Source organism: Cebidichthys violaceus, unplaced genomic scaffold (genome assembly GCF_023349555.1).
Source record: "Cebidichthys violaceus isolate CVI_PGR_0920_01 unplaced genomic scaffold, fCebVio1.0.p SCAF_83, whole genome shotgun sequence".
Taxonomy (NCBI): Eukaryota; Metazoa; Chordata; class Actinopteri; order Perciformes; family Stichaeidae; genus Cebidichthys; species Cebidichthys violaceus.
Window position 1 is genome coordinate 521,843 of NW_027176968.1, and position 288,358 is coordinate 810,200.

At 41.4% G+C, this 288,358-nt stretch overlaps 9 protein-coding genes across 36 annotated transcripts in view; 6 read left to right on the forward strand and 3 right to left on the reverse strand.

Annotated features, from left to right (window-relative positions):
• Nucleotides 1-9,830, forward strand: part of ppp2r3a (protein phosphatase 2, regulatory subunit B'', alpha) — a 56,719-nt gene extending 46,889 nt beyond the window's left edge. For both annotated transcript variants that reach the window (XM_068702357.1, XM_068702358.1), the window contains 11 exons: nt 303-593; nt 1,777-1,880; nt 1,973-2,075; nt 2,211-2,285; nt 4,205-4,448; nt 5,028-5,076; nt 5,169-5,258; nt 5,432-5,607; nt 5,753-5,871; nt 6,357-6,463; nt 6,673-9,830. In XM_068702357.1, the coding sequence (XP_068558458.1) occupies nt 303-593; nt 1,777-1,880; nt 1,973-2,075; nt 2,211-2,285; nt 4,205-4,448; nt 5,028-5,076; nt 5,169-5,258; nt 5,432-5,607; nt 5,753-5,871; nt 6,357-6,463; nt 6,673-6,769 (1,455 nt within the window). In that variant the 3' untranslated portion in view covers nt 6,770-9,830. The remainder of the gene's footprint in view (nt 1-302; nt 594-1,776; nt 1,881-1,972; nt 2,076-2,210; nt 2,286-4,204; nt 4,449-5,027; nt 5,077-5,168; nt 5,259-5,431; nt 5,608-5,752; nt 5,872-6,356; nt 6,464-6,672) is intronic.
• A 6,141-nt stretch (nt 9,831-15,971) lies between these two features.
• fndc3ba (fibronectin type III domain containing 3Ba) lies at nt 15,972-104,164 on the forward strand. Of its 3 annotated transcripts, none has more exons than XM_068702331.1 (27): nt 15,972-16,145; nt 37,031-37,176; nt 40,148-40,223; nt 55,469-55,545; nt 58,801-59,032; nt 59,182-59,353; nt 59,537-59,667; nt 72,464-72,522; nt 74,672-74,823; nt 74,920-74,979; nt 75,134-75,272; nt 75,842-75,895; nt 76,186-76,310; nt 77,319-77,493; nt 78,010-78,096; nt 79,620-79,755; nt 81,454-81,525; nt 82,707-82,825; nt 83,091-83,196; nt 83,906-84,078; nt 84,543-84,656; nt 85,097-85,246; nt 87,652-87,932; nt 91,130-91,354; nt 98,974-99,140; nt 100,689-100,816; nt 103,142-104,164. In XM_068702331.1, the coding sequence occupies exons 2-27, from the start codon at nt 37,060-37,062 to the stop codon at nt 103,451-103,453; spliced, it is 3,639 nt and encodes a 1,212-aa protein (XP_068558432.1). In that variant the 5' UTR covers nt 15,972-16,145; nt 37,031-37,059; the 3' UTR covers nt 103,454-104,164. The 3 variants fall into 3 exon arrangements, with proteins under 3 accessions (XP_068558432.1, XP_068558434.1, XP_068558433.1); XM_068702333.1 differs by lacking the exons at nt 15,972-16,145; nt 37,031-37,176 and adding exons at nt 39,287-39,501; nt 39,618-39,660; XM_068702332.1 differs by lacking the exons at nt 15,972-16,145; nt 37,031-37,176 and adding an exon at nt 39,287-39,660.
• Nucleotides 104,165-113,764: 9,600 nt separating this feature from the next.
• On the reverse strand, nt 113,765-115,214 carry ghsra (growth hormone secretagogue receptor a). The gene is made up of 2 exons (XM_068702364.1): nt 114,312-115,214; nt 113,765-114,130 (listed from the first exon to the last, which is right to left on the reverse strand). Exons 1-2 carry the CDS (start codon nt 115,141-115,143, stop codon nt 113,817-113,819), a joined length of 1,146 nt encoding a protein of 381 aa, XP_068558465.1. The 5' UTR covers nt 115,144-115,214; the 3' UTR covers nt 113,765-113,816.
• A 2,541-nt stretch (nt 115,215-117,755) lies between these two features.
• Nucleotides 117,756-150,620, forward strand: pld1a (phospholipase D1a). Of its 2 annotated transcripts, none has more exons than XM_068702330.1 (26): nt 117,756-117,828; nt 129,786-130,001; nt 130,587-130,756; nt 131,029-131,171; nt 132,635-132,746; nt 133,025-133,090; nt 133,998-134,056; nt 134,323-134,415; nt 135,349-135,501; nt 136,248-136,397; nt 137,757-137,840; nt 139,757-139,838; nt 140,021-140,131; nt 140,250-140,435; nt 141,348-141,561; nt 141,791-141,919; nt 142,336-142,454; nt 142,905-143,018; nt 143,918-144,028; nt 144,296-144,384; nt 144,587-144,700; nt 144,880-144,929; nt 145,092-145,226; nt 147,197-147,350; nt 147,460-147,577; nt 148,142-150,620. In XM_068702330.1, the coding sequence occupies exons 2-26, from the start codon at nt 129,818-129,820 to the stop codon at nt 148,364-148,366; spliced, it is 3,165 nt and encodes a 1,054-aa protein (XP_068558431.1). In that variant the 5' UTR covers nt 117,756-117,828; nt 129,786-129,817; the 3' UTR covers nt 148,367-150,620. The 2 variants fall into 2 exon arrangements, with proteins under 2 accessions (XP_068558431.1, XP_068558429.1); XM_068702328.1 differs by lacking the exon at nt 117,756-117,828 and adding an exon at nt 119,305-119,466.
• Nucleotides 150,621-152,085: 1,465 nt separating this feature from the next.
• On the forward strand, nt 152,086-211,793 carry LOC137866407 (TRAF2 and NCK-interacting protein kinase-like). 20 transcript variants are annotated; one of them, XM_068702295.1, is made up of 36 exons: nt 152,086-152,475; nt 164,308-164,373; nt 181,104-181,160; nt 182,207-182,332; nt 184,287-184,397; nt 185,884-185,974; nt 186,591-186,721; nt 186,817-186,871; nt 187,726-187,804; nt 187,938-188,113; nt 189,377-189,443; nt 189,549-189,756; nt 190,513-190,629; nt 192,203-192,289; nt 193,496-193,684; nt 194,025-194,609; nt 197,921-198,085; nt 198,361-198,621; nt 199,181-199,287; nt 199,921-200,036; nt 200,769-200,866; nt 201,019-201,042; nt 201,940-202,008; nt 202,402-202,508; nt 202,716-202,818; nt 202,999-203,148; nt 203,409-203,508; nt 203,608-203,778; nt 203,880-204,023; nt 204,214-204,348; nt 204,930-205,030; nt 205,159-205,308; nt 206,202-206,219; nt 207,161-207,320; nt 208,046-208,185; nt 209,188-211,793. In XM_068702295.1, exons 1-36 carry the CDS (start codon nt 152,419-152,421, stop codon nt 209,269-209,271), a joined length of 4,605 nt encoding a protein of 1,534 aa, XP_068558396.1. In that variant the 5' UTR covers nt 152,086-152,418; the 3' UTR covers nt 209,272-211,793. The 20 variants fall into 20 exon arrangements, with proteins under 20 accessions (XP_068558396.1, XP_068558397.1, XP_068558398.1 ...); XM_068702296.1 differs by having other exon boundaries at nt 190,516-190,629; XM_068702297.1 differs by lacking the exon at nt 206,202-206,219.
• Nucleotides 211,794-212,394: 601 nt separating this feature from the next.
• On the forward strand, nt 212,395-223,457 carry slc2a2 (solute carrier family 2 member 2). Of its 2 annotated transcripts, XM_068702318.1 has the most exons (13): nt 212,395-212,568; nt 213,068-213,163; nt 215,189-215,397; nt 215,651-215,775; nt 216,023-216,138; nt 217,862-218,024; nt 218,694-218,800; nt 219,649-219,729; nt 220,025-220,129; nt 220,262-220,363; nt 221,327-221,530; nt 221,618-221,864; nt 222,136-223,457. In XM_068702318.1, the coding sequence occupies exons 1-12, from the start codon at nt 212,554-212,556 to the stop codon at nt 221,819-221,821; spliced, it is 1,527 nt and encodes a 508-aa protein (XP_068558419.1). In that variant the 5' UTR covers nt 212,395-212,553; the 3' UTR covers nt 221,822-221,864; nt 222,136-223,457. The 2 variants fall into 2 exon arrangements, with proteins under 2 accessions (XP_068558419.1, XP_068558418.1); XM_068702317.1 differs by having other exon boundaries at nt 221,618-223,457.
• A 2,221-nt stretch (nt 223,458-225,678) lies between these two features.
• eif5a2 (eukaryotic translation initiation factor 5A2) lies at nt 225,679-230,371 on the reverse strand. Of its 2 annotated transcripts, none has more exons than XM_068702361.1 (5): nt 230,282-230,371; nt 229,106-229,288; nt 228,901-229,005; nt 227,507-227,638; nt 225,679-227,021 (listed from the first exon to the last, which is right to left on the reverse strand). In XM_068702361.1, exons 2-5 carry the CDS (start codon nt 229,265-229,267, stop codon nt 226,962-226,964), a joined length of 459 nt encoding a protein of 152 aa, XP_068558462.1. In that variant the 5' UTR covers nt 229,268-229,288; nt 230,282-230,371; the 3' UTR covers nt 225,679-226,961. The 2 variants fall into 2 exon arrangements, with proteins under 2 accessions (XP_068558462.1, XP_068558461.1); XM_068702360.1 differs by lacking the exon at nt 230,282-230,371 and adding an exon at nt 229,388-229,536.
• A 27,776-nt stretch (nt 230,372-258,147) lies between these two features.
• On the forward strand, nt 258,148-280,908 carry slc7a14a (solute carrier family 7 member 14a). Of its 3 annotated transcripts, XM_068702343.1 has the most exons (11): nt 258,202-258,230; nt 258,366-258,432; nt 271,028-271,623; nt 271,985-272,221; nt 274,514-274,731; nt 274,840-274,986; nt 277,215-277,423; nt 277,544-277,691; nt 278,187-278,682; nt 278,770-279,006; nt 279,592-280,908. In XM_068702343.1, exons 3-11 carry the CDS (start codon nt 271,317-271,319, stop codon nt 279,888-279,890), a joined length of 2,298 nt encoding a protein of 765 aa, XP_068558444.1. In that variant the 5' UTR covers nt 258,202-258,230; nt 258,366-258,432; nt 271,028-271,316; the 3' UTR covers nt 279,891-280,908. The 3 variants fall into 3 exon arrangements, with proteins under 3 accessions (XP_068558442.1, XP_068558444.1, XP_068558443.1); XM_068702341.1 differs by lacking the exon at nt 258,366-258,432 and having other exon boundaries at nt 258,148-258,230; XM_068702342.1 differs by lacking the exons at nt 258,202-258,230; nt 258,366-258,432 and adding an exon at nt 258,611-258,672.
• A 6,728-nt stretch (nt 280,909-287,636) lies between these two features.
• cldn11a (claudin 11a) overlaps nt 287,637-288,358 on the reverse strand; it is a 3,557-nt gene continuing 2,835 nt past the window's right edge. Inside the window, exon 3 of the mRNA XM_068702384.1 lies at nt 287,637-288,358. This exon is cut by the window's right edge and continues 691 nt beyond it. The gene's annotated coding sequence lies outside the window, so the exon portion shown is untranslated.

Here is a 288,358-nt window from a genome sequence, read left to right on the forward strand (position 1 = left end):
AAAGCGAAGTTGTGTCTTGTCTTCAGTTCTGGAAACAGTACTTAATATCTTTACTTAGTTCTCATAAAAAATGTATGTGGATTTGGGAATTTCATGTTGTCTATACATTTTGATCAGGTCAAAATCATGCAACAATATGGCTGTAAGAGTGCTGTCAATTGGTATTTATAATGCAATGGAAGAATGGGGCTCTGGTTAGGAACAACAAGCCACATCAAGCATACCTATACTGGTGTTGTAGTCAATAGCATGCTGTCTATGTGGTTTGTTTTTATACCTTTCTTAACCTTCTCTCTTTTCAGGTCCAGTCGAAACCGGAGAAGAAACCAGGCACACCTCCACCGGCCCCTGCCCTGTCCACACCCACACCCACCCCCACCCCGACACCACGCTCACCCAGCCCTCCTCCGGCTCCGGTGATAGTCACCCCTCCTCCCCCTGCCATCAACATTCCCAGGTTCTACTACCCCCATGGGCTCCCCGCCATGGGCCCGGCCACCAACCACGACGCAGCCATTGCTGCCATTGAGACGGCCTTCACTGAGTTTGAGGAGGAGAAGGCTGACATATATGAAATGGGCAAGATCGCAAAGGTCAGTAGTTTAACAACAGACATTACAATGTTTATAATTGTAGAAACACCCTTTACTTCTATTTCTAATTTGATAATTCCTAAAAGCAATAACGATGAACAGATCAGCATCACCAAAGGGCTGGGCAATATGAATTATAAATAATATCTCAATGTGTTTAGGCTAGGCAGCGATATACTAAATTTGTCTCAATATTTTTGTGTTTTCTCTAAAATAACATAACTGTTTGATTTAACCCTTTGATGCGTATGATCATAAGTGTGATCATTCTAGCAAACTAATCTGAACACTGACGTGGTGTATTACCATTTTGAAGTCAGATTGGTCTTTGAAAATGTATTCTTACCAAGTTTTTATTCACACAATTGAAATTCAATTTTTCTCTGAAATACAGTTTGCAGGAGGCTGTTTTTTAAAATTATCATTCATTTTGTTTATAATCGAATACTAATTTAGTTTTATTTATTATTATTTGTTTATTTATCATTGACAGACCGACTGTGAAATTGCTTATCACATTCACAGAAGGATCACTTTTAATTTGAAGTCAGTTCTTGGCGCTTTTATTTTGAAGACAACTCTAAGACACTCTTACCTCAACTTGTAACAAAAAACCACAAGGGGGCTAGTTTGAGGCTATCTTCCATTACCGTTTCCAAGAGAGAGAACTCTCCAGGCTCTGCTTCCCTTCAGGTACAAAAACACCTGCCCATCACGCACATCCATGCTCATAGGCTACGCCACACACACTCACCCCTTTTAAAGTTTGTCTGAGAGAGGAAGAGAGCTGCAGGAGAAGCGAAACGCCAAGCAAAAATGACCTGACAATTAATATTTGTACACTCGATACTCACGATATAGTCATTTACTACATCCAACACAGAACAAGCAATACATTGAGTATACTCTATATACTGCACACCCCTACATCAATGCTTACTGGCAGTATTATGTGAGATTAACATAAATGGTTGCATCTTTCATCTTGAAGCTAATTTGTTTTCCTTGGATTTTTTCTTTTTCTTACACACGTTGCCTCATTGATGCAATGCTGTTTTTATGTTGCCACTCCTTTCTAAGCAGTGTGATCACCGATTCTAGGAAACAAACGCTGTGGTGAAGTACTGTACACAATTGATTTTCAGGGTAAGATAATGGTGTTGTTACTTGTCTTTCTTTGCAGGCTTGCGGGTGTCCACTTTACTGGAAGGCTCCCATGTTTTACTCAGCAGGTGGTGAGAGAACGGGCTTTGTTTCTGTTCACTCCTTCATTGCAACCTGGAGGAAGTAAGACAGGCCTCATGTTCATCTAAGAAAGTCTTAAGAAATGTGACGTTGTAACTCTCATCAGCTTATATTAAGCGCCTCCTCTCCTGCAGGTTGTTGCACAGTTGCCACGATGATTCGTCAAGGTTTATCTCCCTGCTAGCCAAACCCAACTGTAACTACCTGGAGCAGGAGGACTTCATCCCTCTAATGCAGGTAAATGTCATATCAACGTCCATCAATCAAAAGCCCATCAAAAGACGAGCAATGCAAACATTACACAAGCTCTGTACTATTCTCTGTGTTTACCACAAACCTTTCTTTTTTTTGTTTGTTTGTTTGACTGATTAGGACATAGTGGATACGCATCCTGGGCTCACATTTCTCAAGGATGCACCTGAATTCCATTCCCGCTACATAACAACGGTAAATGGCATGAAAAATGATATCCACTGTCCTTTTAATGGGATATTATGATTACAGTGTAATGATAGGACTACTGCCATTTTAGTAGTTTGCTGAGTTGGCTATATTGAAGCCACAGCTTGTTATCTGTTATCCAAGTATAACTAAAAAAATTGACAGTATTATATGAGAGTAAATCCACAAACTAAGCTAAACATTAGACAGTGTTACATATTAATGTTGTCCTAGTACTCACATTTGATGTATTGAAGATCAGAAGTACACTCACTGAAGAGAAGTACTAAATAAACCATTATTTTATAACAAAATTATTAAACTGAATTGAAAACGTACATAAAAATATATATATCACTATTATTAATTCCATTGCAAAATCAGGTAGGAGTTAGGATTACATTAGCAACGAATGATAGCGTGTCTTAAAAATGTGACACTGGCAGTGGTGGAGCGTAACTTCATGCATTCACTCAAGTATTATACTCAAGTACAGTACTTACTTTACTTACTTTACATTTCATTTTCGTAATTATTTATATTTTATGCCTCTATATACTTCCATCTTTTAAACTTTGTATTGTACTTCTTAATCCTCTTCACATATTTGACAGATATAGTATTTAGTAGCTTTACAAATATCAGATATTACAGAATTTGTATACAAAACATTTGATTAGGTTATAAAATATGATGTATTATCATAGATTAAACTGTCCAACTGTCCAAAAAATGTGAATATGAAACATTTTGAATGGATTTTTATTTTTTTCATATTGGGGTATTGTTACTTAAATCTGTATACTTCTTCCACTACTGCACTGTGCAAAGCATTAAACAGTCAAAAGCATCGGTATGAAATATCAATGATGTCTCAGAATTTACTCCTACATTGTCAGCAAAGCTGCTTCAGTGCACGTCTAGTAACTTCAGCAGCAGACTGTGTGTGTGTGTGTGTGTGTGTGTGTGTGTGTGTGTGTGTGTGTGTGTGTGTGTGTGTGTGTGTGTGTGTGTATCTGAACAGCTGCAACACGTGCTTTAGAAGTTGGGAGTTTGCTGCATAGAAGTGCAGAGAAGTCCGTGCTCTGATGCATCAGGGGACATCACGGAAACACTGATGCCCCCCCTCAGACCGCTACAGCGGAGGCCCTGACCCTCCACATGCCCTTATTAAGACACTTCCTTCAGTTAAGGTCAGATGACCCGCTACTGTATGAGGCATTTGTAGCCCTGGGAGGTCCATGTACCAGGAAATGTGTGCTAATCCGCTCTTTGCTAAGCCTTAGTGTTGTGTTTCAGTGACAGGCAGCCCAGACCCACTTGTTTCCATTGTATGATAAAGATCCTACCCTTAGTTTGAATGTGGATGAAAATATCAGTTGTAGTTGAATCGGTGGTTGGTCTCCCTCATGGAAAGATGAGGAATATGTTTAATAAGTCTGGATGACAGGGCTTGGAAAGATCCCATGTGAGTTTCATGCTATTTCTATGGACTGAAAGCAGAGCCCAACCAGCCTGGCGGCTCCAACCAGCCTGTCAGACCTTTCGTCCTGCATCCCTTTTTAGACTCCCATTAGCCAGAACTAACAGACATAAAACATTTCATAGTCTCTGTCACCTCTCAACTTTTCAAATTATCTTCAGATTATTTTAAAATTTGTACCCATAATTTAACTTATTTTTAAATTGTTTTGACTTGTGTGCTTTTGTTTTTAATTTCTATTTTGTATTGAAATGATGTATTCATGTGCTTTTTTCTTTTATCTTGTGTTTTGTGTTTCACTGTTACTCAACCAATTGCCTTTTTAGGACAAATACAGTGAACAATTGAGGCAAAAAAATCATAGAAAAAATTATTTCATTCTGCTGAATTTCATATGATTCACTCTGTTAATCAGTTCCATTCGGATACTTTGTCATCCCAGGTGATCCAACGGATATTCTACGTGGTTAACCGTTCGTGGACGGGGCGCATGACCATGATGGAGCTGCGCAGGAGCAACTTCTTACAGACCTTGGCCCTGCTGGAGGAGGAGGACGACATCAACCAGATCACTGACTACTTCTCTTACGAACACTTCTACGTCATCTACTGCAAGTTCTGGGAGCTTGACACTGACCATGACCTCTACATTAACCCCAAAGACCTGGCAAGATACAATGATCATGGTAAGAACAACTTAAAGAGCGGCGGGTTTACTGTCCCCAACTGAAATACATCCATACCTGACACATGGGGGTTTATTCTACAAAAAATGAAGTTCATCAAGAAAGAATCTAGGCCTTAAAGCAAAACAAATATTTCAAAATCAGAAACAGCTACATCGATCCTGAGATAGTTGTATTATGTACAGATTGTAAAACCCCTTGAGGCATATTTTTTGATTTATGATATTTGGCTATATGGATAAATAAAGAAATGTGTTGGTCCCATTGTATTTAATATGGATGGTATGCCAGTAAATAATCATAAACAGATGTCTTTGGATTTGGCACATTCATTTGCTTATTTTCCATTTGTTAGACCCCCATTAGCTAGTGCAGAAAAGAACAGCTGTTTGTCCGAGGCTCAACACTTCCATGCTGTCTGATGTGAAATGCATTACACTGTTAACATAATTATATGACCACCTCACCAAATTTTAATTCAATTACTCTGTGCTTGCGCAAGTGAACTGCATGCACAATAGTTTACAACAGTACCCATTTGTCTTTTTTGCTTATTTTTCTCATTCTCTCCTCTGACAGCCTCCTCAAACAGGATCATTGAAAGATTGTTTTCAGGGGCTGTTACTCGGTAAGTGGAAACACACAGATAAACAAAGGAGGTGATTACTTCACCATAATGGCGGTATTGAATGTGAATGTCTCTTTCTCTCTTGTTTCCAGGGGTAACGCTGTGCAGAGGGAAGGCAGGATGAGCTACGCTGAATTCGTCTGGTTCCTCATGTCTGAAGAGGACAAGAAAAATCCCACCAGGTGATGTACAATGTGACTGAGCAGCTGTTTGAGCTTTTTTTCTCTCTCTGCTTGTGTCTAATACATATGCTGCATCCCAGGCAGATGTCATTTTATTGGCAAATGCAAACCATTTATGGGTGTTTGTGGGTGTATGTGGTGTGTAACTCTGTACGTGTCATATCCCTCTCCAGTATAGAGTACTGGTTCCGCTGCATGGACGTGGATGGCGATGGTGTCCTGTCCATGTTTGAGTTGGAGTATTTCTATGAAGAACAGTGTGAGAGGATGGAAAGGATGGGCATCGAACCTCTGCCCTTCCAGGATTTGCTCTGCCAGATGCTCGACCTGGTCAAACCTGAGAGTTCAGGTTAGTGCCAGCACAAGCACATCCATGGTGTTTTTCCAGAGTTATCTCTAATTTCTTGTTATCGGAAAGCCACACACAGCCACCGTACTTTTTACCTTGCAATCTAAACACATGCATGTGTTTGTGTACATGTTGATTTGTCCAGGTAAGATAACCCTTGGTGATTTGAAGCACTGCCGGATGGCCCACATATTCTTTGACACCTTCTTCAACCTGGAGAAATACCTGGACCACGAACAGAGAGACCCATTTGCTGTGCAAAAGGTGTGAATTTACATCTCTTAAATATAATATTCAGCCATATTGCAGGAGCTGTCAATTATCAAAATCATTGTGTGAGTGTGAAGCAGCCCATAGTTATAAAAAAAACTTGTGAAATGTGTCTCACAATTGAGGAAACATATCTTTCTGGTGACTTTTGAGATGTTGGAGAAGATGATTGTAATATAATAACATTCAGTGCCCTCCAACTTAACAAAATACTACTGTGTCTGGGCTTCAAATATTATTTTTTAATTAATAAGATATTACTTGGAAATTAATAACAATTCACTCACAAAATTCCACCATTATCACTAAAATAATTGCCTTCTGGGTTTTGATACATACCCCAAACATCCAGGTGCCATGTTTTTGTTTGGTTTTAAAGCTACTTCTCTTTTTGTTTCTTAATTTATTTTGTAAAAATTTATGAAATTCTCTCTATTTCCTCTAAAACATGGATATTTGCTGTGTATGTGTTGTTCCAGGACATTGATAGTGAAGGTCCAGAGCCGTCTGATTGGGATAAATATGCTTCAGAGGAGTATGAGATTCTGGTTGCGGAGGAGACTGCAAATGAACAGCTACATGAGGGGTACGATACACACACTTATACTTCCATACATGCTGAGGTCCATTTAAAAAATAAAATACTATCAATCTTTTTAATAGGCTGAGTTCTCTCCAGTTTTTTTCATTTAAAGAAGACACCCCATTTTTAGTATTTGAAGATTAGCTTGACTGTCAAGGCAATACAAATATAACAACAATTAACCAGTTCTACTATGCGTGTCGTGTTCCCAGGTCCTTTGATGACGACTATGAATCCGAGGAGCTTCAAGTTTCAGGAGAGATTGGGAATAAAATGGAAAAACTGGTCATATCAGACCTGTCAGCATAGAACTCCTTCTTTGGAATTCCTGGGCTTTTCTTTCTGGAAAACAAACAAGGAATGGAGTGATAGAAGGTCCCTGTGGACGGATGCATCACAAAATACATGGACTTTTTAAAACGGTTTTGCCATCTGTTCTCGATGACTTTGGAGTCTCCTCTTAACGGACTCATCGTTTTTCTGTGTGTGTGTGAGACCGTAAACCAGTACTGTTCTGTGTCTGGTGCAATAACGCTTCTGTACTCATACAGAGAACAATTTCACTGCCTCCAGCTCTTTGCTCCGTCCGACAGAACAAAGCCGACGATGGGGTGGAGAAGTGTATGATAAGCTCTTAAAGGAATTAAGACTAAACATTTCACTGTAAAATAATGTAATTGTGAATTTTCTACAGACAATCCTGCCAGCAGACAATCATCTGAAGGTAGACAGACAGGTCAGACTGTCAGTTACACAAACAGACTCCTAGTTGGGGAAACTAGGGAGACAGAAGATATAGTGATAGGCACTGAAAACCCACAGTCATCTGCTCAATAAGGATACATACAGACAGACACTGCCACCAGAAACCTGCTGCCTGTGCAGCTTTGTCACTGTGTTCCTTGTAGAGTAAGTCGTTAAACCTCCAGTCCCTTCAGGGGAGGAATCATGTAACAGTTTGGGTGATTGTAACAGCACCTCTCTGTGGCCAGTCAGTGCTACTGCAGGCCATCACTGTCGGCACGATGCATAATGGCTGGCCAACTTTTCCAAGAGGGAGTTCAGTTCACTGCACAGCCTGAGCTGCTCTATTATTAGTGCAGCATTATCATTGCTCCACCTCTGCACTCCCTTTGAAATCATTTTTTTAAACCCTGTAAAAAAGTCTCTGATGTCATTTCTCAGTCAGGGCCCAGTGAGACATATGCACATATAATGATGCATGTTGACAAACATATCAAACTCTCTGGTAGAGTTGCCCACACATTTCCGCCCATAACATTTGACATGCAATAGATGCGCATAACAACTGTGAGTTGTTCCTGTCAGTCTCATGCAATTATCCAGCACAACATGTACAGCACCTGGTAATTACTTCGATCTGTTTTAGAAATTTATGCCAAAAAATGTAATTTTCCTGCTTCTACATCTCATTGCTGTACACCGTTTGTTTATGGAACATCTGTTCTCCCTGTGACACACACACACACACACACACACACACACACACACACACACACACACACACAGTACCAGACACACCACTAAAGATGCCGCTTAAGGACTCAGTTCATACAAATTATGAAAACATATACTCTCACACCTCTACTGGTATCTAGTCTGCAGATAGTTTTTTTGCAGAAGTTTTATGAAATCCGTCTCTGAGATTTTTGCCTCAACCACATCATGAATGGAATTTTATTTGTGGCTCTTAAAACATTGGCTACTTACATTAACAGGGAGTTGTGTTACTGTAATTTGTCTTTGCTTTAAGCACCAACTTACTTCCTTTCACCTATATTGTATTGAAATGTAGGCAGAAATCTCAGTGACGGATATATTAGAACCTAGGCAAATAAAATCCAAACTATTTGCATAGACAGATACACTAAGTAAGATTTTGCCTTTTTAATTTGAATAAACTGACCCTTTCACTCCATTATTTACTGTGCTGCACTCACAGGGACAGGTGCATGTGTGCACACTGCCCTTACTGTATTAGCTAGGAGCGTGTGTTTGCTTAGAAATTACTGATAGAGGGGTATGTTTTAGGAGAGTGTGATGTGTAGCTCTCAGTTTCGGGCTGTTTATACGTCATAGTTGTTGCCATGGGGATGATGTTCCCGGGGTCTGTGTGTGTGTGTGTGTGTGTGTGTGTGTGTGTGTGTGTGTGTCTGTGTGTGTGTGTGTGTGTGTGTGTGTGTGTGTGTGTGTGTGTGTGTGTCTGTGTGTGCGCTTGTATAACTCTTTAATTAGGAATGGGACAGCTTTTGTCCTCATTGGCTTAAAATTCACTGACATATACCTCCTTTCCTGGCTCTTACTGTACAAACACATACATACACACTCGCACACACATTACATTACATTACAGTCATTTAGCAGACGCTTTTATCCAAAGCGACTTACAATAAGTACATTCAACATTGGTAATCAAAAGAACTACTAGTCACCAGAAGTCATAAGTAAATTTCCTTTTCCAAACAAGCATCTAAGAGCATGAAGCAGAGCATAACTCACACCACAGTTGCTATTGAAAGGGAGAAAGAGCTAGTGGATGCTGTAGGTTTCCCCCTTCTGCTTTATAGCCATTGTAAATGTGCTCCACTGTGTATTAAACTATATTATAATAGTAATAACTAATGATAGCCATTATAAATATAACGGCGCCAATTTTGTATGTATTTTGATGGTTTGTATTGCTGTGCCACTGTGTGGCTTGGGATAGGGGGGTAAGTTATGTTAGATGTGTGTATGTTTGTGTGTTCAATGCACGGTGGATTGCATCCGCAGAAGAGGGGGAATCCTCTGGAGGACTGCTCTGACAATCACAAAAATATGAGAAACGGCTCATATGGAGACCCTCTGAGACTGATGTTTCACCGCTGTGGTTCCACACACACACACACACACACACACACACACACACACACACACACACACACACTCCCAAGGAGACCCACTCATCTAAACAGTATTTACGAAGAACTGTTGAAGGCAATGGGGTGTCTGTCCTTGTACTCACACATGCAGCATCAGGCAAGGAGAAACCCATGCAGGACTTATACTTTGAAATTGCATCCCTGCTTTGAGAGGTAGACAGAAGACTTTTATTTGTATGTACTTCCTCAGCAGTGGAGACTTGAGTAGGCTGAGATGTGTTAAGATCCTGACGGTTATTGTGTTGGCATGGTTTTCTTTCTGTCAATCACTTTACTTTCTTTTTTTTGTTTCAATTTCTTTCTTTTTCTTTCTCTTATTTTCTCTTATTTTCTTTTTCTCCATCTACTTCTCTCTTTTCTTTTCTTGGCCCTGCCCCCTGTTATTTGTTGCTTTTGTCTGAAGTTTAAATAAAGATGTTTCAAGAACATTATTTCTCCTTGAAGATTCTTTACGGTTGCACACACACACACACACACACACACACACGTTCGTCATCATTCCCTCCTTGTGTACACACACTGTGTACAGTAAGTGTGTTTGTCTGCACTAGTGCGCATTAGAGTGTACTTTTCAGCCTTTTGAACTGCTGAGTGTGCTAACTGGGCTTCTGACCCCTTTTACCTGAAGGCAGATTATTATTTTTTTTTACTGTTTCTGTACATGTGTTGGAAATATGTGTAATCATATTTTTTTATCGGCATTAAGCAAAACATCAATCTGTTCTTTAAAAAAACATTGAAATTGACACTCATGTTAACTTAGGTTTTTTGAGTTTGTTTTCTCCAAGTGCAGGAGATGATTTGATGCCGGTTCAGATCATTGAGGGTTCTCAGACCCACATGGCTTGGACTGTGACTGGCATAGTGAAGTCAGCAGCTCTGTAATGGATCGCTGTGGCTTCCGTCACTGTTGTCATGACAAACATGGACCAAAACAGAAAGTGTCTGGTGAGGGTGGCACATTGTTGATTGTACTTTTGGCAGAAAACAGTCTGGAGATCCCCAGGCTGACTGCAGCCAATGATCCTAAGTTGACTAAGAATCACTCAGTCATTGCATTTTACCCACAATTGTTTCATTGACATCATAGTGACATCAAGTGAAACAATTAAATTGTGTAGCTTTCCAAGCGGAAACCATTTTGGGTTCACTCAAGTGGGATGCGTACTGATACTGTTTACAACATGAGTCAGCTTGAGTTACTCTCGGCATTAGTACCTTTCTTCCCCCTCTCCATCCAGCTTGCACTGTCATCTTTGCTTGTGGTTGCCCTTGCCATGACAGCAGTGTTGTCTGGGTCTCTTTGCTATTACTCCTACCTTGGAGCAGTTGCTATAGGATACCTCTCTCATGCTACTTGCTACCAGTGACCATACTGGGCAGTGGTGTGTGTCCACACCCGGCAGGAGCCAAGTGGTACCATCTGGCACCACTGACCTCTTCACTATTATCACCATCCTCATCCTTTCCCTCTTTGTCATCTTTGTCCATCCAATAGCTGTTAAGGTAGATGCTGCCATAGAGCCAGAGAGAGCCATTAAAAGCAGCCATTTACATCTAGAAAAGTTTTAGTGGTTGAGTTATGCTCATCTATGTTTTTATTTGGACTGAATTTGAATTTATGGTAGCATAGTTTACCTCATCAACTGCATTTTGGTTGGTGCCATCACACGTGGTTCCCACACTTCAATCTGCAAGAGTATATTCACTCATCTTCCGACTCATAATTAATTAGCATAAGTGGGACTTAAAATAACTACGTGTTTTCTTAGAGATGTAATTCATGGCAAACCTGTTTCTGCCAAGGGATTATTGTTCTGAATACAAGAATTGTCCTGGGAATGGTGCAATAGTTGGCATGCCAACATGTTGTGATTTAAGCAATTTGCCTCCCATCGAAGGTCAGAGTTGACTGGTCATTGTTTGAAATGGCTTGTTTTTTTTCCCCACAAATGTCAGGGACAAAGCAATTAGTCAACCAGATCGCAGTCCCAGCTCCTTGAGTCACAGGCATTCCACTGCCGTGATTGCCAACACCCACCACCCTCTTTGGTGGTGTGGCGCGGCCTGTGTGACGTCACCCCCTGTGTTGTCATGACTGGAAGGTGTTCTGTAAGTAGGAACACATGACACGATTGGCAGAGCTTGAACAAACACAGATCTCCCCTGAACACGGAGCTTTAGATAAAAGCTGACTGGAAACATCCCCCAAAAGAGCAAGGAAGCAACTCGAACCAATGCATCTTATTAAAGAGAGAAAAACGGCAACAGAGAGATGTCTGGGCACCGGACGGCCTTGAATCGGGCGGAAAGTTGTGCTAGTTCCAGAATCCAGACATACCAGTGATACCAGAAACATGAGTTTTGGATAAAGCTGTTTGGAAAAGTCCTGAAAAGACACCATGTGTAGATGTTTTAGCCATACTAGCAGCTCAGCTAAGATGTTGAGCATGGTAATCAATAAACTTTAGCATGTTAACTTTGTCATTGTGGGCCTGTTAGCATTATGACTTTAGCATACAGCTACAGCATCACTGTTCAGCCTCGTAGAGCTGCTATAGCATGGCTGTAGATGATGATTATAGCCACTTTCAAAAGTATTATGATGGTATAAGTTTGAAATGAAACAGGGTGATATCTCTTGCATTCTCTGTGTTGACCATTCATCTCAGTATTCGTGGGTCTTCTATGTCGTCAGCCACAGTGTCTTTTTTTGATGCTACCACCAGATGGCAAAATTTCATATACGTGGCTTTAATAAGAATAACATTACACAACTAAGATAATTATGTGCCCATTTTTCTTGTATAATTCATATGTATAGTATCTACATGTGACCTTTTCATTTATATGAAGGTGTTACTCTACATAATGTTTAATTATGTGTATTCCCATCTGTTCCATAATGTTCAACTAATGTGTCATTTAAAGAGGAAATTGGTGTGATGCAATGTGATGTAACATAATGTAAAGCAGAGACTAATGGATAGGAGGTGAGAGAGAGAGAGAGAGAGAGAGAGAGAGAGAGAGAGAGAGAGAGAGGCATGTCTGCTCATGTTGGTGTTCAGAGAGCTTTGGGTTGACTCCTTTGAACTCATGATGAGCCAAATTCCATCCTCACATCTATGAGAGTAAGTACCTCACACACACACACACACACACACACACACACACACACACACACACACACACACAAGCGCACACACACAAGCGCAACCATCATGTTCCATTCGAGTCGTTTTTGCTGCCAGATGCCCATTATCATCTGTCACCTGGTGTCTCCGACTAGCGTTTCATCGAACATACGCACACACGCTCACGTAGACACAACATACACACAAGTACCGGCTGCAGTCCAACAATCTCTTTCCCTGCTTTCTCTGCTTTGCTTTCTCTGTGCCATAATATATGCAATATACAATATGTATGTGCACATCATATGCCTGAGCACATTCCACTTACTTCAAAGACCTCTGGTGAACTGAGTGTGCATGATTACAGGGAGGGCTTGCTTTAAAGAGCCTCGGAGAGAAAAAATCTGAGAGGGAGAAAGAAGGGGAGAGAGAGAAAGCAGCTGGGTTCGTGGTAAACATCTGGTGGTTGTGGAGGCCTGGCCCTGACATACAGGGGAAATAGCTGGGTTGCTGTTCCAAGATCTGCTCTCTCCAGTCTTTCCTCATCCACTCCCCTACACAGATCTAATCTAATGTGACTGGCTGTCTGTAAAGGTCCAATACGTCACTCAAGGTTGCCCCACTTTGGCTTTGTTGACAGATTTATTTGAATCAATTGGTTTTGTTTTTTATGTTCGCACAGTTCACTGTACAAAATCGTGGGAACATCTCCCAGATATTATGTTACAGCGGCTGTTGCACAACAATTCACTTCTCACATGTTTAAAAGTTTCTAAGCCCTTCCCTAAATCATCTGCTTCTCTTTATCTACATTGTCCCCTTTGTGATTAATACAGATTTAATAGAGGAGCTCAATAAGGGATAACATAGATTTACCTCATTAGTGTATTGCATAAAATAGCATAAATGTTATTGTTAATTCAACTTTTGAACTAACAGGGACAAGAAGGCCTGAAAAAAAAGTTTCAATATCCCTATTACCATGATAACTGGGCAAAATGTATCTGTTGATGAAGATCATGTGATATGACTGAAAGCTCCAGGACAGCTGTTGAATACATAGATCATGAGGTAAGATTGTTTCATCAACTATAAATACCGCTAAGTACTTCGATTTGGAGTATTTATTCATTGGATAATTTTTTAAGATTACACATTGAATATTTTTTGTTAAGTAACGCCATTCTTATCAGATACAGCTACTGAGTGGATGAACTGAATGACACTCTATGATGATGACGGGTTAAAAAAACAAAATTCTGAAGCTGAATGCAATAATACACTGCAGACAGTAAAGCAGAAACTTCCTTGCATTTTAGTCCATTGTCCTGAAGGTAAATAAGGAATGAATTACAAGAGCATTTGTACTGCTCAAATGAATTTCCAGAAATTGTAATAACATCATGTATCCAAACAAATGGAATTTGAAAATTACCCAGTTTGGTTAAGTGGTATCATACACTATTTCTGCAGTTAGGGGGCTCCACAGGCTGTCTGTACCCACTGTATACAACCTGCAATGTACTTTTGGTGTGTGAGAAGGATTTTTCTGCCTGCCACATCAATTGCCCCTTGAGGATGATTTGTGTTTATTGAATAGAACTTAATTTGATTTAATTCCTCACAGACTGATCTAGTGCCGTTTTTTCTTCTTCTACTGGCTTAGAATTACACCAGTGGCTGTTTTCTTAGTGCAGTTGCTGGAATGTGTGTGTGTGTGTGTGTGTGTTTGCCAACAGAGAGAAATCTAGAACTCAGGGGCAATGGGTGTATTTGGCTGAGTCTGCTTGCTCGAAAATACGGAAAGAAAGAGGCTGATTACTGTTGGAGACAAACACGTACATAACAGACGTAAATCCCGTTGTTAATTTTAACAGCTTGTTTTTTCTGTTGTTTGCACTTTTTCTTTATATAGCTTGCAGTCATGTTAATAAAACATTGTCTCCTCTACCGATGATTTCCTCACATTTTCCAGTCTGGGATCCAGATTTTAATCTGTCAGTGAGTCTAATGTGAATGTTATTGTGCAGTGAATTAGCTTTTATGCACTTTTCACTCTCAATAGTCATCAGTCAAAATCCTGCAGGCATTCAACCTCTTATTTAAGGAAAAATATACTTGATGTTGAATATTTCTAAATTACACAACATCTGTTCTGTAGTTTAATCCCATTTAAACTACAGAACACATTTTGAAATGTTCGAGAAAATCACTTTGTAAAAGTAGTTGGTACTTCCATCAATGTGGGTTTGTAATGAAACTATGCAACAGGTTTAATGCTCTGATCCGGACATGTGCCTGTTGATGTTAATGTCTTAATTTCAGGCACCAACACGCCCAGATAACCTCCTACACAGATAATAACACTGTGCGTGCATGTAACTGTGCTGTAATGTGTTCAGTTAAAAGAAGCCGAATACTGTACAGTTACATGTCTACATATAATCTCTTCATGGTACAATCCATGGATTTAGCGTATTGATCCCAGAAACTGTTCATAGAGATTATTCATAGAATAGTTTACCCTGCACAGTACACATGAGGCCTTGTGGTCATTTTCAACATATCTATGCACAAAATTCAGCACATATTTCACAGATTTTTAACCCAATTCCAGACCTGTAACCCTTGGGCCTGTCAGCTGAGGGACGTGGGGGTTCAGTGCAGCCACCAGAGGGACTTTGGTTTAGAGGCACTGGGACAGAAATCTGACCCACTTGAAAAAATGTGCTATAAGCAGACAATTTTTTTCATATGTTATGTCCAAAGGCAACAATTATTGTTGTAATAAAGCTATTTTTTGACAATTATTGATAATTTAGTTTGTCTTGTCGTGATACAATGTCGGCTAAATGACCAATGTGTGCAAAGTAACACGGGTCAAGCAGGTCATTTGCTGTTGTAGGTTCTGGTATGAAGAGCTTCTGTGTCATGATGACGGATAAACATAAACCAGCTTGAACCGGATTCAACACCCACCTTTTTTGCCCGGCATAACAGAAATGCTCTGGATACAACATCTTACCTACAGTTTTTTTTACACCTGAAAAATAAAGTAAAGAAAAATGGTGGTGGTGTCAGAATGGATGTTTTCTGCCTCTACTTGATCAGAAGCCACCAAAAAAATAGTAACACAAATTTTCTTGTATTAGAATTGTTTGTTAAAACAGATTAAACAGATTGTTCTGATGGCTAAGACATCTGAATACATATATACAGTGAACACCAGTTAATACTAATATAAATACATAGTTGGATACAAAACAAATACTGTATCATAACTAGTTCAGATATGGTCGAAAATCACCTTGTTTTTATTGCCTTCGAAATACCCACTCTGCTTGAAAAGACGAGCCTGCAGATTGCCTCTGTCACACAGGTGAAGGAGCAGCTCTGCCCTCTGTTTAGGCTTTTTTTTTTTTTTTAAATGCGCAGTGTATTACGGTAAAAAAGGAGGCGGGCTCTGACCTACATGTGCGTCGCGTTTTGATTGACATGGCGGAGTCTCCCAGTACGCGTTGCGCCGCGCCAGCAGACAGGCAAGACCCGACCCTGGGAATAAAAAAACACGCAGCCCCGTCTGTTTGAAGACTTTTTTATTGCAGCGAGGTGAGTTCTCTTTACACTTCTCTTACGGGGCGAAGCCACCCCGCAAAAAAAAAACGACAATGGCGACCGATAGAGTCGATGGAGAAAAAGTTTTAGAAGTGCGTGTCTGTGAGTGAGTGTGTGTGTGAGTTTGGAGAGCTGAGCGCTGACGCCGGCAGTCTGGGCCACTTGGCCAGCGCAAAGGAAAAAGGAAAACTGCTCCGCTCCTGCTGAGGGGGGGTGAATCGAAACTTTTTGGGCAAAATGTCCCCGTTTATTTTAAAACAAAGTTAAACGCTAAACTTTAGGGGGAATCATCGTGTTAGTTGTTTCCACACAAGTCGAAATGGGACGTTTGGAGTCTGCTCTTTGTGGTCCCGATTTCTCAGTTTTCACGAAAGAATGTGTTTTTGTCTCCGAGGACTTCAGATGGAGTGAGTGCGCAACAGGAGAAAGCCCCTATTCCCTCTTTTCCCTGTTTATGCAACATATTGCAATTGTTGACTTGCTTTTTCTGGAAATTGGTCGTTCGTGTTGGAGCTGCTCAAAATCAGGAAATGTACACTTTTATAGCTGGAAATTAACTCGTTATTGGAAGATGCTGAGGCAGTCAGATTTGACAGAGGGGGGGTTGCGAAATCCTATAATTGGCGCTGTAGGGGGTTATAATGCATTAGTGTAACTGTTGAACAATGGTGATAGGGGTGGTGTTATAAAGACTTTCAATAGAGTTTGTGTGCGATTGGAGAATGCAGGAAAAAGGGTAAAAAAATCCCAACTCCAGCATATCCTAGCATTCCTTCCAGCCAGTCAGTCTCTCTCTCTCTCTCTCTCTCTCTCTCTCTCTCTCTCTCTCTCTCTCTCTCTCTCTCTCTCTCTCTCTCTCTCAGAAATGACTACGTGTCTGTCTGTTTGTGCAGGGAAGACAAATCTCCCTCTCAGCCTCTTTGATGCAGACGTGGAAATCAAACATTGGTCTCCTGCTTGGAGCGATCGATATTTGCCTTCCACGTATGCTCGCAGGAAAGGACAGCGCCGTAGCAGAAGTCCTTTAGTCCACCAGCGAAGAGGAGACAAGAGATGTGGCAGCTGTAGGTCGGGAATTTTAGGATGCGAAAGATGACTTGAAGACAGATTTTGGTGGTTGTGCGTCAGTTTTTTTTAATTGTAATAACGGGACTGAGTGGTTAATTGGCATGATTAGCGGTGGAGGGGGGTATAATTGTGGCTATGCTTTTTAGAATCGCATATCCCCCTGCTGTGGACTCTGGATCCAGTGGGCACATTGGAGAATATAGGCTAGGGGAAAAAATAACCTAACACACACACACACACACACACACACACACACACACACACACACAAGCGCGCCCGCAAGCGTGCGCTTACTTTTTTTCAGGGGAGAGAGAAAGAAGAGAGGGAGAAATCCGATCCCAAATACATGACGTCAGATGACATTCCTCTGGTGAAAGGCTGATGTGGCCATGTAATTTTTTATTTTTTTTTCAGTGAAAAACTGATATCGGACTTTTTTTTTTTTGGGTGGTCAGGGGACGACGACGAAATGATTGGCTACCCGCTGAAAAGGTGCGTTTAGGTTTAGGTGAGAGCAAAGGAATTCTTCCTGTGGTGCATGAATGGCCAATTTATTTTGCTTCCACAAGTATGAGGCATCAAAAGTTTAGGCTATGGACAATAAGTTGAGGTATGAACAGTAGATTTTTTTCTTTTTGAAATCTCTTTAGTTGAAAGTAGCATACGTTTCTTTCCTTAAAGTCCTTCAAAATGTCTCATTTCTAAATCAGGCCCTAAGTCGGACGTCAACAGTTACCTAACAGGAAAAATCGGATTTCAGATTGGGACGGCTCTGGTTTGGAGCCCCAGGAAGTTTAGTCTCTGCAGCTCGAGTGTGTGAAGCAAATGCTAAAGGCACTGTTGGCTTTTGCAATTGATCCACCAAGTGAACAAGCTGTTGGTTGGTGCATTGCAGATCACAAAGGATAAATGCAATCCATATTATCGAAGCTGTGTTTTTTTTTTGTTTTTTTTACAGGTTAAGAACGACACCCATATCCCTCTTAACACAAGCTGAAAGAGGTTTATATCACTGTACACTGAAAGTTAAGCCTCTTTGGTTTCAACATTTAGACACAATGAGAATGTAAACAAAGCTCCCAGGCCGATTTCTGAAAAAGTGCTGAACCTTGTATTCATAGCAAATTCAATAAAAAGTTTGGATGAAAACTCTTATTCCAGCGTTTGTAATGACAGGCCTTGTGAGTTTTTATATGTTTCTGTACTGTATGTTTGAGTGGAGTTGGCAGTGTGGAGAGCCAGGAATGCGGTGCGAGAGGATGTAAAACAGCATAATGTAAGCAGGGATTTGCACCCAAACTGATGCAATTGCAAGCAAGTGAATTTCCTCTCCCAGTTTTAGTTTGCCTTTTGTAAAATCCCCTTCTTCTGTGTTTAAAAAAAACAAAAAATACACTGCAATTATATAACGGAACAGAAAGAACGGCGTTCAGACTGGAGTCAGGTTGAAGGAGGGAGTCATTGTTGCTTTGGCCTTTCTCTGTCTTTCACATGAATAGGCAAAGGGTAGAATGATGCCTTATGTAAGTTAACGACCTGTGTTCTGCAACCATTACGGCTTTGTCACTCAGGTACAACTCACTCAGCTGTGTCCGTCTGTGTGACGGTGCGTCACTACCTACACATGGAACAAATGGAACTTTGCAGCTGCTTTTGTTTGGTCCCACGTAATCAGTTTGTCAGTTTGTTTTAGTCCACTAAAGTGCCTGAACCAGGATTGGTTAATGGGTCTCAAGGATTCCGAGTATATCATTAGAAAGTGAATTTATTGTGCTTCCTCTGACAAACACTTTACTGAATGTAATCAAAAATTTCACACCTTACCGTTTTTTTCCTCCAGCAGGTGGAAATAAACACACAGATTGACACATAGGGACCCAGGTCTGATGGCCTGGCTGTGTTTTGCCTCTAATATTCGGAGACAGGTTATTCTAAGTGCGATGAGGAAGTTGTTCCCATGTTTCATGAGGACTCGTGATGCCAAGAGCATCTGTCTCCGTCTGACCTCATGCATAATCTGGGTTCTCCGCTTCCTACCCGCAGCGGCTTGTGGTTCTCTGTCGGCGCTGTAAAACCTTCAGGTACGCCTGGTCCAAATGGGGTCAGGGAAGGGACAGGGTGATGCTGGTGTGTGTGTGTGTGTGTGTGTGTGTGTGTGTGTGTGTGTGTGTGTGTGGTGACCTCGGACATATTATCCGAGGGGTAGTGTTACTGAGCAGTGCTGCTGTACTCTTCCGATGTCTTAGTGCCAAACATTTTTGAAGGCATTGATGGTTATTCCTGAGAGACACAAAGCAATATGCTATTAATTGGTCATTTTCACAATAATCATCAGATTAACCTATAATAAAAATATTTGTTGGTTGCAGTGTAGGACAGGGACGATACAGATAATGAAACAGGTGCATACGCCCTGGAAGCTTTAGAAAATAAGGTAATGCACTATGCCCTACTTATATCTGTCTGTCTAGATATAAGTTTATCCATCACTCACTCTGCAAATAACCATCCACAATGGCCCACTGATGACTGTTTATAATGGTCCATTTGGCCCCAACAAGCTGCCCCGTGCTCCCATTAATTGGTGTGTCTTTTCTACGTGCAGAACTAAACTATGTCTGCGGTTTGCATGAAGTCTGCTATCAGTCGTACCATCTGTTTCTCCACATGCATCAGGTGTGTTTCCCAGAAAGTTTGCTGCCTTCCCTGTTACTGTAGCAGAGGTGTGGTTTGGTCCAGTGAATGAGCGGCTTCCTGCTCGTTAGGAGGTTTTACTTATTGGTGGGTTGGATGTTTGGAGGCGTTCCTGTTCAGTGAGGTCAAGGGGTTGACGCCTGCAGTGCAGGAGGAGAATTTCTACAGTTGTTTTTTTTCTTCCTCTCGACCCAGAAACCCTTCTGCCGTGATGATGCACAGTAAAGCACGTGGCTTCAACCTGTGGTTTTACCATGTAAACACATTTCAAGTAAGAGCTGCATGTAGGTGTGAAGTCCCAAACAGGAAAAAAAACAACCTTTGTTGTATCTCATGACAGCTGCTTCTTGTCTTCTGCTTGATGCTTTCGCTTTCCATTTCCCAGGTTTTTGTTAGTGTGCCGGTCGCCTAGCTGTCTCTCTCCTGCATGCTCTCTCCCTCCTTTGCTTCTTGGTGTCTCTTTCTCTCCCATATGAACGGTGGCTTTTTGTTGAAGTATCCCAGCATCTCATGTTTGCTTGGCACAGAGCTGTAATGTTTACCCTCCTCCTCTTTCTTTCTTCCTCCCTTCCTCCCTCCTTCCCTTCCTCTTTCTCTCGTTCTCCAGTGCCCGTCTCCACTTTTTTTTTTAGTCTCCCTTGATAATTTCTTGCATTGTTGATGGTTGATTTAGAAGAAGATAAAAGAACCCTTTCAACTTCTCTACTCCCTGTCTCCTTCCTCCTCTCTCCTTTCTCATTGCCCTCTCCTCTCTGCTCTAATGTTTAATGTCAAACAATCTCAGTCACTTCTGTTCCTAGTTTTACAAGTTCCAGGTCAAAATAAAACATCTGACATTTGGAGAAATGTCATGCCTACTCTGACAGACTATCATTGCTGACATTAACAATAAAACTCCCCAGACTTTCATTTAATGTCATAGAACTTCTCAGCTATCCTAAACTTTTTGTGAACAAAATAGTAACACTCTTTAGGGCACAATTCACTTTCAAGTGAACAGTGTCATCATAACAAGAGACTCGGCATGAAATCCACTTATTTGATAGCTTCAAATGTCTTGTTCTATCCAAGTAACAGTCCAAAACCCAACGATTTGCGCACTGATTTTGATGTTGTTGTGATACCTGTTTTGAAATCTTGATCAACATAATGTGTTGTTGCATTTGCATAGAATTTTGGAATGAAAGCATGAAATGTAGTGGCAACAATTTTCAAAATGTCAGGATTGTCATCATTGACATTATGGAGATCTATCATTGAAAAATGACACATTTCTATAGATAAAAAAGAGGTGGGACTTAGGCTATAGGCAATACTTCAGTAATAGTACAGTTATAGTATAGTACAATCAGCAATATTTTGAATACACAACACAGCTTGCACATGATGCAACGCCTGACTTCACCAAATACTTTCACTTCTCTCGTTGCTGATTTGATTCATTGCTCATCACTTGGTGTGATTTGAAAGGTCTTGACAGCGCTGTATGTCACAGGGAAAGGCAGAGTGACATTTGCGGATTAGAGCAGCAGATGATGAAATAAAAATGATAATGTAAAATAGATAACGTGTTTGGAATCCAATAATTGGGCTGTCAAGTTCTTGTCAGTCGGTAAACTTTTGTGGATACATGCATGTTTGCAGAAAAGCTGCCTTGTCCTGCCCGTGCCCTTGCACAGTTCCTCGGGGGAATCATCCATAGAAATAGCTTGTTGAAGAGCTGCCCACTGGTGTGTGTGTGTGTGTGTGTGTGTGTGTGTGTGTGTGTCTCATGCATGTGTGTCAAGTTGGTGCTCTCTGTGTGTACAGGTGCACGCTTGATCCCTTCAGCCAGCTGACCACACACACACACACACACACACACACACACACACACACACACACACACACACACGCACGCAGTTAACTTTACGTGCCTGCATTAGCATGCCAGGCGTGTTGATGTTGCTAGTTGGCAGGCCCATGGAAAGTTCCGCTAGTCGTTAATGGCTGTTTTTATGCCTGTCTGTGAGTGTCTCGAGTGTGTATCTCAAGTGTCTCGAGTCTGCTGTGGGCTTGGGTTCATGTGTGTGGAACTGAATCTACAACTGGTTATATTTGTGATCGTTAAATGGCTGGATTTGGAACTGGCACACACACACATTTTCAAGTATCCTTCTTTCTGTGTGTGTGTGTGTGTGTGTGTGTGTGTGTGTGTGTGTGTGTGTGTGTGTGTTGTACACAAGTGCAGGACCAGAGTTGAGGGTTCTGCTCAAGGAGGAAGTAGGTGTTCTTTAATGCAAAGCCACATGTTTTATTGCTTTGCCTTGTAACCCCCCCCCCCACAGGCATGCGGACACACTTCAACCCCTCCCTCCCCTCCTCTCACCCTGTCTTCCCCCACCCGTCCCAGCTCCACATACCTATCATTTCTCCTTCTTGTTCATTTGCCACTCACAGCCTATTTCCAAAAGTATAATAAATCATTGAAAAAAAACAACAACACTCAAGCACTTCATCCACGCTGGCAATTTTAGGTTTTCAAAACCATGCAGATTGAAATTCAAAACTAGGAGGAAAATAGCTAAAGCTTTATTCAATAAGGGCAGGTTCCACTGTCATATAACTGTGTATAAAATAATGTTGAATAGTGAATTGATCACAGCTCATAAATACCTGTTTACCAAATCCAACTGTAATTCTTGTGCTGCTTGATGGAGACGTCCATCAAATCATGACTTAAATACACCTGTATTGAGTTATTGGCTGTACCAATGTAATGAGTGACCACAGGAGAACTGGAGGCGGTAGAAAGTTGGCCACTTAACCTTTCTGATACAAGTGCAGCTGATGAGTCTGTGCACGCGTCATTGTTACGGAAAAACCTAATTAACTTTGAAGAGAGTTTTTAAAAAGAAAATGCCTTTCGGATTTATCCAGCTTGGTGTGGACATGGTCTCCCCTATTTTCCCTCACTTCTCCCCTCCTTGCACTCAAGCCTGGACCCCCCACAAATCACTGAAACATCCCAAACACACATCCACCCACACACGCAGGCAGGCAGAAACACACACTCACTCACCCACGTCCCTGAACTAGTGTGTGAAATCCTGAGGCTGATTGAGGAGGAGGAATGTGACCCTATGACCCCAGGCTGTGGGGAGGGGTGTTATATATATATATATATATGTGTGTGTGTGTGTGTGTGTGTGTGTGTGTGTGTGTGTGTGTGTGTGTGTGTGTGTGTGTGTGTTGATGTTAGGGAGCAAGTGATTGTATGTACAATTTCCATTGGTTTGCTATTCCCAGAAGTGTCCTCTCTCATTTTTCCGCCCCATTCAGTTTTCTTTTAATGGATTAAACATTATTGTCTGCTCTCTCCCCACACACACACACACACACACACACACACACACACACACACACACACACACACACACACACACACACACACACACACACACACACATTCATAAACACGACTCTGAGATAGTCATGGAATTAGGCACGTAAAGTACCCTTCATTCATGATTTGCTTGCTCTGTTGTGCATTTAAAAGCTGTGTGTGTGTGTGTGTGTGTGTGTGTGTGTTTGTGTGTGTGCATGAACATCTCTGAGGCTCAGTTGTTGCCTTGTCTGTGAGAGAGGAGACAGGTTTCTCATGTAGGTGTGACTAAATAGTCTTTCTCTCTCAGCACCCACACACACTCACAACACTTCACCCACTGAGCAAAGCTTTTCCATGGCCCATAAAACTGATATACTGATTGTCTCTTGGTGGTTTGTCTCCTTCTACATCCTCGTCCATCCAAGAGTGTGTGTGTGTGTGTGTGTGTGTGTGTGTGTGTGTGTGAGAGAGAGAGAGAGAGAGAGAGAGAGAGAGAGAGAGAGAGAGAGAGAGAGAGAGAAAGGGGGAGTAGAATTCACTTCTTGACTTGGCATAGCTGTCTTAATTACGACTCATGGCATGCAGCCCTGATGGAGCTCGGCATTAGTGGCAGAGACATGCTGTGTGTGCAGGCCTGGACCGTAGCAGGTCCACTGGCAGGGAATGTGGGCCTATTGTCTGGACTCGGTGGTAGTCCACCTTCACTCCTCCTTCACTAGCTGCTTGTAACACAGAGCTGATTTTGATGATTGTAGGTCATAGCATTGAAATACATGGTGACACAGAGGAAGGTGGCGCTTTACAACAAACTTTACCATAACATTTTAAAACAGTCACATTAGACAGATCTATATTTACACCTCTCTTTCTGGACACACATACATAATTGTGTGTGTGTGTGTGTGTGTGTGTGTGTGTGTGTGTGCGCGCGCACACACACGCACGCTTTTGACACACGCTCAAACAAACACAGGCTAAATATTGTGTCCGGTGTCTGATCCCTGAGTGTCATTCTGTGGCATGAGTTTGGGTTTTGGGGTTTGACTTCAGGGACCCAATAGCTGAGATGTTTATTGTGCATTCTACAGAAAAATCTGTGCTACCAGAAGCCAAACCATACACTAAACATGCTGAATATGCATGTGACTGTCCTTCATGAGGAACTGTAAGTGATCTTCAGTGCTGTGGTATCTAAGTGTGGAGTCTGGGCCGAGCTGAAAGTTTACTAGCTGGAGTGCATTGCTGAAAGTATTGTCCACTGCCCACCAACTGATATACAACCTATTGTGTGTACGTATGTTTATATATGTGTGCACATGCGTGTTTCTGTGTAATGGAGTTCAAGCATGCCTGTGCACCCAATTGGTGTGTGTTTATGGGTGTGTGTGTGTGTGTGTGTGTCTGTGTGTCGATGTGCGCAGTGAGGAGGAAGTGGCTGTGTTTGTTTAAACTAAGCACGCTCAGCCATGTGGGACAATTTAGCGGGAATGAGAACCCTGCACTCCAACCCCCCCCCCCCCCCCCAACCTTCTGAATGGGCGGCTGTCTTTTGAAGGCCGAGGGGTTGTTTGGGAAGTAGGGCCGGCAGTGTGGGGGTGAGGATAGGGGGGGAGCGAGTGAGGAAGAAGGAGGGCTCAGACAGGTTAAAGCTAGATGTGGGATGGATAGAAGAGGAGGAGATGAAGGAGTAGAGGAAGAAGCCGAGTGCTGGTGCGTGAAAACCAAAGTGTAACTAATGTTCATTGGTCACTGGTTCTTTCTTGTGAAAACTATGCAACCACGAAAGTCATGCACAACACAGTCGCTGCCTTATCTGAGAAACTGACTTGAAAAGGATCCAGCTCCACGGGCAAAAAACGTCATATTTTTGCTAAAGGGCTGCACGACGTGGAACCAACTACATTACACAGCAATAAAGGAAAGACTTAGGTGGTGGGCGAGGACACATGGAAGAGGCATGAATGAGAATGTGCAACTAATGCAGCGCTGGTGCCGTATAATGTCATGCTAGCATAATATTGTCATTTCTGGCATATAAATGGATGTCTGACGCATGTCCAAGGCCTCCTAAGAGAGCCCACAGCGTGCATCATTTTGGAATTACGATTGTGTGCATTTGAGAAAGAGAAAAGGACAGACAAAGAGAGAATGTACGAACCAGAGTTGAGTTCGCCTTGCTTTATATCTCCATGGTTACAAGAGGAGAAATTACCTTGAAGGAACAAGTAGTTCTGAAACTGACACATGAAGAATAAATGACTCCACAACTGTTTAGTTTTCTCCCTGTCTATATACAGTAGATAGAACGACCTTATTTAACATTATTAGCAAGCTAGCCATGCCAAGACAGAACCCAGATGGCTTGTGTGTGCATCTCCCCATCCCATCATACTACACATCAGTCGGCCCAACTCAGCCTTTAGTCTCCTGGCTTGTCGAACTAGCCTCCATGTGTGTGGCCAGACTGAGCCTTGGAGATCCAGGGCGTTAGGGAGGGGTTTGCTGTGAGCTCTTCTCAGGCTCAGTGCTCCTCTTTGGACTGCAGAGTGCTCAGCCCTCAGCCTCTCTGGATCGGATGGAGAGAAGTTTGAGCTGTGGTAAAGAGGGAGGGAGGAAGGGAGAAAGAGAGAGACAGAGACAGGGAGGAGGGGGAGAAAAGGACAAAAGGAGAAGAAAAATCTGGAAGCGCTGCCATGATGAAGAGTGAGTCATGTTCATGTGCTTATGGGAGAATAGCCACTTCCTCTGTATTAAACGCACACAAACACCAACAAAACAGCAGTTATTTCTCTTAAGGCAGTCTGGCGTATTGACTGGAATCATGAAGGTCTTGGCAGTACCAGCCATGAAGATGCCAGAGATGTTACAGACATTGATGAGGCTGATAGAAGTAATGAAGACAATGACATCAGTTTTAATGATGATGAGCAGGACAGGATGTGCTTATGTTTATGCCGGTCGGTAAACTGTGTGTGTGTGTGTGTGTGTGTGTGTGTGTGTGTGTGTGTGTGTGTGTGTGTGTGTGTGTGTGTGTGTGTGTGTGTGTGTGTGTGTGTGTGTGTGTGGTCACCAGTTTGTGGAAACAGGCCTTGAACATCTGTAAGTCAAAAGAGTTCTCAGTTGGAGGAAAAGAGCGCGAGTCTGGCTGTCTAGGCTGATGTAATTGGTGGAAATGTCTGTGACTGGGATGAACGGTATCACTAAGTCACTTTGTCGCTGTCTGTTTGAGCGCTCGCGTTGCCTCAGTTTAGCCTCCCACACAATGACTATTGTGAGATTTTCTCCCTACTGTTTGCATCCTTTTTTTTTCTCACACGAAGAAGATGTATAGATCTCCTCTTTTGCTGCTCTCTTGTCCTCTGGAGTTACATCGCTGCTACGTGGCAAGCATTGGACTTTCAGGGCCTCTACTGTGGGTTTACTGCCTGCTGGCCCCCGGCCCAACCACACACACACACACACACACACACACACACACACACACACACACACACACACACACACACGACCAGCCCACAGCCGTACAGCTGCAGGAGGGAGGGCTTGCTGGCAGATGCACACATCTGCTGGAGCTAGCTGCGCCGTCCTAATGTGAAGCTAACGGCTAACGCAGAACTCCCAGTGCAACACAGAGCTGATTGTGAATGCTCTGCCTTTATGAATAGCCAGGGAAAAAGTGAAGAGCATGTTTTAAAGTCTCTTAATTTGCAGGACTCATTCAATTTACACACACACACACACACACACACACACACACACACACACACACACACACACACACACACACACACACACATACACACATTCTTGCTCACTGCCTGCTGTCTGTGGTATGACAGGCAGGACTAATGTTTGTTCTGGAGCAATAACACAATTAAGATTCCACACATTTCTTTCTCCACACACACTCAACGTGCGGCCCCCTCGTACCCCCCTTCCCCCTCCCCATTTTCTCTCTTCTCTTTCCTCTCCCCCTTTCCTCCTGTCTTCTGTCCTTCCCCTCCTCAGTTAACAGATTGCTGTCAATTCTGCCTTGCGCAGACAGGCAACAGATGATATTGATTTAATAACACCAAATTGCTTTGTTTTTGACAAAACTGCAGAGCTCTTCCAGTCGTGTGTGTGTGTGTGTGTGTGTGTGTGTGTGTGTGTGTGTGTGTGTGTGTGTGTGTGTGTACTTTATTCTTGGCACAGTTCTCTTTTTCGGTCCACTGCTCTTCCGCTTAGGGTTCGATGCAGGTGATCTTCCACCATACACCAATTAACCTTTCTCGCTCAGACGCTGAAGCTACTCTCCCTCAGCTCCTGACCTGGGTGTAAAATAGCCATTTCCTCCTCCTTCATTTTGTTCTCAAGGAAAACTGATGCCTCACCTCCCCTGTCCCTCCCCCCTTCTCAATTTCTCTCCTCTGTCTCCTTTTCTTTCTCTGCTGTCTCTTCACCTTTCTTTCTCTCTTACCCTGTTTTGTATTCCGCTGTGGGTTGAGGGTGTTGTCTTGATCCTGTGTGTGTGTGTGTGTGTGTGTGTGTGTGTGTGTGTGTGTGTGTGTGTGTGTGTGCAAAATTATGTAACTGTAGTATCTCCCTGGGAATGGGCCACCACTTCTTTGAGCTCGGCTTTTACTTCCTCCCGCCCACAGCCTCAGCAACAGCCTATAAAGGGAGCCGATGGCTTTCCGTCAGCCAGTGGGAGAGGGCAGCTGTGTTTTGACAGGGTAGTGGAATGTGAGGAAGGCGGGGTCTTTCCAGGAAGTGGATGGCAATAGAGTCAGATCCTGGAGACTTTGGCTGAGCTACTTATTTGGCACACTGGAAAAGATTGAATGCCACTTTTTTTGTTATGTTGAAACAAGTTGATCAAAGCTGTAAGAGTTTTTGTTTTTGCATGTGTACAAGAAAGTTCTGTGTTTTCACTGAATAAAAGAATTATTCCCGTCTAAACTCTTCTATCTTTTGATTCCTTTAAAGTTATCTGATGTTGGACATTGTGTATGTTGACGAAGAGAAAGATGGACATGCATCATAGGCGTCACTTAAATCTTAAAAAAGCTCAGTAGGAGAGCGGGGGAAAGGGAGAGGCTGACTTGAAGTCACTGGGTCATCTGTTTCTGGCCTGTGTTCCTGGAAACCAAGGCCTGATGAGAGGATTGGATGGGTGGGTAGATGGATAGATGGGAGGATGACAGGGGAGAAAGGCTTTGCCCAAGGTGCTTATTTTGTGTGTGTGTGTGTGTGTGTGTGTGTGTGTGTGTGTGTGTGTGGGGAGGGTGAGGGATGGACGGGGGAGAGAAGTGCTGAGCCTGTCGTTTAGCAGGCTGAGTCCTGACTTGTCGACGCTCCGGCTGCACACAATGATCTGCAGAATGCCTGGCATTTAGAGGAAACAGGAAGAAAAGGAGACAAGAGGAAAGAGAAAATAAAAGAGAAAAGACTGGTTCTATGAAAGGAGTAATCCAGGAAAAGAATGAGTGATCTTTTTATGCCACTTTATCTGGGATTAATTAAATGCAGCATGACAGTTCAAGATTTCATCAGACACTAATATCAATGTTCGGGGAGTTCCTGCATTTTTCTGGCACTAACTGCATATTGTTAAATGGCTCCTCATCTGCCTTGAGTTATGTGCAAGATGCAGGCAACCAACTGCAGTTTAACCTTGGAGACTCATTTGCATTCTGGAAAAGTGGAGAAATCTCGTTCATGCAGGGAACGTGGGACGTGGCAATGACAAAACTTCCAAAACTGCAACCTTGTTGTGATAAGGATAACAGTAGCCCAGAGTTTGGAGAAAAAGAACTGTGGGCGAGTAAGTGCTGCTTGTTTGGAATCCCAGACTGTTGGGGGGGGGGGGGATTCCCCGATCGGTATTGTGTTTGCATTGACGTGTTCATCCTTTGCAAATATTCCCAGTTTGGCAGGTCCACGATAGTGATGCAACAGATTTGTTCTGCGCCCAGACGATCACGAGTTCACCTTGTTTTTTTAGAAGTGTCCTTGAGAGAGACAATGGACATATAATTGCTCGTTCATTGTAGGTTTGTGAGAGTGCCAGCTCAATGCGCTCAGAAAAGCAATGTTACCTTCAAGAGAATACATTTCTTTTACCCTACCTTGAGGGATTGAGTTGTTTCGGTGACCGGTGTTTATATCCAGAGATGATGACATGATTGATTGAAGCCGCATTCAAAAGACAACATGGTTTAGTAGCCTCTATGAATGCTGTGTCATTAAGGTGAAATGGCTTGATTCAAAGTGTTAAAAGAGATTAGAACGCAATAAGCATCAGCTGGTTACCGAGGCTTTTTATTCACCTTCAGATGTGGTTTCTTGAGGTGCTGGACCTCATCTGTTTGGAGGGAGGGGGGGGATTGCTCTCAAGGGTTTGGAGAGGAGCTTGTTCGTACAAGGTTTGCAGGAGGAACGTGTGTGTGCGCTCATATGTGTCCGCTCATATGTGTCCGTTGCATTCCACTCCACCCGTTCCGAGTTCTTCTTCGTGGATGACATATCATTACGGCAATTACAGGGCAAGAGAACTGCACACACACACACACACACACACACACACACACACACACACACACACACACACACACAGGCGTGCACACATAAACGCTCTGCACAAATGTCTGCACACACATATGCAAGCCAAATGCATGAAGTCAAATTGAAGAACAAGCTGAAGCTCTGAATTTTGCTTCAGACACTTTGCCTCTGTCCCTCTCTTTCAGCCTCTCAATGCACACCCTTTCTCTCGCTCTCTCACTCACACTCACACACACACACAGACTGCATATGTGCAGAAAGCTGCCAGCCGACGTGGGAACCCAAAGAGGTTCCATTTTTTATAAATCCCCTCTCTGTCTTTCCCAAATGTGTGTGTGTGTGTGTGTGTGTGTTCACGCTCCCCTCAGAATAAGCACAAGCACAGCATTCCTCTTTGCCTTCCTCTCCACCCTTCTTTTCCTCTTCCCCCCCTCCCTCCTTCTCTGCATCTCCCCCTTCTCCACCCCACCTCTCCCTCTCTCTCTCTCTCTCTTTCTCGCTCTCTCTCTCTCTCTCTCTCTCTCTCTCTCTCTCTCTCTCTCTCTCCCCTGGTAAAAAGGTACTCACTCCATCTGTCTGTCTCTGTGTGTGTGTGTGTGTGTGTGTGTGTGTGTGTGTGTGTGTGTGTGTTAGAAAGAGGGTGAGTGAGAAAGAGAGTGCAGGTCTCTCCTAGAATGAATACCTTTTGTAAAAGGAGCTGGGGTTGAATGGGAGTGGTGTTGGTGGCAGTTTCCCACCATATTTAGAAGCTACCCCCATCTCTCTTGCTCCAAACACGCGCGCACACTCACACACACATACACATTGACACTTGTGTGCGTATTAAATGCCAGCACAGATTAAAGTTGTCAGTTGATTAAATGGATTTAAAAGGACTTGGATCAATCCCGGTAATGTTTGGCACAAACTGTGTTTGTGTGCACGTGTGTGTGTGTGTGTGCGTCTGTGTGCGTGTGCGTGTATGCGTATGCACTGCAGTGAATAGATACCCATTCAGTTCTAGGCACTGACACCTGAGAGCATTCCTTGCTGCTTAACGCATCCAGAATGAAGAGGATACCTACTCTGTCTCTGTTATCTCTCTCCTTCTGTGTCGCTACATTTACAAGCACATTACAAATCAGGTACATCAATGTCATTTTTAGGCTTACGCCAATGTCTAATATTCTCTGTCAATACAGGTAGCGCATGTATAATGAAACTATAATGCATGTCCACTGAGCGTGCTTTCATGTGTGTGACATTCATATAAGGCAACTGTCCCGGGGTTCATTTGTCATGCTCATGACGGTTAAACAGAATTACAGAGTAACAAATAAAGTTCAGTTTCAGTTTCAATTCTCTCTCCTGTTTCTCTTTTTTCTTAGTGTGAATATGTTTCTCTTCTGTCTTTTAATCACATGGTTGCTGGTATTTAAAAATGTCCGTCGTGTCAGATTCTTGCAAAGCTTGCGTATGAGCAGCAGTAGGCGAAGTTCAGCAGTCCAAACTCCGCCCCAGTACTTTGCAGCCCAATGAAAACTACTACCTTGGTTGCAGGGCAGTTTTTTTGTGGTAGGAATCAAAAAACCAAAATCAGAACCAGCTTTGCGTTCCTGAAAGAGTTCCCAAGTTCCTGGAAAGGTGTGGTGTGCTGAATAAAGTGGTTTAGAATCTGTCTTTCTCTCTGCGCTACAGACATCTTTGTTATTTTACTGAATTGTATTGACTCCTTCAAACGCGGCCTCAGCTGTGTCCGGTGTGCACATTCCTTTTCTGTCTCCATCACCGGCAGCCGTGACTGTTTCTCTCTTGTTTGAGTGGCCGACACGAGGTAGCCCGAGGAGCACCAAGTTCCACTGCTGCATCTCGTTGGCTTTTTTTTTTGGCAGTCTGTCTTAAGCTTCGAGTAGACTATGTTTTTCGTTGAAATATATCTACTTTCTTCTTCCCGTCATGGTTTCAGTGTGCACGCAGCACCAGCCTCAGCTAGCCAGTAAAGAAAATCGTGATCACTACGAACGGTTTCCACTATGTAGAGATGACAAAGCCTCTTACTGCTGTCGTTAGCAGCACAGGAAAAATACAAACTAAGAGAGTCAGACATGCCGATGCACTGATTCAGCATTGCTCTGAATGACGAACACCAGGGCACAACTGACTTTGATCTCCCCTGTTGCAAGACTTAAAAAGCAGCAGTTGGACTTGAAGAAATGCATGTACGGCCAACTTGCTAATGTTAGCCTTATATAACCTGTGGCTTCTTTCATTGTGCTGGTAGAAACCACATGCAGTCACAGGGTTTTAATTTCCTTATGTCATCACTGAACTCTCTGTGGTTGGAAGAAGAAGCAGACTTGTGATCAGTTTCACACTTCTTGGCAGGAGTTTTTGTTTTTGTGATTAATTCATTCATGTGCAGAAAAACTGAAGTTCAAGTTGTTGAAAGAGCACATGAGATCATTGATTTTTGTAAATTGTATTGTTTTATTTATTTTTGCCAAATGTTGAAAAAAAAATCAAGACTAGTTTCCAAGGCCAATTTTAATCAGAGCAAGAATTACCATTTTCTTTTTTAAATTTTCATCTTCTTTTGCCTTTTACATGAATGTGTGTGTGTTTCAATGCCTGTGTGAATGCTGGTAGGCAGAGAGAGAGAGAGGGGTGTGAAGCAGTCAACTGGAAGTAAGTCAGACAGTCTGTTAGGTGGTTGTGAATATCCATTATGCCTCATCAGGATGGACAAACTGGAGTCATTGGGCGTGTTTGTGTGTGTGTGTGTGTGTGTGTGTGTGTGTGTGTGTGTGAATGATGAATGGCTGCATGAGTAATGACTGTTGTGTTATGAGGTTAGAGCTGCCCCTGAACATCGAGGGCTTCTGTGTGTGTGTGTGTGTGTGTGTGTGTGTGTGTGTGTGTGTGTGTGTGTGTGTGTGTGTGTGTGTGTGTGTGTGTGTGTGTGTGTGTGTGTGTGTGTGTGTGTGTGTGTGTGTTACATCTCGGTGTGTGTTTTACTCTATGCATCTTTTATGTTAGAGAGGCATTTTCCATGCTTACACAGGGCTTTCTGTCTAATGACACAGACACGTGTACATGTGCACACACACACGCAGACTCATGCTCTTTTACACACACACACACACACACACACACACACACACACACACACACACACACACACACACACACACACACACACACACACACACACACCTAAACATTCATGCACCCAGACAAGTGGGTGATTGTTTTCTGTATTCAACATGGAATTTTTCAATTTAACATTTTATCCCTGCTGGGAATCGACACCTTATTCCTCCCACATTCCACATGGGAAGGGAAACCTGTGTGTGTGTGTGTGTGTGTGTGTGTGTGTGTGTGTGTGTGTGTGTGCATGGTGATTTCTGAAACTATCAACAGCAGCATCCATCTGGTAATGATTCCACTGGAAAACAAAGGCTATTATTCATTCATTGATACATTAACTTGGATATGATATGTGCATTAGATGCCGTAGGAAACAGCAGCTGCAAAAAAGCATTTCAATTTCCCCTTCATTTAACTTGCATCATGACTCAGCATTACAAGTCAAACAATCACAAAAACAGTCAAATCTGACATCAGTAGACAAATGGATATTGAGTTTTTTTTATTCAAACCTGCTTCTGCACTGTGCAATTTCACACATCAGTTGCTCCAAATTGCAGTGAAAGGTTAAGCATTTAAATTTAGAGGATGCCAATACCAAGAAATTATAAACAAGATCTACTAGACTGCTCTAGAAATAGTTTGACGCATTGCGAGAGATCTGCCTAATTCTGAGTGAGAAGATCACCACTCATGTCTGTGTGGTGAAGCTACAGCAAGGCAGAGGGTTAGCTTAGCATTTAGACTGAAACAAGAAGGCCTGTGGCTCAGGTAACTTTTGGAGTCTTGAAGTCTGAATGTCACTCAATCCCACTGACTGCTGCAATGCAATTTGACATTTACGGCGCTGTCCGTAGCAGGCTACTGAAACGTAGCAGTGGAGATCAATAAACAGACAGACAGACAGAACATGTCACTTTCTTAACCTGCTTCCTGTGGAGAGTAGGAGGGATGCATGTGTGTAGATAGATGTATTTATCTACACACATGGAGATTAAATTATTTTCTTTTAATTTCCGTCCTGTTTTTCCCTGTTAACTTGTTGATTTCTTTAATGCACTAAAGATCTAAAAAAAAAAGCGAAGAATGAATGACTTTTCTGACAAGGCGACAGTTTTGCTTACAGGTACAGTAACACAAAAATAGCTTTTATTACATTGCTTTCATATTATTTGGTGGCTTACAGGATGTGGATTTTCCTGTATGCAGGACTTCCTGTCGGTAACTTCAACCTACATCAGAATTCCTCTTACATCATACAAATAGTGTTCATTGTTGGAATCTCATTTCTACTTCAGGCTGAAGTGTATTCATGAGTAAAAAGATTGTAAGAATATAATTAATTTCTTCAGGAAATTGGGGGTTATTTTCAGAACGAAGGGTTATTGGAAGAGATGTCTTGGACCGTCCTCTTCATTTGCTTTCCATTTATCATATAAATCCCTGCTCTCTTCTCTGTCTCGGTCCTCTCTTTTTCCTGGCAAGGTTGAGAGTGGTGTTACCATCTGTCTGTGATGTGTCCTGGATGCAACTGTGTATCTGTGCGTGTGTGTGTGTGTGTGTGTGTGTGTGTGTGTGTGTGTGTGTGTGTGTCTGTGTTCGAGGCAGGATGGCCAGGCTGAACTGGGAATGGGGCTCAGATGGAGAGAGAAGAGTTTAAGACAGACAGAAGAAGAAAAATAAGAGATAAGAGAGATGGTAGAAAGACTGAGTGATGTGTGAGTGTCTTTATGTTGCAACAGTATGAACCACAGCTGTGTGAACCCTTTCAAAGACCTTGTCAGTGCTAGAAGACGACCAGCTGAAAGAAAGAACACACAGTGACACACAGCTGTTTTCAGAGGAATGCTGTGTGTGTGTGCACATTATCTGTGTATGTATGTCAGAAATGGATATCAGAGAAATGTCTTTACTAAAATGAAAAGCATATCCCGAATGCATACTGTATGTGTGTGTTTGTGTGAGTGCTAATAGCAGCTTTAGCCATTCGTCAGTAGCTCTTTAGGGCTGTTTTCACTCACCAGAGTTTAATTGAGACACGTACGTCATTCAGTAATCTGACTCCGGCAATGAATCTGTGAGTGTCTTTGTGTATGTGCGCATATAGGTGTTAGGTTAGCTTTTGCGGAACATTTTGGCTGGAGCTCTTTGTGTATCTGTATTTGTGTATTTCCCCGGGAGACAGCATATATATCACCGCTGACGTAAGTGTATGGGAGCTTCAGTGTTTTTTGCTGTGTGCATGTGTGAGCCCATACATTATGGCTGATGAAGTTCGGGGTTAGCAGCTTGGTTAAAAACCTTAGTGAGGCTTGGTTCTTGAACTATAGGCAATTAGGTGAAGCCATGTTATTTTCCACTTAAGATGAATGGCTTTGGTTGTTTTTTGTTTTTTTTCATAATCGTGCTTTTTTGGTTTTGCTGCTATTATTATGCAAGCAAAGAAACAATATCTAGATTTAGCCCTCTGGGTTACTCGCTAAAGAGCGGCATCACAATTGACCCCAGAGGGCCTTGGTCGACATTCTATAAGGAATACTGATCTGCTTTGTGCTGTATTTACAATGCTAAGAGCAGGTGCAGTAATCCCTATTCACCTATCAAACTAAGACCTTATTCATCCAATGTTTCTCTTTTTATCAATCCTCCAAGCAGGATATCCAGTGCAATCCTCCTGTATTTTATGAGACTATAGTTTGAGGAAGTGCTCTGAATTAGTCTCTCACTCTGATCTGTTTTTCTCTGCCTTTTTCATCTTTTTTTCTTTTATGTTGGCATGATGTGACTTGTTGTATTTTACCAAAGCCGATACGTCTGTGCAAAGCTAGTATAAGAGGAAAAGACAACATATTAGGAAAATATTAATGTTAGTCTGTTACAACCACGTTATGTCATGTCCTTTGTCTCTTTCTATGCGTCTATTTTTTCCCTCTTGTACACAAGGTTATTTTTCTTATCTTTGTTGAGTGAACCAATTATAAATCTTTCCATCTCTCTCTCTCATTGTTCTGCTTCTTAGAATAAACCTCACTCTCTCTCCTCACGCTCATTCTAGTATGCATTTTTCCAGTGTTTGTATGGCTATCTTTCATGTTTCAGGTACACCTCAACTGGGACTTTTGATCCCAGTTCTTATATAAATGGGTATTGAAACCGCAATATCTACAGTAAACCCAATGGAAACAGACAAATTGAATAAAATCCCCTCAGCAATGCAAAGAGGTTTTTACGTTCACAGGAAGTGGAAAATGTTTTGTTGTTGAGGAAATTCAACAATAAACACAAATGAAAAAAACCACACTGGTTGGCTGGCCTAATACACGTTTGGCATTACCTGGCTTCACATTTCATTGTAAACGGGAGTAGTTTGATATTTTGGGGAATACACTTATTTACTTCCTTGTTTGAGAGAATTGATACTACTCTCACATCTGTTTTGTTATATGAAGCTCCTGCCGGTTAGCTCAGCCTAGCATAAAAAACGGAATTAGTAGGAAACATCTCCTCTTTTTACATTTCAGTTTTTGAACAGGTTAAACAAACAAGATACAATGTGTTATAAAAAGGGCTTCGTAAGTGTTGATAGGTGGATTTTGTTTCTTGTAGAAGAAGCTATGCTAAGCTAACTGGCTGCTGACTCCAGCTTCATATTTATTTGACATGAGAATACTAACAATCTTATTGTCAGACTTTTGGCAAGAAACCAAATAAACATTTTTTTTTTTTTAAATGTCCAACGATCTCTCTAAATGTAGGACTGGACTTTCTGAAAACTGTCTCAGATTAGCAAATGTTCTGCTCTTTGTTGCTTACGCTTATAAAGCCATATTTTATTGTACCTTCACTTTTGGATTGAAGTTTGAAGTATAGCAGACAGCTAAGATCATTCATCATGTTTTTCTCATCGTTGCGTTTTTGACGTCCTGGAATCATGTTTGATTGCTTTTAAAAAAGCACCGGGAAATCCCTAATCCTTATCTGGTTTTTATTTTCATGTAAAAAACAAACAAACTAATAACTTAACAATACTGACGTGCATTGTTCCTCATTCTCCCTATTTCTCTCTGTACTTTCCCAGGTAGGGCAGTTCAGTGAATTTCTCCATGAATGTACGTCACAATGATGATGACAGACCAGATTCCGCTGGACTTGGCTCCGCCCCCCCTCCTGAACGGGGAGGTCCCTCTCATGCCTCACATGGTTAACGGTGACGCAGCACAGCAGGTAAACACACACACACACACACACACACGCGTCTGTCGTTTGCATCCAGTCACCCTTGCAGAATGACCATACAAATGCAGCCACCACCTCTCAACGTTTCTGTGTTGCAACGCACACACACCGACCAGATGCATGCAAAAATACAGCTCAAACAGTCATGCAGGCACTTCTCTTTGTTGTTGTTTCGTCACATGGCTCATGGGTTGTTGCCACAGGCAATGAATAGCTGCCAAGCTGTTACAGTAAAGCATTACCAACACAAATAAATACAGACGCATGCACGCATGTACACTTGCATCATTCAATCTCAAAGACGTATAACTGGCTCCACTGATGGATCCCAGGCCTCAGCTTAGATTACTTAAGAAAAGGATTCGACTGCTTCTCTGACGCTGACTGATCTTATCAGAATCCGCAGAGCCAACTGGATCGCCCTCATAGTACAAGACCCCACCCGAGCTCGGTACAGGCGAATAGGAAGGGAATGACGTGATTAAAAGCATCACAGTTAATTGACCTGGGTTAAATCCTGTTGTCACAGATATATTTTTACACCGTGTGCTTTTGGTAGATGAGAGATGATGATGATGATCGTCCCCGGCCTGTTCCCCACAGCCCAGAGGAAGCACGGTGGGGGTGTTTTGGCTGTGACACATAACAGTTAGGGAGGGCTTTGGCTGTAACACACAGTAGTTAGGGAGCTCTTTTTATTGTAACACCCTACAGTTTAAACTTGGTTCCCAGTGTGGAATCAGGATTCTAGACAGATGATTATATAGATTTCAACCTGCATCCGTGTGTGTCCATATTTGTGTATATTTTTTTTGTTCCTTAGTCTGTCTTACGCTGTGTGTGTGGGTTTCTTTGACCCGTTTAGCGTCTGTGTAGGCACACAAGTGTCTGTGTTGAGTCTGAGTACATATTCTGTGTTTGTGTTTGTCTGCTTGCTTGTCAATCAGCTTTCCGATCTGTCTATCTGTGTCTACCTGCCTACACCTGCATGTGTGTTTATCTGCGTCTGTGTGTTTTTTCAGTGCATGCAAGCAAAGACATCAGAAACATTGTAAGGGTGCAACAGTATAATATTCTACAATTTTGAATGTTTAAAGATGTTTTAAGAGCCAAAGGTCCACCATCAAATATCTAATCTGTAACTGCAACTCAATGGAATTTCTCATCAACAGTTTCCTTTCTGCAAAACTGAAACGTTTTCCTGTGTTAACTATCTGTATACTAAGATAAGTTAGTATTTACCTCTAGCCCTTGCTATTAGAATTTAAACCGTTCCTGATTTAAAAAAGAGAAAAAAGTTATTTGTTATTATTAAAACAGTTCCGTTTTACATAATAAAGTGCAACAATGTAGATTCCATTCGTCCCCTTTGTCGCTACTCGATTGGCTTCGTTCTGGCATTTTGGTGACGTTCAGACTTTTTTGAAATATATTGCATTAAAGGCCAATCAAATATAATGATATTGCAATCTTTTCTAATAATGTCTGATTCCTTTGCGGACAAAGGGAATGAACTGCAGTCCTGTTTTTTATTTGATGAGTATGATGATATGATTTTGATAATTTGCATTATTTTAGATTTTGAATTCAGAGTTCTTACTTCTGGAATATAATTTTTATTTTCAGTGTGGCTCTTTATATATTGTAACTCCAAAAACTCAATTGCTGCCTGAAAATGTTTACAAAAAAAAACGTTTCTCAGAAGATGCTTAAATAAATGTTTGTACCCTTTCGAAGAAGATGTTTGGAGAATGTTGGTTCAGCCAAAATCTTATTTTGTCAGTATGCTGAAAGTGCATATTACACTAAAATCTAGAAGAAGTAAAAAACCGCTTTAACCTTTGAAGAAAAGTTTTGCAGATTTTATGTATAAGAAACATTCTTTGGTCACAGTTTGTTTCCAACTTAATATAGAACATTCTGTGAGTGTATTAAACCATTAGCTGACTGGATCATTACAGCATCAGAGACCAATCATTCTATCAAAACAGAACAAATACGCCACATGAACTATAATCTTGGCTCGTGCAGGTTTATACATAACGCACATATACAAACTCAGGCCGCACACAACCACCCACATGGTCTGATACAGGGGTTTTCTCAGTCTTTGGGAAACATGGGTCGCCCTGTACTATGCTGGGGTTCCCATAGCAACAACAGCCGCTGCAGCAGACAGAGCAGGAAGTGTGTGTGTGTGTGTGTGTGTGTGTGTGTGTGTGTGTGTGTGTGTGTGTGTGTGTGTGTCTGAGGGAGAGGAGCAGGTTAGCACTGAGATGGGAGAGCATGCAGACACTACAGGAGGAGCGCAGGGTATGAGGATTTTACGACAGCACACCTGTAGAGCATAGACGGGGCTGTAGATGCATGTGTGTGTGAATACGTGTGCGCGCGTGTGTAATGGAGGGTCACCTGTTTCATGTCTACAGCCATGTGTGCACTCTCAACAATCTGTATGCGGAGAATATGACGGTAAGGTGCATGCACACTCCGTTCCTGCATATTCAGCAGAAACACTGGGAAATCAAAACAGTGTCGCATATTTTGGCATTCATTTGTGTGTGCCACCTGTCTGCATGTTTAACTGGGATGTACACATCACTCTGTGTTTGTACTGGTTTCAAGGGTTTCCTGCCAGTGAGTGTGGTTAAAGGAGAAAGGTTTTTCTCAAATCTGGGTGTGTGAGACGGCAGCATTGTCTCACCATTAGCTTACCTAAAACCTCATTCATATGTGTGTGAACTCTGTGTCCGCCCTACTCAGGGATCCAATGCCTATTGTGTGTTATGTCACTTCTGCAAGCCTATTGGCTGCCCAGCAGAGAGTCTGTCATTCTTCTTGTGATTGCTGAAGATCTATGTATGCATGTATTATACCAATATGCACGACAGAAAGCACAGATCAGATACATAGGAAATGAATGTAACTGTGGGGTTTTGTGTACGTGTTGTTGGTACAGGTGATCCTGGTGCAGGTGAACCCGGGGGAGACGTTCACCATCCGGGCAGAGGACGGCTCACTGCAATGCATCCAGGGTCAGTCTCTTGATATACTCTATTATTATATTATCATATTAACATGTTCTGATGTGTGTCACTTTCAGTATTTCCCATCACTTTAATCATATGCTGGCTGCACATGCTTACATGATGTTTGTGGGTTGAAACTTCACTCACTATTTATTTGGACAACAAAAAAATAACAACTTGACCATAGGGGAAATGTATTTCCAAAGCATATTATGTATTAATGTATTTTTAAAAGATGTTCTGTTAACTCCTAGCTAGCCATTGGGTGTTTATTACAGTTTATCATAAAAATCTAATTATGGAGACTTGAAACTGACTTGAGACAGGGAACCCACACTGGGGATAACACGCTAGTATTTCCTTTATTGTATGCTGATACACAATATGGATGTTGTCATTTTCCATCAGCACATGAACGCATCATATTGCTCCATTCTTTCAACTGCTTTATAGCAGTATTGTGACAAATTGTAAAGTTATTTACTATATACAGTGTGTGTGTGTGTGTGTGTGTGTGTGTGTGTGTGTGTGTGTGTGTGTGTGTGTGTGTGTGTGTATATATATATTTTTTTTAAATATATTTTTTTTGCACATGGGTGTACACAATGGTCCTTGATTGTAGTCTGTAAAGCTTGCGTCTGCGCATGTTGTCTTCTAATTGAATAAGACTACAGTAGTTGAAAGCAGAGTCAATGACAGATTGGGACAGAGTGGACCGCCATTGTCTCACTCTCTGGCTGCATCTATACATTTATTTCATATCAGTACATGAAATAAGTGGACATGCTTAGAGGCTCTCTTAGGCGGAAAGAGGTGGCAGTAACACGGGAGTTCCCCCAACTCTTGTGGAAAAGCGTCTCACTTTGATGATGTCAGCAGAGTAAGCTGTTACTCAGAAACCTTGAAAGGGCGCCTTTGTTTTCTTCTGAATCTCCCTCCTTCTGTCTGTCTCTCGCTTCTTCTCTCTCTCTCTTTCTTTGCCCTCTGTGAAGGTTTTCTTTGAGTGAGAACACTTTTGGCTCAGACCCTGACTCCCTCCTGCAAGAAACTCCTGCCCCCCGTCCACCACCCCATACTCTATGTTGTAACTAATTACAGCCCTTCTTTTCTCCGCCCGCCGTGTAATTCAATTTTTCCCTGAAATCAGAGGAATCGCTCTAGGCAGACCTTAGAGGCTCAGATAATGCCAGATAGAAACAGTACATGATGGGATGGGTGGATGCAAAGATATGCTGATACATAGAAATTCATAGATTTGGATCAATGAGTTGCAGAAAGATGGAAAGAAAAGAGAGATGAAAGAAGGGTTTACGGTGAATAGATTAATGGGATCCAGACACTGATTTGCAAAAAACACGCAGCACTGACATATCTGGGGTCATGACGGTTGCCTGTTTATTTGTGGGAATGCATGTGTGCACTTGCATGCAAAATTTTGCATCGCAGGCACGGTGAGCTTTTTTCGGTGCCTTTTACTGCAGTCAACAACAGTTAATTGGGCGGGTGGCTCGGGGTCATGTTTGAATGCACATATTAGTAATGTGGAGGGCCACACACACACAAACTCTTGCTCTCTCTTTCTCTCTGTGTCCATCTGGAGGAGGTCACTGGGTTTAATGAGAGCTGGAGTGTGGCGGTGTGTTTTGAAGGCGAACCGAGTTGCTCTTTAGACAGAGACTCTGGTGTGATTACTGAGACCTCAGAGCTCCGGGTTTGCACATGCTTGTGTGTGTGTGTGTGTGTGTGTGTGTGTGTGTGTGTGTGTGTGTGTGTGTGTGTGTGTGTGTGTGTGTGTGTGTGTGTGTGTGTGTGTGTGTGTGTGTGTGAGAGACAGAGAGCAAGATTACAGAGACCTCAGGGCACAACCAGGGACCGGCTTTTATATAAAGTAACCTCTGTTTAGCTGCTGCACTGTGGTGCACGCATACAAATATGCATACACGTACGCACACACAGGCTCTGCCAAGGCAGAACCAGCACCCGACAGAGATTCTTTCATATGAGCGCTCAGCCTTCCTTCTCCTCGGCTCACTCCTTTCTCCCCCTCTTTTACTCCTCTCGACTTCTTTTCCTCCTGTCTCTCTGCTTCTTTTCTGCCTCTATACTTAAACCAAACCTGGAACAGCTAAGAGATTATTGTATATGTTGGATGGATGTTAAGTACTGCTCATTAGCCACACCACCACTAAATGCTAGTGGCTGAATTATGCACTTTTATTTGGACTGAAAGTTTAAAAAGTTAAAATCTATTCAGAATTGCACCGTGCACAGTCAAAATTTCAGGTCCAAGGTTTTCAGTCCTTTTCAGTAGTTCTGTCAGTTGTGTTGCTGGTGTCCTTTCTCTGCTTTCCCTTATTTGCCGATTTCTTCAAGAGTCTGTCGCTGTGTTATTTTGCCTCCATGACTTAATGGGTGTTTCTTTGTGGCACTTTTGTGTATCCCCATCTGGAATCATTCTCTGTATCAGTCAGTTAATTAGCGGGCAGTGTGTGTGTGTGTGTGTGTGTGTGTGTGTGTGTGTGTGTGTGTGTGTGTGTGTGTGTGTGTGTGTGTGTGTGTGTGTGTGTCTCTGTCCCCTGTTTAATCAGACTGACCTCTCAGTGCTCCGGGGGTCAGCTTCAACTTCAGCTCCCCCCCCCCATATCTCTCACCGTCTCATCGAGTTGCGCTCATGTATACACTCTTTTCCATCCTCTCCCCTCCCCCTCTCAACCCCCACCTCTCCCATTCTCTCTCCCTCCCCCACTAAGACCATTCCCCTGAGCTTTCCCACACTCACATCAAAGGACAAGACTCTAGAGGGTGTGTTAGAGCACCCTGCTATGGAATGTGAGTGTGTTAATGTGTGTGTGTGTGTGTGTGTGTGTGTGTGTGTGTGTGTGTGTGTGTGTGTGTGTGTGTGTGTGTGTGTGTCTGTGTGTTTTACAAGGCTGTGTTGGTTTACTGTGTTGTTTGGTCTTTGTTGGACTTTTATGAGGGATGATGAGGCCAGGGGGTGAAGAACAGGAAGCTGTGCCCTGCCAGGGAGGATGTGACATCATGAGGCATGGGTGGCAGCAGAGTACTTGTACTTTGTGGGCTTGGTTGAGATTACAGTCAGCAGTTGATTGGCTTCATTTTTACAACATAATGGCGGCTTTACTGGATGTCCTAAATGCACAACGTCTCAGTAGAGGTGAGTAGAGATGGTTAATCTGTGCCGCATTATGCATGTAGATTGTGTCGGCAGGTGACCCAATGACTTCATGATAAAAACCCAACTTGTTTGCACAAAAAACACTTGAATCTACCAGAGTGGAGTGTTTCCAGTGTCTTTTAAGAGGCTTATGAAGCATCATGGACAAGTGGAAAAGCATCCACTTTTCTTTAACATTACTCTTTGTAATGTTCAAATTCTTTCTATGTAGAGTTAGCAATGCTGCGTCTGAAATCACATACTATGCACAACATGCTCAGTATATGTACTGTGGTTCGAAAAAGACTTTTGTTTGACTAAAAAGTAGCATGTATTCCTCCGGACGCACTGAACTGTAATTGCCATTTCACTTCCTGCGAGCTGGACCATGTGACCAAACAATGATTTCAATCATAAAGTCTGAACTAAGATAAAAAATATATTGTGCCTACCAAAGTGGAATCTTAGACTTACATTTACATTGGGTACATTGGGTTTACAGTGGTCGTTGTCGTTGTAACGTCTAGTGTTTGCATACTGTAATATTTCACCGGGAATAGTATGCAGTTTGTGTACAATCGATTTTTAAGGTTTGGGACTTACTAAAAAATACTGACATAAAAACATACTGTTTAAAATGACTAAATAGCATGTTAGTATAGAAGTTCTCTCTTTGTTAACCTAAGTTTCTAGAACAATGTGTTCTGGAAAAGTAAAACGGATAAAATAGTTCCTACAGGCTTTTTCTTATGGATAATAAAACTTATTAAAACATTAAAAGAAATGTCAGTATTAAACTGAATTGATTATAATAACAGCCGTTGAACTTGAACCTCTGTCTGTAAATGCAGAATGCATGCATGATAAAGTCCATTCCCACTGCTGCATTACTGCATTACTGCTCTGCTGCAGTCTGGTTAGCCCAGGCCATTTTTTTCCGACAAACAGTGGTTATGGTAGACGTTGCCAGTGGGACCTCAGTGATGTGGTCTCTGCACCAGCTGTGTGCACATGTTTCTTTGCATGCGTGTCATCTAGACAGAGCGTGAAGCAACACACTCATGGTCTGTTTTGTGTTTTACCCGCAGATGTGTGTTGTTTGTTTGCGCTCCCTCTCCTTGTTACTCACTCTCCCTCTGTGGGTGTATCCTAATTCTGTTATTCCAAACCTCTGCACTGCTGGAGCCGGTCAGTCATTAAAGACGTTTCCCTCACCTTAATCCTGCTCAGAGTTGCTTAGTTGGAGGATTCACAAGTCTTTTGTCAGACAAATACGCCCCATTGAAAAATGTCTAAGTAATTGGATGCTGCATTGAAATCCCATCACCACAACGCTGCAGTTTTATCAAATTACTGATATGGATGGACACAAATGCAGATATTGTCAATAACTCAGGCTGAATATTATTCCTTTTTTCAAAATTGTATTGTTTTCTTCATTAAGTAGTAAAAATTATCTATTGGCATCATTTCCATACTGTGATAGTGCAGCGATCGACCAGCGGTGTAATGTGAGCTTTTTTTCCTTTTGTACAAAATGACTTGGACACTAAATTGTTATTACACATGAGGCTTCATCACAATCTAGGATTATTAACTAATGCATTTATAAGTGAAAACAAATTGATAAATGCAGATGCAAGTCATGCACCTCCATGCATCTCTTCCTTGTGCCTTAAGTGGGAGGAACTATGCGAGTAAGGGCAATGAGGAGATGATGAAGGGAATCGGGATGTACCCTGTGTTTTTCCTGCCCTTTCATCATTCAGCCTCTTTGTCCCTTTTCCCTCATTTTTGTCTCACATTGTCTCAGTTCCTGTCTACTTTGGTGCTGATGCTGATATTCCTCTTGCTGGTTTCACCGCATCACTACGCAAGCATGCTGAGCCTCTTTCGCCAGTCTCCTCCCGAAGTGTGTACTTCTACACCATGAACCCTTTGATGTAAATAGAAAAGGGCTGGTTGAAAGAAATATAATGGAAAGTCTCGCGGCTTGTGTTTACACCGAGGCCAGATGGCTCTAAACAAGACACAAATACACTTTTCTCAGAAGGGCTTCATTTAGAGTTCTCTTTCGGCTGGTCCCGTTGCTGCTTGGAACCAGAGGTGGTTGTTTTGGGAACTTTTCGAACACGCTGTGAAATCCACCCGTATGGGACAGATTGAGAATGAATGTGCAGGTGGAAGACAGCTGACTGATGTCTGTATTCCCGTCGGCTAAAAAGGATTTATGTGTATTGAAATGAACATACTGTGTACTTGCGTGTGGATGTGTGTCTTTCTGTTTGTGTGACAAGACAAATGAAGGAGCATGTTGTTGTTATTGTTATGCCACTTGCCTTTAGCTCCAGCTATAATGAATCCCATATGTTAAAGTTCCCCTTTACTTTGCTCATGGCATGTTCTCACTGGTTTATCGTAACGCCGTCTTGTGAAAACAATGTATGTCCAAAATCACAATTTTTCATGAGCTTAATGAGAACATCATTTCTCACCCATCTGTTTTAAAATTGGTTCAAGTTGGTAACTGCTGAGTCTGTATTTATGGAATATGCTTTGCTGGAAAAACACACACATGTTGGGGGGGGGTAATAATGGAAAAATTCTCTGTTAGGGAGCATGCATCTATCTGTATTTAGTTTTTGCTTCAAGTTTTTATGCCCTCGTGGCCGACCGTAAAACCAATCCTGGAGGTGTGTTTAGTGGGAGTGTGTGTGTTTTTAATTTTATGTTACGTCCCTTTGGATTTGGGAAAGTGGTCACCATGGGAACAGACTCTCACTCCAGGTGGCGTGTAGTGGAATGCGGTCCCTCTGGGCACAGTTTGTGTGTGCGTGTGGCATACCTGTGTCTTTCTTTTTCCAGTATTTTCCACTCAGATGTACTTTGAAAGAAACAAAAGGACAGAGAGGATTGTATTGGTTCATTTGGCACTGGGTACTTGACTGTGTGTGTGTGTGTGTGTGTGTGTGTGTGTGTGTGCGTGTGTGCGTGTGTGTGTGTGCGTGCGTGTGCGTGCGTGTGCGTGTGCGAGAGAGAGAGAGAGAGAAAATGCCCAGCACTCACTTATGAACTCAATGCCCTCACACAGTAGGGCACACGGAGGGAGGGAGAGATGGAGTGGAAATGAAAAGATAGAATGAAGGAAAGGTAAATAAAGGGAGAGAGAGACAGAAAAAAGAGGAGAGTGAGATCAGATGCTGCGTGTCTGGTCGTGTCTGCTGCCATGCATTCCGGGCGAGGCCACTTCCTCTATGCAATGACCCTAGCCACCCCTGCGCAGCTGACTTGGTCTGGTCTGCCAGCTCCTGAGACGGCTTTATTTGCTGTTGGGACCGGCCCACTTAGGGCGATGCAGGGTTTGGAGGGTGGTAGAGAAGAGTAGGAGAAAACACAGATGAAAACTGTGTCTGTCTTTGTATGTAAGACTGTGTGAATGTGGATGTGTGTGTGTGAGAACAGCAGCTGTGCAGAGTAGGGAGCTTTCAGAATTTTCCAGAGAAAGAAAGAAAGAAAGAAAGAAAGAAAGAAAGAAAGAGAGCTTTTCCAGGGGATGAAATTCTTGGCTCCCTTGAAGCTCAGGGTACAGCTGGAGCACTTCTCCCTCCCTCCGCCCTCATTCCCTCCTCCTTTCTCCCTCTTTCCGACCTCCTTCACTTCCTCCCTTGTTTCCCTGTCTCTCCTTCTCTGTGTGTTTCTGTATTATAGTATAATTTTTTTCTTTCAGTCTTGCCTTCATAACTCCAACTTTTTAGTGATTTGCATGCTGTTCTTTCTTTTTTTTAACACTCGAGGGCCCTTTAAAAATGTTGAGTCTTCTCCACATGTTGCTCATGCTGCTTTTCGGATTAGATTCAATTATATTAGTTAAATCTTTATTGATCACATGGGGCTCTTGTGGCTGCAAGTGATGATGGGAATAAATGTGCCTTCCCAAGGCCTCCTGCACAGCTGCATAGAAGACACATGTGATTGTTTACATCATGTGTGTTTAGATTTCACAGGGAAGCCCCTCTCTTTTTTTTGTTTTTTGCTCTGACCTATTTGTTTTGGGGAGGGGATGTATGTGTCAGTCAATGGAAGGGCCCAAACACGGAGGTCAAGGAATAGTTTGAGGGATTGTTAGAGAAACACGTTTGATATAAAGAGGACTTGGCTTGACTTAACTACTTATCCGTGTTTTGCCCCCTCTGGCATAGACACACTTGCCTTGCTTTTCTGATCACTCAGCAGCCGTGAGACGCGTACTTCAACACATACACACAAAACAGGAATGGGGGGGAAAGTCCCTGCTAATCTAGGACTTCCAGTCTTCCCTTCTTTCTTTCTACTGACATTCACATGACTTCTCCTCTCCTCTCCTCTCCCTGCAGACACTTTCTCTTGCTCTTTGAGGTGGACACAAACTCAGTGCTGTTCAGGTTGTGACTCATCCACCAGAAATGCCCCATATTAACATGTGGAGAGATGGAAGTAGGAGAGTGAGGGGACGGCGGGTGGGGGTGTGGGGCTAGAAGAGAGGGAGAGGAATACAGCTGGCTACAGACCTAGCAGGTTGCGCACAGAGGGGAAAGAATTAGTAAAAAATGACTGAATTCATTTCTGTTCCTTTAGTGGGTCATTTAAAAAAAATATTGTACGTTGAGGATTCAATGGAGTGAGAGAAGGGAGGGAAAGAAGGAAATGACTGTGAGACTCTAGGTCTGTTTACACACCAACAGCTGTTGCACTTCTTTTCTCTCTCTCTCCCTCTCACTCACTCTCTCCTTCTAGACATGTAGGGCTGATTAGGGAATGGATACAATGAGTCATCCGTGTCTGGATTTTGTATGTGTGCGTGTGCATGTGCATGCTTGCACATGTATGACAGGAATCTGCGCGTGTCCACATGCATGAGCGGCAAGAGTGACATGTGGAGTATGTCGCTCCACACGGTGGGTGTGTGTGTGTGTGTGTGTGTGTGTGTGTGTGTGTGTGTGTTGCGTGGTTACCAATCCCAAAACAATTATATCTGCAAGCCCAAGAATAGCCTCATGTGATAATGCTGAATAAGATCTAGCTAGGGTGTGTGTGTTCAGTTATTGTGTCTGGATTTGCAAATGTATTATAGCCTGCGTGTGTCTCATTTGGTTGTATGTTGTTTGTGCCACTGTGACCGGGATTCCTGTCAGTGTAAACTATTCAAATGTCAGTGCGTTCCAAAGTCAAGTGTGTATGAACAACTATGTGTGTGTGCGTCAGCATGACATTTTAAACGTTTATGCACAAATGCCGAGGTGTTAATCTGGCATGTCATGTTTGTCTTGTGTATTTTGGCCAGGTACATCTCTGTGTGTGTGTGTGTGTGTGTGTGTGTGTGTGTGTGTGTGTGTGTGTGTGTGTGTGTGTGTGTGTGTGTGTGTGTGTGTGTTGAGATCTTGAGGACAAAGCATGGCTGGGCTCAATGTCTCTTCAGACGTTACGTTGCTCTCCTCTGGAGCAGACCCAGCAGCAGAAGTAGGTCGGCCGACAGCACCCCTCCTTTGAGTGTGGGAGAACCGGAGAGAGATCTGGGCCGGGTGGAGGTATGAGCTGGCACCCGGGCTACAAGCTGAACACTAAACAGATCTAGGCTTGTATGCTTAAGGACTGTTTACAAATCAATCAGAACAGGATAAAATGAAGATCAACATCATATTTTTAGAAATGTAATCATTAGAAATAAAAAAACTTAAGGACCGTGGTCATTTATAGGAAGAAAAATTACAAAACAAAGATCCAAAAGAAAAACCTCTTTAGAACATAGTCAGTCACTTCAAGTCTTCAATACTTGTACAACCCATATGTTGTGTGTATTACTAACTTTTTTTCCCATAAAATGGGTGTATTGAGTTCGGGGGAAACTCTCCATTTGGAATTAAATCATTCTCAAAGAATCCAAAAAGAAAGAGGAGTGTTAGATTTATAATAACACATGTTTTGCAATGCTCTGGGGCTATTGAGTGTAAAACACTGAAAGGGCTGCTGCTGTCCTGGCCTGTTCTCCCTTGCAAAATAACAAAAAACTAAAACCAAACAATAATCGAGCTAATTGGGACAAACCTGGATTAGGGTGTGTTACATAAAGAACCTAAAAGTAATAAATAACGTTTAAAAGATGACAACGTTTCTCTAAGTCTCTAGGAACACCTGGAGACTGGCGCAGACCTAGAGAGACTGGCAGCTTCACATTAGATGAAACATTTGTGACTTGGAATATAAACTCTACACAAGTACTTCAAATACTTGAAAACCTATTTTGATTTATGAAGTGTTTATCCCAAAATGATGTGCCCAACATTAAAGCGTCACCTGAAGTTTTGAAGTGAATGCTAGCACATAAAATAAATGAAAACAGCAATGGCAAACGACCAGAGATGGAACCGAAGACCTTCATGCACAAGTCTGGCAGTTCTGTTCGGCAGCAAACTGCTCTGCCATCAGACCCCATGCTGCATTTGGCTTGGAAGGCGGGTTTTGCACAAGCAGGGGTGGAAAGTTTTCTCCACTGTTGTTGTAAAAAGCTTAATACTTTTTACATAGTGCTTGATCTAAAATATGAGGCCGAGCCAGTGGGCTAGTAAAATACAGGCCTTGTTTAAGTAGACTCATAGCTTTTAATATGCTGATGTCGGATGATAATGAGGTTGTCATGGCATTGATAGTTTCATCAGCTGGCAAAACTCAGAATGCTTTCTACTTGTTCTCTTATGACACTTATGTAACTTTGAGCTTGGAGGCCATAAGTTGAGGCACTCATTCATCCTGAGGAATGTGCTTACACACACACACACACACACACACACACACACACACACACACACACACACACACACACACACACATGTACATACAGTAAGACCCAGGTTTCAAATGTAGCAACTTTCCAACTTATGATTTACATTCCACTGCAAATCAGTGGCCCTCTCAAATATCTGAATGTCACACAAAACAACAGTCAGGATCAGAAGTGTTGGTGTGTGTTTCTTTGTGCAGATGTGCATTGATGTTAGTTGCATGCAGCACATCAGGTGTGTGTGTGTGTGTGTGTGTGTGTGTGTGTGTGTGTGTGTGTGTGTGTGTGTGTGTGTGTGTGTGTGTGTGTGTGTGTGTGTGTGTGCGTGCGTGCGTGCGTGCGTTGGTGTCGCTACTGAGGGCGGGGCAGAGCAGGAAGTCCTGACTTCCTCCTCCATCACTGAGCCCCGCCATGCCCCCGGCAAAGATCTCCGCCGGACTTGACTCACCGGAGATGGACCAAACGGGCTCTCGTGTGTGTGTGTGTGTGTGTGTGTGTGTGTGAGTGTATGTAGCACCAATCCGGGATGTGTATATACAGTACACTGTGCTATTTTAAAGTTGTCTCCCACATTTCCTGCAACAGCAAGTTCACTCTTCCCCCTTTCTATCTCTCTTTCTCCCCCTTCCACTCATTATTTTTCATTACACTTCCCATCATGCTCCACATATCTCTCCAAGAGCTTCTAAGAGCTGTATCAGTTAACTAAAAATACCGAAGGGGATTTATATAATTTTTTATATCTCAAATATGACAATAGGCCGTGTTTGCAGTGTGTGTGTGTGTGTGTGTGTGTGTGTGTGTGTGTGTATCGGTATCGGCCAGGCAGTAGAGGAAGCTGTCGTGGGAGTGTCTTGCTCTTGGAGCTCCGAGGACAGATAACATTACACTGCTGATGCTTACATAACTTCCAGGCAACGCCACGTCACAACTGACCCAGACGCACACACACACACACACACACACACACACACACACACACACACACACACACACACACACACACACACACACACACACACACACACACACACACACACACCTACCTACCTACCTACCTACACACACACACACACAGGAATACAAATACCCATCTAGATTGGACAGCTGCCTTCATGGGGCGCTGATAGGGTATACAAAGATTTTGTGTGTGTCTCTCTCTCTCTCTCTGTGCTTGTGTGTGTGTGTGTGTGTGTGTGTGTGTGTTGTGCTTAAAATATATTTTTTCTGAGTCTGTCTATTTAGTAACCCCATGTTTTTGTTTTCTGTCTGCGCTTTTTTAGTCCAGTTGTTTTGTATGTAGGTCAGCTCACAAACGGGCTCCTTTGGTCTGATACCAACACCACACACACATGTCTTCCCAAGAGGGTCTGCGTTTCCTTTCAATGTGGTGGCCACATGTGCAGCGCTGAAATGAAGGGAAAGAGAGAAAGTGTTTTACCTCCTTCTAAGCTCATTGCTGCTTCAGTTTGATGGAAAGATTGCAAATTCATACAGGTAGTTGGTCGTCAGTATTCACACTCAGTGTCCGCATCGTTGATCGATAGATGAATGTGTGTTTATGCAGTGTGCGTCAGTTAGTGCATTATTGCGGACGTAAGTAATTGTGTGTGACACCAGGACACTTTCTGTGTTTGGCCTATGTGTTTGGTGTTTGTGTGTTGTGCTTTGGGGGTCCAGTCGCAGCTGTCTTTGACAGCTGGATTATGGGAAACATCCGATGAAATGTTCCATCATCTCCTCTGTCTGTGTATCTATGTGAATGTATGTACGGGCAGCTGTACAAAATCACAAGTTCTTTTTTTTTAATGTGTCAGTAGAGAAGAGTTGAGCATATGAGAATGTCAGCTTTTCTGAGATTTTGTGTGTGTGTGTGGTAAGGTATAACACAGGATGTTTACCATGAACGTGTTTGTATATTTCTTATGTAAATCTTTGGCAACAAACTTTGTGAGCTGAGACTTTTATGCCTCCACGCCAGTGCCAGCTGTTTTCGGGTTGTCCGTACGTAGGTACATCCCACTCTGGTGAACGCGAAATCTCGGGAATACCAAGAAAGAATTCTTCACATTTGTCACAAACATCCACGTTGAACTGATTAGATTTTGGTGGTCAAAGGAAGGGCTGCCCTTCTTAATCGATCGGTCGACTAATCGATTGTTTTGGTCTTAGTCGACTAAGATTTCTTTTGTCGATTTAGTAATTTAGTAATGCTCCTTTCATGCTGAATGACTTATTTCCAAGAAACTTATGAACACATCTCTGCTAAACACAAGATGTAAAGTGGTGCTGGTGTGGGAATCTTAGTGGAGAGTCAGTTTTTAGGATCTGTTGATTAATACAACTCCTCTATTAGTCGACACAATCGTATGAGTGTTATTTGACTGAGAATTTCTTAGGTCGAGGACAGCCTCAGTCAAAGGTGACTGTGAAACCAGAAACACTTTTTTTTTTTTTTTTTTGGCTATGACTCAAGAATTCATATGCCCATAATGTGTGACAATTTCACCCAAATGTCCAATAGAAAAGTTGATAACGTTCTTGACAGACATGGATGTAAACTGCAACTTCACTGGTTGGCGGAGGCATTCAGCCGTGAGGCGGTAATTCTAGTTTACCACGCGTCATTGGAATTTGTTCTGTAACTTGTTGCTCTCCTCACGACAACAGTGTTTTCCCTTTCAACACCTGTCCGTATTCCTCTCTCTGCTCTTCCCCCGGTGTGTCAATGTTGTTGTTGTTTTGTCTCTCTTTGTTGCAGTAATTCGTCATCATTCCTGTGGTCTTCTTGGTTGCTTTAGACAGCGGCTCTCAAACAAATATGCTGACGAGTGTAGGCATTGTGTGAGAGTGGATGAGCTCCAGGTGACATCCAGTCTGTGTCAGGAAACATCAGGGTTCATGGGATACGTGGTCCTAACAGTAATTATGAGAAACACTGAAAATGAGTGACTCCTCATTGAGCCGGATACCCCCTCAATGCCTCTCAAAGGGACCAAATTACACATGCTTATGCCCTTCAGTTGCTCAGTTAATACTGCAATGTCATCCCACATGCATGATATGACCTCATAACTGGTCCCTGACCTGACCTCCCCGGTAGTCGGAAGCGGAAGAAGCGACAGATGGAAGATGAGAGGGGGAGTAGAGTTTGTTAGCTCCGTTGTCTGGCGTTCCAGCAGGATTAGGCAGAGGAAGTCGTGACTCTGTTTGTGGTGCTTAAAGGGCAAAGCTGGAGCCTAGACCAGAGAGTGACGTTACCACAGTGTGGATCACGGGCCACATTCACTTTCATGTGCACACACGGGCACAAAAACAACCACTTGAGTGCACACGTTCATCTCCTTGATTATCCTGAGCTTTTCTAAATGGCAAACAGTCCAATACTATATGGTGTGTGTGTGTGTGTGTGTGTGTGTGTGTGTGTGTGTGTGTGTGTGTGTGTGTGTGTGTGTGTGTGTGAGAGAGAGAGAGAGAGAGAAGGATAGCAGGACAAAGAGTGTCTTGTATTTTGGGGAGGGGTTGGGGGGGTAGTTGGGCCTGTTGGGTCCAGTCCTGGGGGCCAGGGATGGGAATGTGTGTGTGTGTGTGTGTGTGTGTGTGTGTGTGTGTGTGTGTGTGTGTGTGTGTGTGTGTGTGTGTGTGTGTGTGTGTGTGTGTGTGAGGAATGCTGCTGTTTGCTGAGTGAAGAGCATAGAGGCAGCAGAGACTGTCCAAACACACGTCTGTTTGTCAAGTGTGTGTGTGTGTGTCTGAGTGAAGGCGACTGAGACTCACCGAGAGAGTGTGTATTTGGGACGGTGTGTGAGCAGTGATGGAAAGCGGTTTAGAGGGGCTCCGTGTTTGTGTGTGGTATGTGTGTGTGTGTGTGTGTTCTCCCCATGCTATGACCTTCTACTCAATGAAGACTTTCATAGTCTCCATGGTAGGGGAGCAGACGGGACTGAAAGAGGTCTGTCTCTTCATACCTGTGACCTACTCACTACACACACACGCAAACCCGTCCACACTGCAGACTTTGCTCAGGTTGTGTGTGTGTGTTTACCGTTTGTTTGACTGGTGAGAGGTCAGGTAGGTGGGTGAGAGATGGAGGGATGGAACGAAAGAGGGCATGATTTAAGGTGGGTGATGAAAAAGAGGGGAGAAAAAAAGGGGGAGAGAGTGACTTAGCAAAATAAGTGAGGGTGAAGTAGGAAAGGATGAAGTGAGTAATATTTGTATTAAAAGGAGGGATGTGAGTAATAGGTGAAGGGAGGGAAAGAGGGAAGATCATGCTGGAGGAATTCCTTAGTGAGTAAGAGCAGTAGAGTGAAGATGTAGAGAAGGACAGAGTAGCTGAATAAGTGAGACACAAGAAGGGGCAAGGTGTTAAAGGAAGGAATTTATGGAAGGAGACAGGTGAGAAGGTGAAAGGGAGAGAGAAAATTTGAAAAAAGCAAGGGAGGGATGAAAAAAGAGGTTAAAGAGTCAGTTTGCCTAATTTTCTCATTTACACAGTGAGTTATTTATAGTAATTTTGGTCAAATGACCCTTTAAAGAAAATCAGTTTTAGAATATTCATCTGACATTTGACAGAAACTATTAGTATCATACTTTGTATGGTATTAATGGGCCTCTCTGTGTTTGTGTGTGTGTGTGTGTGTGTGTGTGTGTGTGTGTGTGTGTGTGTGTGTGTGTGTGTGTGTGTGTGTGTGTGTGCTTGTGCACAGCGTGATTTTATTCTGAGGCCAGTTCTGCCTCCAGCTGTCCCAACGGGGTCCCAATGACTTTACCAGCCACAGACCTCCTTCATAGAGCAGGAGGAAGTGAGCAGTGGGGAGAGGTTTTTTTTTTTTTTGGGGGGGGGGGGGGTATGGATTGTGGAAAAGTAAAGTCAACATCATTTCCAATCTGTTAATTCTATTAGATTTCCTTGCTTTTGCTTCAGAGCTGAGTTTTTTTTTTTGAGAGCATGCCCTCATGTGTTGTTCACCAATCCATCATACATGTTGCTACAGACATCGTCATTTTCCAAGAGCTTTAAGTCTGTTTGCCTCAAATAAGAGGAAGAATCGGGCTTACGTTTACCTTCGGTACAGGTTTATTCACGAATTCACGAATAAAGGCCATGTGACACATCTGTGTCACATTTTACACCGGCCTGCTCCTCAGTGTGTGGCTGTGTTTGTGTCCCTGCATGTGTACTGTTGAGTGACAATTGACAAATGTAAATGAGGATTTCCTTTAGCTGCTTGGTTAAATAAGTATTCTCCTCCCTTGCAGGTCCTGCTGAAGTTCCCATGATGTCCCCAAATGGGTCAATCCCCCCCATCCACGTACCCCCAGGATACATCTCACAGGTTAGTTTGTGTTTGTTTGTGTTTTTTCTCAGTCTGAACCTCCATCTAGACATGATTTCTATTATATCCATCCTGTGTTTGTGCTTTGTTAGAGAGTTTCAGTCAGACACAGAGGGAGACCAACACAAACTTTGTGACTGCAATTCTTTTTCCAGTGGTTTCTTTTCTGAGAAAAAAACATTGTATTCCATCTAATATTGTTGTCTTTTAGTGACTCTTAAACTCCTATTTTAATTAGTAACATATAAGTAGTAACTATAAAAACCTTAATATCAGTTCACTGATGCCAGTTGAGCAGCCTTCTGGTGTGTTTCAACATACTGATGCCTGTTTCTGGAAGATTCCTGAAATGTAGTAAGGAATTTGTAATCAAAATTCTGTATTTACAGCAAAACTAGAGAAGTGTACTCAGTAGAGAGCAGATCTCCACCTGTTGTTTATGCAACGACTACTGTTGTAATGTTTGATTGAATGAATACAAACCACAATAGTTCGACATACATGCGTACATACATTTGTCAATTTGGCGTGCAAATCAAGAGAGGGACAATTTGTTACACGTAGCAGAAACAAGAGTTTGAACTGAAGCCGCTGTTGATCACTTGCAGCCCCTAACCTGGCCGGTTAAGAGCAGTGAGAAGTCAGCAGCCAATGACGGTATTATACAGCCAGTAATATCCGTCAAAATATGTTACTAAAACCACAGGAGTTCCTGGAAAATACAGTCATAAATAAGCACAAAAAATGTTAGTCAGATGGTCCCAGCAAGTATGCAAGTTTAGCCATGGACAGACAGACAGATGCACGCACACACAAACACACACAAACTCACACACTGCCGTATACATAATCATTTTGCGGAGATAGAAATGGTTGCATAAAAATATGGTTGAGCAACACGAGCGATTTGAAGCAAATACAGAGTACAGCAGGACAGGTTTTGTTTTATTTTTATAAATAATCAACAACTATCAGAAGTGGATGAAGTGGTCATCATTGATATGGTGGAAGCCATTCAAGCTTTTCGACACAGAAAGCATGCACCAGGCATTACTCCTATCATGGCTGTTGAAGTCTAGAAAGAGTAGTAACCAAGGCAGCCTCCTCTAGAGTACTGAGCAGGAATGTGCTGAATTTTGGGTGTCAGGGGGCACTTGTTTTTCTGACTCTCTCTTCCAAAAAATATCTCCCAAAGAGTGGTTTCTTTCTCTGGTCTTTTCACATTCTAGTTTGACATTATGAATAGGGCAAAAGTTGGGTTTTCCTTATTAGTTGTTTGGAGGGGTTGACGGTCATTCTATCAACACAAATCAATAGTCTGCCCTCACAAGTACAGTGTTACAAATACATCTTTGGCCTGCATGTGGTGGGATTCTATGCCAATGGAAGTCAGGTCATTGGCTCACCGTGGGCGTGTGTCCATGTTTGCATGTGTGTGGGTGTGTGTGTTAGTAGGGACTGGGCCAAGTGTGAGCGGGAAACACTGTCACTCTTACATAAACAAGACAGATAGGGGAGACAGGCACTGGGGTGGGTAGGTTTCTTTGTGGAGTGAGGGCTGGACGAAGGAATGGATGGGGAAAGAGCACTGCGTGGTGGAAAGTCGTGCATTGACAGATAGATTTTGCATGCGTGTGTGTGTGTGTGTGTGTGTGTGTGTGTGTGTGTGTGTGTGTGTGTGTGTGTGTGTGTGTGTGTGTGTGTGTGTGTGTGTGTGTGTGTGTGTGTGTGTCCTTAGTGATTTGTGCTAATGGATGCATTGTGATGTGTGTGCACATGTGGGTCCATATTTGTTTGTCTCCCCCCAGTTAGTATTATTTGGAATATGTGAGTGTGTGTGTCTCCTTGCCAGTAAATGTTGCGTAGGTTTGTAGGTCGGATCCACATGTACTAATGCAGGGACTTTGCCCTTGTTTTTCCTGTAAACACTGTTTTTCTCCTCTGCACCAGAGGAGGCGACGAGGGGCAGATGAGGGGCCTCCTTTTCTTCCTCCTTCTCCTCCTCCTCTCCCCCTCTCTGTTTTTCTCACTCGGATTAGTTCTGTAACCCTCTTCCTCCCCTCCTGACCCCCTTTAATATTCTCTCTTCTTTCTTTCTGTCTGTTGTATTCTGGCACTGAGTCTGTTGCCTCTTAGTGTGTGTGTGTGTGTGTGTGTGTGTGTGTGTGTGTGTGTTTGTGTTTTTGGGGTAGTGTAATTTGGTGTATGTTGTTGTTGTTGTTGTTAGGGACCAGTGGATGACTTCCCCTCTCTGCAGGGAGTGTGTGTTTGCTCACTGCTTGGAATGCAGGCCTGTGAAAGTGTCTGAATAGTTGGAATGTGTGTGTGTGTGTGTGTGTGTGTGTGTGTGTGTGTGTGTGTGTGTGTGTGTGTGTGTGTGTGTGTGTGTGTGTGTCCATGAATGGGAAAGTGAAGACATGTATGGAATCTATGTTAATTTGAGTTAGGTCTTTGAAACATGTTGTCATTGAAATCTGCAGACCATCTGATCACAACATTGCGGTACTTGTTTTACCACTTAAAGGGACAAAGCATCCTTTCAGCACAATCGTTCACTTGTTAACTAAATTATGCGATTCATTCCTTTTATTAGATACCAACCATTCCACAGACAGAGCAGCTGCTCTTACACAAGTGATTGACGGGATCATTTTGTAAGAGCAGGTGCTTTAGGGCCTTAGGAATCTTTAATATAGCTTTAAAAATAGATATAAAGAATATTAGAATGTTGAAGGTCTATTTCGACATTTTGGGAAATCTGCTTATTCGGTTTCTCGCCAATAGTTAGACAAGAGGATTAATACCTGCAGGCTGTAGCTTCATATAAACAGAATGGTGTCAATCTTCTCATCTGAGTCAAAGCGTATTTCCCAAAATGTTGAACTATTCCTCTATGTACATAAAAAAACCTGTAAAATCGGCATAAATCATATGTAGAAACTAGAGAAGGAGTCTACCCCCTCTAATTGATAATATGTTGTCCTCCTGACTGACATGCTATGTTGATGTCATGTACCAAATGCAAAATTTTAACTTGATAATCAAACACAAATTGATTCCTGAACCACTCTGAGCGAGCTCCACTCAACATCAACATATAAAGCAATCGCAGACTGTGTGCAGTTTACTACTGATCTCATATGACGTGTGGGTAAAAAAGCCCAAAGTGTACTGTGAACTGTGACTTATTGAAACATATTTTTTGTTATCCCGCTTACACTCGCCTCCCGTTTTCTTTGTCTGTGTCTCACGCAGGTGCTAGAGGATAATACGGGGGTCCGCCGGGTGGTGGTGACACCCCAGTCTCCAGAGTGCTACCCTCCCTCCTACTCTCCGGCCCTCTCCCCCACACACCACCTGCCCCCTTACCTGACTCACCCTCACTTCATCCCCAACTCTCACTCTTTCTACCCCCCTGTCAGCCCCGGGGAGCTGCCCCCCCACCAGTACTACCAGCACCACCTTCCCCCCATGTACGGCGATCCAGGTACTGACATGCTGGCTGGACTTCATGCTACGGCCCCAAAAAAAATCAGGGCATATATGTGGAATCAAAAATGCAATTAATAATCCAATTTCAAAATATGCTTTGTACAGATTTATATTCTCTTCTTTAATCTCCTCTACTTTTTTCAGAAATCATCCCAGTTTATGGGATGTCTAACTACATAGGCAGAGAGGAGACGTACAGTAAGCCACAGCCCAAAAAGATAAAGGAACAGAGGCAACTAGAGCGACAGAACCGACTTAACTCCCCCCCCTCCACTCTCTATAAGGGCAGCCTGGGACCAGCACACAACGGATACAGGTGACCATACTGCTTCTGTGGCCCTCTGAGATCCTCTTTGACTACACTGTCTTTTTTTACACGATAATTGATGAACTGTTGTTCAATTGGCTCTGATCAGACCATTAAGAGTTGAGAATTTAGTCCAATGTCAAAACAGTTACTGGTTAATGAAATTATGTTGTAACTTTATTTGTGATGCAGCAACAAATCACACGCCCCATCGCTTGGGTCAGTGGGGTCGGGGGGCGGACTCTGCAGTCCGGGAGGGAAGAAGCCAGAGAGACGACTCCGCAGCAGTCCCCGAAACGGTGAACCTGAGACACACACACAAGGTAGGACACACACAAAGCATTCAGAGAGAGACTGGCACACATTGTTTATGAACAGCAGCAACGGCTCGCAGTAGATTTGAATGTTTTCCGGAAAGCACACACGGACAGATGCTGAATGTAAAAGAGCGAAATTGTCATAGTGCAATGTGTTTTTCTTTTTTTTTAAATTGTACCCCAAAACCAACAGCAAGGAGACAAACTCGAATCTCTGGTCGTTTCTTTAGTTTTTTTCTTCAGAATAAGAATAACTTCCTCACTGACCCCTCTTTCTTTGTCTTCTTCAACCTCGGTTTTCCTCTGCATTCAAGATGAAACAGATAAAACACACCTTTCGTTCCTCTCTTTCTCTCACTCCTTTTTTTTTTTCTCACAGAAAGTCAAAAAATTAATTGGCGGGGGGGGGGGGGGGGGGGGGGGGGTGTAGTGGTGGAGGGAATTGAGGTGGGAATGTGGGGAAGGGGGTATGAGAGGTTGTCTGGGTAACCACATAGCTGAACCCGTCCCTGAGCGCTATCGTTTTACCCTCGCTACAATACCGGCCTTGTTGGTGAGGGCTCAGCCACAGGGGAGAGAGAGAGAGAGAGAGAGAGAGAGAGAGAGAGAGAGAGAGAGAGAGAGAGAGAGAGAGAGAGAGAGAGAGAGAGAGAGAGAGAGAGAGAGAGAGAGAGAGAGAGAGAGAGAGAGAGAGAGAGAGAGAGAGACCTGTAGAGTCCTGCTTGAGATGAAGGAAACCTTTGAGCTCACCACCACAGCTCAGCCTTCTCACACACACACTTATCGTGGTACTGTTCCTCTTTAATGCCATGTCTTTTGACACATCAGATGAATGTCTGAGTTATTGAAAAGTATCTCATTTATGCACATACACACACACACACACACAGGATTGTCCGCAGAGGGGACGACAGAGAAGCGTAATGAGAGACATAACTTCATCTACTCCCTCATTGTATCTGTCAAACTCTTCTTTAGATTTACCCTCCCCATAAAAGTTAGCTTTAGTCTCTCACGGCATGGTGTCAGATCAGAGGGATATAACATCTGGGTCAGGTGTGGGAATGTATGCGTTTCCCAAAATCCATGAGAATGGTGTAAAATTTGAGCCTCACTAAAATTATCCTCTGTTCTACATATAAAGAAAGGCTGAACATTTGGGAACCATGTTGTAGTGTAATTCTTGGGGTGACAGAATTGCCGTGTATATAGAATATTGTTTGGACTTTGGAGATTACAAAAAGTCTATAGATTTAACTGAGGTCGTTAAATTGAGGTGGATAAAAAACATTATGGAAATGTGTTGGATAATTCAACTAAATTACTAACAAAACAAACTTTCTTACTTTTAGTGGTATCTTGCCATGCAGATAGTTTTATTTGGTAGTGTTTTGAAATAAAGAGTTCTGCCTCCATCTCAGTACAAGAGAAGTGACTGGAAATTGTTTTGTCCTGCTCACAGCATTGAAAATCTACATTTGAAAAATTCTGCAGCAACGACTCTTTTCAGAAAAATGCCCTTGTTCCTCTGGATAATCCACTGAACATTATGTCAGTTGTCATAGGGATTTTTTTGTTTTGTTTCCTTTTCAATCTATTCACTGACACTGAGACCATAAGTTGATTTAATTAAGTAATTATCAAATTTGTTGTCAGTTGTATCAACTAATTAATTGTAAGCAAACATTCTCTGTATTTATTTGTACTTAATACTTTTCCGTTCCATTTTCCGTCATGGTAAATTGAGTATCTTTGGATTTTGGACTTAACAAAACAAGCAAAAACATAATTGACAAATGAATTGATAATGCAAATAATTATTGGTTGCAGCCCCACTATCTGTAAGATATCAAGGGTAATGACGATGCAAAATCATTCTAGAATTCTTTGCATTGAGGTGGAGGCAGAATAATTTGCAAAGAAAGCAAAAAGTATTATATATGACTCTGTGCCAATAGATGTAAGTGAGAAAATGTTTTTTTTTTTTTTTTTTTTTTTAAACACACACACACACACACACACACACACACACACACACACACACACAAGGCTGGCATAGAGCACATATAAGCTGAGCTGTTGACCTCGCTTTCCTTTTCCTGCTTTGGCATTCATCTTCTGAGTATCATAGTATCATGTAGCACATACTATAGTACTCAAACAACCACCACACACATGACATAAAGGAGCATGTCATCGGTTGTCTGTTCTGGTCTGCCAGGGTCTCACTACTGGGCTGGAGATCGGGCTGAGTCAGCTAGATGTACCACACACCAACCCACAGACATGCACATGCACAAACACCCCGTGACTGGGCTTCCTGTAAAACAATCAAGAGAACGAGGGTCCAGAGGATTGGCGGGAGGTAGGGGCGCAAACTGAGAGAGGAGAGGAATGTCGGATTTGAAGGACAGATGAGAGAGGAGGGAGGTGGATGGAAGGTTTGCATAGAGAAAAAAATATTTAACGGAATTCCTACATCACAGGAAACGGAGAGGTGGAAAGAAGGAGAGACAGAGAGTTAAAGAGCAAACATTCCGACAAAGTTGCTGCTTGGCCCGACTCATCCAAGTATGGTCCAACCCGGAATACCACACACACATACACAGCCGCCTACGCTTTGCCCTTGATGCTCTCTCTCTCTCTCTCTCTCTCTCTGTCTGTCTGTCTGTCTGTCTGTCTGTCTGTCTCTCTCTCTCTCTCTCTGTCTGTCTGTCTGTCTCTCTCTCTCTGTCTGTCTCTCTCTCTCTGTCTCTCTCTCTCTCTGTCTGTCTCTCTCTCTCTGTGTGTGTGTGTGTGTGTGTGTGTGTGTGTGTGTGTGTGTGTGTGTGTGTGTGTGTGTGTGTGTGTGTGTGTGTGTGCGTGCGTGCGTGCGTGCGTGCGTGCGTGCGTGTGTGTATGTGTGTGTGTGTGTGTGTGCGTGCGTGCGTGCGTGCGTGTGGGGCTATTGCCCCTGTGCCAGTAAGACAGCAGGCTGACTTGGCGAGCAGAGTGTACATTCCCCAGTAAAGCCAGCTCTACAGGCCCTTTTCCTCAGAACTGTGCTGCTTGCTGAGCAGAAACAGATGTGGGCCCCGTCCCCTCTGTTCCTCCATCTTGGCTCTGCATCATCACCACCGCAGATCCTGTCTCTCACTAGGAGAAACTGGGATTTCATCAGTGAAAGATGGGCCAGCACCCTCAGCTCCTCCATCTTTGGTTCTACATCATTGCCAAGTGCTGTTAATTCAGGGGAAACCAGATGTGCGCAGTGAAGGCTGTGTCCACTGTGTTGACTTTGTTCGAATGGGATTTGAGTAAAATGAGAGGAAGGGTCACAGATATTACAGTGGTTGGGGTATGAGAACTGTGGAAGCAAATGTGTCTTTTATGTAGAGGGAAATTTTTAAATTAAGTTTAAAATCTTTCCTTTCTTTTTCCTGAAATGCACTTTGAGTCTCTTAGGAATTCCTTAAAAATCTTTTTCAGTTGCACAATCGTCTTAGCAACAAAAATAAGGGAAAACATTTCATGAATCCAAACCAAAGAAATTTCTAAAGATGTTTGTTCATTGCCAAACATAATGAAAATGTGCCAAGAAGGATGTTTTGAAAGGAAACCCTTGCTGGAATTTAATATTCTGTCAATTCTTTGCACATTCTTTGCGTTAGAGTCAGAGACACTCCTATACAATTTCCTTGTAATATTTGTTCTTTTTCTCTTCCCAAATGCAGTTTGGGAAGAGAAACCATGTTATAAAAGTACCAACTACAATACCAACAAGGTTTAACCTAAACAAGAACAGATTCATCAGGGAAACCTTGCTCAGACTGTTATTGTTACTGAATAGAGAGGAGCAATGAGGTAAGTGTACTGACTCAGTAACATTAGTCACACAGCAATATCCATCTGTTGATCGTTTTGATCTGAGCAAGGCTGTATTTATTTGTTTATGAACTGAACATTCAATTTGTAATTGAATAATGTGCTATTTCTAATTTTGTAGTGGAATAATGTGTTAAACATATTCCATTGAAGTTAGAATTAATAAAACATAAGGTGAACATTAGCAAGAAATTGTAAGAGTGCAAATCCATAGCTGTATTATGCAGACAACACCAGTGCACCTCTTGTATCAGTTTAGTGGGTTTTGCTCTAGTAATGTGCTTTAATTTAATTGTCTTTTTTTGCTAGTTCCAATGATCTGACCATTTTAGGACAATACTGGTGGTGGGAAAAAAATGCTTATAAAAGCACAATGTGCCGTAATGTTTTAGTGACGTCATCCTCTTTAGCTCGAGTGGTCTTTGTCTGAGTCGTGACTCAGCCCTTATATTAACGTCAAGCGCCTCCTGCCGTTACTGTAGTAACATGACTGGAACTGTGTGAAATGAGTGTGTCACACTCCCACCCTTCGCTTACTGGACTGTTTTGATGTGGATCGCCATGGTGATAATCTCAACCCCCCCCTACAAACTACAACCCCTTCCCACAAACCCAAATACGGCCATGTTTGTAGGGCAGTGGGGTGGAAGACTAGAAGAGGGAATGAAGAAATGAGACAAGGAAATGGGAAAGAAGAGAAACGATGGACAGAAATTGGGGAATGAAAGCGTCAAAAGAGGCGAGGGGGGGGGGGATGTACAGAAAACGGAGCGAGAACAAGGGATGGCTTTAACAGCAGAGGAATGTCTTTCCCGCTGATATCATGTAACAGGACTAGTGGGATTAGAAGGGGAGGTTGTTCTCGCCAATCAAAATGAGTACACCAGACGTTACCCCATCCAGCTGAATGGACCTTGTGATATAAGTGGTAAACTCGCCATCTAACTACTGCACCTGACTGTTCTGTATTAACCAGAACTAGGTTACACAATATTTTAAGACCTTTCAACTGCTTCAGCAGGGTCAAAGTTTGATTTAAAGGGATTGTTCGGATTACTTGAAGTGGGGTTGTATGGGGTACTTAACCATAGTCTGTGTGTTACCTACAGCAGCCTACACCTGACCTGTTACCTGGCTGGGCTTTGTATGGTGTTAGGAGCTGCACAACGTTACACAGCTAAAGGTCTTGGAGTTTAAGGCAGGTGCCCGAAGCTACAATAGATTTGTTCACTTTCTGCATGTTCATCAAAGCCAGACTGAAAAACTGCAGTTTTAAAAAAAATCTCTGTTCGCCTCCATTTCTCTGCCCCTGTCACTCTCTCTTTGCTGTCTATCTGACTGTGTATTTGTCTTCCACTCTGTCTGCCAGTCTGCAGTCGCTCTCTCAAGAGTTTTTGGGCAGAGCAGGGTCGAATGGGGTCAGGGTTCTGAGAAAACTCATCCCCCATAATCCCTCGCTGCCTGGCCAGGTCGCTACGCTGTACGCAGCACGTACACACTTACATAAACACGTGTGCATACAGGCGCACAAATTCATGGTCTTTCTTAGAAAAGCGGGGAGAGTTTTTGTGTCGCCTGGCAGTTGAGACACTCATCTCTCCTCGGTGAGAGCGCTGCAGTGGACAAGGTCTCTCTGTCTCTCTGTCTATGTTTACATGTACACACAAAACCCAGTTATTGAGAGAAATGAGGTTATGGCAGAGAAATCGGAGGATGCAATTTCATGTGTTTATATTGAGACTTATTTATTTTAGTTTCAGTTTGACTTTGGATTTCATTATTTTTCGACACAAGAGTGCACGAATAGTGATGTTTCTTATGCATTGCTGCCATAGAAATGCTCTCTACAGTCCTTCTCATGCACGTGCACACTTATAGAAACCTTCTACTGCAGAAATCAAGCTGTGTATACCAGATTCTTAAAATCCTTGGTCTGGAAAACTTAAGTCCAATAAATCAGTTAACCCTTCTGTTATGTTCGATTTTTAGGTACAGCCATAATGTTCGCGGGTCAATTTGACCCGGTGCATGTTTAATCATCCAAAAGTGGTCAGAAACCAAAAAATCCTAATAAATATAGTTTGTACCTCATCACCAACTCCATTACTAACAATTCAATCAGTATTTAGTGGAATGGAGTTATTCACCCCTCCATAGATCATAGTTCAATTAGGATAACCCACTCGTTTTCATGAAAAATACATGTTCAAACATTTTTTTGGGTACTTTGGAAAAACCTAGATATAAATTGCATTAGTCTACCATAACATGTATTTATTTCTAAATGTTTTGTATATTTTGAAACTTTCTTTTTTTCATGGGGTGATGTAGATAAATAGAGATGAGACACCTCTGCTGTTCAGGGTCATATTGACCCGCTCACTCAAAATCAAGCCAAATGAATACAAAAGGATTTGTATTGAAAGTAAACTTAATTTATGTTCATTTATAGTGTTGAGAAACAGAAATTTACAAAAATGAACAAGAGATGAGCACAATGAACGAGGTGTGTGTGTGATTGTGTTTCCTCATTTCCTCGTTTCCTCATCTGATGGTTCATAATCAGTACCATTAAAATCTGAATTGACCTCAAGATGGTCTTCATCTTCAGACACATTCTCCTCTATTTCACTGTCGTGATCAAGGATGTGCTCCAGAGCCTCATCCTTTGTTTCTGTTGCTCATGTTGTCCTACAGTATTTTGCTGTGTTGTATGCATCTGCAGAGTGTAATGTTGGTAGGACTCTCAAGCAACCCTCCCCTGTGTGGGTGGAGTTTATAAAAGGTTCCCGTCAAAATAGTATCTGTATTTCTCGCACAGGTGGTGTAGTGAGAAAGTGTGTGTGTGTGTGTGTGTGTGTGTGTGTGTGTGTGTGTGTGTGTGTGTGTGTGAGAAATGGGGTGAAACATGATGGGAGGGAGTAAGAAATACTTTGTCTCACATTTTCAAAGAAATAAATGGTCTAAACTTGACACTTCTGACCCCTTATAGTCTCCATTTTCACTGCCGGGTCAAATTGACCCGAACATCATCTCTGTTATAGAAACCTGCAGGGGGTGGTTGCAAATGCATGATATTTTTTTTATTTTATTTTTTTTAAACGTTGAATACACTAATTAAGGCAAGCAGAAGAAGTTTCATACAGAAAAAGTACTTTAAAATATTTTTTCTAGATTTTCAAACTTTGAAACTGGTCAATTTGACCCGGAACATAACAGGAGGGTTAACTGCAGGAAGACAATAATAATCACGGTTCTTATTTGCATCTCTTCCTTTCTGTTATGGAGTTTGATTTTTGAATATGGATTTAGATATACTTCCTCTGACTTTATGTGCTCTCTTTCACATTCTTAAGCTACTTCTCAGTTTTTCCGTGCCAGTCTGTCGTCCGTCCCTCTCTAATCCCCTTTATAAACGATCAGTGCTCTGGCCATGAGAACCCAACCTTCACCATGACAACCACAATCTCAGGCATGTCCCAACGACTTCTCTGCCGTGTGTGTGTGTGTGTGTGTGTGTGTGTGTGTGTGTGTGTGTGTGTGGCCCAGCTGTTGAACAGATGGAATGCTCACTATGCAGCAGCAGATGATAATAATGTGGAATCCAAGGTCTGTGCCCCCCTCTGCCTCAATTTTCCTCTTCTCCCTCCTTCTCAACTCCGCCCCCACTCCTTCCTCTCCGTCCTCTGCTGTCTGTCCTTCCTCTCATCTCTACAGCTCTCTTTCTGCCTTCCCTTCCAGCTGAGTGTCCATTGCTTTGCTTTGTTCTCTCTGATTAGAGGCTTCTAAAGATGGGTATCATATCTCACTTTGTTCCTTTACAGTGATGGACACACACACACACACACACACACACACACACACACACACACACACACACACCCCGTGGCTCAGTATGTGTGTTGAATGGGGGCTGAATGAGTGCCACATTTTTCACATTTTTGTCTCCGGGCCTTAAAGGTCTTTTTCTGTCTCAGTGCAGCCAGACTGCATCTAAGAACCGCAGGTCATCATGCAGCAGGAATGCAACCTCCTCACTGTCAGAGTGGCTCAGTTTTACTCCAGCTCTATTTTCAAGTGATGCCACTAATTAAGTGTGTAGGTTTATCACATTAAAACGATTGTTGTAAACATGTCCATGTATTTGTGGAGGACTGAGGCAACAAGGTCCTCTAATAGGAATTAGAGAGCGTAGGAAGGAATGAGACTGATAGAGACAGAATTGTGACATTTTGGGAAATACACATTTATTTTACTGAGAGTTAGTTAGTTTAGATTAGCGTAAACAAAGGGACACAGCTAGTCTTGTTGTATTTTTTTTAACCTTTGGACAGAAAGCTGTCCAAAGGTTAAGCTGTGCTTATGTCCCAACAGGAAGACAGACAGATAAGAAGTGTTCTTTATTTGCTATAGCTTTGATATGTGCTTCAGACCATTTCTTTTCATTAGCATCATCATATTTATCTTATATGATTTAAACGGATGGCCATTAGTATGAGTAAATAAGTAGTAATTAGTAGTAAATTCTCTATGTCAAATGGAAACAGTGGTTCCCACTTCACAGCTCTATTACATTGACAAGACCTCCAGTGTATTCTGGTGTGTTTTAGTAAATCCAGCCTATATTTGAATGGCAGTACTGTGACTACTATACGTACATTGAGATCAGTGGTGCGCAACTGCTCTGCGCCTACTGATGATGTCACAAAAGTTTGTGTAGTCCGTGCCTCCCATCCTCCTAAACCCTTTCCGCCCTCTCTCCTTTCATCCCTCCCTTTCTCCTCCTCTCTGTTGATCCCTGGCTCGCTCTTTGTCCCTCAATTTCCTTGCGTTTTTGCACCTAATCTCTTAGCCAGACTCCTCTTGCCTGTCTTCACTCTCTCTCTCTCTCTCTGTGCAGTCTGTCCTTCAGTGTCTCTCTTTCTTCCTCTAAATCCCTCACCCGTCTGTTTTTGGCTCAGCCTGCTGCGCCCCCTCCTCAATTCCTCTTCTTTCCTGCTGTCCGTTGCGCTCCCTCGCTCCGTCTGGCTGTCCTCAGTAATCAAACACAGGCGGTCAGATGCAGACAGGATGTGAGGTCAGATGAGGAGAGGAAGTGAGGGTGCGTGGGCAGCACATAAACAGAAGAAAAGAGGAGGTGAGGGACAGTGAGGACAGAGGAGTGTGTGTGGAGTTACAGTGGGAGGAGATTCAGTTTCTGTTTGAGCCGTCAGCATCAGCTCTTTGTGGTTGTTCTCTATATTAAACACTTAAGCAGCTGGACTCAGCAACCACAGCAAGTCATAACACTCAGCGGTGAGGTAAAGCAGTAGTGTTTTTCAAACTTTATTACTGGTCTCCTGAAATATTACATAAATCACTTACTTCTGTCACAAAGTTTGTGTGTTCGCCAACTTTTTTTTCATAGTGCTAAAGTATTAGTCCGTCTCATTCAGTGCAGAATTGTTTGTGATGTAAGAAGCTACGTAATGCAGCCATTGAATCTAGGATTATTAAAGTTAATACTTTAACTTGGACGTGGTCCTACCTTTGCTCCTGATTTAGCCCTCGAGATACAGCTAGCTACAAAATTACAGAAAAGCAAAAATGCTAATAAAAACTCTGATTTTAAAGGGACGTTTGACATTTGCTTGATCTCATAGTCTTCATCAATGAATGGAGTTCTTTTGGGATGGAGGATAAACCAAATTTCTTGAATTAATGACGTTGAGAATCTCTCATTGGCCTAAATTTACTCTCATCACAGTTTCCAATAAACAAATAAATGAAAAAAGTTACAAAAGACGATGACATCTTCACAGACGTTTACCTAACCAGTCACCAAAGACCAGTACGGAATTTCAAACTGGTTATACTGTAAATAATCCAGATAATAATATATATAGAAAAACACTTATACCTAAGGGATTGACTTTTTTTATAAGATACATGTATATACATTTAACATTTTTAGGTGAAGACATCCTCAACAGCCCCAGCCTCTGTCTCTAACAAAACAAGGAAATGGCAGAATGTGATTTTTACTGTAAATGCTAAATTAATGTCTCCGGTTCCTGATAAAGCCTTGAACTCCCAGAGGAGCTGTTCGTCAGCCATGCATATTGTTTGATCATTAACATCTGTTGTTTGCTGGACGTGGTAGCTGAAATGATGCTGTAATAGAATTCCACCTCTTGCCTTAACATTGGTACCTGCACCAGACAAGTAGCTACAGGACTGCGGCATTAAACAGCCAGTACTCTCCCAGCTGTGATGAATGGGTGGAATAAGCCGGGTCAGAGCTTTTCATGCCTGGAGCTGCCTGTCTGATTGTGTCATTATTCCACAAAAGAGAAAAGTTGTGTTTTGTCCAGATGGATGAAAGGGGGTAAGTGTGCGTCTATATGAAAACAAAAAGGTGTGCTAATAAGCCAAAGTGTCTAGCAGTGATGCCGAGTGTGTACTTCACCTGTTGAACTCTATTCACGCTGCCAGGCCCAACACACTCACACACTCACACACACACACACACACACACACACACACACACACACACACACACACACACACACACACACACACGTACACACACAGTAGCTTAACCCCCCTTCTGCTATCACTCATTACCAATCTCCTGTAACCTGATACTGGGACACACACACACACACACACACACACACACACTCGCTGTCTCTCTTGCTTGCTTTTTTATTCTGGCTAACTCACACACACACACACACACACACACACACACACACACACACACACACACACACACATACACACACACACACACACACACAAGGAGGTCAAGTTAAGGTTGTGCTTCCATGACATCACTGTTGCCATGACTCATAAGTGTACCCCCAGGCACAGTGAGGCCCTCTCCCCCACAGAACCTGTCAGAGAGACTTAGACACTCTCTCACACACGCACACACACACACACACACACACTTGGACACGCACAATCTCTCATTCACACTTACTCCCAGTATACAGTGATCTATGAAGCACAAGCTGTTGTATACAAGTATACTGTGTGTGTGTGTGTGTGTGTGTGTGTGTGTGTGTGTGTGTGTGTGTCTGTCTCTCTCTCTGTCTGCAGTTGTGTGTTAATGCCTATATGATGCAGTCATGTACCAGTAACACACTCGTCAATCAGACTTGGTTTCATACAGGTCTTGTATTGCTGACCCTCAAACGCACACAAACACACACACACACACACACACACACACACACACACACACACACACATCCTGTGTGATTTACAGTGGTCAGACTCAGATGGAGAAAGCAGGCCTCTTCTGGACGGAAAAACATCAACTGCGGGGATCACACAGGAGGGAAAGACTTCCATTACACACACACACACACACGTGTACACACACAGACTCACTCGCCCTTCTAACTACCCCGAGTGTCCAATAAATCACCTTTAGACACATCGTATCACTGGACCAGACCTGTACTTGAGTGTGTGTGTGCGTGTGTGTTTGCCATTACGGTGGAATAGTCCACCCAAAATCATGCTTTGAGAAGCAAAATGACAAAACTTTGAGAATTTGAGAAACAGGAAGAGTGAATGTGATATTTTTGCTTGATAAATCACTTAAATAAATTGATTAAATCCATTTTCTAATTGTCAAATTATCTATTGTTTTAGCACAACCTCATTAACATTTGAATCTAAAATATATTGCATAGTAATAAGCCTGGACATTTGCATAGAAAAACATACTTTTTCTACTCTATTGCTAAGTATGTATAGTTATTATGCTTGTTCTTAGCATGTATACACAAGTTAACATTTACTCCTCTAAAACAATATCATTGTTTTTCCGTTGCACAGGAAGAAATATGAAACCAATTATTTGGAACCACATATGTGACTTAGCGGCTGTATCTGGTCCAGTCTATTGTATTGCATCTGTATCAAATAATCAAATAAAATACAATTAAATAAAAGTGGGAAAAAAATATTAAGGGCTCTAAGAGAAATATCTTAATCCTGTTTTCTTTGTAGACTAGTGGAGTCATAAGATAAAGCAGCAGCATTTTATAGCAACACAGTCATATTATATACATATGGCCCTGTATTCAGCATATTGTTATGCAACAAGCTGTACTGCAGGGCTGCAACAACACTGCTGACGTCAGGTGATTATGTGGTTGATTGAAAATTATCCATAATAATGATTTCTTGGAACTAAAGATAATAAAGAGTCTCCGTGTACTGAACAGAATAGTCACTGTGACATATGAGTCGTATTTTTGGTGATCCCCGTTTTTATTTGCTCTAGGTCAGGAATTTTGTGACTAATGCTTTTCTGTGGAACAATGGATAATTTATAGTTTTTTTCCAAAGGGCTGTGTTCATGATGACTTGATGGGATGAAACATCCGGTTGCCGAAGAAAACAAGTGTTGCGTCACACATCATTAGGCAACACACTTATTTAGAATTTAGTTCTGTTTTCACTTGATTTTGGACTATTTCTGTTCTTTTCCACAGATGACTAACATTTTCACAGACAGTATCAGGGATGATTAGGTATCTTAGCTGAATTTTTGACCCCACAATTTTACCAACTAGATGCAAACCTTGGCTGACTTTGGACAATAATGAGCCATAATTTTCAATATATCACAATGACATGGCTTGTGGGAGTTGAAAACTGTCTCTGTGTCAATCAACAGCCCCGTTTTCAGCAGCACTGCCAAAATTGCTAATGTGCATCTGTTTTGAAATTTGGACTGTGGAATGTTTCTTATTGGTTTTATAGAAATAACGTCAGAATCAAATTGAGAAATGCTTGAATTATGCACACGGACTGCGATTATGACCCACAATGTTCCCATGATCAGTGCCAGTCACTCTTTTCTCTTGAATATCACGTTAAAAGCCTTTTGCTGTTGATTTTTTGATAATTACTCTTTTTGTCTATGTCTTCTCAGATCATGATTCAGATGGGAAGCGTGTTCAAGACATGCTGTGTACAATTGACAAACCACAGGTTGGTATTCACACACACACACACACACACACACACACACACACACACACACACACACACACACACACACACACACACACACACACGACACACGTACAATCACTTTCATCAATCACCTCTTGTCTATGCAGTTATAGCTGGCATGAGGGTTGATGAATTTTCCATATTTTCATCCTGTCTCTGTGATTAACATAAATGTTTACACTGAAAATAATCACTGTGATGACGTATGTATGAAGCGTGTCTCTCGTTTTAAAGTAATTCGTGGCTCTAACAACAGTGACAGGGAGGGTAACCTGTCATTGAAGCTCTGCTCAGCCTGGCCACATGAGGGCAGCATCTGCTCATCCATGCCACACACTTTCCACTCATCCTTTATCAGCTGAAAAACACTTTAACAGCTTTTTTGTTTTTTTTGTCTTTCCCCAAGGGGAATGTGAATAAATGAGCTGGAGCCCTGCAGACATAGTTTGGTTTAGAGGAATTGCTTGCTCTGGGTTAAAGGAGTTTGGTCAGCAGGCTGTTCAATTGGACCATTTGATATCTGCAAGTTTATAACAGGGGTTGAAACAGACAGTAAGAATGGAGTGATGAGAGAGAGAGAGAGAGAGGTTAGTTTTGAGTTTTAAGCCCTTTGGGAGATTAGAAGTGTGCAATCGCGATTCATTCGCTCTCATAACCTCAAATCACCTCTTTACTTGTACAGCTAGTTTATTATAGTCGATACTAAGAAGAAAAAGAAAAGGGAGGGGAAGGAAAGAGGGCAATTTTGAGATCTTCTTGTGTCATCGATTGCTATTTTGTGTCATAAACTGCGGATGTGGTGTTCAGTCACTTTTGACACCCCATTACCGTAGTGCATTTATAAAGGACACAATAGTTTGGTATGGATTTATTCTGTATAGGGACAGATAGTAACTTTTGCAGTTCTCCCTGCAACAGCTAAAGTGCCTCGTGATGGATTCAGCTGTGTTTCATCCAGACACGGGATCAGGTGTCACAGAGGCTTATGAGAAAGTTCTTCATTTATAAATGTTCCTCTGGTTGTGTTGTTTGCTTTCATAGCAGGTAGGTGCGTCTACTTGAGCCATATTGAAATATGATAGGCTAAAAGGGAAGTAAGCAGGGAAAAGGAGTGATCACTAAGATTAATCTGCAGATGCTCTGGTTCAAAATGAGACCAAACTTTTACATGAATGTGAGTTTTTGAGCCACGACAATGGCCAAAATGTGGCCTGCACTACCTAAGGTAGTAGTCACTACCAGACTACCTAAGGCTTGTTTTTGGCCTGGCCAATTGCCGGAAATGCCTTTTGCTACTTAAGCAGTTTGCGGTCACTTGCAGCCCCTATCGGCCAGTTAAGAGGAGTGAGGAGTCAGCAGTCAATGACGGTATAAAACAGCCAATAATATAGCTTTCTCAAGCATTGTGAATCATCGCAACTGCAATCATCATCATGTCCGAAATCCTATTTATGTATCCGCAGTGTTCATAGTTGTGAAAAAATGTCCATCAAAGACAAAGGTGCTCTCAGGCATGTGGACACAGTGATTTGACCTCATAAAACCTAATCATTATGATCAAAACTCTCAGCAAAATGACTTGTCTGTCTCTGCGTCTCTTCCTGTCTGTCTTCCTCATAGACGGTCTAGGCAGGGTTGTGGTTTGCAGTGCCCTCAAGGCACATTCATTCAGTGGATGTGTTGTCTGGAATAGCATGCCGACTGTGCTAAATCACACTAAATTGGCTCACCCACCGTGTGCCGCAACTAAAATTCCCATAAACATGTAGACACTTGCAGGCACACAGTTGAACACACAAACACGCAGGCCTCTTTTTCGTGTTTGTGTGGCACAATGGATGTGCATGTGCAGGAAAGAGAAGTAGAGTCCGGGGTAATGTTTTCAATGACACATTACTTTTTACATATACACATACAGAGACATACCTTCATGCATATGTGGGTATTACTGCTGCCTCCAATAGAAAAGAGTACAATAGAAAGAGTCATTTTTTTTTTTATTAATTGTACTGCTAACAACTACTAACCAAAAGCCACATAATTTCCACATTTTGTGCATGGGCAAATATAGGTGGTTTAATTGTGTATTTAACATACGGTATGTATTTTTATGTGTATCTTATAGGTGTCCAATGTGCAGGCGCGGGCCGCACGGCTGTCCTGGGCCCCCCCTGCAGGGCTGGTGAACAGGCTTAGTAACGGGATGCCTGTGTCCTGCTCCTACGAGGTCTCTCTCTCAGATAAGGGACGAGACGGAAAGTATCGTCTCATATACAGGTAGGGAACACGCTCCAAGTGGAAATGACTCCAGGCATCAGCTACAAATACAAGTACACTGGTGTGACTTTTGAGCTTTGTTTGCGTGTGTTTCAGTGGTGAAGAATTGGAGTACCATCTGAAAGACTTAAGGCCAGCGACAGACTACCACGTACGGTAAGGACATTGCCACTGGATGTTTTTGACTCGTTCTTTTTGGATGTGGTGTTTTATACCATTTCCATATCAATGTTTTTGTCACACTCCTATGTTCTGTGTCATAGCTTTGTGGATTTTCTTTAATTGAAGGTGTCTTGTGTGCTCGTTTAAGGGTGTCGGCAATGTACAACTCGGTTCGAGGCTCGTGTTCAGAGGCCGGCTCGTTCACCACACACTGCAGCGCTCCCGACGTCCCGTTAACTCCGAAACTCTCCCACCGCACCAAGAGCACGCTCACCCTACAGTGGAAGGTACTGTCACAAACAGACACACCTGTCTTATCTCAAAGACACACAGTAACACATTTCGCCCCAATAAACATCACATTGACATGTCAGTTGGTTTTGATGGTATTTGTGATGAAGCTATTCGAAATCAATGCCACGAATCAAGACTCGGGGCTCTTTATGTTTTTTCTTTTGTGTCTGTGTCTACTGAATTGTATTTGCGCAGTGACACACTTGGCAAAAAACAACCTTAATACTTTGATGAAAGTAAATGGTATGTTCCTCTTCACCTGGTTTATCTCCTAGCTTGACTTTATCAGCACCTGATAGAGAGACATTCTTGCATTGTTGCACAACACCGTCAGGGTGTATCTCTCTGTCCTCTCTGACCCTTTCTGCACAAGTCATTTTTCATCCACTCACACTGTAACTGATAAAGAGTGACATTAGTCCCCCAGACAGGATATGAGGCCAATAACAAAAACACGGCAGGTATTTTGTCTGTCTCGGTGTCAGATTCTTTTATCCTCGGCTAATCTCTCCTTCTCTTTTTTTTTTGTCCCTTGCTCCGTCCATCTCCCTGTTGTCCACAGCCGCCAGGCGACAACGGTTCCAAAATCACAAACTATCTGCTCGAATGGGATGAGGTGAGTCTGTCTCTTGCGTTTCATGTCCATCATCTGTCATGCCTGCCCCTTATTAAAAAAAAAACATATCATAGACATCACAAAATGGATGTTCACCTCCTCAGGGAAGACGTAATAAACGTGTGAATTATGCCTTTCAAATCCATGTCGGCCCCTACTCTCCTTCTCCTCATCCCTTTCTTACTTTCTTACTTTTTTATGATTTTCTTTTTTCTTCATCTACTTAATTAATTTCTCAAATCTCCTTTTGCAATTAATCTTACCTCCTTGTTCTCTTGTCTCCTCTGCAGGGAAAGAAGAACAGTGTTTTCAGGGAATGTTACTTTGGGAGCCAGAAACACTGTAAGCTGACAAGACTGTTCCCCGCCTGTGGCTACACGTTCAGAGTGGCTGCACACAACGACATTGGCACAAGGTACTGTTGCCTATTACTGAATACACATGTGCTATACACACATACACTCAAGTGAAAAGTGTATTCATGCACATGTCTCATGAATAGCACAAGAGGCAGATAACTCTTTTTTTGTTCCTTGTTCATATACGGTAGGATGGATTTATTAATATGTGACAGCTTTCCACATGAGGAGTAAACATGGACACTATACCTACAGTATGGGAACAAATTGCATCATTGTCGGCCACAACATACATTTTCATGATAAAGTGCTGGACAGAGACACACAAACATGCACCCGTCTACCCATTGCTATTATTCTGCATGTGGCATGAGTCCTCTTCCTCTTCTCATTTTCCCTCCATTTTCTCTCGCCTCTCGTCTCCTCTTTGTCATTATGGCGGCGAGCATCCCGCCGGCAGTCGTTAGGGCGACAGGGAGGAGGTGATGGGGGCGAGCAAGAGCAAGGGAGGAGATATCAAAATCAAAGCGGCCTTAATGTATCCTTCAGCTTGATTCCCCTTTGAAGCCATGGACAGATACTCGCACTAACAAACTGGGCACATGCTGGCTTTTGATTACTAGATAGTTTTCTTACCTGGAACATATATTTTGACCTCTCTAACCCACTGTTGCTGGTCATACATTGAAATGCTTTCCCTCCTGCTCCCCTCAAAATAGCCTCCCCCTCTTTCTGTCTTTTCCATCTGGCTCCTGACATGTATATATCCTTTTTATGCCCCGTCACAGCTCCTCGTTAACCTTCCCCCTCTTACTATCTCCACTGGGAGCTCCCTACGCCCCCATCCTCACCTGCAACCCTGCACATATTCGCTGCACTACCCTTCAAATGAGTCCTGATGTCAGTGTCCTTTTCTCCTCCTTTCACTCTTCAAAAATGCTCTTCATTCCACCTCCCTTCCCTTTTCCCTCAGAAGTAATAATCCACAAAGTTTATCATTTGATTCAGCATTTTGAATAAAAAAAAAAAAAAACGTGAATATAATGTCCATGTGTTTTGTGCAGTGGCTTCAGCACAGAGGTGGTGTTTTACACCATGGGCACCCTGCCTGCTCTGCCGCTGGCACCGCGGCTGGTCAGGGCGGGGGTTTCCTGGGTGACCTTGGAGTGGGGGCGTCCTGAGGGCAGTCCGAGCGAGGAGCAGCTCAAATACACACTCGAGATCCAGGAGGACAACAGCGTGAGTACCGCGCACATATTAAATGAAAACATTTATTAGGTGTAGGTTGCTGGCACAGGTTGTTTTCCATTCAAATACATTTGATTTAAAGTATAGACTGACGAGAATTTACAAATTCCACCAGGAAGCGATGTACTTATAAAAAAAAATAAAAAATGATTATGAGAAAATATGAAAAATTGCTTGCATAATACATTGCAAAATATTTTGGGGAAATTAACAACAGATGGACAGAGCAGTAATTCCTATAATGTAAAAACATAGACACAGAAACACACACCATACTGTATGCTTATGATTGAGCATGTAAAGAAGAAGGGACTTTCACCAAATGCTCCCACACACTCCTTTACCCCCTCACAAGCACGTATGTATAATGCAAAAGTCAGCATTTATTGTATCCATATGCTCAAAACACACTTAAACTAACACACGCTGACAATACACACACACACACACACACACACACACACACACAGACTACTGACTGTGTATCTGTATCTGTATTACACACAGGGAATAGACTTTCATCCAAAGTACACTGGAGAAAACTTGACCTGTACTGTACAAGGCTTGAAGAGGAGTACACAGTATAAATTCAGGGTAAGTGACAACATGATGTGTTAATTTTTTTTTCTATTATTAGTATTATTATTTGGGCTTTTTCACTTTTATTGGAAAGATGACTGTGAGGAGGCAGACTGGAAACAGGGGAGAGGGGTGTGACATGCAACAAAGGTCCCACAGCTGGTATCGAACCTGAGACGTTGCGGTTATTTGGGGGATGCAGTAACCATTAGACTCCCAAGGCGCTCTCCTGTGCATTGCATCTGTGTGTGCATGTGGATTATCAGAAGGATCATTGCACAGAAAATGATAATGCTGTTGCTCTGTTTTTTTTTGTCTTCCTATTTCAATTTGTCTCCTTACTTTTGTGTGAACAAAAAATGCTTTAACGGAATAATTCGACATTTTTTGAGACTTCTCGTCGAGAGTTAGATCTAAACAAGAAGCCATGAGACGCCGTGATTTACAGAGATTTTTACAAGAGCTAAGGGGTGCAGAGCGACAGTTTGTAATAATAACAATAATAAGTTTTCTCTGCATTAAGAATATTTTGTAAAAATGTAGTGTGTCATAATCAACCTGACGTGCTTGTTGCCTTCCACAGCACCATATCAGTCATATCTGTTTCAGCAAGAGTACCAGTTGGAAACCATCAAAGGAAGACATACAGTATTAACTTCTGTTAATTAAAAGGCCCAGACAAAATTAGTTCAGCCTATCCAAAATTAAAATCCTGGTGCCCTGCCTGCTTTAGAGTACAGCTGCCTATTTTTTTTTCTTGATCCATTTGCAGTCAGTGATGTTTTCTTTCCGTTAAATGTTTCAAAGGATACAAACCTATCCATGTGACCTTCGGTGGTAAGACAACATCCATTAATCTAGGAAGGAATACAGCATTTTACCGCCAGAGGATTGAAAACAATATAACCAATAATGAAAGAAGGTAATTCACCAGCCATTTAGCAAGTAGAGCACACCGTCCGACTCGACTAAAAGCTGTGATAGCTGTTCATAATGTGAGGACATTGTGGAACAAAATGTACCGACACTAGATCTCCGTAAGCGGGTTTTGCGTTCTTATTAATGCGGGCACTCCTGTATGTGTCTTGTTATCAACTGTGTATTATGGTGCAATCATCTCAAACAACACCTCACATGGACTTTCACACAAGCAGACACACACACACACACACACACACACACACACTCATCACTCACACTGTCAGATGAGGCGGCAGGTACAAACATACATGCAGACACACAAAGAGACAGCCCAGTGTTCATTGTGATGTTCATCCGGAGTGAACATCTGGGAACAGAGCGAATTGATTTTCCATAGAATGGGGTTATGGAGGGAGTAATTTAAAGAGAAATGAATGCTGAGAAACCAGGTGAAGCACAGGTGAAGTAGCAAAGATTAATGGCCCCTATTAATCACACTCCATCTTTTCTTATTTTGTTTCCTCTTCTATCCTACACTCTCCTCCATTTCTCTCCCTTACCATATCATCCTTCCTCTGGGTACCGTCCTTCTGCGCCCCCTCCTTCCTCTCCTGCAGCTCATCGCATCAAACATGGAGGGAAAGAGCAGTCCCAGTGAAGTGTTGGTCTGCACCACCAATCCAGACAAACCAGGCCCTCCATCCACGCCCTGTGTCACTGCGGCGACACCCTACGGATTTACCGTCACATGGGGTAAAGATACACACCCACACATACATGCAAGTGTGCTATACGTTGCACATGCTGTAATACACACATGCAAGTAAAAGTATACACAAAGAGTCACAGGTGAACATGACATTTTAACTCTTCTTCTTGAACTTTTTACGTTTTAACCATCATTCCTAATAATGTGTTATAGACTCTTGGTAGATTGCTGAGATACTAAACATTGCGTTTCTGTGAATTTGCAAATATTTAAATTAATGTTAATTTAAATATGCAAACATTTGTCGCTACATTTTTTTATGCAAATGAGCCTCATTGAAGAAACAGTCCAGTTCACAAAGATCAGCACCGAGTTAGAGTGGAATTATTAGCATCGTTTGCATTCGAAAACAACAACAGCACTGACAGACTGCGATATTAACACACAAATACGGTTTCTCTCTTTTATATTGAAATTGCTTGCCTGAAGTTTTGAGGAATGGCTCTGCACCTCGTCAGTCAGGACCTGTAGTTCATTGTCTCTTCCATTGTTCTTCCTACGATGTTCTCGGTGCAAAGATGGCATTTATACTTTTCCACATGGATAATTGCAGAATCAGATTTGTCACAAAAAAGAGCAAATTGCACCCTACTGCAAAACTTAATGGGTGTGTATGTGCTGTTATATCATTAGGGAACCATCTTTTGTGAAGTAGACACTGGGGCAGGTAAATGATGCGCAATTGTTGGAGCTATCAGCGGTCACAATCCATTATTTGTGAATTCGCCCTTCAGTGTAGTCCTATAAAATAATGAAAGTGTTCAAGGGGTCATTGTTTAATTAGTAGACTCTCAAAAACTTGGAAAAAAAACCTAGCAGAGTATATTCAGGTGGGATAACATTGATAAACTGCTGCCTCTGGGGTGTTCATGTATTATGTAAAAGCCATCATGTCTGCTATCATCCGTCTGTCCTGCGTGATGCATTCAGGGCAGTCTGCCCTTTCTCAAAAGTTGTAAACATGGCACAGAGCGTGCTGTATGTCTCTCCATCACCCTTCAGATTATTGATTTGACTCTAAAAGCTATAAACGTATCCCATTTCAGTGCTGAACTACTGTCTTTATTTTTTCATATGTATTGTGATTTCTACACCAATGCTTGCCCAATTCACAGTGATATAGCTGCACTGCATTTCTTCATTGTGTCCTGCATTATTACTTTTGCATCATTTTTTCAAATAGTTACCCCCAAGGGTGTGCCTAACTGTTATCATGGCGGCAGTGTTGATACAATAAGAATGAGATGAGGCGCAGCCAAGTAGGTTGTTTCCATCAGTGCTGATTTATCTATGATCTCAGAATAAACATCCCCAATAGTACCCCCAATTATTTTACCATTACCATCATAATGTCTGTAAAGCATTTTTAAATGGTCTATATACAGAATAGAATATACAATTAATAGATAGTAGAATAATTTTCTTACCAGTTCCCTTGCTACTGAAACATTTGGCAGCAGTTTGATCAGTGTGCTCAGAGAATTCAGATTTTTGTTTGGCGGAAAGACAAACAATCTGCCAAAGCCCCTGACAGTTTGAGTTATTGTATAATGACTTCTGGTTATTTTAAACCTTTTACTGAATCCATAAAAGCCATGTTGGAAATGTGAGATGTTTTACACATATTCTTGATGTTTAATGCATGAAGTTAACCCAAAGTAAAATGATCTATTCCTTGACAGATCCTCCCCAGGACAACGGGGGCTCAGAGGCTCTTACGTACCTGCTAGAGATCTCAGAGGGAGGCTCTGAAGGTACAATTTACATCAATCTGTCTGTGCTTCTTTTTATCCATCCATGCCACACATTCAGCTAATTTGAGTCCCTTTTCACTCCATCATCTTATAAAACAAAGCTCAAAATGTACCGTCCGTCCTCTCTGCCCTGTGCTCATTCTCTCTATTCATCCATTTCTCTCACTTAATCTCCTGAGAAGTATAGCGTCCATAATTCACCCAATTTAGCACACAACATTTTTCAGAATTTACACGGATCTGCACTTGAACCAAATGTTCTCTTGTTTCTTTAGCAGTGAGAGGAAAGAGGCATCATTTCTTAACTCTGTATTCATTCAATCACATCAAATACAGTTGTTTATTGAAGAGCAATGTTGAGTATCAAAGAACAGAAAAGTAGAACGTCTTAGGCTCATGTTCTTCTTGACAAGGGGACTGAAGGAGCCGAGGATCGAGCCGACGATCTTCGTATGATTGAATAAGCAAAAAGAAAAGTAAAAGTTCAGAAGAGTAGGCAAACATCCAAAGTCTTTTAATTCATCAAAAAATTCATCACATTCAATACATTTAGCTTTCATGTTCTATTCAATTTCTGACCGTGAAAATTGGTTTTCAGGGCACAGTGAGACATTTCCCCCTGGTCTCTAATCTGTTTATTTTATCTATATCCTCATTTTCCCTGTGTCCTTTTTTACCTCCTCACCTCTCACTAAGATGCACCGACGGTGAACTCTCAGGATCCCCCTGACTCGTCTCATTGTGTTTGCTGTGATTTACGACAGTATTAAGTGTGTTTCGTGTGTGTAGCTTTACTGCTGTTAAACAGTGTTTGGGTGAACTCTAAGCAGTCACTAAACACTGTCCTTTTCATGTGTTGTGCTTTTAAGTTTACTGTCGTCACAGTATGTAAATAACTCCAGCGTATGCATGGCATCATCAGTGCGTTCCCCTTCTGCTGCAAAATTGCTTTCTGTGCTGTGGTATAAACAGGACCTATATTTGCGTAACACGAGTGCCCCTTTACAGCAGGAATAATACATTTCACAGTCTACAGAATCCATCAACAGAACAATAACAGCAACACAAAGTGATGTGCAGTTAATAATTTGATTGTCTGCAGCATACGTGTAAACAGCAGGGGATTCTGAGTATGTATGTATGTGATCGGTTGTGTAATTCAGTTTTGTTTTTGTGTGCAGCGAGCCAGTGGGAGGTAGCATACAGTGGTCCAGCAACAGAATGTGTGTGTGAGCGCCTGACACCTGGGACCGTCTACCGCCTACGTGTGTGTAGCTTCACCACCGGAGGACACAGCCCAGTAAGACACAAACACACACACACACACACACACTCACACATTCACACAGGCAAAAACAACTTCAGATTAGTAACCTGGTAAACTGTGAATTTGCGTTAGTGAGTGTGGCATCAGTGTGGCTCATTGAGAAAATTGTGGGAAAATCTACATCCTGCACATAAATGTAAACATGTTAACATTTCTGCCAGTCATTATTCAAACTGATCTTTAACTGCATTTCCTTCTCTTTTGTTTTGATTTCCTGTCTTTATCACTGCTCCTGAAGTGCACTGTTAGTGTTCCGGTCCGTACATTAAGCGTCCCACCAGGGCCCTGCCAGCCGCCGAGGATTGTGGGTAAAGCCAAACACAAGGAAGTGCAGTTAGAATGGGGTGAGTGCTGATATATAAATACACTGTGTTTAGTTTTGTTTACCAGAATGTATTTGAATTGTTTTATGTTAGGCATCTAAATCACCCTCTGGCAGCTTAAAATGTTTCCCTGACCAACTCTAATTTAACCTCAGTCAACCATGTTTCAGCCTAATTGAGCCCTAATTTAGCCCAGTAAATGCCTAACCTAGCCTCATATCGGATTTAACTCTACTAATGTCGGCCCATTATTGCAGATTAGTACTGTTATCTGTTGGCAGGCAAAAGTTTCCCAGCCTGAAGTTTTTGTTTTAACCAGTGTAATAGTGCTGGCCACAGCGCTAATCAGCTCACATTCAGGCAGCGCTGTTGCAATTACTGCCTCGAGTTGAAGGTCACACATAATGTATCGGAGGGTTTTCCCCACTGTCTCCATCGTTTATTACTTTCACCATACTGCAACCAAAGTGAAACAGCTGGTGGAGGACAGAATCCTGTGGAGGGGATTGAAAAATGCCCCTGACACATGTCCACATAATATTGAGGAAAGTTTATGTATAAAATACATCTAATCTGTTGTGTCCTTCCATCACACATCATTTTTGATAAATGATATCTGATCACAGTTTGATTGTAATTGCTCTCTGTCTGTCTGTCTCTCTGTCTGTCTGTCTGTCTGTCTCTCTGTCTGTCTGTCTGTCTGTCTGTCTGTCTGTCTGTCTGTCTGTAGAACCCCCTGTCTCTGAAGGAGTATGCGAGGAGTGTGTGTTCAGTCTGGAGATGAGTGAGGTGGACACCAAGCCAGCAGAGGTTTACCATGGGTCGGCGCTGCAGTGCACTGTTGGTAGTCTGCTGCCTGGTGCCACATACAGCTTCCAACTGCGGGCTGCCAACGAGGCTGGGGTAAGAAATTCTCATTCACACAAATTTAGAGGAAAAATATTTTCTGAGACTATCAAGTCAGAAATTTCCGAGAAAAAAAAAAGTTCTCACTTGATTTAATATAAATTGTTTTTATCATAGCCACACTACCAGACAACGCATAGACGCAGATACGCAGGGCCAGTATCTTTTAGGTCAGAGTGTCCCAGACAGATTAACAGCAGCCGTGTTCCACAGCTTGGTTTGATCATCCCCACACTCAAGAGTGAACTAGAACTCAGACCTGCTGATCGAATGCAGGGACAAACTCAGCACACATACACACTGAAAAATCGGTGGAACATGCAGAGGGCACCAAAAAAAAAACAGCACTCACATGTACACACATAAACAGGCAACCCAGTGTGAATTGTGCTGCCCCTCCCGCCTGTGTCAGGCTCAACACATGTCTCATCCTGAATGCGGTGTCTCTTCTTCTCTTTTAGTTCGGAGCATACTCTGAGCCGACAGAGGTGACGACTGCAGCGGGCCCTCCTGGCCAGTGCGGGACGCCACTCGTCACTCTCACCAGTAACACCTGCGTAACGCTCAACTGGGAGGTGAGACAAACACACACACACTGTATTCATCAAATGAAAGAACCAGTTTAATGAGCAAATAAATCATAAGACAGACAGACATACAGACAGACGGAAGGAGACAGAGAAGCCACATTTCCTAAAGCAGTCTGAAGAGGCCCAACCTCCTTTATTCTGTTACTACTGACCTAAAAAGCTACTGCTTTAAATGTGTCTGTCTGGGCTTTTGTGGACAAGTATACCCAGGATTGTTGTTTGTAGCAATTCAACTCGTCCTGGATGATGCATCCACTTTAAAAAGAAAGCCTCCGGTGTTTAATTGAATAAAGCCTATCTCTAGTAATATATCCCTTATTATCCCTCGGCCTGCTTTAATGTGGTTCTTTATTTATGGAAGTATTTTTTTTATTTCCAAGCTCCCATTTGAATCACTGAGCTTAACGTGTGTCTGTGTGTTGCAGAGTCCTGAGGGTTCGGGCACAGACATCTCTGAGTATCGTTTGGAGTGGGCGAGGGAAGACGAACCCATGGAGCTCATTTACTGTGGAGCTGCCACACAGTGTGAACTGTCTGACCTGACGCCTGCCACAGATTTCTGCTGCAGGCTACAGGTAACACGCACAAACGTACAATCAAAACCTACTCGTGGGTAATAATTACAAGTATGCTTAAGTCCCAAACACACTGAAAGCAATATTTGACGCGCCTCTCATTTGACACATGTCAATTGACTCTCCTATGGCGTGCTGCAGGCATCAGATTTGAAATGCCAACGCCACAGAATCAGCAGTGTTTCAGGAGAAGGTCGCTATTTAGACAACATTTTTGTCATCTTTTAAATTGTTGGTGTGATATGAATGAAAAACTAGGTAATGTAAAATTGGCGCCATGCGATCCGCTAAATGGAAGATGTACCACGCTATTGGAGTTCTTTGAACTACAAAGTCCACTCGCTGTCGTGTGGTGTTGTTGCAGGGTGAAGCGTCCCCTGCCTCATAAACCATCTTTGTCTGAGTACAGTCACCTTCCTGCAGAGAGCACACAAACCGGCCATCAAGCTGCAAATGGAGTTTACTTTAAGTAATGACAGCTGATTTGACCTAGGACCGGCGCCGTTTGTCACTTTAACCAGTGAAAGTGACAGTAGTAGTATTATCATTAATCAACCATTTATTTCTTTTATAAATGATCATCCTCTGGGGAAAAATCTGTAGCTTTTTATTCCTTTTAGCTGTCTTCAAACAGCTACAGCGGCTACAGAAAAAACAGCTTTGTCCATTTGCTGGGTTCTCATCTGACGCGTCAAAGGCATCAAAAGCAGTGTGACGTGTGTCATAGCGCTTTTGGTTCATTTTCGGCCATTTAAAACAAATAGGTGTACTTAAACGGGCACATCAGACGCGTTCAGATTTTTGGGCCTTTATTCCCACCCCCACACACAGATTGACTGCATTCGTGCACAGGCACATAAGAGATGTTTGCTTACAGGAAATAAAAAAGCACCATTCACTATGCAGGACTAGAACACAGACACTTCTAAAAACATACACATAAATACAGCTGCAAGGTTGATGATAATTGGTTGTATTTATGTTCTGACTCTTAATCTGGTGGATAAATAAGTGCTCTTTTTATCTGTGTATTTGTCTAACACACACACACACACACACTCTCTCTCTCTGGCTCCCCCTCTGATGCACCCTCTAAAGCTATTAATTCATTGACAGCATGGTTTATGACTCATTTCTTTATGGGTTCATTCATAGTTCAGAGGAGAGCACAAGGTCAACCCAATGTCCTAATCAATGCGTTTGTGTGCATATGTGATTGGTCTTTGTGTATTTCTGTGCACATGTGTGTTCATATGTGTAATAAAAAGACAGATGTGCCTCTTAAGAGGACTGCAAGAACAAACCACACAAAAGCATCGACTTGGTTGAACTCTCTGTGACTCCTTATGTCCTGCACCTGTATGAACCAGTGCAGTTTCGCCTACTGTAGCGTTGTGTCAAATCGGCATAGCCTGACATACACTTGTTTTATGAGATAACACTTGAAATGGCCAGACACTCGCACAAGGATACAGTAGATAAAAAGTTCCTCACATTTCTTTGTCTTTCAAGTCTCACAAAAAAATATTTTACTCGTGAAGATGAATCAGAAAATCTACCGATATGTGACATTTCTTGTCAGGCCCTCAAAGTGTGTCAGTAGTTTACTGCCAAGATAAAGTAGTAAATCACAACTTTTCTTTAAGTGCACGCCATAGACTGCAAATCATGTCCTCTACTCCTTGATGTGCACTCACATTAATGTTGCTGAGAAAGTGGCTTTAGTAAATTTTCCTGCTGAAAAATAAGTGGTCTTCATGTTCTTGGAAGTGCTGTATTTTCTTCTTTTTTTTACCATTACAATAAATCCATTACTCCTTGCAGACTTTTTTTGTTGTTGTTGTTACAATTATCAGCCACAGTGCACATTTTCTTTGCAAATTAAAATAAATGCAGTGGCCAATTTTAACATGTATTGTTAAAGTTATTATTTATTTATTTTAAGTTCAAGCTTTGGAAATCCAACTGATGTAACAAAGCTGGAATATTTTGTCCCGGTTTACTCCTCGCTGAGTTTGAGGCATTGAAGTAGTAGACTATTACAACTCACAAAGCGATTGAAGGACATTTAATAGAGGCTACTTGAGGTCAATTTAAATGTACAACATGGCACAAGAAATATACTAATGTGCTTTCACAACTAATTTGAATTCAGCTCCCTCCGCTGGTTTCCTTTTCTTGTTCCGTTCTTCATGTCAGTTTTTACCCTCTGTTTTAATTGGTCTTGCTCTTTGTCTGTATCACTCTTTTAACCTTCATCTATTTATCTTTGTTTTTGTCTCTCCACTCGTCCTCTTCTTTTTGTCCCTCTCTTCGCGTCTTTTCTGTCCTAAAATTCTTCTTTTGCCTGCCTTATCTCCTTCATCATCCTCACCTGACTCTCTGTGTGTTTGCATCCACCTCAGGCGGTGAATCAGGCAGGTGCTGGTCCTTACAGCGAGCAGGTGAGTTTCCAGACCCCAGCAACGAATCCCGACCCAGTCTCCTCCCTCACCCTCCTGGACCTCCCGACCTCCTCGGAGTCAGGTCACTCCCCATCTACCTGTTTCCTCCTGAAGTGGGACGAGCCAAACAGCAACGGGGCGGAAATCACCTCCTACGTCATCACCCTGGATGACCAAACCATCACTGTGGAATCGGGGACAAGTCACCTTGTTGCAGGCCTGCAGCCAGACAACGAATACAGGTACTGTAGACATGCTGATGTGAGGCACATTTTCCATTGGATGTTTGATTTGTATTGATGACAATCAGCAAATCATGGGTTGACATTTTGACTTACAGGAGCTACAAGAAAACAACATACTACCACAGAAATACATTTTGTGCAGATGTCCAATACTAAATAATAAACCTGCATTAACAGATCAACTGCAGGCGGTTTCTAGATCTTTCTTTTTGTTTAAAACAGCTGCCTGCAGCATTTAAAATCTATGCTGCGAGAACGAAAACAGTAGTTGCTGGCCGTTGATGAAAAATGATGAAATGCTCCGTAGAGCTAAAGAGACAGAGTAATCTTTCACTAGTGGTTCATCACTGTGACCCTTTCACATTCTTTAAGTCCCACTGAAATGCCTTTTTTTGTCTGCTACAGTGTATTTATCTGCTTGTAAATCACTGTTCTGTCCTCTCCTTTGCAAAAACATCAGTAACCAAAGAGAAGAATTTTATATTTTTTTGGATTCATGATGGTGCCCCCTAGTTTAGCATTGATTTAACGCAATGCTGTTCTAGAGTTTGTTGATGTAAATGGAGACCGTATATCAATACCGCCAATCAAATCTTGCATAAAGGTGGTCACGCTGAGCCAGACAGAAGCCACGCAACACAAGAGCCAGACTTCGACCAACAACCCACATTAGTCTCCCTCTTATCTTACAGTAAAAACGTGAACACGTCTTGTCCTGCACCGTAGCTTATTAACCAAATGAAAATCCACCATTAAACGACATGTAAATGTACCTACAAATATCTCTTTGGTCGGGGGTTAGATGCTGGTGAGACCTTTGCTCTTCAATACCACTAACTACTCACTGTCTGTCTATGACACAAGATAATCCTTTATTTATGTAGGCTTAAGTGCAAGATTGTTTACTTTCTCTCCTGTTCCCTACAGTGTAACACATGAATATTAAGGAACAGGTGTATAGGAGGCAGTTGTTGTGTATAGTAGCTATAGCTTGTATGATGTTTGAGCAGTGATGTCAGGCCCTGTTTCACTCAGGCAACAGTAAACATTACTTTTACTCTTGCAAATTAAAGTGTTTACTATTATGTGTGTGCATGTGATTGTGTAGTGGGTTCTTTTAATTGGGGGGTGGGGGGGTGGATTCTAAGGTAGGGTGACGTGTGAAGAGGCACAAAAATCACACACCATTGTTTTCATTCTGGGGTTGTTTTTGTCCTGATGTCACTCTACTCTGTTGCATAACGGCTTGCACAGAGGCAGACCACTGTGCATGCGTGCTCTCATGTACACCGGTATGTGTGTGTGTGTGTGTGTGTGTGTGTGTGTGTGTGTGTGTGTGTGTGTGTGTGCATGCGCATGAGAGTCTGCCTGTGGGAGTTCTTGTGTGTGGCAATGACGGTAATTTTGGTTGTTGTTGTTTACAGCAGTGCAGGGTACTCAAATAATATTATTCGTATTTAATTTTGCATGTATAGTCATAAAATAGTCATTTTGATATAGTCTTCTGTGTTGTAAATAAAAAGTCATAATAGTTCACCTCAACTACCTAAAAAACGATTTAGTTTTTCAATTTCTTACAATTACATTTCATGTTTTCACTGAACACTTCATAACCTTTAGGTCTAAGTGTGCAGAATGTCTTTAGTTTAAAAAAACTGGCAGCAGATTTTTTTTTCAGTAATGGCTTTTTTTTTTTTTTGTTTCCCAACGTATTGCATCTTCGCTCAATACCTTCACAGTCCATTACTAAAGTTGAAAGTAGACACACTTTAAGACGATAATTGCCACGCAGTAACACATCACGGAATACAGATTCCCTAAAGTTGAAGTGTTAAAAAAGTGCGCTTTTAAACAGAGATGTTAAGCACAAAATGTAAATTTCTAACAAATATTTAAAGGAGACAGTGTACAATGTATTCGCAGGAAGGCACTTGCAAAAGACCTTGTATTTACATTTCGCTAGCTGTCAATAACTTGAGCGTACGATGAGTGACTAGTTAGGGGTTTGAGTGTTTGGTTCAGCATGAGACATGTCTACCTAATGGTTGTATTGTGATCGCTGATGTACCACCTTTTGTTCATCTTGTCCCTCGGTTTCCCTCATTTCACGATGAAACAAAAAATGCATCTATTCTGAACTTTGATATGTAAATCCCCAAATGGCTAAATGTAATCCCTCATCATCAAAAGCTAAGATCCTTCATCTGTCATTCTCTTCCTTCTCTATCCCTCACCTCGTCTTTTAACTAGATGCTTAATTACCCAGCGGATGGATGTAAAGCTGCCCTTTCTCATCGGCTCTCACTCAGCTGCATGAATTACAATAAAAGGTTACAGTTACAGAGAATCAGCAATTAAATGTCAGACGGATGCTCTCTAGCCGAGGGCCTCTGATATGGATGCTAATCAGCTGGTCAAACATTGGCAGAAAAAGGGTGCGGAAGGGAGGGGGATTCCTAGAAGAAAGGTAGCAGGGGGATTGAAAAAACAAAAATCTATTTCTGGAGGTTCATTTTAATTAGTAGATCTGTATGTCCTTGTTTGTGCGTGTGCGTGTGTGTACACGTGCATGTTAGTATCTCTTATGATATGGGTATACAGTCACAAAAAACATACATAGACTTTCTCTAGATTGGCTTTTTGGCCATATAAATCAAGTTGGACAAAAATAAAAAAACAGCTTTCTGTTGTTTGGAAAATTATTTTCAAACAGTAAATCTTGTAAAACCCTCTGCAGCAGCGATTGCTTTTTTCATGAACACAACTATACTCTGGATGAAGGGAAAAGTGGGCCAACAAGTCCAGACATATTTAAGTCTCATCCTGGAGAGTACATTGAATAGTAATGGGGGAATGGTAGTGGGCGAAGAAAGCGCAGACGCATCCGAGGTCAAAGCTAGCAATCAGTAAGATCAGCCTCTTCACTGAAAATGACTGCACCACCACCATTACATAAACACAGTAGGAACACACACACGGTTACGGAGTAGCCTATATATACCCAGCATGTATGTACATGTTCTTTTGGCTTGTGAACTTAACACCTGCACACAACATACGTGGTGCGGTAACACCATTTCTAAAGTTCCAAAAATATCAAGCCGTATCCGATCGATACGTGTGAAATGTCAACTTTATCTCAGGGATTTTCAGAGTGATGTTCTGTAACAAACAATTCGTAATCTGTCTTGCAGTGTACATATCCAGGCGGTGAATGCCATTGGCTCCAGTCCCTTGAGTCCACCCCTGCTGGCAAGGACACGCCCCCTCCCTCCAGCCCCGCCCCCTCTCGAATGCTCGGCGCCCGGCCCTCAGAGCCTGAAGCTGAAGTGGGGGGAAAACGTCAGCAACACGCACACCCGCGCCCTGCTCGCCGACGACATTGTCTACACACTACAGATGGAGGACAAGAACCACAGGTGGGGTTGCACACACACTAATCTATACCGCTCTTATATCGTTGTTTATCTCGTGGTGTAGACCGAGATGGGGTCCATCTTTCTATATTCTAGGCCACGTAAAGAAAAGGAAAAACGTCAAACATACGAATTTACACATACACATCGTGATAAACAATTGAAGCTTACATTTCTGCGTTGAAGAAATAATCCTAAACACTGTACATACAAATCAGCGTTATGCTTCTAAGTCATTCACAGCAGCTCCTGTATACCCTCTGCATTACTTTGAAAATAATGAACACACTTGAAATGTTTACGTTTAGAACTGTGAGACTCAAGATGAGTGAATGAATTGAAACTGTGATTGTGAGGAAGTGCTCTTTAAACCTCACAGCCGCCCTGCGCACCACATTACTCAGACTGTTCAACCCACCGCTTGTCAATACAGCCAATAAGGACCCAGAAGGTCAATACTACACACAAACACTCACACAAACACATGATGGACCGAACAGGAACAGCTTGGGAGAAGATGAGGGAGCTTGTGTGTCTGAATGCCTAGTTAGAGGTACGTGTGTGTGTGTGTGTGTGTGTGTGTGTGTGTGTGTGTGTGTGTGTGTGTGTGTGTGTGTGTGTGTGTTGGTTTAATGCAGTAACCAGATGTACCCACGAATAGTCACGTTGAGGGCATCTGGAGCCAGCTGGGATGCAGCCTCCAACAATCAACCCATTATTTAACCGACTCATCATCAGACAGGTGTGTCAGAGAGAGAAACGGGGACACAGAGTGGGGAGAAGGGGAAGGGGCAAAACATAATCGCTGACAGGGAGTGAAACACATAATTGGAAGCAGGGCAAAATCTTTTATACATTCAAGCAGAAATAACAAAGAGCATTGGGATGGAATAAGAAAGTCATGGACAACGAAGAAGGTAACAGATCAAACTGAAAAGCAGTTAAGAGCCACTTTTATATACCAGCCCGTATGCCCACCTGTCAGATTATCTCCCTTCGTCGAGTCCTCTACCATTCTGGTTGGCCAGCTATCAGTGTTTGAATTAAGGCTTGGCTGGCATCAAGTTGGCACCCAGCTACCTTGGCACCCCTGGAATGGTAGCCTTTCCGACACACACACACACACACACACACACACACACACACAGAGAGGCATGCCATGTACATTGGCACAAACACACTCCCTGCCAGCCAAATGATAACAGCTTTCACAGTTTAGAGAGCTTTATTCACCCTTTTCTAATTGGCACAGTGGTTCGTATGGCAGTATGCTAGTCAGTGTGTGTTTCTGTTTCAGTAACAGTGCTTGCACGCACTTGTATGTGCATATGTCTGCATGCACCGTATTTTGATTGGATGGTATTTTGAGGGAAACTTCCCTACATATGCTGTAAATTTAAGAAAAACATTTGCTTTTTGGATTTTTTCGTCCCTTCTTCGGATTTTATGATTTTTTTATAGCATCTTTTATTTGATAAGTCCAATGCTTCACACACACAGGTTAAAACAGGCAATGATATTCTGGTATCCACAAACAATAATGCATTTATGTCAAATTTCCTTCTGTACATTAAATCGTTTTCTGTGTTCTAGGTAAAATATTTGACACTGAAAACAGTATGAATTTAATGACAAAAAACACTTACAGCAGGTTTGTTTGTGTTCCACGTAAACTTTTTGTTTCGTCCCAGAATAGCATTTAGTTCATTATTGATCTGGCAAGTTTTACTTCATTTCTTTTTTTGAGTCCACATGTATCCAACCCTGCTCTCTGATTTAGACTTTTTCGAGTGGTTGACTCATGTAGGAGCAAATTAGGTCTTGTGGTCTTATCAGCCGGAAAGATATTTTTCCACATTTCTGTACACTCCTCAAAAAATGAATCTCTCTGGCCAGCTCCTCTATAGCACAATATATTTTTCTATCTAGGATGTGTTTGATCTTCTTCATTTGATTTTCATCTGAATATATAAATTATTTAATACAAGTTAAATTACATAAAGGCAATTTATTTACGTAAAAAGTTTACACTTTTCAATCCCAGTTCATACATTTGTATGGGATTGGAAATAGTTCAGGAATTATATTAAGGAAATATTAGATTTTTTAAATTAATTCATTTATTTATTCATATTATTTTCAGTACTATCAGTATTGCCAAATTTCATACTCTATTATACATTAAGATCAGGTTGAAGGTTTCATAGAAGCATCCAATGTTGAGGGTATGTAGCATATGAGTTATTTTTTAATACATCTTTTAAAAGATTTTTTTTATTGATTATAATAATTTTATAGAAGATTTAAAACAACCACAGTTGACCAAGGTGCTGAATAGCATCAAAATAGCAAATAAATGAATAAAAAAGTAAATAACAAAAGAAAAGAAAACAATAAACATAATAATAATAAAAGAATTGCAGCACAATAGAAGATGAAGTCAACGTAACACGCTCAACTCAAATGCCAACGAGAAGAGGAGGGTCTTCAGCAGCAACGTAAAGGTTTCCAGGGTCTGAGCAGCTCTTAAATGAAGAGTAGGAAAGCTCTGCCAGAGATTAAGGGCAGACGCCGCAATGGATCGGTCGCCTCTATTTTTGTCCCTGAATCTCGGAACCTCAAAGGTCGACCTCATTGTAAAAGCATCAATATTACAGGTGCTGGTCATATAATTAGAATATCATCAAAAAGTTGATTTATTTCACTAATTCCATTCAAAAAGTGAAACTTGTCTATTATGTTCATTCATTACACACAGACTGATATATTTCAAATGTTTATTTCTTTTAATTTTGATGATTATAACTGACAACTAAGGAAAATCCCAAATTCAGTATCTCAGAAAATTAGAATATTACTTAAGACCAGTACAAAGAAAGAATTTTTAGAAATCTTGGCAAACTGAAAAGTATGAACATGAAAGGTATGAGCATGTACAGCACTCAATACTTAGTTGGGGCTCCTTTTGCCTGAATTACTGCAGCAATGCGGCGTGGCATGGAGTCGATCAGTCTGTGGCACTGCTCAGGTGTTATGAGAGCCCAGGTTGCTCTGATAGTGGCCTTCAGCTCTTCTGCATTGTTGGGTCTGGCATTTCGCATCATCCTCTTCACAATACCCCATAGATTTTCTATGGGGTTAAGGTCAGGCGAGTTTGCTGGCCAATTAAGAACAGGGATACCATGGTCCTTAAACCAGGTACTGGTTGCTTTGGCACTGTGTGCAGGTGCCAAGTCCTGTTGGAAAATGAAATCTGCATCTCCATAAAGTTGTTCAGCAGCAGGAAGCATGAAGTGCTCTAAAACTTCCTGGTATACGGCTGCGTTGACCTTGGACCTCAGAAAACACAGTGGACCAACACCAGCAGATGACATGGCACCCCAAACCATCACTGACTGTGGAAACTTTACACTGGACCTCAAGCAACGTGGATTGTGTGTCTCTCCTCTCTTCCTCCAGACTCTGGGACCCTGATTTCCAAAGGAAATGCAAAATTTACTTTCATCAGAGAACATAACTTTGGACCACTCAGCAGCAGTCCAGTCCTTTTTGTCTTTAGCCCAGGCGAGACGCTTCTGACGCTGTCTGTTGTTCAAGAGTGGCTTGACACAAGGAATGCGACAGCTGAAACCCATGTCTTGCATACGTCTGTGCGTAGTGGTTCTTGAAGCACTGACTCCAGCTGCAGTCCACTCTTTCTGAATCTCCCCCACATTTCTGAATCGGTTTTGTTTCACAATCCTCTCCAGGGTGCGGTTATCCCGATTGCTTGTACACTTTTTTCTACCACATCTTTTCCTTCCCTTCGCCTCTCTTTTAATGTGCTTGGACACCGATCTCTGTGAACAGCCAGCCTCTTTTGCAATGACCTTTTGTGTCTTGCCCTCCTTGTGCAAGGTGTCAATGGTCGTCTTTTGGAAACTGTCAAGTCAGCAGTCCTCCCCATGATTGTGTAGCCTACAGAACTAGACTGAGAGACCATTTAAAGGCCTTTGCAGGTGTTTTGAGTTAATTAGCTGATTAGAGTGTGGCACCAGATGTCTTCAGTATTGAATTCTAATTTTCTGAGATACTGAATTTGGGATTTTCCTTAGTTGTCAGTTATAATCATCAAAATTAAAAGAAATAAATATTTGAAATATATCAGTCTGTGTGTAATGAATGAATATAATAGACAAGTTTCACTTTTTGAATGGAATTAGTGAAATAAATCAACTTTTTGATGATATTCTAATTATATGACCAGCACCTGTATATATTCAAGGAAAGCAATGGACCTTGGTTAAATTTTCACACTTCAAGATTTATTTCGATAGAACTGCAGGTCATTTGGTTATTATAAATGATAAAGATAAAATCAATAGCAGCATCTCCACACAGGGCGATTAAGAGGAGAGAGTGACATAATGTTTGTGATTTTGGGCTGAGGAAACTGTCAATAAGCTATAATTGACTGAATTATCCATAATGACCATGTGTGATTCCGGACATATTCAACTTAATTGCCTCTGCTTAGGATTCATCACTTGCAGCTACTGGTGGTTGTGGCGGGGCATTTAAGTGTGTTAGCGGCTGCGTTAGTGCTGTGAGTGCAGAGGGTTAACAGCAGATGAATGGATTGAGCTGGTGTACAGGGCTCCCCCTTCCTCCCCTTTGCTTTCTCCTTGCACTCTATTAGGATGAATTAGCGGGAAGTTTTTTGATGAAATTGCCATGGCAACCAGATGCTTCATCGCTAATCATAATGTATCAAGGGAGATTGCAAGGGCATTTTGAAGAAAAGCAAAGCATCAAATCTTTAAATTGCTTTGTAAGCAAACATATTGAATAGCCAGCTGCAATTTCGGCAAATATAATTTCACATTTGGCCATTAAATTCCATCAGTGTTGTTTTTTTTAACCAAATAGCATTACTGTATATTTATGTTTTTGACAATGGCTGTCCCCGACTCTGTCTCTTGCTGTATCTCGTTGTCTCTGGACGATCGCATTCATATTTATTCATCTCAATTTATTGTTAGAAATGTGACTTTACCTCTGGAGCATCTCTGGAGAAATGTACGTCCCCGTTTCCTGTATTTCATCCCTCCCACCTCATCTTTCACCCTCTTTGTTTTTCTCCCATCCACCCTGCCACGTCTTTGTGGGTGTATAAGATGATAATCAAAGCTGTTTTCTCAGGTTCCCTATATTAAATCCCATTCTCCCTCTCCGTCCCTCTTCCTCCCTCATTCGTCCACTCTTATCTCCCTGTATGCAGACTTGTTGCTCATGGCTTTTATTTAATTTTTTTCTCATTTTCCCCACTCTGTTGTTGCCCTTTTTAAAAGCTTTAAGCTTTAAAGTTTGTTTGATTTCAAAATACCTTCTGGCCGAGGTTTTGGAAATGTAAGGGCGCCATGGCAACTCAGGCAGTGCAACGCGAAAAAGGCTTAAACCTTCTGACGTCGTATTTGAATGCAGGTGGAAGCACAGGGACTATGGGGCAAAGCTCCGGTTCAGTTGCTGTTATTCATAAGAATGAGCCATCCCTACATCTATATTGCAACGTCTCACCCATTTGTTTACTTGTTCGTCCATCTTCGTCATTTGTCCGTCCCTTCATCCTTGCATCCAGTCAATTCTTTCTTTATTTACAACCATCTGTTTTTCCTCGCAGCTAGCCAGCCAGCAAGCAGTTGGAAAAACAAGCTGTTTCTCATTCTCTGTCTCTAATGCTAACCTTATCAATAAGTAGCCATGCATGATTCATCCACATAAGGCAATGCTTAACAATGTTTACTGCATTGAAACAGAGTGAATTTTTTTTATTTTTTATTCCTGTGCAAATATGATTATGATTTCACCAGGAAGGACACCTACACAGAAAAAGCATATTATGATGAAACTAAATCTGTTACGAATTAATGTTAAGTTGATGAAGTTATTGGTTGACTTCCTGTGTATAGCTAAAAGCTATACACAGGAAGTCAAATATAAAAATAGTTATATTTGCAAAATGAAAATGTGCGTGTATATACAGGAAAGCTTTCAAGGTTCCACCTGCTTTTCAAACCAAAGGTGTTTGATAATGTTGTGCCAAAATAAATGTGAAATAGCGTTGTGTTTAAAAATGAAGGACTGGTACAATCAAAGTAGCGTTTTGAAGATGTCTGCATCTGAAACAAAACAAGCATCACACATCCAACACAATACGCAAATTTGGCAGGCAGATTAAATAGATAAAAAGGGATGGCAATAATCTTTGTCTGCTCTCTGTCCTCTGCTCCTGGCTGTGGTTGATCTGTCAGCTCTTTGGCTCAGGACGGAGGATGCAGTTCCTCTCGTTAACTGTGGAAACTTGTGATGATGGAAATGTTTAAATATTTACTGTTTTTATGTAACAATTTGTCATTTATAGCCATGTGGTAGTTTCAGTCTACAGAGAGGGAACAGGAGAGACTCGGATACACGTAGTATTAATTCTATCTGCCGGTGTTAAGACAGTGAGGCAAAGGATTAACAACAACATCATACTTAGCCAGAGAGGCGCATCACTTCTCGCGAGTGCAGCTACATAAAGAGCTCATCTGGAGTTATAGCCCACTACTAAACCGTGTCCTCTCTCATATCTTCTTTCCCTCTCACTCTCACTTCTCTTTCCTCTTCCAGTAGATCCTCCATCATCATCTCCACGTTTTAATTACCAGTCACCACGCTTTTCATCTTCCTTTATTTCTCCTCTCCCTTTTACTCTAGAAGGGTCACACAGTATATTAGCAACCTAACGTTAACTCCTCTGACTTTCTCCCTCCATCACTGCCTCCTCTTCTCACTTGCCCTGTCACCTTTGTCTCTCTCCCTCTCTCTACTCCCTCTCTGCCATAAACCTTCGTCGCACAGACTTTTACCTTACCGTGCTGGAAAGCTGATAGCGGAGATAAATAACCACTTTTTCAGTTCAAATCCCCATTTCTCTCAGACTCCCTCATTCACTCACTTATCATCTCTCTTTCAGTCCATCAATCTGTCCATCTAGCCAGCCAGAAAGCCTTTTTTTGTGCTAGATTTCATTAGATTTGTGACTTTGGCCTGTCAGTATTCGTCCTGTGTGTTTTATAAATCACTGCTATCTTTGTTGGGATGCATTCTCCTCTCTTCCCACCAGCATTCTTGTTTCTTTTCAATGTCTCAACTAAGCAACAACAAAAGAAGTAAAAGAAAAACTGTGATAAATAGATGTACTGTATATACATAATGGTTCAGCCTGCAATGTAATGCACCCAGAACTGTTAATAAGCCCAGCTGTGATGAGTCATTGAAAAATGGAAAAAGCATCAATCTGATCCTGAACGTGGTCTGAATCAGTCTCCAAAACCAGTTTGGTGATGAGTGCAATCCAATTATCGATGCCTCATCCCTCACTGCTCTTGTTATCCACGTTAACTGAATTTCTCTATCCTCACATCTCTCTCTTCCTCTAATCTATTCATTGCGCCATCACTCCTTCCTCTCACCTTCACCTCACTCCTCACCTTCTCCCTTATCTTTCACTCTTCACCTCTTATTCCCATTTACAGATTCGTCCTCTAGATTTGTGATTCATTGTATTTTTCTTGCTCTCTATTATTCTGTGTGTCCAGGTTTGTGACAATCTACCGCGGCCCCAGCCACACCTACAAAGTCCAGCGATTGACTGAGTCGAGCAGCTACATCTTCAGAATACAGGCCATCAGCGATGCAGGGGAGGGTCCTTTCTCTGACACACACACCTTCTGCACCACCAAGTCTGTACCACCTGCCCTCAAAGGTAAACTGACACAGTTTGTCTCATGGTTTGTGTGTGTCTTGTTGCTACATGGATGACACCAGTGCAGCACTCCAGGATTTGGTTGCAGCTATCTGTAAATCCATCACACAAGTTTGTTTATGAAAGTCCTTTCTTTGTTCTTATTAGCTAGTTTCAAACTGTAAAATTAGACCTTAAGAAATGTCTTAGCTTATTAGCTTAGCTTAGGTTATGCTAACCTATTTTATCTTATTTGGTCATTTAGTGTGACGTTTTTAACACAACGTTGAGTACTTAAGGGTATGTTGTGTGATATTTGTGAAATTTAACTAAAGTTTTCCAAGAGTCAGGTCAAATGTGTCGACCATAATGCATATTTATAACTCTTTTACTCTAGGGTCATACAGTATATTAGCAACCTAACGTTAACTTGATCAGTTGAGTAAATTAGCTACACCTGTCAGTGGGTGTAAATATTTAGTTTCAACTAATATCAACATAAGAACAACTTTATGTTGCGCAGCCCAGTTTAATTTAGTATTTCATCAATTTCCAGTTATATTATACTGTAAGTAGACCAAGTTTTGACTTTTGAAGTGCCGTTGCATCTGGCTCCGGCAGTTCAGGAGTTACACTGAAAGGCCCCAAAGAGGTGATACACTTAGAGGACAGGAAAAGGCAATACATTAGTTTCTGTTTGGCTGTTAGAGATGACATGTTTACTGTTGCCTTGCTTGATTATCGCCTCCAGTATGTGATCTTTGCTGTAAACTGAGAGGCTGTGGCTGATTATACTGACAGTAATCACAGTGAGGAGTATCCTCACAGGTGATATAAACGGAAAGTATTACGGGTTTGACTGTGATGCTGTGAATGTGCAGCACAGCATTGATGTATCCATTAACAGGCAAATAACAGCCTCAGGGGTCCAAACAGCTTCTATAAAACTGTTAGCATGGTGCTTGTGCACTGTCTGAACTGTTCTCTGCAAATCCCCTTCTAATCAGAACCAAAGCAGGATGAGTTGAGACAACTCAATGAATATGTCCCTGGTTAGAGTTTAGTAAAATGTCTGCTGTATTCAGCCAAGCAATGAATGCAGTCAGTATTGGATTATTGTGCTTTCTGGTGTTAAATGACACGATCACTCAAGGATATTATTGCTTTTGCCAAACTATTATCAAAATTGACAAAAATAATTATTGGCCATGAATAATCTATTCAATTTGTTGTCGCTTATGTCCAGGATGATGAGCAGTACCTGTTAACATGACTGCTCATTCAATTTTAAGGGGTGCTAGTCTTAATTGATTAGCCCTTTAATCACTAGGTTGGTGGTTCAATGCCCCGCCCCTCCTATCCGCTTTACATCAGCCCACTGCTCCTAAATGCTTAGGTTGGTTTAAATACAAAGGTCATTTTTTCATATACAGTATGTACTGTGTGTTAGAAATTGGTTAGAAATTACTGCAGAAAGTCTGAGTAATTGGTTTATATGGTATTACTTTTCTAACTATGAAACCCTGCCACGTGTTTGAAATCATGTTCTGGTGGCATTTATTCTGACAGCTCCCAGAGTGCACCAGCTTGAGGGGAACATGTGTGAGATCACATGGGAGACTATCGCACCAATGAGAGGAGATCGTGTGAGCTACGTGCTGCAGGTGCTGGTGGGACGCGAGTCAGAATACAAACAGGTTCGTCTCACACAGACACACTCACACACACTCGGGTCATTTGAGGATAGTGTTGAGAGCTCCTGTGTCTCTGTAGTCCAGAGCACACTCTTCAATAATTTGGTTCATTCTTAAAGTTGTGGAAGTGTGAACGACTACTGTGAGGATATTCTGTAATGCTCCCCGAGGAGCAGAAAAATTCACTTTGCATTGATGGGGAAGGCATTACAAAGCACTCGACCGCCCACACACTGAAACACAAATCTGCACATTGAAGAATGAAACACACACATACTCTATGTCTTCCCTGAGAGATAGAGAATCCTGAAATTGATGATTGCAGTGCCAGCAGTATTTATTGAATGGTTTTGAAGGATTTTAATGAGAATAACAACAGAAATAACTAAAAAAAGTATTTGGCTTCACAAATCTGAGATTGGGTGGCTGGCAGTTGGAGAAATGAGCAGACTTGTAGACTCCAGACAAAGAAAGACGTTTGTCTTCAGTGATGTTATTCAATTACTGAAAAGGGAAGAAATGCTGATACTCACCAGCGAACAAAACCGCAGCTGTGTGTGTGTTTGTGTGTGTGTCCACGTGGGGATGTGTGATGTGTATTGGCTCATTTCACTGTGTACAAACATCCGCTGCCAATACAAACCTGTGCTGCTGCTTTTCAGACATTTGTATGTTTCTCTCTCCGTGTGTTTGTCCCTTTTGTGTAATCTCACAATGAATGAGTGCGCACACACACACACACACACACACACACACGCACACGCACACGCATACTACTGTTTTATTTTTCAAATTGAATTTATGAATAAAACACACAGGGACATTTGAAGGCGTTTTTTCATTTGGATTATATTATAGATTTTCCATAACAAACATAACAAGAAAGACAGCACAAGGACATAGCTGTCATGTGCACAAGGGTGACTACCTCCCCCTGGGGGGAGGGGTGCAGAATTTTCAATTGCATTACCTTAAATCTTACACATTTGGACAGTTATACTGAGTTCCACCAGAACTGGAGTTGGGCGAGCGACATACCTAGGTCTTACTCCCATCTTTTCTCTGCTGAACATTGCTACAGGAAAAGGAAAAGAGAATAACTTTATTTAGTCTGAAACTATTCTCATCTGCTGCCTACATTTCTTTTAGCCATGTGTTTGGTCTCACATACAAAAAGCAAATTCACTGTTCTTGCTCAGTGTCAAGTAAATTTTTTTTACACAACCCAATATCACAAATTTTCCTCAAGAGGCTTTACAGTCTGTACAGCATACACGCTGAGAAAGCAATGAAAGAAGCCTCAGGAAGCAGAGAAGGCAACCCGTTTCCAGAACTGTTCTAATTGGTGCCTGTGTGGAGTAGGGTCAATGGCCAGCATCTACATTTTTTTTTTTTTTATTTAGAAGCAGGACATTACGTGACATCCAGTTTTTCACAGCAGGTGTCTGATTAAATAATTCGGGAATGATCATCCGCTTCTTCAGGCACGTACAGCTACAAGCCAATTCCAATGACTTTTCAGAATAGAATTATGACAGGTTTACATGTTGTGCTTCTTCAGTTACTAAATGAACAATAAGTTGATTTGTATTGAATTTGATACTGGGTCCTTTAGCTGTCATTGCATTATAATAGTATTGTCATTTTATGAGCCAGGAGTTATGTACAAGAAACAAGCAAATATGGGTTAATTATCTTCCCCAAGGACATTTCAACAGTACAGACTAGCAGGTTTTATTGAACTAATACTCAAATCTGCAACCTTTTTTATCAGTTGTATTTTTATAGTAAAGTGGTTTTCAAGTTAGGTTTATTTGTATAGCTTTTGTGCACCATTATAATAGAAAATAATTAAGTTCCAATAAAATATGTCAATAAGCAAGAAGAAGTCAACAGAGAGTACTTTATTTATTACTTCCCATAACTATCAGCAGATAAAACTCTTAGCAGCACTTGAGTAGATGAGCAGTGGAAGTCAAATTTCATTGGAAGAGGGACACAATCTGCCAGGTGTTGCAAATATTAAGCGTGTTCGATAAAGGGAAAACATTTTGTAAATGGGCACCTGCTGAGAGCTTCAACCTGTTCACACTATGAAATCAAGCAATCATATGTCACTGTGACCCAAGCAAGCATGCAGGTCTCTCATCCAACGAATCACCAACCAACTCATTTCACTCCTGAGCACACCTTCAGTTAAAGCCACTGGCTGGGATTTTTTGGGGGAATAAATCTCTTTCGAGGGCACATTAATGAGAACAAACAAACAAACTGTATATGTTTTTAACAACCTGGCCGTTAAACTTTCTATCTTTTCTCCCCTCGCAGGTTTTTAAGGGAGAGGAGGGCATGTTCCAAATTTCTGGTCTCCAGGGAAACACAGACTATCGTTTCCGCGTGGGCGCCTGCCGCCGTTGCCAGGATACGTGCCAGGAACTCTGCGGACCACTGAGCCCCTCCTCCTTGTTCACGCTGCGTCGCCAGGAGACGCCATCATCGGGGGAGCCGTGCGCCGTAGAAACGGGCAAAGGCGCGGGCCTGATCTCAAGCGACGAGCGCTTTGCGGCGCTTATTGTGTGCGTATTCGCGGGGTTCTCCATCCTCATCGCCTGCCTGCTACAGTACTTCTTCATGAAGTGAGGGAATTCTAACTATAGGATAGAAAGAGAAAACAAAATCACAGAGAAACTTTTAAAAATACGTCTATGAAAGAACCGAATGAAATCAAAAACAAACACTTGATGTACTTCTAAGGCTATGTATGGTTGTTGTTTTTTTAAGTCAAATTATCGATTCTGGCTTTCCTCACCTTGTTCCTGTTGTCTTCTGCCATCACACAGTTTGGTGTCATTTCTCTCTACGTCTCTGTTGTCTTTGCGTCATTGTCCGTCTCATCTGTTAAGGATTTCTATCGAGGTCTTCGCTGTACCTCGGTTGGGAAAGAAAACTGATAATCAAGCCTTAAAATAGCTTTGAGCAAAGCAGTTGCTCCTCAGACTGACTTGCATGTTTTTATTTTGTATCTTTTTAAAACATATTTGATTAGAGAACGTGTATATTTCTTGACGGCCATTGCCTTACATTTGTTTTTGTTTTTCAATGTGTAATTTTCTTCTTTTTTTTTTTTTTGCTGCAGTCTTTATTCATTTCAGCCATATTCCAATGTAGGCCTACAGAGCTTTAGCCGTTCATACCTTATTATTCAGTTTGCTACTACTCTACAGCCTGTCAGTCACTTCATATCTGCTCAGCTTTTAACATTCAATCATTCACTCATTCAGCTACCAAAGTGATGCAATCCATGTGTGGTGTAAGATGCTGCTATCCTGTATTATTATTATATCTAAGAAAGAATGGAAAGAATGGTTTTCCAAGAAAGAATGGAAAACCAGTAATCTAATATATATATATATATATATATATATATATATATTTATATATATATATATATATATATATATATTTATATTTATATTTATATATATATATATATATATATATTATAACAAATATCTATGATGCTATCAAAGTGATGTAATATAAGTGATGGCAATGTCAGGTCTGAAGTACAGTGTGAAAGGGGAGGAGTTTACTCTAGGTGCTTACAAACAGCAGCTCTGCGGTCAGTTAAGTAGCTCGAAGGAGCCCTTTAACACTGGTCTCTGATCAGAATATGAAATGTTGGGCATGAACTGGCTCTAGCGTTTAGGAAGCCGGGCTGGGATTGTGAGCGGCTGCAACTTAACTGGAAAGGGCTGGGCTGAACATTTGATTGGCCCTCGGACGGCCCTTCCGCATTCTACCATCTCAAGCACCATTGCTCCAGCCTATTTATCTGTAGCTTTAGTAGCGTTGAACCCGCTAGACCCAGAGGTGCTAACAGCCTGCCAGCTAGCCGCGCTTCTCAGAGCTGTGTGTTAACCAGGAAAGCCATTAGGAGTTAGCTTGAGCTTTACCCCCCCTCCCTGGAATATAGCCAGCCGCCAGCCAGAGCAGTGCTGAAGCTGTAGTTTCTCCTTCCAGCTAGTCTGTGAATCGATACATTTGAAGACTCTTCTCCTCTTTTCTCCTCCCCTGCCCATAATGATCTGTAATTACTGTTTGCTCTGGCTGCTCTTCTCTTGCTTTCGATCCATCCCATTTTCCTGCCCATTCTCTCTCTCTCTCTCTCTCTCTCTCTCTCTCTCTCTCTCTCTCTCTCTCTCTCTCTCTCTCTCTCTCTCTCTCTCTCTCAAAAGGTGCTTTATTGACATGTAATCAGAGCAGTAGCAAGTCTGCGGTCTCTCCTCAGACGGACATGTTCTCTGGAGACTTAAACTAATGTTCACTAACCAAACAAGCCTTTGACAGAACACAACTCAACAGAACAGGGCATTCTTACACCCCCTGACCTCCCCGCCTGACTCCTGAACCCCTTTCATCCCAACCCGAAAAACAAAGCCAAGGTACAGCCCAATACATACCCTGATGATCCAAAGAAGTCACCCTGACCTGCTTGATCAATGTGTGACATGTCTACAATTGTCAGGTGGGATGCAGGGGAAGAAGGATTGGGTGGGAAGGGGGGTATGGAGGAGTGGCGGGGCAGTAGTTTAGCGCCGCCGGCCAGCTCTGATTGGCAGCCTGTAACGTACCTCAGGGATAAGGCCTTACAGAGGGGAGATCTAGCCCTGTCATCCCCATCGCTGTCATCATCGTCATCCTATTAGCCTCTCCTTCCTCCGTTTCTCTCTGTCTTCCTCCCTCACTTCTATCCGTTCTTTCATTTTTTTTGATGCTGTATCTTGTCCTCTGTCAATGCTGTGCCTTGCTCCTGTATGTGTCAGTAAGCAAAGTGGTTTACTAGCTCAACAAACCTTTGCCAAAGTTGATGGGAAAGTTAAGGTAGAGTTCTTTTCTAGGTTTTATTTATACTATATATTTGCATACAGTACTTTACATGCCAATTACAGTGCAATCTTCATTTATTTATTGTTTAAAGATTAAGAGACAAGTGTAGTTATATACAATTTTTTTTCCTTGTAGCATGTTCTTTTTCTTTTTCTTTTTCTTTTTTTTTTAAATGGATGTATGTTAGATTGTATGATTAAGGCCAGCATTCCTTATCTCAGTAACCCTTTAAGTATTTATCTTACAGCTGTTGGGAACCTGTAGCTCATCAGTCCATGCATTGCAGTTATCATTGCAGTTTAAAAACATGTAACCAAATGTATTTCGTTGTTCATCTCCTGTTGCGGCCGTGCACAGCCGAGCAGTTCTTGTAATGCTTAGAGAGACATGTAGCAAAGCAAGGCCTTAGGGTCAGTTCAAGTCATCTGTATTGGGATAAACGTCGCTGCCTTTGGCTTTTTTTTTCTGAGTAGTGTTATAATGAAGCTTCTGATATCTTTTTACTGTGTTATTGCCAAAGTGCAGGCTTCTCGTGTCCACTAGATGTTGCGTTTGCAGTCGTCTAAAAGGGTTCTGTGATGTTCTTCTGTAACGACACAGCATTACGATTATTATTATTGTTATTATTATTCTCTCAAAAGGAAAAAAAAAACATTAACTTGATCTGTGATTATGCTTCTTTTCATATTATCTTTTATTATTTTGTTTTGTAAAGCAAAATGTGCCATTTTGAAATGTAGCCCCTTTCAAAGGAGAGTTTTTAACACAACCTGATTTCACACTGAAAGGTAAAAAAAGAAGAAAAAAAAAGGCAAAAACAATCATACGATGATTTCAGGCAGATGATGACAATAATAATAATATTGCCGATTCCTTGTTCAGGCTAGTGCTGGTATAGCAGTAGTTAGTATTTTGTATCCAGTATTTTGCTAAGAGATGATATACACAGATATCTATAGAGCTATAGAATGAGATGGTAATACATTATGACTAACAGAGTTGAAGCACTTTTTTATGCCGAGCATTAGTCTTGATGAGGTTAATATGAGCGAGAGGAAACGCGAGGTCCATCGCTCTGTTCCAAACACTACTGCCAACGCCGTCTGTTGCATTCATTGGCATTATTCTAGTCGTTGGCGTCACTGTGACATTTGCATTACTGGAGCATGGTTCTGTGCCTTTTTTGGATGGCACCCTGCTGCCTGTAGAATGCAAACTACGGCAACAAAGGAAGTACAGTTCATAGGGAGTACGGTTTTCCTTTCTCAGACGTGCTCACGGTGTGTGCACCTAGCCTGTTGCATTGTAGTCGACAGGTCATGATATGCGAGTTGTCCTGTTTTGAAACCCTTCATGTAATGTCGCCCACCCACAGCCCCCTCATTCCCCTTTTCAGGCCGTAAATGCTCTAATGGGAGAGCAGAGGTGTTTGTCCGAGCTCAGGCTAGTCACGTTAGTGTTGTATAGTCCGAGGTTAACACAGTGTTAACTGTTAAGGCTGTGTGTTCCTGGGCAGGGTACTCCCTTTATGTGCTTTGTTTTTATTAATTGTTTTTTTCAAATGCTGGTGATTTTAAAGAAACCCCGCCCCTTCACCCCCCACCTTGCAGCTCCTGCACATTTGGCTTGTATGTCAAGAATGAGAGACCTTTTTTTTTTTTGCCCAGCAACCCCCACGTCTGTGCCTTCTGATCAATTAATTTTTTTCTTTACTTTTTTTTTTTTGTACGTTTTAGAGTAAGTAGAGAATTTTGACTGAGAATTTGGCGATTTGACAAACGTACAGACACTCACAGGTATTTAACTATTTTTTAAGCGAGAGAAAAAAAGAAACATATTTTTACCTCACGATTTAAAAACAAACATTCCAATGTTGTCATGGTCTACAAATTGAGAAAAAAAAAAGAAATTCATGCATTTCTTCTTGTATTGTAAATGTTAGACATTTTCATATGCATTATATAAAAGAAACTGCCATATCAATTTTAATGTATAGATTTTTGCAAATACTACCCTATGTATGTAAGACGTAACTGTATCGGTAGCGTATATATAATATATTTATGCCCAATAAATGTTTTGATTTTCTTTTCTGACTTTGTAGCACCTGTATGTTTTATTGTGTCTGTCATTATTCATCAGCTCTTCTACCTACTCTATACATGGCTCTACGTATAGTTCTGTGCATGGTCTCATGCTTTTTTATGGGTAACTTTTCTACAGATAAAGATAGTATCACATGAGATGTTTGGTATACAAACTAACGGTATGTTCCACTGATATTTACTGTTGTGCAGCAATATTGATTTTTATCTTCAAGATTTAATGAGAGAATGATTCTGCTCTGATCAGATACACCTTTATGTACTGTTGAACACAGCTGAGTAGTAACCAAGATTTATAGTATAGAGGTTTAACTCATGATTAATAGTCTGAATTATGTCTCAAAACAGTTGCAATTCTTCAAGTGGATGACATCTTAAATGTCAGAGGGACTCGTATATGTAATTAAAGACCGTTTTATCTTTTGTCACTCCGTTTGAAGAATGTAGAGTGAGTGTGTTAGTGTCCATTTAAGCTGGACTATCAGTGTGAAGAAGTGTCGGAGCTAGATTTACTCTAGCTCCGACACTTCTTCACTTTGATAGCCGAGAAGAGTAAATCACACTCACGACCGTCAACTGCTGTCAGCAAGGTGCGACCAGAGAGAGTCTGCTGCTCTGCAATTCCCCTCTTCCTTCAGCGACCCGAGGACAACAGGGGAATGATGGTCTTTGACCTTTTGTGTGAGCATCCGCACGGGTTTGCGGAAAGTGGTGTCAAAAGTGAACAATTAAATAGGCAGTAGCAGAACAACACTCTTCCACTAGCATAGGTAAGAAAGGACATATAATAAAAGTGTCTACAAATATTACAGTGTGTGCAGGCATGAGACAGCAAAAGGCATGTGCTCAACCCAGTTAGTGAGGGATTCACAATATGAGGTGAGGAACTATGAAGGTATATTTGTGTCTTTATTACGCAAACAAAAAAACATTTTTTGAAAGCAAATTTCTCGCACTGCAATCAAAAATCAAGTTTGTAAGTGAAAATATATAAACTGAGAATAAATTATTTGTTAGTTTTGCTTATGAAACTAGAATTTTTGGCTGCAAATCAAAAATCTACACTTTAAAAAAACAAACAAACTATGCTTTCAAAAAAACCCAAAAACCTACGAGTTGAGTTTGGATGTAGTAGGCGGGGCATACACTGCTGAATGAGCCAGGAGTATCTATTGGTGGGTTCACTTGGATCCCGGCATCTGCTTCCACTGTAAACACTGCATATGTCCCAATCCAGCCTGCATCCTTCGGTGGACCCGAAATGAGACGGCCTATGCTACAGAGGACTTCCTGTTTGCGTCACCAGCTAACTTTATGCTGCCGATATGTTGATGAAACAATATAGGTTTTCGTTTTGAAAGTGTAGGGGTTTTTTTTAAAGCAAAGTTTATTTTTTTTTAAAGCAAATGTTTGAGAAATTTGCTTTCAAAACATTTTTTTTGTTTGCGTAATAAAGACACAAATATACCTTGATAACTCTCAAAAAACCCACACAAATGTGGAGCGATCCACAAACGAATGCAGCGTGATTCACAAACAAATACATACAAATCCACAAACAAATAGAAAAATCCACACACAAATACATACAAATGCAGAAATATATTTGTGATTTTTTTTTTACATTTATATAAATCCTAATTTATTTATGTGTGCATTGGAATGTATTTGTGAATTGTTCTGTGTGCATTTGTAAATCGAATATATTTGTGAATTGTTCTGTGCACATTTGTGAGTCTTTGTGCATTTGCAATTATTGAGACTGATCTGACCCCATACTCAGAAGGCATCAGGGTTTTGGTAGTGTGTGAATTACTGGCCAAAAAGCACAATTTAAGTGACTAAATATGGTATAATTGTAACCATAAAGTGGACAGTTTGGTCCTATAGGCTCCTTCTTTTCACCTGTCAAAGTGGACTGGAGCAAGACATTGAATCCCAAGTTGCTCCCCTGCTTCATAGCAGCCCACTACTCCTAAATGCTTAGGATGGGTTAAATGCAGATACAATTTTGTGCATCTATATAATTGTTTCAACGTTTTTTTTTATGATCTGTGGTGTCAGATGTGTCAATTCTTCTTTGAAGCAGCCAACTTCTTGTGATTTTCCCCAACAGTGTTACCTAAAGTTTACAGAGAACAAAAAATCCAATCAGCTGCTGTTTGGATGCAAAACCCAAAGGAGAATGTAATGTTGGGGCACAAGTCTGCAATTTAATAGCTTCATCAATAGCTGCAGGACAATGAAGAGCACAACCTTTTTGCAAATTTTACCAGATGGACTACAGCAAAAGAAAACCAGGCTGTGTCCCTCTCCTGTCAGCAAAGAATCATCACCATAGCATATACAAACAGCCCGTTATTTTTTTTAACCACGGCTACAGAGATGACATTTGCACGGTTGGTATACTTGGGCCACTTAAGTTCAGATAATATTTGAGCAACTATTGGATGGATTGCAATAAAATCTTGTCGAGACATTCATGGTCCCCAGAGGATGAAGCCTAATGACTCTTTAGGTGAGATGTTTCAAGAATTTTTGATCGATTTTGATGAAATGTAATACTTGTACCCTTCAGGATGAGATGTAGAACCTTATGTGATCCCTTAACTTTACATTTAGCTCCATCTTTTGTCTTCCAGTCTTGTTTGAATGGATGCTTATTGCAGGATGTATTGTCATCGTCAGAAGGTTGCTCCATATATCCATGTCTGTACAGGCTCCCAATAGTGCACCTCTGTGATTCTGCACCACCACAGACTCTCCAAAAGATGTCAAGTCTGCTCAGGCCAGCACTTTGCTAAATTCATTCACCAAATTAATTTCAGCTTTCTCGAGGGTGCATATACACATGCAAGTGGCAATAAGTTGTCCTAGCCTGCACCCGCTGGTTTACCAACTCAAGTGAATACTATATTTACAGTACTGGCACACACTGATGAGATAGATGTGGACTCTTCAATCACAACCCAATTTATTCACTCTCCACTGCACAGCCCACATCTAAATAAACTATCGTGATGTCTGACTCATTGATTAAACCTCTCTACTGTCACCTTTTGTTTTATTGTCCATTTTCATCGCACAATTGTTTTGAAGAGGGATCTCTCGTCCCTGTTCTTTCACACCTCTCCCTCTCCTCACCAATCATCCACCCACTAACCATCTTCTACGAGTCAGCTTTTGTATAATTAATTCACTTCCTTCATTACTTTTTTGGTTTTATAATTTGTTCTGTGTGGGTTTTGCAGATGGTCCATGTGTTTTATCAGATACCTGATGTTGCCTCAAATGAGGGGCCCTTTGGAATCTGAGGGCAGAGCCAGCTGTCTTTGAAGCTGTCTTAGGTGATGGAGGGGTGCTGTGCCTTGTGGCCACAAAGTACGACGCCAGCTGGGATGAGAAAGATCACACTGCTGCGTCTCTGTGTTAAGACTGCAGTCGACTGACTGCTGTTACTCCCCACAGAGACTTACATCATTTAATGAGGTATAGCAGGAACACATGAGGGAAAAGAACACAGGCCTTGTCAAGGTGCAGCACACGTCTTTCCATACTGAGCGGTTTGGTCTTCACTTCAATGATGTCTAATGTGGGTTGAAGGTTAATGTTAAGTGGTTTGTTTATTTCACTATCTCTTGGTTTGCTACTTGCATCTCTTACCTGTTGAAGACAAATTGCTACCTGATTGTCAATTGTGTGCCGGTTTGTGTAAAGAATACATATATTGTTAAAAAAAAAAGAAAAGCAAAGAGGAATTGACTTTTTCCTTTTTTACTTTAACAAGACTTCATCATCGACAGATACATCACCCAGTAGATGTTTACAGACATTATCAAAAAAGAAAAAAGGAAAATATGAACGTTCACTGTTTTAATTATACATCCTGTAGATTAATAAATAGTTTGTCAAGACATCAGTATGTACAGTCAGAATTTTTTTTTTAACAGAGATACATTCTTCAGAGCCCGGAGGCCATGTTTTCAAATCCAGTGCAGATTAGTGGAGGCTGCTGCGGTGATTTGGACTGCTAAAACCATCTGAGTGTAAAGCATTACAAAGCATCTATTTACAAGTTAAAGCAAGCACAATATCATCACGTATAGACAGTTCACTGATCCTCTTTGTTTAAAAGGGTGCATGATACACTTTACAAAATTAAATTACTTATGTTATTCCATCTTAAACATATTTAAAGAAAAAGCTATTTAAAAAAATATTCTTGTAGAATAGTGTTGTATAGGTTGGCACCTTTGGCATATTTGAATGGTTCTATTTTGGTTTACACACCATCATGCACGGTAAAGTCACCCATGAAAATTGTTTCCACTGGGCACCCATGCAATCCTTTTATTTGAAGCAATTTAAAATCAAATTTTTGACAAATCAAGAAACAAGACGAGTGAGACATACATACTGGACCATAAATTACATAGAGCCTTTTTGATTTAACACGGAACACTTTCATGCCACAGAAGACTCCACAGGACAGCTAATACTTCAGGCTGACTGCTATTGTACTTGTATGAAGGTGTGAGTGGGGAAAAATGAAAAAGTTACTTAACCTCCCCAATGGTTTTCATCACTTACCAGGGTGCACATTGCTTCAAGATTGCTTCAAGAAGCATAAGAAAAGTTGTCAAATCAGACAAATGTGCTACATGTGTTGTATGTTTGGATCCTGTACCCACACAGCTGTAATAAACATAAAAGGCCCTGTGCTGTATGTGGTATGAAGTTAACTGACATCAGCACACCTGAGATGTCTGAAGTTAACAATGTTTCAATGGTGCAACGTTCACAAGATTCAGAAAGCTGAGGCATTTATGACCACTCAAATGATGATTTTTTTTTTTACAGTCTCACCAATCAGTTTTCTTTATCTAATGCACCAAACTGATACTTAATTGAATGATACCTTATCAAACACTTCTCTTGTAAGTAGCAAGAACCTGCGGCTTGAATGATGTTGATCATTTAACAAGAATGCGATATAATTACAACAAATTTAGACATAATTATGCATTCTGTAAATTCACAAAAAAATCTACTTGCTTTGTGGCTCCCATGAACCAAACTCTGCACTTATGTGCTGCACAAAGCTACAGGAACATCACCTGTCTTCATTTCAGGGACTCTAATCAAACACCATTGGCTCTTCTTGGCAGCATCAACACAGCTTGGACTTGCATTTGCAAGACACAGGGCATTCAGCGAGTCAAAAATGAATACAAGTGAAATCTTCTCTCTCTAACAATTTACAGATAATCACATCAAAAAACATGACACCTGGCGTACAACACACACATGCAAATGCTCTCTCTCTCTCTCTTTCACACACACACACACACACACACACACACACACACACACACACACAGTCACTGCACTGCTGCCCCTCTGTGAAGGAGTACAGAGCAGTGCCACAAGTTCTACAGTGGTTTCTTTGTCATCCAGAGTATGAATACAATATAAGGCAATTGTAGTCTATTATATATATAGATATCTATATCTATATATATATATAGATATATATCTATATATAGATCTATATATATAGATCTATATATAGATATAGATATATATATCTATATCTATAGATATAGATATAGGTATATATATGTATGTGTGTGTGCGTGTATACGGGCATGCGCGCCCACGTGTTGTTCACATTTGGATCAATATAAGCTCATCAGGCTGTGTATTTAGCACTCCACCAGTCATGCTTTTGAAATGAATAAGCGGGCACTTGCTGAAATGATCGAACACGAAAATGAACTGTTTGACACAAATTGAAGTTCTATTGATGCATGTAGACAAAGTGGACAGAGGATTGTAAGCTTTTTGTGGCTTGCGCTTTTCTCTTACTGTTTTTTTTTAGTCCAAGGGGCGCTCACATGATCAGAGAAGTTTTACTTCTGCCTGACAGAAATAATGACTCACTGTTATCAATTTATGACTGGTAGTTTTTTTTCAAATCATGTCCAGACACTTTGACAGTGACACATTTAGAAGCTGACTGTGGATTCCGTCCAGCCGTTCGAGCCGTCTCCTTTCATACTGCTGGCTGTACGGCCTCGTGGCGGCTGACTGTCAGCCAGTCCAAAGAGGCGTGCCGCTGCGCCCCGGTATTTCCAGGACATGGTGTTATAGAGGATGGGGTTGATGGCGGCACTCAGGTAGAAGAGAACAACGGAAACCAAATTGCAGTATTCGGACAACACAGACAGCAGCGGGGACGGAGCGTCCAGAGAGCGAAAGTGCACGTAGCGACCCACATGGAACGGCAACCAGCACAGGACGAAGGCCAGCACCACCACCACTGGAGCAGGAGAGGGGGAAGATGAGTGAAGAAGAGTGAAAATGAGAGGGTGGGGTGGAGAGAGGAGAGGGGCAGAACATTATTCAAATTGCAAACAAGTTTAAATCTAGTTGTTAACTTCTTCTATTTTACAAAGCAAGTTAGTATGCGTGTGCGTAATCTGCTCGCTCTGCACTCTCACCAAGCATCTTGATGGTCTGCCTGTTGCTTTTGTCCCGGTGAGACACTCGGGAGCTGATGCTTGTCTCTCTATTTCTCTGCCACAACCGGCGGCCTATGAGGCTGTAGACCACTGTGAGGCAGAAGACCGGAATGAAGAAGAAAACAGAGTTCAACCACACCATGGCACCCATCAGGCCCGACTCCACTGCGTAGTGCGTCATCTTACACTCCCGGGTGTCCTCCAGGGGAAAGTCAGTCTCATTCATTCCCAAACTAAAATTTGGCCACATGCTGTCACGCTCCACTCCCACCATGACAAACACGGGTCCAGCGCTGAATAGCGACACTGTCCACAGTATAAGAATGAGAGCACGCACCCGCCTTTTGGTAACCAGGGCCTTGGCACGCAGCGGGAAGCAGATCGCCAGGTAGCGCTCCACTGACAGCGCGGTGATGCTCAGGATGGTGGAGTAGGTGGATGACTCTGACACGAACTGAAAGAGCTTACAGAGTACGGCCCCTAACCGCCAGGGCCTGTACCTCCACATCCGGTAGAGGTCCAGTGGCATACAGAGGAAGATGAGCAGGTCTGATACGGCCATGCTACACAGGTACAGGTTTGTAGTAGTGCGCATGTCCCGGTACTTACTGACCACCAAAATGGTCATGACATTCCCGGTCACCCCGACTGGAAATAGCATAGCACAGGCGACGGTGATGACCGTGAGAAGAGGGATAGAGTAGTAATTGAGAGGAGGCAGGCTAAAGTCAGCGATCCTCGTGGCGTTGTGGGTCTCCTCCCAGCTGCAGTTATGGGAGAGGCACTCCGAGAGATTGGGCCAAGAGGGCATGCTGTCGTCGCGCGGTTATTCAAGGGGCCGCGCCTGGCCCTGGCTGCTAAAGGCACACCAGGTCTGGGATTTCTCACGGCCCTTGGCGCTGCTCCTTTCTCCCATCATCGGCTGCGGAGGTGATCGTGAAAGGTTGGCAGCCGTGCGTAAAATCAAGACCCGCTTTGCATCTTTAGTAAAATCCTGTTTACAGTGAAGGTGCAAACGAGTCACAGTTCTGAGCGGACAGGGAACTTCTGAGATTCCTCAGGGAGCAGAGAGTTGATCCTCTCCAGAGGCTTAAACAAACAGGACGCTATTTTTGGTCGATCCGAATCATCCACTTCATGTGCAACACGCACTCCAAAGTGGTCCAACACTGTTTTGTGCTGAAAGTACTTGTTCAAAAGAAGAGTAGACGTGTTGGGAACAAAACAAATTTTCCACATCACCTACCGAAATTAATGCGGAGGTTTATTCCAATCGAAACAGATGCAGCAGAAAAAACAAAGCACAAACATCTGGCATCCAAAAATATATTTTTTAAATATGTTTACACACAAAAAAAGAACATAATGACAAGTTGTGTCCCGCGTCCTTTCTGACAGTAAGAGCCGCCAGCAGCTGTGTGCTTTGGATGAAATGAAACATGAGAATCCTTCATGCGCCAAAGAGTCCCAAAGAGTTCCCATCACCAGTAGCGCGTCTCTGTTTGCGCGTCAGACAAAAACAAAACAGTTGATCGGTAGATGAGTTGTGCCGGACAGCATGTGATGGTGAGTCAGAGTCAAGGTCGTAACGATGTGGCAGCAGCGGTCAACATCTGTCCTGGAAAGGGCACCGGAGCTCAAACTCGGCCGAACACAAACGGATTAACAATAACCACAGTGAAAACAAATATTGTACGACGGAACGGAGACAGTTTTATAAAAGTCACAAACACCAGGATGGAACGACGCATTGTCAACATTATCGCAAGTGGGACCACAAAGGATTTAAGTAGAATAAAGTAGTGGAGAATGATAAAGAAATGTATCCCGGTTTTCCAAATCTGCTCCTCTAGTATCGGTGCGTATCCAGTGTGTGCATCCTGACTCCCAGCGTGCCAAACATCATATACAGATGCAGTGGTGCCGCTCAAGGGAGGGTGATGGGGGGGGGGGGGGGGGGGGGGGGGGGGTCTACAGTCAGCCCAGTGCTGCAACGCCACCTACAGGTGCTTTGGTGCAGTGATGCCTGGGGTCAATGCCCACCAGTTTAAGAAGATCTGCTTACCACCAAGTCTGGCAGAGATCATAAGGGGAAAGAAGGGTGACCTTTCGAAATGGTAGTCTGTCTTTGAGAAAAACTCAAAATGCGGCTTTGCAGCAGATTCTGCAAGGAGGTGAGTAACAAAAAATGTTTTTACCTACAGGGTTCAATTTGTCATCAGCATAAAATAATGAGACCCTATCTGGCTTTTGCTCCTTTAAATGATCTGCATATTTAAATAATGTTCTTTAATAGAGCCATTAGGGGTTAAGGTTTAGAAAGTACAGTTTTGTACTGATGTGGCACTTGTGAGTGTGCACCATTCCTGCCGTTTGCAAATTAGCAACATGTGTCAAATCCCACCTTTTATTGCAAAGAACTTTGAATACAGGTTTAGACACACAGACTATTATATGGAGAAAGTCCATCTTTCAGCCAGATTAAATATGTTGCATACTGCATGTTAAAGCAGAGCCACTTAATAAGATGGCTATCAGCTGCAAAAATATAGTTTCATGCCTTTTTTGGCTGATTATTGAACATTGTCACTGGCTTTAAAAAACAAGATTTAGAAACATTTAGTGTTTGGACAATGTCAAAGATGCAGGGAAGTAGGGAATGCAGTAATGCCATTGTCCAAAGTAGCCTGTGTCCTTATTTCTTTGATATTGTTCATGATCTTTCAGTGAATACATTCTGAAATGGAATTTAAAGGTATCTTAACCACATTAGATCATTTACATTTACGAGAGTCTGAGGCTAGACAGCAGTTAGTGACACTCTGCTAAGTGTGTTACATTTCAGCAGGAGAAGTTTATCTATGAGGTGCTTCATCTCCATTTTGATTAGACTTAGGCTACAGGTTTATTTTATGGTAATGCATACTGCATACTCAATTGGTTGGCTCAGTTCCATGCTTTTATTTGTACCTCTAAATTATACATGGCATAATACTTTTTACATGGTACAATTAGATCGTTGAGTATAGTTAACACTACTGCGTTTTGGCTTTGGGGTTGTCCAGAAGAAACACCACGCTATCTCCACAAAGTCGAGAAAATTCCACGTGTCAGACTGTAAGATTGACAAACATTGTTGTTGCCTATTGTCTGAATGGCTGAGGCCTAACCGGTAAAGCAAATTACTAATTTCAACTGTGAATCTCCTGATGTTTAGATGTTTCTATTTCTATTTCCACAGCACTGATGTGATTCTCATGTTTCAAATATTGTTATCTGTCTGCCCTTTGTACTGTGTTTGCCAGCAGATACCACTGTGTTTATGACCACTGAATTATGATGCGAGAGAGAGAGAGAGAGAAAGAGAGAGAGACATGAATAAATAGAGGAAGAGAGAACGGGAGAGATCCTATGGTAGTGAAAAGAACACATAAGCAGGACACTTGTCAGGAGTCTTGTGTCTTTCAGCCTCTGTGAGACCTTTTCATCACATCTGGTATGTATTCTGGGGTCATACAATATGTGTGTCCTGACAGTACTCTGTGTGTGTATGTGTTTGCGCATGCAAAAGTGTGTATTTGGCCTTTTTGTAATATTCAGGAAAAACCTCTGAACAACCTTTGGACATCTGTGTAATCTAACAACATTTCAGTGGGCCTACGCTCTTAACAAGTGTGGTAATGATGATAATAGCCAAACAACACGCTGAAGTAACCTCTATTTACCCAGACAAAATGGCAAAATTGGACTGTTTCTGGGACAACAAGAGGTAATAACAGCAACATTGGGTATTTTCACTGAAATGTTTCGGCTGTATTTCAGTGTCAGGAGAGCTTTTCCTGTTTGGTCTTTTAATGGCTGTGATCTGCGTGTTGTGGTCTCCTGTAGTTTCCTGCAATTCATTTTTTGTGTTTGATATTTTTTATGATTTTATTGCTGTGTCTTATGCAATACATGTTTTCCACTTGACTGTTTCTGTCCTAATTCTCTGTGGTTCATGTGATTCTGGGGTGTGTCTGGTTAAGTAAGTAACATACTGGGATTGTTTTGGTGTCATTTTGTCTGAACTATGCTTCCAGGGTGTGATAGTGGAGTACGGGGTAAAGTCTCTGTCATGAAGATTAGCAAACACATTTGGCAGCAATGTGTGCAATGTGTCTGTGTTTGGATTGTGAGGGACGTAGTGCATCCCTTCATCCACAAGATGGAGGAAGAGATCTGATTTAATATAGAGCATAAACCGTTGGATGTGTATGAGTATTTATTTGGGCCAAACGAATGAATGGTTTTGGCAATATATGTGATATGAGGGGAACACACATGTATGTATACACACAGGTATGCACAACTACATCTAATGTTTGCTGTTTCTTTTTCAGAAATCCACATGTTCTTTTTTAACTTAAGAGCATAAACGATTTTGACCACTTATGTTTGTAGTGGTGAATTGTTTTGTCATTTATGCAGATCAATAAAGCCTTAAAAAGACTCAACCCACATGCATGCAAAGGTAGAGGTAGACATGTTCCTAAATGCACAGAAGTGGATTGACAGACACACACACACACACACACACACACACACACACACACACACACACACACACACACACACACACACACACACGCAGACACGCACACGCACACACACTCACATATATACATATAGCCAGAGTAACATACATGCTAACATTCACAGACTATTTGGAAAGAAAAAAAGAAAAAATCAGAGAGAAAGAAAGTGCGTGTGAAATGATGAGATAGTAGGCAGGACCAGTGTCAGTATTTCCTCCACCAGAGGACTCCTCCTACTTCACTAAAAGTCCAGAACTTTTTTTCCCCCCATCCAATAAGAGAAGTATGTGGGAGGAACCCCTTGCCTGTGATTGGTCCAGAGTTTTACAGACTCCTCCTTCACTGAGGAGTTGGAGTGAGTTGCCCTGTTAGTTTTTCTGAGCCACTCTTACCGAGTTACATAGCAGACGTGAGCACCGGACTAGCTGTCTGCTGCGGCTGTACGGTTCTTTGTTTGCTCAGCTGGAGACCGGGTCTTAGTGTTGCCGTTCCAGTCAGTGAAGCCAAGTGGATTGATCAGACTGTCCAACATGAGGGCTGCACGCCCACAGAAAGAGCAGGTTGGTAATGTCTCCCTCTGCTTGTCTCTATGTCAGCTCAGTTCTATTTGCGTCCATGGGCTGGGGTAGGGGGATACGTGTCTCTGTGACACTCCTTGGGTTTGGATTGTCAGTGGGATCATGTAGGAGAATGTAGCATGCTTGAGTTTTGTCGTTATGTTTATTGCTCCTGCACGTCTGCATCAGGGTCATAGCAAATATGTATTTAACATGGCAAGGTGCCGCTCTGTCTGTTATTCTTGGCTCAGGGTGGGTGTGGAGATGAGTTCCTTGGTCCTCCAGTTGTTGTTGTTTACTTTTGTTTATGAAATACTGCATCAAGTTGTGTGTTACCTGCTGTGTAAGACTGCACAGGTGTGTGTGTGCTGCTGCCCCCTTCTTTCTGACACCCTGTTGTTGAAGGTAGTTGCTGCTGCTGGAATGTCATGGGAACGCTGGAGATATTTTGCTTTTCTTTCTCCGCTGCTCACCCCACCCAACTCTCTTGTCTCCTCTCTTTTCTTCTGTTGTCTTTGTAACTGAATACACATGGTACTGACCTCTGGCATTCAGAAGTCTTTCTTTTGCACAGGCAGTAGCACAAGGATGACCTCAATACTTTTCTCCGTTGTGGTGCCAGCACACTCAAACTCTGTTCCGGTTTTTCCTGCCACAGGCAAGTGTGTGCATGTGTGTTTATCTGTACCGACCCATACCATGGGATTCTATCTTGCTCGGTGATACATATCAATCATTAATCTGGACAGTGGGAGAATTCTAGTCCACAAGACAGACAGTTATTTGACCAGAGTTATTGCAGTTCTTTTCTTCTTCCCGGAAGGTTTGGAAGGATTTGAAATGTTTTTAGCCTGGCAGGCAGATTTAGTATATTGTAAATTTATTCCAGATGTGGAATACAGGCTGGTATGCTCCTGCCATGTGGTGAAACCCATCCCACAAACCCTGTTTGAGATTCCAACCGCAGTCTTAAAAATGTATGGATGATTTAAACATTATATTTATGCTTGGGCAACAACCAGACTGCATCACAAGACTGTTCGTAGCTGATACTGGAAGGGTGTGTGGTTCTCAATGATCCCTCATAGGTTTTTATCTAGTTGATGTTATATTGACAGCATTGCTTTACTGCTGCAGACAGACTGTAGAAGACAAAAGATGTCCATGAGATGCAAGAATAGATGTTAGTTATTTAGATGGTGAAACATGTTCCTGTGCCATTTGGCACTCGGACTACCTTGTTGCGCCTGTGTCTGTGATTGTTTTACCAGAGTAGTTAATTTCTGGCTTGTATACACGCCTGAATGTCCTGTGTATGTTCTTGGGTATAGACGTCCAGGACAATCAGGTGACAGTCATCAGTGGTATTTTGCCATGCATTGGATCCACAGACCTCACTGTAAACAGTTGTAATAGGGACTATTTGTTTGTTAAAAAGCAGTTCAGGTGAAACCTCTTCACAGCCTGATTTGTGGGATAACTGGGACATTGTTTCTGAAAAGACATGCTGTTGAATTTTTCTTTTTTTTTTTTTTAAATGATTGTTGCTGTTGGCATCACAAGTGAAAGTCCATTTTACTCCATTGTATTGGGGTAGCAGCCTCTAATTCACCATCTCAACAACCATGGCTAGATACCTCTGGAGATGGTCATTTGGATGAACCGACCTTTTCGGTCAAGAGCCCAAATGTCCTCTATACTTTCTGTCCCACTTCTGTAATCATGGTGCGATAGAGTCACTTTTTTTGTGTGTGGTCGGTGTACAAGTTATAGTTTGGTGGTCATTTCCAGGCTGTGGTACTGAGTCAGGCTTTGGAGAGAGAGAGAGAGAGAGAGAGAGAGAGAGAGAGAGAGAGAGAGAGAGAGAGAGAGAGAGAGAGAGAGAGAGAGAGACTCCATCTCTCCTTCAGTACAATGATGCCTTGTGTTACTGCCAGCAGAACGCCACTCCGGCGCTGATGACTTGTGGCCTCTCTTTTTCTGGCATCTACTGTATGTCTTGCTTTCTCTGCCTCTCTGACCACCCCCTGTCCCCCTATCTATGGTGTGAAGGATTAGATAATAGGCAGCTTTAGTGTGGGCAGAGACAGAGAGGTGTTATAGACCTCTCTCGTTGCTTCTCTCTCCCTTCCTCCCTCCATCTTCTCTCTCTCTCTCTCTCTCTCTCTCTCTCTCTCTCTCTCTCTCTCTCTCTCTCTCGCTCTCTTTCTTTGTACCATCTGCGCCATGAGGAGCTTGGCACCACTCAATGTGTGAACGCCAAGCTAGGTTTAGGTTATCTTTATTGTATGTATGTATGTATGTACAGTATGTGAGTGGTAGTCCATTACTCAAAGTTTGTGTTTACATATATGTATGATATCTTAACAATGACTTAAATCACTCATGTGTTTGCCAGTACTTTTTAAATGTCAAGCTTATAATCACACGTCCAGGAATAGATGATGCATCTCACACGTTATCTATTTCTTCGAGCACTCGATGGCCTAATCAGTGACAGCACCTCCGCTGATATTGACATACTGTACTGTAGATGCTCAGCCCGCCTCCAGTGTTCCCTTCAACAATATGACACTTTTCAAACACAAATTGCAGGAAAACCTAGCGTAGAGGGACAAAAGTAGAAGTTTCAGCTGCCATTTAAAATGGGCATGAGTTCAGTTCATGACACTTTTTGGATGAAATATTGTGAATACACCGATACGGATGGGATAATTAGGCAGCTGGGGGTCACTGATAAAGAAGTCTGGCTTAGAGGTGATGAAGAGCAGTTATGACAGTATAACTTAAAATGAGTCGTTTGTCATTGTGTCACACCTATAAAAAGGAAAAGTCTGCTTATACTGTTATAGGGATGTTCAGTGATTCCACAACTTTGTAATGAAGTGCAGTAACTTGTTTTTGTCATGTCTAATTAAACTTGAGCCAGTGATTTCCCATTTTCCCCTGAAACACCCAAATCTGACATGTATTTAGGGCAGTGTGATATCAAATTTCCAAATAATTTACGTGATGCATATACCGATGTATTCTATTCAGATTGTGTTGCATTGCTGGGCCTTTGTATGGATTCAACTCTTTAAAAGTGTCTAACAATATTTCAGTTTTAGTGACAAATTTTATATATATATATATTATATATATATATATATATATATATATATATTATATATCATTTTGCTCAGGATCATTGCTCCCAGAGGTATAATTGAATGTCTGTATGAAATGATTTACTGGTGGTATTGCAAAACAACTTTATTGTAGCTGCAATGTAAAATCACATTGTCTTTGTTTGGCCAACAATCTGTACGTGCTGACGTCTCTACCACCAGGACGCCCCAAAGCAGAACACGGAAATCTTTTTGTTTGAGTATATTCGAACTATAAACATTCTCCACCCAGCTCTGGTTGTTCTGATGTTCAAAAGCATTCAGGATTTAGGTGTAGGTCTCATGCAGTGAGCGCAACTCAACTCTCAGCAGTAGCCACAACATGGCTCAAAAACCTCAACTAGAGCATGTCTCATCTTTCATTTTTAAAACCTCAGAGGGCAATGCTGATAAATATCAATAGGGCAACTGGAACAAAATTAAGTGTAAATACAACATGGGGCCACACATTGGACTAAAACAAACTCACTTAGCCCAGCTTCTCGGAGAGACATGAATAGAGTGTGAGAGTAGGATGAATGAATTGAGTGCATGTTGAATACAGTATTGACTGTGGATTAATGTGTAATTTATGGTCATTGTTCAACTTTTCGTACCACTATCTAACAAGCCCCCATTTGTAAGTTAATGAATCATTAAGAACAACTTTATAGCCACATTGGTGAGTCATTCAAAATCAGTAGTCTAATATTTAATAACATCAAAATCAATACATATATAATATCACCTGTGATATTGATGGTTTTCTTCTTACCTTCAATAATAACTATTTTAACACATATATTTAGAAAAAAAAATACCAAATGTATTATTTGCATTTGAAATAGTTTTGGCCCCAAAAGAAGAAAAAATGAATTATATTATAGATAATATAGTTTGATGATATTGGTTATATCAGTAAAACCATCAGTTTGATCTTATAAACCTTTAAAAGAGAGTAGGATCACAGGTTCACCGTTCTCCAGTGGGACATGCGTTCATCCCAAAAGTCTTGCTCTGCATTTGAGTGAAATATCACATCCTCAGGGCTGGATTTAGTTTTAGTAGAATTAATGAAGGTTGGTCTCTTCATGAAAGATGTACCAATATTTTCTTACCCTGTGGTGCAGTGTGAGGGACTCAATGTTCCATGCGTCACATGTTGAAAATCATAATTTTTCTGTAAACCTCCACAGTTCTTCTCCCACTCAACGTTCTTGTATTTCTTCATCAATGCATTGATTCCAACTAATTGACAATTGAGAGGGATGCTAGCACATGGAGGGCGAGGCGGACGCTCTTAGCGGCTTCTGTTGATATTTATATTCAGGCAGCTCGCTGGCTGTTGAAACTATTGCCATGACAACAGGACAGGAAGCAGGAAGTGGGCAGCCTTCCACTGGAATGTAGGAGAGAGATAACTCCCTCGTGTTCACGTCATCTCTCTGCTCTTCCATCAGGTCGCGTACTGTAGACATTGATACCATGACCAAGTGCTTTTGCACGTATGTATGTGCGTGCAAATGTTTGACATCTGATACAACACATGCAGACGTTCAAACCACATGCAGCATACCAAGCCCCTCTGCAGTTAACCTCGATGTGGGTCAAGCATGCATGTGGTTATTCTTAGGGAGGTAACTGCACTGTCATAAATACTTCTGGAATCTAAGATTGCATGCTACACACACACACACACACACACACACACACACACACACACACACAAAAAGAAAAAAACACAACAACCAGTGGGCCTTGTTGATTGACCAGGGTACGCATAAAGCTGGGAGAGCAGGTAAGGTGGGCAAAATAGGGATTTTATTCACCCAAAGTATTTACAATAATTAGGATGGGTAACAAAATCAAGCCAAAGTGACAAATCAGAATTACTATATAAACTTAACAGTCTAAGTACAACATAATTAAACACAACATAGTGAGTGATCTTCTGAGCAAGGGACACTGCCTCCCCATCTCTTAACTGCATGATATATACAGTGCTATGCTGGCCAGTCCATAATTAATTGCAGGGGTGTGAAGACATTCCTCCCCTGTGGTGCAGATGTAAAGGCTGCTGACAACACCCCTCTTGCTGTTGTAGAATGGTACAGTCCAATTGTCCAGGCTAATCTATTTAGCTTAATTTAATATTATCTGATTGCATGCACTCAATCTAGAAATATAAAGTCAATCAAAACAAGTGTCTTCATGTCTTGCACCATAATTTAAATAGTGATACAGCACCTTCACTATGACTGGTTGATGGTTTGGCTAGTTGCAGCCGCCACAATGACATTGATATGTCTTGTATGTCTAGACACCAAATTTAGTTTTAAACAAAAGATTAACTTTTTGTTTAGGACATTCTGATATACATTGTGTTGCTTTGTCTTTGTTTTAGGGTATATGGTGGAAAGACACAACTGCATGATCTTGTCTTTTTCCCTTGAAGAATACAATACAAAAATGTGTTTTGATATCATATCTAACTCACATGTATTCATATTTTTATATTCATTCAGTTGTTTGACCAAAGATAAGTGAGCAAAATGAGCCCTCTATGCACGAGGTACTCAAATACATAGTCATAGAGCGGCGCTTGCAAAATGTGAAACATGGCGGTGTCACGGAGACAGGAAGGTTGGATTAAGGAATTAATAATTAAGATCTAAAAACTGCGAAAACAAAACATATTTCTGCATTAACCTTTTGTTGTGTAAGGTCGCTAACCAAAAGGTGTGATAGCCAGGCCGACATGCATAAATAAGTGTTCATTGGTGAGTTTTCTGCGCTTGACCTTTGCACTGTATTTATATTTAAATATGCCGACCCACTGCTTGTGGGTCAACACTGTCTTGTTGTCCAATTCATTTTACAATCATTCTGCTGGTAGCTTTGTATTTGATTTGAAGATGGTGCCGTTTTGTGGTTTTTACGCGTGTTTGTTGTTGTAGAGTTTAGGACTCTTCACAATGGTCTGGTGTCTCATTGATAATTACGAATACTGGTCCTCGTGCTTTTCTCAGATACAATCTCTCAGTCTGCTCATGCTTATGTGCACCCTTTAATGATCCCATTCCACTTTTTCAACCTGGGCTCCTACCTCTGACAACAAGCTTGCTAAATGCGGCTGCTAGCCTAAAAAATGACCGGTCAGTTGTCGTGATTTGTCACGCGCAAGAAGTCCGGCCCGAGCAAAGTGAGCTCCTTAGAGCCAATGCTGACTCAGCAATGGACAAACTCTGCTTAGGAGAGTGAAAACACTGCTTCTAGAAATATTCTTAATATTCTTTTTTTTTTTAATATTCTTTTTTTCCTCTCAGGTTGTTCTTCTGAAACATCGTGGTGAGGATGGGGAACAAACATGCAAAAGCAGTCAAAATTTTTTATTAAAATCAACAATAATTGATGCTGATCATGATTTAGAATCGGCAGTTAACGTCATTAAATATAATAAAGTCTGGTAAAATAATAGGAATCATTACTTAAATCTTATACATAAGCTTCCTTATTAAAGAAAAATAACTGAATGAGAGATGATTGGATGAATGAAGGAGTTCAGAGATAACAGGAAACACAGCCAACACTGCAGGCAACTGGTGGCTGCTGGTGACTCTTCTGAATGTATGAGCGTGTTGGCTCTTGTTCAGTGGAGTGGTCATAAACACTTTCAAGCTGTTATCTGTCGCTGTACGTGTTCATGTGGTATTGACTTGTCACGAGCATTTTTAGCTCCAAACAGAAGAATTTGGCAGTTTGCAGGGAAAGAAGTGCAATCTACCTGTTTCTCACTTGAGCAGGGTGTATTCTCAGGCTGGGTTTTATCTGTTCAGATTAATGTTAAATTGGGATAGATACGGGGAATGTTAGATTTCGGCGTTATAGACATTATTATTTTGGGAGATGAATCTAGTCAGTGCATAGTCCTTAAAGGAATGCATCACCTACAAAATTACCATTTGTAAATCAATTACTCACCCTGTGTTACCTTGAAATTGTGAAGGAAAATGTAGTTTTTCCCACATGCCAGAACCCAAAAAAGGAGAAAAGTCGTAAATGAGGGCTGCATTTAACAACAAAACTATGTCAAAACACTTAAATAAAACAGTCTTGCACAAACAGTCTCCCGCTTGTGCATAGTTTTAGTAAGGTTAAAGCAAAAATGCATGTTTGGGGTTTGGAAAGCAGAGTGGATAAATGAGACTTTGACTATACTGTGCGAGCTGTTTGAGAATTTGTAAACTTCTATATAGTTTTGCTGTATATTTTCATTTCCTCTATAAGTCTCAGGGAACACAATTTTTGTTGACTGTAAAGAACCGATTGGATTTTCTGTGTGTGTGTGTGTGTGTGTGTGTGTGTGTGTGTGTGTGTGTGTGTGTGTGTGTGTGTGTGTTGTTCCCATGCCAACACGCTTCAGAGAAAACAGTCCAGAAATCCGATGAATCACCAAAACCTCATCCCTTAGTGCTGCTCCTCCCTGTTGACCGTAGGCCAAGAAGAAAACTGGTATCAGTGACTTAATGCTAGACCGTCACAATACTTCTGATTGTTCTGTCTCACAGCTGTGTGACTGCTATCTCTGTAAATTTCCAGTAAACCCTTTTGTTTCTTGTCCATGAAGGCCTTCTTCAAGAAGCAGACATTCAGCCGTCACTAACTAAATATTTAGTTAGTGACGGCTGACTGTCTGCTTCTTGAAGAGTGCTGTCAGATGTGAACACTTTTAATGACGTTCTGCTCAGCTTTTCATATTAACAGATACTTTTTGGATTATTTTTGGATCACTGTGAGCTGGGATGAGATGGCGGGCCGCTCCCTGCTCTCTCATCTTATTACATTAAGCCAAATATAACATTTAATGGAAATAATCATAAACTCCAATCCTACTAAAACTGTCCATTTAATGAAATATCTTTTCAGATTTTTTTTGTGCTGAGTCAACTGCTCTCTTTCTCTCCTTTCCTTTCTTCCCATCTCCTGCTGTGTCTGGTTCTTTTCTACACTCAAAGGGAGGTTTGTTAAAGTGCCACATGTGTTTGGGGTAGTCTCAGATGACTAAGCATCCTGCTTGGTGGTGTTTTGTGTGTGTGGGTCTTTCTTTTCAGTGTTTCTTGTTCTTGGCAGTATCCTGCACTTGAAAGATGTACAATGTATTGTAGCTTCAGCACTGTTATTCTTCACACCCTGCTGTATCCTGTCTCTGTATAGCAGTATTTTACAGATGACTGCTTTTGGGACTAAGCTGAAGTTGGAGCAGTAGTGTAGCAAGCTCATTTTCCTAACAGGTCTAACAGTTTTTTTGGCGTCTGAAGAAGTGTTTATTTTTCAAAATAAAACCTGTGTTTTCAACGTTTGCATATTGGTGAGGTAATAGTGGAACTAAAACAGACAACTGAGCACACTTTGTCCATATTTGATTGCTCAACATCCACAAACATGACAATATGAAGCCCGACATGTGCTGCAAATATTTGTCCATCAGTCACCCTATGACATTTGTATGTTGATCGTGCAGTATGCTTGTATCATGTATGAGCACTAGTTGTATGTTTACTGTATGTTGCGTGACTGCACGTGTTTGTGCATGTCTGTTTTTAAAAAATTCACATGGGCTGACTGGAGGCGCGTGTGTGTGCATGTGTGTGTTTGATGCCAAGCTTCGTCAGGTCGTTATCAGCGTGGTGTCTTTATTTTATTTTATTTCATCTTATAAATAATGCTGAATATGTACGTATTATAACTTAACAAAACAATGTACATTGAAATAAAGAACATATTTAAATATTTAAAAGTTATTGACATTTTTGGATATATAATGTCACTGATAGATCACTAAATAAATAAGCTGTATTATATATATATGTAGATATTAGTGCCAGTCTTATAATATTGGCTTTTATTAGCATAAGTCTTGAACTGGGTCTCAAACTTCTGGCATTTTTTAGGTTTTGTGTCAGTTCCATAAAAATCCTTAAATGCCAAAAATGCTCTTCGTCTTTATCATTTACTCATCAATCGAACATTTGCACTGATTTTGACTTGAATTTTGGATTTATTTTATGAAACTGATGCAAAGACCAGTGTGTAATAGATGAAAATCAGAACATTTGGCTGTTTGTCTCAAATATGTATGTATATATATATATATATATATATATATATATATATATATATATATATATATATATATATATACACACACACATATAAGTCATTAGTATTGAGCAGCAGCAATGGACTGAACCTCTACCCAGTATCTTCTATGAGGAAGTAACACAAATGTAGTTTGTGTAGTCATTAAACATATGTCATCACATATGATTATATGATCTGGATGGGGAAGAAGTTATGAGCTGATTCATTCATTGTGTGCGTCAGTAATGAACAACTGAAGTCAGTGAGAAAGTTAGTTTGTCATTAACTGGATTGGAGTAGGTCAGGTCTGAGGAATGTCTCTGAAGTCACAGACAGAAGTGGGGAGTATCCAGCTATATTTTCCAAAGGAATTTATTGACACGTTTGTGAGATTTGAATTGAGGAAGGCGTGACTTCATTAAAGCATTAATTGAATCACTGAACTGCTGAAGAGTTTTGATTCAGTCATAATTGCTACTTTAAAGCTGAAGGGATGGATGACCTGACAAATAAGTTGTCAAGCATTCAAAACTTATTTTGCATTTCTCTTTGTTGAGAAAAACACTTATTTACAGCAATTATTTGGTCCCTCTGACTTTCATCATACTGTCCTTCCTCAGACTACGCAAATAATTATCATAACACATTTTAACTGTTGAGAAAACAAAACATAAAAAACTGCATATGTTATGTTTTCATATTGTTTAGATATCAAAATGAATGGCTTTGTAAAATATCTATGTGGTGACCGTTAAACCTGCTCCAGCTGTGTCAGTAGTGTACAGTTTCTTAAAGCGCCTTCATATTTGTTGTCCTTGTGGGACTCCTATAATAGAACATGAGGGTGTTGTGTAACAAGTCATGATCAGTATATAATGGAAGGTTAAAAGTCAAATGACTCTTGGTGGTAATGTATGTGCTCTCAGGAAGCAGTTACAACATAGACAAAGTCATACAAACCCACTCACTCTCAAATTTCCATTTATTCCACAGTTTATGATGTTTTTATTTTTATTTGAATCTCTCCTCTAGGCTCGCCCTGCTCAGGGGGCTAACTGCTGAGCATGCTGGGTAAAGCGCCACCAACTATCAGTAGCCTCAACCTGATAAACTCTGAGGTGTCTGACGCCACAGCCGCCCCGGACGCACACGACGGCATCACGATGGCCGACCTTGTAGAGAGCCTGGATACCAGAGAGCTGGACATGGGGGAGGCAGAGGAGAACGACTACGATGGAAACTACTTAGGTGTGTGTTTGTTTGCATATTTCCTGTCTGTGATTTCACCATCGTTTCACCCAAGAATGAGACGACACCTAAAAGGAAATATTAGAACAATTCAAAGGTCAGTTATTCCAGATTATGCCAAATCCTCAAGAGATTACATTTTCAGAAAACTTAACTTGGCAGACTATGAACCAGATTCATCGGTCGTGACTAAGGTTCATATGACCAAATAAGCCCAAAGTATTGAGTATGTGATTGCCCCTGGGAAATGTAGGAATACCAGAAAAGGGCAAAAGGCTCAAATGTCAGTGTGGAAAATTGACAAAAAAACCCCTCAAGGAAATACTTCAACTGGTAAGTCTTCAAACTGGTATCTAACAGTGAGTTTGAGGGTGGATTTTTCCTTTACATAATTTAGATCTCACAAACTTTACCGGAGCATAAACCGAAACATTTGACCTAACACTGCAAAGTAGAAATCTTGAACAAAGGCAGAGTTTTCAGTGATGCATCCTACTCGCTCCTAAGGAGCCTGAACAACTCCTACATTCACAAACAGAACAAAAAACAAAACTTGCTAACCACTCGCCTCTCTCTTCCCCCTAGGGGACTGTCGTATCCCATTTTCAGCGGTGTATGCCACAGTGGGCTTTAAGGAGGCCAACGCTAAGGTCTACCTTCCCACTGTGCCCATTACTGCCCGGATACTAGAGGTGGAGAGATTCACCACTGCACAGGACCGCTTCAACCTGTCGCACCAAAGGAGTGTCAACAAGGTACTGCACACAATGTCTACAGCAATACTTAATACAAATTCAGACGTTATCATTATATTTCCCTGCACTCCTTACCTTTGGTTGTTTTTTTTATTTTGGAAAATATAGGGATAGGATGTTAATTGTGAGTTGGTCTGGATCAAAGTATCAGATAAATCTCTATAATGTCGTTATAAATCCCTATAATAAGTTGCTTGAATTCTTTATGTATTATATAATAATATATATCTTAAACTCATCATCTCTCTCTCCCAATGTGTGTGTTTCTGTAGTCTCTGCCGGCGGTGTTTAAGATTGAGCTGAAGCACGGTGAGTTTACCTGGGTGGTTAAGAGGAAGGAGAAACATTTCATGGAGCTGCACAGAGAGCTGAGGACGTACAAGACCTTCATGAGGATACCGCTGCCGTCACGCAGGTTGGTGCCTACACACATAGATTTACACTCCCACACGGACTTGCACATAGGCGAACACTAACGGACAAGTTTAGACGTATACCCACGTTGTCACATTGCATTGACCTTGTGGAGAACCACCTTGTGTGAGTTCCACAATGTTACTTTTTGAACAGCGGGAAGAATAACATGTACACACACAAGTGCACACACACACACACACACACACACACACACACACACACACACACACACACACACACACTCACACAGGTGCATAGACACATATTCACACATGTACACACTTCCCTACATTTAGGGAAATACAATGGTTCGCTTTCTTGCCAGTTAGATGAGGAGATCAATACCGCTCTTGTATACTAAATTTGAAGCTAGAACCAGGAGATGGTTAACTTAGCTCAGCATAATAGTGGAAACAAGGGGAAACACCTAGCCTGGCTCTGTCCAAAGTGAAAGAAATTTCCCAGCACATTTACTGTAAATTTCACCAGTTAACACATTAAATCTCTTCCGTTAATGTTTGTTGTAATAAAGGGAGGTTTTCCTGTTATACCCATTCTACCAGCATTGCTTTATCGCAGCAACAGTTGCCAGGCAAACAGGATGACTCCAGGAAGTCGCTGCACTCAGAAATGGTTCTGGCTCTGCCCCTAAAGCCACAACTTGTCAATTTTACATTTCTGTTTGTGTTTGGACTAAACAAACGAGACACAACTCGTTAATTGGTCAAATTCAAGTGGTGGTTAGCCTTTTTAAACTTTGGACAGAGCCAGACTAGCTGTTTCCCCCTGCTTCTGCTCTTTATGTTAAGCTAAGCTAATTGCCTCCTGGCTTTAGCTTCATGTAGCCCATTAATGACAACTCCCTTCCTTTGTTATCCTCTTTTTCCATTATTTCTTTCGCCCCCCCCCCCCCCCCCCCCCCCCTTCCTCTGTTTCTCTCTCTCTTCTTCTCTCTCTTGTGATGTACACACTTGAATGCAAAGGAATGTTGCCCTTGGAAGTTAATAGGATTTACTTTTGCCCTGCTCCCTCTTTCTCTCTCCCTCTCCGTGATCTTGACTTAATGTTGTTATAGGAAGGGGTGCATGTTGGATTTTCACAATTGCTTTGGTGGTTGTTGTTTTTTTTACCTCTTGCCTGTTTTCAGTTAAATAAAAGTCCATCTTACCGTTCTGTGTTCCTGGTTGATGTAACACAACAGTGAGTCAACCAGTAACCTGTCAATTTATTCAAGCTTTTGCATTTGACTGTCTAAACACCTGCTGGCAGGAAAGAACACTTTTTTTTTATTGGTGGTGATTAGTGGTGGAACAGAAACAGCCATTGCCCAAAGGTTGTTTGAGCTTAATGGTTCTCCTCAAACGTTTAAGGACAAAGTTTGGAAACACCATGGTTCTCTCTGGAAAAGCATCCTTAAGTAGCTTGGTCATTCCAATTCCCTCCTTTTTTGTTTCCACACAGCCACACAGTGAGGAGACGGACGGTGAGGAAGAGCGAGGTGAGGGAGATGCCCTCCCTGCCGAGGGGAGGAGGGGACGAGCTGGTGCGCGATGAGCAGGTCTCCAGCAGGAGGGTACGTCGCAACACTGCCTGCAGCCTTTTTGCCTGTTTTATTATTTTTTAATTTTTGGTTGGAAAATTCCCACTTGTCATATCTTAACTTTTATGGCAAGGAGCTCTCCTGGCACTCGCTTGTTGCCATGACACTTAACTCCTTGCCAGCACATGTATCCTCTAAAACCCTCTCTGACTGTGTGTTTGTGTGTGTGTGTGCATGTAAGTGTTTATATGCTTGGATTTTGTAATAAAAATACTCACAGTGGCCAAAATATAGTGTATGTGTTTCTACAGAGACAATTAGAAGACTATTTGAACAAGCTGCTGAGGATGGCCATGTACCGCAAATATCACCATACTGTGAGTAATCATACTAAGCTCTGCAAACTGTCACTTAACCACATAATGACTGCCAGTTCAAATTTATACTAATTGTGTGTATATTATGAATGACTGTGAGCCAAATGTATCATGTCAGCTACCATAGATACTTGGTATGCAATGTACAAGTAAATATGATATATGAATATGATTCACAGTGTTTTTCAGCATTTTGCTAAGCTCTAACCTTATGGTGCAACATTGAGTGTTGACATAGATAATTATCGTGTTTACCCATGGCACTGCCAAGCGTCTGCTTTATGTTGACACACTCAATAAACTGCTTATTTTAGCTCGAAAAAGGCTTCAAGTCTGAATGCCCTGAAGATGAATACTGTGTAAACTGTGAGATGTTTATTTTTTTCTGTAAATTACACATAAAAAATTTATTGACTTACTGTATTTTATTTAATGTGACAATACAGTCTAAACGTATCTTTGCCCACCGCTTTTCAATCGGAATTTCTCATTTTCAAAAACCCTTTATTCAAAATGCAACTATTTTTAAGTGACTTATTATCAGCACCTTTTAATATTTGGGCCTATAACATACAGTGTGTTCTTTCTCATGCAAAACTTTACTCGTACCTACTTCACCTTTATGGTAGCTAGGCTTTAAAACAGACTAATGCTAGGTTTAGATATAGCATTCTGGCTATTATGTGCTGCCATATTAGTATTAAGCCTCATACTGACGCATTAGAATATAATATCCGAGATATGTTGTTGAGATAATTTAGGCTGGGTTACATTGCCTCCAGCTGTATGGTATGTGGTAACAGCTGCCTGCTCCGTCACATGTCGTGAGTACTGTACAGTATGTATCGGTGCTTTTTTTTTTTTCACTGTGTGCAGCCACTTGTTGTCTCTTCCTGTCTATTCTCAGATGGAGTTCATCGACATCAGCCAGCTGTCTTTTATTCATGACTTGGGGCCCAAAGGACTGTGAGTGTTTTCTCTTCTTTCAATCCCTTTTTTCCCTCCCATCTGTAAAAACAGTTCAGGTGTCCGGTAAAATATGCTCTCAACTGTTCAGAGCAGAGTGAAGCACTTATAGAAGAAATATAAAGAAATATAGAAGATCAGGATGTCACTTTCTTTAAGTGTCCTCATTTACAAACGTCCTAGTCTCCTATTTTGTTTCACACTCTCCTTACATCCCATAGTATTTTTCTTAGAAGATACTGAACTGTTTTGTCCGTCTCTTCCAGAGAAGGGATGATCTATAAGCGCTCAGGAGGACATCGTATCCCTGGCATGAACTGCTGTGGTCACAGCCAGGCCTGCTACCGCTGGTCCAAACGGTGTGTGGTTCCTTTCGTCCTTGTGTGTTGCGTTCTGTCTCTCTTTACCTTTTGTCTCGTCTTTCGATCTTTTTCTGCTGTGTTTTTTGTGTTCAAATTTTTCTGAAATTTTATGTTTAAATATGCAAATGAGGCATTGACTAATGCTAACTTTTGTTGTATTTAGTGTGTTAAAGTTAGTGCAGTAAAATGGACACCTTAAATATGTATTTTGGATGTTTTATTCCCACTAGACTGAAAAAAGAAATGACATGTTTTGGAGCAAAATAGCCCCAAGTCTCAAAATGTACCAGTACATGAAATAAAAAAATCAATTTTCTTGCCATTAGTGTACTACTCCAATTTACAAGGGGAACCCTTACTTTTAATTTCTCTGTTTGAATTAAAAACGTGTCTAAAGTGTAGGTGTGATGGATGCTATGTATGAAATGAAACATTCCATACTCAGATTTTGTGCAGGAAGCTGTCAGAGTTTGAGTGTTAAAACACAGTGACCACTCATTCTCATATCTCAAAACATAATAATGATAATATCTTATTAAGTGTTTAGTTATTATTATTTTTTTTAATTTTTTTGTAGTTTGCTCACAAAATGTTAGTAGCATCTTCAGCCCAGCTGCATTGGCACATGCTTGCCTCTCTCTTCATCTGTTTGTTTATTTCTCTTTATCACAGCCAAATTATTATGTGAGCAGTTTTGATTGTTGTTTTTCTGAAGACAGCACAAAAAAATCCCACACGTTTGAAACACGCGGCCCATCCACCTACATCCCCATGATGATTTTCTTCCTACACCCTTTTCCTTGAATCAAGAAATATAAGAAATCTTTCACAGCAATGAATCAAAATCTGCAGACCTTCACGTAGACCCACAAATCCTAAATCCTAATGATGATGATGATGATGATAATGAGGACTGTGTGTGTTTTGTAGCTGGCTGGTGGTGAAGGACTCGTGCCTGCTGTACATGAAGCCAGACTCAGGGGCCATCTCCTTTGTCCTCCTGTTGGATAAAGAGTTCAGCATCAAGATGGACTCCAAAGACACAGAAACCAAACATGGAGTCCGGATTGACAGCCTCTCCAGGTTAGATTCAAATGTGTGTGTGTGTACGGTTGAACATTTGATTTTTGTAGCAGATACCCAAGGAGTTATCACACTTATACCCAATGTATTTGGAGTATACCCTCACAGTGTATTCTGAGGCTAATGTTATTTCAACTCCAGTTGAAAAGAGAATCCTCCCTTAGACTCTCGAGCTGTGAGATAAAATCAAAGAATGTATATAAAATATGAGAATGCTTTTCAAATGGTTATATATCCTACAAATACACTTTCAAGAGACTTCCCACTGTCTTCAGAGAGCAGGGGGAAATTAATGGTTTCAAGTTTGATGATAATGCTGTGTTGAAAACCAGATATTTACCATTCATAAATCATTTAAGATGGCTAAAACAGTTTTGCTGTCCAACTTGCTCTGGAAATCTCAACCAGTGTTCCAAAAAAAACAAAAAATCCCCAACAGGCTCAAAAAGCCCAGCTTCATTGCTTAAAGCTGTTGTTAACAATCTGCTGTTACAGGGTTGATTGTTTTCTTTAGCTCCTTTTCATTCCAACATTCATAATCCAGGGCTTAATTTTATTTTAGGAACTATTACGGATCTCTGATGTCTCGTAAAAAGAAAACACAATGTCTGCTTTTACAAACTGATCAGCAGTTTGTTAAGCTGAGGGCAAAATTAAACCCAAATTCTGAATTGGCACTAATGTGGTTCATGCCAGAGCCAATAAAATGACGACACGCTCTGTATCTGTGCTCATCCTCCCGGCAGGACCCTCGTGTTTAAGTGCATCAGCTACAGACATGCGCGCTGGTGGGGTCAGAGCATCGAGAGCTTCGTGAGGATTCATGGGAAGCCTTTCCTCCGAGATCACCGCTGCGGCTCGTTTGCACAGGAGCAGGAAAACATCCCCGCCAAATGGTAACTACACTGGGACAGAGCGCAACTGGTGGAACTTATGTTGCCGTGTACACAACACAGAATAAACAATAGGAAAGAGATGTTTTGCATTAGTTTCAAACTTCCACGTTTGTTTCTTTCAAACAGACCTATGTAGTGTACAACAAATATGTTCAAACCATTCAGTTTGGTGGATTTAATCATGTTCAAAAAGCTGCTCATTGGAGATGCTTTAGACCACTAATAATAACACACTATAAATGATGTGAAATTAAAGGAAGTGTGTCAAGTAACAATATAGTAACTGAATATTTATTTTGCAAGGATCAGTGTATTAGAATTCCCACAGTTGTAATGCATTATAATACTACTATAATCACACTTAAATGCATTATATCAGTTATAAGTTGCACTAAGTGGTCATTGTTTGCTCTAAGTAACATGAAACAAATAATAACTGCAGGAAAAATGTAAAAACATTTTTTTTTATTTTACTTGAAGTAAACAATTGCCAAATATAATCACATTATAATGTATAATAACATTGATTATAATGCATTGTAAAAAGATTATAACGTATTACAACTATGGGAATTATAATACGTTGTGATCCTTGCAAAAAAAAGCCAGTGAGTTACCAGCAACTATGAAGTATTATGATACTTGACTTGTTCAATCCACTGTGCAATATTAACAACCATTCAGTCCGACTATATCATATTTTAGTTATTTATTATACCTTTACTGTGTGATTATGTATTTATTATATTTGTTTTGATCTGTTTTTTCTACCTTTTGAGTCATTATAAAATGCTTAATAATGTATTATGATTATTCTAAAGCATTATGGATATATATGGGTGCTTATGGCTATAATTCTACTGTACTATAAGCACATACAAACACATCATGAGTATGTTTATGATGTATTACAGACATGGCCGTCATAAGTGTTGCCCTTATTTTTTCCTCTATTATCCTTTCACTGGTAACTATGGAAATGTTCGAGAGGACTACGTGGTCGACTCTCTGTTTTGGCTGCTTTGCCATTTTTCAGGTCTTTTTTTTGCATTCTCTCCCCCTCAGCTGGCAGATTCTGTGATATTGAATCATCTGTGTGATAATGTCATTGCATCGTCTTTGTACTTAAGGAAGAGAAAGCGTGCTGCAGTTCTGTGAGCTAATGGAAAAAAAAAAAAGAGTGTTTTTGAAAAACAGTTATGTCGTGATGACACAGCTATGGGTGTTGCCTGAAGCTTGAAAGGTTAAGACATTTGGGGGGAGTTTGTGTGTTTTATGTTTGTCCGTGTCAACACAAGCACATGTGAGTTATGTCTGTTTTCACAAGTTACACAGAGAATCTGTAACGCTTCTTTGCAGGTATGTGAATGGAAAGACGTACATGGAGGATGTGGCTGATGCTTTGGAGGAGGCTAAAGAGGAAATCTTTATCACTGACTGGTGGTGAGTTTCAATGTGTCTTTGGTGTGAAAATGCCTCATGTATAAGATTTTGGTTGGGATGTGTCTGCTGTCAGCACTGAAGCGTGAGAACCCAGAAATAAACAGCTCAGTGGGTTGAATCCGTCCAGCTTTTACTCAGCTTCAACTTGCTCCAAACCTGACAGAAATAATAATCCGAGAGAACCAAAGCAACAGAGAAACACACAGTCTTTTCTTATTAGTGGACTCAACCAGGAGCCTGAATCCCCAAGCAAATTTAACTTAGTCTGGCTCTCTTTGAGTTACCTGCCTTCACAGCACCTAACATCACGAAGCTGGTGATCAACTGACAAGTATAAGGCATTTCCAGCATGTTCACTAGTCAAGAATAATTGTATTATTTTTATTTTATAAACTTTTTAATATTTTTTTTTTCACAGGATTAACAAACTATTGACAATAAGTCAGATATGTAATGATGCTCTTTCTGCTAAAGCAGAGAAGAAAAGTGTAGAAGCCAAATTTGACAGATAATTTGGCCTAAAAAAGGGCTGAAGAAAAGAAATGATTGCTTGATAAGGTTCAACTTGCTGAAATGTTGCATGTAATCCACCATTCATTAGGCTGTTTTGGTGCATTGCTGTGTATTTGGCTTGGAAGCTCTGTTGTTATATGTCAATCCCCCGAGCAATTTCCCTAGGTATCCAATCTCTCTCTATTCTTAGCAATAATGTCATTAAAAGTAGTCTTAAAAGAGCAGGGGAAGGTTGTCATTGTGGCTTCAAGATATGTCATATTGCAGAATCTTGTAGGCATAGGAAATATTTTACTCTTTGCATCTGTAATCTGCAATCATACAGTATGCAGATGATGTTGTAAAAAAATTGAATATAGAATAGTTGTGGAGGCTTGTTTTAGTATTGGTAAACACACAGGCCATCGTCAGAGTCCTTCCAAAGAATGACAACTTGACACTCTGATACCCAGTTAGAGCAGTACATGCTGTTACATATTACACTATGTATTACCCACAAGTCCTGGCTCTCTGATATCCAATACAATGGTACTGCATCTAATTACAGCCTTATCCACACACCCAGAATAGAAATACACTGACAGAAAGATTGTCTCCACATAGTATCTGTTTACTCTTCGGCCGCACCCCCTTTGTCTCTCACTGTGTCTTCTTAATTTACTGTCGGGGTTATGTTCCTCGCATGAGAACTGATTATGTAACCTGTCAGAGGACCTTGAGATATAGTTGTTCAGCCACCCTGCTTTATGTAATCCAAGTTTAGGGTAGAAAATGTGTTTGAATAAAAGAACACTAGAATTTCTGTTCAAAACAAAGATAAACCTAATTTACTTCATGTAAAATCCTGTTGTCAGACAGTCACACCTGAGGGAACAGTAACTTTGAAAACAATGTCGCAAAGATGTAGTTCAAATCTAATATCAATAACCGGCTCACTCTTCAGAGGATAGAGACTTTTCCCTTCCTTCTTCCTATAATAGTGTTTTATGGTGTTTTCTGTTTGTCACTACTGACACAGTTTTAATATTTCTGGCAGTGTCATTTCAAATATAATTGTTCATGGTACCTCGGAGCCAAATGTGCGACTGTTTGACGTGACTGAAATCCCTGTGTTCCAAGGCAGTAATCACTGGGCTTATGGTCTTAACCAATGAGGTGTCAGCCTGCGTAATGTGAGCAAATGGCAATGCAGACGTGTAAGCTCAGGATGCCAGTGTGAATTACTCATGAGACTATATCATTATGTCATGTCCTTCATGTTTAAAGTCTATCAAATGTGTTGGAAGCTCTAAAGAGTGAAGATAAAGATACATTTCTCCATCTTTTATTGTTTATCATGTAATGGTGATGCATTGAGTTTCTTTATCTTGGTATCTGTTTCAGTCTGGTTTCTTTTTCACCAGGCTGAGTCCAGAGATCTTCCTGAAGAGACCTGTGGTGGAGGGAAACAGGTGGAGGCTAGACTGCACCCTGAAACGCAAAGCAGTAAGTAGGCGTTAGTTTACCGACATAACCTATAACCTAAGTATTGAAAAACAAAATAATCAGTGTTTTGCTCTTCAGAAAGGATTCATAATGTATTGAAACCAAATAAATATGAACAGTCAAATTTGTTAAATGGCCAGAAATGTGCTCTTAACATTGTTCTTCTTTCTGTCGTTCTACAGCAACAGGGAGTGCGTATCTTTGTGATGTTGTACAAGGAGGTGGAGCTGGCCCTGGGCATCAACTCGGGCTACAGCAAGAGGACCCTCTCACGCCTGCACCCCAACATCAAGGTAACTAAAGGATTGTGGGTAGTGAAAGAGTATTGGAAACACGCAATTACATATTATACCTTCTATGTACTGTTTTTCTAAATCCATGTGTGCTGCATTTAATATGATTGTGTCTAAGGTGATGCGTCATCCAGACCACGTCTCCTCCTCTGTCTATCTGTGGGCGCATCACGAGAAGATCGTTGTCATTGACCAATCAGTGGCCTTTGTGGGCGGGATAGACCTGGCATACGGTCGCTGGGACGACAGAGAGCATCGGCTGACGGATGTCGGCAGCGTGACACGCTCTGTGGCCCTTGAGCAGGTCAGACACACAATCAAATGAAATGAAAACGTCTTGTCTACTGTTTGGAGTTAGAAAGGCAATACATCTTGCTCTGAGCTCCTGACAAATATGAGAGGGAGGAGAGGAAATGGAGAAATCTATTTCACTCAAACCTGCAGAGTTTAAGGGGGGGGGGGGGGGTGAAGAGAAGAGGTAGCGTTGCATAACAGTGTGTCAAGTGACAGTGTGTGTGTGTGTGTGTGTGTGTGTGTGTGTGTGTGTGTGTGCGCATTAATACAGAATATAAAGAGCAAAGACTTTCACACAGCCTCTTAATGACACACACACACACACACACACACACACACACACAACATCTACTACACAACTACACAGACACTGTCGACCTTACAGTCAAGAAAACAAATCACTTTCTTTAAACATAAGCTTTAGGCAAAATTGTCATTTATTTGTGCTCGAGACGTTAAAAAATGTTCCCATTAAAAATCTGGATATTCAAAAAGTAGTTCCCAAATGATAGATCACAGTGGTTTTGAGGCCTCTTTGACATCTCCTCTAGCACTGAACTTTTTACACTAGTTTCCTAAACTCAAACTGATTCTCATGTGGATAGAATTAAAAAACTATAGAGACGTGCACAGAAAATACACCAAACCGTTAATCGTGTTTAACCTGCCCTTATTGATTGTATTGACCTTCCTTATGTCATTTATATTCATAAAGGTAGACTATGTAATAAAGACAACTGTCACTATAATTTATATTCGAAAATGCCACAAACCGAACCCTCCAAAATGACCATGAAGTTGAATCTACACCTCTTTAATACAAAAACTGAACATTACAGGATTTATTGTAAGGTGTTGTACTAGCTACAGTGTAGCTAATTAACCAGCAGCTGAGTGTACATCCTCTGTCTTCATTCTTAAGGCTGGCTCCGCTAACACTCCGTCCAGTAAGGGCGTGACCTCCGTCGATGGCGTCTCCAACAGCAACGGACGAGGGACGCCACCCAGTGATCCGGTGGACTTGCCCAAGCTGAAGGGGATCGGACGCAGCCGGAAGGCTCGCTTCAGTCTGTACAGACACCTGCACAAACACACTCTGCAGCACGCAGACAGTGTCAGCAGCGTAGACAGTGCAGGTGTGTTTGTATGAGTGGAAAGAGAGAGAATATGCGAGAATGAGAGGGAGAGAGTTTTGGAATATGAATCGGGTGAATGAGAGGCACATTGTGAAGAACATTGCTATATACTGTACAGTACATGTAGTCCTTTTACCATAATGTTTTCATTCTGTGTGTCTGTGTGTGTGTGTGTGTGTGTGTGTGTGTGTGTGTGTGTGTGTGTGTGTGTGTGTGTGTGTGTGTGTAGGGAGTGGTTCAGTGCAAAGCCTCAAGACAGGTGTTGGAGAGTTACAGGGAAACACGCGCTTCTGGCATGGAAAAGACTACTGCAACTTTGTCTACAGGGACTGGATCCAGTTGGAGAAACCTTTTGATGGTCTGGTTCACACACACACACACACACACACACACACACACACACACACACACACACACACAGACACAGACACAGACACGCATACACACTATTAGTTTGGTCTTACTCTAATTAGTTTCCCTCCTTTCTAGGTCTAAAACTCTTCTCAGTATACAAAGCACTACTTGCTATTGCTATTGATATTTTTCCTGTTATATCAGTTTGATGGAAACAAATAGTCATTGGGAAAACTAATATGGCATACAACACTTTGTATTCTCCCAGTCTCTGAGCCAAACTCTCAGACCCCACTGTTGCTCCTTTCTCCCATCTTCTCTCCTTCGTCCCTGGCTTTTTTTTTTTTTTATTCTGTCGCACCGTATCTTTTTTTGTCTTTTCTCCTTCTCACACTTTTTTCCCTGTCTTCACTGTTGCAGACTTCATCGACAGGTACACCACTCCTAGAATGCCGTGGCATGACATCGCCTCAGTGATTCATGGCAGAGCTGCGCGCGATGTGGCCAGGCACTTCATCCAGCGCTGGAACTTCACTAAGGTACACACGTACCTTCATTAACAAACACAGGGATACACAGGGATGTAGAACAGGATTATTTTAAAGCTAAACTTGTTTGACTAGAATTTTTTCAATTGAAGTTTCTTTGTTGACAGAACAGATTTAACCACTTTCTAGACTTATAGCCTATTACTTTGTTTGCTTGATTTGACTATTTAATGCTAATTCGTTGTAGGAGTAATAGAAACTAGTTATGAATGTATTTTAACTGTGGAAAATCATGATTTGTTGACTTAAAAAAATAAAACGGAACAATAAACACTAACCTGGTGAAATGTCTGGCTGGGACAGTGGAAAAATACTTTAATCCTCACACTCATGCTTTCCATGGCATCAGCAGCGTTTTCCTGTTTTTACTATTTTCCATTCCTCATCTAACTCCTCATTTACCCCCTCTCTGCCCAAATTCTCCAACTTTCTCCCCTCCAGATCATGAAGCCAAAGTATCGCTCTCTGTCTTATCCATTCCTGCTGCCCAAGTCTCACTCCAGTGCCAATGACCTCAGATACCAAGTTCCTGACTGTGTCAATGCCAAAGTGCAGGTGAGAGACCTGAACACACAAAGTACCATTTTACTTTTATCTGTGCTCATAAAAAACATATTGTGGGAAATGTTTTTTTTTTTTTTCTTTCTTTCTTCATAATTATACAAAATGACAAAGTGGGGCAAAAACCAACCATTCACCAAACCTAAAAAGAACCACTGGTAGAAAATTACAGAGAAAACACAGTATAAACAGTATAAACTCCCACTTTGCCACAATATTTTCCACATCCCGATCTGCAAGCACTGCTGGAGAAAGATAAAAGAGAGTGAGCATTAAAAAACTCTCCATGGGCCCAAAAGTTATATAACTACAAAGGTTTGCGCTTGCGATTGACCCTCAAAGGTTTTTAGCCGAAGGGAACCAACCTCTGAGTGAAATGCTTGGCTAAAATAAGAAGTGCACGAAGATCCCATCACAACCCCATCATGTTTAAAAGACAGCGTAGTTTTGTTTTGTCAGTAACGTTTAAGAAATATTTATTTCATTCAAATTGTGTCTGTTTTTAAACTGACACCTCTGTGAACACTATGTACAACTTCTCCATTTGTATAACCACTGATAATACACACCATTTTTCTATTAATATTATTGCTATTATTATTATGTTTGTTACCATTGAATTTAATGTCCTCACAGGAATTATTTACCACTATTTTTGTATTGCTTTAAGCAGTATTAAACAAAATAACTCCACGTTGCAGTTTACAGGTTAATCATCAAAAAGCCCCCCAAAAAGCATTTGATGTTACCTTGTAATGATCAGTGACTATCAGTTGTTATTATTTATTATTATCTTTATGATGTAGGTACATTTAACCCTGTAATTTGATTGCTGCAAGACATACATATTTTTTAGAGTTGCTGCTGTAATAATCCTATTCTGTGTGTGCAAGGTGTTGCGGTCGGCAGCAGATTGGTCGGCAGGTATAAAGTACCACGAGGAGTCCATCCACAATGCCTACATCCAGGTCATCGCTAAGAGCAAACACTACATCTACATAGAGGTAAACCAGCAGTGAGGCCAGGATATGACATTAAATGACAAACACTGGGATGTGAAACTGTTATGAGAGTTGAGATGAATTCATCAGAGGTTGGTGTCAGTAATTTTGCATCAGTGATGTTTTCAATGTACTCAGTAACAATGTCATTGTGGAAGTGAAATGCTCCTCTACTCTGAAACATAAAGTTGTACATGTAGAAACAAAAAGAACCGTTTATAATTGTCTCTCTTCGGGTCGGTGTCCATCTTTTATCTTTTTTCCCATCAGAACCAGTTCTTCATCAGTTGTGCCGACAACAGGACGGTCTACAACAAGATTGGAGACGCAATCATTGAAAGGATCCTCAGAGCTTACAAGTACTTCCCTTTTTTTTTTTCTTTTTTTTTTTTTTTTAAACATTTGGCTGTTTAACTACAGTAGTACTTGTGAGTATAGGAAGGAAGTTGTACGTACTGTGTATGTATACAAGATTAGACTCGTCTCTTCTTCTACTTCTGCTTCTTACATCTTAACGCTGGTAGTCTGCGGCTTTTTTGTAACTGATGTGTTTGCTCACAGGGAGGGTAAGAAGTACCGTGTGTATGTGGTCACCCCGCTGCTTCCTGGGTTCGAGGGGGACATCACCACAGGAGGAGGGAACGCCATTCAGGCTGTCATGCACTTCAACTACAGGTGGACCACATGCCACAGACCAGTTTTAATATTGAAAGAGGAATAGTGAGGGGAATTGAGAAAGCGCATGTGGAAGAGTCACGAGTATTCCATTGTGTTATATTTCTTTCAAGTTGATCTGAGTCTAGGATGTTCAATATTTATATGTTTTGATGAGTATGAATCTCCTGCCTCCTCAGAACCATGATCAGAGGAGAGTACTCGATCATCTCCCAGCTGAAAAAGGAGAGTAAGTACAATAATTAATTATAACATTCATTTTGATACCTAATTTTAAGGTTAGAGTTGGAAAAGTGCATTCCATATTTCATCCTCTACTCCTCTGGTTTTGGTGTTCTTCCTCTCTCCTCTCCTCTCCTCTCCTCTCCTCTCCTCTCCTCTCCTCTCCCAGTGGACGACCATTGGATGAACTACATCTCCTTTGCCGGATTGCGGACTCACACTGAGCTGGAGGGACGCCTGGTCACGGAGCTCATCTACGTGCACAGCAAGATGCTCATCGCTGATGACAACACAGTCATCATCGGTCAGTCTCTCATCTGCTCTCTCATGTTCTGTCACTCTTTTTTTTTTCTTTCTTTCTGTTGTTCTCACCAACATATGAGGCAACTATCCTCTCTGCCTTGACACCACGGAGATGTGATGAAATTGTATCCTTCACCATGTGTGCAGCTAACAAATGCCCATACTAAAAATAAGTAGTGACTTCTGCAACATAGCTCTGCTGCGCCCCCTGCTGGCTAATAAGGCACAGCCTACTCTCTCACAAGACTGAGACCAAACAATCAAATCTAAAGGCTAAAAATTGTTCTTAAATACTCTGCTTTTGTATAGGCAGTACTGTAACTTTTGTCGATTTTTTTATTTATCAATATACAGACGATATTAATAAGATAGGTCCATTGAAGGCATAAGGTCTTTAACATAGGGTTTATAGAGATAAAATAGAATGATTGTTGATTATAGCATGATTTAGAATGCTACGACTAAGTCAGATGAATGCATCCTACATAAACAGAACAACAAGAGGACGACAAGAACAGTGAATATAGGCTAGCTGATGTCGTGTAGTCAGTGTATGGGAGAACGGTGTGTGTGTGTGTGTGTGTGTGTGGGTGTGTGTGTGTGTGTGGGTGTGAGTTATAAAATGATAGCAAAGACAATAAGTAAGTTAATAAATATAAGGGCATATAACATAAATAAATAACAACAAATAATAACATTCATCAACATGTGCGTTGAACACTGTAATGGTAACAAAAATATTAATGAAGTCAGGGGCAGTGCCGCCTCGTCCACTGGCAAGGTCAACCTTGTTGTTTCATTGTTTCGTTTTGTAGTTATTGATAAGAAATACTATTTATTAATACATTTTTTTATTGTAAGTTGTGTATTGTTGGACTAATTGGTTCAGCTTCGGGTCGCCCCCATCTGGCCCATTGTGGGTTTGATCCCTTTAAAAAGAAAAACACCTAGACCCTAGGGAAGAGGCCTGTTTTTTTTTTGTTTGGGGGGAGGGGGTTAAACAGTCAGTTGCATACATCACCAGTGACCCAGCCTTCCATCCCCATGTTCCAGGGAGAACCGTCAAATTGAGCTTGAGCTGCCAGGGACGGGACGGAGCACCGCAAGGGAGGTTGTGGTTGTGGGGAGTTTTTGGTTTTGAAATACTTCAATATATTTAATATATATATATATATATATATATATATATATATAAACAACAGAATGTTTTTATATATATAAATAATATATATATATAAATATATATAATAATAATATATATATATATAAATAATTTTATAATATATATAAAAAAACATTCTGTTGTGTGTATATGATGGAGATTAGATTTTCTATTGAAATATAATCTATCATTAAGTTTTTCAAGTGTGTGATATTTGTCTACCTTTTGATAAAGCTGGTTTGATATGGGTGAATTATCGATAGAGTGACTTTTTCTACATTGAGAGAAGTGGGACGGTAAGTTGATGGTAAAGTTGGGTCTTTGTTTGGTTGAAGGAGTAGTGAAATAGTTGCTGTGTTCATGTTTGCTGGAAAACGTGAATTTTGTTATTTCAGTTATCATTTTGTTGAAAAGCGGAACTAGAATTAACCAGAAGTGTTTATAGAACTCAGGAGGGAAGCCATCAGGTCCTGGTGCTTTGTTTTTTGGCATAAGATTGAGGGCAGTAGAAAGTTCATCCTGTGTTATTGGTGAATCCAGTCTGTTGGTTTGTTCTTTGCAAGCTGTGGTAGGTCAATGCTGTCATAAGTTGATGTCCTCTTGACTTCTGAAGATTATTTTATCTGATCGGGTGAATTTGTGGGCTTCCCTTCTGAGTCCTTAATGATAGAGTATGTTGTTTTTTCTTTATTTCATTTAATTTGATTTGACAAGTATTAAAAAGATTTATTGCTATGGTGAAAATGTTCTTGTCGACATCTGTGTATCAGGAATTGAGTTCCATCCTTTGTTCTGCATGTTTGTTTCAGGTTCTGCTAACATCAACGACAGAAGCATGCTGGGTAAACGTGACAGCGAGGTGGCGGTGATTGTCGAGGACTCCGAAAAGGTCGCTGCAGTGATGGACGGACAGGAGTACGAAGCTGGACCCTACGCTCTTCAGCTCCGCCTCGAATGCTTCCGGTGTGTGTGTGTGTGTGTGTGTGTGTGAGAATTAGAGTGGACGAGAGAGAGAAAATTGTTTTCATAATGATTGTATTTTATTTCTCATTTACCTTCTCTTTCTGAACAGGACCGTTCTCGGAGGTCACACTGACACCAGTATTGACATGTCTGACCCCATCAGTGATCGCTTCTATAAGGAGGTGTGGATGACCACCGCTGGCCGAAACGCCACCATCTATGAGAAGGTACATAATGAACAAAAATGAATTCATGAGGCTGAGCAACACATGTGCCAGATAGTGTTTTTGACAGTGTGTAACTGTTACACAATTTATAGATGTCATTTGTTTAAGAGAATATATAAATAAAGAGTCAGCAGGTGAATTTGAGAAAGCAAACTTAAGGATTCACTGAAGAATCAGGTAAAATGTATAAATGGTGATCATTCTAGTAGATTCAATTACAATAATGCCCTCCTGTGCTCAGAAATGTAACAAGACTAAAAACTAAATGAAAGAATTTTGACTTTGCTATACATACTTGCCTCTAGTGGAGGAAAAAAAAGATTTATTCTCTGTACAGCAGCCATTTTGGGACATTTCAGACACAGTTTGCCACCACTAAAGTCATTTGGATTTGTCCTCAGGAGACCTTGAATATTTGTGCCAAATATCATGGAAGTGTGTCCAATAGTTGATGAGATATGTCACCTTTGGACAACCCGGCCAACTGATTAACATTGCCATCCCAAGAGCCATAGAAACTAGTGCAGCAGTATTTTAACTCTACATGTGTGTGTTTTTCTGCAGGTATTTCGTTGCCTTCCTTCGTCCCTGGTGAGGAACATGTCCGAGCTGGAGCAGTACCAGTCCAAACCGGGTTTGGCCCAGACAGACCTGGCCCGCGCTCAGGAGGAGCTACGCAAAATCCGAGGCTTCCTGGTCCAGTTTCCTCTGGACTTCCTGTCTGAGCAGAACCTCATGCCCTCTGTTGGAACGAAGGAGGCCATGGTCCCAACTGAGATCTGGACATAAAGGATGTGCCACCACTGCCAGTCACTTACACATCGGAATTTATTTCTTGAGGAAAGTATCTGGATTGATTATTAGAGAGATTTCTTTTAATCCAAAAACGAGAGTCTCCTCTGGATTGATGTGACTGCTGGGCATTGACAAATCTCTTGAATCTGTTTCTACTGAAAAAACACTAAACCGTAGTAACAGTTTATTTGGGTCGGCATTGACACTTTTGGGATGTATGAAGAACAAAATGATATTGCACTTGAAGACAATATTTATGACTGAATTCAACCTGTGGAGAAGAAACAGGCACAAGAACTTTGGGTTTTGGGAATCAACTCAACTCTGCACATTTTGACCCTTTGGACTTGTGGAAAAGCTCGCAAGACAGCGAGGATTTCAAAAGAACCGGTGTGGAGGCGGTAGAAACAGTTTTGATGGTGATGCTAACAAATATTTGTCTCTTAGTTTAAAATGATCACAGAGACGTGATGCACATGACTCACTGAGTTTCTGCGCGCTCATAAGGTGCGTTAGTGCTATGTAGGGCTCCCAGAGGACTCGTCGGGACAAGTTCAACAGCTACTGTCGTCGACTGTCTACGATCGGACTTTTCTGTGCAGTACATGTACAATGAGACAATTTTACAGATAAAACAGTGGTGCATGATTTTGCTTAATGTGCTACAATGCATGTACCAATCCATCTCTGATAAAAACCCTCAGAGATATTGTATTTTCTGTCAAAGGTGTTTTGTGACCGATGATTATTAGACGTGAGGTCTGAACTTTACTGCGGAAATCAAGGGGAACTGTGTTGAGCGGACCTTAACGCGGCTACATCCTACTATGTTTAGAGTGGTGAGTAGAAACTTATCATGGCTGAGGGTGTTTGACTAAAGGCTGCAGTATAAATTGGTTGTGCCAGTGGTACATATCAGAGGCTGGATTAGACAATCGGCGCACAAATTCAAGAGTCATTTCCTCTTTGCTCAACAGATGGTGCTAGTTCCTTAAAACTACAGTTTGTGTACAGCAGTCCAATATGGGCCTTTCAGTTCTCCTGTCTGTTTTTCCTCATCTTGTGGCGACGGCTTTCTCTTAAGTGCTGAAATACAGTCTTTGAAACAATGTAAACAAAGAAAATGAAATCAACATTTTCCATATAGCATGCAATTGATGCCAGAGGCAAAGCTGTCATGTGAAGATACAGTTTGCAATTGCTTGTTACGTTTCCTGTTTGAAGGCGGTTCCAGTGATTTTCTTGATAAGCTTTTTACTTCCAGTGAAAATTGTATTTTTTTTTTTTTTTAATGTAACACAGCCTGCATCTGTCAAGTGGAAACTAAGTTTTTCTAGGGATTCTTATGGTGTGTGACATACAGTGTGGGGCAATTGACATAATTTGTAGATGTGAATGTATGAACTCTATGTCACCTGATTTGTTTTGATTTTTATAATATTTGTTACTTGTCATTTGTCAATCTCTTTTTTCAAGCGAGTCAGGACAGGCAGCAGCAGCACCAATTATATGTGACGTTAAAGAACCACTTATTTTGAATCCAGCTGTGCTTTGTTATTACCACAAAGGCATAGACTGTCATAACAAAGGATTAATGAATGATTGTCACGAAGGTTATGACACAATAAAGGCAGTCCTTGGAGCTGTTGGAGGAAGGCTTCATATAAATAAAAAAATGTAACCGCTTTGTTCAGCAGAAATCCTCTGTATTCCAAAGAAAGAGCCACACAGCCAGTAATTGTGTTTTGATGCATATACGTCCCACACCCAACATGAAAATAACTGGCATTTATTTAACAGAAGCAGACGATAACTGCCAATAATAAATGGTATTGTATTCTTAATGGGACCAGAACATGTATGAATGTTAACTGAAGTGATCATGACTGGAAACATCACAGCCTTTGTTTCTACAAAGACAAACACTACTTTACACTTGCTGTATTTGTCACTGCATTATCTATGGAATATAAATAATTTAACATTCTTTAAACATGTTTTTTTTAATGTACGGCATGGTTGTATGGATGGTTGTGGATTTGTAACAAAACCTAAATGTTTCTTTATCATAACCATCATTCAGCAGTCTTTTCGTCAACTATCTGTAACACGTGGCCTCAATTCAACTGATCTTGCTTCCACTATTTATGTACAATACCTATTTTTGTAGAATTTGTAATTTCTGTCTGTTCATTTAACACAGTGTAACTCATAATTTAAATGTCTAACAAATAAATTTGCCTTTGGACTTTTTGTTTCTTTTTGTCACAAACCAAGAACCCAGTTAATGTAAAAACTTTATTCATTTTTCTTTATTAAATGTTTTCATTCTAGTTGATAGAAGTTTTTTTTGAGAAATATTCGGTGCTAATGTTTTGCTTCTATTTTTATTTTACTACTTACTTTTATTTTACTTTAATGTCATCAAGAAGTCTCAAATACTAAAGTTATGAGGCACAAACTGTGCGCTTAAATGGACATTAACACTCTACTATGTTATAGTAAACGGAACCAAGTATTCTGCACCCTTAATTGCAGAGCATGCAATTGGCAGTTTTAAACTCACATGCTGCTGCTGAATTCCAAGATATCCACTCTGTTCCAAGTTTTGTGCTTTTTTTCAAGACGGAGCACAGAGAAGCTTTTGTGAAGCAATGTGACAGAGGGTTACATGATTGACATAAAGGGTGTCTTCTGTGGAAGAGCTGCTGGCACCTGGTGAGTTTGTTTTGTTGGAACTGCTACGCCTTGCTTATTGTTAGTAAGTTGGCAAGGTTTTGCCTTACAGGTGCCAGTCACACCACACCAACTGAATTAGAACCGATCACGTTCCCTACCTGCAGATTATGTAAATGGTTGTTAAAGCATTGTTAAACTTTTTTGTTTTATACATGCATACATGTATTCATAAGCACCAGGTAACTATCTTTCTAACTTAAGTTAATACATATGGTCTCTCATTGCACTACTTGCATTTTGTCCAATTTAGTAGCTCCTAAAGTAGGGTTAGCAGCCCCTTTAAAAGTTTCTTCTTACCATAGACGGAGTAAGAATATTGAGAATGATTGTTTCCACTCATAAATAATACTTTTCAGCCTGTGAAAACAGTTGTTCAATGTCTTGTGAGGCTCTGAAGGGAGCTTTCCAAAGTGGAGTAGAAGTATTAAATGGTAAAGTACAAGTACCTCAAAAGTATGCTTCAGTAAAGCATTTGAGTAAATGTACTTAATTGCATTTCCCCATTGGTCAGGTTATCCCTGCTTCTTTCAATCTGTTTCTTGTGAGTCCCGCAACTTTAGGAAAGTGCAATACTAAATTGCTGGAGTGCCACTTTAAGTCGAAATCTCTCTCTCTCTCTCTCTCTCTCTCTCTCTCTCTCTCTCTCTCTCTCTCTCTCTCTCTCTCTCTCTCTCTCTCTCTCTCTCTCTCTCTCGATAGATAGATAGATAGATAGATAGATAGATAGATAGATAGATAGATAGATAGATAGATAGATAGATGTCAGTGTGACATCATAGACATACATAATTCAATAGAACGTGCTTGTGTGTTACGTTATGAGAGTCGTTGGAAGGAGAAAAAAGTTTGGGAGTCCCTGCTGCCTCACCAAACTCCGCCCTGTAACAGGCGTGGTTTGCCGAGGCAGGAGGCAGCGCGCTCCCCCTCCCTCTCCATTCACTGGCTGTCACACAGCAGCGGTTCCAGGGCGAGCGAGCACTAGCGGTAATCCACTTTCCACGGCGCTTCACCTTTCATTGCTCCGTCTACATCCCGCGAACATGGATCTTGATGTGCTAATGCACGCGGCGCTCTTGCTTCCCATCCTCCACATGTTTGCGCTCTAGCTGTGCGCCCCCGGCCCGTGGCACGTCCCGCTACTGACCTGAAAGCTGTTATTATTATTTTTTGAGACAACGCTGTGTAGCAGAGAGGGGGGCCAGAAGAGACTGAGCGGCAGAGGGGGGGACCACACAGTCGTGACAGCAAAGGCCGTTTCAGGATATCGGGCAACTGTGAGCGGCTTTTTTTTTTTTGCGCCCTCCATCATGGCGAGTGACTCTCCAGCTCGGAGCCTGGACGAAATCGACCTGTCCACTTTGAGGGTAAGATGGTGTGACATTTAACATCTTTCAAATACTGCTTTCGCGTGAAGAGAGACTGGTGTGTGCGTGCCGTGCGCGCGCGCCTTTCTCCTTCTCTTGCACCTGACGGCGGTCCTTGAATAGCAACCGGCAGAGGAGGCTGCAAGAGGCGGATGTGTGGGAGCCAGGCCGCCACAATGTGTCAAATTATGGAGGAAATTATATATATATATATATATATATATATATATATATATATATATATATGTGTATGTATATATATATATATATATATATATATATATATATATATATATATATATGTGTATGTGTATATATATATATATATATATATATATATATATATATATATATATATATATATATATATAATTTGACATTAAGTAACTTGACAGCTACCTCGCGCATCTGAAGCCTTATCTTCATTCAACTCAGTAACAGGAATGTGGATGGTTTGTGTGTGTGTGTGTGTGATGCTGAGTTGAGGTTGTAGCTGGGATTCTGCTGACCTGGATAGAGGGGGTTTGGGTCAGGCTATTATAGGCCCATCATCCTTGATTCATACAGCAGTGGAACATAACCTATTTCTCCCACACACTGCTGATTCTCTCTTATTTATCCAGAACCCCCCTCCTTTATAGTGTACTAGTTTCCCTTCTTGCTGGTTTTTTGTAGCTATGTGCTCTGCCTGTGTGTTACAGAGTGCCAAACTACCTGTAGTCAGTGTAGCCTGCCCTCCATCACAGCTGAAGCCTTGCATCCTGCAAATAGCCAGTTCTTTTGTTCATCTGGTGTGTGCACTCACAGACAGACGTGCACACAAACAGCCTCCTGCGCTTGTGCTTATGCGCGGATACCCATGTTTTCGCTCCGCTGGGCATGGTGTGTGTGTTATTCTGAGTGTGTTTTCCTAATATCTGGGCTGTCTGCCGGGCTGCACACACGCAAGTGATGCTGCACATGAGAAAAAGGACTCCAGCGAAAGACCTGTTCGCTGCTCTGAAGAAACGAAACCACATCACACACACAATGCAGTTGTTGTCTGTCTGTCTGCTTGCAATCACCTGTTTCCATGTCTGCTTTATTGCGCCCCCATGTCCTTTTTATTACCCTTCATTCTGTCTCTTTCTCCCTGTTCGCGCCTCCATGTCTGCTGAAGTCACAACTGCTCTACCTACCCCGCATGCTGCTCCTCCCTGTGTGACTGACTGAACGCACCTCCCCTCCTATCTGCCAGGAAAGGTTAACAAAATGTCAATACTAAATGCTACTTTTGAGGTTTACACCTGCAGCATCGGCATATTTGTACCAGTGTGCCGAGAGCAGGACTGGACGGAAAGGAGAACATGAAAGAAGAAGAGGATGAGGAGGAGGAGGATGAGGAGGAGGAGGAGGAGGAGGAGGAAGAGAGGGAGAATGAGAATGAGACAGAGGAATGAGGAAGAGGAGGAAAGTGTCTGTGGTTTGGGAGTCAACCAATGCATGTCCTGTGTAGAGGCATGATGACAAGCACATGTCACTCACGGTGCCTCAGACAGGAATACTCATATTGTTGGTTATGTGTTTGAAGGTGGTGTGATACTCTAATCAACAGTGATCAATCAACACTTCTTTTCTGTATATGTTTTTGCAACTGGAAAGAGAAAAGATTCTGAAAGTTTCTTTGGCAAATGTGACATCTCAAAGAAATGTATGGATTGTTAGAATAATGATTTAGAGTGAGACAATTTTTAACTTCTAAAACTCTTTTTGACCTGCTGGTCACTCGTTTCACTAGGCAGCCAGGCTATGTGGTAGTCCAAAAGATGTTTCCATTTGATGAAATTGAGCCACCGTCTTCGGTTTGAATAGTCCCCTCAGTGTAAACATCACATAGCTTCAGTGAAGAGGTGGAACAAACCAGAGCTGAATAGATTGTTTATCTAACCTGGGCAAATAAAATGTTCAATCTTGATGTGGGTTGAACGGGTTAAAGATTTTTTTGGCTGGGTGTACCTATAATCCAGAGAAGTATTTGTTTTCTCTCCTTCGCAAACACGTATCCTCAAGTTCAAGAGAAGTGCTTGTCACGAAATTATTAAATCTTAACGGTGATCTGGGTTTCCACGGAAGTTTTGAAGAAGCCAAGATTACTCCCTCAACATGTCTGGACAGGATTTATTTACAGCACACACACCTTGTCTCTCCATCTTTCTCTACCGCCGCCTCTCTCTGTCCCGTCATCTGTATCGTTCCACTCTTCTTCCCTTCCTTCACATTTTTACATCTTTCCATCATATATCTGTATTTGGACTTGTCGTGAAACACCCCTCCCCTTGCCAACATGCACACACACACACACACACACACACACACACACACACACACACACACACACACACACACACACACACACACACACACACACACACACACACACACACTGTCTCAGATGAGTGTACAGTCTACCACTGGACTGGCTAGACAGGAAGTAGGTCAGCTGGCTCTGACGAGGGGGGGGATTATAATACCGGCATTGGTGGCGGTGATTGTGGGGGATTGTTTTCGTGTGTGTGTGTGTTTGTGTGTATGGATGGGGTGGGGCGTTGGGGGTGGGGGTTCAGGGTTCAGGGGGCAGAGCTTGCTCTTGCACTCAGCTGCTCATGGGCATACTGATCATTGTGCACACACACACACACACACACACACACACACACACACACACACACGCTGAAACAAAGAGGAGACATAACTGAGTGGGAAGTGGAGAGAGAAGTGGCATTTTTATGTTTGCTGTCTCTGCACTTTTCCTTTTATTCTCTTTGTCTGTCCCTCTCGCTCTCTTTTTCTTGTGCCTCATCGGCGCCCTGCGACATTTGCTGGTGTCGCACATCAACCCCCGGCACCTGTATAGATGCCGCATGTTTCACTCGAGTGGGAAAGGCCAGAGTTCGAGTCCGACACAGACATGTCTCCTCTCAGTTGTGCGACTCACAATGACAACCACAAGGCCAGAAGGGGTTGGAAAATGCTGTGGCTTTTATACAGGCAGTGGTTTTTATGTAAAGCGATATGCACACGTGCGTGCGCACACACACGCACACACACACACACACACACACACACACACACACACACACACACACACACACACACACACACACACACACACACACACACACAGGCGGGTCAGAGGCGTCAGAAGCACAGGTTCATCCAGTCAGATGACTAGAGCAACAGATGGTAAACCAGCAGGAAGTATAGACACTCACGCACTCACGCACGCACACGCACTGGCAATACACAAATGTGCTGTGCAGAGACTCAGGTGTGAGATATGAGATGAAAGAGAGAGCGGCTGAGGATGAAGGGAGAGTGACACGGGTCAGAGGAAGACAGAGAAAAAGACGCAGAGGGAGAGAGCCGGAGCGATGGATTCAGAGAGAGAAACAGGACGTGTGAGGATAAATTAAGCTTAGAGAGACTTAGAGAGACAATGAGAGACACTGAGAGAGAGAGACAGAGAGAGAAGAAGAAGAAGGCGACAGAGGCTGTGCTGTGGTTAAAAGGTGGAGATGTGACCAGTGACTAAAGTAGTCCAAAAGCAAAGACCCCTCTCCAGATCTCCTCCCTCCCTCCCTCTCCATCCCCGTTGCCCAGTAAGGCCACATTCCTCGGCCCTTCACCATGGACGCCATAGTAACGGGGCCACAGCAGTGCCCAAGGCTTACACAGAGCTTATTCATGAATAGTCTATATACTGTATAGCAGTCTGTCGCTGAGAAATGCCCCTCTCCCTCCCACCCTCCTTTCCACTCTGCCAGCCTGCTTCTAGTTGACCTATTTCCCCCCCCCCCCCCCCCACCCCCCCCCCCCCCCCCCCCCCTCCTCTCCCTCTCTACCAAGTCACTGATGAAGCATCAAGTCTTTAATTCTCTGCTACACTTATACAAGCACTTTTATGTAAATTGGCTCTGTATGCAAAGAATTTGCCAAATTCAATCAGTAGTCGATCACATTTTTATGTAAGTGTCCTTTATGATATCTGCTATCACCAGCTGTTTTAGGTAATTAGTTATTCAGTCAATGCCAAAGACAGGAAAGATTTGCTGTCTCCTTTAGGTTGAGGACAAGGTTTTCCCGGGAATATTCTCTTGTGCACAGGAAGTGATGTAGTTTATGTTTCCAGCAGAAAAACACCAGTGGGTTGTACTTTGTGGAAGCACAGTGTGTGAGCAGATAACGTCAAAGAAAGTCAAAGAAAAAGTCTTCAGAGTAGCTTTCACCCTTTCATGGAAGTGTAGAGCAAAAACGCCAGAGCGAAGACTATGCCAAAACATAAGAAAATAGAAATGAACAAAAGCTGTATAGATTATAACTTTGAATACTGATGCATAAAGTTTCATCATGGTTGAAGACATTTACAGGCGCATCAAAACATGAGTTTGCACAAGACCGCACTCCCTAACTCACACTGTCTTCCCTTTCCTCTCCTCTAATACTATAGCACACAAAGTGTTACAACATACACTTGAGTTGAGGTGCTTGAAGGAATCATGTGCATGCAAACAAGTCCAAGGCAGGAGCTGAATCCCTCCGTTGTGTCTGACTCGCATGGTGCAAGGCAGGAAGGCAAGACAGATGGATTGAAATGACAGAGGTAAAAACTAGAGAAGAAAAGATGAATGATGGGGGATGGGGGGGGGGGTGACGACAGGAAAAGGTGTGAGATGACAAGTTGGCGAAGACAGCGGATGGGTTCATTAGCATCGCAGAACAAACCGTGTGGCGTGTGTCGTCTTCAGCGGGCTGTAAATCTGTGATTAAGACTTAACTCCTGTTAATATACTGTACATGCCTGGGTGAGACGGACTGGGAATTACAGCATCTCCTTGTAAAAGCAAGCAGTGGTGAGCCATGTTGTTAAGTGTAAGTGGTTTTACAAGAGGCAGACCCGGCCCCAGCATGATTCCTATCATCCTCTTAGGGTCTCTAATTCAATCCACCTCACTTCTCTGTAATTCACTTTCTATAGACACTAACTGCACTCACCTGGCTGCTGCCCAGTGCACGGAAACACACAGTAGGCCTGCATGATACGGACCATGCACCTTTTTAAAAGAATAATTATTACTTTTTCCATATACTTTTTCCCCATTTTGGAGTCTCATGTAGTTGGAGATTTACTGCATCAAGACATTAGTTAGCAAACACTTACCTATTTACATATTGAGCAGACATAGAGCAGCATTAACATTCATCTGGAGTCTTGTTTTTAAGCCACCTGAGAGATATATATTCACTCTCTTCTAGCTCTGCTTTCCCGTCCACTAATGTCTGAAGGAAATAGCTGACTTTTTAGCTGCTAAATGCTCCGCTATGTTCACCAGCAAGTCGCTACCTTTGTCTGTTTTCCGGTTGGTGCCGGGTATACAGCGGGTTTATTGAGATCTTTTACTGAAAATGGGCTAAATGCTGGAAAACATGTCGACGAGACTGCAGTGACAATAAAGCTAAATGGAGAGGTTGTGGATTATTAATCCAAAAACAAAGTGAGCTGAAAGATGCTAAAATGCTATCTGAGCAATCCCTTTCACATTACTCGTCACATTACATGTAGCAATATCAGCCATTGTTAATATAAAACTATTGTTTAGTGCAGGTTAAATTGTAAGTCGTTGAGCACAAATCACACACTCTGTAGCAATCCCGTGTGTCTGGCATCGCAGTGTGCAGAAGTATAAAAGTATAATAGTCATAACTTATCTCCACTGTGAGGACAGTTCAATGCTTTCTGCTTTTTAGCTGCAGCAATGCACAATGAGCAGAATCAACAGATTAACTGGTAATGAGAATAATTACCAGCTGTAGCCCCACTGCAAGAATTAAGATGGAACAAATTGCTTTGTTCTTTTTTCTGTAACGAAAACAGTATGTTTTGAGATTAGTTCATCTCTTTAGTTTGTGCCACTGTGTCCACACAACCTCCTCATTGATGGGATTAACTGCACTAACTGCACTCATTTATATCTGCTTTAGTGGAGGTTTAATATTTACTTATTGCACTGTTGGTGTTTTTACCTTACATAACCTGTTTGGACATGTACCTTCTCTTTCCATTGTATTTCCTCCTAACCGACATGTCACATGTTGAGATTGTTAACGGGTGTCTCTGTGTGTGTCTGTGTGACGGATGTAGATAGGAATGTTTGGTTTTAAATTGATAAGAGAAACCATATCAGATATACATCTCATGTCAAGGCAAATACATGTCATATTCCTGATAATAAAGCATCCTTTGATCTTCAGGTCACAGCCTACTGTCAAGTATCCTGCGACTTTCATTTTGCATTCAGTAGCATTTGAATTTTTTTAAATGAAATAACCCATGGTTTTGTATAGCCTATACTATATTATAGTGAATAAATACTTGATAAATGAAAAAGTAGAACTTAGGTTCAAAATGATCCGGTTTTTTTTTTAGATATTTGAGTCAGTGTGTGCTTGTTACTATTTATTTAGACTATGTAATGGTGTATCACGCTACATCATCATTGTATTATAGCCCAGCCCTACAAAACGAGCTGACAAAAACAGACATTCAGACCTGTAAGTAAAAGCGGTTTAGTCGAGAATCCCTCCATTGTTTAGCAGGTGTGCGTTTGTCCTTCAGTCAGTGGGTTTTAGGGAGTTATGAGTGTCAGCCAGAGACAACAAAACAAAGTCTGAAAATGTTCAGGAGGATAATCTCAAGTGCTCTTCAGAATTTGGCAAGTGACAGCAGATTGATAGTTAACAATATCATTCTGGATTCAAGGCACTCTGATATAAATGAAAAGTCTATTTATGCAGGCATGAGGGAAATATATGTGTTCCAATTTAGGAGGTTTGGCCAGTCATTGTCTCACACACACACACACACACACACACACACACACACACACAGACGATCGTGTGTGATAATGGGGAAACGTCATTTGATTTCACCTTTCTCTAACTGCTCAAAGCTTAAATGGGTTAGATTTACCATTGTTGTGGTTTTCTGACTGTTGTGGTATGTGTTGATCAGGAGATGAGTCACACTTCTGATTACGTTGTTGACTCACAAATGTTAACTTGTAACTTCTCAGCAGTTGTGGTCCACTGTGGTGAGGATATGCATTATGTGCCCAGTTTCACCTTTGCATGTGGTTACACCTGATTTTAATATAAGGCGTTTGTTCAAGTTTTAGTGTCAAGGTAAGAATTAGCTTAAGCTTTTGGTTCAGTAGGAGTTAAGTAAAGTTAGGAATGCAGTGGAGAGGATTAAGGTTAGGTTAAGGAATGAAAGAATGAATGCAGTCAGTAAAAGTCCTCACACATGTCGTAAAGTGGCTTTCACCAGAACTGCAGCCCTGCGCTCTAAAACCCATTATTTCTAATGGACCAATATCCCCTGTTCAAAGAAAAGAGTAGAGCCAGTGTTGCATCCATCTCCATGTCCTCATGCACAAAGTTAATCCTACTTCATCCTGCTTTTGCGCAAAACCATTACATGTCAATAAGACATGGCGAAGGAATAAGTAAAAAGGAACTGGAGGCAAAATGATCAGGATCACAACACAATGTTTGTTTGTGGATGTACAGGGACGTCAATAGAAAAGGTCTCTTCTTATGTTGTACCAGGTGTGTGTGTGTAAAGAAATAAAAATGGAGATTAGCCGTGACAAGTGAAGGTCATGCTTTTAATGTTGCACTGAATGCTAGCAAGATAACTTTGCTCTTCTTCTGACTTCTAAATAAGTAAGTGGTGATTGAGGTCAGGCCACCTGTGGCCTTTTTTAAAAACGCTCATGATAAACATTTCCCCGCTGTTGATACCTAGCAAACCTTTCTTTCAGAGTCTTCTCATAGAAATTGAAAAAAAGTCATGCTCCTTTTGTAGGTTTGGAATATTCTGCTAGGAAATAATTTCAACTGATGGATAAGTAAGAAAAAACGCCAAGTCATCAGGGTTAACCACTTCTCAAAACTTTTTGGACATTTTGGAGAACTGATGTGTGTCTGCGTTTTTTTAAGTCACTTTTCAAATGGTCAAACCTCATTCTTACTCCTCTCAGCACTTTTGTGTTGTTTTAGAAGCTACATGTGTTGCTATTATTCAGCAGCTGCACTTAAAGCTGTTTTCTCATATAAACTCCTGACAGACAACACGTCCGTGTCAGACGCTTTCTCTGCTGGAAATGTTGAGATGTTTGTTTTCTTCCAGCTTTGCGACATCCACATTTATAACCTCATCAACGGATGTTTTCCTAAGTAAGTAGAATACAATGCGTAGGCGAGGACGTCTCTCCGCAGCACAACAATATTTAATTTAAAATGGTATTATGACACACATTTCTCCTTTATCAAATGTTGCGCCCCCTGGATTTTAAAGTTTCAGTAAGCCACATTGCGAATTGGATTTGATTTATTACTCAGCCCTACTTTGTACCAAGGAGCTGGCAGGGTAAAGTCCATTTTATGTCCGGTCTGTATGAATCAGACATTTGCGTTCTCACACACAGCTCCTCCGGGTAATGTCTGGATAAGTTCAGCGATGCAGTGCATGTATGAAAGGGGCTTTGGACACGCACACACTGTGATTCATTGGCCACCAGTGAGGTCATGTGGCAGTCATGTGACGCTGGCAACCGCTCAACAAGGAACACAAAAGGAAATAAGGGGAAGGGGCCAAAATGGCTCAGTCACAGGGAACCTCTGACATACGGACGTGTACACACACACACACACACACACATGCAGAAGCACTGACAAAGCCTGGCGCAAGCTGGGAGCTCATTCTGCAAGTGGCCTATAAAATATGAATGATATCGTGCTATATATTGTTTTTTATCAGCGAGCCTAAGGACATATATGAACTGGAGCAGCAAAAGCGCTCCGTTTCTCTGGCACTCACTCTGTATGTTGAGCATGGAGGTGAGGCTCCACATGCATGCCTATTGCTTACATCATCATGTGTCTTCCAGTGTTTGCAGAAATATGAGTGTGAATGTTTCTGTTGTGTAAAAAAAAAAAGAGAGTGCATCCTTAGGTGTCTCTTGGGAGTTGCTGTCAGTACTTTGTAATGCTGCTCTGAGAGTTAATTCACACAACTGACACACACACACACACACACACACACACTTGGAGAGAAAAAAAGGATGTGAGGGGAGGAAAAATGTACCTGCATAAGCTGGAGGCATGATAGCGAGGCAAACAGTTGCAGTGCTTGCAGAATGCTGCTGTCTGCACTGTTGAAAGAGGTTTGCGGTCTCTCTCTGGCTCTCTTTTTTTCGCACATACACACGTGTTTAGTTAGACACACACTCTCTTCCTTTGAGCCCACTCATTCTCGTTAGAACATTTGAACACTAGCCCTCGTGTAGGAGTGCGCTTCTGGCACAGAGTGTGAGTGTGTGTGTGATTATGAGAGTGCGATAGAGCGAGACAGCAGGAGGATGTACTCGAGACAGAGTGTAAGAGAATGACATTGTGCGTGTTTGTATGTGAGGGGAAAGTGTGTGTGTGTGTGTGTGTGTGTGTGTGAGAGAGAGAATGTGTCTTCTGCACACAACAGACAAATAAGGGTGAAAAAAACAACAGGAAAAGGAAGGAAAGAGCAAGAAAAGGCCCTGTCTTCAGAAAGCATTGACAGGTTGACAGGTCTGCTGAGACCCGCAGAAACAAACACATAGAGACAGAGAGAGAGAGGGAGAGAAACTGGGGGAAGAGAGGGAGGGAAAACTGAGAGAGAACAGAAGAAAGTAAACCTTTACAAAGACTATACGCATGCAGACACATTTCTTCATTGTCCATAATCCTGTCATTTCCTTCTCTATGTGTTGCGGCAGCACGTGTAGGTCTGCGTGTAATGCCAGCAAAGTTAGCTGAAAGTTCAACTGAAAATTCACAGAGATGAAAGAGAATTGCAGACGGTGAGAAAGAGAAAGTAACAAAGAGTCTGATTTAAAAAAAAAAAAAAAGAGGACAGCCCATGAATGAAAGATGCAGGAGAGAGAAGTGACGAGGTTAGAGACAGGGATGGAAATAGAGTGCATGTGTGGCTTTTCAGAACGGAATTAAAAAGATGCTTTATTGAGTGGGGAATTGTCTGTGAAATGTGTGTATGGTGTAATATTGTCTGTCTCAAGCTTTGCATGAGACCCAGAGCGGATTGACACAATACTGCAGTTTATTTCTGTGACTCAGCAACAAAATAAGCCTCTAGCTTTGCCCCCTGTAGAAGGTCTTATTTTTCATACATGGCTTGTCCCTAGATGATATTGAAGAGCCATTCTCAAAACAGAAAAAGGAAAAGAAAGGATGAAAAATGACAGAAATGACCTTGGATATAGGTATATTTTTAGCTGACCCAGTAGAATTGGCTGTAAGTGCAAGGTAACCCACATTATAAGCAGTTTATTCATCTATAGAGTTAGAGTCCCACTTGTTATTAGATCATTTACAGTGTAGGATTGCGGATAATAGACATTCTCAAGATGGAATTATTGAATTATTGAAAATGAGGGCCCTACATCTCTGACATCTCCACAGGCCCCTCTTACAGAAAGAACGAGGCACAAAGTTGAAGACGGTTAACACAACATGAAAAGTGGTATGTTACCTTTACAAAACTTTGCAAAACGTTTCAAAAGCAAGAGGGAAGAGGGAAGCCCTAACACAAGCTGGTAAAAGGGCCTCTGTGTTTCTGGGACTCTACTGGAATGAGAGGAGCGTTGAAAAGAAGGACTTGTCCTGGACACGGTCAGGAATGAAGGAGGGAAAGAAAGCATGTGTAGATAAAAGAGTGAGAGAGACATAGATGGACTTCGGCTGGTTGGAGAACAGGAGCTGGTGGAGCAGAGAGAGCGTGAAAGAGAGAGAGAAGGAAGGAGAGGGTGAATACCAGCTATTGTTGGAATGCCGTAGCAACACGCAGCACAGAGGAAGGGGGAGGTGTGTATGTGTGTGTGTGTGTTGGGGGTCAGTGGGTTTTATGCTCTGTTCAAGTTGCTCCTTGTCAGAGATGCGTCGCGTTCTATGTTGGCAACCTAGCGACTGTGGTCTTAAATTATTAGTTCCTCTGACACAAGCCTAAAACAATCCTGCACTCCATTTCAGACCAATGTATCAACACCCAGAGAGCTCAGATGGTTGAGCATCAGTGCTTGGGTTTGATGCCCAACTCACACCATTGTTAAAAAAAAAGTAGTCAACTAATGTTGTAGTAGTATGTATGACAGGACAGAGGGTGTACAGCCATGCCACTGTAAGCCCGTACTTCACTGTGGCACTTTGGGCTAACATGCTAACAATGACAATGCCAACATGCCGATGTTTAGCCGGTAATGTTTACAATGCTCACTATCAAAGTGTAGCGTATTAGCATTTGCTAATTAGCACAAAACCCCAATGTACAGCTGAGGCTGATGGAGATGTCTAAAGACAAACCTGATGACGACACTAGTTGAAAAGTTAAGTGAACACCAAAGTCATAACTGTCCATCCTCAGGGGGACATGGATGTCTGTCCAAAATTTGGTGACAATCCTCCCAGTAATTATCGAGACATTTCAATTAAAAACTAAAAACTTCTGCTGGCACTACAGGGGAAGTCAGAAGATCATTAGGTTCATCTTCTGGGGACCATGAATGTCTGATCAAAGACACACACAGGATTTGTCATCGACATGATTCCTGTCTGAATCTGATTCAACATACACTGTACCTTGTTGCATTGAAAAATTCTAGCAATCTGTTGAATGTATGAGTAAATGCTTCTATTAGTCCTATTCATCCCAATGATACTATGTTTCCTCTTTCCTCATTCTAGGATCCTGCTGGCATCTTTGAGCTGGTTGAGCTGGTGGGAAATGGCACCTATGGGCAGGTGTACAAGGTAAGATACACACGTAAACTGACTTTGATACACATATACTGCCTTTGTGATCGCACGCGGGTGCTCCCCCTTCTTATCAGCTTATGTTCATTCTCTCCAAGTTGCCTGTATGGAATAAAGAATAGAAACATGCACTGTGACTGAAGGAAACTTAGAAGGCAAGAGATGAAAGCAGAGCACAAGCTCGAGAGAAATGGAGCGAATGTAAAAGAGACTTAAATGCAGAGAGGAGAAGCAGAAACTAGGGCACATTAAAGTGCTTTTAGGACAATTTCCCTTACTCTTTTATATTCACTTACTCTCTCCTTTCCTGCTGTATTAGCATGACTTTCTATCCCTGTGCGAAGGGTTAATTATTCTTCCTGTCTAGCTTAGGTATTTCAGGGGGAAGTGTTTCACTGGGACACAGGAAGTGCTTGTGCTCAGCTGGTCTGACGTTGTGACATAACTGTGGTTTGAGGTTGTTGCTGTCAGCTGGACTCAGCTGCTTCCCACTCTCATTTAAATATTATCTCTCGGTCCATGTCACCAGCTGAACTTCCTCTTCCCTCTATACGATGGCTCGTCGCTCTCTGGTCCTCGCTTCCTTTTCCTGCTTCATCTCGGCAGGATGTGGCACCGGCATGTGACACTTTGTTCAATCACCCCTAGCTGGAATAAACATGTGTTTGTTCAAATACGTGAAAGTGTGGACATGTAAAGGCCCCTTTGAGTGCGTGTATTTTGTTTGTGTGAGAGCGTGCCTAATGGAGCAGAGAGTCAAGGTCAGGCGGTGATGGAGAGGAGCTGTTTCTCACAGCTGATTGGACCAGATGAAAGGTCAGGCAGAGGTCCCAGATGCTTCTCTACGCTTTTCGAAATATTCTGACATCCTCACATGCGTGTGTATGTAGAGACAGAGGGAAGGAGAGAACACAAAAGGAATGGAGAACAGGAGAGTTATGTGTATCCATGTATTGCTGACTCTGCTGTCTTGGTAAAAGTCACGGCTCATTTACTGGCTGACATTCAGCCAGTCTGTTCCTATACGTTACCGAGCGCCTGTGGCAACAGCTCCGGCCTGCTGGGTCTGCAGCCAATGCAGCTGATCCACACTGGTTTGTGATTGGGTGTCGAACGGTATATAAAGCTCAGCTGAGTCTATGCTGAAGTTGATTCTGTTACTGCTGTTGGTTTAGGTCCAAAAGTGACATTTCCACTGTCATTTCCTTTTCTTTTTTTTTAATGTGTGCAATAGATTTTGAGAACTTTTTGAGCCAAAAGTTGATTATCTTTTGCATTTACTTTAAAATGTTCCTTTTGTCCTACAAAGCTCATTAAAGATGTGTTGAACATCAAAGGTGGAAATAGTAGAGCTGAGACGATTGACTGAAAATTAAGCAGAAGGAAAAATGCTACAACATCTCAATAAAACAATAAAACATTCCTTGGTTCCAGCCTTTTGGTTGTGAGGATTTGCTGTTTATTTTTTTGTTTAATGGGAAACAAAATATATTTGGCTTTTGGTTGTTCAGACAAAACAAACGCATCACCAAGATATTCCCTTGAGCTTTTTTTAAAACTACTTTGAGACATTCTATAGATCACACATTTATTTGAGGAAATTATCATCAGTTAATCAATAATAAAAACAATAGTTAGTCAGCTCTAATAGAAATGTAAATCGTCATACAACATGATGGCAGAAAACATGCTACAATGCTTTGCAGTGCTACGTTTTAAATATTGCCCCTTCAGTGCTGCAGAAGAAGACACAGATGTAAATTGGAACAGATTGGATTCATCCATACAGATAAGGGGCAGAGTCACTTGAGTAAAAATGCCATCTATTTTAAATTCCTCATGCGGTTGAGGCAAGGCGCCTGAAAAGGATCAGCTTCTTGTGAGCAGGTGAATCTCTGAGTCACTGAGATGATAAATTGACCTTCAGTCCGGTGTATTAGTGAACTGGAATTGCTCCGCGTCTCTCTGAACCATTTTGAGACACTTGTCATATCAGAAAAATAACACCTAGGAATACCATACTGTATCTATCTTTGGACTATAGTATCCCCATCTGGATCAATGAATGCTTGTCTGTGTGCTGCGGAGCGAACAGGTGGACTTTTGAAATTTTGCTCAGATGTAAAGATCAGAGTCTGGCAGGCTGTAAACATGATTTTACTCCTGATTCCAAAAATAGACTCAATTTGCTCCTTGGCCAGGGGCCAGCTTTGCTCTGATGTATCTGTGATCATAGTCTGCAATTTAACAGGTTGGGCCTTGATATTGTCTTTCACACCATAGTTTAGAAAATTGAGAATCTCCGCACAACTCCTCTAACCAAGCCATCTTTTATTTTGTTCCTAGTTTAATTTTTGCAGAAATGTGTGCAGATTGATGGTACATATCAATTAATCATCCTAGCTGCATTCATTTGATTGAAACTGAATTATTCAAATCTGTGGATAGACAAATTTAGGCTACCTAGGCCTATTCAAACTTTAAAAAGCCTGTTGGATGAAGTGAAAATCGCTTTAGGTAAAAGCTAAAAACAGATATATTTCCTGAGCAGCGGACATTTTTTAGATTTGAAAATAGGATATGAAAACATCACAAAACAAGTAACCAGTAATGTTTTGTTTTTTTACCATCTCTCAAATCAGATACCTTATTTCCTGCAGGAAAAATATGACACTAAAACCAATCCCCTGCATTCCACTGCAGTAGTTTTTACTCTTGTAAAATGAGTAATGAAGCTAGAGATATGTAGTTTGTGTGTACCCATGCATGCATCCTTTGGTGTGCATGTGACGTAATGGCCAGCTCAGTGTTTTATGTTGGTGTCGGAGGGCCAGTAATGTGCCACATTGCTGCAGCTCTGTGTGTCTGGGAGTGAGAGATAACAGGTTTATCAACAATTCCATTACCCCATAGTTAAATGATACAGATCTGCTCCACGGTGCTCTCTCCTCTATGTCCACTTCTCTCTCCTCCCCTCTCACGCACACCCAACATCTCATCTCAATTAATAAAATGCCTTGAAAAGTTGTTTCCAGGAAGTTGCTTTTATGGTTTCCTGTCAGCAAAAAATAGTTTGGGGTGAAGAGCAGTGACAGACGAGTAGCCGAAGCGAAAAGATAATTTAAGTTTGACTTCTCCCTCTGTCTCCCTTTCTCATCTTACGTCTCCGTGACGGTTGCGTATCCTTGTTTTTTCTCCTAATCATCCGCATCACAACTTCATCCCTGGCCTCTGCGCATTTCTCTTATCAATATGTAATCACGTTTTTCTTCTTGTTTTCCCTGTTTTCTGGGGGCTGAAACTTCCCTGGTGAGCTGTACTTAAGGGAGCAGCCCGTGCCCTACAGTATGTGTATATATAGCTTCTACTGGCTGCTCTAAAAGGGCCATAAATAGAGAACACGGGTAATGCTGAATAATTAAACATGCTCTCTCTCCACCTCTCTCCCTCTCCATCATCTCTCTCTATTTCTTGCCTTAGCTCCCTTTCTCTCTCTCTCCAACTGTTGTCACTCTCTGTCTCATCATCTCTCCCTCCATCGCTCTCATCGGTATTTCCTTCCTTTAATTTTGCCACGTCTCTCTTCCGCTCTCATCTCTCCAGCCCTCTCTCCTTCCCTTATGATCTTTTTTTTTTTTTTTTTTGGATCATGCTTCTGTTTCTGTTCTGCCTCCCCCATCTCTCTTTCTTTCTGATGCTTGTGAATATTTGATGGGGCTTATGGGAATTACAGTTCTCCGAATTGAGGAAGCGCCTGCCACGGCAGGGGGCGGGGACGGGAGCCTTCCCTCGCCAGCCATTGGCCAAAACTCTCCCTGACTGACTGACGGAACGACTTATTGACTGACAGGCTTATCGATTGGCTAATTGATCAATCGCAGCTCCTCGTCATTCCCGCGGGAGAAGTCATTCTTCTCTGTGATGGACGCAAAGGACGCAAGTTGAGATGGCAACTAATCATATCTCGATCAGAAGTACACAAACGCATCATCGACACACACACACTTGAACCATGACGCATTTACTTCATCGACTTGTCTCCTCGGCTTTCGCAGTAACATTTCCTGTGTCTGTGTGTGTGTGTGTGTGTGTGTGTGTGTGTGTGTGTGTGTGTGTGTGTGTGTGTGTGTGTGAGTGAGAATGTGGGTGCGCTGTTTGCACATTCACATGCTTTCTCGCCGTGACTCTGCTGTCGCCATGCAGCGAAGGAGCAGGAGAGAGGAGAGAAAAAAGGAGGCAGCCAATCTTTTTCTTTCTGATGACAGAACACATCCACTCTGCTCTTCCTCAGGCAAAGTGCTCAACACACACTCTTTAAATATTCACCAGTCACTGTGAGACACACAGATACACACACACACACACACAAAGCAACGGTTGGGGACCTGGGCCGTATGGGCTTTTATATGCTCACCCACTGTGACAGCCACTCTGTACAAAGAGCAGCTGTGTGCTTTCCATTTACTGCATTGGCGTGTCTGTGTATATACCAATGTGTGCGAACAATGTTTTGAAGGAGCATATGTGGTATTATGCTCTCATGTCACTGTGCATGTTTCTGTCATGGAGTCAGCGTGCGTGTTTGAGTGTAGCTCCTGAAAGAGCCGTATCATCGGTTTCTTTAAAATTGATGAACATATGAGACCACAGAAACGGAGGCATGTGCAGTTGTGGCCTCATGCGTTCCCTGATGTCATGATAATCTTGTTACCGTAGTGATCCGGAGATGTAAACAAAGGGTAGGAATGTAGATTAGGATTACGGCTCATAGGAGTGCTTCATCTTGTTCACCGTTCACACCTGTATATTTTCTTTCTCTCCCTCTGTGTCTCTTTATCGCCTTTACCTGCATTGTCCCTGCCTGTTTTGCACCTCGGCCCACCTCGGCCTCCTCTTCTTCCTCCTCCTTCTCCCCCATCTGCCCTCTTAAGAAACTTCAAAGTTGTTTTTTTATTTTCCTTATCTGCTGGAAGTCACGCTGCAAAGGACTGTGGGAGATTTTTCTCTTTGCATGCCCGCCACAGCTACACATTTGCCTGCACACACACACACACACACACACACACACACACACACACACACACACACACACACACACCTCAGAGAAGCAGCATGAAGTGTAGAAGGCTGGCACTAGAGACTCCGAAAAAAGGATGGAAGATGACGTCATGTATTCTTCTTTGTTTGATGTTCCTGACTCCTCTAGCTAGTGTTTCTCAGCAGGAAAGAAGATCAAACAAGCGAGCATACACAGAGTGTGTCTCTCTGAAAGTAGTCACTGATCACACTAAAATGGTAATTTGATAAATCAGGTTGGCATTACATTTGAATAGTGTTATTTCCTGTATCATCCCAGGACAATGTATTATGTTCAGTTACAGTTTTAACTTGAGGCGCAGCTTCGTGAGTGTTCATTCAACTTTGTGATCAGTTTTAAGGATGCAGTTTGTGGTGCTGTTGAACAGTATTGCTTTGTACAGAGAGGCGTTGCTGTTAATTAGCCTACCCTCGTTGATATAAATGGGATGGACGAAATAATAGAACTTTGGTTTAGGTGTAACAGGCTCGCAAGTAATGTAGTCACAACTGTCATACTGTCAAGTTTTCAAATGTATTTTCCTTTGAGAAATGATTAGAGACATAAAACATACAATAATCTTTTAAGTGTGTGATATTTGACTAAGATCTTGTTGTTAATGGGGTCATGAATCTGAATGATGATCATAGCTATTTGCAAACAGCACGGTAGATCACAGCAGTTTACTTCTTCTTGACTGAGCCCAGGTTCAGTCACTGTTACTTCATATATATAACCCCCCCCCCCCAGAATGCAGTCAACTGAGTCTCACCGTTGGCAACAACATCTCTGTAGTACTTTCTGCACAAGGGTAGTACATTACTCATTCCAAGTCTCACCTAGAAATCGCGGTGGCCAGTTATGCTTGCCAGTACATTGTGTCAGTAAATTGCGGTTAGTGTGATAATGTAAATGAATAAAGAATGTAGTACTATATGGAAGCATTACTGCTAATGGTGATGCTGCCAGAAGGTCCCAGCTGGGATAGTCTGCAGGTTATAGGGCTTGGATGTGGTTTGTGTTTATTTGCGTGTACAATAAGTGGATATATATGTGTGGGTCTGCCTGACATGTACAGCCACGTCCCCGGTGTAGGGGCATTGTTGCAGTTGTTTACAGACACCGTGTCATTGCCCCTCTCTATTGCTGTATTTTTGTTGCTCATTTACACACACACACTGACGGACACGCACCTCAATCTCTTGAGTCCTTATGAATGAACTGTGAACCGTGACCGAGGTGGATGTTGCTTGTTACCGTGGGAACAGCAGATGTGCTCGTTCCACTCACATGCAGCGACACACACACTCACACCTGGCAGTGTGTTCATTAGCCTAGATCCTCTCTCTCTCTCTGTCTTCCCCAAGGCCACACGCCCCACTTACCCACAATGCACCTCTGCCACCCAGACCAGGGTCAATTAGCCATGCCTGATGTCAATAGCAATCTCTCATTCTCTCTTCTTTTCTCATTTTCTCTCTCTCTCTCTCTACAGTTTTCCAGTCAGATCCCGTACTCTTTAATTGATAGTGTGCACCTTACAGATCTCTTTCAATAGTATAAATTACTGCTCGTCAATAGTTAAGTCAATAGCCTATACCAGCTTTGACTCCCTCTATTACTCTCTGTTACAGCCTGTAGCTCCTCATTTGAAGTTTTCCGTCCCTGCTCTCCTTCATCTGCTTCTTTTATTCATGTTTTCTGCTCGCCCTCTCACCCTCGCTCAGCTGTTTCTTTCTCTCTCACCTCCAAACTGTACTGTAAATCAGCTTGGCTGTTCGCTTGACCTCCAAAGCTGCCGGAGCGTGATGCCGATGTGCTGAACCTGCTGCTTTTCCTCCACGCTGCAACCCTCCTCCTCCTCTGTAGTGTTCGCTCGGTCGTGCACACTCTCCGACTCTCTTTGCTCTGTCTTATTCCAGTCGTGTGTCTGCTTGTCCCGCAGATGTTGTAAGGTCAGGGGGACTGCTTCTTTCTCTCTTTTCGTGACTGAAGACGTTCAGGCAGTTTGATTTGAAATGAGAGATAAGTGGATGAGTGGGCAAGTCAGTTTGCTAACAGATTGAATTAGTCAGTAAGTGCATTAGTGACTTAACCTGTGTAAATGAGCTTGTAAATCAATGCGGTAATATGTTAGTTTGTGGAAAAGCTGTTGTGATGGGATGGAGTTAACAGTTTTTAGAGGGTCCCACAGCTGTTTAGATGGACCCCAAAAACCTCAAGCTGGAAAAAGCAATGCTTGTGTTCAGTTCATCCATTTCTATGTGAGTTTTGTGTTTCCGTTAATCTGGGTCAGCCTCAAATGCCTACTATAAATAAGCTGTGGACACACACACACACGTCCATCCGGCGAGTGGTTATCCTGTTAGGGTTGATTTATTTCCATCACATCAAAGGATGTATAATGATGAGGACAAGCTTTTACTGTTGCCTGACCTCAGACATATGCACACACACACAACACATGGATACACGGACCCACAGATCCTCTTTATGTGTACAACATTAAACTAAATCATATTTCTTGTCACATGATGATGGACTTACCAAGCTTTGTGTATGTCCTCCGTCTCTTCGTTTTCAAGCACCATCACACCACCGTGGGGAGTGACAGATGTGCTTTTGTTGCTTGTGATCAAATGTGTGTGTTTGCAGACTGTTTCTCTTATTTAAACCGTTTTGTGGGCCTGCAGAGGTGATTATTTCGCGTTGCGCCAAATCCTTTCCCTGACCCCAGATTAGTCTGTATCTCGTACATTTGTGCGTTCACTGGCTTGTTAATTAGCTTGTTGTACTCTGAGTGAGCAGGTTAATGAACGTCTATATTTCAGACTGCTGATAGATTGTCTCAATGGGCTTTAGTCGATAACACCGGTTCATTCGGAGTGGAATCAACACTCGCATGCTGTCTGTCGCAAAATTCAGCATCTCTTCCCCTCCCCACACTCGTCGATAAAAGCCCTCCGGAATATTCTACAGATCATTGCTCTCATCTATCTTTTTTCTTTCTTTCATCACCCGCCTCTCTTCCTTTACTACCTCCCATACTCCCACAAACTCTCTGCTTGTATACATTTCCCTCATCCTCACTGGCTCGTTGTATCTCCTCTCCTTTTAAATATATATCTTCCTGTCTCAATCCGTTTCGCCCCTCTCTTGCTTTCTCATGTGTGAGTGTGAGAACAGCCTCGGGGTGCTTCTATATTTCCTGGGCAGTGCAGTAGTAGATTGGAATGGAGGCCTTTGTCACTTTTATTTACTGCCTCACTGGCTCCACAACAGCGCGTGCGCACATTTGTGTGTGTGTGTGTGTGTGTGTGTGTGTGTGTGTGTGTGTGTGTGTGCGCGAGCACGTGTGAATGCGGAATGACTGCAGGTGTTTGAACTGCAATGAGGTGTGTCAGGCAGTATTGCCCCCTTATTTCTTTGGGCTCCTTTTAAGCAGAACTCTGTTGGTATCTTTTATTGGTTGAAAGTAGCTTTAATCCTGCATCGCAGCTGCTGAGCATGCTGGGATTGTTAGCCTACAGAGTAAAACCAGTGGGTGTTGATAGGCGGGCACAGACTGAAACACAGGTTGTCTGAAATTCTTCAACCTTAACACAACTACCCTAAACTACAGTTGGATGTGTTTGAGAGTGTGTGACAGCAGTGTAACAATATTCCTCGAGGACCTGCCTGTCAGAGAGAGAGACAGAAAGAAAATGTATAGATTGAAAGCCCAGGGGCATAGCCCACTTTTTATGATACTGTTACCATGCCGACAGGCCAAATGCCAGGAAGGCATCCTTAGATGCCATTCAGTCAATTCTTTCCTTATGTTTGTGTATGTTTGTGTTTGTGTGCATGGATTACCATGACGGCAGATTAGGATTTTGGTGTGACCCATTTCTCTTTTACAAAGAGTTGGCAACACAGTCTGGCAATCTGTTCCTAGTTTGATGAGTGTGTGTGTGTGTGTGTGTGTGTGTGTGTGTGCCATTTCAAATGCTTTAGCATGTACAGTATCTTTTTTTTGTCTTCTTGTATGTTTTGCAAGGATGAAGAAGACCGATGCAGTTGGTAAGATACAACGGTTGCAAATTACTGAGCCTAAAAGGTAAAAAACTAATTTGATTACATTTAGAGGCCCATGCTCATGCTGTATCAAGTAATATGCGTTCCTTTACATCATAGGAGAATATATATCAGAAGACGGCTTCTGTAAAGAATTGTGAGCTAAATTGAGAATAAAACCGAATAATGAGCAACCATGGCGCTGTAAAAAGGATATTTTTACATTTAGTTGTTGCTTGAAATGTCAGATTTCACAGATTTCTTGAACACAACAGGAAGAGCAGGAAGTATTTTAGCAGCCGTTGTGAGCCACCCAGATTGACGTATCTCATATTATTTATTTATTATTTAGTTTTTAGATGACTGTCTTTCTAAGTAATAACCACAGTCATTAGGTATATGGCAATTGTTGTGTGAATATATATATATAACTTGACTTTATATAAAAAATAAAAGTGTGGGAAATCCTGTAGTTGTAAAAAGGTCTCATCACAGTGATGACAAAAAAAAGTTGAACATAAAACTTAAACAGTCAACCATAATGAACTTCTTAATGAAGTTTAAAGTTTCTTCAAGTTGCTAAGTGAAATCAATAAAAAACGATGGATCTCTAGAAAGGCGAAAATCAATCTTAATATGGTGGGCTTTAAAAAATGTCTCCAGTAATGAGATTCTTAGTTAATGGTCTAAAACGTGCAGAACCACCGGTGTATGTGTTTTAAATTCTGCTTCATGTAAAGTACAGGCTTGAAATCCAATACGGACCTATTTTTAAATCGGAGAGCTCGTTCACTCTGCCATTTTAGGGTAAAATTTGGAAGGTTTCCTCTGACCTTGCAGCTTGGCCACACAGCGAGCACACACTGAGGACAGATCCACTGTGAAATCCAGCTCTCACTGAACAACTCCCCTGCTCATCCCCTCCCTCATTTCTCAATCACTCCCCCCTTCTCTCTCTCTCTCTCTCTCTCTCTCTCTCTCTCTCTCTCTCTCTCTCCCTCCTTCCTTTCCTTACCCAATCGCGTCTTCTAAATACTCTCCCACATCAGGACAATAGTCTCTTATTTGCTGTCTTCTCCCTCTCTTTTTATGTGTGTGTATGTGGCAGTGTACATTTGTGTGTGTGTGTGTGCGTGTGTGTGTGTGTGTGTGTGTGTGTGTGTGTGTGTGTGTGTGTGTGTGTGCTTAAGTGTCGTGCCCACTGTACTCTGGCCAGCCAAGACTGTTGCTAGGCTACGACAGGAAGTGTCCTGCATAGTAAATGTGTCCGAGGGGGGGTCTGTGTAATTGACTTGGCAAGGGCATAGACACACACACACGCACACACACACACAAATAAACAAAATCCACACGCTGTAAAAGCATTTCTTTCTCGCTCACACACAAAATATACACGCAGAGAAGCCTTGGGTGCCATGATATCTGCCAGCAGTGTGTGTTGAGGCAGTGGCGAGCAGGTTGGTCTCGCCTAACTGAAGCTGCAAGCTGAGAAGGATCAAGAGGTGCTTCCCTCTGCAGCCCGTGGTGCTCGTGTCCTCCTTCATCCTAAGACGCACACATATACATAGAATCCTCTGCGTTCCAAGTACTTTACTGGTTTACTGTTGCTTGGCAGGTGTAATTAATCTTTATTATGTGTTGATGATAATTACTGGAATAGGCGTACTTTGTGTCTCCCTGTTGATGCACTTGGAAGTTGACAGATGAGATGAGATAGTGCCGTCATATTGGATCTAAAATCTGTTTTGCATCTTTCCAGTATGATCTTATATAGACAACATGAGAAGTTTTCATTACTCACAGACAACAGCACCAAAATTAAGGAATTTGAACATGCTGAAAAAGGTCTTGATTGGATGCGATTAGTGTGTATTTACTTTTCATAGCTTGGGTGCTTTTAAGATAAAGGACTCAAATTTTCTGTTTCTACACGTGAGTATTTAGACTAGTCCTGAAACGATTTTTCGATTGATGGAAAATTAATCCCCAGCAATTTTGCCAGTTTTTCGGCGATTAGTTAAATACATTTTAGTTTTGGCCGGTAGTTGTACAAAAGAAGCAACTTTTAGATGTTAGCTTTGGCTCTAGAAACTTGCAAGGAGCATTTTACAGTATTTTTTGGACATTTTAGAGACAGAAATAAATACCAACTCTTTGTCTCATGGGATAACCAGTTGAAAATACTTTGGGTTTGGTTATTAGCCGGATACAACAAGCAACCAAATTATTACACAAATAGTTAATAATGACAGTAATAATTATTCAGCTGTTCTCACTTAAGAAATTAATCAATACTTGTATGACACAATCTTTTTAAAATTTGACATTTTAATCCTTGCAAAATTTGTATTTATTGCAAGGTTAGTTTAGTTTAGTATTTGAGATTTTGTGTTCACCTTCTGTGTTTTGACCTGTAATCAACACGTCTCCTTCGCCATCGATCATCACAAAATGCTGGGACAGACTAAACAGAAGCACTATTGCCCATGAATTATTTAAAATCTAATCAGGACTTTTAAACATCACACACAATAAATGAAGATAGAGGGGTTTATAGACTTTTTACCTTTTAGTTTATTGGGTAAGATATGGCAACTATTACATAAATACAGGTAGCACATGAAGCTAAATGAATGCTAAATTATCCTGGTTTGTTAAAGCACGTTCCTATTTTGTTTGGTGGAAGACCTTCACTCCATTTCCATACAGTAGTTTAGAAACACTGACCTGCAGGGAGGACGCCGAGTAATGACTCCACCATGATGCCGCCGCCTGAAGGCTGATTGGAGATCAGTTCGGTATCAGTTGGCTGTCTCCATCAGAGCACGGCCATCCAAGCGGAACAAACATAGTCAATTTGGTCTGTTATCGCTCAAACACACCTGGCCTGGCAGCATCACAACCCCTTGTGTGTGTGTGTGTGTGTGTGTGTGTGTGTGTGTGTGTGTGTGTGTGTGTGTGTGTGTGTGTGTGTGTGTGTGTGTGTGTGTGTGTGTGAGAGTGACAGATGTTTTGCTATCAAATTTGGACAAAATACTTCAACAGGATTAAAGAGGGGGAAATGATGGATTGGAAACGTGTAAAGATAATTTCTTAGGCCTCTTTTGAAATGTCTCTGTGATGTTAAAGTTAATGCACACTGTAATGACAAATAGGAAGTATTAGATGAAAGCATTTGTGTGCACAAGTATTCAGTATGTATGTTCATTTTGCTTTGCGGAGACACTCGGGCCCTTGTCAGTGCATTGTGATTCGCAGAAGGCTCGAGATGCATTAGCAGAAGCAAAGTGAAAGGGTTGCAGGGACTCCTCGGTTTGTGTCATATTTGCTCGTCGAGCTCAAAGCTGAACGCTGTTTTGTTGGCATTAGCGTTCAGCTCAGTTATGTTCATGCAGGAACCCGCTTTTCACAGGCTGCTGGTCTGGGCTGCGAGGCATGAGAGAGGAGGAGACAGAGAATACAAGGGACAGGGAAAAGTAAGCGAGGTATCTAGAGGGAGGAGGGCAGAAATAATGAGAGGCATAAAGAGGAGATTGTGAGAAGTTAAGAGGGTTAGATAATGAGAGGGAGAATCAGAGGGATAAGAGAGTGAGGCAGAGAGAGGGAGAGAGGGAGAGAGGGAGAATGCAGATCTAGGTCAGAGAGGCAAAGCAGTTAACAAACGAATGGAGGAAGGGATGAACAAGCCTGTGAGGCTCAAAATCTCCTCAGTCTGAATAGGACTGATCAGCGAGAGAGTAGGACATCCTTAGAAGAAAGGAGGACAGAAGGAAGATTAAAAAAAAAATTCTAATACTGTGTGAATATTCTGTCTTTTTTTGTCATTCATAGAGCTTCATCAAATATTTACTTGTCGAGAATTTGAGGAGAAGATTGATATCACTCTCTGTCTGTGCATTAAGTGTAGAGCCGGGAGGCCATTAGCCTAGCTTAGCATAGCATAACAACTAAAAGAAATAACTAGCTAGCTACGTTGGGTCTGTTCAAAGTTACGAAAAAATATGGCTTCCTAAACCGCCACTAATGAAAATGCTGTCCATTATTTTATTTTCATCGGTACACAAACAGTAATGTCAACACAATAATTTGTGGTTTTATCTGGCATTACATGCTGTTATGTCTCTTTATGGAGTCTTGTTGTCACCATGAGATTCTTAAACAACCACAGGACGCACAGAGGAGTTGGTTGGGTGGATAAACTGTTACTTTTGTTTATTGTTGAGCTTCTGTGCTGGTAGGCATATTTTCAACATTAAAAACTAGGCTAGCTGTTCCCCCATGCTTCGTCTTTACGCTAAACTAAGCTAATCTAATCAAGCTAACCTCCTCCTGGCCCATCTCCAAACACACCGACATGAGAGTGGTATTGTTCTTCTCATCAAACTCTTAGCAAGAAAGCAAATTAGTGTATTATTGGATGCATAACTTGGTCTAAAATGTTGGACAACAGTGTAATATCCCCCTCACAAGTTCACAGAATTTAATTCAACTTTATCAAATTGCTTCTTTTGTGCGACCAACTGTCCAAACCCAAAAATATATTAAATTTGCAATGATATGAAACAAAAAACAGATCCTTACATTAGAGAAGCTGGAATCGGCAAGTATTTGGCATTTTAGCTTGATAAACGACTGTTGATGAGACAATTAACTGACTGATTAGCTTCAGCACTAATCATTTCATTATTTGTCTTCCTCAGTTGTTTTTCGTATTATTACCATTTATCTTCAAAGTCTTGTTTTGGTAACATTGTTACACAAATTCTTTTGTTAACTGCTTACATTCATATAACCAAAGACCCCCCCCATCCCTTCATTGAATTTGCAAATATACGAACAGGGTGAGGACAAAGAAAGAGCAAAAGGTGAAGATGAACAGACAGAGCTAATTCCTTTCTGTTGCTCCTTTCACACTCGGCCATATAATAAGGCTGGATGACATTACTCACTGCCCTAGGTTGTCATGTGTCTGAGAGTAATACATCTTTATCTAGCTCTGATGATGTCCACGTCCACTATCTATTGGACATATTCTTTCTCTCGCTCTCGACGTCACTTTCTAACTCCTTCAGTCTTTACTTCTCCATTCCTCTTCATGTCTCTGTGTGCACATGCGGGTGTTTGCATGAGTGTCTGTGCAAGTAGAGTAGAAAAAGAGAGATATTTTTGAGTTTTGTGTGCATCTGTCTGTAAGTGTGTGTGAGAGTTTCTGAGTTGTAAGTGGCTGTAATTCCTTTGTTGGTCTCCAACAAAGCAAGCCCTTGTGCTTGTGGAATTGGGGCAGTCTGATCCTAATGAGAAATCCCTCTTCAATCTTTCCAGCTCTTTTACTCTCACAGAAGCTGGAGTGTGTGTGTGTGTGTGTGTGTGTGTGTGTGTGTGTGTGTGTGTGTGTGTGTGTGTGTGTGTGTGTGTGTATGAGAGAAAAAAAGAGACTGATCACAGTGTTCAACCATCCAGTGGTGCTTAGTTTGCATTGTGCATTGCTGGATTGTGACACAATGAATTATCATATTAAATCCCTAACTTTCATTTAGCAATAAATCAGCAAATTTAAAAGTTTTTCTTTTTAGTCATTCAAGAGGAGCTGTTTAATAACAAATTAAATTCATGGCCCATTCAGGGACCTCAGCTGATGTTAACATATTGCCAGTCATCCTGTGGGAGCCCACCGAATGCAAAAACTCAACTTATATGCTGCACTGAGAACATGATTGCTTCCTCAAATTAAAACAAATTGTGGTGACTTTTCAATGCAAATGATAAATGGATATACCTGTAATATTGTTTTTTTCTTTTTCTTTTATTTTGAATTTCACCCCTCAGTCGAAATACCAGGGAAACGAATGAGCCAAAACATCCCTCTTTGTCCCTAATAGAGATGTGATCAAATCATTCTATTGACCTCCAGACCAGTTTTGCTTCTTTGTAAAACTGCAGTGTAAAGGAACCAGGGAGCTGTTGATCTGCCTACATTATTTTGCAGTTAATAACTGTATGAATTGAATAACCTCTGTCTCGCAAGCTATTCATCAAGTAAAGTGAGTTTTGGCGAGCCTGTGTGTACAATTGATCTGTTAAAATGACATGAAGATAGAATGTGAAGCAGAATGACTAATGACCAGTGGCAGGGTGCTCCTGTAAAATTATTACTACTGCAAAGAAATTACAAAGCAACGAAACTACAAACTTTTTCACCACAATATACAACTTCTGTTCTCATTGTGGCATTACAAGCCTCTGTTTTGGCTGTAGCGCTCATTATCAGAATGGCCCTTCGATTAAAGCCCTCAGGAGGCGTTTCAGAGCCAGACCCTTAATGCCATCTGGTTTATACTGTAACAGTTCCACCAAGAAAACAGCCCTGCTCTTGTTTTGAGTGTGTGTGTGTGTGTGTGTGTGTGTGTGTGTGTGTGTGTGTGTGTGTGTGTGTGTGTGTGTGTGTGTCCTTGACTATGTGTGTATGTATTTGTTTGTTTGGGCCACTGCTGCTAAGCTGTTCTGCTCAGACTGTTACATGCTAATCAGTCGATTCCAGACAGGTGGAAGTAATAGCCGTCAGTGGTTTTAGCATCTCTAGCCCTGTTAGCTTCATTAGCTAATCACAGGCACAGATGCTCTGTTGCAAAGGAACCACTTGGGTTTTCCATTCGCCCCTCAGCTCCCAATCTCCCAGTTCCTCGCCTCCCAGTTCCCCCAGGCATCTGCCTAGCCTCGATATTACACAACACAGCCAAGTCTGCAGGTTGGTATCTGTCTTTGATTCTCTATCTTGGGCTATGTGTGAGACACTGTCAGCTGTGCTTTTGACTACAATCTCCCATTTTTACTGTTACACTGGATTGGACTGATGCTGCAACTGCATGTCAAATCACAGTGAAATATTGGGGTTTCATGTTGATAATGCAACTGCTGTCATGGCCTTGTATCTGGTCAGGGACACCAGATTTTGCTTTCTCCCTGCTCGTAACAATCCCTTGTGTTTGACCAAGTTTATTTAGATAATTGAAATGTTTGACTTGAAATGTTGTGTGTTCTCACTGATGGTAGCTGGACATATTTTCCTGCAAACACTCAACAAAAAAAAAATTAAGTTGGAAAAAGGTGATGTTCACCAATCGGGATTTAGCAATATTTGATGAGGCAAATGGAGTGTTTTGCTCATGAGTCTGTAAGTTTTTTTATACTTTAACTTTGATTGTTGCTTTCAATATCTTGTCATGAGTGTTGAGCAGCACCGGAAAACAGTTTGTTGTTAGTTTGTTGCAGTTTACCATCCATTATTTTGGTGGTGGTCTGACACTTTTGTTTACATTTTGGATTGAGCAAAATGATGTTTAAGTAATGTTAGAAAAGGCAAGGTCACATATTGTATTATTGCTTATTGGACTGGATCACCTGTAGTTTTTTTTTCAATGCAGCGTTTGACTTATATATATATATATATATATAAATGCATGGACTACAACTTCCTCCTTTTCTATACCGAAAAATGTAAACTGTGAAATCTCTCTTCTTTCTTCTTCCTTGCCTCTCATCTTTTTTTTGTCTCCCTGTGATTCTGATCGTCCTTTCCCTTTCCTCCTTTCACCAGGGTCGCCATGTTAAGACAGGGCAGCTGGCGGCCATCAAGGTCATGGATGTCACCGGGGTAAGACACACACACACACACACACACACACACACACACACACACACACACACACACACACACACAGACCTACACTCGTGTGCTCACTGCACAAGCACACGCGCACACACCCACGCACGGCAAATCATCTCAAGTAGTTATACCACCGCCGTCGACCGTGTCATCTAATTATGAGCCGTGTATGTGTGTGTGTGTGTGTGTGTGTGTGTGTGTGTGTGTATGTGGCAGAGAGGAAACGAGGACAGGCCTATTGCCATGGTAATATTAGCTGGAGGTATTAGCACAGCAGTGTAGTCTCAGGCGTGTCTGTAAAGCGGGAGAGAATCTCAGTTCTTGTTCTATTTAGAGATCCTCTCACCCGACGCCTCCCTGTCAGCACTGCTGGAATGAAGCAACAAAGGAACTGATGAATGAATAGAAGTATGAATGACTGAATAAGGAAATTAACATATCCAGGTGTTATGGAGATGAATAATCAAATTAGTGTGAAAAAGGTGAGTATGAACAATAAACAAATACATGAAACTGTGCATGAATGAATCTGCTTCAATACAATAAAAAATAAATGACTGTATTAATTGATGATTGAAAATTAAATGAAGGGCAAACTCAAAATTGCTAACTCAATGAGCCGCTACTGTACAAAATCAGCTTACTTAAACAAACGTTTGTGTTTTCGCGGCTGATGAACACTAAATTGAAGCAATCAAGGCATACATTTCTGACATTGTGCATAATAAATAAGGAATTACAAGTAAGTAACCAACTGCCACCACAGCAACTTGTTTCAAACAACTGCCTTTGGCTCTGTGGCAGTAACCCCCTAAAACGAAAGTAATTAAAAAGTAATGCTATTGTGGATAATTTAGCGCCCAGCTGTCTGCTCTGCAACAACAGTTTCTGAATTTAAATGGATCCAAAATGCAAATCCATCAACAACTCCATTCCTTTTGCTCTATCACCATCCTATTAATATGATTGAGGGGTCACAAATGGAGGTCTCGGTTTAATGCCTGTTGATATCTCTCTTCTCCTCTGTGTGCCAGGATGAGGAAGAGGAGATTAAAGCTGAAATTAACATGCTGAAGAAGTACAGTCACCATCGGAACATCGCCACCTACTATGGAGCGTTCATCAAGAAAAACCCCCCTGGCATAGATGACCAGCTATGGGTAGGCCATTATCTGTGTTTGTTTGTGCATGTTTGATTTTATTTTCCCTGCATTTTTGCAACTCTATGAGTTTGTGTGTTTGTGCATGCTTTTTTTTCGCGTTTGTGTGTGAAAATGCAGACGTCTGTAGTCTCGTAGAGAGCCGCAGACCAGAAAGAAGGGACTTTCCATTTTCCCTTACATTTATGTGAAAGAAGTGAGTGTGTAGTTTGTTCATGCACGCAGTGACTGCAGGTTTATGTGCATTGGAAAATGTATATATACTTAACGTGTGTGTGTGTGTGTGTGTGTGTGTGTGTGTGTGTGTGTGTGTGTGTGTGTGTGTGTGTGTGTGTGTGTGTGTGTGAGCGAAAGTTATAAAGGATATGAATTATTGTGTGGCTGACTGGCTGCTGCAATAAATCATGTGTTAACGCGATCTAAGGGAGCTCTCTCTTCTCTGATCCTGTAGCATTCATCACACAACAATGGGAGGACACACACACACACACACACACACACACACACACACACACACACATATATGCATATACACAGAGCGGCCAGATCTACTGCCTGCATAATTCCTCTTGACTCAACAGCTGCTGTGTGTGTGTGTGTGTGTGTGTGTGTGTGTGTGTTAGTCAGTGCACAAGCTGTATGTCTGTTCGCTTTGACATATGTCCCCTTATGATTATGCATATATATATGAGTGTGTTACTTTTGTCTTTGCGTGTCTGAGTACACATGCACGGCCTGGATAAGAGGGGTCGGCCATTACTCGCCGACTTCCTGTTATCCGGAGTGATGATGAGAGAAGCTTGAAGCAGGGCCACAACTGACCGGCTGAAATTTTGCTGGCAGAGAGGAGAGGAGAAGAGAGGAGAAGAGAGGAGAAGGCATGAGGCAGCTCAGGATGGAGAGAGAAAAGGGGGTGGACAGAATGGGCACATTGTGTTTGGGTCAAGAGATTCACGACTTGCTTCATTCATGTGATCTCGTGACCCCGTTGAGTCAGTTTATGCAGTAGTTTCTGTGGTCGCTGTGGGGTGTGTGACTGTAAGAAGTGACAGAGAAAGAGTCTGTGACATGGCTGCCTTCATGTGTGTCGCTCTCTGTATTGGTAATGCTATTACAGTAATGCGATTATGGGTTCTGTGTGTATTCCTTATGATGTGCATCATGTTGAATAAAGAAAGCACTTTTTATTCTGTGCACATGCGTCAGTAGCGGTCTATAATAATTAATACATTCAAGAGATTTTCAGCGTGACTTTTGGTACTTAAGAGCCTGAAGGATACTAGATTTTTGAGGCTGATAACACTATCAGTACTTGGGATTAATACAAAATCCAATAACAATATATCAGACAGTATGTTTTTTTTTTTCATGAAGATATGTCTCAGTTAAGATTACAGTTGAACAATTAAGTTTATTTTCAGATAGACCTGCAATGATTTAAGTGATTTTCCACAGGTATTTTGGTTTCTGATGTTTTATAGACCAAACAATGAATCAACTACTCAAGAAAACAATTGGCCGACTAATCAGTAATGCAGGTCCGCTTTTAAAGATGACAGTGATGGTTGATGTAAGAATTAGTAAGTCTTAAGCAGTAAATAAAAACACAAAAAATAGCAAACTTTGATAAGGCCAAAATATGGCCAAATGAAGATAAAATGCTGCAAACATTTTCTACACTTTTCCAACAACACTGATATTGGCACATAGTGTTGGTCGGTTGATGTATCAGGCTCTTGTATGATGGGGCGCAAGGCGAAAAAAGAGAAATGTATCTGGAAAACATATGCACAAAGTACTGTACTTACATGAATAAACAAGTGAGATTTTTTACTAGCTCCCTGGTTATCTCAATAAGTTGCTTTATGGGAGTTGCTGGTTTGTATGGACCAGATCCCAGGACAGATTGCTCTCTTTTGCAGAACAGTCAATAATCAACCTTGTATGTGTTTAGCTGGTCATGGAATTCTGTGGAGCCGGCTCAGTGACGGACTTGATCAAGAACACCAAGGGCAACTCTCTGAAAGAGGAGTGGACCGCTTACATCTGCCGAGAGATTCTCAGGGTAAGTGGCTGTATTGCTGAGTCATTGTTTCAACCCTACACCCGTCCTCCATGAGTAAGCAATTAGTGTATGTGATGCTGAAGAAACCGAGAGAGATCCTTGATGACGTTTTCCTTTTGAAAGCGTGAGAGCGTGGGAGCTGTGTTGATTTGTTTTTGCTGATTACAAGAAAGTATATAGTAGTAACAGTTCATTAGTCGATCCTTAAAAATTATTGGACATGATTTATAGCAAATAACGGCCTCAAATGGTAGACATTTTGGCAAAATTGAGCAGTGCAGGTCTGAGACTGAGATCAGAATTACCTCTGACAACGTATTATCCCAAATGTAATTTTTTTTATTTACAACAAGCACTAAACTAAAATATGTTTCTGAAAACATTTGAGGCAAGAAATAGGCAATCCTGTAAGATCTGAATCTGAATTAATATTTGATCAGCTTTCACAAGCTTCACAGGCTCCATGTGCTGTGATTACCAGTTGCATTAGAGACTCCGAGTGCAACTAAAAAGAGGCACGATAATAATTTTCTCTTCATAGTATTGCCAGTTCATCAGTATTTTATTGATTGACCAATTCTTTGACCGATAGCAATCACCAGTTGTTTGTGTTCCATGGTATCCGTGTTTTGGAGCGATGTAAAAGCAACACATTGAAATTGTTCTTTGGGAAATCATACTCATTCCCCCACATCTTATCTCTACTATCTGTTATTGTGTGTTTTTCGTGCTGAGGGCTAAAGTCTCAGACAGACTCAGTTATACGCAGTGCTGCTGTGAACTGAAGCAACAATGATTTCCTTTCATCCACTTTTATTTCTTTTTTCATCCCTCATCTGGCATCTTATTTCGTGCTCTCTGCTTCCTCTTTTCCTGCTGTGATTTGGTCTTGATTCTTTCTGTGTGCCTCTGTCCACTTACATTTTGTCTCTGTGTCTTCCTTCCCTTTGTCTGTCTTTTACTGTGGGTTTTATCTTGTCCGTTTTTTAAATTCTTTTCTAGTCTTCTCTTTTTTCCTTTTAGCAGTTTCACCCTGCCAATTGTCATTGTCATATCATTTATTTGAATGGTTATTTCAGTCACTTTACAGTAAATACAAGAGTCTTCACTAACATAAGAATTATTAAATTATATTTCCAAGCATGACTACCTGTCACATTCACGATTTTGCTCGGATTCAATGCACCAAAGATCCTATATATGTGAGATTGAGACATGTATATCACAATGCTATTTAACGTATATTCGGTCTGTACATTGAATAGTCGGTTTGTTGCTTTTCCTGACGAAACAATAAAACATTTACAGACAGGCTTTGCTAGAAATAATGAACTTCAGGTGGTGTATGTTGCTCCAAAATCAATGTAATTTACTACATTTACTACTTCTAAGACAGCTAAAACGACTACTAAGCTCTTGAGGTTTAATGATAATAATGATAATTATCATGACTTGGCGTTCCTCCACCATGTGTCGCTGTCTGCAGGGTCTGACTCATCTCCATCAGCACAAGGTCATCCACAGAGACATCAAGGGACAGAACGTCCTGCTGACGGAGAACGCAGAGGTCAAACTAGGTCAGTCTGTCATCTAACCCCACTTGACAAAACGGCTTTAGGATTGGGAGGGCAGGAGGATGTAGTATAGCATTTCAGATGGATCAGAGGTGTGTACGAGTGTGTGCGTGTGTGTGTGTGTGTGTGTGTGTGTGTGTGTGTGTGTGTGTACGAGTGTGCGTGAGGCTTTTCTTTCTTCTTTTATGCTGAATACCAGCCTACTCATCTCTCTGTAGCTCTGCCACTGTTCATGGTGCAGATTGCTGAAGAAGTGACTCGCTCGCTCTCTCTCTCTCTTTCCCCCTAAAGCCCAGTGGGGAGGGGATTATAAAGCGTGTGTGTGTGTGTGTGTGTGTGTGTGTGTGTGTGTGTGTGTGTGTGTGTGTGTAAATTGGGCAAGCTATTGCAGGTTGGGCAATTCGTTCCTGTTTAGAGTCCATTATGGAGTTTAGTAAAGCCCCATTGGTGTCAGCACACACTCACACACACACACACACACACACACACACACACACACACACACACACACACACACACACACACAAACAAAGGAACCAGTAAAAAACAATGGTTTAAGTAGACTGCAGACTATATCCTGAAGTATGATTTTTTTTTTGTGTGTTTATTTGCTCTGTAGTGGACTTTGGTGTGTCAGCCCAGTTGGACAGAACAGTAGGAAGGAGGAACACGTTTATCGGGACGCCATACTGGATGGCACCGGAGGTTATCGCCTGTGACGAGAACCCTGAAGCCACGTACGACTTCAAGGTGCTTCAGCAACCACCTGTCCGCTGAAGGTGTCTGTCTGTGGTGCTTTTTGTGATCACCCTGTGTATTCACACACTGCTTCTCTGTCATTACAGAGTGATTTATGGTCACTGGGAATCACAGCAATAGAGATGGCGGAAGGAGCACCACGTACGTACCCCTGCAATAACACACACCTCTGCTACACATCTTCCCTTCATGCCACGACAGTAGATCACTATAATCAAGAGTAATTTTTTTTCTGTCCAGGCCAACGCAAGGCCAAGGAGCAGATATCAAATTGGTCGTCCACAAGCTTTTTCTTTTCTTTCCGTTCATTACCTTATTCCTAAATGTTGCACACAGTCATTGTGATTATTATTATTCTGGTTTGGTAAAAAAAAAGCTACTTCTGGTGAAAGTCTGACTGAGCAAAAATCGGTAAATTACTGTATCATCTAATCTAACTACATGAGAATATTTCAGTGTGTGCTTCACAAAGTGGACATGGTATATGGGTGTAGTAAATCCAAAGTATTCACATTAATTAGGATTCCAGCAATTTCTGGAAACTGTCAGTCACATGGCACACATAGGAGGAACTAAAAGCTGTGAAAGAAATAATCTATTTATCTAATATTTAAAACGTCTTTTATTCTTGGTATCCTTTTGAGCTGAATACTAGTTAACCACTAGCTTGGTTTGACAATGTACAAGTTTGAATATTAAAAAAACTCTAATAACTAAATGGTATAGCAGTACATGCACAAGTGCCTATTTGTGAGATGGATATGTTTTTTTTCAAGTTGACAAGACCTAAGTGTGTGTGTGTGTGTGTGTGTGTGTGTGTGTGTGTGTGTGTTTGTGAAACTGATAGATTGTTATCAGTATTGGCAGCCTATATTGATCAAATGAGAACTAACTCCAGCTGACTTTGACTATATGCCATGATATGTTCATCACAATTAGCTAGAAACATTCACCCTAACTCACCCGTGTTATGTACCTGATATCTGAATCTTTAGCACTGTGTGATATGCACCCAATGAGAGCCCTCTTCCTCATCCCGCGCAATCCTGCCCCCAGACTCAAGTCAAAGAAGTGGTGAGTGTGAATGGTCCAGCACTATCAAAAGCCGAATAACCAGTTCAGACATACACTCGATCACAGCAGGTTTTTCATTTACTTCTCTGGTGTGTGTGTGTATGTGTGTGTGTTTGTGTGTTTGCGGTTTCAGGTCCAAGAAGTTCCAGTCGTTCATAGAGAGCTGTCTGGTGAAGAGCCACAGCCAGAGACCCAGCACAGAGCAGCTCCTCAAGCACCCGTTCATCAAAGACCTGCCCAACGAGAGGCAGATCCGCATCCAGCTGAAGGACCACATCGACCGCACCAAGAAGAAGAGAGGAGAGAGGGGTGAGGAATAACGTGACACAGACGTGTTCATGTGGATTCAAACGCAAATGTACATGCAGATTTAGGTGGAGGTGGAGCGACTGATTGATTAGGTAGTCACTCTTGATAGACTCTTGCTGCTTGCAGACATTAAAAGGAGTTTCCTCTGTGTAAACGGTAATTGCAATGACGATACTGTATGTCACAAAATTGTATTATATAATGGTTCATACTCAAAATGATTCTTTGGATTAGTTAACACTAAAACTTACTTCTTTAACCAATAGGTACACAATTACTGTCAGCCTTAACCTACATGACAAAGACATGTTTTCTGTGACTGTTTCACAATAAAAGCACCCCATGTTTAGCCAGTTGAATGCTTTTAATGTGAAGCAGCAGCAGTATGAAATGTTATTATACATCAGCAATACCTTCATACAGCTCTGATACGGCTGCAAGTAAATGAACATATGCAGATATGATCGAGATGAATTATATGATAATACTGAATTTCATACATTAGGGGCTTGGCCATAACTCATGTTGGCCTCGATGCCCTCTTGACACTCAGCAAAGTGCTCCCAGGATTGGACAGACACGGGCCATCATATGATGAAATCATATATCAAGATATCCTGATCAAACTCAGTGAAATAAAACTATTGTATTAATCTAAACTGGCTGAAACAGGCAGGGAACAGGCAGGAAATAAAAGTGACAGACTTCCATTCCCCTCCTCCACGACGCACAAACACACACAGTTTGAGTGATAGACTGACATTCGCGCACAGGACTGCACCAGTAAGATCCACATTAACCGCTTCAAGAAACAGCATACTTCAGGGCGGAAGTCGTGATGTTGTAAAGAAAAGTCTTGTCATGTACAGACTGTGGCCCTCTCCAGCTGTCACTTTGTCACATTCGGAGGACAGGTCCATGTGAATGTGTTTTAGGAAGAGCCGGGCTGCCTCTACAACTGTTATGCTTTAAGCCCTGTTTTACTGAAAGAGCTCCGAGCAAATGTTCTCCACCTCGCTACACACAGTAAAATAACGATTTATACTTGTATGCAAAGCGGCTAAGAGAAAGTGCCTTTAAGGAGTGAGGAATCTGGTAATGCAAGAATTGTAAGCTGTTCAGCAATGAACAAAGGTAGTTCAAGTGAAAAATGAAAAACAGGAAGTGAAATGGCTTTTCTCACTGCTGGGGTTTACCTTTCTCACTTTTCTATGATTTTTGTTCTTTAACATGTTTTCTTTCTCTCTCCTCTCTCTCGATCAGATGAGACAGAGTATGAGTACAGTGGCAGTGAAGAGGAGGATGAAGAAAGAGAAACGGGTGAACCAAGGTCAGTGTTCTCACAAATATATCCACAAGTTTTTTTCCCAAAACACATTTGACATGTATTCACTAACTCCAAACTCGCCCTGTCTTCTTACCGGTCCATTCACAGCTCCATCATCAACGTCCCCGGAGAGTCGACCCTGAGGCGGGACTTCCTGCGCCTCCAGCTGGCCAACAAGGAGCGATCGGAAGCGCAGCGGCGGCAGCAGCAGCAGCAGCTGGAGCAACAGCAGAATGAGGAGCACAAGCGCCTACTGTTGGCCGAGAGACAGAAACGCATCGAGGAGCAGAAGGTGCAGAGGAGACGGCTGGAGGAGGTAAGCTGGAGGATGCTTTGACTGTGACCTTTGACCAAGTGGAATGCATTTATCGAGAGCGACTTTTAAACATGGCCCAAATTTACATTCACACACCAAAAGTCAATGGAAGCCCTCTGTTTGGCTCTCCATGCGCTCGTCCTTTAAACACCTAAAAGCCTGTTTGCAGACATAATGTGTCTCATTCTGGCAGTTCAAACTTACAAAACATTTCATTCACCATTTGGTAGAGGCTGCAGTAGAGAGGGAGAGCGGTACAGAGACAGACAGACACACACACACACACACACACAGCCTTTCCCCCAGTGTCCCTCTCTTAGTTCCAGAGAGCGGGTTTATAGAAGAAAATCCTTAGCCCATAATCTGTGCGCTCTCTCTGGGTTACCACAAGGGTTTGCCTCCCAACGCACGGCTAAGCACCATGACTCGACTCAACTAACATGACCCCTCCACTCTGGACCAAGCATGTGTCTGTGACTCTCCGTGCGAGCATATACACGTGTGCTTGTGCAAGTGTAAATGCATCTGTTTGAATATTTGTATCCTGTATGAATTTATGAATATAATTCCTTCCATAATTGATAAAAGAAGCAAAGGCACATAAGACATATTGTGGAAGGAATTCCATTTATCTTAAAAGAAAGATGATCAAATGATCAAAGATTCAGCATGTGTGTGACAATCTCTGCTGAGACATGATTTGTTAAATTTGTGTGAATCCTGAATCTTCTTGTGCTTCGTGTGTCCTCCTGACAGCAGCAGCAGCGAGAGCGAGAGCTGAGGAAGCAGCAGGAGAGGGAACAGAGGAGGCGCTATGAGGAAATGGAGCAGCACCGTAGAGAGGAGGAGAGGAGGCATGCGGAGAGAGAACAGGTTTATACACTTGCTGTGATATTATACTAAAACACATACTGCATGAAGACAGACCGTATGGTGACGCAAACATTTGTGACATGATGACTTTTAACAACTTTTGGAGCTAGTGCCAGCTTGTTTTGTTTTCCACAGTTCCACTGAAATTACCGCTACAAGGGATTGTAACTTCAAAGAACTTATCTTGATACTGTTTGGTGACGGGGATAGCTCCCGATAGCTAACGGGGGAAACAAAAAGGGCTACCTTCTTCCTGTTTTGGTTGCAAAATGGTTGACGCACTTTCTTTGTGCCGTAAATCAAGCCTTTAATTTCCCGGGAGATCATACCAGTTGGCAGACTGAATTGCATCGTGAAAACAAGGCTGTAATTTTGGATGGTGTCATTATTATAGCCATTACATTGTACAATCAACATTCACTTCATAACGATAAGTTAATGCAAAAAACCTGTCTATAAGAATAAGAATAAAACCCAAATGGATGGATTTTCCTCTATGAGTTGGCAAATAAAGGGACCACCTGAATTTCAAAAACAGATCCGAAAGTAAAATTGAAGAGATTTTTACTTTTACAAAAAGTAATATATATGTGTATATATATATATATATATATATATATATATATATATATATATATATATATATATATATATATATATATATATATTGGGGGCTGGTCTGCCCCCAATATAGGAGTTCCTGTGGGTATGACAGTGATGATAGTTCTAGTGAACAGATATTTCATGGTCTTTCATAGCACTGTTGAGTTGTTGAATTATTGTGCAATAAGATTAAATTCATTATCTTAATCATTTAATGAACAAATACCTTTCCAGCTGTATTTATGGCATACTCTTTTATAAAGGAAAGACTAAATGTCAAAGATGCACAATAAACATTTAGAGTATTGAGGGAATAGCACAGAAACCTGATGCTTTCAGTATTTTTTGCATAATTTATCAGGGAGTCCTTTTTACAAAGTAAAGACAATGACTGTGTCGTGTCCCAGTGTAATACTGTCAGACTGGAAATGATTCTAGCCTTAGAGATCTAAATGTAATAAGTTTTGTCATGAGACCTGTATGTTTCTCAAGCTCGTACCTCTTACGCCTTCTGGGATCCTCTTTCTACTTTTGATTCTGCTCTTGTATGTATTTTGATTGTTCTATACTCTCCCCAGTAGTATACATCTTTTTCTGCTTTCTTTCCCTCGTCCTCTCTTTGAACTTACTCCTGTTCAGATTTGTATTTTTTTTTTAATCTATCCTTGTCCCTTTTTTATCGCTCTGTTACTTTCCTCCCACGCTTTTCAAGTGTTGTGGAAAGATATATTCAAACCTGTTTTTTTTTTCCCCTTCTCTTTGTCATATTTCCTTTGTAACGCATTACAGTTGTTCGAGAACATGGTCTCCTTAGCTTCATCTGGCTTCTGACTCTCAACTTCTCTCCTCATTCACAGCTACCTCAGGAGATTATCTTCTCTGTATCTCTCTTTTGTATTTATCTCGGTCTTTCTCTCTCTGATTTTTCTCTTGGTCTATTTCTATTTCCTTGTGCCGACACGCTGCTCAGGAGTATATCCGTAGACAGCTGGAAGAGGAACAGAGGCAGTTAGAGATTCTCCAGCAGCAGCTACTACAAGAACAGGCGTTACTGATGGTAACCGTAGCCCTCCCCTGTGCCACTCCTGCTCCCCATCTGTGCTGTGTGGCCCCCTATCCCCACTGCATGTTGTACAGAGGAACTGACTGTGAGGGAATTCACAGTCTGAGTCACTCAACCGGTTAGCTACACGTTTGAGGAAAAACATGGAACTGAAGCAATGAATTGCTTATCTCTTAATGCTTGTGTTGCATTTATTCTGATCTCTAAATTGCATGAACTGTACCATTTTGTTGGCTGGATCTCAACAGACTCCCCAGAGGGTGCAGGAAAACGGTTTTGTCAGCCCCAATCATGTTGGCCCACACAAAGTGAGAACATCCAAGAGAAAGTAGGACATTGTTGTTTTCCTCAGAGGGTTTCTGTCAGTGCCCCAGTCTTATCCATGGCTACAGTTTTGTGTTTTATTACTGCAAGCAATCCACAGTATGTCTTGTAGTATTTGTCCAGTGCTCCTTACGTCAAATTTTTTAAGAGAAATATATTTAAAGAAACCTTTTGAGATCCAACCCTTGTAAACACCAGAGGCCACAGCAACAACATCACGCGCAAAAATCCAGGGATGTGCCCGAAAAATGACGTCTTCCTCTTCCCTCCCTACTGCCATCTTTTCTTCCCTCTCAGTTCCTACCTTCCTCTCCCCTGTCTCATACGATTTGCCGATGCCTTATGTCTGATAGTTCTCTTGTCCCTTAATCCATCATCAGCCTTAATATTGTGATAACAATTTTGAAAGGTGTGTGTTCATGTTCCATATACCTGCTTCCAGTTGTCAGTATTTGTGTTCATCTGTTCTGTTTTGCAGTATTTGTTCATGCATGGCTGGAATCTGACATTAGAAAAAGGCTTGTTACACAATTTATTTGCAAATCATGCCCACAAAACAGAACATTTCAGAGATAATCAGTGCAAATGACAGCTTCCCATTTAGGATAACCATCCATGTTTAGTAGCAGTAGTATTAAGAATTATTTGCATGTCATTTACTAATTTTCTCACAGCTGATTGTGCAATAATTACCTACCTGTTTTGTTGTTGATCTCTGTGTCTCTCACTACCTTCTCTTCCTCATCCTCTCTCCCCTCCTCTTGATCTCCCTTCCTTTCTCTCCTCCTATATCCACCCTCGTTTCTTTATGTTTTGCTTTCCTGTCTCTCATCTCTGTCCTCCCTCCCATACCCCCCTCTCCCTCTGTCCCTCCAGGAGTACAAGCGTAAGCAGATAGAGGAGCAGCGGCAGGCGGAGCGGCTGCAGAGGCAGCTTCATCAGGAGAGAGCCTACCTGGTGTCTCTACAGCAGCAGCAGCAGGAGGGAAGGCAAGCAGAGAAGAAACCGCTTTACCACTACAAAGATATCAGCAATCCTACTGACAAGCCTGCCTGGGCCAAAGAGGTAAGTTTCAGCAATAACAAACAGGAGTTATTTCCAAGTTGTGAAATAATTGTTGTAGAGTGAGGAAAAGCACCAGCTCTGAAGAAAGTAGTACACTAAATATATGGATGTATTGGAGATGTATCCTTGTAATGTTTAGCAAATTAACCCTTATTGTACTCTAAACACAACCGATGGCCTTCTTGTGTTGTCAATGTCTTGTTCAGCAGGTCTTACTAGAAGCAGCTGTCCGGTGGGACGCCTTGCTTTTTGAATATGAACTACTTCGATAATCACAGAGTGTTGTCTGCTTTGTATGTGTTTGTTTTGTTGCTTACCCTCCTCTGACTCCGACTCTTAGGTCCCGAAGCAGCAGCATGTTCAGAGTAACCCGCCCCACCCCCAACTACGACATCACCAGTCATTCAACCAACCGGCTTCATCCCCTGACTCTCACGGCCACAGAGCTCAGGCACCTAGGCGAACCCAGTCCCAAGTTGCCCAGCTCCTCCCCAACCACATCCCCAATATATGTATTTCACTAGACCCCGGTGAGCCCCTAGATCCGGGGCTGAAGCAGGAGATAAGTCAGCAGGTCAAAGAGTTTAGGGCTCAGAAACTTCGTTGTAGGAGCTGCAGCCCGGGGCCCATCCAGGAAAACAGCCAGTCTCCTGGCCAAGGGCCTCGTAAGGGGCCTAGCAAGAGTCATAAAGAGCATTCTAGTCAAGGGCCAGTCAGCCAGTCTAATCCAGTACCCAACCCATATCCTCTGGGGCCTCAGAAAGAGAAGCAAAGAGACCGCCTTCTCTCTGTCCCCAGTCAGGCAGCCATCCAGGGGCTAATGCCTCCAGACCTACAGCTTAAGGCCCTACAATCTCATCGTCAGTCGACAGGACAGGGACCTCAGTCTGGATCTAATACTGTATCCATTCCTGCGGTCAAACTGGTTAGTGACTATCGTCGCAGCAGGTCGCACTCACCTTGCAGTAGAGTAGATGTAGATATAGAACCTGAGTTTAAACATGGGTCAATGAGATGGGAATCTTTCAGCCAGGAGAGGCATACATTGTCCTCAGACTGGGAGGTCCCAACTGACCCCCTCTCTCAATCCTTCCCTTCCAATGCTCTCCACTCCTCCTCGCCTAGAAACAGGCACTCTTTCTCACCTGCCTCTAACAGTTTTCTTCAACTCCCTAATAACTGTAAGTCAGTGGAGTCTCTGATAACTGACCCCCTCTCTCAATCCTTCCCTTCCAATGCTCTCCACTCCTCCTCACCTAGAAACAGGCACTCTTTCTCACCTGCCTCAAACAGTTTTCTTCAACTCCCTAATAACTGTAAGTCAATGGAGTCTCTGATAACTGACCCCCTCTCTCAATCCTTCCCTTTCAGTGCTCTCCACTCCTCCTCGCTTAGAAACAGGCACTCCTTCTCACCTGCCTCTAACTGTTCTCTTCCAGTCCCTGATAACAATCCCTTCCTTTCCCCTCCTTCTGATCGTCAAGGAAGAGGTTGCTCCTCTATGTGGAACCTTAGTGTTTCTGCCCCGGAAGACATGCTCAAACAGAACCTGGCTGAGGTCAGACTAATAAGTAGTGGCAATGACCACATGCAGTCCCTCTCTCCAACCAGCCCAACCTTTTGGTTGGGCTTTTCTCCTTGCACATCTCCACAATCCAACCCCCCATCCCCAGGCTCGTGGTCCGGCTGTACCGTTTCCCCTCCATTCTCTCCTGACCCCGTTGTTTCCAACATGCCCGGTAAATCGCCTCTACCTTTTAATGGCCACCTCCTCCTGCCCAACCACGCCTCTTATTCCCTTCACATCTCACCTGCGTCTACCCCCCGCTGCTCCCCACATGGCTCTCCCTTTGGATCTCAGAACCAGCTCTGTATCAAATCTGTTGGTGCGGAGTTCTAGTCCCATATATATAAAGCACACATGTATAGGCACACACACACACACACACACACACACACACACACACACAATTTTGTACGTCCATTTTGTGACTGAAATTATCAAAAGTAAAAATCCTAACCCCCATTACAACGACATGCCAAACTCCAACACTTATCTAATTGTTGTACCTTGTGTTGCCTTTACTACTGGTTGATACCACATTGAGGGTACAAACTGTTTTAGTATCTGCTAGTTATATGGTGAACGCAAAATACTAGGAAAAATAAAGATTAAATTATTCCCAATCATATCTTTAAACAACACTGTAGTCAAATACAAATCAAAACATCTACTGTCTCTTAACCAAGTCCTACTCCTAAACTCAACTCTAAAACAAAGTCTTAACCCTCAACTATGTTCTCACTTTAAATCAAATTAGTCCTCACAAAGATAGAAGTACAAGAGCATAATATATACAGTATGTATACACAAAGGCACATTAACATACATTAAGGATCTGTAAATATATCTACGTTCTTCTCTACAAAGTGTGTGTATTTGTTTCTTAATCTACATGTTTGTTTATGGGCTGTTCTCTAATACTTAAACATTTTCTACTGGTACTGAGATCCAGAGGAGAGGTGCTTTTATCTAGGGACAGTTTCTAATATCACCCTGATGCATAGGTAGCTTAGTTAACCCCACTCACCCACACACTCTGCTAGCCACCTTGTCACCCTTACCATCCAGTGAGCCACAAAGCACCATGACAAGCCCGCTCTTGGCCATATTGGTGTCGATGTCATCGGGGAAACCCACTCATCCCATCTTCTTTTTAGGTCAGTCAACCATTCAATCAACTCCCGCATGGTGACGGGTGCGGGCCAGGTGGTGGTGGGATCCTTCTAACAAACCTGGATCCTCTGGGGATTCCCTCTGTCCTCCATCTGCTCTCCTTCCTAACCTTATTCTGTGTCCTTTCATAGTGTAGATGCCGCTGTGGCCACAATTAACTTTTTCTAATGCTCTGTTTTAACCTCTTGGAATTTCTGCCATGGTAGAGAGAGCTTTTGGGTGGTAGGTGAGGGATAAACCCAAACACTCAATACACGCAAATGAAGATTTAAGCAGCACTTCCCAAAATGTTTTTCTTCTGTAAAGGGATCTTTTAATACTAATCTCTCTATCTTTTGAAGGTCAGTTGATGTTTATGCTAACCGTGATTGCGTAAACATCAACAGATTAAACTCGACTTGGATCACAGCAGTGCTTCTCCTGAATCATGAAATATTCTTTTTTACATTGGTTCTTTGTATTTAGCTACTATTTGTCTATAATTCTTCCCTTCATCTGTAGTCGCCTTTCATCCTAAGAGAACAACTAACAAAGTATTTGAGACGTTTTCTGCCACCATATATATGTCATGGTTGCCTCACGATAGATGACTCCCTAGCAGGCAACTACCAAAGATTTGAGGATTGGCACAGTATTGCATAGTTGTTGCATGACCCAGGTCATAATCTTGAATAATCCTATGAGATTATGAGCTCATGTTGAATTACAGAAAGCCTCCAAAGGGGATGGTGCTCATTGCACACGGATGTTTACCTGGGGGCTATTGACACTATGCCCTGCTGAGCCACGACTCAACCCTCCAGCAAACGTTGAGTAGATTGTTTAGAGTGGGGAAAGTGTGATTTGGGCAGCTGGGAGTGTTCCTCGGAGCCTTCTCTCACTGCACAGCAGATAATCTGATTACACTGGCAAGCAGAGCGTTCCGCCTTCCTCACTCACAGATATTTGGTGCTCGTTGGCATTGACGCTCACGCGCACTCCCACAATTACGTGGAAGCAGTCACTCGAGCTCTTATGTACATAAAAATCAAACATGGGTTTGTATGTGTGCACACTACCTTTGCACATACTCAAATGTATGATTTGGGTTTTGTCTGCTAAAGAAGATTAGGGATAATTCTTGACCTTTCCCCACAGCCACCAGACATTCTTACTCCTCAACTGTATGTGGGTCATGGAGACACACGTACGCAACAAACAGAGTGAAAGAGGAAAAATGGTAGAAGATAAACAACCAAAACATTGCAAACAAAAGACTTCCACTGAATTTCTCAGAGAGGCAGTTTGGTCATGGCTCAAGGACATTAAAACAGATTTACAGATATAAGAAATCTATATGAGATATAAGAACTCACACAGTTGTCCCACAGCGTGATGGTAAGATTGTCTGGCGGCTTGTAAGGTTGCATGGGGAGGCAAGACCCACAGTGGGTCGAGCGTGGTGATTGGTTGTGCCGCGTGCTTGGCTGTGAGTGATAGTGGTATGTGACCTGTCCCAGGTGGAGGAGCGATCAAAGCTGAACAGACAGAGCTCCCCAGCGCTGCAGCACAAAGTGTCCAACCGCATCTCCGACCCCTCCCTCCCTCCCCGCTCCGAGTCCTTCAGCAGTGGGGGCATGCAGCCCGCCCGCACCCCACCCATCCACCGCTCCATCGAACCACAGGTGTGTGTGTGTGTACGTGTGCGCAAAAGGAAGGGATGTGAGTGTTTGGTGTGTTTCCTCGTGAACAGCATATCAATAATCACATGTCTCTTCGCTCCTTGAACACTTCCTTTAAAAGTTCATGCCTCCATAGAACTCAGTCTTTCTCTTTCATTTCTCTATGGCCCTCCTTATCCCTACTTTCATTCATCTCAATGCATTTTTTTGCCATTGTGTTTCCCTATTAATTTTTGCCTTTTCTTCCCTACACCTCTTTATCTCTCTCCCTCTTACAGATGGCTCACCTGGTTCCAGTGAAGACCCACTCCGGCTCCATGTCTGGCTCTCAGTCTCTGCAGGACCAGACGGGCTCAGCTCTGAGTGAGGGCCTTAGCGTGGGCTCCCCCAGGCCCGAGATGCCCCGCCAGAACTCAGACCCCACTTCTGACATCCCCGGACCCCCGCTGCGCATCACAGGCAGAGAGGACCGGGAACGGGACAGAGACAGGGATCGGGACAGGACCGCCTGGCTGAGAGAGGAAGACCTCCCACCCAAGGTCAGAGAATTACAATCAGAAAGGAAGACAATCACTGATGATGGGTTTTCTTGTCGAAGAAACGTTTAAAAAATATATTGTTTATTTATTGTTATAGCTGCACAGCGATGTTTATATGTCGTTGTGAATTTTGTATCAGTTATTATAATTATAATAAACATGCATCAAGATTAAGATAAACTCTTAAACCTTACCATACAAATCATATTTCAGTGCTGATGATTCCTCAATTGTTTGGTTGCAAAGTGATTGGTGTATGACTTTGCACACAATGTTGCCCTCTCTAGTTGTTTGTATGCATTTGTTTTTTGGCATTGTTAACCAGGACAGGTGTAACACTACAAGCCTATCAACATTACCCAGAAATATAAGTAGTATTTAGAGCACCTCCACCCAGTTTACTGCACCTCTTTTACCATACCACCACACAAATTTATTATGATATATCATGAATAAATATGAAACATTCTGAAAACTTTGAACTCCTTGCTAGGGGATTAAAAGCCAAGCTGTACCAGCGATGGTGACCCTCTTTCTGTGTGTTTTTGTGTGTGTCCAGGTCCCCCAGAGGACCACTTCTATCTCCCCAGCCTTGGTCAGGAAGAACTCCCCTAATGGAGGAGTGGGTCTGGGCCCTCGCACAGGTTCTCAACTCATACGGGCCAGGTAAAGCTAGCACACTGAAGGCATCTTTATGATCTAGATCAGGGGTGTCAAACACAAGTTATTGTAATAACTTGTGTTTGATATTTGTCTTTGCTATTTTCTTTAAAAGTTTGATAGAGTAATGTGGGTTTCTTAACCCTAAATTAAAAGGATTTAAGTTATAATAACAGAAATGTGCTTAAATATATTTTTACATTTATATAACTGCATGTACAATATTTTTATTTACTTGAATAAACAATAATCAAATGCAGACAGAGTTATTAACCAATATGTTAGGGAGTAGTTACATTTACACAGTCTTACATTTACAACCGGCCCTTTAAAGGGGAAACCGTAATGCTGATGTGGCCCAGAGTGAAAATGAGTTTGACACCCTTGATCTAGATAATGCTTTAACCCTCCTCTTATTTATGCCGACTAGTTTGAAGTTTTTAATTATCTTATGTTATTGTGATTGTATATTTTAAAACAGTATTCAATGCCATTACTGAGAATGATGCTGTATATACTTTTACAAAGGCCGCTGTTGCTTTTAACTTATATCAAAAGCATCCATATGTTTCATATAAATATGCTTTATAATTTCAAGGAACTTAAAATATGAGGGAAAATGTTTTCCACCTGTTTCAGTAACCCAGACCTACGGCGCTCTGAGCTCTCTCTGGACGCCATGCTGCAAAGAACTTCCTCCAACTCATCATCCTCCTCCTCCCCTTCATCTCAAGGAGGCTCAGCCGAGAGGAGAGGTACACAAACTTGCGCCGAAAATCTGAAAGCCACAAAAACACACGCATGCACATGCACTTAAATGAACACACACACAGAAACGCTTGCATGCAAACAATTAAAAAATGGGTGCATGTACTTGCTCTTGTTTTCATGCAAATGCAGACACAGAAGCACGGAAACATTCGCATACACTCACAGGGCTTCAGCGAGATTCGGAGGCTATCAGCGGGACAATGTCAGTCGCAGTTCTGCTCTGATCAACCTGTCTGATGTGCCCTGTTACTCTCAGCCTCCGGAGAGATAGAAGAGAGGAAATAAGAGAGGGAGATAGAGAGAGGCGTACAGGGATGTGTCAGACAACAGGCCAGAGGGATATCTAAGATATGCATGGATCTCCCCTTGACAAACACATGGCAGACAGAGAGGTTGAAGTATGGTAGGACTGGTTTTCCTTCATGTTTGTTGGATGTCATTTGCAATGGGGTTGACAGTAAATATGGCTGAGATGTAAAGAAAAAAAAAGAGATAGTATCAAGATAGGGTAAGAAAATAGATTAAAACATATTTAATGAATGTGCTTTGACCCAGAGAAGTATTTTTCCCAATGTTATGGACTAGGAAAATACACGTTTAAAATAAAATTTTCGAAATGATATCTAACAGATTTTTTATCAGCATTTCTTGGTGATTCTGATTAAACATATTAGTGCATGTAGGTCAAACATGTAATTACTTCCTTGTTCTGATAGGTCAAGCCAAGCAGGAAGGATCCCCTCCAGGAGCCAATCAGGAGGCAAAGCCCAAACAGGAGGAGGGCCGGGAATCAGCCAGACCCAGCAGACCTGCAGTGAGTGGCACAACACAGACACACACATTAACTTTCATTCATAGCAATCTCCTCTCAGGGAATCTTCTACGGTCCTCTTCTACTTTTTTTTCTGTCATTCATCTGGTTCTTTCTTTCTCTGCCTTCCTCTCTTTGTCCTTTTTATTCTTCAGAGCTATAAGAAAGCCATAGATGAGGTTAGTGACACTTGAGTCCCCCTTTTTTTTTTATCCCAGTTTTTCTTTGTCTCGACCAGAGCCCCTCTTTCTCCCCTGGCATGGTGAAGTTAGTTCATTTCACAAGAGGATGACGTTTGTTTCTTTAACTTCAAAATATCTGAGTGTAATGCTGATGGCAGTGCATGTGTGCTTCCACACACATACCTGAGAGAGCGTATGTGGACGAGTGTGCGTGTATGCATGCGCGTGTTGTGGGCGGATGTTTGGAACCAGAACTGCCAAGCACCTGAACAAGTCTCTGAATCTCTTTTCCTGTTTCTCTGTTGTCATGATTACTGGTCAGGAGGAGCTGGTAAGCCCACCGTGAATGACGGTCCCCCCCCCCCTGCATGATTTGGTCTGAATCCATAGACTGGGGTGGATGGGGAGAGAAGGGAGGGGTGGGAACCATGGGCCAGTTGGCATGGGGGTGATTGGTAGAGGGGGTGCAGAGGATGCTGCACTCCTGTCGTACGTCAAGCCTGATTATCTGTCTCTCTCTCTCCTCCAACGACATGTCTTCACGTAGTTGATATATTGCTCGTGAGCAAATAAAAGTGCTGATCTGTGATCGCTTCTTAAGTTCTTAAGTCACAAGGAAAATTTGAGTGTGGCTAAGCAGACAAAGCGATCTCAGATGAGCACTCTTGTTCCTGGTCGTCCATGTTTACAGGCCCGGATGTTTGCGTGACAACGAATCAGTTGTCCTCTTATCATGATGCTGAGGGTTTGCCCTACTCTTTGACCCTCTCTGCTCCCCTCGTCCTTGTATGTGATTTGTTCTCTCACTCCTCAGGTTTTACAACAGATGATACAGAACTGACAAACTGACTGACTTTGTCTCTTTCTGCTGTCCTCTTTTGTCCCTCTCTATAGGACCTAAGTGCATTGGCTAAGGAACTCAGAGAACTGAGGGTAGAGGAGGGCAGCAGACCTCCAGTCAAGGTACAATGACATTTATAGTAGAGATGATGATGATGTTGAGGAGTATATAGATATATCTTGGCCTGCAATAGATAATTGCCTTGAATATAAACACAGGGAAGCTAAGATATCACTTTCATTGTGGTCCTCTTTGGAAGAAGAAAGAGTAAAATGACATATTTTTAAGTCGGGTTAAAAAAATAAAACTGTTGGAATTCTATATTTCTCACAAAGACACATTATGTGTATCCTTGAAGTCAAAAAAACATGTTGAATGCACTACCCTCCTCATAAATCATCTGCAATGGAATATTTTAAACCATATCTTGTTTATGCATTTGTTTGCTAGCTTGCAGTGTTCTACTTTCTGGCCTTAGTATTGTATTTGGTCTCTGCTCCTTGCATTTTATAAAGGTGACGGACTACTCGTCCTCTAGTGAAGATTCAGAGAGCAGCGATGACGACGGGGAGACGGTGGGCCATGATGGGACTGTCGCTGTTAGCGACATCCCCCGAATCATGTAAGTTGTCCCCTCTGTTTTGTGTTGTTCACGCCCTCTGTTTTTTGCTTTTTTCTTTGTTTTTTTCAAGCTAGACTTGTCAGTATGCATTTGCATTGAAGTATGCATGTCTTTGGAATATGCGCCATGCCAGCAGCTTGTCAGTGTTGTTTTGGCAGAATTGCTTTGTAAATAATCGGGACTGTGTGTGTGTCTTGTGTGTCGCAGGCCAGCAGTGCAGAGCAGTGGTGAGTCGTATGGAGGGCTGACAGAGGACTCTCTGGGAGATGCCTATAATAGCTCCAAGGACGGCACTCTAGTGATGAGAGAGGTGATGAATGTGTGCACACACACACACGCCACACTGATTTACAGAGGAGGGAATGAAAACAAACAAAGGAAATACTGTGTTTGTTTCTAACCTGCTCTCAAACTGCGCTCATTTGGCATCTTTATTGCCACTTAATCTTCTTTTACTTCTATTCTCACTTTCTGTTTTTCTGTCTCTCAGGCAGAGGAGAGGAGGAGAGGGGGCCACACCGAGAGTAATGGGTTCGGGAATCACGGTAACCATGGTAACCTCCCTGACCTGGTGCAGCAGAGCAACTCTCCCTCAGCCACACCCACCTCAGCCCTGCAGGAACTGGGCGACATGGCTGAGGTCAGACACATTCATGGATATAGTGATGTGTATCAAACATAGTGAAATTAATACAATAAGTCTTAATATGTTCAAATTTTAAGACTGAAAAAAATCTACAAATGAATTATTAAAATGAGTATTAATGACTTTTCATATTTGATGACTGGCCTTAAATAAAACCAGAACTTGTCAGATAAAGATAATTTTTTACATAATTGCATAATAGATTTTTCATACTGTGGGTAATGTTAATAAAGGCTTCTTCTTATTAATTACAGTTCGGTCTGGGCGGGTCCAAAGCGTCCTTCACCCCATTTGTTGATCCACGTGTCTATCAAACCTCCCCGAGTGAAAACGATGACGAGAACTCAGCCGAAGGTAAGCAAAGCATAGGAAACCTTTTTTTGTTTGTTTTTTGCTATCACAGCTGTCCAAAGAATCAATTCTTCAACTTTCTTTTCTTCTGTTTTATCCCAGCCATGTTTGCTAATGAGCTGCTGAGGCAGGAGCAGGCCAGACTAAATGAAGCCAGAAAGATCTCTGTGGTCAATGTCAACCCTACTAACATCCGACCCCACAGTGACACACCGGAGATCCGCAAATATAAGAAACGCTTCAACTCTGAGATCCTGTGTGCTGCACTCTGGGGTAGGAGGGAACATCCTTCATCTTCCTTATAAATCAAGAACATTTGTCTGTCCCAAATATCTTTTTGTGTCTCTGACTCGTGTGCCTATTTGTGTGTTCAGGCGTGAACCTGCTGGTGGGGACAGAGAATGGTCTTATGCTACTTGATCGAAGTGGACAGGGAAAAGTGTATAACCTGATCACCAGACGGCGCTTCCTACAGATGGATGTGCTGGAGGGGCTCAATGTGCTAGTCACCATATCTGGTAGGTCGAACACAGACACACTCACACTGTATGCACATCCCGTACCCTTCTTTTTGGTAATCAGCTGAATAGGTTTCTAATATAATTGTGTCTTTTAGGACTTCATTCCTGTAATTTCGATCTAATTTTTCTCTCTCCCTCTCTCTCTCTCTCTCTCTCTCTCTCTCTCTCTTCGTCCCTCCCCTCTCAGGGAAAAAGAATAAGTTGCGTGTCTACTACTTGTCCTGGCTGAGAAACAGAATATTACACAATGACCCGGAAGTAGAGAAGAAGCAGGGTTGGATTACAGTTGGGGAACTGGAGGGCTGTGTGCATTATAAAGTTGGTAAGTATCTGTGGATGTGTGTTTATCTCATTAATGAGGGAATTAATTGGAATTACATGTGCAAAGGCTGATATTTATGCCGGATTCTGACTTAGCCTGAGCTGAAATTTATTTTAAATAGGAGCAAATCCCTAACCAGCTGGGACATTTTCAACAGGAAAAGAGAGTCATATTTCACTTTCAGGTGGCATGTATTCTATGTAGCTACCATACTAACATAAAGAAACCAAAAAGATTTTTTAATTGTTTAACTGCATTTTACCTTTGCTACCAGTAACTCAAGTTTGTGCCAACTATATTGTTTCATGCTGTTAAAGGAAGTTGCTTTACATCCAGAAATATGGGCTTTTATTCTTTAAATTTTTAGTTCAATTGTATTCTGGTTATACTAACCCAAGAATGTTTTTCATCACATCAAATGCACGATTTTTACACCAGTATGGAGAGTGGGGACAGGGTTTATGATAAATGTTACATGTATCACCTTTTAATAACTCAAATCTGACATACATTATGTTCATCGGGTCAGATTGCTAACGTGGGAAAGTCTGGCTGTTCATGTTCCTATGTCCTGTCTCCAGTCAAATATGAGAGGATTAAGTTCCTGGTGATTGCGCTGAAGAACTCTGTGGAAATCTATGCCTGGGCTCCGAAACCCTACCACAAATTCATGGCCTTTAAGGTATGGAAGCACAAACATTAACACACAAATGAACACTCCACTCACTATCACCATCCGCTGAACGTCTTTGCACTCTCTCTTCCTGCTTCATTCATATCCGCCTCCCTCCCTTGTCTGTTTCCGCTCAGTCATTCACTGAGTTGCACCACCGTCCCCAGCTGGTTGACCTGACGGTGGAGGAAGGTCAGAGGTTAAAGGTCATCTACGGCTCCAGCGTGGGCTTCCATGTCATCGACGTGGACTCGGGCAACCCTTACGACATCTACATCCCCTCGCATGTAAGTGCAAGGCTGTACTTGTCTGAGCGAGTAGCTTTTGTAAGTCTCCAATAAACACGTTTCCCTCAGGTCTAATGAATTTGAATGAAGAACGACAAGGCAGCGGAGAGGGATGATGGGTTTTTTTTCAGTTCGTCTTACCTGCTGATCTCCTCCTGTGTCAAGGTCACCAGTGACTCATGCACTGTCTCTCGAGGATCTGCTTCAAGTAATGCAATGACTTTTCTTGACAAATTACCCCTGTGATTGATTTACTGTCGTGCGAGTAAAAGACTGATGTGTGCTTTACCTCTTTTATCTGATGCTATTTTAGTTTGCTAAATAAGGTGCTCTGGGTTTGGACTATCAATGCTCAGTATGCCAAATGGAACTCAAATTACTGAAGTACTCCTTATTGCAGAAATTCAATAAGTAGTAGCTGCTATAAAAATGTACTGTGGAAATAAAGGTCACCAAAAGAGCGTTGTTGTCAAGAGGTCAGCGTATTCTTTGAGCGCACCTCTTTTCCCCATGGCGGCATTTAGTCAGTTATAAATTCTAGTCACTCAGTCACTCATGGAAGCTAGGTGCACCATCAGTAGTTGTCCATGTGCGGGCTGGAATGCAAATCAGTTTTGGTACTTGCATACAGATTAGTTTGTTCTGTGGTGGCTTTACTATTCGCATGCTTCAATCAAGTTCAAACGGTTCAGCCAACTCTTGATTTCGTGGCAATATTTCAGTAAATACAAACGGCTGATTACAGATGTGAAGACACGCAATTGTAGCTTGTAGACTGAGTCCATGCTTTACAGTGAGTGCAGACTTACTATGAAAGAATATTCCTCTTGAGGTGATTGTGTCTTTAATCCATGCTACCTCTCTTTCTCCTTCCCTGCCAACTTCTCTTCCAGTGTGCCAAACAGATGAAGGTGACATCCTGCCACCCACCCTTTAGACTAGATCAATAGATATTTAGTAAAATCCCCGTAGTGGATGTACAGAAGTACTAAATGCGTCTATGTGCCGTACAGTTCATTAGAGTAGAGATTAATGGACAATTTAGCTAGAAACAGGTTGCATGAATAAATTCATCTTACCCACACGAGACATCAAAAGGGTCTGAAAAGATGTATACTACTACCGACGAATGTTTGGTGATGTTAGAGCCGCAACACGGTATTGCGGAATTAAAGCCTAATTACAAATATTTGTTAGAATAATTTGTATTACTTTAGTTCAAATTCATTCAGTGCATTGCTGCCAGATGAGTGCATGGCGATAAGAGCATTCCAATTTCACTTAATTCTTGTGTAAATGCAGTTTCTTGTGGGCTAAGATGAGTTTTTCCATCACCTTGTCACTCATTCATTTTACTGATATGATCCCTTGTTGGGCTCCTGAAGTGTGATTTTGAGTCGCACCTCAGGAGAGCCTACTGGCACAAATAAGTGGGTTATTCTCTGGGGTATGTTTTGTGTGTGTGTGTGTGTGTGTGTGTGTGTGTGTGTGTTTCTGTTCCGAACTCTTCTGATGGTGTTCCTGTTAATTAAGGTCTGAGAAAAGCGTTATAGTTTGCCCATTCACTTACTATACAGAGCAAGGCTTCGCGGACGACAAGCCAAAGTCTGAACCTTTTGATGCACTGATGCCCCTGATATTTGGCAGACTTGTCAATGTCCACAAACTTGCTCTTTAGAGGATTACAGTATGCAGGCCGGTCCAAATAAATGCCAAAGAGCCGGCCAAATTCGATTGCATTAAATGCCCATGATGAAACCTCAGTAATATTTTAATCTACTGTAGATTATGATTAAATTTGACAGACTTAATTAAAGCCTCTGAAATGTTTGCGCGTGTGTTTCTGCGATAGATCCAGAGCCAGGTGACGCCCCATGCCATCGTGGTGCTCCCTAAAACTGATGGAATGGAGATGCTGCTGTGTTACGAGGACGAGGGCGTCTACGTCAACACCTACGGGCGAATCACCAAGGACGTGGTGCTACAGTGGGGAGAGATGCCTACCTCTGTTGGTAAGTCCGACCGACATGAATATTTTTATTCTGTGCGTTAAGCCCATTTAAGAGGATTTTTATCAACACTGGAGTCATTAAAACATCATAGAGAAGCACCCAGTTCAAAGATGTAAATTAATAATATAGATATATTCTAATACCCATTTCAGTGCCCGTGTAAGTGTGTTGCAATGCAGATGAAACGTCTCGTGAATTCTCTGAGAACTGAACTTATGGGGGTTCATTTGAGGTTTAATTGGATTCAAAAATCTGTTCATAACATCAGCCTTCATAGCTGCTTAGAAGCAACAAGGAAGAAGGAGGAGGGGGCAGTGAGCGTAACATTTTTCAGAAAGATGTAAAATGGATATACATGATCAAATGTAAGTGGAAAAGGGAAAGTGAGGGAGTAAGAAACAAGGAGGGGAAGAGAAAGGGGGAAAACAGAGAAAAAACAACAAAGAAACGTTTACATGCACTGTATGTATGAGCACTGTTTCAATAGGAAAGTACTTCACTGCCCTCATGTGACAGCCAGTGGTATTACACTCTTAAAGCTACCATCATTTAGGTTCGTGCCAATGAATCTGGATTCTACATTGTGCATTTGGATGTTCTGGGTTATTGGATGTTCTAATAGTATATTTATACATCATGCAGTTGTGAACTGAATGTTATAGATATATATTTTTTATATTTTTCCCATTGTCATTTATGCTTGTCTTGTGTGATCTCTTTTGCAGCCTATATCCACTCGAATCAGATTATGGGCTGGGGTGAGAAAGCCATAGAGATACGCTCTGTGGAGACCGGTCATCTGGATGGAGTCTTTATGCACAAGAGAGCCCAGAGACTCAAATTCCTTTGTGAGCGGAACGACAAGGTAAAAAGAAAAATTCTCAGTTAATCTTATCTGTTGGTTATAAATGATTTGAGTACAATGACATAATTCTCAAAAATATATTGCGTGGGCTTGATTGCAGCACTTGTGTCTAAATATGGGGGGGGGGGGGAACCCATGCATATCCACAAGTTGTTGAAACATTGATTGTGTGTATGAAGTTTGGTATAATTTGCATAGAGCTCACACAGGCCCATAGAAACATCTTTCAACGCTATATCAGGTAATACATTTTCAAGTTCAGATAAGGCAGCAGATAATGTCTATTCAACTTTTATAGGGGGGGTTTCATAGATTCAACTTTGTCTATGCAAATGTGAGCAGATGTGCGTACAGAAACATGCATTTAAACAAAAATAAATTCTTTGTGTGCATGAAGAGTTTATACTGATATTGCATATCCACAGTGTGTAAAAGCAGACACCAACAGTGCACTTAGAAACTAAGATGCATGAACATAAAAGCCTTGAAGGGACAGAGTGAAGGATAATCCGGCATCTAGGGGTGTGGTTGCACATTGCAACCAACTGAATACCCCTCCACATTCTCTTCCCTTTCCAAGACTGCAGTGAGCCACCAAGTGCAAAACCGTCCTTACCATAATAACACTACTTTAGGAGCAATGGAAGGTGGGCGGTACCACGGTTTAGCACTAACAACAACATGCAGTTTCACTAGCATGTGGAACAGCTACGGCGGCCTTCAGATGTTGTAAAAACACAAAAGGCTCTCGCTAGAGCCCGTTTCTGGTTTGTCCGTTCTGGGCTACTGTAGCAACATGGCGGACTCCGGGAAGAGGACCCACTCCCTTTGTAGATATGAAGGGTTTGTTCTAAGCTAGATTTCATAACTTATTTGTGGTCTGCAGATATTGAAAAATTCTTATATTTCGAAATTAAAATGTTTATGGTTTTAATATTCTCTCTCTCTCTCTCTCTCTCTCTCTCTCTCTGTGTGTGTGTGTGTGTGTGTGTGTGTGTGTAGGTATTCTTTGCTTCGGTGCGTTCGGGAGGTAGCAGCCAAGTTTTCTTCATGACCCTCAACAGAAACTCTATGATGAACTGGTGAGGGCTCTTCTCACTGTCCACTCTGCCTCACTCTCCAATTGGCCTGCCCGGCCGCACACCTTGGCCCACGGCACTCCTCTCACAAACGAACCAGATTGACCGAGAAGCCACAAGTGAACTCTTTTAACACTCGAGAGACTAAAACCACAAGGACAAAAAAAAAAAAGTTAACGTAGAGAAAAACAACAAAGATCTTCTCTAAATGAAGAGCCATGCCGCCCTAGATTGTGTCGGGTCATGCAGAAGCCACCGTCTTTCAAATGACTGGCAAACTGGTGCCACTGACTTTCCAGATATTCTCTTCCTCTGTCTGTAACTGCATTCAAGTGTTCAACGGCTGTAGAAATACACAAAAAAAACTACTTCCCGGTAGATCTAGTCATCACTTTTTCAATCCTTTGACACCCATGTCCTCCGTTTTCCTCACTTCCTATCTGCCATATGTGGGCTTGTTCCCGGAGAACTTACAACTCAGAGGTCGGAGGAAAAGATGAATAGGATTTAATATAAATTCAAATTTATACTTTTGAATATGACAGGGCAGCTGAGGGATGACAAATCTACTCTGGGTGTCGGCGGTGAAAGCAGACAGCCTGATTGATTTTCATTCTCCCGTGTCACTCCCCTTCTCCTCCTCCACTTCCTCTTCTCGCCATCATTTTGGGCCCCGAGTAAACCGAATTGTGATTTAGTGTTCGATCGCATTTCGCTGATAGAGATGCCGTGAGACAATCTGCTGTCACAGGTGGCTTGTCACAGTATGCAAAGATGATGTCTGTGTCCCTTTAAAACAAAATCACTGGCCCGTCCCTATTTCCTCTTGCCATCCTCTTGTCACCGCCACCCCATCATCATCACTCCCATCTCCCTGTTTTCACTCTGACGTCTTTAAACTCTGAAGGTGCTGCATCAGATATACTGTAATATTAAATGAACAATGAGAGCGTCATTCTGTTCATTCTTTTTGATTTCTGTTCTTTTCTTTTTCTGTGACTGAGTCAGTCAGTCTTTGAAGCGTGATGAAATGTACAGCACATCTGTGTTTCTGAAATCAGGAGTGTATGTCAATGTGTGTGTGTTAGTGTGTGTGTGTGTGTGTGTGTGTGTGTGTCTGACTTGGTGTTGAAACGAGTCCCATTCAAATCAAGTTTGAATCAAAGTGGTACATTAAAATCAATGTCCAAAAAAAAGTCAAATAATTCAGTCTCTGTGCGTGAACTTTTAGCTGAATGCGATCAAAGCAACATTGAGTGTGTTTACATGCAGATTTATGATATTATCTTCTTAGTATGAAGTTTATGAGTTGGTGTGTCTGGACATCAAGCATTTAAAGATTGGCAATATTAGTGGTTGATTTATTTTTTGGAAGTGTTTTGCTGTTTTCTTTAACACAGTAGTGTTTTGGCTATTCACAAATACAGCCATGCTGCTGTAGGGAATATGAAAATGCTTATCCTGAATTTAACCTCAACAGAATATGAGCTGCAATCCTGAATACTGTGTGCATGTGAAAGATCTCATTATTGAAAGCTGTGGTGTCCTTTTGAATCATGCTCTTCCCTGATTGGTTCTTCTGAGTTTGGCTCCTTCCTGTTTGTACAGTGCCTAGCATGATGTAAGCAAAACAAAAATGGAGGTCAAAAGATTATCGCTGATGTTATAATTAATCATTTTGTTTCCTATACGGTTAATTGATACAGGTTTTATTCATGTGTATGTTATTGTGTAATTTAACACATTGCTGATGGTATTTGTCTCTTCTAATTGAGATATAAGTTAACACATTTAAGACTTGATTCATTCTTTGAAAGGATTAACTGAATATGGTATGATAAAACCGTGCAATTTCTTTCTAAATCATTAATGCATACCGTATGAAATGTATAACACTATTGAGGGTGGACTAGTTCTTGCATACTCATCCACATTGGAGAGCACTGTAATGCAGATTAGTCTTTTTTCCTGGTGGATATACTGCAGTTTTGGCCTGCCATGTTGGCCTATGGTTAACAAAAGTAAGGTGACAAAGAAAGACTCAATGAATTAAATCAAGTTTTTCTTCTGTTGAATTATATTTTTTTTTTATTCAGTTACATTTTTAAGGACTTTTTACACATCCACACAGTAGCTGCTAATGCACAGCTGCAAGTAAGGTTCACCGATCTCTGTTAGGGGGAAGCAGGCTAACATTTTAGCAATAAATAGCCGAGCTGAAGAAAACCACTGTCTTCCCTGTGTGTGCACGCATGCAAATTGTGTGTATGATTAATGAGCAAGTGTGAATCTGGCATTATTATAATTTTTATGTTTGTCCATCACAGAATTCACTCTTCCCATTGGAAAAGGCTGATGGTCATTACACTGAGGACTCTCCTTTCAAAGACGAAACCACTGTATTCTTAATTCTGTTTATTTCTTGTTTTCTTTATTTTGAAAGAGCATTACTAATGTCCTGTTTTGGGATTTATTTGTTTTGTAAAAGAGATACTGTAAGAGAGAAATAAATGAAACTAGAGCATTAAAGTTTCTGGAGTTGTAATTTTTTCTGTGGACGTGTTTGTGAGAGAGACATTGATTTTGCCAGTTTGCACATTTGTATCAGCTTTGACCCTGAGACTTTGTGTCCGTCCCTCAAGTATATCATTAACAGTATGTGTGTGTGTGTGTGTGTGTGTGTGTGTGTGTGTGTGTGTGTGTGTGTGTGTGTGTGTGTGTGTGTGTGTGTGTGTGTGTGTGTGTGTGCGTGCGTGCGTGCGTGCGTGCGTGCGTGCGTGCGTGTCAGAGAGAGAGAGAATCCCAACTTTCCCAACAGCAACGTGTGCTATTTGGCAGTAATTTAGCATTCCATTATTAATTGCAATATACGGTACATCGTTGTCCATAATGTACCATTATGAAATACCACGCACACCCAAAACCAGTGTTTTGCGAAAAAATGTAATCCTGTGTGTGTGTGTGTGTGTGTGTGTGTGTGTGTGTGTGTGTGTGTGTTTGGACACAGTGATTATCATTTTACTGCTTCCCTCCAATAGTAAAGTGTTTGTATGTGTATATAGAGGATGAATAAGATCACTGCTTCATTTGTGTGAAAGGGTTCTGTCAGCACTGTAGATCTGTGTGTGTGTGTGTGTGTGTGTGTGTGTGTGTGTGTGTGTGTGTGTGTGTGTGTGTGTGTGTGTGTGTGCATGCATGTGTCAGTCGATTAGTGAGTGGACACAGCGTGATCGAGCATGCAGCTTTCATTGATCATTACCAACCTCCTGGCCGGCACTCTGGACTCATCATGGAGTCGGGAAAGGTAAGGCAATTCTTGGCAAATACGTTCTTAACCTGCGTTTCATGAAATGGTTATATATTCTACTTTTCATTTGAAATCCTAAAAGCAGTATTTGCAAACAGGCGGCTGATCTCACTCTACTGCTGACATATGAAGCTTTAGGTTACATTTACCACTCGGACCTGAAGAAACCACCAGCTCTCTATTCATCAGTGTGTTGAGATTGTGATGAATTACATTTGTATGTGTCTGCCACAAGAAGATCAACTGTATATAAAGCACATGCAAAATCTTTCATTTAAGCATCCTCCAAGCCTTCTTAAGATTTTTAGAAATAGTGCATGAAGCAGGAATAATGTGGATAAAGTATTTTTTTCATTTCTATGTGCACTTTTATTTGTGACCGTGTACTCAGTGAGTACAGCTGAGTGACTCATGTTCTCGCGCACATTAGATTGTGTGTTTGTTCATGCATCTGTGTGTGTGTCCTTATCTAAATGACTACTTTTCACTCCTGCAGCAGCTAACAGGTACATTGGCCCTGGCTGTGTTCACAGCAGTTCTGTCGTCCCTGCAGTACGGCTACAGTCTTGGAGTCATCAACGCGCCCCAGAAGGTATGGCTCTACGTTGACACAGTCTTCGCTCCTTTACTGGACCATCCACTTGCCTCAGCATACTGATATTTGCATGCAAAACAGCCAGTCTTGAATAAGCTTACTCCACCCTATGACCATTTGCTCTATAAAACAAGAGTAAGTTCTCCGTATACACTTCTCTACAACACTGGAGATAACATAATACCAAGGAACAGACTTACCTTTTCCTATTGTCTAGAGAAACAACTTTTCCCAAAGTGTGTGCCTAACCGAGAATTGTTTCATTTGAAACTTTGCAAGCTGTCTCAAATTCTCTGCTCTGTAATGACAATGACTTTGGGTGCCTCTCCACCAAACACATGTCTTGTTGAGTGGGAGATGAGTCGAAATGTCTCTCTGCTGCAAGCCGCTGTCATAGTTGGCACATAGTTGCTTATCATGCACTGATCTGATAAAGACTTCCTCCAGTCCAGTTCTGTTCAGATATATAGCATTGTACTCTTTTACTGCCCCCGCAGATAGGTCCTTTCAATACCGCCCAGCCTTGGTGACAAAGTCAGCTTTTATTGGCCCCACAGTGAATTACATCCCGGAGTGTGTAGAGAAACTTGAAATAGAAGCTCTGGCAGACAAGAGATATTCTTCTCTCTCTGTTGGCAGCCATTTATGTCAAAGCATCGGCCAATTAAAGCTTAGACCTTATGTGGCCATTGTTCAGGACAGAGACCATACAGTAGATCCAAATAGGACGTTCAAAGCACATGACCCAACCTCAGGGATTCATTGTGGAATGTCTTAATTCTCTTCATATCAGCTTTAGTGTCCCTTCAACATTTAGAACTGTATGTGAGGAGGAATGTTTATCTTTGTCTGTTTTTTAGATAGACCTTTGTTTTTAGGCTGTACTGCTTTGGACTTCCTCTATGGACTTTCCCCAAACTTGCCTTGATGTTCTTCTGTCTCCTGTGGTCTTCGCTGATCAATTTGCCTAAAGAAATGAAGTTCTCCACAAACCCATTTATTCAAACAGGTGCTGGAGATGTTGTATTAATGTACATCACCTGCCTTTTGGAGGTGTTGATGTTGAGATGTGTAACTTGGAAATATGTCAATCTTGTTTCTTTTCTTCTATGTTGTGGTAGTTGGTGGCCATATGGGGCAAAGGGTCATAGGGTCAAGAAGGTCCCTCCTGATTGGTGGAGAATGTGTAATTTTCAGTGGGTCTCAGGCAACTGAATTGGTAAAGGGGAGACACCACAGGTGAATAGCGGAATTTTTAACTAATAGATACAACCATGAAACTTCCCCAGTTGATTAAGACAATTATTTTTATATTATAAGTTTTTTGAAATGTTATATTTAGATATGCAATATAAGCATTATCTAATGCGAACTATCAGTGGATTTAGGTGAAATCTGCAGACACTACAAAGTGTAGTAAAACAAAGACCTAAATGTGTATTTTGGATGTTTTCTCTCCTGAAAAAAGATGCTATGGAAGCAAAATAGCCCAAAATCTCAAAATCGATCAGTGTATAAAAAACAATGTTTTTGCCTGAGGTGTCTCACCTAGAGGTTGTGTAAGGTTGACAGTATAGTCAAAATGAAGTTAAATTCAGCCTTATGCTGCTGTCAGACACGGAAACTTACTGCAACCCCTGGTCTGATCATGTAATGGTGTTTAGAGGACCTTGTGAGTCTCTGTGCAGAGATGGTGGGTAATCCTCAAAGCAAGATGTAAATATATCAGTATGCTAAAATTAGAAATGACTCAAAACCAAACATGCACAGCCCACTCTGTACTATTGATGGATTACTATGATGTTGCAATTAAGATGATGAACACCAACACCGCCACTGGAGTCATCATAAAGTGGCATCTTTCTAAATGGCTTCATTGGATTTTAATTGACAAAGTGATATTGAATCAAATAAAATTGAATAACTAAATTGGAAAAAATTTAAAATATTCATATTGTCTGTCTCTGTTTGTGCAGCCATGATTGTACCTCTTGATGTTCAATAAACATGCCTGTGTCATAGGTCATTGAAAAGCATTATGGGCGGTCGCTGGGGGTGTGGTCAGAGAGGGACGCTGTCCTGTCAGGAAACAGCACAGAAGAAGACGGGTTCCCAGAGGCGGGGCAACATCCTGCCGTGGTCATGTATTGGTCATTGTCGGTGGCAGTCTTCTCCATCGGTGGCATGTTATCCTCCTTCCTGGTGGGATTTGTGGGAGACCTGAGAGGGAGGTGAGAAAGGAAGGATATAATTATACAGACACACTGACTAAAAGAATGGAAACAAAAAAGGGAATAACTGAGTAAAGTAATGAAGAGGGATGGGAGTAGAAGAGATGAAGGTAAACGTTATGTTGAAAAGACTTTCAAAGTTGAAGCTGAACCGGCATCAATATGAAATAATGCCATGGTGCTGGTGCTCTTATCCATCATCTGTCTTTCTCCGTATTTCCCTTTGCCACCTTTCTCTGTCCCTGTCTTGCAGGATAAAGGGCCTGTTAATGATCAATGTTCTGGCTGTGTCTGCCGGACTGCTCATGGGTCTTTCCAAGATGTGGAAGACTCACATCATGATCATCTCCGGCCGCGCTGTTATGGGCCTTTACTGTGGTACATTAAAGCATGCTGTAACCTTCAATTGATGCTCACATCATTTAGTTGGAAATCCCCAATTTTTATGGGTCATATGCTATATTTGAAAAAGGTTGCACTCATTATTATTCGGACTATTCACCTTCATGAAAGCTAATTATTTAATATTTAAGTGAAAATTAAAAGGGTTCCTAAATTTCCCTCCAGCATTGCCATATATCCGTAAGCGAATGTTTGTTTAAAGTCATGATGTGTGGGGTTTCAGGGTTGACACTTGGGATAGTGCCTATGTACATTGGAGAGATTGCACCCAAGGCTTACAGAGGGGCTATGGGAACATTACACCAGGTGTCAACTGTCACTGGCATCCTAATCAGCCAGGTGAGGTGCACAGCCGCATATTTGCTTGATGACAATCTTAACATACAGTTGTGGTCAAAAGTTTACATACACTTGTAAAGAACATAATGTCATGGCTCTCTTGAGTCTCCAGTTATTTCTACAACTCTGATTTTTCTCTGATAGAGTGATTGGAACAGATACTTCTTTGTCACAAAAAACATTCATGAAGTTTGGTTCTTTCATGACTTTATTATGGGTTAACAGAAAAAGTGACAAAATCTACTGGGTCAAAAATATACATACAGCAACATGAATTAGCAATTTTGGTGACTTAGAAAGTTGTGTCAATGAAATGAGCTTCATAGCATGGCCTCTTAACTTCTTGTGAGTGATTATGAGTGACTACAACTGGTGACTTCTCTGAGGCCATTTAAATAGGGCTCATTGGATACAAACGCCCACAAACGCTACAATGGGAAAGTCAAAGGAGCTCAGCATGGATTTGAAAAAGCGAATCATTGACTTGAACAAGTCAGGAAAGTCACTTGGAGCCATTTCAAAGCAGCTGCAGGTCCCAAGAGCAACAGTGCAAACAATTGTTTGTAAGTATAAAGTGCATGGCACTGTTTTGTCACTGCCACGATCAGGAAGAAAACACAAGCTATCACCTGCTGCTGAGAGAAAATTGGTCAGGAGGGTGAAGAGTCAACCGAGAACCACCAAAAAGCAGATCTGCCAAGAATTAGAAGCTGCTGGAACACAGGTGTCAGTGTCCACAGTCAAGCGTGTTTTGCATCTCCATGGACTGAGAGGCTGCCGTGCAAGAAGGAAGCCCTTGCTCCAAAAGCGGCACCTTAAGGCTCGACTGAAGTTTGCTGCTGATCACGTGGACAAAGATAAGACCTTCTGGAGGAAAGTTCTGTGGTCAGACGAAACAAAAATCGAGCTGTTTGGCCACAATGCCCAGTAATATGTTTGGAGGAGAAAAGGTGAGGCCTTTAACCCCAAGAACACCATGCCTACCGTCAAGCACGGTGGTGGTAGTATTATGCTGTGGTGCTGTTTTGCTGCCAACGGAACTGGTGCTTTACAGAGAGTAAATGGGATAATGAAGAAGGAGGATTACCTTCAAATTCTTCAAGATAACCTAAAATCATCAGCCCGAAGGTTGGGTCTTGGGCGCAGTTGGGTGTTCCAACAGGACAATGACCCCAAACACACATCAAAAGTGGTAATGGAATGGCTAAATCAGGCTAGAATTAGGGTTTTAGAATGGCCTTCCCAAAGTCCTGACTTAAATCCCATTGAGAACATGTGGACAATGCTGAAGAAACAAGTCCATGTCAGAAAGCCATCAAATTTAACTGAACTGCACCAATTCTGTCAAGAGGAGTGGTCAAAGATTCAACGAGAAGCTTGCCAGAAGCTTGTGGATGGCTACCAAAAGCGCCTAATTGAAGTGAAAATGGCCAAGGGACATGTAACCAAATATTGGCACTGCTGTATGTATATTTTTGACCCAGCAGATTTGATCACTTTTTCTGTTAACCCATAATGAAGTCATGAAAGAACCAAACTTCATGAATGTTTTTTGTGACAAAGAAGTATCTGTTCCACTCACTCTATCAGAGAAAAATCAGAGTTGTAGAAATAACGGGGAAACTCAAGAGAGCCATGACATTATGTTCTTTACAAGTGTATGTAAACTTTTGACCACAACTGTATATCCTAAACTGTATGGTTTGTTTGTGTGTGAATGTAGGTCATAGGCTTGGACTATTTGTTGGGCAATGATGATATGTGGCCCCTGTTGCTTGGTCTGTCTGGAGCTCCAGCCATATTACAAACCTTCCTGCTGCCTCTATGCCCTGAGAGCCCCCGGTACCTTTACATTATACAGGGCAAGGAGCAAGAGGCTAAAAAAAGTAAGAGTTATACACAGCATCTCTCTGTTTCACCCTTTTTTTTCTCTCTAGTGCTCTTTTATTGAAACACAATAAGCTCAATTATTCAGAAACATACAGTTTACAGTCACCTATATAGACTAGGCTACACAAGAGACTTTAAAGCAATAGTTCAGCAATTTAGGAAACTCGCTCGTTCACTTTCATGCAGAGTTAGATAAGTAGATCAATACCACTCCCACATTTGACTGCTGATGGCTGCATTCACAACAACCTGCGCAACTAAACAAACAAGATATATCGTGTTAAAGGATATAATATGTTACTTAAGAGGTGCTGGTAGGCCGATTTGTTCTTTGGACAGAGACCGAGTAGTTGTTTCCCCCTGTTTCCATTCTTTAAGCCAAGCTAAGCTAACAGGCTGCTGGCTATTACCTTCATACTTACTGTACAGACATGAGAGTGTGTCAATATTTTCATCTAACTCTCCAAAAGAACGTGAATAAGTGTATTTAAAAAAACAAAAAGCAGAACTATTCCTTTAATTTTGCTGACTTGCGTACTTGTAATGGTTCATATTTACAGTATGGTGCTGATTTTACTTCAGGATCTCAAAAATTCTTCCACCACTGCAAATGTATTTTTATAGACTATTGCTCTTGTTTACCTTTGCTCTGTGTTGTGTTGCAGGTCTGTATCGTCTAAAAGGGGCGTATGATGCAACTGCTGATCTGGAAGAGATGAGGAGAGAGAAAGAGAAGGCAGACAGGGAGCCCAGGGTCTCTATCCTTTCCTTGGTAAGTCTCTATATATAGGAAGAGGCTCACTTGAGACATGTTGCCACAACTACCTAAATATTGTATCTTGTGAAGACCGCTTTCATTTTTCCATCGACAATTTTGAAGAAAATTGATTTTAGGGTTTTAGAATAAGGTGATGAACTACCTGAGCAGATCACTCTCATTACACTAAAACTAGAATAGTCCTGAAAAATAGACACAAGTTCATCATAGCACTCCTCCTCAGGGCGGACAGGGACAATCTCTCAGCCGTCCAAATGAATCGGCACCCAAAGTATCCTGATGATCTCATGGACTGACTCGGAGATACTCAAATGTTGAAACATTAGTGAAAAAAGCTCGAACCAGTGCCTCAACATACCAGGTCACTGAGGCAAGATCTGGAAAGATGAGATTTAACATTTCAACATCTGAGTATTGCAAATGAAGACATGCTTTATGTTATGTATGGCTATATCTTATTAAAAGCTCTTATAACTGTGTTTTCCAGATTCTATCTAAAGTAATATAATATTTGGTTTTAGAGATTATTCAATAAATGGGAAATACACTTTCTGACACAAATTACTGTGAAAGGGCTGCAGATGAAGGCGTCCCACTGTGGTTGGCTCCCACTCGAAACCAATAGATTTCTGCAATCGTGAAACACATTAAAATACTTTTAATTTCATGCATAACAGCAGACAATAAGATAAACATGAGTTTTCACACTACTTTAAAGAAGGACAGGAGAGATAGGACAAGAGATCCACATGTGGTCATAGCAAAAAATGTATGTGTTCTAGTTGTGCGCTTAAGAAAACCATTACAGTGACAATAATGTACTGTTCTGTATTCCCTCCTAGATCCGCTCCTCCCTGTACAGACAGCAGCTGTTTGTTGCCATCATGATGCACCTCTCCCAACAGTTGTCTGGCATCAATGCAGTGAGTGGCAAATTAACGTCAACTCTGCTATATTGTGCCTCTCATTTCGGTTTGCTCAAGTTAAATTAAAATCATAGTGATTTTGATGACATGTTAAAATGGTTGGAAAATCATGGTTTCATTGTCAGAGCATACTGTATGTGCACATCAGCAGTGACTGGGTTTCTTTTATGTGCATTAAAATGTATAGTACATGAGGTCTGTATTGCTGTGAAATATATGCCTGTAAAATATACTTACCTGCCACAAACACAGCAAAGCAAACACACAAACAACTCCTTGTTTTGTCTTCAAGATCTTTTATTACTCTACGGATATCTTTACTCGGGCCGGTGTCGCTCAGCCAGCCTTCGCCACTATAGGAGTCGGAGTCCTCAACGTAGTCTTCACTCTGGTGTCTGTGAGTAGCACATATAAACACTCGTGGGCATTCAACCATGAACATTGCACTGGGTTTTCTCTTATTATTACTTCTAACCACACACTTACGTAGACACAAACTCACAGATAATCGGTGTACTGTATGTTCTAGGTTGCAATGGTAGACAAGGCTGGCAGGCGCACTCTGACTCTGGTTGGACTAGGAGGGATGTGCTTCTGTGCAGTTGCCATGACAGTGGGCCTCAAATTACAGGTTTGTTCAATCAGGTGTCAGCGCTTTAGTCTATCAAGAACTTGAGCTGCACTTTCATCTACTTATGGGGCTGTTCATATGTATTGGCATGGTCTGCCATATAGTTTACGTTGCTCTTTACCACCTCTATTAACTGACATGTTAAGCAGCTTTGCTCATTCTAAATGTCCTTTCCCAAATGTTGTGTTTCTCACCATAACATCTGTGTAAGGCTAGTTGGAGAATGTTCACATTCATCACATATTTGATATTGTCAATATGAGTGCAAAAGCTCATTCTTGACCTTGGAGATATCAGTTTAATTGAAAAGAAAATCTTAACTCAAGGTCCATTTGCCAGCTTTTTCTGGAGCTTTCAACTGCATGTCATGGTCTTCATCAGCGGCTGGAGTTTGATCAGTTTCATTTAGCTCAGCTGCCATCTTGTATACCGGTACCATGACCTTCTTTGTTTTTCTTTGTTTTTGCGGTAAAGAACTGCAGATAACAAGTGAACAAGTTTTGTCAAATTAAATTTGTAACATTTTTGTGGATGGGAAATCTATGACAATGCAAGCACATTCCACTATCACTCTACACACCACTCCCACTCTGTGGATGAATGCATCAAGATCACTGACTATCTGCCAAGTGAGGAGGGGAGTTGGGGGAGTTCCATAAAGCATCCCTGACAGCATCAGCATCACAGTGTCCCGAGCAGGCTTTGGTAATTTGTGATGCTGCAAAGTGTGACTGTCCTACTCAACTCCTAATATTTATTTGAACGGATATTTGTCTTTAAAGAAAACAAATGTGTTTGCTTCACATAGAGCAAAAATGTCCAATGCCGTACCTCCATAAGTAAAAGGTGTATCACACTGTGTTGCTTGCATACACAGATCCTATGCCAACATGTTCCCAACTCAGTGCATTTTTAATATAAGTAATCAGGAAACTACCCTGACTGATGTACTCTTCTGTCCAGAATGAATACTCATGGATGAGCTACGTCAGCTTGTCGGCTGTCTTCCTCTTCGTGAGTTTCTTTGAAATTGGTCCTGGTCCCATCCCATTTTTCATCGTTGCCGAACTGTTCAGTCAGGGTCCTCGGCCTGCAGCCCTCGCTATAGCTGGCTGCTGCAACTGGAGCAGCAACTTTCTCATAGCCATGACCTTTCCATATATACAGGTAGGCAGAATAACGCGGACATACATATGTACAGTACAAAATCAGAAACACTGCCTCTCCTGACTTTTTCTTTGTTTTTCTTCTCAGACTTGGTTGAATTCTTATGTGTTCATCCTGTTTGCTGTGCTGCTTCTCCTCTTCACTGTGTATATTTATCTTCGGGTCCCTGAGACCAAGGACAAAACCTTTGAGGAGATTGCTGCTCTCTTCCACAAGGACCGGAAGAAGTTGGCACAGGGTCCCAAAAATGGTACTGAACTGCAGCAGCTCAAAACATCCACAGATGCTTGAAACAACAGCGCATTTGTGTGGTTTATTTGTATGCATGTGCAAGGTCAGTATTTCAAATGTGTTTATGTACATTTATCCTTGTAGTATTATAATAATTACTTGTTAAATTAAGGAGTCTTTACACTAGATGACATTTTTTAATCATGTGCTACACAAAAACCTGACTCATAATATTGTGTTTATGTTATGGAGTGGGGTTTACATTTAATCCAAATATAAACTTTCAGTATTGTGACTTAATAGTTTAAGTGGCTATAATGAATATTTTATTACGTGCCTGTTTGTGTGTGACAGGGCTTTTTTTTAACCTACAGAGATTTTTGATCCGACTGCAGTTCCCCTGAGCTTTATGGCGTCTTTTATTTGCTCTTTTTTTTTTTTTAAATCCAATAGTGCACTGTTTTTTAGGGAATCCTCATTGCTTTATAGCTAGTTGCTTTGAAAAGATCTACGTAAAGACCAATCAAGGGGAATATGGAGCAGACGGCTGAGTGTTAAACTGACACCACAGCCTAATAACTCTGCTTTAAGACAGATTCATTAACCCAAAGACACAGCAGCCAGCAACAAAATGTGGAGGTCATTTTGCGTACGCACAAATATAAAAACAAGGACATTAAAGACAGCAAAGTAGAACAGAGAAACTAAGCATAAACATTTAACTACTATGTACAATATAAATATAAATATATATCAAAGAATATATATGAACATCAAGAACAACAACAATGACAATGGATTTGGGATACTAGTGCAGAATAGTAGTAGTGCAAATGGAGTCTGATTAATTGTTCATGAGTGGCGGCCAGTGGAAAGAAGCTGTTCCTGTGTCTGGTGGTTTTGGCGTACAGTGCTCTGTAGCGCCTACCAGAGGGGAGGAGTTGGAACCGATTGTGTCCTGGGTGTGAAGGGTCTGCAGTGATCCTTCCTGCCCGTTTCCTGACTCTGGAGGTGTACACGTCCAGGATGGAGGGCAGACTGGCACCAATGATTCTCTCTGCAGACCTGACTGTCCGTTGTAGTCCTGTTTCTATCCCGTTTGGTGGCCGATCCAAACCGCACAGTGATAGAGGAGCAGAGAACAGACGGGATGATGGAGTAGAACAGGATCAGCAGCTCCTCTGGGGGGCTCCTCCTGAAGTCCACTGTCATCTCCAGTTTTGAGCTTGTTCAGCTCCAGGTTGTTCTGACCGCACCAGAGGACCGGCTGTTCAACCTCCCGCCTGTCTGCAGACTCTTCACTGTCCCATTTTATATTTTAGAATATATTTTATTTGTATATTATATTGGGTTGTTTATTCTACAACAATGTGTTATTAGAAAACAATATGTTTTGTTTGTAAAATCTAAATTTGTAAATTAAATGTGGTGGATTTAAAGTATGCAGTGACTGGCAGGTACACAGGATAGTTCTGTTCAGTATGGAGTTCTGTTAAGATCCTGTAAGTCATAATAATGAGAAACTTTCTCAAAATGACTTATCTTACAATTATGAGATAGTACTGATTTAGTTAACAAGCATGCTGCTAAAGGATTGTTTTTGTGACTATACTTTGAGCAAATTACTGTAAATGGTTGTTGTGCTTAATTGTCTACTTATTGTGACAAGGGGGTAATAAAAAACACTTAATTGTAATATGTTACATTGAACCATCTGACATTTTGGACGACAGCAAGAGAAAACAACTGACGATTTTAGCCAGGAACATCTGATTGATCTTTATTTTGCCTTTACAATAAAAAATAGAAAGTTTTGATTTTTAAGACAGCAACTATACATCAGTTAGAATAGAGGAGCCAGTGTATCTTTATGTTCCAGATGAAGCTAACGGTCAAATTTTTCTCTACAAATTGTTTTGATCAAACATTAAAGGAAGAAAAAGACCCCAGAAACCCCTCACAGCATACATCCGGAACACAAAGTACAAGACTGAGGAAGTCACCTGTTCCCAATTCAACATAATACACTGTGCCTGTGGTCTAAACCCACAAATAAATCAGTTTTTTGCAAGAAAATTAAAATAGTTAAAACAGAAAATTTGATGCAGACAATGTCAATGGGAGGGGGCAGGAAACATAATGTTCTCCAATACCAGAATAGTGGACTCATGACACAAATGAATCAGAATAAAAACTAATCATCTAATTTATTACCCTCACTGCTGACACCGTTTAAGTGACAAATCTCCTGACATTTTGTTTGGAGCCCCTGAGAAAATCTGCCCTCGTGACACTTTTGACTCATCATTTGGTAGTTGTATGCCTTGCAGTCTCTGATCCTAGATCAGCATGGGAAACCAACTGAGGACAGAACACAGTGTAAACATTTTCTCAGTGGAATAAGAGGTCAGTTCTGTAACCTGTCTCCATGTGAGAGACGGCTAAAGGTGGCGGATCATCAACTAGCCGTGTGGTAGTATTTAGTGCTACATATCAGAAACCAGCCCAGCTTAATAACTGGGAGGGAACTGAAGGGGAGAAATCTCTCCATTTCCCCGCGTCTGGCCGTAGTTATGGATACATGTAACACAAATATGGCTTAAGGAAGACTCATATTCTGTTAGAGCTGCTGAGGTGGAGGGAGGATAGGTTAGCATAGAACGCTCATAACACAACTATAAAGTAGCTCTACTGATTTGATATTAGGATTTGGATACTTTTGGAAATCTAGCGATGTATTTAGGGAAGCACTGCTCTACATACTGAATCTGGTCTTCACAGACACGAAAAGAAAGGATGGAGCAGCATGCCACGGTGTACGGAGGCTCCCTGGTCAAACCAGTTGAACTTTTTGTAGTTTAAACATCCCAAGACAGTATTTTCTGCGTTGTGTAGAACAGGTTTTACACACAAGTTTGTGAGATAACTTATGTGCTTATAAACACAAGCAGGGATTTCAAGTTGTCATGCGTGTGCCCCCCATTTGCCATAAAATCAATCAGTGTTTCTACTGTGTACTGCTGTTGGTGCTTTCTTTAGCAAGTTAAATGCTTTTTCTTCCTGCGTAAAGAAAAGAAATACTCTGAAATGCACCGTTAGTACAGTCACTTTGGTTCTTGCAGTCCAGAGTACTACTGTTGTGCCGTTTTATACCATAAGTGAGACTCTAGATGGCCAGGAGAGAAAGTTGCGTAGAAGCCACTGTTGTGACGCTTTAGTTCCTAACGCAACAAAAAATGAATATTGAAGCTAAATTAATGTAGAACTTGATATACAATACAACATTCAGCGGCTTACTTTGGCGTCTTGAATGAAGTAAAAAATACTTTAGCTGGACCGAAGTCAGAACAAAAACAGGTTGGCTACTTTAACAAACTTCAGAACTGGGCCCATGATCATCCAATGATAAGATCACAATCAGAAGGTTTTGTTTACACAGATTGAACTATTTTAACTTTTAGGAATCCAGCGTCATTTGTTAAACACTTTCCTTGGCCGCTGTAAGGGACTGAAGGATTTCTGCTAGAGAAATCAGATTTCTTCAAATGTTTATGCTTCACTGAGTTTATATATATATATATATATATATATATATATATATATATATATATATATATATATATATATATATATATATATATATATATATATATATATATATATATATATATATATATATATATATTTTACAAAAGCGTAGGATCACAACCAAAGCTTGAAAATGCTAAAGTATTGCTATGACAACAGTGCATAGAGGAGCCAAAATCCAAAGTCAGACTAAAAGTCTACATAAGTAACTGAATAGCAGGTCATTTAAATTTTTTTAAACACATGCACTCTTGAAATACTGTACTGGAGTCTGTCCTCACTGCACCATTGGTACAAATGTTTAAATCAGGAAAAAAAAACCATCAGACTGCAGCGCTTCAAATATATTGCAAATACACTTCAAAAAGCTTTTAGTTTTCATCTCAATGGTAGGAGGTAGGGGAGAAAACTGACTACCTGCTTCTGAATCTACAGTAACCATGTTAATGCACCGCATGTAACACTGATTTTCTTGCAAATACCCAAGGTCTCTTTATTTCGTAAAAATTATTTTGAGCCACAATCCGTTGTAGAGTGTGAACTCTGCACATGCTTAAAAATCCCATTGCACAGCAAACAGACCAACCACCCCAAATGCTGTACTTTCTACAACTACCTTCCCTCACCTGCAGCCCATAATATAGCTCTATGGTAACACCCATCTGTTCCGTTCTTGAGCACGTAAGTCTCCGATGACAAGACTTGGAAAACCCGCAGTGGAACCATCTAGATTTGGCTACAATTTACGAGACGTAGAATGGTTTCCGTTTTGACTATTGTGCCAAGAACCCGCTTCAGCATTGTGGTGTCGCTAATAGTTAAGGTCTTCAGTGTTTTGTTCTTTCAAAATGATTTCCTATACATAAAGGCCTCAAGTGAAAGGAAAATGTTTCATAGCATAGAATGAAAACGGGTGCACCCAGCCGCCCCTGTTCGGCTTGAAAACAGCAGAGTTCCTTGCTACAGTTGAAATGCAAAGTAAATGGAATTTTATATGAGTTCACAGCTGCTAGGGCATGTGCATACAAGTCAATTGTCAATTAGAAGTTTGCATGCATATGTTTTAATTGTCAAAGGCAGAAAGGCATATTCTGGCCATGAAGTTGTTTTAAAGTTCATTGAGCTGTGGAGCTGGAGCTTGATTGAGGGATCAAGTCAGCCAGTAGAGATAAAAGCCAGTTTTTAGGGGACAATTTAAGTTGAAAGCAAGGTGCAGCATCACAATTGTAAACAAACCTCAGGATACATGCTGACAGCCAACTCAAAACTCTACGTTTCATTCAAAAAAAAAAGGGGAAAAAAAAGAAAAAAAGGGGGGACATAAGAGGGCTTTAAAAAAAATAATGCAGACAGAAAAAGACATGTCACTGATACTCAAAAGAATGTTATGAAATGCTGGAATGTTGTTAAGATATTCCTGAAATAATATCAGTAGCAATTGCAAAATTAAGCGGTGACGGCTGCAGGTGGATGACTTCATGGTTGAAGCTGACCCTGTCCAGTTTCCAGACTTCTGTGGACCAGCGGGTAAACTGGTAGAGATGTGGGATGAAGGCTGCAAAGCCACACTGGAGAGAAGCAGTTTGAAGTCCTCAGCGCTGTCCTGGCCATATTAATTCTGGACTTTGGTGGCAATGACATTTTCTTCATTTAAAGCTTTCAGCACAGTGACCTGAAATGGGAGGCACACAATAAGAATTTGGACTAACCGTCTCGCATCACTTTGATTTGTCTGTAGAATAAGGAGCCTTTCATTTGGCCTAAATATCAATAGCCAACTTGTTGAGTTAGCAAAGCATGACATTGCCGACAGGTTTGCATCAGAAAAAAAAACGTATTCAAAAAAATCTCTTATTGCACTGCGAGAGGAACTGAACTCTGCGCATACTGTTGTCTAACTCAGCTCCCAGCAAGCACAAACCTATGAAAGAAGAAACTGATGATCTTAAATGAATTGAAACACTGCATGGAGCCCACAGTGGGATGCTTGTACATTATCAGCTCTCGGACACCGTCAATGATTAATTATACGTCAGTGTCCACAGCAAATTTCTTGTTTACAGTTTCCCCTCATAGACATACAGCATATGCAAAGATAATTAATCCTTTTAACAGATGTCAGTCAGAAGATTTCATGTTCAGGCCACAGACACTCACCATAAAATTGTCTCCGTTATCAAACTTCGTCTGGATTTCTTTGCCAATGTCGGTCTCTGGCACTTTAAGGTCCTCTCTGGTTGTTCCATTGTCATCCATCAGGCTCAAGAAACCATCTGCGACATCTATAACCTAAATGTGCCATCATGCCATCAGGCAAAGAGCAAAAACAGTTGACCGTTAAGATTGTGGTTGATTTTTTTTAACGGCAGAGAAATAATGTATAACCAGTACCGGTCAAGCTAATCCGAGGTGGAACTTAGTTGGAGGCTCCCGTACACATAAAACTTGCACCCGCCTACATAATATACTATTAATACACGTATATTTGCTTTACATTCTAATATTTATATTTTATTCACCGTTATTGAAAACATGGCATGAAAGAAAAGTCTGAAAAATGTAAAAGATTGAGGAGTTTTTACATTTGGTGTTGATTAGTATTTCTCAATTCTCAGTGACTTCAAGAAGAACAACAAGTTCAAGTTTGTATGTTATAATAAAATTTAACTTGCCAATTCCAAAAATACAATATATACAAAATAACACTGGTATTATGTGTGATATCACACATTATGTCCATGTGTATTCCACTATGACACTCTGTCCTAACTGGCCACAAGCGATGCAACACTGTGCAGTCCGCTGTTTTCAGCTGAATTTTTGTCGGATGTCCAGTTTCTAATTATAGCCTTTGTTCGCTTTCAAAAGCGCTGCAATGGACGAGGAATCGCTGACTGGTCGTAGTTTTCCCTGACCCCCAAAGCGGTTTTACTCGGGGTTACACTCCACTGCCGACAACTTACCTGTAGGTGCAGATTTCAGACCCTGTGATCACGACTATGGTGGGTGTTTCAGAAGTACACCATGGAAAATAAAGTTATTTATAAGAATCTGTTGCCACATGAAAAAAAAATAATAATTTGACAATACAGCACTGAGCACAAACTCAGGTTAACAAAACTGACCCAAAACTAAACCTAGACTTCCCACCAATACAAAAAACAGTTTAAAGAGAATTCCTATCCCAAAAGAGGCCTCTAACCAGGGCAGAAACAACTGCTTGTTGGCCAACCTAAAACTTGTTCAACCAGTTCTAAACCGGTACATCCTTTCACAACTACTGAGGAGACAGCTCACCGCTAACGCATGTGACACACCTGGTTAGCAATCGAAAAAGTATTTATTTTCCCACATCACACTTTCTTATTAGGAAGGAAAGGTTATATCAAATTCAAAAACAGTCTAGGAAACTGTTGCACCAGTGGTGTAAATAAATGGCAAACACCAAACACTGGGCAGGGAAACCGTTATTGACAATATCCACTTTGCAAATGCAGAGTACCCCTTAGCGTCCCTAGGTCACACCGAGTGATCCAGATGAGTCGTCTCACCTGGTAGTCTTTCCTTGTAACATGTGGGACATCCATGTTATGGGTAGATGGGCAGATATCTTCATACTTCTTCTGAGTAAAGATATCAAGTCCTACAAGATGAACCTGGGGGAAAAAAAAACAAGCTTGTATAATTGGGGAAACGGGCTAAATCTCAAACGAGCCTTAAGCTCTGAATTCCAAATGATGCACACCAAGGTTTTACCTTGGCATGTCCATGCTTGCCGGTCTTAGAGGTACTCATGTCCATGATCTTACAGGGACGTCCTTTGATCATGACAAAGCCATTCTTCCTCAAAGCAGAGCACTGCTGTGGGAATGTTGAGGAGGCCCCAGAGTGCCCACATGCGAAATCGTCATCTCCCATGATGGGCTGTTGTACACCACCCTGATGTCCATAGGAGCAAAAGAACAAACATAAAATGACTGACACAATAATTACTTAAATATGAGGAATGTGTGTGGTACTAAGAACTAAATCCTTTACGAAAATAATAATAATTGTGTGGTAGCTGGTGAGCACAGATATGCAACACATGGAACTAGGACTACAACCAAGACCAGACCAGCTTCGACACCTCAACCGCTGTCACAAAGGATTCGACAGTGGTTGGGCCATAAGTGCTTCAAAATCAATAACCTGAAATCAAAGAGGGAGATTGGCAGTAAGTGCTTTTGCTGCACATTGCTCAACGTTAAAATGCTATCCACCGATACACTTTTAGACGTGCTTCATTGTAAACCATTAATTTACCACACTTCCGTACAAACAATGATCCAAGGTGGGGCAACCATATCTCAATGGTCAACGAACTGAAAAAGCTAACAGCTAACGTTAATTGCTCTCGTGTCGAATTTACTTGTCGCCATGTTGTTACACACTGTTCGGGGCCAATACCCAGCGAGTTGGCGTTTAACACGTAAGTTACCTTATTAGTTCATTGCCTCCATAAAATAATCCAAAATTGGTTCAAATTAGCGTAACAGTGGATGGGCAGCTTATGTTAGTAAGCTAGGAAACATCATTATCTAACGGTAGTTAGCTATGTTACGTGGCAGCTGGGCCAAATGAGCCAACTCGGTAACGTTAGCATAAAGCTAGCTTTAGGTTGCCACCTCGTGTATTTTGTCATCGTTAGCCACATTAGCTTGCTAACACTAGCCATACCCATTGACACAGGCTAGCGACACTGTTGCTAATGCTAGCTAAAATGCGGTGCGAACTTATTTCAATCGTTTACCAAACACTGTCTCATTTAGAAGTTAACGATTAACCACCGAGGCGACAGAATATGCCTAGTATTGTACATCAAATAGCGCGTAACTATACCGCTAAACAATAGGTTGAATTATCACTTATAAGCGACTACGTTTAGCTTACCTTTTGTCTTGCTTACAAAAAAAAAAGGGAGCGTCACTTCGCATGCGTAGAGGTTTTGTACCGCAGGAGGAGCAGAGAGGGCAGGTACGGGATCCGGGTGACGATGTGCATGGAGGGGGAGGAGCTCGCTCATAGAAATCATGGGACGGTGCAGTGGCTGTACTGTGGAACTGTGATGAAAGAAAAGATCCTGTAAATCATCAAAATTCTATTATAATGATACATATTAGATACTATTTCATAATTAGGACTTGGCATCTCATAATTAGGACTTACTATCTCATAAGTATGACTTAGTATCTTATAATTAGGACATACTATCTCATAATTGACTTACTATCTCTTAATTAGGACTTAGTATCTTATAATTAGGACTTACTACCTCATAATTGACTTACTATCTTATAATTATGGCTTAGTATCTTATAATTAGGACTTACTCCCTCATAATTGACTTACTATCTTATAATTATGGCTTAGTATCTTATAATTAGGACTTACTATCTCATAATTATTACTTAGTATCTTATAATTAGGATTTACTATCTCATAATTATGACTTAGTATCTCATAATTAGGACTTACTATCTCATAATCAGGATTTAGCATCTCATAATTATAACTTATTATCTCATAATTATGAGATGCTAAGTTATAATTATGCGAGCGCATTGAGGAGAACATGTATGTGCTCAGTTGGATTATCACTGTGTTAAACTATGGGACATGTGAAATAGAGCATATTTTGTTTTTTGCATCTGTCTAAAGTTGCTCCACCATTTTTTTGTCATCTAAAAGACACCACTGATTTTCACTACTTCCTCAGGCTGGACCTATAGGATGAAGTATGAGTACAATAAGACACAACATATACCAAAAACAAACACTATTTGTTATTATATTATTTGATATTTGTGTGTAATAAACAATTCTATACCGCAAATGCCACTTAGTTTCTCAGTGTGTGTGTGTGTGTGTGTGTGTGTGTGTGTGTGTGTGTGGGGGGGGGGGGGGGGGGGGGGGGGGGGGGGGGCATGATAAAGACATGATGAAGACATGATAAAGCAGCATTGTAGATTAATATGTGCTAAATACTGAAATAAACTCATTCCTCACTTGACGCATTGATGTTAAATGCTCAGTAGATGGCAGTGAAGTATCACTTTTGATAGCTGAGCTTTTTATCTATCGTTCCATTTTTCTTTACATCTTTACAAGCTCAAGTCCAAGTCGGAACAGTAATGGTGGTGAAAGTGGTTTAGAAAGCCACAAACATGCTGCATTAAGGAACCTATTGTACATAGTGTGTGGAATGCAGCTGTGCATGATGGCACCGTCACACGGCAACAAGAGATTATAAATGTTTCAGTTATCTGACCTAAGCAGCTGGAGATCATGCATGTTTGTGACTTTTAGCAGCCATAAAGCACTCCACATGCTTTGCTATAGCAGGATGTACACTCTGATACAGGTTTTCCATTTAGGAAGGGCCGTGTCAATAATCACAAACCTTTTTCAAACAAGGCCACAGCCACCTCCTCTCAGCCCTGCCTCTTACAAATTATGCACATATTTTAGAGGAAATTCTGCTTCTTCAGCAGGTCACACACTCACTTGGTAACTCCACACACCCCAGTCAACAAGACACATGTACATGGAGTCACCCTGCAGTCCCCACAGACTGAACCTATTATTAAGGCCCCTCAATGGCCATCACAGAGAAACCTGTGGTACATCTTTCCTTCTAGACTGTTTTACTGGGAACTCTTTGCTTGAACTCTTGAAAGGCTTAGTGTGGACATCGAAGCAGGGATTTTTGAGGGGATTGGCAGAGGTATTATGGGCCATTCAACAGTGCTTCAAACCTATTTATCCAGACGGTAAAGCCGTTGGATTCCTGCCCGATGTTTGGAGGAGATGAACCAGTTTGTAATGGTTGGAGATTTGATAGAGTTTCAAGGTGAACGGCTTCTCTTGTAAGTCAGGGAAAACATTACTCCAAACACACACACACACACACACACACACACACACATACACACAGACTACATACATATCAACACTGGAGTAGCGCCAAGTGTAAAGGAGGGCGATTATATAACCGCAGGACCTGTGTCTTGAAACAGCATGAGATGGAGAGAGAGCAAAGATCAAAGCATTAGTATGAGCCATGTGCTTTTATTGAAATTCTACGGGACAAAGAGTTGAGTGGAAATGTAGAACTACCTTCAGTTTCTTTCGACTGTTTCCTATCAGTCCCACACCTAACAGAAAAATGATTTGTACTTATATTTGGTCGTATTATAGAGGGCAGGTATGACATAAAACATAATAAGCTTTCACTTATTATTATGAAAAAAGAACAGTTATGTCCGAAAGAAACAGTATCGCACAGAAATAAGTCAATAAGCCTATTGTGAATCCAGAAAGAAATGAGGGGAAAAAGACAAGAAAATATATTTTGAAACCTCTGTTCAAGAATATTAATTATTTTCTGTACTGTCTGAAAAGCTCAATAACTTAACTCGCTTCAATTTATACATACTCCAAATTCAGTCAGATGTCTTTGCTTATTTCATAGTGCACGTGCATGTTTTCGTAGACCTGCATGAGTCCGTCTAGGATTTAGGGTGTGTGTAGTATCTGTGCATGTAGCTGATGTTTGTGTGTGTGTGTGTGTGTGTGTGTGTGTGTGTGTGTGGATGGGTGTGTGCGTGTGTGTATCGAGGGTTTTTGAAGATCTGGGAGTTATTGAATCCAGATTTTGAAGTCAAAAATGGGGGGGAGAGCACTTCATCTCAGCCACTGACTGGATTTGGAGGACTGATGGAGGACAGAAGGAGGTGTTTTGTTCTCCTTTCATGTGCTCAGTCCTGCTGGGAAGAGGAGCAGTAGGGAAGGTTTCTGTATGTGTGCGCTGTATTGTTTGTGTGTGGAGTGGGGGTGTGCTGAAACATGAAGCAGAGACAAACCATAAGGCAACATGCACTAAATCTAACATTTTCAAATATTATGAATTTGCATGAACATTGCTGATAAAAGCAATGCTTGGATTATTTTTTTCCCTTGCACCAAAAGAAAAACAGCATTTGTTTCCATCATAGAAACTTGACCACATGGTGGCACTATAGGAAAGGTCAGGGAATCACCAAAGGCATTAGGATTCATCCAGTAGGGACCATCAGTTTGTGTACAAAATTTGAAATGGCCATCCTTCACATAGATATTTTAGTCTAGCCCAAATAGATGGACCGACTGACGGACCGAGATTGCCACACCGACATTGTTGTCTGTCCTCTGGCTAGGCCTGAACACAGATACATTTGGACTGTCAGTTTAGTAGACGTCATAGCCCAAGCAAGTATTTCGTGTTTAAAAGACGTCTAATAGCCGGCTATACGTAGAACTGACGTCCAGGCACAAACACGGCTACGTTTGGGCTTTCAGTGAGAGTTTAGTAGACGTCGAACCATAACCCAAGTATTGCCTAGCCCTTAATTAGATGCCTATTGACCAATCTACATCCAGAAACCTAAAAAACAGACAATAGGAATCACTTTTGACTCAAAATAAACTGCTTCTGGTAACAAATGCTATACCAACTGGGTTATTGAGGCAAAGCACAGCTAAATTTGGGCAATTAGTAAAGTTTAGTAGACATCTAACCCTAGCCCAAGCCAAGTCAGCAATTTTGTATTTAAAAGATGTCCTATAGCCGTCTATACCTAGACCTCATACTCAATCCAAGCGTCCCAGACATATGTTTTATCCACAAGTGCAGGCTTTGGTCAAGCTCTATTCTGTGCCTAAATGTTGACTGGGAAAAGCGGAGACGTTATTCATGTCTGTCTCTGTGTGAGTATATGCGCACATTAGTATGAGAATGGGATTAAGATCAGCAGGGCAGGGGAGTGTTCTCTCTTCAGGAAAAGTTATGCTAACAGATATGTTCATTTGAGAACGGGGCTCACAGCACGTATTTTTCTATTTTAGCTGACGACCTTATGTCCAATATTGTTGGGAAGGCCCTCTTGTCCTCCCTGGAATAATTAGTGATGAGTTCACGGGCAAACAATCTGGAATGTTTTTTTTCATTTTGTTTTAATATTTAGAGGTGAACGGAACAGATGATTGCCTCTTTGTGTGCACATGTGGACTTTCAGCACATGCTGCTCATAAGCCAGCAAAAAAGGTGTTTGATGGTTCATACTCTTTCTATGCTTGTGAAAAAAAATCATCCATCCATCCATATCCGAAACCGCTCATCCTATTGAGGGTCGCGGGGGGGGGGGGGGGACTTATCCCAGTTGACATTGGGTGAAGGCAGGGTATACTCTGGAAAAGTTGCCGGACAATCGCAGGGCTGAGAAAATAATGTAGTATAATGTAGTATACTCAATGCTACATGTAAAAAGAAAAATCTGGTTAATTAATTCTAGTTGAACTCTTGGGATTTGTCGGACAGCTTGTATGTCAACACAATTATCTATGGCCATATGCAATAACGTTAAAGGAGAGTCAAAGCAAGAAGTGCACATGCGACTCTACAAGAAGTGCACATGTACAATACATTATTATGGAATGGCTATAGCACATCTGTTTTGCCGGCCAGTGTCCCTGGATGAATGGAGTTTGAACATTCAGGCTGTTGCCTCTGATAGACCTGGTCAAATGCAACGTGTTGTTTCTGGCCACCTGTTCCCCTCTGGCACAGCTTTGAACTTCCTTGTGTGTGTGCGACCTACAATGTATGTGTGTATATTTATAGTAAGGGCAGTTAGTAGACTATAGCAGTTGGAATGTTGAAAGGTTGTGACCAACATCTGGAGGTTGACTCCAGCAGGAGGTGGGGAGAGAGAACGTGAAGAAGAGCTGATGGGAGGTGGGTTGGGGTGGGTCATTATTCAAACCAGATGAGGACAGCTTCTCATAGTCAAAGGCATAAAGCACTTCTTTGTATACTTTATTCAATTCAGACTTTATGTTCTTTTTTATACCCTTTACTTTGTTACCAGAAAGTCATTAGTATTTAACCGAAATTATTCAATCTTTCAATCATCTCATTATCAAGAATCAGAGTTATACCTCATACATTTTTAATACCGTATGCATTATTTTGTATGTCCAAGGGTCTGTTTTTTGAGGGAAGGAACTTCAAAATGGAGGGGAGAGTGTACTAGAGGTAAAGGAATCAAGATATTAACTGGGACTTGGAAAGACTTTTCAGACACAAAACCGCAAAACAACTACAAAAAGATACAAAATGACTACAAAGAGACACAATACAACGACGAGACTCAAAATGACCACAAAGGATGCAAAACGACACACAATGACCACTAAGAGACACACAACTACTACAAACGAACACAAATAACCACAAACAGACTAAACGACCACACAAAGATGTAAAATGACTACAAATAGTCACATATAAAGAAAAATAAACAAACCATCGAGAGGCATCCAATTACAAACAACTACAAAGTTTTTTTTCAGTCTGGGTTTATTTATTACACTGAATATACAATGAAACTATTAATAATGAACTGTTTATTATTGCCAACAACCAGGGAATTGAATGCGAGACTTGATAACACATGATGAAAAGAATGATAATAATGTTGACAGCAATGAGTTTCAGTGAGATGGCTCATTATGGTAATATGTTAATAGTCAGCAATGTTTGTCTGGATTTGTTTCTGCGTTTGTCTTCTTACTCATGCTGATGTATTGAGACAGACGAGACTGAAGGGAGGTTTTGGACGTGGGGGAGGAATACTGAGGTGATGCTGTCATTCTGATAAACAGGTGTCTGTCTGCTTTCCTCCCACTGAGTGATTTCCAGGACAAAGCTGGACCCACTAGACCTCTGATCACTGGACATGTTGCATAAGAATAAACAAACAATACTTGTGTGTTTATGTTTTCCTGGGGTGGATGTGGGTTAGTCATGTAGTTTGTAAGACCCTCCAGTGACCTAAGAATCTCAAGTTTGGTCCCCACAACAGTCAGTGAGTGAAAATGTGCACATTTTGGTGCCTAATTATGTGGAGATATGTGTCTGCATTCAAGTCAAGATTAATACTAGACTCTGAAATACTATGTTTATTTAACAAACTTAAAAATGTGTGCAGAAAAATAGATAAAACTGAAAAAGGGTTTGCAGCTATGAGAAAGCAATGGCTCCCTCTCTCTGATGCGGAGATTGCTTAAGATGTTTGATACAAGATCCAAAGGTAAAATAAATTCAATGTCCTTGAAATAGCCTCAATTCCTGCATTTTGTTGGGAATATGTGGGTGTGAATTTCACTATAAACACCAACTGCTCACAGTGCCCCGAAAACAATCTCAAGGACACCTCGAGAGAACCAATTTGCCAGTGTGGTGTTTTCTTTTCTTTTTTTCTTTCCTTGATTAAGTCCCTATTTTCTGCAGGCTGTTTGAGAAACAGCTCACTCATGTTTTGTCTCCTCTCTGAGGAGAATGCCATGAGAAAATAGGTATGCTGCTGACACGGACGTCCTATCTCTCCTTGTGGAAGTGAAACAACAGTGACTAACGTCGTATAGTCACCCATTTTATATACTCAGCAGCCTCAGCTTGCTTGTTGTTGAACTTACGAGCTATGAGGAATGACGACCACTCAAAAATAATTTCATGACACTTAATACACAGACTGATTGTTTTCTTCCTGAAACAACATAAGAAGCTTTTGAAGTGCACTAGACAGCACTGACGTTTTCAATTTCAGTTTTGAGTTACACTTTGGTGTGTGTGTGCACGTGCATGTGTGGGCTTATGAGAGGGTGAATGACTGTGTAATGTAGTACATATGTTCTGTGGTTCTTTGTGTTTGTGGACCGAGGACTGGGAGCGGTTATGAAAACAGCGTTACCCAGAATACAGTTCTCCTGGATCACAGGTTACAGCCTCAGGGGGTTGTGGGATAGGCTGGGCCACTGTAGGGAGCGGATAAACCTGACTGTGTGTGTGTGTGTGTGTGTGTGTGTGTGTGCGTGCGTGCGTGCGTGCGTGCGTGCGTGAGTGCGTGCGTGTGTGTTTTGAGCCCAAATGAACGGGAAGAGAAGACTGATGTAGTGACATCATGGTAAAGCAGAACAAGCTGTTTTCAACCTGATGCTATAATCACCTCTGAAGTTCCTGTGTGTGTGTCTGTCTGTGTGTGTCTGTGTGTGTGTGTGTGTGTGTGTGTGTGTGTGTGTGTGTGTGTGTGTGTGTGTGTGTGTGTGTGTGTTTGTTCACAACCAACACCATATGTAGTAGAAGGGAGTCACAAACAATCCCCAGGCCAAATGCATGTCGTTTTTTATGAATTGCAGGATGTTGCTCTTTGCAGCTGGTTTGTATTATAGAATGTCAGGCATGCAGTCTTGTTTCTATACAGCAGGTGGTGCCCCAATGTCTAAGAAGTGGGAAGAAGAGTTGGTAAAAATGTATGGTACTTAAAGCAACATGACACAAATTTGTCTTTTGTTGACAAATCCCAATTTGTTCATTCACAACTCATACAGTTCTGTCATCTATCACTGTACATTGTCCTGCCAAATCCCTCATACTCCGCCTCATTGTCTTCTCTGATGTTATGTGTCTTTCAAGTTCTCATTTTCCTCCAAACCTTCTAGTAATATTACAACTCTACACATCTGGGATGCACCTGTCAGTGTTCCCATGAGACTTCAATCTCTGTGAAGTTTAACCCCCCCACCCATTTAATAAGAATAAATATTTAGCACAGGTTCTTGAGCAGTCCTTTGAGCTATGGATTCAGTCAGACTTCATTATCTAAAATGGGAACATTGGATGCAATACAGGGAGCAAACAAACTATTGCAAAAATAAAACCATTTTCTGATGTGACAACGTCTTGGTTAAGGGTTTAGTCACAAAAACTATTAAGTTGAGGTTAGAAAAATTATTGGATATGGTTAAAAGAAATCAGTGTTGACTCAGTCACAGTTCTTCCGGCCTCCACAGGGGTTTGTCACCTGAATGTAAACAGGCAGTGTCTCAGGCTGTTTCCGGGATGAATCTTTACAACTCCCAAGTTTGGTGTGTTTCATGCTCTGAATAGGACGGACTTATAAAAGATTTTATACAATAATAGAATGTTCAACTCATTGCAATAATGTCATAACATGGATGTTTGTTCCCTTGAGGCCTTTAAGGTTTTTACTTTTACATGAAACACTCAAACACATCCTGTTTCGTCAGGTTTGTTTTGCCTGTAACCTGAAGGACTTTAGTCTTTCCCTAAATATCATTTGCAAAGGTTGCTGTGGATTTCACCATACTCGTCTGCATTAGCCTCAGATCCCCTGCAGGTGTTGCACTGTCACTGGCCTCACGTTTCACATGGTGCATCTACTTATTGTTCATTTTTCCTGTTCGTGGCAAAACATTTCCCATTTTGTTTGTGTGCAAACACAACAATGAGTGTGTGTGTGTTACAATGGGTGTTTATGGGAGTCTTGGCTAGTCTGTGTAAAAGGCTGGATCATCCTCAGAGCAGCTCTGAATAATTGTTTCCAAAGCCTGTTGCCGTGGCAGCGAGAAGACTAAGGGATCTGACCAAAATACAACCACATAAATCTGCACTTAAAAAGGAACTGCCCCGTGCCTCGTGTGTGTGTGTGTGTGTGTGTGTGTTTAAAATATGATCTATCCTGTATGACTCTGAATTTGATTACCAATGCATTATTGATGAAGTGGTGATGCTGTGAGCATTCATTGTAGGCATTATAAGAGTTATTTGAGGATTCTTTTTGTAGTAAGTGATAACATAGAAATAGAGGCTTGTTTATTGATCAGTATTGAAAATCAATGCAAACAATATTCCTTGCATCTCCTCTTCTGTCCTCTTTTCTCCCTTTATCTGTAGGAGCTATTTATTTAATGTCACTATTTAGTTATTTTATTCATAAGTAGTATTGTTTAATTATTTGAGATGTTGGCTAGATTTGTTGTTAAATTAACATTGCTATTTCTTTTGATAGTCATTTGTTTAGTATATTTTTTTGTTGTATACTGGTATTCTACCAGAGCAGGAGAGGCAGCGATATGAGTTCCTTTTGTTCTCACGTTTGTTTGCATCTTTTGTTTTGTTAAATAAATGATGAGAAAGACAGAATCCCGTATGGACAATGCATTCTTTTGCCTGCGTAAACCACAAACCCATGGTGCGTCAGTGGCCCTTTTGATTTAGGTTTGTTTTAGATTTTTCGGACAAATGGTCACTACATAATAATGTCTTCATGTCGAGGCCAGAGAACACAAACCTGACAACTATGAAAACACAGAGACAGACGGAGGGAGGAGTTGATACAGCAACTTGTTTCTATTAAACCAAGGCCATGCAGGGCCTTGTTCTCCCAAAAGGAAGGATCCAACACAAGAGGCGCTATTGATCAGCAAGTCCTGCTGCCTCTTGTGCTCAGTGTGCGTGTGTGTGTGTGTGTGTGTGTGTGTGTGTGTGTGTGTGTGTGTGTGTGCGTGTGTGTTTACCACCAACCACCAGCATGCTAACATACAAAATGTCGCTCTGTGCTCGCAATGGGGAAAAAGGTGGAAATTACACATTAATTGGAAAGCTGCTCTCTGCCCCGTCTATTGTTGAGCTGCCAATCTGTCTGCATCCAGTAATAAACATTGGTTAGTGTGTGTCTCTGTGTGAACTGGAGGTCACAACGCAGCCGCTCCTTCTTTGTGTTCAACAATAAACGTAAAGGAGACACACAAGCCAGTCTTCTAATGACAGGCTTCAGACGCGGGAATAGAGGATCACTGATTAATTAAAAATGATACAAACATGCTCATACACAAACACGCATATTATGTATCATAACAGTTTGATACTTTATCTTGTCCTTCAGTGTAAGTGATGTGTTGTTACGAAACAGTTGTTAACTGGGACCGAAATGTAAAGTTTAATGTCCTGTGTTTGTTGAATTTCTACTCTCCTGTGACAAGCTGAAGGTTTGAAACACTGAATTCAAAAAATCTTCTTAATTAGTAATTTTGGTGATCCGTAGAAACATAAGCATGGTTGATTTGGCAACACCTGTTGTTATTGGGTACTCCAGTGATGCATTACCATAAAGTTGTGAAAAATTAGGTTTGAATAAAAATCTTACAATATTTAAAGCATGGTCATCAGCTTCTGTTTTCATTTTTGATCAAACGAAATTATTGTTACGGTGGTTGTTAAAGTATACCATGCTGTATTTCAAGACAGGAAGGAAAGGCCTTTTAATATTTTATAAAATATGAAATTAAGTAAATTGGCAAGGCGGTGAGAAAGAGCAAGAAAGTTCCCAGAAAAGTTGAGAAGCTGCAAAATGACTTCCACTGCATGAAGAATAACGGTTCTTTTGTGATTCCCGAGCAGCGGTTTAATTTAATTATCTTCTACTTTAACAGCAGTTTATTGAGTTCTCATGTCGGGCCAACAAAGCACCCACTAAATCGAATTGAGAGACTGAGCGGGTGAGAGAAGACCATATTGCAGACAATGTAAGAGAGTCTGAGTATGAGGATGAAAGAGGGCACTGAGATGTGCGAGCGTGATTGGTAAAGATGGGGGAATGTTGAGGGACTTTCTGGTGTGTGAGAGATTTAATTGAGTTAACAGACATCAAGCGTGTCACAACTTGAAAATGTACGGATAGAGGGTTGCTGTCCTCAATGCTTAAGTGTTTTCATTGGAAAGTAGTTTGTACTAGAAAATATTTGATTCCATTCAATGCGTCACATTAGAGTGAACCATGTGTCATGCGTCTGTGAGATCTGCATCTTACTGATGTAGAGCTTGAGCGTTTTGAAGTAGAAGCAGCATGTTGTAATGCATTCACAGAGCCAGCGGGGGAGCTCTGAAGACGCCATCTCGATTAAGGCATCAATTCCTGATATCGGACGGTTCCAGTGAGTCAGAAACTGCTCAACTGCTCATTTTTGGCATTCCTAGTTCTATACATAGACTAAGATTGAATTGACAGCTTTATGACAGAACCAACACAAACTGAACATTATATCACATAAGTAGACCTTATGGCAGAACAGCTGTATCGGATTGCTTTAGACTTTACAGGTGAACCAAATAGAGTGGAGTGTAACTGATCATGTAAAAAAAAATTTATACTTTAATTCAATTAATAAAGTTTGATTATACATTTCTTTATCATAGAGATAAGTTTAGATTAGTTTAGGTTCGATCAGTTATTTGTGATAGAATAGTGGTTTGATACAGTAGAATATTGCTGTATCATTGTAAGGTATCGTGTAGTTTATGGTCAACTTGGGGTACCCCTGTGTCATGTGTATTAAGACACCCACCATGAACCACAGCATCCCTGGTTCAAATCTGGTTGTGTAACTTATTTTCATTTTCTATCATTTCCTGTCATCTCTCTACTGTCGCTATCTAATGACGTAATGCAATGCCATCAAAACAACTGTTGAAATGTTTATGATTGACTGCTTTTATGATGAGACGCAGAGTGTACTCTGTGGTGAAAACAGAAGTTTATAGAGAAAAGATCAAGTGTGGGAGTGATAACCGATATGGCAAACCAACAATTGATTTTAAGGTCTTGTTTTATGGATTAAAGTGAAACCCAAGAGAAACGGAAAGTATTTTGTGAGGGGAAATATAGTGATCCAAAAAAGTGGTTGTTATTTTTCTCTCCTCTTGCTCCACTCCACCTCTTCCAGTGACCCACTGACAAAATAAAAGGGGTTGTTGTTTCACATTTTACATTTTTATTTGTCTCAATACACTCGTTTCTTTTACTTTTAAATAACGGCAATTCAACATTGTCGGGGAGACGTGGTGTCTTGGTGGTTAGAAACAAACATTTGAAAAGAAAATTGCTGTTTTTATCCCTTTAAAATAATCATGCTGTTTCCTGTAACAGAGGAATTCTTTCGGCAGGCTTTTGAGCAAATAAACCTTTCCCACCACCTCCCTCACCTCTTTGGATCACAACTCCAGAGAAATCCCCGCAGTGTAGATATAAATAAACTCATGGGGCAAATTCTACCTTTGGTTTATAATAACAGCTGTTAGCAACACATTTTAGCAACACTTAAATCTGCATTACAAAGCAGGTTCATCTGTAAGTAAGGAAATGAATAATGTGACTACTAGCACTAGCTAGGTCAACAGTAGCTGTGCAAAGTTTTGAAATAACTGAAGGGGTTAGTTCGGATTTTTTCTAACTCCCATGTTCATGTTCAAAATGTGAATATTCCAATTTGAATACAGAAGCAAACGTAACAACGGTGGGGCCAGGAGTACGCTTGGTTATAAACCATCACTAATATTAATTTGGAGAATGTAATGTTGCACTGAGTCAGTATTTGGATCTGGGCGATCATTCCATGCAGAGTGTTCGTTGTAGGGATTTTATTTGTGGAGCAGGGCTATATGTGCGTGTGTGTTTGTGCAACAGGGTCTGTGCATGTGTGTGTGTGTGTGTGTGTGTGTGTGTGTGTGTGTGTGTGTGTGTGTGTGTGTGTGCTTATCTTAACATGCTCACTTTGAAACATAATACTCAATACAAAAACATGTTTTTCACTACTGTGTACTGGGCACACAAGAGAGAAAGAGTCAGACAGAGCGCACTGACACACACACACACACACACACACACACACACACACACACACACACACACACACACTATGGTTGCCGCTTAGATCATAGAATCCACCAGTGGTCTTGCTTACTTTGGCCCATGTGTCCCTTACTTTGTTATCCCTCTCTCCATCCCTTTACTTTGTTCTCCATCTCCTGGTCCATCCTCTCTCCTTACCCAACGTCTGGCTGTCTTTTATACACGATCAAAGGCTGAACCCTTCCCTACGCACACTCATTTCCATCATACCATAAAACACAAGTATGTGCAGTACTCCCAACACTCCAGCTCAGTGAGCTCATGTGTCTGCACATGTATACACACAAGAACATGCAAAAAACCCTTCCTTTGAAATGCTCTTTTGGTTGATTCAAGTTATTCACTCAGTCACACACCAAATGTTTGTAATCAAATGGACACATGAACACACACCATTTGGAGGGTGAGTGCGTTCTGAGGTGTGGTGGATGGGATTGGTCCAGGTCTTTATCTTGTTTTTTAATCAACAGACTGAGTGATGACTCCCTGGAGACAGTGCGAACATGTCTATGATCATTTTCTTCAAATTCTTTCTGCCTCTTTTTTTTTTTACTTCCTCACTTTCTCCTCTCAGTATTCAGCCCTGTGTTTAACCCAACGTCTGGCTCGCCTTATAAAAACAAAACCTTTCGGCTAATCAAATCCTCACCATCTGTTCTGCAATCCCTTTAAACTTTCCAAACTTGCCGTCCCTTACAACCCTTGCTGCTCTCACTCAGCCATACCTACAACAGTTTATCGATTTTTAAACTTGTTTACTACCCAAGCCCACAGCAGCTGTATTCATTTTAATGTGAATTGCACAATATCTCACAGTAGTGTTAATGCGGATGGATATTTTCGCCTCACCGCACGCGCATATCAGCAAATATACAGTTGGTTTAATGGGTCACGTTACTGGTGCAACAGTGTGATTCATAATGGAAAAGATGTCAGAAACCTGGAACACCAAGATCACAGCAAGGTTGAATGCATACTATTATACACAGTTAATATACATGTCATTTTGCAGTTTTTGTTCAGATTTTCAAATTTGTGTTCTTTAGACGGAGGGATATTTTAGAATAGATCGCATGACGATCATGTGAAACTAGTCTCTTAATGTGACAAATGCACACAGACTTAACGCTCGACTCTACAGTTCCCCTTCACTTTATTGCTCCTTTCAGTTCATTGTTTTTCCGGCCTGCAAGTTTCACTCTAAGTTCTCTCATTCATGACGATTTTCAGCCACAAGCGGGCAGATTTTGTCAGTGCCACTGCAGATTAACTGCCGAGCACTAAATGACAGACAATACAGGGTATTGTATTGCTCGTTGGTTCCAGGGAACGTGAAGAAGAGTTCGGTTTTAACATTAGTATATCCAGCAGCAGAAGCCCGTCCTTGGGTCACCAGCAATACATCTGCCAAGTGTGAAGTAGATCAGATGGGTGGTTCTTGAGATATGCGAATGACTTGCACACGTGTACACACATTCATACAGATAGACAGAGATTCCCTGCTATCTATTCGCCTCAGTGCACGTGTGTGTGTGGATATCCAACACCTCTCTATAGTCCAGTATTCAATGTGAGGTTTTTGGGGCCTGCAGAGTTGTATTTTCTTCTTAGCACGATGAATACTGCACTTCCTTCCCCAGTTTAAATAAACCTAAAACTTTCTAATCAGACGGGGCAATCACAGCGGTGAGGCAGGCCGGTATTTGCACATTCAGCACAGAGTCTGAGAACACACAAGCTCTCCCAGAGAATCTATGTTTTCACCATTGTGATTATTGCGCACACACAATGAAACAAATGCACAGCAGCATTCACACACCTAAAAAAAGAAGGGTGATAAGAAGATGAAAACAAGTCAACTCCTTCTGCTCAGAGTTGAGACAGAAAATACATTGTGTTTGATTCCCTGACGAGGTCATACAGAAAGTATAACTGAGCCAACAATTTTAAGTTATTACAGTAAATTATACTATGATCCTGATAAGCAATCATGTGTTCCAGGCCTTTGCTACAGTTTCATAATGCTCCTTTTGTCTGAGGTGTGTGTGTGTGTGTGTGTGTGTGTGTGTGTGTGTGTGTGTGTGTGGAATCTAGCACTCAGCAGTGGTGATAGCATCTGAACTTGGCAGTGTTCTCTGCATGTGTGTTTTAGTGTATCATTGCCATGAAAGTGTATTTTAATGATTTTGTTCATTTATATATGATCGGATGTGTGTATTTTGGAGAGTGTCAAAAATAATTTTGTATGTCTTTTCTGTTTTGTATGTCTTTTCTGTGGTGGAAGTATGTATATATATATATATATATATATATATATATATATATATATATATATATATATATATATATATATATATATATGTGTGTGGGGGGGGGGGGGTTTACGTGCTCAAAAAGTGTCTATGGTTATGTTGGCAGGGTGTGTGTTGTGCTAGTCTGGCCCCTGCGGTTTTACGATGTATATCAAGCAGCTGCTTGGTGCAGCATCTAAAAGATCAGAAATAGCGCTGTTATTCTAGCAAAATGGTAACTGTGAGATACAGTTTCAAAACACACACACACCCAAAAACCAGTTTACTGTACATACACAACTGTGGCGTGCAGGCTAACAGACGGACACACACACACACACACACACACACACACACACACACACACACACACACACAGTTGCTTCTGTTCCCAGCTCTCTCTCCCCCTCTCCATGCATTCCTCAGTCTGATTTGACCCCTCAACTGCAGAGGTCAGATAACATCTCAGGGGATGTACTCATCCGGCTGAGTTTTCCTTGAATTGTTGACTTAGCAACACTAATTAGTCTGAATTGAACTTCATGGAGGCATTTCATGGAAAGGTATTCACCTCAGATATTCCTGACTTGGAGGCTCGGGGGATTTTGCTCCCCAATATTTGGGCTTTATTCCCCGCCTTAGGCTGTTCAAAGGAGGAATGTACATGAATATATGACTGCACATAGTTATTTTCTTGAAAATGTTGTATTTTATGTGTGTGCAGAGTGTATTATAAGTATTATGATCTAAGTCTTTCTGTTTGTTATCAAAGATAAATGTCAGTCGTATAATAACCTCTCTTTCTTTCATTCCTGCAATAAATCCACAGATACTGAACTTTTTATCCAAAAGCAACACTACTTATGTGCTCAGAACTTGGAGAAATACACACAGTATGCGCACACACACACACACACACACACACACACACACACACACACACACACACACACACACACACACACACACACACACACACAAGTGATGTCTCAATCAATGTAAGCTGATTCTTGTCATCTGGTTTTGGTTTAGATAGAGCCCATTTCAAGACTGATTTGATCTAAGTTCACCCTGTGGTGTTTCTGTTCTTCCAAGGCCTATATGACTCACTCACACACTGCTTTTCTAGCTGTGCATCACACACACAAACCTCCACCACTAGTGAGAGAAAAGGAGATATTTCCTGCGCACTCCTGTCACTTGACCCCTGTGTTCCAATATGTTAATCATTTCCTGCTGTATAATCCAATGAAATGGTTGAATTCACTGACTTATTAGATTAGTCAGACTGGTGTCCATGGCAGGGAAGCAACAGCAGAATTGGATCTGGACTCAATTCAGTGGAAGAGTGCTTCCATTACAGACTCTTACCCCTTTATTAAGTTTTTTTTTGTATGTTAATTCTTTACTCAAACTTAAAACCGACCAATGAAGTATTTTCCATATCTCATTTTCCCATCTTCTAGAGGGACCACTTAGAAAAGTTTTAACTTTTCTAAACTTTACTTTTCAGCCTGGGAGTCTGTATAGTCTTATTTAGCCACTCAAGAGATGCAATGAGATGAGATGCCTCTATTACAACATTATGTCCAATGTTATAAGAGTGATTAGAATGCAAACATTTTCTACTTTGCACTAAATACCATGTACAGCTGAGGCTGATGGGAACATGATTAGTTTTACAAGTATTTGGTCATAAACCAAAGCTCTGAAGAATTGGCAAATTTACTTACCCTGATTACCATGAATGTTTTACAAACATATAATAGTTGTTGGAATATTTTAGTCTGGAACAAAGTGGTGGACCGACTGGCAGCCCGTGCTTTTTACATGGCTAGCACATGTAGGATTCAGCTAAGAGATATATAGATTGGACTACAGGTTATGTCATACATTAAATCTATAGGTTAACAGCAAATTTAGCACTGGAAAAATGTGTTACGTAATACAGTTGCATAAAGGCAGGACAGCCACAAAGGTTAACCACTGTATACACTTCAGTAATGTTTGGCCACTGGACATAAACTCATAAGGTTTTCAAAACAGTTGTGGTCCATGTTTTTACAAAATCCAAACCTTTTTAAAACATAAAGTAAATTAAATGTTGACCAACTTAAACAATTGTCTTTTTCAGGAGTGAGCAGAAATTTACAAATCTACCACTGAGGAAAACCTTTGGCATCCATACCAATTTGCTTCTCAATTAAACTTTGATCCTTAATTCAGGGACGGCCCCAGATGCCTGCTTCCTGTTTACTTAAACAGTAATTGGGGCTCAAGTTCGGATGATGCCCCAAGACTAAAGTAGACCAAATGGGTCATGACACATTGTGGTGAAGGACGGCAACGGTGCAATCCTTCATGGGCCTGGTGGTTAAAGCTCCATCATGTCTCAGAGGGCCTGTGTGCATGTCTCTGTGCATTGGTAAATTGATGTGTGTGAATAACGAGGAACATTAAGAGTTAAAACAAGTGAAAGAGAAAATTAAACAGAAGATATGACATGTAACTAAAGGAGGGAAATGAAGAAAATTGAGGGAGGGATACTCAAGAGTGGTTGAAAGTGAAATGAAGAAAATGTGTGTCGCCTCAACTTTTAGTAATGAGATCCTGAAAGCTCTTTGTCTGTCCTCTTGCACCTGGCTTGCTGGGGGATGGATATAGGCCTGAGAGGCAGATGTTGAATGAGCCCTTCTCTTTGTGTCACCGGGTGTTTTTGTCTGTTTGAGTATGAGTGTGTGTGTGTGTGTGTGTGTGTGTGTGTTTGAAAATGGTTCTTGAACCTGTTTAGCATTTAAAAACCTGTCTGTAATTGTGGGGGTTAAAACGAAGCATGTGAGCGTGTGCGGCCATAGCGATGTCAAGGTGTGTTTGCTTGTGTGTCTGAATCAGGCTGCAGCCTCCGGGTCTGAAAAGCGAAGCCAACGAGAAAGTACCTTAAACTTGCATTTATTTCTAATAGCCATTAAGTGGCAACTCCTCTGGTTGCAAAAAGAAGCGCGATTGTATAGAAGTCGATGAGAAAATGACCCCTACTTCTTACTGATTCATTACCTCAGTAAACAATGTGAACATGGCTTTATGGTCTCAATCGCTAGTTTGAAGTCTTCTTCAATACAGTTCATTCAGTAAATTATGGTCCCATTTATAGTAAAATAGATAAAACAGGGAATGCTTTAGGGTGTGGCTACCATGTGATTGACAGCTCGCTACCACAACATTATCCAGTCTGGAAGTTGTCCGAGTGTTTTGTCTTACAACTTTAACCCCCTCAGTGTGTTTCCAGTTCATGGCAGTTAATTGTAACCTTTTTGGTTGCCTAAAACCGTCTTATTCAGCATTCGGTTGTGCTCCGCTCTCTGCTGTCTCCTCTGGTTGCAAAAAGCTGAGATGGCAACAGCCAAAAACCAAGGTGCCATATGGTCAAAATGCTAAATTCAACCCTTCAAAACAGCAGTCCACAAACCAATGGCTGACGTCACGCCATACAGTCTATGGTCTGGATGAATCCAAACTGAAGAAACACACAGCAGCATGCAGGATCAACATTCACTGTTGGTACAGAACAGAGATCTTTAAATCCAACCTTTTTATTAATAATAATAATAATAATAACAATAATTTTACCCTATCTATTTAATCAAACAAAGATTATAAATACAAATTAGATCAGATCATGGCACAGTGAAGCATAACCACTTATGTCAACATTTTGTATACACAAATTAAGTAATTAATGTACCGATCACTCACAGAGTTTCCTTTGTTTCAGCTGGAAGTTAAGTTGGCCTGCTTAGAGAGCTAGAGAGCTGTCTGACCATCCGACATGCCCCTTAAGGGTAACGGCAAACAGGCCCACACTTAATCTGTCAATAATCTGTCAGTGAGCCAAAGTAAACAAATTAGCAGGGACAAATGTCCAACGATCAAATCGAAGGCACCCAGATATTTTTCCAGTGTAAGTGTAAAGAAAGGGGTTACCCATGTTGCTGCGTGTCTGCTAAATGTGTAGGTATATGGATTTTTGCTGAAAGTCACAATTTATAGGAGTATTTCTCTCTTCCCGCTGTACAGAAATGTGTTTACCTTGACACAATCTTAAATTCTCTCTCCTAAACTTGAACTCACAAGAATAACACTACAAGGAAGTGCACACACACACACACACACACACACACACACACACACACACACACACACACACACACACACACACACACACACACATGTTCTGTAGGCACATATTTGTAAATAAATCCCAGTTGAGTGTTCCCAGGATATGAGACACAGACACACAGCCTGCATGCATGGCTGAACACTGAAGCACACACTATTTTACGGCACTATTCCATACAGGATATGAATCTGACTGATATAAACTGACTAAGCAGATAAGGTGGTACTGCCCCGCTGGCTGAGGCGAGGGATGAAAGCAAACAAAGGTCTTTGTAACCAAAAGACATGCAGTACTGTCCTTTTATTCTCTGTTTTTGGTCTCCCTCAAAAGCTAGATGTTTGACCTTCCACTGAGGTGTCATTTTTGGCATTTGCCATAAGCATGCAGTAAAAATATTAGATGATTGCTGCTGCTGGAAAACAGGGTTGAACAGGGTGACTTCTGCTGTCTTCTCAACCAAAACAAATACGTTTTTATTTTTTTTATTTTAAAGGCCAAAAAGAGAAGGAGCTAAAAAGTAATGTGATAATTCTCTGTGGGTTCATCACTGTGAGAAATGCTTCTCATAAGAAGAAAGAGCCAGGGTTGGTGCAGGGTTTCACCCAAAAATAGAAATCTATTTAAATTGTCCCCAGACAATCCCATCACCAACCAAGCTTAATAAAGAAGTCTATCTCCGTACATGTGTTTGTGTGTACACATGATAGATGTAGAGGACATTATGTCATCACCCAGAGTAAACACTGAGTGAGTCATGCTTGGCCTTGGGTGGATTCATTAACGGCCGCACAGCGCCCATCTTTATCACAGCAATCTGAGGCTGAGACGGACATGGCTTAAGAGCGACTAAATGATGACGCTGAAGTAAAGTTGTGCAGACAGAGTTATTAAGATATTAGAAATGTGAAAGATGGAGAAGGAGGTAACAGTAACGAGAAGATAGGAAGACATCAGCTGTGTTTAGTCCAGATTTTCATAAAGCGGAACTCGGCCCCTCCCTTCCATCTTCCATCTCCATGGTGATCTGTGTGTGTGTGTGTGTGTGTGTGTGTGTGTGTGGGGGGGGGGGGGGGGGGGGGGGGGGGGGGGGACATAGAGGAGAGAGTGAGCAAAACTGGGAAAGAAATGAAGAGTCACTGGATGAGAGCAGAATGGTCAATTTCCCCAAGGCAGAGGTGGTAAATTACGGTTTCCCCTCTCTGTTGGAGCACTTTTACTTCAGCTTATAACAATGACTGCAGTGGATACACACATTATCACAACACACACACACAAACACACACACACACACACACAAAGAGATGCACATGCTAAAGCACAGGTCTCTCATACTCAGTAGTTTTTTTTGATTCTGCTATTAATTTCTCTTTCGTCTTCTTGTTCTTCTCTCACTCGGGTTCTTTGTCACATAGCTGCATGAGCAAAGGCTCACCCTCGTAGTAACACGCTGGCTGCACATTCATTACACTGTTATGACGTCGCTGCATCCTGGTGTCATGAATAAAATGAACACTCGCAAGTCATTCATTGACTCTTGAAATGTTATATTTCCTGAACTTGCATGGTGAGCTGCCGACTGTATGTTGGTTGCATGTAATCTAAGCAAACCTCAACCAAAGGAAGCAGTGTTGTTAGCCCTATTTTGGGATATTTTGTGTTTGTTTGTTTAAGCTGGAAAGCAAAAAAGTGGTCATCATAGTCCTCATAGTTAAATGATGTATGTTGTTACTTCATTCAGTTTCTGATCAGCTCTAACTGTGAGAAAGATATTTTGAATTTAGGTAACTAAAGGTGGTTAAGGTCAGAGAAAATATGTCTTTCATGGTTAAAACAGTACAGTGGTACCTGGATTTGAGTGGCATCTCTTGTGGGGTAGTGTGAGGCAGAGGTCTCACTCCATTACAGTAGGGTCTGTGATTTGGCCCTCTGTCTATGGCCACAGCATGGCTACTGATGAAGACATTATTTCACATCCTTTTGAATTATGAAGACATGTGTTTTCTCATCTACAGCCAGGGCACTTTCTCTCAGACAGGCCATATAGACTGATGGTCTAAACTCTAATTGTGGGGTGACTGTGGCTAAGTGGAGAGCGGGGCCACCTTTCAATCAGAGGGTCAGTGGTTCGATCACCACTAGTCTCATGTCAATGTGTCCTTGAGCAAGACACTTAACCCCAAAATTGTTTACGGTAGATAGATACTGAATTGTAAGTTGCTTTGGATAAAAGTGTCTGCTATAACTGCTGTAATGTAATGTTAAAAGAAAGGTTGGCTGTCGGTATGGATTTGGGACACAAAGTCTTGTCATAGGTTCAATTCTGAACTCCACCTTCTCACTCTCAACTTGTCAAATACAGATGCTTGATCAGTGTCCTTACACTTCAAACTATAACGCTCTACATACCCCTCTAGGTCAGTTTTGAGTGTGTCAGGGACATCGTGTCATGTTCCGCTTGCATAGTGTCTTTTCAAAATAAACTTCCAACAAAGGTTTACTCAGGTTGTAGGTTTACTTGGTTAGGTTTAGGCAACAGATGTACAAAGGAAAAGATTGTGGTTTGGGTTTGAAAATAATTATGTTTGTACAAACGAGGTCTGTAAAAGAGGTTTTTCTCCAGGAGTAGTTTATAGCTTTATAGTTTCACGCTGTGTGACAATATCACACATTGTGTTCTTCGGCCTACTTTGACACTTCACTAAAGCTATAAGAACTTTCACTAAATTCAGTATTCGTATCCCACACAAAATGCTTGTACATAGCGTTACATCAAATTGTTATTTTCTAGAAATATATTGACGATAACGTTGAATAGATTTCTGCTGGTTTGAACATAGCTTGGTAATTTTTTCTGTAATTTGACCAACTGATGGAGCTGTGAGTGTTGGAAGACTTTCAAGGAAAGTGATTTGCATCAAAAAGAAGTTAAATCATCTAGACCCAAGACAGTGTTTTCACTGTGTCAAGAAAAATATGATTTTAAGTCTAGATAGAATAAATCTGTCACCTGACTTCTGTTTAAAATTGCAGTATTTATCTATTATCCATCATCTTCTTATCACCTTCTGTTCTACCACTTTCTGTTAAATGCACCATAGTCATACTGTAAATATACTCAATTTGACTTTTAGCTCTGGAATTGGGTTTTAAAAACTATGTATTGATGTTAAGGCTCAAAATGTAACTGTATGTATTTTTGGTGCACAAGCACACAGACACTGAGAAGAATTAAAAAATAAACCGGATTAAATCCGACATCCTGTATTGAGTATTACAACAAAGATAAAGACTGTACCATCATGTCTTTATGTGTACACTAGATTTAATGCATGGGAAGTTGATAATTATGATAAATGTTATTTGATTATAATTTACAAAGTGCTTCTCCCATGTGCAACAAGTAGTTGGCTGACACACTCATACACACCTGCATGTGTATTCAATGCCAACACACCACGCACAGTTACCATGGTTACCCCCTTAGGGTGCTCTGTGGATATCTGTGGTATCTTGGATCATCTATACATTTGAAGAATCCTGAAGGCAATTAGAATGAACCTGACCTCACACACACAGTGGACACACATACATCAGTTAAATCACTTTAACAACTCTCTAACCAAATAGAAACCAGTCAGGACTCAAACCCATCTATCAGAAAATGACTGCGGTCGTCTCGCCTTTTAAGAAAGCAGAGTACATGATACAAGGTCTTCAGCAGCTGCAAACTCATTTTAGAAATTCACACACACACACACACACACACACACACACACACACACACACACACACACACACTTCCTCTGTCTGCGCTGAATTTGAAGCTGAACCCAGTGTATGAGAATAGATCTGACATATCTTCATCTGGGAAATGCACAAAGTACGTGTGTGTGTGTGTGTGTGTGTGTGTGTGTGTGTGTGTGACAGACAGAGAGAGAGACAATAATAAATGGAGAATGATGAGGCAGCCAAAGGGAAGTGAGAGGAATTGGCGGGGAATCTGTTCATCCAGTGCAGATACTGCAGTAGATATTGTCAGGTGTGTGTGCACATGTGCTTGGACCTGTGTGTATCTGCAGGAAAATCTAGGCCTGCTCTATTCATCCCTCAATACACATTCAAAGATGATAAGAAATTTCAAGATGCTCTATAATATTCCAAGTTTGCATGTGTTTTTTCCTCCTCATCACGTTCCATTTCTAAATCTCTTCTCATCCCTCACTTCCTCCTCCGTCTTTATACCATTTTAAGGCGTGAACAGTCTTGGCAGTTTTCTCTTGGCTGAATTACCTCCATACAGGGATACATTTGTCTAAATGCATTGTTGAAGCCAGCTCTCTAGCTCCTGAGGTGGAAGCAGATCATGCTGTTAATCACCTCTGAAACAAATACTCCCCATATCAACACGCTCACACATGCACAATCACACGGCACACAAACACCGATCGATACACATTCTCAGTTGTATATCTAAAACGTGTGCACACACACTATGTGGCTGGTTTGGGTCCAGCTGTTTTTTGGCTGTTCCTACTGCACTGCAGAAGCTGTTTATTGCCCATTTTTGTGTGTGTGTGTGTGTGTGTGTGTGTGTGTGTGGGTGTGCAGCTGCTGAGCCGAAGCACCGACGGAGGCCGACGCTAATGACTCCGTCCGTGGAGCAAACACCTGTGGGAATGGCCAACCTCAAAAGAGCTGCAGAGGATCATGGGACTGGACCCGCGGCGCGTCAAAGAGGCTCCAGAAACGTGGCATTAGCTCACAGCACTGCCAATTAGCGATGTGAGCCTCTCTGGGTTTTGCCTTTCACAGACCATGTCTGTGTCAAATTGTAATTGCACGGGCTTAACAAGATTTGTTTTACCTTGTTTGAGTGCCAGTGGACAGGCAGCACAGCACACTGACAAACAACGTTTGGAGAACCATACAAAAGGTATTTTATGACCTTTGGTATAGTTTTCAGTGGCAGAACTTTTGATAGTCAACCCTAAACCTGCAATAACTGATTTGCAGTAGAAACAGGTTCTGGGCACATAATTGAAGGTAAACTGTTGCTTACAAGTCCAGTAGTTACGGGGCCACCTTAGCATTCAGTTGGAGTTATGTTTCTGGCCACTCAGCAAATATAAGTCCAATATGCACTCTCTTTTAGCTCTGTTTTTGGCCTCTTCCAACTTCTGAGGGAAATATCTGGCTCTTTAGCTAATAGATGTTTCACTATGTTCAGAACCAGCTAGTGACTGTACAACAGTAAATATGAACAATACAGTGATGTCCGAGGATCAATGAGGCTTCTGGGTAGGTTTCTGGACATGGGACATTGATAAAGACCACCTGTAACACTTAGACTATTCCAAATCTCAGACATTCAGCATCATCAAGATGAACTCTAGTCTGTTTCCCTGGATTTCTTCTGAAACAGCAGTTACATTAGATAATGCCACTTTATCTTTCAATTCAAATAGATAAAGAAGGCATTCTGTATTGATTATTTTGAGCTCCTCTTTGCAGCCTTTTAAGATGTAGGGAAAAGATACTTTGTTTTGTTGTAGGATGAAAGATTGAGTTTATCTTTAGGTATCATTCCCTAAATCAGGTCCTGCAGACGGAAGAAGGGCAGAACAACACCAAGAAAGACAGGACTGCAGTGTCCTTGAAGCAACTTGACAACCAACCTGTTCAAAATAAAAAAAAACCCATCTTGCTCAATGCATCCCTCTTACCCAACTCAATCACTGTATGTCTGTATTGCCCTCTTTATAAACTGTACCTCTTTCATCATTATTTTGCTGCTGCTCTCTTTCTCTTAACTCATCACCTTCCATTTATCTTGCTTTCTCTCTTCATTTGAACCTTTTCTTCAAAAGCACCTCCTCTTCTCAGGTCTCCTCCCTCCCTCTATCGTCCTCCACCACCGATGTGGCAGAGGGCGTAGCAGGCTGGGAGGGAGGCTAGTTCTGGAGATTGTGTTGAATAATACATGCCTGTTAGAGCAGAGTCGAGGAGGCTGACATGGATGGAGGAGAGACTATTGAGCTGGATGTCGAGTTTTGATAGCGTGTGAATATGGAGCATTTATTCCGATGAGGTATGAGCAGGCAGGTTAGTTACAGAGTGGACATATGATATTCAATAAATCTATTAGATTCACTGGTGAAAAAGAGAGAAGGGTAGCAGCACATGTTCATTTTTAGATGCAGGTGCGTTCCTGTGTTGATCCATCAACACACCAACAGCCATGGTTGTGTTAATGGTCAAAGCTCACGTACATATATGGTTGAGGTATTGACACTTCTCTAATCTGACATATGAAGAAGCAGAGAAAGAGAGTGTGTGCGTGTGAGCTCGAACTCCTGCAGGTTCAGATCTGACGGATAAGAGGGGTCACTCCTGCCCTGTAGTCCAGTGACCTCATCAGACAGTGTTGAATTATGGGTAGTGGCGCTCAGGTCTCACAGCTGTCTGTCTGCTCAGGGCGCAGTGATAGTGAGTCATCTCTCTCACACACACACTCACAGAAACTCACACAGCCGCTGGACTGCGGGGTAGCTGACATTTAGCAGTAGAGGAAAAAAGCAGTGAGTGTGAGCTTGAAAAAAAACAAAGGAGCTGCAGCCATGATGGTATCAAACGCGCCAGCATATACAAGCACAGCAAGTGGTAGACGTGCTTATATTTACAGAGTACAAACAGGCACTTGCCTGTCAGTCCGCCCTGCAACAAAATGAGTTTTGTTTCATGTTACTATAACATAATCAACTCACTCATCTACGATCGCTAATCTCCACCCACTGTGCCCGTCATGCTTTCCATTCTTGCACGGCCCATATGCAGTTAACAATACAACTAAAAGATTGAGGCTGAAGCTGCATGCAGGCAAAACGTCAACATCCTTACAACTGATGACCCATGTAGAAGATAGCTATTTAGTCCTAGTATGAGTCTGATAACATGTTTTAATTATCTGTCATTTTATTATATAACACCTCTTTTTGTCTGCTTAGCTTTGGCCTACATATGGTTAATGTTTCATTTTATTCCTGTGCACACAGAGTGAGCGGACCATGTTAAATAAATTGTGTAAAATACACCTTGATGAAGGTCCACAGGGACTGAAATGTTATGATCAAAACATTGTGATGCTGAGCAAGAGCAGTGTATAGGATCTTCATTTCTCAAGACTCAGAAGACTCTAAATTATACTTTCCAATGCACGTGAGTATGTATCTGAGATAGTTGCATGTGCGAATGTCTCCTTTGAAAAAATGTTTCCAAGAGGAAAGGCTTTCATGCTATCTTGGGTAACAAGATATTGGGCTGAAATGAAAACTTCCCCAAATGCAATAAAGAGCAGGACAGAGACGTTTACAATGACTTAATCTCTGATAGCATCCAGGATTGGATTCCACACAGTGAGGAAATACTACACAATGAATGTGCTTCTGGTGAACGTGTTTTTATTTTTTTTTTTAACATAAATTCTAACCCCAGCTAACGTAGTTAGTTTATAATTAGCTCATTGGCCTCAGAAGTAGCCTTACACTCAGTTGCCTAACAGCCTCGATGTCTTTTTTTGTCTGTATTTTAATCATGCGTTTTATGCTGGTTTAAAGGCGCAGTCTGTCAGTATGAATAAGTGAACACATAAAACACTGCACTGAAACAACACAGATGAAAAAGTGTGGTTTCAGTGCACACAGACATACACATACACAACGCAGACGACATAAATAGGCTACTATCTATGGCAAATAACATGTTTATCTTCTGAATATTTGATCAGCACAGACTTAATAATTTAGCAGCAGGCCTTTACATGACTCTCACTGCCTCTCCCTGGAAATGATTGGTGGACGATTGGGATGTGTTTCCTGTTGTGATATTACCAATGTTGCTCCAAGACCCCCTCCAGTCATTGCATCTGTGGAAAATGTCACGTGCCCAGAACATTTCCAATGGCCGTCTAAATCTGACATCATTGTGTTTGACAGACATGTCCTGTGACGTAACGATGATTTGTAGCTGTAACATTAAAGCAATTACCAGGCAAATTACATGGTCAGCTTGGAGAATAACACAAGCACCATGGGGACTGAGGATGAACCAAAACGTTTTGTTTTTTTTGTATTTGCAACAAACAATGAAGTTAACAACAAGGTTAATAACAAGGGTGAGGATGGTTACCCCCGTTTGTTCCTCTCCCATGTTCTAAAATGTAAAAGAAATCTTTATCATATACCTGCTATTTATTTGGCACAGTCCATTTTTTACAATAAACAACAGTTTTTTACATGGATAAAAAAACTCCCTATATGAATATAAATCACTTATTGACTCTTATATTCAACTTAATGTTAGATGGATATGACAACAACATAAGTATAAAAAGTATAAAATACAAAATAAGTACGGTGCACAGTTAATGCTATATAGAAAACATATGGGGGTAGTGATAATCCTGGTGTTCTGGTCGGATCAGTGTGAATCCCAGGGGGTGGGCTGGAACAACGACGTCCGGTCAACTCGGTGTCTCATCGGTCGAGGGCGACCAGGAAACAAACCGGATGAATAATAGACCGTGTCGGCGGTCACATGTCGTGCAGCGGGCTCCTGAATGATTTAAAGCTTTTTACATCATCAGCCTCACCCTCCCTCCCTCCCACCCCCACCCCTCGCGCCGTCTCCCGCTGAAGCACCGCGCAGCCCGGAGATGCTGCTGCTGATGCTGTGCCTGGTGACCGACTGCAGCATCCGACATGGGCATCCTTTAATCCGGCCGTGCCACTGTGAGTGTTTTTTCTTTTACTTTTCCTTACCTCTCATCCCCTCCTTATATCTCCAACTATAGATGACACCTACACCCCAAACAGTGACTCCCTCTCTCCTCCTTCTCTCTTTTTTTATTGTCTTCCTTTGTGCAGTTTTTTTTTCATCAGCGATGGCGCATAACACGGCGGAAGCCGCGCGTCCTCGTAGAGGTGATGTTTGGTGAGTCTGCGGAGTGGACGGAAATGTCGGGAAATGGTCTCTTCCTGTATGCGCAGCTCACCTTAACGGTGTGCGTCTCTGCGCGAGAAAGGTTAGGTTAGAGAGCGTTTAAGGCGGGCGTCGCTGCTCCCACCGGACTATAGAGCTGCAGCAGGCGACGTTTGCAGGGTCGATAAAGAGTGCAGTTAGAGGGACTCGGCTGGAAAGAGGGTGGGACGTTAGACTGAGTGTTTTTTGCAGGTGAGAGCATGTGCAGTTATTGCTTATGTGGATTGTGTTAAGGTGTGTCAGAGGGAGAGGAGAGAAACAAAGATGGTGAAACTTATTGTCTTTATGCTCTGGAAGGAAGAAGAAAAAAGAGAGAGATATGTTCTATGCTGTGATAGTGAGAGGTAGTTTTTTTTTTTTTTTGCCGTTTTCCGTCCTTATGATACTCTAAAGGTGTATACATAATCATATGCCTGAAATAAGCTTTTAACAAAGGCTGAATGAGCTGGATAAAGAGTTTGAATTAATCCCAGCCTGTCTGCCTTTTGTTATGGCACACATTGCCATATCTATCCATCTATTGCCCCATAGAAGCAGTGAGGCAACATAATGTGCTGCCTGAATGCATGTGTGTGTGCATCTATGTGAGGAGAAGAGCACTCATACACTGAAAGCCTCAAGCTGTGGAACTGGGCTAATCCCTAATGACATGGCCAGCTCTCTCTCTCTCTCTCTCTCTCTCTCTCTCTCTCTCTCTCTCTCTCTCTCTCTCTCTCGGACATAAGGTCTTGTCTCTCTCTCTCTCTTTTTCCCCCTCCTAATTCTTTTTTCTCATACTCAGTTGTGATGACGTGGTGCTGAAAACAGTCATCATCAGATCGCTTTGCTAATACGTTCAAGCTTTAAAACCCTGTCGACGCTCAACAGGTGCCTTTTAACTTACCATAAGAGACAGCCACACAGAAATAAAGGAAGGTGGTTTCCATTTGAATACAATGGCTTTTAGATGGAGGGTTGTTTGCATTGCAGGATCTGTGGGTTTTTTGTTTGAAAACGGCTTATTCTGTGATTCAGCTGTCAACATAAAATAGCTTGAAATTATAACGTGGTATTTTTTTGGCCACGATTGTTAATTTGGGTCCTTGGCTGATGAAATTATAACATGTTGGGTCAACTATATATATATATATATATATATATATATATATATAAATATATATATAAATATATATATATATATATATATATATATATATATATATATATATATATATATATATATATATATCAAGTTTAGGTAATACTCCAAAATCCTAATAAGGACATAAATACTGCTTCGTTTTGAAAACACAGGGTTTCATTTAAAAAAGGTTAAATCCCCCAATATAGTAGACCACCATACAGCAAATCTATAAATTGAACATACAGTTTAATGAACAAAGGGACTAAAGCAAAAGCAGTTCTAGCCAGAACAATGGAAAACATGATGATGATGATGATGGGGTGGGTGAAACCAACCACAATAAGAAGTAGAACCAAAAGACATCCGGTCTCAGAGGACTCAGTCACATGAAGGACAACACCACTGGGGCAGCTTGAGGTGCAGTGACTTGCACCTTGCTCAAGGGCACTTCAGCTGTGACAGTGCACACAAATAGCATGGCTGCCTTTTCACCATAACATTACATTGTTTTGTTTATTTTTTCCATCGACTGCATATTTTCACTTTTAGGAGGTGTTATTTTTGGAAATTCAGTGCCTAGCAGTGTTTCGGAATTAACACAAAAGAACACATTTTTAGCTCTGCATTTTGGTCTTTACTAACTCCTGAGGGAAATATCTGATTCTTTAGTTGTTAAATGCTCCACTATGTTCACTTGCTAACTGTGTCTGCCTGCTGTTTGGTGATGAGCAGGTGGTTTACAGAGGCTTTTTAGAGCGTTTTCATTGAAAACAGCTGCCTGCTTCGGCACGAAAATGACACTATGAGAGCAGAGAGAGTGAACTGAATCAGTAAATTTGTAGGCCGGACAGCTAAACAATAGGCTGAAACTCTCTATAGAGCTTTGTTAAGCTGAGGGAAGATGCAGATTCAGGTGATTATTCTCTGTAGGTTCATCACAATGACCAACTTTATCATTTCATCTTTATTAGGGAGAATGGATGCTGAGTGAATGTGTGTTTGTGTGTGTGTGAGATACAAGAAAGACAATATAGTAAAAATAAATGCCTCATTGAGAGAAGGTAATGTTTATGTGCCTGTTTGGAAGAATCACGCATGAGAGGCAGATAAATACTTAGCATAAATGCAAAAACATGCATACATATGCCTTTAGATTTATGAATGGCTGACTGGCCCCCACCACTCTTTCTCCATCAGATGCTGCTCAGCACTGACGTCAGTGAACCTGCCTGCGCATAAAGGCTAATATAATCAGGACCTCACACACACACAGACTGCTTCCTTTTGTTTGTCTCTGTCAGCAACACACACGCACACACCTCTAGTTATTGGCTCAACAGGAACTGAAGAGAGAGAGAAAATAGAAGGAGAGACAAACAACAGAGACAGATAGAAAGAGAGACAGAAAGAGACTAGAGGGCCAGTGTGGGAGGTAGGTGGCCTTGATCATTATTATTACAATGTAATCCAATCACTGTTATACATTTGTAACTCTGGTTTCTTCCCTACAGGTTTATCAGTATTAGGCCTTTTCTGCTTTTTTGCCTCGACCTTTTGTGATTTTATTATTAAACAAGATGCACCAATTGTTGCGTTAATAAATTGATAGTCGGAGTCAGACAAATTGAAAAGCCATCCTATTTTCTGAGCAGCCGTGTCTAAGCCGAAAAAAGCCGATGGTTATTATGGATAATAGGTTAATACCTGGACTTTGTTCTCTTGTCTTCTACTGTATCCATGAAATGTCTACACCAGTTAGTTTTCAATAGTCATCATTATAAAAAGCATTCTGTTTCATTGACAAACACAGTCCATCATTATGCACAAAGTAGTTCCAGTGGTAAAACTGATTGAGAGAAAATCATTGCATGTGTCTGAGGCTTTGTCCCAATTATCCCCCTAATAGGCCTCCTTCCCCCCATTTCAGTGCTACCATCAGTTCAAAAAAGACAGCTACAAGAGGTTGTGGAAAACTAACCCGCTATCTGCCTCTGCACCTCCTCCAGAACTAGTACTGCACAAGCCCTCCGGACATGTAGCATTCAGCACAATGTATTTTGTCATGGCACCAGTAAACAGTGTGTGTACAAGTGGATTTAAGTGTAACAGGAAGCAAACCTCTTGTAAAACAGGGCTGAGGAAATTAAAACATATAAATGGTCATCAATGTGACAGGAGAAGATACAATTACACTGGTATTATCCGTCCTTTTGGAGTTGATCGTGAAACTTGATCATTAGTTAAAAGCTCATAAAACGGTTTATGTTGCACTTTTATGTCTTTAAAACTAATGGACCCTCTTCAAGAATCACATTAGTGTCTGAAAAAGAGTGGACAGAAAACACACTTCTTGCAAACAAGCAGCTTGCACATATAGTCAACAGTGGTTTGTATGAGGTTCTCCTTTTCGAAAAAAACAAGGTGACACCTTATACTCTTACTAATCAAGCCTCATAAAAAACATTTGGATCCACATTTAATAAATGAATACATGTTTTTTTTAGATGCCATTTTGATTTATTAAGATATGAAAGAGAAAGATGCTTATATCAGCACAACGGCCATTGGTACCTCACAATTTATTATAACAAGAAAAAAAGCATAGGCTTTTGGTCCCATGGTGGTGCACATTATGCTAACCTCAGATGTCAAAGTTGTTGGATTGAAAAAAGCATAAGTTCACAAACACTGGAGTTCAGGGAATCTTTTGATTTTGTTGCCATGGTACAGTGTAAAGTGCTCCAAGCCCAGCCTCTGAGAAGAGACAGAGAATAAGCAAAACAGACGGGACAGTGAAGGGGAGGAAATACACTTGAGAATGTAGAGAGGTTAACAAGTGAAGGTGGAATCGATGAAACAAAAAAGGACCATCAATTGTCAGCAGACTTTGTGAACATAGTGAGCAGTGCACACAACAGGGACTACACTCATTTGATGGCAAGCGGTGTAAGCTGACAAACAAGTCTCTGCTCTGACTGTGAGGAACTAAGGAGACACCAGAGAGGAAGTGGCAAGGTTAGAGGGAGCGACGGCAAAGAGAGAGATACTGTATGTGGCTGTAATGGTCAGTGTTGGGAGGCATGCAAATTTCCCAGTTTGTCCTGTCTTATGATAGATAGATAGATAGATAGATGGATGGATGGATGGATGGATGGATGGATGGATGGATGGATGGATAGATAGATAGATAGATAGATAGATAGATAGATAGATAGATAGATAGATAGATAGATAGATAGATAGATAGATACTTTATTCATCCCCAGGGGGGGAATTTGTTTGTTGGTTTGTATGTTTACTGGACCAGAAATTTTAAGCGGTTCGCTCATCTTCTACAAACCGTCTTTTGATGCTGGGATGTCTCTCAGCAAAAGGAATAATCTTGATGAAATTTAAAGTTCTTAAACTGTCCTGCTTTGAGATAACTTGCACTGCAATGTATTATTGTTCCCCTTATCATAATTTATACTATAGGCCAATTAACAATCTGATTACATCCTTTTTTTTCTGTAATTGTTGTATTCTAATTACGTTGCTCCATGTGTTCTGTTACTCCCCAAGCCTTCTAATGGTCTATGATAGATGCATTTTCCTCCAGTCTATATGAACCCAAGACAGATGGCTACAGATATCTCTATCATAAAAGACCATGCAAATGTATGTTTTTATGCGGTGATGCTATAAAAAAAGCCCTTTCAGATACTGCAGAAGGACAACACTGCCTGCACACAGGATGGGGATTAGCAAATCGGATCGATAGAGACAATACTTTGGGGGGGAAGTGTCTTTTGGCAACCACTGGCAATATTTCCTCTCTCCATTTTCTGATTGTCCCCATATATGTCATGTATGGAGCTCCTTGTCTAAGAATTAGTCTGGAGGATATTGATTCGCCAGTTTTAGGGCCAGGTTTTAAGCCAGCTCTTAGACTAAATATCTGCAATTGAGGTTTATTCTCGTCCATCAAGTTAGTTGGGGTTCAGTGTCTGCGTGTGAATTGACCCGATTGCTTTTTAGAGTTTAAGGCCACACAGACAGAGATATCATCGACGTGGCTGGTTAGCCAGGTAGCCAGAGGGAGTGATACCGTTGTTTTTATTTATTTTGCAGTCTGGAGCCAGACCCACTGTGCTTCAAGCTTCAGGCTCCCACTGTGTTGCATTAGGGCAAGATAGATGGGGATGAGGCAGTCCAAAATTGTGAGTGCACCGGGCTGTCTGACGGGTCAGCCATGCCGAGCAATTTGTCTGTAACCCGGCACCAGCAGCAACACTTTCCACTCGGACAGACAGTTGTAATATTTCTTCTTTCTGTTTTGTCATTTCTCATCACGATGCTACAAATATAGAGTAAACGTCAACATGTTTGAGTTTGATGGTCAAAATCTCAAGTGAATCAGAGTCATTAGCAAGCCAGAATATGAGCCAGATAGAGAGTAAACTGGTCAGACAGCCAACTGAGTGAAGCAGAGGGACATTGTGTTTATATTTGTCTAGTGCCAGTTCCAATAGTGTCGATCCACACATTACACTAAACGGTTCGGGATGATAGTACGCTGGATATTATCAGTGCTCAGTCATTAATTTGTTTGTACCAAATGTAGACTTTCTTGGATCAATTTCTTTCTGTTTTCCCCTCATCTACTGGCACATTGAGTGTAGTTGCTGTTTTGACGTATTCCATGTTCCAAGGCCACTGAGCAGTCTGCTGGGATTTACTCAGTTTTGTCTTGTGTTCTTGTGTTTATTGATGGGGACATATCATGCTCATTTTCAGTTTCATACTTGTATGTTTGGGCTTCTACTAGAGCACGTTTCTATGCTTTACTGTTAAAAAAAATCACTGTTTTTCTCATACTGGCTGTCTGAATATACCTCGATCAGAAACCCTCTGTTTTCGCGCCTGTCATCATAAACAAAATACACCAAATACAAACATGTGCTTAACCGACTTACATACGAATGAGCCATATCCCATTATAATGGTGCCTTGCAAGGCCATTGCTTTACAACTTCCTGGTTTTACTCTTTGACGGATGGCTGCATCTTTCTTGCATCTCATCATCAACAAAGTGGAGCTACCTTTCTTGTGTTCTTCTACCTGTCTGAAAGAAGAGTGGCTTAGTGGCCATAGATGAAGAGGACATTAAATTAGTAAATGTGACTCAGGCAGACATGGCAGGATTGGGACCGCCTGTGGCTCCTATGGATTAAATCTCAACCCAAACACATAAAACACGTGGTGTGTTTCACTTATTTTCTCTGATCACATTAACACATTTATACGTCAACTTTTATAATCTCCATGTACAATAATATTTACAAAGAGAGATTAGCTACTGATTTTTGATATCCTTAAATTAATTGCCTGCGCGTCATTTAATTTTTTCAATTAATGAGCCAACATGGGGTGGGTGTCATGTAATTACTGTAATCATGTTTTTTTCCTCTCATTTGCGTATGGAGAGGTTACATATGCATGTTTTTTGCAGCTTGGTAATGTCATGAAGATAGTTTGACATGAGTAAATGAAACAAAGAATCTTTCAGTAAAATACAGAGGCAGTTGGGCAGCCATCTCAGTGAAACTAATGGGAACATCACAGTTCCTATTTAAAATTCAGTTTCGGAACAGTGTAGACAGACAGGGTTTTTGTGTGACTGATGAGTCAGGCAATGAAATCGACCTGGCAGGAGGCAATTTCTCTTTTGTGTCGAATGAGGACTCAAATTCATTAGGCAGATGGGGATACTGTGGCCAGTCAGCCAAGGCACCGAATCAACCAGACAGCCACCTAAGTCAGTCAAGCAGAGGGAAATAAATGTAGGACTCCACATCTCCACTATGTAACCAGCCAATTACTGCCGATATCTGTAAGACTCCTCAACCGCATCATGAGTTTTCACGGTTTTCTGTATTGTAAATGTGCTGCGTTTGAGGAAATGACATTCAAATATTTGTGGACATAGTCATGTCATGACAAGTCATGTTGTTTCTTTAATGTTAACACAATAATAATGTCACATCTTTGACATTAAAGAACACAATGTTAAAACATATTTTACGTTAAGGCCTAATGAAAAGGATGTGATTAAATATGTATGGATACTCTATTGGTCAGATGAATTGATAGCAATCCATTATCATGTTGTGGATATTAGACTGTAGACTGCATGGTGCTCTGAGCACTGCTGTGTAGCACTCCATAGAGGCTGGCCTCTTAAATCTTAACACTGAGAGGCACTGAAGTAGAACTGTGCACACTAACATGAATTATGCACAGTCGCTTTTCCTTTTTCACACTGTCTACTAAGGCTGTCCTAGACCAAATAAATTCTTTGTCTGCTAACACTCATACAATTTTGTCAACCGATCAATTAGTTGATCTGTGTTACTTTTTTCCACAAAGAATCACACCCAAGTTTCTTGGAAAAAGGACTTAAAAGCTTAAAAAACAACTAACTGACTAAAGAAATCTTAATCGGCTAAGATCAAAATGACTGATTAGTTGACTAATCAACTAAGAGGGGGCTTTCATCCTTCTCAAAGACTGAGAAAAAGAGAATAACAAATCAAGTGAATTAGTAAGAAAAATTTCCCTGACTCGGGCATTCTGCTGAACAATGACGAGTCGGCTCCTTCCTGTTCTGTCTTTGGGCCAACAGAATGGGGGCCAGGGCCGCTTGCCAGATTTGTTTTTTATAGAAGTTGGGGCAACGCAAGCCTGTTGCCAGGTTGGTTTTGAGTGAATCAGAAGAGCTCTCAGCCTTATTAAGCCGATGCAGCACTTACTGTAAGAGCAATGAGAGCTCAATCAGGTTATTCATCCATTAATTCAGACGCAGGCAGGGGCGGACATAGAGACGGGCTTAGTCATGGCTGATTAGACCCAAGGATGGATGTTCTGACAGCTCTCTTATCTGGAGAGGAAACACTAAAACGAAGACGCTAGAGGGGGTGGTGATGATTATGATGACAGGGATTCAACTATTGATCTTTAAACGGCAGCACCATGGCAGAGCAGATAATGCGGTGTTTGTTTAGTGATATGATATTGAAGAAAGGTCTTGTTCGGAATTCTATTACACTGTTTGTCTGTTGGAGACAGGGCCGCTGTAAACACAACAGCAGCTCACATGCTGGGAGATGACATTTTCCAAATCGTTCTCTACTCAGAGCTTTTCTTTATTTTGCTGTGTTTTTCTCCCTTTGTGCTGTTTTGTTCACATATACGTTTATATTTCCAATGGCTCTTTCTGTTGTAATGAAATGGCAAGAGCAATATGAGTAATTCCTTCATTAGATGTTTAAATATAAAATGTATTGCCTTCGCCCACACTATATTAAATAATTCAGTAGCTAACGGCGCCACTGGCACTTTAGTTTGTGCTCCATATAAAAGCTCAAAAGAACAGCGCTGTGCACCATGCAGATGTTGCCATTGAATAAGCAGCACCTGCCACTGCATAGACTTTGTGCAATATGACTTTCTGGCAGTAGAATGGCTTTGTGAGAGAAAAAAACCTCTAAATTAAATCAGACAATCAGAGTGCAGTGAGCTGGCATTCAGAGATGTTCCGACACCATTTTTTCCCCCTCATGGACCATATCAATTGTTTTTGTTGTTTTGTTTTGTTTCAGCAGTTGGTATACAAGGCTCCAGACTAACCTTTTTCACCACCATCCCGAACAATAATTTCAATCATCATGAACCAGTGTAATTCTAAATGTTATCCTATTATTTTGTTATTGTCTCATCTATTTGCGGAAAAACACACAATGTAAATGAGGCATAATGGCGCACGAGAAAGTTTAACCACAGGTGTGTTGTACTAGTCTGCACATGTGCAGCACCAATCAGGCATCGCATGCATGCAGCCTCTTTTCAAGATAAACTTCCAACATAGGTTAACTTAGTTTTTAGGTTTACTTGATTAGGTTTAGGCAGCAAAAGTACTTGGTTGGGCTGAGGAAAAGACTGTGATTTCAGTTAAAATAAGTAAGCTAGTTAAGTAACTTACGTACAGTATGTGGAGTTAGTTAAGCACACAAGTTACATAACAAAAGTAACTTAAAATAAGTCTTGACTTGGTTTCACACAGGACATGAACGGTGGTCTCCAGGGTCCTTTTTTTTGACTCAACCATCCACCTTGACTTCCTCCCTTAGCGGACTATCTCGCTCTTTAATTAAACGACTGACGCGGATGGGTTTACATTGCAGTTAGTTGAAATCCTGGTCGGCATTGATTTGGGAGTGAAAACGTGTTGGAGATGTTTAGTCTGCTGCAACAAGAAAATGTCAAGCTAAAAAAATAGTTTGACTTTTTGTGAAATATGTGCTTTCTTGGTGGTTTATTGATCCTCTAATATAACTTGGCAAGAGAGCAAAGCGTATTTTCCTAAATGTCAAAGTATAGCAGGTTGTCTGCACCAGCATCTATAATATTACTGTAAGCTAGAGATCACACAGAGAGTACATACCCTGCAAGGCTGTATAATTCTCATGTTTTTCATTTTATTAATAGAAAATTATAAATGTTCAATCTTCATGATGATTTAAATTGAAATACATATAGTCACAACACATCATGGGATTCCTTTTTTTCTTTGGTAACTAAAAACCAGAAAGTTTCTGGATACCTGACTGTGGGTCTTGATCTGTACTGGACTGTAAACAGAAACGTCTTGGTGGAGATAAGGAGGTTGTGATTCGTTCAGAGTGCTGCAGCTCCTGACGACTGCAATACTGATTCTCTTAATATGAGCTAGTTTGCAGCCTTAAAGCCTGCTAAAGTTAGTAGATCGACTCAAGGATTCAAGTCCTTTATCCTCTTTTATCCTTCTTTAAATAATATTTACAGTTAAACACTTTTGGTGTTTATTTATTATTGACTTAATATAAAATGTGATTTAGTTTCAATCATTTAACTGTAAAAAACCTTTTAACTTGTTTTGAAAAGTCACATAGGCCTTGTGTTCTCTAAATGTTAAATGCCCTCATACAAACCTTTATCCCAGAGGAGGACTGTTAGTAAAACATAGTCAGTTTTCTCACACAGTGAGAAGGAACACCTGCTGCCACAGTGCTTTGTGCACCTCCGTTTTGTTGATCTATGACTGTTCAAATAGCTTGCACTCAACACAGAGCAGGTGGTGGTCACTGTCAATGAAACTAGCCGGATAATATTAAGGTGTCACAGATGTGTTGAAAAACAAGCTGCTTGCATGATTTGATTTGTGATATGGAATGATGAAAGATCTCTTTGCGTGTAGTACTCAATACATATCTGATAATCAATAATCTCATAAACAGAGACCATTGTGTCCCCAAGCTGCAACTTTTGTTTTTAAGTGAGTTTGCAGAGTGTGATTGGATATGTGCATAGGTATCAGTTTCTCCAATTAAAACTGTTGAGGTTTGTCTGGCCTTTCCACACACAAAGACACACACACACACACACACACACACACACACACACACACATACGGGCACGTGTGGTTTATAAGGACTTTTTTCCCATACCAGTTCAATCCCTGGTATATGGGGACCCAACATTTCCTTTGTCGTAGACAGAGATAAAAACTATTAAACTGGTCCTTAGGATATAGGGAACAAACGTCACTGTTCAGTCTAGTGTAATTCGTAAAGACGAAGCCCAACTGGAGGACATTGTAGTGTTAATCATTTATTTTCTGCAATAATCCAAAATCTTCCTGGGTTTGGCATACAACAATACATCATCCTTGCACCACTCTATTGTGCTGCTAAATATAACAGAAACACTATCTTGAGTACAGGTGGGAGTCTTTGGGAATATCACAATTAAACGTTTTATTTTGATTCAGAAATGTATACTTGATTCAATAGATAAAATGGGCCACTATTTTTGAGTTGTTAAAAAATAACTGTTAGTTAAATTAACGGCTCCTCTTGATGAACATCATTGTCTGCTCGAACAAAAAAAATGACACTCTTATTTTACTTATTAACTTATTTTAAATAAGTCTGTAAAGACTACCTCTATAGCAGGACATTTTGTCTTCAAGTCCGCTGATTTGTGAATTTGATTTCATAATCAGGACACCTGTGAGTTGGCCTTGTGACGGGTTAATAACTCCTGCCACACCTCACACTCACCATCACACACAAATAAAATCACCTTTTGAGCTTTTTCTACCTCTGCACAAGCTCCCACTCCCACTAAGTGCAGAGACAACAGCGGCCCAGGGCCTACTCTGGTTAAACAGCTGCGTAATTGCAGCCATCATTTGAGTGGCTCATATTATAGCTGAGAGGCAATGTGAGTGTGCTGTATGTGAGTGTGTGTTTGTTCAGTAACTTGCGCTTGTCGTTCAAAGTGGATGAATGGTGAGTGTTAGTTCACTGCTGTTGAGAGAGAGAGAGAGAACAAGAGAGGTGGACTGTGCCGTAATTGATGACTATAATAGCTCTCTTTCAACAGCAGTTACTTATATGACATCAGAGACACTGTTGAAAAGTATAATAAAGCCTCTGCAGTTTGAATATGTTCTATTGTTAAAACATAATACATAATAGTTGTAGTTGTACAAAAACTAGATTTCAATTGTTTCACTGACTGCCTAGATTCCTATTTCGCTACATGTTTCTGTCCAACAGTGTGCTGCGTACTTATTTTGACACACAAAGCATTTCCAAGTTGTTGATTTACTGTAATGATATGAGCTGAGGAGAAATATTCTATAGTTGAAGAAAAAAAATGCTTTTTGCATTGCAGCTACAGTATGATTTTACACAGTAGGAAACTACCAGGTTAGTTTTTGTTATTTGTGTCGATTTGTGTATTGGACAAAATTACCAGGATAATTGTTTAATTTCCAACCTGTACGTAACGAGGTTACAGAGTATTGTGTGTAAAATCTTGTAATGAATAAAGGTAACCTGAAAGGCCTCAAATATGTATTTGAGTACAGTATTTCAGTACTACTTATTCTACATGTGCACCAGTATTGTGAGCTGGATGTGATAATTAATCAAATTGTAATGCTACACAGTCTACAATACTATACTACAATAATTGAATAAAAACCTGACAGCCATATTTGAATCGGTATTTGCTCAAAGAAACTTTACACAGTTATGTGAAAGTTCAGTAGACCTGCAAGTACAGATTACAGATATTGCTCCCTCTCCCCCTTACAAACAAAAAAAAGAGTTTGCCTCTATTGTCGACACTAATGAGTTTGGCTACTATAGCAACAGGGCTACAGGGAGAGGACTGATAATTAGCTGCTTCCTCACTCAGGTACGCTTCATTTGTGGACGAATGTGTAATGCATCTTGTCTTGTCATGTATGGAAATAAGCATTGTGTTGGAAGGACAATGTAAGGAAATGTGCTGTGAAATGCTGCAAAAATAAATCATCCCACCTTCGTTTTTCAGATAACTCTCTCTCTCACCATGTGGGGAACAACTAAGATGGCATTCTACTAAACCAGGACAAACAAGAGAGGTTGCAGAAAACGGAGGCACAGGCCGCAAGACGAAACCCGATCCTCTTCTGAATCTATATTCGGATAAAGAAAATCTCTTCTTCCACAGTGCTGTACATGATTGTTTTCACAAGAAAACAATAAAAGTACAAAAGGAAAAGCATCAAAGCAAGAACTTCCCACTCTTCCTTGTGAAATTCTATCCTTTGACTCTGACTCTTGACCTTTTAGCTCTTAGTATGACCAGTCTGGTAGGGAAGCTAGACCCTCGGAGGGTACAATGGCGCTCGACGTGGAACACCTTTACGTCCCGTGTCCTGAGGACCAAACCTGTGGAGTCCATGTTGGATTCGGCTGTGACGGGCACCAGCTCACATGGGACCAGATTGGCGCGGGTCTTATCTACAGTGGACCTGGTGTCGCTGGGCGTGGGCAGCTGCGTCGGAACAGGGATGTATGTGGTCTCGGGGCTGGTCGCCAAGGAGATGGCCGGGCCGGGGGTCATTGTGTCCTTCATTATCGCTGCTGTGGCCTCCATACTGTCAGGTGAGACTAGTAAACAAAAAATGTTTCTGCTGTTAAACACTCTCTTACTGTCTCACACACACACACACACATGCACACACAAGGCTGATTATAACATAGTATAGGCCACAGTATGAAGGTTACTGTCATACTTATCCCCATTACACTGATACAGTATTATTTATATGAACAGCCTTTTAATATCTATGCATTTAGAACAAGGGCAAAGACATTATACGGGCGAAGCTGTAATATAGAAGGCACTCGGGGCATATTTGAGTACAACCTTAATGCTCCTATCAATACTTCAACTCAGCCTTTCACGCATGATACTGCAGTCATATTACTGTTATGAATGTGTGTCTGTTCCTCTGTCCCACAGGAGTGTGTTACGCAGAGTTTGGCGTGCGGGTGCCTAAGACCACGGGTTCGGCCTACACGTACAGCTACGTGACCGTGGGCGAGTGCGTGGCGTTTTTCATCGGCTGGAACTTGATTCTGGAGTATCTGATCGGCACTGCGGCGGGGGCGTCGGCTCTCAGCAGCATGGCTGACTCGCTGGCCAATCACAGCATCAGCAACTTTATGATTTCACACATTGGAACGCTCAACGGCCTGGGTAAGTGGGGAAGGATGTGTGGCTCTGACAGCTGGAGTTTTACTTCCAGAATTATTGCGATTTGCTTCTGATTTTGAAACCGAGTTATTGTGAGTTTTAGTTTCAGGATTTGGATCAATATGAGATGTAGGTAATGTCTCAGATTTGCATTGCTGCTGTCAGTAATACAGTAGGGATGGTTTAAGGAACTCATGCTGTTTCATAATGGAAGGTCAGCATGTGAAGGGAGAAATGTACTATTTTCTGTGTTCTCTGCTGGGGAAAAATACTCTACATACCTTGGAAATAGCTGAAATATAATATATGGACTGCAGTTTATAGCAAATAGAAGGCGTTTCTATTAACAAGGGAGAATATGATGCCAGCACATCTTTTATTTTGATTGCAGTAAAATAGAAATTGGAGCCTTTTTATCTACAGCTTATCATCTATCAGATAAAGTCCAGTGTCAAGCAACGATTGCTTTAAAACCTGTAAACAGACATTCACCCAAGAGAGAAAGGATCTCTTTTACTCCTCCACCCTCCACAAGAGGGTCAGAGATGGGTCTTGTTCAAATACTTATTTGTGTAGTGGCTTTATCCCGAGTTCTCCTGGATTGAATGACAGCTATGTCAATCTGTTGATCCTAAAGAAGCAGATTTAATAAACTCTTATCTTCTTGCAGTAATGTGTGTAATGCTTGTCCTCAGTGTCATAAGTTGCCTTCTCAACATGTAACAGAAGCAAATTGTCATTTGTATCACTGGTGAGATTTTGTGAGACAGAGGCTCAATGTATGACTGTATTTGAATGATATGATGTTAATATTTTAAATCCTGATTTTAAAAAAATGAAAGTAACATCCGGGAAATGATCAGTATCAGACTTTTTGTTTTCCTTGGAGCATCGAAACAATGTTTCACTGCTTATCCTGGAAATCATGTCATTATGGAAAGTAAGAGCGGACGTAGCATCTTGGATTTCTAAATGATTCATGCAACACAATTTTCCAGGTCATAAGCCGAACCATGAGGGGAATGCCTGCTAATGTGGTGTAACACTATATCTGATTTGTGTGCCAGCTGTGTCTATCTGGGTGACACCGCCCTGACAGTTTCTTCCTGTTGGACACTGTCAAAACGGTGTTAGTGGTCACATGATGAGCAGCGTGGCCAGCTGTTCCATGCCATAATGGAAAATTAATGTTTTCCTTTTCCTGCTGGAGATAAACGTCTGTTTCTCCACACCACGGGGAAAGTGTGGAATTAAGCTCAAAATATGTCTCGTTAGTTTATGTGTGACCACCTGTGTGTATTTATAAAGGCCGAGTTTCTGTGCACTGTTGAGTTGGGCAGTATAATTATTAATAATTATTATTATTATATTAATTTGTAACAGTGCATTCATTGCAATTCCTTCTGTGGTTGACAGTTTACTGTACCTGACAAAAAATGCAAATATAAGTATATAAGTCCCTTTTTGTTTCAAGAAAACACAATTTTGTGAACGATGACCTGACAGCTAACTTTTACATACCAAACTTTGCAATGATCCATGTGTCCACGATAGATTGTTCAATCTTATGCTCACTGCTGACTCTTATCTGTGCTTAGTGACAAAAAAAGAAAGAATACAAGGTGTTTTCGTGTGTGATAAGAAGAAAAACCTGCCAATGGAACAAATGAAAATTCTATTGAACATTTTGAAATAAGATGTAATATTCAGGCAATTCATTCATTAAACAGAGATCTTGAAATTAACTAAAAAGAAGGATTTTTTCACAACAAAATATATTCAAGATACATACAAACAAAGGTCTTATGTGTCACTGAAATCTTAGGTGTTTGTGTCTTCTATTAATTCTTTGTTATACAAGTAATCAAACAAATATACCTGGTAAGATTTTGCGTTTTTGCAGTGAATGAGCATTTTTTTTGAGTGGCTTTTGAAGCAGTCCATCATGGTCTACTTAGGTTGAAGCTTGAACGTTCATTCTTGATTTTGCGAAACAAATCAACACGTCGTCTAACTTAGTTGTTGTTTTTCATTTCGCTGTTTTTCATTTCGCTGCCTTCCTCAACTGTTGCAATTTGCTCAATCAAACTCCAGCTAACTAACTAACTAACTGAGCAGCTGCATTTGCTGAGAAAGGGAAGGCAACAAACTGTGTCGGAAAAAGCCTTTGAAACAACAAGTTTTTGGAAGCAAATTTGGATCGCCCACTACCACCACCACTAAGGTGCTTGGATTTCACAGGTACAATGTGTTCAACTATAATATTGGTGTGCTAATCCCAACCCCCTCCTGTAGGTAAAGGGGAGCAGTCGTACCCAGACCTGCTGGCGCTGCTGATAGCACTGCTGGTGACAGTGATCGTTGCTTTGGGAGTGAAGAACTCTGTGGGCTTCAACAACGTGCTGAACGTCATCAACCTCATCGTGTGGGTGTTCATGATGATCGCTGGGCTGTTCTTCGTCAACGGAGAGAACTGGGACGAGGGGAGATTCCTGCCCTTTGGCTGGTCTGGGGTACGCGCACACACACACATACTGAGTGAGAGTAAGGGAGGTTTTGATTAAGACCCCATCTGCTATATCTTTGTGTAAATCATTTCTCGTGCTTCTGCTCTGTTCCAGGTGATGCAGGGTGCAGCCACCTGTTTCTATGCCTTCATTGGATTTGACATCATTGCTACAACAGGAGAGGAGGCCAAGAGTCCCAACACCTCCATCCCTTACGCCATCACTGCCTCGCTCATCACCTGCCTCACTGCCTATGTCTCTGTGAGTTTTACCTTGAAGACCACAGACATATGACACAAATATGTACACAAACATGAATAATTATTGCTTTATTCATCTCCCTTTGTTCGCATTCCATAGCATGAGACAGCAAAACACTCAAAGTATCACCGCAGCTGCTAAGCACAGTTTTCATGGCTGATTTGAATGTTTTTTGGCATGCACAGTGTGGTAATGAGGTGAGATAATGACTTGGCTCACTCCAGACTCCAATTTTAGAAAATACAATTTTTATTACACAGATGAATATGATTACATCAATTGTGGGAAGACAGCAGGCTACAGTCATACACCCACATGGTAAAAAATTGAGAATTAAACAGAATTTGAGTACATGTTTTGGTCCTTTTGTGGCATAACCATTCAATTTTGATCTACTTGTACATTCATCATTCTTCATCTTCATGCGTTATCTTTAGCGCTGCCTTCGAGTTCTTATCAACATACTTGTGAATACAGACTGAAAGTGTTACCCCAAATTTGGAGATGTGTCTGACACAAGGATGGAAAGATCGAACGTCAAGATGCTTCCCCCTGCACTCTCACTGTGTGGGTGTGTTCCTCACAACTAATCTTTACATATTCAGCTCGCACAGCCGAACAGATTTCTGACTTTGACACGTTTGTGCTGGATGGTTGTTGCTATGGGTACAGTGTAACAGCGGCCTATCAGGAGGGAGAGTTTTTTTGACATCGCCTGGGGCCAAAGCTTGCACCAACTTCAAAACTCAACTACTTTCTTTGAATAACTCATCTTTCTCTTTCTCTTTCTTGCCCAGTCCCAACTATTTCTCCAAATAACCCTTCTCTTGTGCTACAAAATCTATTTTCTCAGCTTCTCTTAATCTCCATCTTCTTTTTAACTGTCTCACTCTTTCTCAAACGTTTTTGCTCCCATCAGGATTCTGTAGCTGCTGCAGTTTAAGATCCAGGATTACTTTAATCATTAAGCACATTACATGGGACATAATGTTTCTGATAGAGAGAGTGTAACTTCAACCGAAATCAACAAAATGAGACCTTCATTCTGTGCTTCCTCTGACAGCTTTTCCATGTTGAATTTCCTCACATCTATGCTCCTAAGTGGGTGTTGGTACATAATATTCTGTCAAGAGGGCAGTGAGGTTGGTGCTTTTGGGGAAAGCCTCATTCACGGTGGGGAGTAACATGAATGTGCAAGCTTAAAATTAGCTGACAGCGAGCTAAAATGGGCACCGTAGGACGCAGTTTGGAATCAGCGTTGCTCTCTCAGACAAATATGTTAAATCAAGATTTGTTTTAGGATTCCCTCTAGATTAGTACAGTCCCCTTTGACTGCTTCACACACACACTGTCGAGTGTTGACCAGGTTTTGTCCAGATTGGACAAAGGGTTAAAGGGCACCAGGCTACTACAGCAGGAGGACAATTATCTATATATCTTCCTCTCTGTGATGGTAAGCCTTTTTTTTTTCATCCCTCTGTTTTTCTGCAATCTGTTCAAGCAAATCCCTCGCTTTTGCAGCACAGTATCCGTGACAGATGGCCCTGCATGATTTCACACGTCAGACGCAAGGATCAAAATTGCGCGCACACGTGCACACACATGCACACACAGAGGGAGAGAAGCATTGCTAATCAACACTTTGCATGTGATGCGGTGAGCTGAACGCGCTAGCTGTGTAAAGCTATGCTGTAAGCATGTAGCCCAGAGGTTCATCAAAAAGTCTAACTACAAGGCCCATTTAGTGGCTTTTCTGGAGCTTTTGATCATATCACATGATCTTCATCAGCGGATGGAGTTGGTCGAGTTTTGCACACTTCTTGTCCTTTTAAAAGCTGGAGAAAGGTCCATTTAGGATCTTTTCTGGAGCTTTCAATCATATCGCATGATCTTCATCAGCTTTCTTCGATGGTTTTTTATGTTTTTTAAAAGAAAAAATACAAAATTCTTGGGAAAACAAGTGAGTAATGACCTGCATTGGAGTCTGCCACAGTGTTTTTATATACTACCACTGTAGGTGCCAAATGCTACAAATAGTGTCTTTATATTAAGCTACATATATATTTTTTTTCACTTGGAAAATACCTTTGGCAGAGAGCACAATTGTTGACTAAAATGTTGCAATATTTCAGGCTGAACACCAGGTTACCTTTTTTATATTTTGATATTGTAACAGATAATTCTTCATTAATTAACAAATTCCTTGTGTCTAACCCTCTTCCATCCAGGTTTCTGTGATCCTGACTCTGATGGTGCCGTACAATGAGATTGATGCAGACGCCCCGCTCATGGAGATGTTTGCCGTGCATAGCTGTATGTTTGCAAAGTATATCGTGGCGGTGGGCTCCATAGCCGGACTCACTGTATCCCTCCTGGGATCCCTGTTCCCCATGCCCAGGATCATCTATGCCATGGCGGGGGACGGACTGCTGTTTAAGTCAGTCCACAGAGTTATTTAGTGCTCATTATTTTTCATGTCAATCTAAATGACGTGTGCAACTGAGTCTCAATCAACTAATTTGTGTGTGTGTGTGTGTGTGTGTGTGTGTGTGTTTAGGTTCCTGGCCAATGTGTCTTCCTACACAGAGACCCCTGCTGTTGCCTGTGTGGTGTCGGGCTTTCTGGCTGCCCTGCTGTCCCTCCTGGTGAGCCTCAGAGACCTCATAGAGATGATGTCTATAGGAACCCTGCTGGCCTACACCCTGGTGAGTTAATAATAATAATGATGGACACAGCAATATAGACCGTATGGGTACATGCAGGGTGCATCTGAATTATTATATTTAGCTCAATGTATTGAAGAGATTTATTCTGAGACACGTACACATGCCAAAATAAATCAATTCCATCCTCAGATTTGGTGAAAAAGGCTCTGCTCTTTGAAGGAGCTTTCAATTATTGTGCGCAGCAACAGGGATGCTGGGAAAAATAATCCCTCCAACACATGAATCTTACAGAATTATTATTATTATAGCTGGTAGCCAATAAGCTGAGATATTACTAATGAGCCACTCGTACTGATGCATGAATGAAATGCTCCATTATTCTCAGTGACATCAGTAGATTTAAAGATAAAGCAAATAAACCGAATTGTGTCAATTTTGCGGAAGATGGATACTAAGAAAAGCACTGTTTTTTGAAAAAAAATTGTATTTCTGTTCTTAAAAGAAAGAAAAAATTGTACCTCCCCTGGTCTGCAGGTAAGCCTGTGTGTACTCCTGTTGCGTTACCAACCTGAGGGCGACATCCACGGCTTTGTGAACTTCCTCTCCGAGGAGCAGAACAATAAGAGAAAGGAGGGCGTTCTGGCTGAGTGCGAGAAGGACGCCTGTTCACCAACCAGCGAAGCAGATGAGTATGGAGGTCCGGCCACTAATACCTGTGGAGCCAAAAACCTGCCGTCACTGGGCGACAACGAGATGCTGATAGGCAAACCAGATAAAAACACCTACACTGCCAGCCACCCAAACTATGGCACAGTGGATATGACCAGTGGCATTGAAGCAGAGGAGTCAGAGGGAGGGGTGTCCCGGCGGTTGAAGAAGCTCATTGGACCACGCTACTACACCTTGAGGATCAGATTGGGCCTCCCGGGAAAGATGGACAGGCCAACTCCAGCCACAGGGAAAACAGTTACTGTGTGTGTGCTCCTCCTCTTCGTTTCCATCTTTGCTTTCTGCTCCTTCATCATTTTTGGTGAGGCACACATGGACATATTTCACAGGTATTTACTGTATAATGTCACCATAAATTAATTGTTTTCTTTTTTCCTTGTTTCCTCAGGAGCGAGCAGTATTGGGGAGGGTCGCTGGTGGGCTTTGCTGCTATTAATCTTCTTCATCATCTTCCTTGCCTTGCTCGTCATCATCATCCTCCAGCAGCCAGAGAATCCTAAGCGGCTGCCCTACATGGCACCCTGTGTGCCCTTTGTACCTGCTTCAGCCATGCTGGTCAACATCTACCTCATGCTTAAACTGTCTGCCATCACATGGATACGATTCTCAATCTGGTGCCTCGTGGGTAAGCCACCACCTCACTGAATGATAGTTTGTCTTGGATTTAGGTTTTTTAAGTCATTTCAGACAGATGGCAACATTTTTAGTTATACATTTTATTACTCTTAGATGACAGATTTTTCATCGGCTTCGTGACTCAGTCAAATCTAATGTGTGTCTCACTTACTCGCCGTTTGTTTTTATTTTAAAAAAACATGAAGTCTCATTACTTTATTTTCTGCCTCAGTTGTATCTGTTTGCACATCTGTATCTGTCTGTAAATGTAAATGTGTAAATGCTCTGAGCACACAGTTTATCTTACCATTTTGTCAATTCTTTATAGTTTTTACTGCTTACATAAAGACAGAATCAGTGTCCGGCAGGGCTGTACATACACAAACTCTGGTGGGCATCTGGACATTTTGTCTTTATTTTGTGAGTAGGATTGCAGTATTCTCCTGACTCACTCAGAGTGGGATGAATTGTTTTTAAGATGATATAGAGTTTATTCTTTCTAAGTGCTTTTCATTTATTTTTTGAGCTCTTGAAATAGTACAGTAAGCTGTGGTTATGTGTGTGTTTATGCTGATATTTGTCTGTGTCCCTTCAGGTGTGCTCATCTATTTTGGCTACGGCATGTGGAATAGTACGCTGGAGATCAAGGCAAGAGAGAACGAGGTGCACGCCTCCACCTACCAGCGCTACGATCAAGGCGTGGACGAAGGCTTCTGCGGCTTTGACGACGATTTCTACCCGCCCACCACTGACCCCTGGGGTGCGCCAGCGGGGGGATCGGGGCTCACACCGCCCTCTAAGGCGAAACCCGAAAGTGATGGGGCGCCATCAAAAAGTGGAGGCAGGACCATTGCCAATCACGGCCTCGCGGAGGAGGATCCGATGGATTTCTGAAGGGACTGACTCTGTGTTACCCTGAATGTACTGCCTTGTCTGCTGCCTGGGGAACGGGAGGGGAACAGTAGTGTGCGTGCATGAGTGATTGTGTGTCTGTGTGTGTGTGTGTGTGTGTGTGTGTGTGTGTGTGTGTGTGTGTGTGTGTGTGTGTGTGTGTGCATGCCTGCATGTGTGTGTGTGTGTGTGTGTGTGTGTGTGTGTGTACTTGTCTGTTCGTCTAACCCTTGGGCTAGATAGTTTGTTGGCAGTGGAACAGCTTTTCATTCACCTTACTCGACCAAGCTTGGCTCCCCAGCTCAACGAGGACACCAAGGTCAAGTGTCTTGTCCCAGTCACTTGTTATTCACTTACTGGAGTCCACATCCCACACAAACAAAGGCCAGATAGAAACGTGTGGACATAGCAGGAGATAAAATGTATTGTGGTTCACTGCACTGTGAACCATAAAACATTGTTTGTTGAGCGATCCATTAACTGTTTATCTAAGAATTTACGGGATATATGAGTGGAGAAGGTGATGAGCAAGGGACAGATGAATCAGCACCTCTTATCCTGTTTCAACGCAGACAGACAGGAAAGTTAGATGACAGCATGCCAAGCCCAAGCTATTTCCTCTGTACAGGTCTGACTCTCTGCTCATTTTCTTTTCAGCAGATAGGAAAACTAGAGAGAGCATGAGATAGATACTCATGCGCTTAATTAAAAACACAAAAAACATCTTTATAATCAAAAATTGCTTTCAGTCTGTCCTTAAACATTAACCCTGACCCCTAACATCTAGCCCAAGGGATTCAGGACTGGATTGGGAAAAGGGTGTTGATGTTCTCTGTCACAAATAGTACTTGGACTTTGCTTGCAATAGTGCCTTCATCTAATGTGTGTGTATGTGAGTTTCTGATTATGTCTGTTTTCTACTTTAATTTTGCCTGTATGTGTGTGTGTGTGTGTGTGTGTGTGTGTGTGTGTGTGTGTGTGTGTGTGTGTGAGAGAGAGAGAGAATGTATATGCAATCAAACTCCACCTTTTACATGGATACTCATGTCTCTGTGTGTGTGTAGATATAAAGTGTGTTCTTCAGGTTGTTTTAATGTGTATGTGTAGGTATTTGTTTCGTTTTTACCCCGGCATGAAGCTCAAAATCAATCCGCCCACAACAAAGCAGCTCATGGTGCAATACAACACATGCTTGTCAGCTTATTGGCGCACCTAAAAAGAGAAGAGAGTGGAAGGTGTAACGGAGAGAGTGAGAGAGAACAGGTTGAATCCTAATCGACAACCTGCATGGTTTATTGTGATGAATGTCATATTTTCTGTGTGCTTGTCTCTCCGTTGATGCATTTCTTGCTGTTCACCAGGGCGGGGAAGGAATTCATATTCAGTTCATTCAATTCAGAAAATGGATTTTCTGCATAGTTTGCTTCTTTTCTCCTGCAGATGAAAACAAAACAAGGGATTGTACAAAAAAGTAGTATTGTTGAGGAATAGGGGTAAGAATAGTGGTCGAAGAAACAGTAGTTTGACCTTTTTGGGAGTGCGGGCCGGGATCATTTAATATTTCATCTTTTAATTTTATTTAAATTAGTTACTTATTAAGTATCAATTACTGTTACATTAATTTAAGATATTGGGGGAGAGTATTTCAGTTTTTCCAACTGATTAATACTGTTGATAGCTGTGGGTTTCAACCTCCCTCTTCACACCAATAACTTTAGTACAGTCCCGAACTGAGAACAACTGTATTGTAAATAAGTTGGACTTTTACTCATACGTTATGAAGTGAACTGAAATACAATCCCTCCTCTTCCGTCTCTCTCCTTTTCTCCCCTCTTTTGCTTTTAACTCCTATCTTTCTTTCTTCTCTACATTTTTTTATCCCCTACTTCCACTGCTCCTTTGCTCTTCCACCCCAACTCTTCCTTCATCTATTTCCCACCTCACCCCTCTCTTGATATTCATCTGTCCCTGTCAGCAGGGAGTTGCCACTCTTAAGTCAAGTGATAGAGCCGGGATTGGTTTTCAGTCAGGATTTGAAACGACAATCTGTTCGTCGCCTGACGATACATTAGCTCCCGTTTCACCTCAGGGTGTCATGCTATCTCCCTTCTGATTTGTCACCGGAGCATTTAGTCCTCTCCCTGTGGTTCTGCTCCAACCAGAGCCCAATCTAGTCTGAGTGAACCTCCCTGTTGTCCCTACCTCTTTATGTAGCTAGTGTTGAAGCCCCACTCTTTACATGTTATCTCCACTGTTGCTGCACCCCGAAGAAATATTGTGAAAATCAATCAAATCAATCAATCTGTAGAGCTCAGTGTGTAGGACATGTAAGCTAATGCTGCCAGGGTTTGAGGTTTGATTCTATACTAAGAACGTATGCACTCATGTCCCTGTAAGGGATTTTGGCACACACCAAATAGCACACTGTTATGTTATTATGTTTAGGGTGGGGGCACTTCTACAATAGCTGCTGCTGTATGCCCTGATTGTCCTTACCTGTACCTTTTCCTCTTGCCCCTCTGTTGCTGCATCTGTCCCTTCCAGGGAAGCCTTATTTGTCTAATGCACTAAATCTAAGGATGCCACGCTAAACCCCCACCCTACCTCTGCTCCTCCCACATATTTCCAAACACCTTCATGTAGTGATAACCCTTTGTTGTCATCCAGTGAAATGATTGTGATACCGTCCTGAAACACAGCCCACTATTCTGAGAATTTGCGCTCATATTGGACGATTCTGCAGCTTACTGATGCAGGAAGTCGGGTGCGCCCTTTCTGTGGTGTAGTGGAACATAAGGGTGTTGACGTTGTGGAGGTGGATGGGTGTGGCCCGTCCTTCTCGTCAGACACCAACCATGGCTGTAGCTAACTTTGAGGTCATGTCCACATGTGTCTTTTCTGGAAACCTGGGTAGTGTAGTAACGGATAGTGTTGCCCGTAGTGTATATTTTACAAGCTGATTCCAGTATTTTTAAACTCAATATATTTAAATTGGAAAACCCTTTTTATGTAAATACTCAATTCAGTATTTCATGCAAAGACATTCATGTAGCAAAATAAACATTTATGGACTATACCACAAGGAAAAAAGTAGTGGTGTTCAGCCCTGAAACCAACAATTTTGTTGCCTTTCTTTTAACTGTAACCCTGATCTATTTTTAGGGATTCTTATGTGAATGTAGAATATGTTTGGCACAAAAATCACCAAGGTCAGCACAGCGGGGTGGGAAGAAGTGATAATAACCAACAACGTAAAATCTTAACCCCATATAGTTGCTTTGTATGAGCACCGTAGAAATAGATATTTAAAAAATTGTTGCCATCGAATGTAATCGGAGGTTTCGCAGAATTGTCCACTATCAGCGTTCTGTCTGGGTTGTGGAAAAAACCCCCAGCACATCCTAAAACATTTGCACTTTAAATCTCACACACATCGAAACATGTATTCCATTGCATTACCACACAGCCAAAATACCCCTCCCCACCCAGATCACCCCCCGACTCAGCCAAAAGAATCCAGCAGTTTTGCATTTAAAGCTCAGCCAAAACAAGATTGCGAATTCAGGCATTGCCACTCTGACACTGGACTGTACAGTCAACTTACTATATTATCTGCTCTGTGAGTGTATGCGTACAAGTGCGTGAATGCATGTACAGTATGTGTGTGTGTGTGTGTGTGTGTGTGTGTTTGAGGTCCATGCCTGCGCCTCGATGTGACCGTCTGGTGAATGTGTTGCATGCCCTCATGCACGAGGCCCAGACTGTAAATGTTGTACTTGCATGTGGTGATTGATCGCTTCGAGACATAATAGAACAGTAAACCACACAAAACGCAGGCTTAGTTCCTATACCTGGAAACGTTAGCCTCTGTGCTCTGAGAGGATTTAACGGGTGTATTACAACCGGATCAGCTTCAAAAACGTCATTGTTCAGGATCCTTATAGTGAATTGAACCGAAAGCTATTGCATTCACTACAGACTCCTATCATTTATATTCAGATTCAAACCCAAACCGTTTTAACTCTATATTATGTTAGGGTCTATGAGCTAAAAGAAGATTATTTGCTGGATCCTCTCCTGTATTTCTAAGCTCATACAGTAATCTCCCCACCCAGGTGGGAACCAGGGCTCCGTTTGAGAAAGGAGTAGAACATGTAGCAAACACCCAGGATGACTCCTCTCTCATCCTCCCTCAACCACTTACAGTATGCCTACTTCCTGTATATCCCTTCGCTCAACCACGACCTCTGCAAGCCAAAGTCTACAATGTTTGTTTACTTTTCACACACAGGAGACCGTAGTTTCTTCAAAGTGAACACTTAACAACAGAGCTAACCATTTTTCTTGGGAGTCTGCTAATAAGCTACTAATGTCAGTTCATCCCAAGGAGGCAGATTTCTTTTTTTTCCCTCACAGTGGCTTTAGTCAACAGTGCAATGATCATTTAAAAAAATCCTAGTTGCTAAGTATTTCATTGAAAGTATTAGTCTAGACGTCATTGACTACAGCAGATCAGTTTGTCCAGCAATGAAAAAATACAACATTGAAGAAGAAAAGTATTTTTCTACAGCTGTCTCCCAACCACAGGTCCTCCTCGGGTAGGTGTGCACAAAAGAGCTGGGTGGAGTTATCAGCCTTCTCTTTCTGTGTTTTTGTTTAATCACAAGGAGGCCTGGGAGAAACTGCTAAAATATATTTTTAACAACTGTAGTCTCTAGAATGATAACGCTCATTTATAAACCGTAATCCTTTCCTTTGAAGGATTTCAAAATGGTTGCTCTAGACGTCAATAGGACCGTAGAAGGTTTAGGAGTAGGAGTACTACAGACAACATGCAGAAACTATTTTAATACAATTCTATAAAGGGTGAACTACTATAAAAGGTGAACTACAAGCATAATCAAATATTGCCAATATTGCTTTTAAAGTCAGTTCCTATTTGTTAATTTTGTCTCGGACAAGGCGTGTTGTTCCTGTGCTCTGTGTTCGCTGTGGCCAAGTGTCCAGTCTGTGTGTCTGACTTGTTGAAATTGGCTTTTCTCGCAAACAGCTAGATATTCCTTTTCTCTTCTGTATATTTTGGCACAAAGCTGTATAATATAGTTGTTTTTTATGTTGATTTTTTAATGGTTTCTTCCATATGTGTGGTTATTTTGCTCCTGGGTGCACTGTTTTTTGCTGAGTTGTTGATATTGCTTCCATGCAACAATGAAAGCTATTTATTGCAAATACTAAAAAGAGGCTTGCTCATTTTTTAAGTGTCCTGGTCTGACTACTATAACGAATACCATACAGTAGGTCAATTATACACACTGCTACTATGCCTGGCTGTAAGGTTTGATGTACGATGTATTACATATTTAACCAGATAAGCAAAATGGTTTCATGTCCAATTTGAGCTGATGACGTCAACGCTTAAGACCCATTCACAAAAGTTATTAAAATAAACCAAATTTCAATGGACTTTTTAATGCAAATGCGACAGACATACTAAAGAGCCGAAACAGTCAAAAACAGCAGAAGCTAACCGTAGCCCATTAGTTGTGTTGTATTCAGGCGCCAACCTCCCGGTCTGATAACTGAAGCCAATATGGAAGTGCCTTAAACTTGCATTCTTTCTAATGATTTGAGACTTGAAACCGGAAAAAAAAAAATTTGAATCTGAAAATACAAAATCTGAAACTGAAAAATACAAGACCTCAAATATCAAAATATATATGAAAGTGAAAAATGAAAAAAATAAATGTATTCAAAAAAATTCCAGAACTGAATCAAAATTATATTCAACCCCAAAAAACTTTTCATTCACTTATTTTTATTTTGAATACATTGCTGTATTTTTCAATGTTCAAGACCATAACTTGAACTTTCAGGTTCAAATAATTTTTTCAAATGATCAAAACTTTTGACCTGGATTTAGCTCCATAAAAGATATGACGCGATATGAAGCCTTGACATCTCCTCTTTCACCCTCCTTGGTGGTCACTATGCCACTAAGCTAGCACTACCAATTTGAGCTAAGATGTTCAAAATAAAGGTTCCCTGTGGAGTTTTTGACCACTATTAATGCTATAGAACAATGTTTTTATGTGTGGAACCCTGATTTGTTGGTTCTCATGCATGTGACGAGATACCATATGTGTTATGAGGAAGGAAATGCATTCAACAAACACGTCTGCTAAACCTCAAGGACACGCGTATTGTGCCTTGAATATAAACTCCACAGGGCTCCTTTAACTTTGTTGTGCCACTTTCTGGCTTGGCCAGGTGTTAAGCATGAGCTACAAGCTATACTGTACCTTCCGTGCTCCACGTTGTTGTTACCTGGTCAAACCATAACCCATAGTAGATTGTAAAACATCACTTTGACATGTGTGCAGCACAGTTTTAATGCTGTTAACTGAAAGTTCAAGTTATGGTGTCTCTCGCGCAGAACCAGAGAACTGGTTTCTATTGCGTCTTCACAAAGCAGCGATGAGCTACAGTCAAACTGAGTGAGTTCATCCAGCAGCAGTGTAGCTTCAATAAACCAGGTCACAACTCAGCCGCAAGCGAGTTGTGTTTTGATCAGGGGGCTCAACTGTAACTCACCGTATTGCTCTAACATTATTGCTGAGATTTCTGTTCTCACCTCCTATGCAGAAACACATGCAGGAAAGGAAAGGGGTCACCGGTGTTTCTGGTTGTTGCTGAATGGTATTCTGGGAAATTAATCGGAAATTTCAAACGAAGTAGAAATAGACAAGCCACGTTGATGCACGGTGGGTACACATGAGAAATAGAAATAAATACTTTATATTGGAAAGGATAGAATGTCACAGAGTATTAGTATTGGTGTATGGTAATGTCCTGGAACAGAAAACCTCCTCTTAGACAACAATTCATTTGTATTGTTAGATAAATAACTTAAGATATCAATGCTTCAGCACAGCATATCGTACTGTAACACTACCAGTCTCTCACAGTAATACAGGACAGCTGGGTTTGCCCACTACTTTCCCACTGGCCTCCTGTGAACTAGATGGCTTTGGCCTGGAATCACATTTCAGAGAAATACACACACCGACGTGATCACACACACACACACACACCTGCACACACAGACGTGGTAGGAAATACACATGACAGAATGATGTGTTAAAACTAGGACATAAGGCTGTGTATGACTGCGTGTGTGTTTGAAGGTAAGCTGAGGACAATGAGATAGCACTTATTGTTTACAAAGTATCATGTAATATCTATTATACGGCTTTGTGACCTTGATATGGACAGAGGAGCACACAATCAGCCACACACACTGGATACAATTATACTTCTTTGTTGCATATCGTGTGTGTGTGTGTGTGTGTGTGTGTGTGTGTGTGTGGTTGGCAGGGGAGGGCCGGTACAGAGTGTGGCTTTGAGTGTCTTCGAGACAGGCTGCTCTGTGCTGATTTAACTCAAGGTCACTGTCTCAGATTACAGATATGATGTATTAAAAAACAATTCACGTTTTCTCATTGTTCTCAGCTTATATTAACACAAACATGGACACATTTCCCACACCCACATTCACAATAGTAAATCTGTCATCAATCTACAAGAAACACTGTCACAGTCAGCTTGTTCCAGGGCCGAGATGACTGTATATCATACGTGCATCACATACTTACACACACATACTCTAGATCAAATGTAAGCCTAACATCCAGATGGAGTAAAAAAAAGTGATGCGTGGGATGTGAACGTCTTATCGACTCAAGGCAAAGGCACTTTTCATTCTTTTGTCTTTATTACAGAAAATCAAACAACAGCACATCAGGAAACAATAAATAACCAGCTAATATTGCTTCTGTGTGGATCTGTGTTCAGAGCACTTTTGAGATATTGAACATTCAAGTCATTGCATTCCCGTAAGAGAAGCTGATCTAAATAATACTGTTTTTTTTGTGCACGCTTGTAAAAACATAATTTCAGCTACAGACCTGTTGTATGTGTAGCACTTAGAGTAAGATGTTTAATGGAAATGTATAATTCCACAGTTACAGGATAAGCTGCGTAAAGTTAGTAACATAAAATGGGTTTAGATTATGAAATGTTACTATTGGATGAGTGAGAAATGAACAAAAGATGAAGGTTTTGTACTCTATAATATTTTTGTCAAGTCAGTGCACACACTAAGGCTTGAATACAGACTGTAACACTGATGGTTAAAGCTCCTCTGTGAAATTTATGTTCCCATCATCCTGCAGTGGCTGGGAAAAACAGTGCTGCAATTTTTAATCAAGTCCATCACTCAAGAGGCAAATGCACCAGAGAGTCGAACAATACTGTCAAGGAAAAATCAATGAACATAAACAAAGTTAATGAACATAATTCGAAACATAATACTGTCATACCCTGCTCTAATCAAAACAACCGATCATCGTATTTCAAATACAGATTCATCAACGAAGACACTCATAAGATTTCATCTGTAGGTGCATCTAAAT

Excerpts from the sequence above, each read along its gene's own strand:
- fndc3ba (XM_068702331.1), top strand. The coding sequence starts at position 37,060 with ATGTACGTCACAATGATGATGACAGACCAGATTCCGCTGGACTTGGCT. Across the intron at positions 72,523-74,671 it reads GTACAATTGACAAACCACAG|GTGTCCAATGTGCAGGCGCG; the intron begins GTTGGTATTCAC and ends TGTATCTTATAG. Across the intron at positions 85,247-87,651 it reads ATTTCTGCTGCAGGCTACAG|GCGGTGAATCAGGCAGGTGC; the intron begins GTAACACGCACA and ends CATCCACCTCAG.
- ghsra (XM_068702364.1), bottom strand. The coding sequence starts at position 115,143 with ATGCCCTCTTGGCCCAATCTCTCGGAGTGCCTCTCCCATAACTGCAGC. Across the intron at positions 114,131-114,311 it reads GCAGACCATCAAGATGCTTG|TGGTGGTGGTGCTGGCCTTC; the intron begins GTGAGAGTGCAG and ends CTCCTGCTCCAG.
- pld1a (XM_068702330.1), top strand. The coding sequence starts at position 129,818 with ATGCTGGGTAAAGCGCCACCAACTATCAGTAGCCTCAACCTGATAAAC. Across the intron at positions 135,502-136,247 it reads CGGATTGACAGCCTCTCCAG|GACCCTCGTGTTTAAGTGCA; the intron begins GTTAGATTCAAA and ends TCCTCCCGGCAG. Across the intron at positions 137,841-139,756 it reads ATCTTTATCACTGACTGGTG|GCTGAGTCCAGAGATCTTCC; the intron begins GTGAGTTTCAAT and ends CTTTTTCACCAG.
- LOC137866407 (XM_068702295.1), top strand. The coding sequence starts at position 152,419 with ATGGCGAGTGACTCTCCAGCTCGGAGCCTGGACGAAATCGACCTGTCC. Across the intron at positions 186,722-186,816 it reads AAGCCACGTACGACTTCAAG|AGTGATTTATGGTCACTGGG; the intron begins GTGCTTCAGCAA and ends CTGTCATTACAG. Across the intron at positions 188,114-189,376 it reads GAAGAAGAGAGGAGAGAGGG|ATGAGACAGAGTATGAGTAC; the intron begins GTGAGGAATAAC and ends TCTCTCGATCAG.
- slc2a2 (XM_068702317.1), top strand. Across the intron at positions 216,139-217,861 it reads CTGGCATCCTAATCAGCCAG|GTCATAGGCTTGGACTATTT; the intron begins GTGAGGTGCACA and ends GTGTGAATGTAG. Across the intron at positions 220,364-221,326 it reads CAGTGGGCCTCAAATTACAG|AATGAATACTCATGGATGAG; the intron begins GTTTGTTCAATC and ends TCTTCTGTCCAG.
- eif5a2 (XM_068702360.1), bottom strand. The coding sequence starts at position 229,438 with ATGTGTTGCATATCTGTGCTCACCAGCTACCACACAATTATTATTATT. Across the intron at positions 227,639-228,900 it reads TTACAAGGAAAGACTACCAG|GTTATAGATGTCGCAGATGG; the intron begins GTGAGACGACTC and ends TGGCACATTTAG. Across the intron at positions 227,022-227,506 it reads ATAACGGAGACAATTTTATG|GTCACTGTGCTGAAAGCTTT; the intron begins GTGAGTGTCTGT and ends CTCCCATTTCAG.
- slc7a14a (XM_068702341.1), top strand. The coding sequence starts at position 271,317 with ATGACCAGTCTGGTAGGGAAGCTAGACCCTCGGAGGGTACAATGGCGC. Across the intron at positions 271,624-271,984 it reads TGTGGCCTCCATACTGTCAG|GAGTGTGTTACGCAGAGTTT; the intron begins GTGAGACTAGTA and ends TCTGTCCCACAG. Across the intron at positions 277,424-277,543 it reads GGGGACGGACTGCTGTTTAA|GTTCCTGGCCAATGTGTCTT; the intron begins GTCAGTCCACAG and ends GTGTGTGTTTAG.